Source organism: Pituophis catenifer, unplaced genomic scaffold, assembly GCF_029215685.1.
Source record: "Pituophis catenifer annectens isolate HBS135680 unplaced genomic scaffold, rPitCat1.0.hap2 SCAF_3, whole genome shotgun sequence".
Lineage (NCBI taxonomy): Eukaryota > Metazoa > Chordata > Lepidosauria > Squamata > Colubridae > Pituophis > Pituophis catenifer.
In genome coordinates this window covers 9,274,074-9,550,155 of record NW_027256883.1, presented here as the reverse complement: position 1 = coordinate 9,550,155, position 276,082 = coordinate 9,274,074, and the positions used below count along the sequence as shown (strand labels likewise).

The 276,082-nt window shown below is 42.8% G+C and overlaps 2 protein-coding genes across 3 annotated transcripts; one reads left to right on the top strand and one right to left on the bottom strand.

Moving 5' to 3' along the window:
- Positions 1 to 32,707: 32,707 nt before the first annotated feature.
- On the top strand, positions 32,708 to 168,911 carry KHDRBS3 (KH RNA binding domain containing, signal transduction associated 3). 2 transcript variants are annotated; one of them, XR_011600291.1, is made up of 11 exons: positions 32,708 to 33,020; positions 85,603 to 85,721; positions 101,619 to 101,735; positions 107,951 to 108,097; positions 116,937 to 117,076; positions 121,541 to 121,733; positions 131,325 to 131,407; positions 151,558 to 151,616; positions 155,034 to 155,183; positions 156,811 to 156,863; positions 168,757 to 168,911. XR_011600291.1 is itself a non-coding variant. In XM_070942007.1 (9 exons), the coding sequence occupies exons 1-9, from the start codon at positions 32,933 to 32,935 to the stop codon at positions 155,123 to 155,125; spliced, it is 1,038 nt and encodes a 345-aa protein (XP_070798108.1). In that variant the 5' UTR covers positions 32,708 to 32,932; the 3' UTR covers positions 155,126 to 155,339. The 2 variants fall into 2 exon arrangements, 1 of the variants encoding a protein (XP_070798108.1); XM_070942007.1 differs by lacking the exons at positions 156,811 to 156,863; positions 168,757 to 168,911 and having other exon boundaries at positions 155,034 to 155,339.
- A 13,554-nt stretch (positions 168,912 to 182,465) lies between these two features.
- Positions 182,466 to 183,626, bottom strand: LOC139315611 (4-galactosyl-N-acetylglucosaminide 3-alpha-L-fucosyltransferase 9-like). Its single transcript, XM_070942006.1, has one exon. It carries the CDS (start codon positions 183,624 to 183,626, stop codon positions 182,466 to 182,468), a length of 1,161 nt encoding a protein of 386 aa, XP_070798107.1.
- Between the last annotated feature and the right edge of the window lie 92,456 nt (positions 183,627 to 276,082).

The window sequence follows — 276,082 nt, the reverse complement described above, 5'->3', positions numbered from 1 at the left end:
ATTTAAGAGGAAGGTATCAACCGCTAACTACTGATGCTATAAAGATATCCTTAGCTCTTTCTGCTAATTTAAAAGGCTCGCTTAGATCCTATTTTTCACGAGCCGCCTACTTCCACTGGCATGGTGCGAAATGGGAACGGTTGGGAAAGTCGATCGAACGGGCCGTGGGTTTTTTTTTTTTAATTGTTTTTTTTTTCAAAGAGTCACCAATTATTTCTTCTCGGAGAGCTTCCTAGGGAACATTAGGAAAAAGGGTTGACAAAGAGTTTATCAATAAGACGAAGGGGTGAAAGTTTCTTCTTCTTCTTCTTTTTTTTTTTTTTACGATTGCTACCAGGAAAGGCCCCACTGGAATCGTGAAGATGAAAGAATAGAACTTCGACATGTTTGGGGGAGAGGGATGTTAATCGGACTTGTCGATTTGGGGGGAAAGCTTTTTATTATTCAGTCGTTCTTCCACTATCGCAGATCTTGCCATTGGGCTGGATAAAGGTGTTTCTGATTTGTGAAGTTCTCAAGTCTTCCTACTGTGTCTCTCTTCCTCTTTACCTGTGTGTGTGTTTATATCTATCTATCTATCTATCTATCTATCTATCTATCTATCTATCTATCTATCTTCCATCATCCATCCATATCTCTTTCTCTCTCTCTCTTATCTATCTATCTATCCATCATCTATCCATCATCCATCATCCGTCCATATCTCTCTCTCTCCTATCTCTATCTATCTATCTATCTATCTATCTATCTATCTATCTATCTATCTATCATCTCTCTATCTATATCAGAGGGGGGTTTCAACAGGTTCTGACCAGTTCTGGAGAACCGGTAGTGGAAATTTTGAGTAGTTCGGAGAACCGGTAGTAAAAATTCTGACTGGCTCCACCACCATCTATTCTCTGCCTCCCAAGTCTCAGCTGATCCCTGGATTGGGGACAGAATGGAGATTTTACAGTATCCTTCCCTTGCCACGCGCACCAAGCCACACCCACCAAGCCATGCCTCACCCACCATGCCACACCCACAGAACCAGTAGTAAAAAAATTGAAACCCACCACTGCTTGCGCTCTCGCTCTCTCTCTCTCTCTCTCTCTCCTATCATCTATCTATCTATCTATCTATCATCCATCATCCATCATTCATCCATCTCTCTCTCTCTCTCCTATCATCTATCTATCTATCTATCTATCTATCTATCTATCTATCTATCTATCTCTTTCGCTATATCTATATCTATATCTATATCTATATCTATATCTATATCTATATCTATATCTATATCTATATCTATATCTATATCTATATCTATATCTATATCTATAGACAATACATACGTACACAGTTCTGTGCAGAAGTCTTAAGCTACTATTAGATTTGTTCTTATAGCAATAGTATAAAAAGGTAAAGGAGTCCGTGTGGATTTTACTCCTCTAACCATTGCCAACTCTAGGGGGCGGTGCTCATCTCCATTTCAAGGCCATTCAGCCAGCACTGTCCAAAGACATTTCTGCTGTTCTGTGGCCAGCATGACATCACAGAGCGCTGTTACCTTCCCACCGAAGTGGTGCCTATTCATCTACTCCCATTTTCATGCTTTCGAACTGCTAGGTTGGCAGGAGCTGGGATGGAAGCTCACATGGTGCTCAGATCCCAAACCTGGGGTGCCGACTTTCCAGCTGACAAGCCCAGGGTCTTAATTGCTGAGCCATTATGTCACCCCATCAATGGCATAATGACCATATATAATTATACATGGGCCTCCTTATTAGAATACAACCAGAAAATGCAGGGAATTCAGTATTCAAAAACTGCTCTGCAGACTAAAGCACTGTAATTTAACACCAGCTGTCTGCAATTAAAGTAAGTTCGAATCTTGCCAGGCTCAAGGTTGACTCAGCCTTCCATCCTTTCTAAGGTAGGTAAATTGAGGACCCAGTTTGTGGGGGCAATAAGATGACTTTGTATGAAGTATGAAGACTATTGCTTAATGCACTGTAAGCCGCCCTGAGTCTCTGGAGAAGGGCGGCATATAAATCAAATCTTTAAAAAAAACAAAAAAACAGGGAAAAGCAAAAAGAAACAGTTTCCGTAGGCTAAAGTTACAAGTATTTAGTGTGACCTACCTCACACTTGAGCAACAAAACACACTGGCTCTCCTAAATCTAAATGCAATGGAACCCTAAGTCTCTCTTTGCTAACATCTGTCTATGTCCTACTACATCATGCTAAAATGACTTCTGCGCAAATAGGCCTACCACACCAGGTTTTGTTGTGGCCTGCCAGCGGCCTGCGCGGATCGTGGCTGATCCCGACGAGGAGGAGGCTGGTGTGGGGTCGTGCCAGCAGCCTGCACAGCCGGTGCTCACGTCGGACAGCGAGGAGGCTGAAGAGGATGTGGTTCCAGAGGCAGAGACTCAGCCAGGGCCTTCAGAACCTCCAGAGGCTCCTTCAAGTGGAGAGAGCGAAGTGGAGGAGCCTCTCTTCAATGCTCGAGCACGCAGAGCTGCCAAAAGGCAGGAGTGGCTACTCAGGAGGAGGAGGTCTCCTCGAGAGTAAGGTTTGAAGATAATTGACCACTCCCTTAGCCTATTTAAGTCGCATGCAGTTAGTAATTTCTTGCTGGAAACAACGTGTAATTATTACAGAGCATTTTGGAGAGTGAGTGTCTTATCGTATCTTGTTTTCTGGGCTGGTTGCCAACTTTTGCCGGACTTTGTTTATTCTTGGTATGTTATAACTTTGATAAGGACCGTTGGTGTGTGTCACAATCCTTGGGAATCCGGAGCTGGGGCTGAACAGGTTTGTGCAAGACATGCTTGAGCATTACATATCGTACAGACAACATATTGTACGAGTGTAATTCATTGGAAGCTTGCTAATAAAAACCAACTTTCAATCACATCCTTCCAGTCAGATGGTGCTCTTGAAGGTGGCAAGAACTAATTGCACTTTCTAAGGATTCCTAAAGAACTTCAAAGAACGAAGAAAGAGGTTTTCCCATGTCAGGAACTCATGAGAGTAAGGTGACCAGACGTCCCGCTTTTGGCGGGACAGTCCTGCTTTTGAGCAATTTGTCCCGCGTCCCGCGGCGTTTCAAAAGAGTCCCGATTTTTCTTGAGCCCCAGCTGATGGCTAGAAGAAAAAAAAAACTGTTTAAACTCTTGCCCGGGGCTTCAAAGGGCCGCCCTACAGGCAATCAGTGTAAAGCAGTTTTTTTTTTCCCCTAGCTAACCTTCAGAAACGAAACCGAAACCAGGGTCTTTGGTGCAGCGTGACAAAATGAGGCAGAGAGAGATTTATTTTTATTTTTATTTTTCCTCCCCAAAAAAGGTAGGTGAAAAACTGCAAACAATGGGAAATTTAGGAAGAGAGTTCAAGATTTTAAAACACAAAGGAAAAAAAGCTGTATTTAACTAGGGAATTGTAATAATTGAGATACTATTAATAATTGTATATTGTGTTGAAAGCAGAAATGGTTAAGTTGTGGTTTGGAGGAATATATGGGGGAAATTATTTGGTTTATTATTATTGGTAAATATAATTAATTGATTTGTAAGAAATTGGATTGCATGGAAATAATTGGAATATTCATGTTCATATTGATTAATATACAAAAAAGATAGTTATATAACTAATTGATTTATATTAAAATGTTGAATTTGTATTAAACAACTGTATTACATAATTACATAATTAACCAATGTGAGGATGGATATAAAAATAGATGACAATGGGAAGGGGTATAATATAGAATAGAAGGGAAAAATTGAATTTGATTAAGATTAGAGATGAGGATGAAGGGTAATATTGGTTTTTTTAAAAAATAGATGAGGAATAAATATGGCAAAAAGGAAATATAGAAATTGTAAATTTAATTGAAATGACTAAACGCTGTTTAAATTTGTGAACCAGCCAAATATTCTGTTCAAAGAAAATACATTGTATGTTTGTATGTGTGTTTCTAATTATTGCTATTTATTCATATTTGTTCTCTTTTATTCTTTAAAGTTTAACAATTCATTCTTTATCTTAATATCTTTATATTTGCTTGGGGTTGGCTTTCTTCCCTTTCATCTTTTTTATTGTACAGCAATCTTTCTCCTCAAACCTACCACCTCTCTCTTTTCTTTCCTTCTTACTTTCTCTTCCCCCCACCCTCTTTTTCTCCTCCCTACTTCCTCTTTCTTTCTCCTTCTCCTCCTCTCTTCCTCCCTCTCTTACCCTCACTCCTACTCTAATTTCCATTCCTTCATCCCTCTCTATTGCTGTATCCTTTAATGCATATGGACTACTCAGAGGGCTGAAAAAGTTATTTTTGACTGGTCCTCACACTTTTGACCAGTCCTCGAACTTATGACTGTCCTCACATTTTACATTTTTGCCCTATCTTGTCATCATGGTGAAGAGAAGCAGTTGTGAAATGAGTGACATGGTTGTTAAGAATGCTGCATGGGCATAAATGTGAGGATGGTCATAAGTGTGAGGACCAGTCAAAAGTGCGAGGACCTGTCAGAAATGACTTTTTTCAGCCCTCTGGTTAGTCCTTTTGTGCATATGGACTACTCAGAGGGCTGAAAAAGTTATTTTTGACTGGTCCTCACACTTTTGACCAGTCCTCGAACTTACGACTGTCCTCACATTTTACATTTTTGCCCTATCTTGTCACCTTGTTGAAGAGAAGCGGTTGTGAAATGAGTGACATGGTTGTTAAGAATGCTGCACGGGCATAAATGTGAGGATGGTCATAAGTGTGAGGACCAGTCAAAAGTGTGAGGACCTGTCAGAAATGACTTTTCAGCCCTCTGAGTAGTCCCTATACACATAGCCATGGCCACCCGGTCACATGACCAGGTAGCCACGCCCACCCAGTCACATGGCCTCCAAGCCACGCCCACACAATAAGCCACGCCCACAATGGTGTCCTTCTTACCAATGTTAAAATCTGTTCACCTTACCCTATAGACATAGCCATGGCCACCCGGTCACATGACCAGCTAGCCACGCCCACCCAGTCACATGACCAGCTAGCCACGCCCACAAAATAAGCCACGCCCACAATGTCCCTCTTTACCAATGTTAAAATCTGGTCACCTTACATGAGAGAGAACTCAAGGTGGCCACCTCCTATCTCCTGCCTTCTGTTTCTTGTCCCATCTTGGAACAAACTGGATTTCCTTCTCACAAGATCTTATCAATGACTGGGCTGTATCTTCAGAAACTGGAGCTTCCGCCAAGAATATTTTGAAGTAAGATGGATCCGCAGCAGATCAGATTTGAGGATAGGTCTGATGACATATTTAGCCAATAACGTGGGAACGGAAAGAAGTGACTCTTGGCTGAGAATATTTTCTTGGGTAATATTTTCTTGCTCACCGTCTCCTTCGCAATCTTAAGTTATGAAGCTTGTGTTTTCCTCTTTATCTTAATTGTTACAAGTAGGGAGAAAGGCAAAAGGCCCAAAGGAGTGATTTACAATGCAGTGATGCAATTTACAAAGCTGGCTAAGTGTTTGTGTGGAGAAATTTACAAAACATAGCTTGTTGAGGGGCAAACAGATAGGTTCAGCGAATAAATAACCCGTTCTACACAAATCCATTTTATGTGTGCAAAGATAAATAGAGGCCCAGACTACCATTTCCCTGCCATTCCTCTGCAGTGCCCATGCAGTCATGTTGGGGTCTGGTGCTTATGCTTGCAATGTACCCAGAGAGTAAGGAGGAGGTTGAGGTGGAAGAGGAGGAGGAGGAGGAGGAGGAGGAGGAGGAGGAGGAGGAGGAGGAGGAGGAGGAGGAGGAGGAGGAGGAGAAGAAGAAGAAGAAGAAGAAGAAGAAGAAGAAGAAGAAGAAGAAGAAGAAGAAGAAGAAGAAGAAGGGAAAGAGAGAGAAAGAGAAAGAAAGAAAGAAAGAAAGAAAGAAAGAAAGAAAGAAAGAAAGAAAGAAAGAAAGAAAGAAAGAAAGAAAGAATTCACTTTAATATGATTGTCCACTACAAAAGACTTTGGGCAAATGAAAATGGCAAGCAAAATGCACCAAGTAGGTTTGAAGTAGTATAGTTCACATTTTAATATCAACTGACCAGTTCTTAGCTTTTTTTTTTACTTTTCTGAATTTTAAAGATGCACAGAGTGAGAGGAGGAGGAGGAGGAGGAGGAGGAGGAGGAGGAGGAGGAGGAGGAGGAGGAGGAGGAGGAGGAGGAGGAGAAGAAGAAGAAGAAGAAGAAGAAGAAGAAGAAGAAGAAGAAGAAGAAGAAGAAGAAGAAGAAGAAGAAGAAGAAGAAGAAGAAGAAGAAGGGGGGGAGGAGGAGATACCCAGGCTGGCTGGGGGATTCGGGGAGTTGAAGTCCACAAAAATGGCCAAGGTTGGACACCTTTGTGGTAATGGAGGCCAGCTATTACTTGGAGATGAAATGTTAGCAAAAATACCGGTTTGCTCAATGGTAACACTATTAAGGTTTAATATTAATATTAATGTTTTAAGGAGTCTTAAACAGAGAGAGAGAGAGTGAGGAAGGGAGAGAGATTGAGAGAAGAAGAAGAAGAAAAAGATACGAACGTATTAAAATCAGCTTTGTCCCGCTTGTTGATTGATAGCTAGCTTTCTTTCTTTGTAGTATGTTTCTCCAGTTCCTGCAGGGACCTGCTCTCCTTCTGTGAATATTCCATGATTTAAAGGACTTTGACTCTTTCAGATCCCATGGAGAGATTTCAGAGAGAGTGATTTTATTTTTGATGATGGGGGTAGATGTGGGAAATGAATATTGCAAAGCCCAAATTCCACAACTCTCAGTTTAAAACTTAAATCAGGTCAAGGCGACACTAAAAAAAAAAAAAAAGTTACCTCATCTCTTGTGCTTTACACAGGAGGACCTGATTATACTTTCTTTGGGCTGTCTTCTGACCATGAAAGGAGGCTTAGCCTTGCTTTGACCTTCTTGGTTTTTCATCTTCACCTTCCCATGGTGAATGTGGTATCTATTTATCGCCCTTTTTTAAAGCATATGGCCTCTATGCTGCTGCCCCTGGCTACACACGGAGCCAACATGTGTTGCATTCCAACTACGGCAATCAGAGTTTGTAGGAAAGGAAAGGCTACTGCAGAATTCTCTGTGTTGGTGCAAGGGAGAGTACACTTTTATCAAGAAGTCATTTTCTTGATAAACTTGGAATACACACTTAGAATATTGCATTCAGTTTTGGTTGCCATGATATAAAACAGATGTTGAGAGTCTAGAAAGAGTGCAGAGAAGAGCAACCAAGATGATTAGGGGAACTGGAGGCTAAAACATATGAAGAACGGCTGCAGGAACTGGGTATGTCTAGTTTAATGAAAAGAAGGACTAGGGGAGACATGATAGCAGTGTTGCAATATCTCAGGAGCTGCCACAAAGAAGAGGGAGTCAAGCTATTCTCCAAAGCACCTGAAGGCAGGACAAGAAGCAATGGATGGAAATTAATCAAGGAGAGAAGCAACCTAGAACTAAGGAGAAATTTCCTGACAGTTAGAACAATTAATCAGTGGAATAAATTGCCTCCAGAAGTTGTGGATGCTCCAACATTGGAAGTTTTTAAGAAGATGTTGGATAACCATTTGTCTGAAGTGGTGTAGGGTTTCCTGCCTAAGCAGGGGGTTGGACTAGAAGACCTCCAAGGTCCCTTCCAACTCTGTTATTCTATTCTATTCTATTCATCCTTGGGTTGACTGACAGCCCTTGGGATGAAACTATAAAGTTGAAGACAGGAAACAGTGTTCTCTTTCATATCACGGGATGGTGTGTGTGTGTGTGTGTGTGTTTGTGTGTGTGTAAGGCATATTGGTGGTTCACCTGGTGGTAGGTTTCAATTTTTTTTACTACCAGTTCTGTGGGTGTGGCTTGGTGGGCATGGCTTGGTGGATGTGGCAGGGGAAGGATACTGTAAAATCTTACTGTAAAAATCCCCATTTCCTCCCAATCAACTGGGACTTGGGAGGCAGAGAATAGATGGGGGTTGGGCCAGTCAGAATTTTTACTACCGGTTCTCCAAACTACTCAAAATTTCCGCTCCTGGTTCTCCAGAACTGGTCAGAACCTGCTGAAACCCACCTCTGGGTTCACCACATCTTACCTGGGTAAACATTTTTAAAGCTGTGATTAAAGACACAAACTGAAGCTCCTTATGGATTTTGAAGGATGTGGACGTTGGGAGACACTAAAATTGCTTGCGCCCATTGAACAGGAAGTAGCCCAAGATACAGAATAACAGAGTTGGAAGGGATCTTGGAGGTCTTCCAGTCCAACATCCTGTTCAAGCAGGAAACCCTCTACTATCTCAGACAAGTGGTTGTCCAATCTCTTCTTAAAAGCCTCCAGTATGGAGCACCCACAACTTCTGAAGGTAAGCTGTTCCATTGATTAACTGTTCTCATTGTAAGGAAGTTTCTCCTTAGTTCTAGGTTGCTTCTCTCCTTGACTGGTTTCCATCCGTTGTTTCCTGTCCTGCCTTCAGGTGCTTTGGAGAATAGTTTGACTCCCTCTTCTTTGTGGCAGCCCCTGAGATATTGGAACACTGCTATCATGTCTCCCCGACTTCTTCCAACATTGGTCTAGTACTAATCTTGGTTTAAATCTCTTTTTATCTGGGTGTTGATTGCTGGCAAGCAGGTGGTTCACTCCCTCTCGGATTCAGGTTCCTACACTGTTTTCTATCCTTCCAGGTTACATTTTCTCTCTTTCTGGGCAAATGGGAAGACTTCTGAAGAAGACACTGAGCTTCAGTAACTTTCATTTTGGTTTCTTCTCCTTAAAATCCCTGGCATCTTATAACACCCCAAGCATTCTGGGAAATGGGTGTTGCACGAAGCTGGTCCTTGGCTTCACCATATGGCAGTGTCCAATTAAACTCTTTTTTTTTTAATTAAAAGAAGGCAGCCTCTCAAATATTGGAACACTATCAGTTCACCCCCAGCCCTTCTTTTCAATGAACTAGACATACCCAATTCCTGTGCCATTTTATGGTTAAAAAGAAAAGCTTATTTTTCAATGTAGCATTGGAATCCGACACATGGTATGCAATATAATCCAAACAAGATAGCATTACACTGGGAAAGGTTACGCTTTTTTTTTTAAAAAAAGGATTTTTAGAACATACACGATAAAAAATGCTAATTTATGCAAAAGGCTAACTTGAAATGTGAAGTAATTAGAGTGCACTAAATATAGGAGTTCTTCATGAATGAAAAGCAGTAGGGGTTTGTCTGAGAAAAGAGGGAATTCTGTCTTTCTAATACAGATGTTAAATAAACGAACCGGATATTGATCCATATCTCCCTACTTATGGATGAATATTTATATATTCACAATCTGGCTTGCTTTGTCCCTGGTTTCAATCCTACTGAGGTTTAAATTGTGCCTGGCTACTATCATTGCTGATATCATATGTAGGATGTCCTTTGAACCTAGAAATATACTTTCTAGTTCTTCTGAACATATTCTCTTCTGAACTTTGGCAACTTGTAGATGGGTGAACTTCAAGTCTCAGAATTTGGGGGCTGAAGTCCATGCATCTGGGGAATTCTGGGAGTTGAAGTCCAGCCATCTTCAAGTTGCCAAGATTAACAGAATAACGGAAGGGATCTTGGGGGTCTTCTAGTCCAACCCCCTGATTAGGCAGGAGGCCCTATACCAGTGATGGCTAACCTTTTTGCCGTCATGTGCCAAAAGCGGGGTAGTGGGGGGAGATTGCATGCGCACATGCCCACACCCATAATTCAATGTGCCCCGTCCCCCCACACATGTGCATGTGACACCCCCCCCCCCCGCTTTCGGCATGTGATGGCACGGTGGGCCCGGTAGGCCCATTTTTTTCCCCTCCCCAGGCTCCAGAGCCTTTCTAGGAGCCCTTGGAGGGCGAAAACAGCCTTCTCCACTCCCCCAGAGGCCCTCCGGAGGCCCGGAAACAGCCCGTTTCCTGACTTCTGGTGAGTCCGGAAGACCCGAAAATCAGTTGGCCAGTGTGCACATGCGTGCTGGACTGAGGTAGGGCAACGCTCGCGTGCCCACAGATATGGCTTCGTGTGCCACCTGTGGCACCCATGCCATAGGTTCGCCATCACGGCCCTATACCAAACAAGGCCTGTCCAAATTCTTCTTTAAAAACCTTCAGTGTTAGAGCATCCACAACTTCTGGAGGCAATCATTCCACTGATTGTTTTAACTGTCAGGAAATTTCTCCTTAGTTCTAGGTTGCTTCACTCCTTGATCGGTTTCTATCCATTGCTTCTTATCCTGTCTTCTAGTACTTTGGAGAATAGGTTGACCCCCTTTTCTTTGTGGCAGCCCTTAGATATTGGAACACTGCTATCATGTCACCTCTAGTCCTTTGAATGAATGAATGAATGAATGAATGAATGAATGAATGAATGAATGAATGAATGAATCAATCAATCAATCAATCAATCAATCAATCAATCAATCAATCAATCCATATTGTGCTATGAATTCCATAGTTTAAGGAGATACTCTTCTGAAGCACCCAAAAATTATCAAAGCATGAAACAAACATGTTTTCCAGCTCTACTTATAAATGATTCAAAGACCTCAAATTTAATCCAAGGTCTCTTAGCCGACTGACACTTCAGCCAAGCATTCCTTGTTACTAACTGAAACTTTCCCTCTGTGCAAAGCGATCAGGATAAAGAGACAAGAATTCAGAATGATTTATTTTCCTTATTGAAATATTTATAAGCAACTGTAACCTACGAGCCGCTTAACACGGTACATTGCAAACACCATTTGAAGAAGATTGGAGGGGAAATAATAATTATTGGTTTTTATTGCTTGGAATGAGGGAGATTGAATTAATTATGGTGCATGGTTAAATTGTAAGGAGATTGGAATAAGTTTCAGATATTTTTAAATTTAATTTTGTATTTTAAGATTGCAGATCTCCGAGTTCAATGTGTAAATTCCAATGTACGAAGAGTCATCTGGTAATACAGACAGGAAACTCAAGAGGTATTTAACTGACCATAAAGCTGAGATTAAAAAAAAGACTTTGAATAAATAAAGACTTCCAGTTTGCACTGTTTGGGCTAATTTAGATCATACATATTTAATTTCAGGTTTAATAAGTTTTATGATTCTGTAATTTTAAGTCTTGAGCAATTTCATTCTACGGTCAGCCACTTTAGGAAGAGCCAGGCAAGACTGATCAACCATGTCCAACGGTTGAATCCATCATCCCCATCAGTGGTGAAATCCAATTTTTTTTACTACCTGTTCTGTGGGCGTGGCTTGGTGGTATGTTGTGGCTTGGTGGACATGGCTTGGTGGGCATGGCAGGGGAAGGATACTGCAAAGTCCCCATTCCCACCCCACTCCAGGGGAAGGATACTGCAAAATCCCTTCTCCCACCCCACTCTGGGGGCGAGCCAGAGTTGGTATTCCCAGTTCTCCGAACTACTCAAAATTTCTGCTACCTGTTCTCCAAAACCTGTTAGAACCTGCTGGATTTCACCCCTGATTCCCATCGACCAAAGTGCTGCTTTTATGGTGTAGAACACCTGGTGTCCTACTTTCCTTCTCTATTCTACTACTTTTATGCATATAAAAAGGTTTAAACTGGAATAATCACATTAGTTTCCGTGCTAATTATCATCTGTATTACGGTACTTCAACAGGCTCTGGAAAATTCCATGCCTTGAGAGACAGAGAGAAGCAGAGAATGTCACTTTGTTGACCAGTGCTTGTACCTCTATTTCACCTTCCTTTTGCTTATCTTTCATACCCTTCTGTTAATGTTTGCTGTTAGGTAGTTTTTTTAATGTTTGCTGATACTTAATCAACAACCATCAAGCTATATTTCTGCTAGCTGAATTGAGTGGGCCATCTACTGGCTCTGATTTGGATTCAGCGATCAGGTGCAACTCAATTGGAAATTATCAATTGTCATCTTTTAACACAGACTAGTTGTCCTGGGAATTGGTAGCCACATCCAGTTGGCATCTTCCTGACATGTCAGGGCAAGTTCAAATGCTCAAAAACTCCACCCAAGAGATCTAATGTCAGCCCTGGTGTTAGGTTTCGATGTCATCTCAAATAAATTGCACTCCCAAACAATTAATCTTTGCTGAAATATTCCGTTTATTGAGTACGACAGATCTGGCCCCGACTTCGTCGTAGCCGATACTAACCCTCTGACCCCCAAACCCTTCCCTTTCCATTCCCCAATTCTCATCTTCTCATTGGCCATCTTCCAAGTCAGTCTCCCGAGCTTCTGACCTCACCTCACAGGAATGTCTTCCCTCCCCTCCCATCTCCTAAGGGATATTATCTACAGAGAAAATAAGTAGGTGAAAAGTCAAGCCTCATCTCCTCCTTTTTATGGCAGCATCAGAATGCTGACACCTGGAGGCCATCTTTTTCTTTGGATCTTCAGGGCTGCCACACTTAGAGCTGTGGGAAATTGAGAGGGGGGATTGCAGGGAGTTGCAGGGATATCTAGCCGTAATAATATTCTTTTTGCTGAGGGTCAAGGACATCCAGCCTGCACCTGGAGTGGCGTGACTGGGAGGTATCTCCAGTTGGGACGGTGCATTGATTGGACCATGTGATGGACATGTGGATGCAGGGAGAAGGGACTTGGACTTTCTTTTGGGTGGGGAAAATCTGGAAGCTTTCAGATTCGGGTTTTCCCAGATGTGTCAATATGACATCTCTAATAAAATGGAACTTTATGGCCTCGGAGTCTTCTTTCGTTGGGAGTGTTACTTGACATCTAACTCTTCCTGTGGTTGAATTTGCATGGAGAAAATTATTGTGGTGACTTTGACGATGCATTTAGACCAGTGTCCAGTGAAAATAATTTTTGGGACTGCAGAAGTTAAACAAATGAAGTTGAATTAATATTAGTGGATGCCAGCAGGTTATATGAGTATCTGCTATGATCTGGAGTATGTGTTACACCCTTGATCCAAGGAGATTCCGTGAGGTAATTTGAAAGACTGGATGTCTGCAGCTGTTTTTGGATGTTTACTCTCACATACGGTTATTGGCTAAGTTGTTTAAAAATATTTCCAGGAGAAATCAGTTGTTATTTTCAGAGTAAATATGCAAACAAATAAATAAGCCATAACCAGGTGCATTAGCCCAAGACTAAGTCATTATGAGGAGTTCAGCAACAACAGAAAAAGTCTTCTGAGCATACAAGAGAACAAAACTAGCACTTATTTTCAACTCTTAAAACCAAATACATTTTTCCAGTTTACAATTTTAAACAGTAGTCATGTGATCCTTGGAAAACATGTAATTGCCTTTGGGTGTTGCAGACAAATGATATATCTTTGATTGGCTGATTGATTTGTACCAACATGACTCTTTGTGACCATATAAATAGACAAGTTAGAAGATGTCTTGTCCCCAGTCTGGTCTTCCAAAAGGCACTCACTGATGCTATAATCAAATCCATTCATTTTGCTATTGGTTGGTTGTCTTCTTCTCTTTCCTTCCATCTTTCCTAGGATTCTGCACCTTTCAAGAGAGTTAGATCTTTTGAGTTAGGTGTCCAAAGTATAACAATTTGAGCTTGGTCATTTGCGCCTTGAGTGAGAACATGTGTTGATTTGTTCAATGGTCCATTGGTTTGTTTTCTTGGTTGTCCACGGTATTCTCTGGAGTCTTCTCCAACATCAAAGTCCAAAAGCATGAATACTCTTCCTTTTCTGCTTTTCAAAGTCCAACTTTTGCTTCTATAGAGTGTCACAAGGAAAACCATTCCCTGAATCAAGCTGAGATGTCTGTCTATCTGTCTACCTATCTATCTATCTATCTATCTATCTATCTATCTATCTATCTAGTATCCATCCATCCATCTATCCATCCATCCATCCATCCATCCATCCAACCATCCATCATCTATCTATCTATCTATCTATCTATCTATCTATCTATCTTGTTGCAATATTTTCAGGACCAGACTCAATAAAGATAATAGAAGTTATAGGTTTAAATATAATTCTCTTTAATCATAATAGGCATTCTATATTCGCTGAATATTCAAGATAGAAGCAAGGAAAATGGGGAGGATGGCTCCTTTTATATACAAGGGGCGGAGCCAGGAATGGGAGTGGTAAAATATGAATACATTAAATCTCAAGTAATAAGTTAACCCCTGATGTTCCATATATACATTATTTACACATTAGAGAATAAGGCATTTACATCTGACAAATCCCCCTCTAAATGCCGGTTCGTTATACAACACCAGTTACATTCAGATTCAGGACAATATAATACATATAATTTAGAAGTTAAATATTTGTGTTGTTTAGAAGGTAAGGGTTTTGTTAATATGTCAGCTAATTGTTCAGAAGTATCACAATGTATTGCTTTGATGAATCCGTCTTGAGATAGTTGTCTCACGTGCTTAAATTTTATATCAATATGCCTGGACCTTTGTCCAATTGCATCGGATCTAGAAATTTCAATGGCCGCTTTATTATCTTCATGCATAATAAATGGTAAAGTAGGTTTCTTCCAAACATCTGTGATCAAATCATTGAACCATACAAGGTTATTTGCAGCTTTAGACAAGCAAACATATTCTGCTTCTGTGGTAGAGGTGGCTACCAGTTCTTGTTTACCAGTATACCAGTAAACTGGACAATCGTTCAATAGAAAAACATAACCAGAGGTACTCTTTCTGCATGATGTATCACCAGCCCAATCTGCATCAGCATAACAAGTAATTTTTGGTTCTTTGTCATTATTGGGTTCCAATATTAAACAAAAATCTAATGTACTTTTCAGATATCTTAAAATTCTTTTGACAGCTTCCCAATGATACAAGGTTGGTTTGCTAACATATCTTGACAATAAATTGAGAGGTAATGCAATATCTGGCCTAGTCCAATTAGATATATAAAGGAGTGAACCTATAACTGATCTGTAAAATGTGTTGTCTTTAAACTCAGGGGAAGATTCATCATTGTTTCTAAGAAAATCAGTTTGCATAGGTGTGTCACATGTTTTGGCATTATTTAAGTTACATTTGTTTAGGAGTTCAATGATTTTATCTTTTTGAGTAAGTTTGAATCCCCTTTTTGTTTTGTTAATTTGTACACCAAGGTATTTATTCACTTTACCTAGTGATTTCAATGAGAAGTGTTCGTTTAACTTATTTACAAAGATTTCCCTGCTCTCTTTATGCTTTCCAATATATAAAATATCATCCACATAAATTAATACAAATTCAATATGATCATTACTCTTTTTTACAAAGAAACAGTTATCAGCAGTGGTGGCGTTGAAATCCATGGTCTTTAGTACTTTTACCAAACAATCGTACCATCTTTTGCCAGATTGCTTCAATCCGTACAGACTCTTATTTAGTAACCAAATTTCGTTCTTATTAGTGTATTGACTGTGTGGTGCTCTTACATATATTTCCTTATCTAATTTTGCATGTAAGTATGCAGTCTGTATGTCATATTGAAACACGTCTAGATTGAGTGCAGATGCTACTACAAGAGCTGTTTTGACACTCTCTGTTCTCACTGTGGGTGAATATGTGTCAGTATAGTCTTCTGGATATTTTTGTGCATAACCTTGTGCAACTAGTCTGGCCTTGTATAAGGTATTACCTCCTTCTAAATTCTTAATTTTATAAATCCACCTGGTACCTATAATTGTTTTATCCTTAGGTGCGATCGCAGGTGTGAATACATTTAATCCTTGTAAACTTTTCATTTCTTTTTCCATAGCTAGTTCCCATTTTTCTCTTTCTTCACGGGGAAGTTTCAATACTTCCTCATATGTATTAGGTGTTATTTGTTCTCCATCCATATGCATAATATAATCTTTGTATTTATTTGGTATTTGGTTTCTATTATTTCTAATATTTCTTTCAGGTTTGCTATGGTTGTCATGCAAATATCTGGCTTCCTTTTTTGTTAATGTGTCTGTCTTTATTTTATGCTGACTATTTGTCCAAGTTTTGGTTTTGTTCTTACTTTTGTTAATATTTTGATTTTCTGTTGTTCCTTCCTCGCAAGATATATTATCTTTGCTTTTATTAGGAAAAATTTCATTAAGGTGCAACTTAGACCAATTGGCCTGCTCATGAAACACAGCTGTTCTGGATACTATAAATTTGTTATTATTATCGATGAATCTGTACCCTTTGGTTCCAGTTTCGTATCCCATGAATCTTAATCTCCTGGATACGTTTTCTCCCTTTCTCCTCAATTGTTTAGGTATGTGCACGTCTGCAGTAACTCCAAATATGTGCATGTGTGCTAATTTAGGTTTTCTATTGTACATCACCTCATATGGTGTCTTATTCACAATACTGGACCATGTTCTATTTTGAGTGTAATTTGAATAATGTAAGGCTTCTGACCAAAATTGTTTGCCTAAACCAGCATCCTCTAATGTGCATCTAATCATGGTTTGTAGTGTGGAGTTCTTTCTCTCTGCAATCCCATTTTGAAAGGCAGAAAATGGATTGGACGTGAAATGTAGCATCCCTCTATCCTTTAACCATTGGGAGAATTCTTTAGACATGAATTCACATCCCCTATCTGTCATAATTTGTTTTATTCTGATATTATGTTGTGTTTCTATGCGTTTGTAGAATTCCTTAAATTTCTGAAAAGTTTCATCCTTGTGCTTTAATGTGTAAACAAAACCATAGCGACTGTAATCATCCACTATTGTTAGGAAGTAACGTTTTCTATAGGTAATTGATGGAGTTAATGGACCAACTAAGTCCATATGTACCAAATCAAAAATATTGTTAGTTGATCTGTTAGATTTTTTTGGTCTAGGACTGGTTTTTAGTTTGGTGGATTTACATACTGAGCATTCTAAATAATTTTCACAATTTTTTATTTTTACACCTTCTGCGTGTTCAGTCATTTTTTGTACTACAGGAAAGCTAGCATGTCCTAACTTCCTATGTAATATATGAGCACACTCATCATGAATTGGTTTACCTATTTTTGGTTTCTTCTCATTGTGTGTATTTTTGTTATCATGAGTTAATTTACATTCATCATTGTCACTGTTACTGACATTTTCATCATCTGCTTCAATACAATCTTCCATATTTGAATCAATGTTATGTAACCATCTTTCTTTGGTTATCAGATAGGGTAGACCCCCTTTTATCATCACAGTGCCTACATTTGTTTTGTTCTTTTCTATAGTTGCTTTCCCCTTTGAGAAAACTATATTGATGTCAGATTCTCTGCTTAGTTTTATAGCACTTAGTATGTTGTGAGGTATTTCTGGGATTAATAATACCCCCTCTATTTTCCCTAAACCAGGCAAGGTCACATTTCCTCTGCCTAATACTTGAACCTTTTCTTGATTAGCTACCTTTATCACAAACTTATCTTCTGTAAATGAAGATAATATACTTTTGTTATTAGTGGTGTGATTTGTTGCACCAGAATCAATAAGCCAATTATTGTTCTCATCTTGTTGTGTTTTGGTGCTGTCTTGTTTATTTAGCCCATTTAGTGACCCAGATTTTCTCTCTTTTGAATTTTCTCTACCCCCTCTACTTTCTCTGTAGTTTGGTGGACTTCTATATTTGTGTCTATCTGTGGAAGATTGTCTGTAATTGTATTTGCTCCTATATTCTGGCCTATGTCTCTCCCTTGGGACTTTGGGACAGTCTCTTCTACTGTGTTCCCTGGATCCATAATTGTGGCATCTAAAGGCTTCATTATATTTATCTTGAAAGACTACTTTCCTAAAAGATTTGTGTTCTGTTTGGTTACTGGAACGATTTTTTCTTGAATTGTCTTCTGCTATCAATTTGTTAGATAGACTTTCTATTGATAAATATCCCAAATTAATGGTATCTAAGTGTGACATAAAGCTATCCCATGATGGATCAAGTGAATTGATAATAACACTTTTCATAGTTTGATCTGAAATCACTTCCCCCCTCAATTGCAGCTCAGCTCTTGTTTTGTTTAGATTTATCAAATGTTCACTTATAGAAACCCCTGGTTTCACTCTAGAAGAAAAGAAATCCTTAGACATTCTTGTGGTTGTGGCTACGCTATCGCTGTGAAATAGATTAAACATGCATTGAATTATTTCTGATACAGTTAGGTTTGGTTTGATGCTATGATACATTGCAGGAGACACGCTAGAAATTATTATGAAAAATGCTCTATGATGTAAACAGTCTATTTTTAAAGTCCAAGGTCTTCTTGGAGGACTAGTTATAAAGAATAGTAAATTTTCTTTCATAAAAATAACCTGAAGCTGTTGGTACCACTCTTGTAAATTAATGCCATCAACTCTAAGTTTTGGGAAGTCACTGGGTAAGTTCCCCACATTATTTTGTCCATTACTTACAACCTGAGGCAGTCCGTGGTCTCTCAAGTGCAGGAAATTACAGAACGGCATTGGGATGCTTGTAACGAGTCTGCGCGGTTCTCTGGCCAGTTCAAGTCTTTCGGGGCCGTCTACGTAGTTTTGCACATGCGCGTTGCTCATTTCTTCTTTGGCGCCGTTGTGGAAGGTTCTCTCCATTTCAGCTCTCTCGATCCGCTCCTCTTCAGATGAGTCGGTCTCTGGCTCGGTTTTTGGGGCTTTGGTGATGGCGGCGGTTCTTCTCTTTCTCTTGTGTGTGCTGGCACTCGATTCTGTCTGCGGTGTAGGGCGGAATCGGCATGGCTCTCTGGGCTCGGGTGTCGTCGTTTTCGAAGTCAGGATGGGAGCGTGCAGGTCTTGAGTTGTCGGTTTGATTTCTTGCTTCTTCGTCGATGTCTTGGAGATTTTCAATCTTGGCCCAAAAACAGCAAAAAGCGTTTTCATTGCTGACTTTACTTGAGACTTTGTTAAATCGTCTTCACTTTCTGATTTTGGTTCATCTGAAGAGTTTGAGACTTCTTTTTCACTTTCTTCGTCTGATAGTGTTTTTCGCGCCAGAAATTTTGAACTGAGCGTTTTGATTGGCTCTGCTTCACTCTCTTTTGAAGTTCGTTGAAACCAAGATGGCTGCCGTTCAAAATTTCGCGCGGGGTCACATCTTTTCTTTTTTACAACTATTTTCTCAGTAGTCATTTCACTCACAGTTTTTTGATCTTTGGGTTTTTCTTTAATGACGTTTTTCTCTCTCGCTGCTCCGCTGTTCCTCAGCATCTCCTGGAGGTCCGCGATGAGGCTTTCATCATTCTTTTGGCTTTTTAGTATTTTTAATATTTCTGACCTGAGTTCGTTATTTTCTATCTCGATTTCTTCCTGGTCGTTATTTTCACTCATCAGTTCTTCTTCTTCAGTGGTGTATTCTTCGGATTCTCTCGAAATCGCATTAGTGGATTCGTTGATCATCTCTTGATCAGTTTCTATTTCTTTGCTGTAGGCCCTGGTGTTGGGCCTATCTTTCTTGGACATTTTTAATTACTTATTGAGTCAATTAACCATCCTCTGCTACCAGCTTGTTGCAATATTTTCAGGACCAGACTCAATAAAGATAATAGAAGTTATAGGTTTAAATATAATTCTCTTTAATCATAATAGGCATTCTATATTCGCTGAATATTCAAGATAGAAGCAAGGAAAATGGGGAGGATGGCTCCTTTTATATACAAGGGGCGGAGCCAGGAATGGGAGTGGTAAAATATGAATACATTAAATCTCAAGTAATAAGTTAACCCCTGATGTTCCATATATACATTATTTACACATTAGAGAATAAGGCATTTACATCTGACATATCTATCTATCTATCTATCCATCCTCTCTATCTATCTATCTATCTATCTATCTATCTATCTATCTATCTCTCTATCTACTCTTGAATGCTAATCTGCAACACATTTCTGACCGCTGCTTCCTTTTCTTTTGACAGTTGACTCTAAAGGGTAAAAGCTATTCACCTCTTCAGCACTTACTATCAAAAGCTAAATACCTGCATACACTAAACTAGATCTTTGCTTTTTGAACTTCAATTGCTGCATGGGCCTAATCATTACATATCCTTGTTTCTACTTGGACATAACAACAGATGAAGAAATGCTAGGGTAATGTAGTGGTTAAATGGTCAGGGGCCTGGTGGCTCAGCAGACTGATAGCATTGTGATTAACACCAGCTGTCTGCAATTACTGTAAGTTCAAATCTCACCAGGCTCAAGGTTGACTCAGCCTTCTATCCTTTCTAAGGTAGGTAAATTGAAGACCCAGTTTGTGGGGGCAATAAACTGACTTTGTATAAATATACAAAAGGATGAAGGCTATTGCTTAATGCATTGTAAGCCGTCCTGAGTTTCCGGAGAAGGGCGGCATATAAATCAAATTAAAAAAAAATAAATTGGGAACCAAAGTCCATGTACAGTGATAGGAATCAGTCTCTTGCCCACTTTCTCTTTCTCTCTCTCTCCTTCTCTCTTTCTCCCCCCGCCCTTCATCTTGAAGTCCTGGAAGAAAAGCACGACGTGAATCTAAGGAACAAAAATTGTTTTTCAAAAGTCACTTGGGCAGAAATTCAGGTACAGCCAGTTCAGTGGAATTATTCGAACTGCTGTGATTCAAAGCTGCGATGTCAGATAAAGATACTAATTCGCTTATGGTGTGTTTCTTTTTCAGTGGCACCCTTGTAAAAGGTTTATTTTACTTTAAAATTAAAGTGATTTAGATCAGGGCGTAAAGCTCATTGAAAAATCTCTAAACGTTTTGCACCAACTTGCACAACAGTTGTAAACATCTTTGGCCCAGATGGGTACATAGCTCTGTCAGATAGGTCTGGGTTTTCTGTTGCTCTCCCTGGAGGGTGAGCATTGAGGGTGATGTAAGGAACAAGGCTGGTATGTGAGGCCTTCTACTCATTATACAAGCTGGAGGAACTAACCAGGGATTGTATTCACTTACCTTCCCTACCGGTTCGATATGTGAGCATGCATGTGCTTTGCTGGCACACGCGCCTTCCGTGCATGTCCCCGGCCTCACTAACATGACTAACTGGGATGGCATAGAGCCGGGGCTCCACCTGGGCCCACCCACGATTTCCACTACCGGTTCAGGTAAACCAGTCCGAACCGGCTGAATACCAGCTCTGGAACTAGCTGATAAAGTTTTACATCACCACTTTTACTCCTATATTTAAGACACAGTCAGGTCTGCATACAGATAATCCTCGACGTACGGCCACAATTGAGCCCAAAATTCATGTTGCTTAGTGAGACATTTGTTAAGGGAGTTTTGCCCCCTTTTACAACTTTTCCTGCCATATGTGTTTTTTTTTTTTTTGATTTATATGCCACCCTTCTCCGGAGACTCAGGGCGGCTTACAATATGCTCAGCAATAGCCTTCATCCTTTTGTATATTTATACAAAGTCAGCTTATTGCCCCCACAAACTGGGTCCTCAATTTACCTACCTTAGAAAGGATGGAAGGCTGAGTCAACCTTGAGCCTGGCGAGATTCGAACCTGCAGTAATTGCAGGCAGTTGGTCTTAATAACAGGGTGCTTTAGACCACTGTACTACCAAGGCTACCTATGTGTTAAGTGAATCCCTGCAGTGGTTAAGTTAAAATCGTGGCTGTTAAGTGAATCTGGCTTCCCCATCGACTTTGCTTGTCAGAAGATTGCAAAAGGGGATCACATCAGGGGTGAAATCCAGCAGGTTCTGACAGGTTCTGGAGAACCGGTTGTGGAAATTTTGAGTAGTTCGGAGAACTGGCAAATACCATTTCTGGCTGGCCCCAGAGTGGAGTGGGAATGGAGATTTTGCAATATCCTTCCCCCAGGAGTGGGGAGGGAATGGGGATTTTGCAGTATCCTTCCCCTGCCATGCCCAGCAAGCCATGCCCACCAAGCCATGTCCACAGAACCGGTAGTAAAAAAAAAAATTGAATTTCACCACTGGATCACATGACCCCTTTTATGACTCTGCAACTGTCATAAAAATGAACCCATTGTCAAAGCATTTGAATGTAAATCACCTGACCATGGGGATGATGCAACGGTCATAAGTGTGAAAAATAGTCATAAATCACTTTTTTTCCCAGTGCCGTTGTAACTTTGAATGGGCACTAAACAAACTGTTGTAAGCCAAGGACTAGCTGTACTGAGTGTATCAAGCTGCAGATGGAGGAGAAATCTGCAGCTCGAAGACTCAGCAGGAACAAGCAGGGCCCGAGGGAGAAATTTAGAGTGAGTTAATTAAGGCAGAGCGTCTCTGAATATTTTGAGACACTTGTTCCCAAGGTTTCTCCCCACCTGGGCTGAGCTGAAGTTGATGTGATAAGCTGTCAAATGACTTGCTATCACTTCAATCCCTCCCTACAATTTCTCGCTCAGTGGGATTTCCAGCTCTTACACAATTTTGGATGATCTGCAAAGCCTCTGTTGCACGTCAGTGAGGCAGATGTCCTAATGGTGGTGGAAACTTAGGATCGTGGCCATAAAGTAAAACTCAAATATGCATTCTTATTGATGTTTTGGGGGCGGGGGGATTCCTCAAAAGCCCTTTACTATAAGAGGGAAAGAGTGGAATCTTGCAAAGGTATTTTACTACTAGGCTGGGTTAAGGACACATATCCACTGAACATATCCACTGAACTTGAATAATCTGCTTCTTTTAAATAAATACTGGCAGAAGCAGCAGATAAATCTGTAGGAAAATCTCCAAAAGAGCCTGGAAAACCATTTGGATGATCAGCCTCTGGGAAACACCATGGCATTTGGCCTTTCATCTCCGTGAAAGCGACAGGTAACCCAAATGTCCAGCTTGATCAGTTCTATTGTGCTCATGGCCAACGTCAATGGAGCTGGTGGGAGAAACGTGCTCATGAAAAACAGAAGAAATGCTTGTGTGCAGAGATTTCCAAAGGACTGTGATATGGAGATCCCCACGACCTCTTCCGTTATGAACATCCTTCCTGTGGGTGCCTCACATGAAGTGTTCGTTTGTGCAAATCAACAATTAATCACACTGTATCTGCCTTTGGGGACCAGTTTACTAAGTTTTTGACTGCAATCAACTGGGGATTAGCACTATTGCTATGGAAATGTGACTGTTGTGGTCCGCTGGCAGCCTGCGGAGCTAGCAGCAGAGTCGGACAGTGAGGAGGTTAGGGAGGAACATGAGCCAATCCTGGAGTCTGGGGAAGGCTCAGACGAGGGCTCTGCGTCGGAGGCAGAGAAAGGGCCATCTGGGAGGTACTGTATATGCTGCCTCCGGAGCCTCTAGAGTCAGAACTCAGCGAGGCAGAGGAACAGGGGGAGCCTGTTCCCAGTGCATGCATGCGCAGAGCTGCCAGAAGACAAGAACAGTTAAAACAAAAGGGATGACTCAGGAGAAGGGCTTGGAGATGATTGGCCCCTCCCATAAGACTTAAAAGAGGAGTAAAGGCACGTGGGCCTTTGCAGGAAGCAACGTTGTTAATTCTGTGCAGTTTAAAGTCTGAAGCTCTGTTTGATTCTGGACTCCGTGTGGCTTTGTCAATTAGGTCTTTGGCAGCGTGTCAAGGGAAATAAAAGTGGGTGATTATCAGCCTTATCCCGAAGGACTCTTTACAACTATTGGGACTCATCTGTGAATGAACAGAATTCACAGCTTTTGCAATAAAAGATGTTTTTGGGACTACTCATGTGTTTTACTGACTCAGGAAGCCTAGGTCAGAACAGTGACATGCAAGGACATATCTGTTTTATCCTCTTTAGACCGCAGTAAACCCTAGCTCCTTGGTGCAACTAACAGATGCTATGGGAGAAGCTTTCCAAGGGGTTTCACAACAAGCTAAAGTATAAACCTCCCCCCAAGAACTCCACTATTTAATCTTGAAATGGGTTCGTGTAGATGAAGTAAGAAGAATGTACTTTGGCTGTATAAGTGTACTCTTAAACTTATACGCTTGATATGCTTAAACTTATACACTTATACGGTAGTATCTTGACAGTCTCTTACAATTGTTTTCTTCTTCCCCACTGGAGCTAATCATCACATGGATTAAGCTACTCTATTGTACTGAAATAGCAAAGGTTCAAGCTTTCATCCATGTGTTTTTCTTCTCGACATTATGTTCTTTTTTCCCCCCTTTCTTTTATCAGGGAGGTACTAGGGGGTTTCCTCTTGCAGCTCACAGAATGTATACAAGTGAGTACTGCTCAGGTTAAAGTTGACTCTCCAAATGGAGGTTAGCACCTCCTAGCAGCTACTTCAGTTAGTTGTGATGCAGAGAGGCTGCTCCATCGCTTCTGCTGAGATCTCAGCCGGATATGACCTTCTCACAGTCATAGCCATCCCATAATTCCAACTGTCCCAGAACTGTAATAATTTCCTATCTGGGTCAATGTTTCAGAAAAATAACCCTAAGGGCAAGGATAGTCTTACTGTTGATGTTTCTAAGCTCTTTTGGAAGTCTCCTGAGTTTTCTGAAGAAAATAACTGTTTCTAGACGGTTGATAGAAGGATGAGATACTTAGCTTTTTCCTTAATCACCATTAGCAAACTCCCTAAAGGCACTTAGGGAGTTTGCAAAGTCCTCAGTATCTGTTGCTTATGGTAAACATGTTACAGGGGACATCACACAGGGATTTTATTTCTCCTCTGGAGAAGTACAAGGACAGTGGGGGAAATCCTATTCTTTCTACACCACTCCTGTGATCCCATTTGCAGACCTCATTTTCTGTTTAATTTTAACTATATTCATTTTTACATAACTAACATAGATGCTCCTTCTTCTAGACGCATTCTTATGAACTACTTTAGGACTATAGGTCTAACATGGCCAATAATTATCTTGGACCGGCAGTTCCTGAGTTACGAATGGCCAATTTAAGGAGACTGATTATTAGTAAAAATGGCAGACAACATTGTCCTTCCTTAAGCTGGCAGAGCACCAAAGCCACACAGTGCTTTCATTTTGAATGTACAGCCTTGGACTAAAGTAACAGTAACAGAGTTGGAAGGGACCTTGGAGGTCATCTAGTCCAACCCCCTGCTCACGCAGGAGACCTGTACCAGGGATTCGAACCGCCAAACTGCTGACCTTTCTGATTGATAAGCTCAGTGTCTTAGTGACTGAGCCACCTAGTCAGGCTGTTTTTAGCAGTTCCTGAAAGCATTGTGCGACTTCAGTGCTTCGTCAGCAGGGGGAAGAACAATGCCGGCTGCCATTTTACTAACAGGCATTTATAAGCATGAATTCTGACTTAAAAAGAAATTCAGGCTAAAGACAGAGCTAGCAAATGGAACTCATTCTTAACCTGTAAGGTAAAATACCACGTGCATATTGCAAACAGGGAAGGTTTTTTTTTTCTTCTTTCAAATGGGTCAGAAGGACATGAGTGTCAATGACCCTCAATGCCATTGAAGGACTAAGAAGATATATAACCTGTCAATCTGGCTTCAAGTGTAGGTCATCTACCAAAGCAAACCAGTGCAATTTCTTTTCTTTGACTAAGCTTGAATCTGGACTGAAAAAGTTCCAGATTTTCTCTAGGGAAGGTTGGCAACTAGGCAAAAGTTATGAAATACAGCCAGATCCGGTGAGCTCTTTTTCAAGAAAGGGCAAAGCTTTCAACTAAACCTTGGAAACCATGCCTTCCCAAGAAAAGTATTCAATTATTTCTTGCAGCTACTCAGATTCCAAATATCCCAAATAACATGCAAGATGCCACTTCACTCGTCACTCTAGACTCTGTTCCAACTGGCATTCAATCCGCAACATATAAGAGAGACACTATCTGCTAAGAAAACTATAGAATCCTCCGGCATACCTGTACGTGATTTGTCCCACCCAACTTTTCATTAAAGGGTTTAACATACTCAACACAGCTAGGAATCTACAGATGCAGGAAGAATGGAGGAAAATGGACTGCTCTTTTTTTTTTTTTTTTTTTTAATTTGATTTATATGCCGCCCTTCTCCGGAGACTCAGGGTGGCTTACAATGCGTTAAGCAATAGCCTTCATACTTTTGTATATTTATACAAAGTCAGCTTATTGCCCCCACAAACTGGGTCCTCATTTCACCTACCTTAGAAAGGATGGAAGGCTGAGTCAACCTTGAGCCTTGGAGAGATTCGAACCAGCAGTAAATTGCAGGCAGCTGTGTTAATAACAGGGTGCGTAGACCACTGTACTATCAAGGCTCTTGATTGACTGTACTATCAAGGCTATTGCCACTGCATTGGCATGAAAGTGGAGTTTATAACAATTATTGGGCCATCTTTGGCACTCATTGCTTTAGCTGTTTTTAGGTGTTTTGGCGACAGAGCTTACATAACTACATCAAGGTCATGTCCTTTACATCATGTGCCATCAAGTCAATGTTGGGTCTAGATTTTTTTCAGGAGGATCTGTTTCCCCAATCTGGTCCTTCAAGTCTTGCATAAGAACAGAAATAGAATTAGAACTTTCCAAACTACAGTATATGGCAGGTGGTCGCCCAAAAATCTATGCAAAACCTCTGCTTATCATTTTTTAGCTTTTAAGGGGAAGCTGTTTCAGAGGGCCAGTCCCAACTTGGGCAACAGTGTTTCTGGGAGTTTCTGTCTTTCAGGAATGGGGAACAGCCAGCTGCTTCTAGTGGCAGGAGTGAAGTGGCCAGGCCTGCTCTGGTGGGAAAGATATTGTCCTGCAGGTAATCCTTTACCAACCATACAAGCTTAATAAGTTTATAAGAGCCAGCTTGGTTTATTGGTTAAGGCACCAGGCTAGAAAGCAAAAGACCCATGAGTTCAAGTCCTGCCTTAGCCATGAAAGCCAGTTGGATGACCTTGGACCAGTCATTCACTCAGCCTAACTCACCTCGCAGGGTTGTTGTGCAGAAAATAGGAAGAGGAAGGCAGGTTGGATATGGTTGCCACCTGGAATTATTTGTGAAAAATAACAAAGGCAGGATGTAAATAAATGAATAAATAAAAATAAGTTAAGACTAACACTTCAAATTGCATCCAGAATGTAGGAGATGACCAGGCTGAGCCTGTGGAAGGGGTCAAATGCATCATCAGTCTCAAGTCCCTTTGCACCAGTGGTGAAATCCAAAACGGTTTGCTACTGGTTCACTGGCTGCACATGCGTGCTGTGCGCCAAACGCATGCTGTGTGCGCATGCGCAGTGCGCACCAAAAGGAGGCTTGGGAAGGTAAGTAGAAGTGAGGGGGGGACCAGCTGTGGCACACAATTTAGCTTTGCTAGAAAGCAGGATTTCCTGCTTTCAAGCAAAGCTAAACCCCGCTGCACAGCTGATAGTTGGAAATACGGGTTTGGCTGAACTGGTAGCTTTTTTTTTTATTACCGGTTCGCCCAAACCGGTAGTTTTTATCACTACCGGTTCGCCCAAACCAGAGCGAACTGGTAACATTTCATCCCTGCTTTGCGCCCACAAAAGATTTAAGTTCAGCTTCCATTGACTCCTATCTACCACCAATTTGCTTTGATGGTTAGTAGTTCCGATTATTGTAGAGAATTTAAGCTTGCGACAAATCTTTGTTTTCATTTGAACTTCCTGGATTTCCTGATTTCTTGTGCTTGACACAGAAGCTGATAGGAAGCTAGTGAAGGATATGTCATTGGTGGGCATATTAATCCAGTTTTGAGCTATAGGCCTTGCAATATATGCACAGACTGAAGCTTCTGGCTGGTTTTGAAGGCAGCCTCTTCTAGAGTGTGCATCACCGTAGTTTAGTCTAAATATATGAACATATAACCTTCAACTCAATTTTTATGGATGCAGAGCATCACTAGGTGCTACAAAGTGCCTATTAATGATTGCTTTGCATTTCATTTTAATTGGTGCTTATCTGGGAGTGGGCTGCCTATGAGGATTTGTTTTGGCCTTTTTATTTTCTTTTTAGTTTAGCTTAACTTAGTTTGGCTCCTTCTTTGCTAAGCTTAGCTTCAAGCTTTCCTTAGGTTAGTTCTTTCTTTCTTAAAAAACAAAAACAAAACTAAGCCAAGAAGAAAACACCAAGATCAAAACCCCTCTTTCCCGGCAGCAAGGATTAACACCAGACAAACCACCAAGCAGAAAGCAATAACTTAATGAAGGAACTTCATCATGTCTAGTGCCAAGCACAAAAGCGTACTCCACTCCGGTTCTCAGTCTGCAGCTACAGTCTTCGCATCCTTCCACTTAAGATGGATGTTTTTCAGATCTTCTTGAAATGTTTGGCGCCAGCTTTTCTTTGGTTTTCTTTGGCCTTCCTCTTTTTCTCCGGCTGCAAATCATCCATAGAGATAAAGCACAGTTGAACACCATTCAAAAGAAGACAATATCCTAACCAAGAAATTATTAAGGAGAAAAAACTCACCCCACCAATACTGGAAGGGCAAACAAAGTATATAAATAAGGATCAAACCTGCACTCACTGGCCCTGATGATGTTACCTAGTTGGGTAATGAAATGTCTGCAAGCAAACAATCAAGCTCAGAGATCACCAAGGGCTCCACAGTTCAGCCCTGAATTACAGATATTTTCTTCTACTGCCATTTCCAGCTAAAATAGTTATTTATTAAGCAAATTTAGGTACCGCCATCTTTTTGAGAATGACTATTGAGATCCCTTCAAGGACTTTATTTAGTCAACACATTAAGACAAGGAATTATACCTTAGCATTGTATGTATAAATTTGTGGCTGCATTGCCCTAAATCTCTTTGGAGTTCAGCCCAATTGCTCAAGTGAGGAAAAGGTAGTTTATCCTAACTAACTGGTTTACAGATCAGTTCAATTAAACTTATCATACCCACAGACTCAGAATGGAGGTTTTAATTTGTAGGTTAGCAACTTCAGGAACTGAACATTTGAAAAAAGTATGGCATTAAAATAACAAACGTATATAACTTGATTGATTCTTGTCCCCAATTCGGGTGTGAGCCTGGTACCGAAGCCAATGATGGACGCTAGACACGAGGTGCAGGTTTTCTGATTGCTTTTTATTGGAGTACTCCAAGGAGGCCAAAAGGATTAAGAAAGTTTTATACATTTTCACTAAAGACGGAAGACGGAACAATGTAAGATAATAAGAAATATCATCTAATAAACATTTTAGTAATAATTCTACAATTTGTTCTATTGGTCTCTAGCTGTCCCTATTCCTAAGCCTTGGCTAATGAATGCCCCAGTAGTTATTTATTTATTTTATTTATTTTTATTTATTTATTAGATTTCTATACCGCCCTACTCCCGAAGGACTCAGGGCGGTGCACAGCCAGACAATAAAAACACATACAATACAAAATTTAAAAAATAGAATAAAATCAAATTAAATAATTTTGGCCCCGACAAATTTAAAACCCCAAACTTTTAAAACCAATTTAAAATTGAATATATAAATACTAAAAGATATTTAAAATTTTAAAAATCTTTTATAAAAGAGGGGGAAAATTAGGCCAGGCCGGCCTGGTGAAATAGTAAGGTCTTTAAGGCGCGGCGGAAGGTGCGCAGATCCGGGATCCTCCGTATCTCTGGGGGGAGCTCGTTCCAGATAGTAGGTGCCCCCACAGAGAAGGCTCTCCCCCTGGGGGCCGCCAGTCGGCATTGTTTGGCTGACGGCACCCGGAGGAGCCCCTCTCTATGGGAGCGTACCGGCCGGTGGGAGGCTATTGGTGGTAGTAGGTGGTCCCGCAAGTACCCGGGTCCTAAGCCATGGAGCGCTTTAAAGGTGGTAACCAAAACCTTGAAGCGCACCTGGAAGACCACCGGGAGCCAGTGCAGCTCGCGCAGGAGAGGTGTTACATGGGAACGCCATGTCGCTCCCATTACCACCCGCGCGGCCGCACTCTGCGCCAGTTGGAGCCTCCGGGTGCTCCTCAAGGGGAGCCCCATGTAGAGAGCGTTGCAATAGTCCAGGCGGGAGGTGACAAGGGCATGAGTGACCGTGCGTAAAGTTATCTAATACACATTTTATTGGCTGCAGGCCATCTATTCCTAATTTTTAGCTGAGGCCTGCAAGTTGTCTATCTGCTGTTACTTTTACCAGTTTTCTAACTATCCAGAATTGTTACAAGATTTACACATGAATATTTCCTGTAGATAAACATTCTTTGTTTTTCCCAGACAGACTCCGCAATTACAGGCTTCCTGATTTACTTTCAAGTGTGTGTCATGACCTGGCTTTATTTTAGCATACAGCCCATCAACAAATGGAGGTTTAGCTTTTTTTTTATCAAGTCAGGACTGTCTAAACATCTCATGCAATGGAGAGGAGGCATCTGGCAGCGTCCAGTAAATCTTAGTTGATCTTGGCCCATTAATCAGAGTTGACTAGTGCTTGGATGGGAGACCACTAAGCAATCTAGGGCTACAGAATGGTTTGGGAAGTTGACAAATATCCTGAAAGAAGGCCACACAAATCAGTTTCAGGATAACTGCCAAGAAAATGGGTATCTATATTGTTCCTAAGTGACACATTCAACTAGGTTGTAACCTATAATGGCCATACAGCCTTTATCATAGAATGCTGGCCTTTAGAATTACTTGATTACTTATTTTCTTGGTTTTGCTCTCGAATTTTCCCTTATTAAAATTATAAACATAAATAATGTAACAATAATAATAAGTGATTACTATTAACTATCAATTTATTAATAGTAAATAGTATTTACTATTAATTAGTGAATAGTAATACATAAATAATAAACAGAAAGCCACCTAGTTAGATGCTGCAAGAAGATTACACAGATCGACTACTAACAATGATAGTAGCAACAATGCTGCGTTGGCATATCTGCAAGAAATACCATTTGAAAGAACTGGTAGTATCAGAAAATAGACGAAGTGTCAGAAAATGAAGAAGCTAAGATGTGCTAGGCAGGTGTGGGTTCTACTTACCTTTACTACCGGTTCTCAATGGGGCCGTGCGCTTCACTCACGCACGCACACTCTTCTGCACATTTATTTATTTATTTATTTGTCCAATTTATATGCCGCCCTTCTCCGTAGACTCAGGGCAGCTTACAATGCATGATAGCAATAGCCTGCATACTTTTGTGTATATACCTGCTTATTAGGGCTTTCGGCCCCCCTAAGCGGTGTTGTTTTATACAAAACTGGCTTATTGTCCCCACAATCTGGGTCCTCAATTTACTTACCTCGAAAGGATGGAAGGCTGAGTCAACCTTGAGCCTGGTGAGATTTGAACTCGCACTAATTGCAGGCAGCTGGCAGCTAAATGCTAGCACTTAACAGCACTTAGTCCGCTGCACCATCGAGGCTCATGCGCAGAAGCATCCAGATGACGTCGGGTTCGGTGGGTGGAGACTCCCACCGGTTTTACTACTGGTTCTATAGAACTGGTCTGAACCGGGAGCAACCCACCACTGTGACTTTAGAATTCAAACAAACAATTGCCACATAACATTCCAGACTTAACAATTGTGGATGACAAAGAGAAAGAATCTGGAAAGTGGAGGTTGCACCTGGAAGCAGCAGAAAACAAACAAACAAACAAAACACCCTGGAAAAAAATCACAAAATACAAAAATCTGCAAATAGAAGAAGACCAACTGTTACTACTCAGCTTATAAAATCCAGTGTAAATATCTGGTTGAACATTTCTTTTATACTTATGGACCTCTTTCAGATTTGCCTCTTTTTAAAGTTTTTTTCCTTTATTTTTTCCAAGAAAAAATGGACACCATAGGTATAAATTGTGAGAAAAAAAAGCTTTCAACTTCTTCTCCTTTTCAGAGAGAAAAAATGCATGCTTGCTTCCCAAAAATGTGATACAACTTGTATTTGTGTATCTTTATTTCAATTTTCTCCCTTTCTAAGTCATAAGTCATGTTTTATTTGTCAAGCATATATAACAGGTAAAAGTATAAACATAATTTGAATACATGAAAAGTGTAAGTAAAAAAGAATATTAGGACATGGTAGGTATTTAATGTCCTTCTCCACTTCCTTCTGTAATCACTAGAAGAAATTTTCAGATTTCTGATCCTCAGTAATTTCTTCCCAAAGATGGCCCTAAACCCCCATAATCCACCTTGGGAATTATAGGAATTGTTATTCAAAAGCTCTGGATTCAGCTGAAATCATTGGGGAAAGCATGTGTGGCATGCAAAACCTGAAGCATCCACCAGGGGGCAGCAGAAAGAAAAACAAAACCCAGCATTGCTGCCCCCTAGCGGCCATTTGGAGTCTTACAGCCCCACTCTGGGAGAGCTCATTCCTATACTAGGAAGCCCTTAGGGACAGAAATGGGATATCGTTCTGTAATCTTTTTTATTTTTATTATTATTCTTGTCTGACGGGTTTTGTAGGATCATCAACCAGGCGCGCTCCCGACGGGTGTTTGAACGCCCCGCAGGTGCCGCCACCCGCCTCAAGGCGTCCAATCCGTTCAGCGCGCGCCCGTCCGCCGGCCACGCGCCCCCTAACGGCTTCTTCGGGGCGCGCGCTAGCTTTTTTGGCGCGCTGCTCTCCGGCGAGCGGGGCGGGGCCGTGAGACCTACCCCCCTCCCCTTTAACATTCGCGAATAGGAAGGCGGGGAGAAAAGCTGCCAATCTCACTGGGGGTGGGGTGTGTGTTTGTGGGGGGGGGGGAAGCTATGCCTCCTGGCGTCACAACGCTCTTCCGTACCCAATGGCAAACAAAGGGAGGCGGGCGGAAGGGAACGGCTCGGCCTTTCCTCGCCGGGCGTTGGGAGGGAGGGGGGGGGGGCGCGGCGTGGCCTCGCGAGGAGGGAATGGGCGTGGTCGCGGAGCCAACTATATAAGGCGAGTTCCGCCGTTGGCACGCTCAGTCGCGGTTTGCCGCCGGAGGGGCCGATGTTGTGGTGTCGCTGGAGCCGTCGCTCCTTTGGATCCGTGGCCTCGGGGACAACGAGCGCTTGTGTTTTTTTTGTCCGGGAAAGGAACTCGGCTCTCGCCCCAAGGAGGATTTACCGTCTGTGGACGCAGCCGTCCTGCTTGGGCTTTCTTCCCTTCCCGGCGTGTCGAAGCGAGTAGTCCGGTGGTCGCCCCCAGCAGGGCAGGCGGGCGGGCCATGGAGGAAAAGTACCTGCCCGAGTTGATGGCGGAGAAGGACTCCCTGGATCCTTCCTTCACCCACGCGCTGCGACTGGTCAACCAAGGTGGGGGGGCGGCGTCCGCGTGGCTCTTAACGGCCCGGTGGGGGTGGGAGGGGGGTGTCTGGGTGGGGGGCGCAAACCGAGGTCCGGTGGGGCGGAGGTGCCTCTTTGCATTGCCTTCTACGGGAATTCCAGCCCGGGAAGCGGAAAGTGGGTGGAGAGAGGATGGAGCTGATACTAACTGGGGTTGCACGCCTCGCCCGGGTCCTCCTAACACGTGTGAACGCCGGCTGGGTGCAAACACGCGTCGACTCAGTTGCTCCGTCCCGGGCCTCTTGTCTTCAAGTCTCTTTTTTCCCCCCCTTTTAAGCCCCAATTGGCTTAAAACTCCGGGATGGCTGGCATGGCAGCTTTTTCTAAATGGGGTGACTTTGCTGGAGCGCCCCCCCAAAAAAAAATTAAAGATTAACCGACACCCCCCCCCCCAAAAAAAATCCCACCTAACTCCTTCGTATTGCCCAGCAGATGGAAATATAGGGTGAAATGCGATGTCGCTGGAAGACGGATCGGGGCGATTCAACATTGCCCCCCCCCCTTTTTTTTAAACCTTATTTTTTTTTCTCCCCAAACAAAGAGAGGGTGATGGTATATAGTGAATTTGGGGTCCTCCTCCTGTCTCCCGGCTTTGTCTTGACCGGCTTGGATTCCGCTGGGTGGAAAGGATAGAATGGGGAGGGGGGGGGGGTGTCTCTGTTAAACCGAGCCGCCTCCTTTTTTTGAGTGAGGGGCTGCTTTTGTTTTCCAATGCCGGAGTTAGGCTAAAAGAGAGGCTTTCAGGTTAGAAGTTGCCTGCAGGGTTGAAGATTGCCCCTCCCTCCCTCCCCCCCCACCCAAAGGCCACTTTGGGCTCGGAAAGATGACCTTTGGTAACCTCCAGCTGCTTGAAGGAGGATGGATTCTAAGGAAAAGTGGTTCATGGAGGGTCAGAGTTATTTTCTCAATTGAGGCTGCATTATAATGGGGGGGGGGAAGATCACATGAGGTTCCTTAGGGCTCCTTAAATCCGGTGGAGGGACTATTAAGGAAAGAGATTCTGGACTTTATTAATAAAAGAATATTTGTAACTCAGGGTTGACAGTAATGAAATGTCCACAAAAAAAACAAGCAAGTCCAGAGAGCACAGAATGTGTGTGTATATATATATATATATGGGAATGTGTGTTATTACTTATTTGGGTTTAGGGGTTTTCTTTTCTTATGAGTTTATTTTGAGTTATTGAGATGTATTCTGTGTTTGGGGGGAGCCTGCACCAAGGGAGGCTCATTCAATCTCATTGTACACATGTTGTGCATTGACAGTAAAGATTTGAATTGAGCACCAAGGATTCCTCATTCAGGACTTTGCCTTCAGCTTTTGAGAAGTTCCCTTCTGCCTATAAGTGATAGCTGCCCATGTCCTATGAAGGGGATGCCGATTGTGGGTTTACTCAGAAGATGGGCTTTTTTTTTTTGACGTAGTGGGGTTTGATGCATGGAGGGCTTTATGGAAATTGGATGTAGAGACTTTGAAGGAAAATTGAGGGGGCACGCAAAGGTTTCTTTTGGAAACCTGGAGTCTGGAATGTATATAGAAAAGGGTCGCGAGTTGTGAATCTGGAAGCAAAGGCCAAATGAAGATTGGTTGTCCTTAAAATTCAGCTGATCCCCAGAAGGAATCAAAAGCTGCTCCACAGGAATTCTTCCTTCCTAAGTGGTTGCCTTATCAGTCTGAGACAATTCTAATTTCTGTGGAGTGGAAGTTCTAACACTCTTGAGTGTGTAGAAATGCAGGTGTTGTAATTACACAACTTGAGTGAATGACTTTTTTGGTATGGATTGTTATACTAAAAGGAAGCCTGTCTTCCCTTCAGGGCAGGAAGTGGAGGGGAAAAAAGACCTCCTGTTCTCAGTTTAAGAGCAAGGACGAGTAAAGAATCTATGGTATCGACTGGCTACCGTGTTAATAGCTTTTGTTTTGTGGTTGTCTGTATTCCACGAAATAAGCGGTCTCCTCTGCTTCAAGTTAATCATTGTGGCATCTTTTGCAGTCTGGAAGGGCCGCTCTTTGAAAACGTTCCTCTTGTAAATGGCTTGTTTTATTTCCCCCCAAACAATGGGATTTTGTGTTCTCATTTCTGGCTGCCCTGCAAATTTATTTCCCTCTTGGAGAACTCGATGTTCTTTGAGCACGATCATGATGAAAACATGACAATCTTCTCTCTCCGTGGTTGCACTTGTAAGGTTAACCTGGCTTTTGCTATCTGGGAAACTGAAAACAACAGATGGTGCTTTTAATAATCAGCAGGTAGGCTTGCAGTTGCCCAGGGAGTCTGGTATAGGTGGTGTCCTGTTTCCATGGTCCCATTAAAACAAATTCATCTTATTGACTTAACAGGTGAGAAACACTAATTTTACCCTCAAGCAAGCTTAGAAACACTTGTTACTGCATCTTTAATACGAGATGGCATCAACATTATAAGCTTCCCCTCCCCAGTATTTTTACTTGGGGCAGCTCCTTATCAATCGAGTTATAGTTGGAGGAATTCTAAGAACAGTTCAGCATTAAACAAAATTCAATGTCACTATTAGTGGAATAAGGGACGCGGTGGCTCTGGCTAACACGCTGAGCTTGTCGATAGAAAGGTCGGCATTTCAGCGGTTTGAGTCCCTAGTGCCGCGTAATGGGATGAGCTCCCGTTACTTGTCCCAGCTTCTGCCAACCTAGCAGTTCGAAAGCGTGTAAAAAATGCAAGTAGAAAAATAGTGATCACTCTTGGTGGGAAGGTAACGGCATTCTGTGCGCCTTTGGCATTTAGTCATGCCAGCCACATGACCATGGAGACGTCTTTGGACAGCGCTGGCTCTTCGGCTTTAAAACGGAGATGAGCACCGCCCCCTAGAGTCGGGAACGACTAGCACATATGTGCGAGGGGAACCTTTACATTTACCTATTAGTGGAATGCTTTTGTGTATTTTTGGGTGTCTGAATAGGAGCTGTTAAATGTACGAGAGTCCTCTAAGAGATGCTTGTCTTACGCAATCTGATACCTTAAGTTTTGGTAGCAAATACTTGAGTATTGTTGAAATTGGGTCTGTGGTCTGCCACTGGAGTTAATAACTACATATTTGGAAGCGTAAAGCATTGAACATTTTTTTGGGTGGGGTGTTCAGGGTAGTTTGCATCACAACAGAACTTGGTTAGGTGGATCAACGGTGTGGTATGGAAGTATTCTTATGTCAGAATAGCTTATTTACAGAGTTAAACTTCATAAACCACCATGGGCAGCTAAAACCGAAGGCTGTTTGGCTTCGTAGTCCTATTTTGACACTGCAGAGGGAGCCTCCTGTTCGATCTGGGATACTTTAATTACAGCTTTAGATGCAAAGGAAACATTGGAGTGAATTTTCTAACAGACTGCTTCTTAAATATTCTGGACGTTGTATGGACATTATTGGTATATTTTAGAGGTAAAGGACTTGTTGAATTGTTTTCTTAAAAGGTAAACGCAGCCCTGCAACTTCACTTCTGACAATCCAGCTTGCCTAATATTGATTGCTGCAACTTTAATTCTGCTCATTCAAGAATGCAATGAAAATACAGGCTTTTTAAATATTCTCGCACAAGAGAATATTTAAAGGAGCACAAGCCAGGATCTTTTGGCTAAGTTTCTTGTTTGTGTAGAGTGTAAAAAAATACTAGAAGGAAATATTAAACACCCTGCCAGCCCAAGCGATGAATAAGTAATAAATACCAGAAATCCTCACTTTTTGTAAATCAGTACGGGGTACTAGCAATCATCATTAAGAGAATCCTTAAATGTTCAGAAACAGGATTCGTGGGTAATTTAATTTGGGGTGTAAACAATGAGAAAAGGTTATTCTCTACCTTCTGTTGGGGTGTTTGCTGGCTCAGATGGGAGCCCTTGGATTTTGAAATTTGGTGCCATGCGGTTTTGTTTTTGAAATCTGAATGATGAAATAAGTATAATGAAGTTAATGTTCCCAGGTAGAAGAGATGCACATAAGAAGTACAGTTTAAATCTTTGTATTACAAAATACTGACATTACCATAAAACCACTTTGTAATTACAGTTTTTAGCAGTACCATATCCTATTGCTGAATGAGTTGGACGACCATACAGTGTATGCTGTGGTTAATAATTTGCATTCCATGCTCAAGTTCCCAGACCACTTTGTTTTAAGTGATGCATGCCTGAACATCAATCTCGGGGCTTAACGTTCATCTTTGGTGAGATGCTTATTAATTCAAATTGAGAATGACCTCTTTGGGAATGGGCTGATAGCCAGCACTTAAACTGCTGTCAAAGGTTATGTATCTTTATACTGTAGATAATCTTAAACTGTAGAAAGCTCTGCAGTGTTAATTTGTCTTAAGTGTCTGCAGGAACAGGTTTGCTAAGATAAATTGCTGAGGTTTCGCCTAATGTAAGGAAGCCCTTGTAGTATCAAATATACTATCTCAGTTTGGGTCTTATAAGGCTTCTAAGATTGTCCAGCTCCATAGTATTGCTGAATCGTATATTAAAAGATATTAACCTGCATATTAATATTAATATACAGAATCAAAAGGAACGGGGTGCATATTATCTTTAGAACTGTGCCCCTATGAAATGGCTTTTGATAATTTTTTGAAATTTAGGTGTCTCAATGAAAAGTTCAGGTGAGGGAAGAGCAGTGAAGCTCTTGTTTAGGGAAAGTTCTGCATAGTATCTGAATTGTCTCCACATCACTATGTTGCATGTTTGTATGAATTAAGGGGTTTGTCTGAGGGGAGAATAATAAAAAAGTCTGTGAAAAGAAACAGGTTGGTTTTTTTTTTTTTTTTTTTTGGTAGCTGAATTTTTAATAATGGTAATTTCTTCTGGTGTGGAAATAGCGTTTTCTTCATTTTGAGTAATGCATTTTAAATTGAGAAATAATGTGCAGATTGGAAGGTTAGGAAATTATTCCAGAAATAGAATAAAGATGCACATGAATGCAGTACGATCATCCTGCTATGCTGTCTTTACTGAATTGTCCCATTTTTTTAAAAAAAAAATCACCGACATAATTGATTTTTAAAGTAGGTGGTTGGTTTTAAGTAATTATATTTCCTGCTTATTAAACCAACATTCAAGACAAGCAAAATTGTATTAGAAATGTGGATGCTTTCCATCAGGGCAAAAATATGCTCTGGTTTAGATGAATTTGAGACATTATAGAAAGTACCTGCTATTTGAAAAGTGTTTTTAAATGGGAAATCTGAAAAAAAATCTGACAATTTATATGGAAGATTAATGTTCTGGGAATGAAATCTATGTTTAAGGTTACAACCTAAAGAAGAATACACTTTTCCTAGAAACGTCCCATAGCAGAGCAAATAATTCTGATTTTAATCATTCCATGTGAACCCTTTGAGCAAGTGATCTGTTTGAAATGATGCAGTAACCGGTCTTAAAAACATCTGTTTTCATTGTAGTCAGTTCTACAGAAACATGGACCTATTTCAGCAATGTAGGCTAGAATCTGATCAGGGTAAGGACTGTAACAGCCACTATATAGGACAAATGGGCAGAAGACTAACAGAGCACATCTATGAACACCAGCCAGCAGTTAGAAGAGATGATGAAAACTCCTCAATCTCACAGCATATGGATAGACTTTGCCATAGTTTCAACTGGAAAATTATGAGCTCCTGGACCAAGCCAGGTACCAGGGAATTCCTGGAAGCTTGGGATTAGACAACCCGTCCATTAATAGATAGAGATGAATCTCATTTAAATGCTAAGGAAATTAAGGTTAAGGAAACAAAAATATCCGAACAGATCTCCAGCAACCAACAGTCCGATAAACTGGAATTAATACAAGGCAAACAATCTGCCAGAAAACAATATTCTAATCTAGATGCCATCAAGAAAACCAAACTCCCATCCACTGTGGCAGGGCAGGCTACTGTATATAAATGAGGAGCAAACCCCCACACTTGAAGGCACTGATGATTTACCCTAGTTGGGTAATGAAACATCTGCAGCAGGCATGCAACCAAGCTCTGAGGACATCAAGGACTCCATACAATCTGACAGCAGGACTATTGTTTCTCAACTTGGACAAGCAGCCTGGATAATTCTGGGAGTTGAAGGCCACACATTTTAAAGATGCCAAAGCCAAGAAACAAATCAAAGCCTACCATTTAGATCAGGGGTCTGCAACCTTAAAGATTCAAAGAGCCATTTGGACCCATTTCCCACAGAAAAGAAAACACCGGGAGCCACAAAACCCTTCCTGTACCTGACTACTTCTTGAGCGGCCACAAAACTAGCATATTTAGTTGAATTAAACGTTCTGTTTTCTTCTGAAACTTTTATTTTCTTGGATTTATCCATGGTTGGCCTACCCGGGGTTGAAAAACTCAATAAATCGTGTACTGGCAGGTGTTGCACATTGGCGGTTGTGACCCATATTTTGAGTGACGGAGCCGCAGCAGAGGGGTGGAAGAGCCACATGCGGCTCCAGAGCCGCAGGTTGCTGACCCTGATTTAGATTGTCAATCTTACAAACATAAAGTTGTTTAGTTTTTTTCTCCAAAGGGAGTCTGATAAAAGGTACCTGAGCCTGCAGCAGGTATATGGGTGGATGGGCAAGCGGATTGGAAGGGACCCTCCTCTCTATTGTCTTGGACTGTAAGTTACGTTTTGGAAGGGGGAATTGTACTTTTCAGACTCTGAAGAATCCGTTAATGTAACCTTCAAAGTTAAGTAGAATTAGCTTATCTGGCCACATTTCTCATCTGGTCTATCTCACAAGACTGATATGCATTGAGAAAATAATTGGTTCTTTGATATTTTAATCATAAACTACACAAGTAGTGGCCACATGCGATTTGGGAGGACCCCTGTAAATTTAAAAACTTCATCTGATATAGTTACGCATTACCATAATTGGGTGAGACATATGGGGCATTCATATTTTCTTAAGCATTGATTGATACTTGAATACAGCTTCATTTGTCTAGAACGTCATGTTCTTGGGGGGACAGTATTGAATACAACTTTGCTTTACTATCATTTTTGTTAGTAATCCCCACAAAATACTGTAATGTTTGGTTGTAGGACTGAGTATATTAAGCAGTAAATATTATTAGAGAAAGCAAGCATGAACCAATTATATGTAGGAAAATATCAAATTTTATTTTGCTAGTTACAGTGTAAACATTGCAAAAGATGCATTTGCTTAGCACAACGTCAAAATGATAAAATGTCCATGATTGAAATGTTAAACTGTTGGCTTTCTGAATGCAAAAACCACTAGGGGGTAATAGACAAAAAGGAAAAGGTAAGGTTTTTTTTTTGTATCAGTCTCTGTCTACCTTGCACAGAATCATACAAACGTACGTCAGAATTGTTCAACCTTGACAAATTCAAACTTAGAATAGAATGAGCTGGAAGGGACCTTGGAAGTCGTCTACTCCAGCCCCCTGCTGAAGCAGGAGAACCAAAGGTGGGTTACAAATATTGCTACCACTGGTTTGCCCCGCACATGCGTGTGCACATTCCGCGCATGCGCTCAGCCACGAAAACGTAGCTAAATAGGACGGCATAGCGCCAGGGTGGGTGGGCAGGCCCACCCGTGATCTTCGCTACTGGTTTGGGCGAACCGGTGTGAACCAGCTGAATACCACCTCTGAGGAGAACCTGTAGCATTTCAGATAAGTGACTGTCTATACCTGTGATAGCGAACCTATGGCATGCGAATCCATATCTGTGGGCACGCGGCCAGCTGATTTTCAGGCCTTCCGGGCCCACCAGAAGTCGGGAAACGGGTCATTTCCGGCCTCCAAAGGGCCTTTGCGGGGTGAGGAAGGCTGTTTTCGCCTTCCCCAGGTACCAAGAAAGCCTCTGGAACCTGGGGAGGGCGAAAAATGGGCCTACCAGGCCTACCAGTAACCGTTTTGCTGCTGCGTGCCAAAAGCGGGGAGAGCCCAGGGGGGTCATGCGCACATGCACAGGGTGCGTGGGGTATTGAATTATGGGTGGGGGCATGCACGCGCACGACTCCCCCTGCTCCCCCCGCTTTTGGCACCGCTAGCCATCACTGGTCTAGATTTCTTAAAAATACTTTTTAAGTGCAAACTGTAGACTTCAACTCTCAGAATTCTCCACATAGCATTTCGGGCACTACAGCTGAGGTTTGCATTAATGTACAGGTATTCCCCGACTTATTCCAACAAGTTGGAATTATGGTTGTAAGTTGTCATGTTGGCAAGTCAAGGCATTCTCTGAAAGAATCGGATTTTTTGGATTTTTTTATGGTGGTGGTTAAGCAAATCAATTTTCCCCAATAAAATTTGTTCTTTTTTGCTGGAAACAGAGCATTAGTTCTAGAAACTGACAAAAGCCATTGTAAATTGCAGATAGATTCATAAGCAAATATTCCAAACTCAAGCTTAATGGAAACCATGTATATATAGTTGCACAAAAATGGAGGAAATGGAGTTTTCTATAAATAGTAAAATACATTTCCTTTTTTTAAAAACAACAACACGCTGTCTCAGAAACACAACCCTCTGGTAGTTACTCTTAGATTTGACCCCCCAAGCATGACTTAAACGCTTTAAACTCCCCTCGTTGTCTTTCAGCCATCCTACTGTCAGAAAAAAAACGTGTTCTACATGAATTAGTCTGCTGGCAGAGCAGAATAGAAATAGCCATCGTATTTGTGCAGGGCAGAGAATTTAAGGAGGCATTCGAGACAAAGCTAATCATGGCTCTCCAGTTAGAGCAAAAGAGGCCCTGAACCTTGGATGTCCTTAGCTAATAGACCTTATTTAGATATCTGCTGAGCAGACAACAGTTGCTCAAGATAGTGTCAATTATTTTTGCTTCTCCCAAACTACATAAATAAGCCATGCAGGGCCCTAAAAGTTATCGAGAAAAGAACCGAGATCCTGGAATAGCCCAAGAGGATTGCTGGGAACAAAACCATCAATCTCCTTTCATTATGGCAGAAAAGATGCTTTCCGGATGAGGGCCTCCCACCGTGGCCTTCAAACTTGGGATTTGACCCATCCATGGCTCTTTATAAGGCTAGACTCCTACTGAAGTATGAAAACTGGCTGACGTGAAGTTTTAAGAAGAGAATGCGAATACAGTAAATGAAGCTAGCCAATAAAGATGCTGATCCGTATAGTTTTTTTAAGTTCATTAAGATTTTACACCAATCTTTCTGGGCAGCCAGCTTGACCTCAAATGGAATTCTATCGAAGTTTCCTTGACCATGTGCTGAATGACTCAAAAAATTAAGGAATTCATTTTCCAATATGATGCTTCTGTTTGGCTTCGTAAATGTTAGCGATCTGCCAGACAGGCAGAAACAACAGCAATTACGTGCTTTTTACTCTTGGTGTTCCAGAAAAATACTCGCTGTAGAACATGTGTTAGAATTACATTCTTTAATAGTTAGGCTTGCGTTGCACTTGCTGAAAAGAGATCCTTACAGGAAATGTAGTTTGTCACTTATTTCTGTTTATACAGCCCTGACTTTAGCTTACATAAATGTTTGCGCTATATCCTTGGATCATAGTATCAGAAAATTGCCATTTTTCATGCTTTTCCGGTAACTGCTTGCTGGTGGGGTGAAGGTATCAGTACAGTTTCATCTTAAATGATTTCATTCTGATTTCAGCTTGTTTTGCCCATACTTAGAAGTGGTTGTTGTGGCCCACCAGCGGATCTGGCGGCAGACTCAGACAGTGAGGAGGTTGGGGAGGAGCATGGGCCAGTCCTGGAGTCTGGGGAAGGCTCTGATGAGTGCTGTGCGTCAGAGGCAGAGAGGGGGCCAGGGCCGTCTGACAGTTGTCAGCTGCCTTTGCAGTTGAACATCAGTGGGGCAGAAGAACAGCTGGAGCCTGTTCCCAGTGTGCACATGCGCAGAGCTGCCAGGAAAAGGGAACAGCTAAGGAACAAGGGCCGACTCAGGAGTAAAGCCACAAGTGGACAGTGAATGGCCCCTCCCATAGGGAATAAAGAAGAGCGAAAGGGGAGTGGAGTTTGCAGGAGACAATTAGTTCACTTAATTGGTTCATGACTCTCAGAGACTTCTTGCCAAGTTTTGAAGATATCGGCCTGGCAGCTCTCTAAGCCAGATAAATTCTGTGACTAAATTCTCCCTTTGCTGGATGTGAATGAGAGGAATTCACATTCCTCTTTGGGGACAAGGAGTCTGCTTCATGCTCTTGGGAAGCCTAGGTCAGAACAATGGTGAGATATACTAGTAGTCTTTCATTTATGGCCGGTCGTTTAAAGCCCCATTAAAATTACGATCAACCTCTCAAGGACTATTTGAAATCCTGAACACTCCCCCATCATATGTGGTTGCATTTTGGGCACTTAGCAACTATGAGGGTCAAGGTTCGTTCTCTGAGCTTGTGAGTTGGTTTCTAAACGTTTCATTAACAGGTTAGGTAACATCTTCAGCAGATTTTAGGAGATGTCAGTGTCAGTGTTCTTCTGTTTATAAGGGCTTTGGTATGGGTGTGTCAAGTGAGGGTCTTGTGATAGGGTGGGGATCATTGGGAGGTGAACTGGTGGGTGGGCTAACATGGGTTGGTTGAGAGTCGGTGCTGTGTCTGGTTGGCTGTGTGGTTGATTTGGATTCTGAGGGGTTCATAAGCTGGTTGTAAGTCAATGTGTCTGTTGATGGTATTGCTTGTGGCGTGCCAGGCTTCGATGAACTCAAGAGCGTGGCAGGAGATAGCATGGCCCATGATTTTTGAGTTGCTGTTTGATGTCGGTGTGGGTAGAGATTAAGAATTTGGGATCGTGGTGTTCGTGGATCCTGGTTTTCAATTGGCGTGATGTTTATCCCATTTAGCAACTAGCCTGCATTTCTGAACGCTTCCATTGACCTGCAGTGACATGACCACAATTGACAAAGGTTTTCTTTGCTGGAAACAAGCATTTACTTCTGTTTTCCAATAAAAACCACCCATCGCGGACAATGGATTTGCTTTACAATCACGGCATTTGCTTTTCGATTGCTATAAGAAAGATTGTGTGGGATCTGCTCATAGCATGGTGGACCTGCTAAGCAACCAGCATGCCTTACAGTTGCAATTCCAGGTTCAAGTTATGGTCATAAGTCAGGGACTACTGTAGTAGCTAAAGATAGACACTGTAGTTATTTTTAGGCCATGTTCAACCATAGAAACTCACTGGCTGTTTTGGGCCAGTCACTAACTTGGGGCCCAAGCTGTGTCACAATGCAGGTTCTTAGGAAGAGGAGGAGGAGGAGGGGAGTGCAGGTTGGGTACTTTGAAATCCTTTAGAAAGAACAGGCATACAACGATAAATTCTGCATAAATCATTGTCCTACATTTATGTTAGCATGCTCTTCTGTTTTCTGCCAAAACCTTGGCGCTCCTGCCTTAAACTTGGGGTAGAAAATTGACCCATCTTATTATTTGTTTACGGGGATGCGGTGGCTAAGACGCTGAGCTTGTCGATCAAAAGGTCAGCAGTTCAGCGGTTCGAATCCCTAGTGCCGCGTAATGGGGTGAGCTCCTGTTACTTGTCCCAGCTTCTGCCAACCTAGCAGTTCGAACGCAGGTAAAAAAATACAAGTAGAAAAATAGGGACCACCTTTGGCGGGGAGGTAACAGCATTCTGTGCGCCTTTGGCATTTAGTCATGCCGGCCACATGACCATGGAGACGTCTTCGGACAGCGCTGGCTCTTCGGCTTTGAAACGGAGATGAGCACCGTCCCCTAGAGTCAGGAACCACTAGCACATATATGCGAGGGGAACCTTTACCTTTACAATTTGCTTGTATTTTTGAAAGGACTAGAGGCTGATTTGGAAAGGTGTGCCTGCACCAACTCAAGTCAGGTTATGTCCTAAAACCGAGCCATTGAACAGCAAGAAACGTTGACCTGTGAAATTAAAACTAAAGAGCTTTAGTTTTAAAGACCTTCAGGAAAGGGATGAGCTACTTTGGGATGTTCACGGACCCTTCACTGTTACATATGATCATGAGAAATATAATACAGGTAGTCCACAACTTAACAAGTTTCATTTAGTGACTATTTGAAGCTACAGCATCACTCAGAAAAGTGACCATTTTTTACACTTATCATGGTTACAGCACCATGTGATCAAAATTCAGATGCTTGGCAACTGCCTTATATTTATGACGGTTGCAGTGTCCGGTCATAATGCAGTGATGATTCCCTTTGGCGACCTTCCCACAAGCAAAGTCAATGGGGAAGCCAAGATTCACTTAACAACCGTGTTTACTAATTTAACAAGTGTAGCGATTCACTTCACAACTGTGGCAAAAAAGGTCGTAAAAGGGAGCAATGCTCCCTTAACCAATGTCTCGCTTAACAGCAGATACTTTGTAGTTCTGTTGCAGTTGTAAATCGAGGACTACCTGTAATGAGGATGGAGAATAAATACTGAAAATTATTATTCTTTTTTTTTTTTTGGCGTACTGCACTTCGCAAATTCAAGGTCTTCGCTGTAAATTATAGGAGGCGTTTGAAAATAAAATAAACAGTGACACAGGCGTCTCTTTCCAGAGGAGAGGAACAAAAGGCCTTTCGTTTTTCTAAGCTGTAAGCCAAGAAGGGGGAAGCAAAGAGTGCAGCTTAAATGTACAGCAGTGGGCAAATGCTTTTTTGTTTTAAAGATGGCACTTAACCGCTAATAGCTTATGCAGCAAACATTCAACATTATTGTCTTCGGGGAGTATTTATTTGTTGTAATTATAGAGTGGCTCTTCAAAGAAAAAAAGAAGAAGAAAAAAAAACCAGATCTTGGCTGCTGACCAGAACGATTTCCATCAGTTTGTAACCTTCTAAACGATTCTGGGTCGGCGTCTTCTCAAAGAAAACGCATGGTGGTATTTAAGAGTAAAAGATCTTGGTGGAAGGATATAAATATATATAAAAGTCATTTCGGTATTATTGAACAGGGCCTGATATACAAGAGGTGGAAGTTGAGCTGCGATAGTTTACAGTCCGATGGGGTGGAGAATTGGAACGCCTCCAACTGTTAATAGCAGTTTCTCTGGATTCTCTTCAGATCGTATAAATCTTTCGCCTTTTACAAACCAATCTTGGAGCTACTTGCGACTCAAAGTTACGACAGTCTGCGCCCCCCCAATGACCAAATTTCAGGCGCACAGCAATCAGGCTGCCTTTACAGCTATTGTGAGTGCAATTGTGTTTACAATAGTTTTGATGAAAAGGAACAATTTCAGTTTTCGGCAAGAGTGCATCTTTACACCTACCAAGTTGGCTTAATGACTGCCACAAAAGTCCTAAGATTGAGTTGATCACATGACCAATCCATTCTACGATGATTGCAATTTATGAGGTTCCATTACGGTCTTAAGTCGAGGACTGGGTTCTGGATTTCTGCTTCTTTCTACCGCAACAGGTCCAGGGTGAAAAAAGGTGGATGCCGAAGCTCTAAATAACCTCATTGTGCCTAACAGCTGTAACTCATCTGGAGGCCAAATGACGTATGTCGCTTTGGGCAGCTGTTGATGTTTGCCATCTTGGGCAATGTCCCAAGTTTAGGCTTGTAATGCCTATTATTATTATGAGCAGCAGATGTTAATACAGAACGTGGAATGACGTGGCATCGTGGGAATATAGATGTTTACCAGAAAAGAGATGAAAACACGCAATGGGGGAAGCTTTGTGCTGCTGGCTCTGCCCAGGTCTCCATAAATGGAAGGTTGAACTAAGCGTGAACTTGCATCTGACTCTTGAGTGGATGTATTACGCTAATTTAATCTGTATTCTGGATCAGGGATCTGCAACCTTAAACACTCAAAGAGCCATTTGGACTCATTTCCCACAGAAAAGAAAACACCGGGAGCCACAAAATCCTTCCCGTGCCTGACTATTTCTTGAGCGGCCACAAAACTAGCATATGTAGTTGAATTAAGTGTTCTGTTTTCTTCTAAAACTTTTTTCTTTTGTTGGATTTACCCACGGTTGGCCTACTGGGGGTTGAAAAGCTTAATAAATTGCATGCTGGCGGGTGTCACACATTGGCGGTTGTGACCCATATTTTGAATGACGGAGCCGCAGCAGAGAGGTGAAAGAGCCACATGAGGCTCCAGAGCTGCAGGTTGCTGACCCATGCTCTAGATTTTTCTGATGAGTATCCTGTTGCTTTATGTAATACAGATAGCCCTCGACTTATGACCACAATTGAGCCCAGAATTTATTTAGTGAGAAATTTGTGAAGTGACTTTTGTCCTATTGTACATTTTTTCTCGCCGTGTTTGTTAAGTGAATCGCTGCCTTTGTTAAATTAGTAACACGGTTGTTAGGTGAATCTGGCTTCCCCATTGACTTTGCTTGTCCATCTGCTGCAAAAGATGGTCACATGACCCCATCATAAACATGAGGTGGTTGTCAGGCATTCCCGAATGTAAATCATGTGACCTTGGGGGACGGTGCAGCAGTCATAAGTGTGAAAAATTGTAATTTTTTTAGTGCTGTTGTAACTTTGAAAGGTCATTAAATGGGCACTAAAATTTCTGCAGCAGACAGGTTATCGAATTTTTTTCACTATGGAATCATTAAAATATTTTCCTCTAAAAAAATCACTGAAAGTGACTAGTCAATCTAAATACAGGTATTCCCCAATTTACACCAATGCCCTGCTTCGAATTGTATAATGCCAATTCTGTATTTCCATCCATCCTATTGAGTCATAGAATTCAAGGGGAGAAGCTGGAAACTGCTATAGTTTTGCTATCATTTGTTGGGGTATTTTATTTCACTTGCCAACATGTTTTTCCAGTAATTGTTTTAGAGGAAAATATTTTAATGATTGCACAGTGAAAAAAGTTGATTCAATAATCCGTCTGCGGCAGAAATTTTAAACAAACCAGAACACCAAACCACTAGAGCCAACATTATTTCCCAAGCTCTTTTTTTAAAGAAGATACTGTTTCCTTTGATAAAGAGAGTGATGGAACAAGTGGGAATTGCTCCATCATAACAGCTGCCTCTTTCAAAGTCGAAACTTACAGTTCCTTGTTTTCAGTTTTTTAAAAAATTTCTCTTGCATTTTCTGTGCAGTTACATTATAATGCATAAGTTTGTGCTTACATGAAAGACTGAGAACGGGTGTTGGTAACCTGTGCACTGAAAGGCTTGACTCTTTGCTGCAAAAAAATTAAATGATAAAATCATTTATGGCTTTGAAGATAAAAAAAAAAAGAGGTGGATTAAGTGAGGAGCTGAAGGGACTTGTATAACATCTAAGAAGGAGGAGGGGATGATAAGATTGTAATTATCTGTTGAAGAAAAGGTCAAGAGTCATATTTCATAACTTTACATTTCTTTCCTTCTGATTTGCCTTTTTCTGAATGCAAAATTCTTAGTGCAAATAAATAAATACAGCAGTCCATGCATTCAAAGATCATTTTCCTGTGCGCTGCTCCCACTATCCATGCATGGGTTAATACTTCAGTATTTGGCAACAACTGAGTGAAAGAAACAGAAGGCTCTTCCCCTTTCCGGCCCCCTAGCCACGCCTCTGTTCCCATGATCCCCCAGTCCTCACTCAGTTGCTGGCAACTACTGGAGTGTTTTTTGGGAGCTCCACAGGTTTTAAAGGTATTGTGCTTCTGTGGGGATTTGCTCCTTTCCTATTTATATATATAATTTCTTCCTTCTCTTTAGTTTGGCTCTTCTCTCTAAGCGTTTAGGCGTTTGTTGTGTTTATTTTGAATAGCTTGTTTCGCGCCCCTTTTTGTTTTGCCTGGCGCTTCGGCGTGAGGCTCGTTCTACCAGCTGGTGGGGGGAGAGCGGAGCGCTGCAGCCCGATTGAGCAGCCGGCAGGCTTCCTTGTCAATCGGAAGCTTCTCCCCACGTGCGAGGCGGCCGCTACAATCAGCGACCTCCAGCTGGCCGGCGGGCTCGGCTTCCTCGCTCCACGATTGTCGGAGAGCTCCGGAGCGCGTGGAGAAGACGCAGCGAGCGGCGTCGCGCTCATCAGCTGGGCGGCGGACTCGGAATCCCCGGCCGCCCACGCATCGCCGATCGAGCCGCCCGCCGCTAAGCATCTGACGGGCGCGAAGGAGAGGAAGCGCCAGACACCGGAGCAGCCTTCCCCTGCAAGGGGAATCGCGCGGCATCTGGTCGGACCCTCGGGCCGCCAGTTTAAGACCTCGCCGGAGTCGGGCACAGCGGAGCCACGTGCCAGCGCCATATTGGTGGACCTGCGGGCCGCCATTTTGGACAGACTCTTCAGCCGGCGCCCTTAGACACCAGCGGGCCGGCTGCAGACCCCCCCCCACGCCAATTTAAGGGGGCGGAGCATCTTCCTCCTCTACCACCTGAGGAGAAGATTTTATACACGTGGGGCTCTATTGCAGAGTCCTGCCATCTGGTGGCGGAACACAACATCAGGGGGTCTGCCCAACGCTCTCAAGCCTCAACAATGCCTCACTCCCCCCCCTCCTCAGACATGGAGTTAGAGCTTAGCCCCCCTCACAAAAGCAGTAAAGGGGGCAAGAAGAAATCCAAAAGGAGGCATTCGAGCGCCACCAGCAGAGCGGCCTCGGAAGGGGCCTTGCCTTTCCAAGACAGAGATGCGTTAAGGAGGCATAACGCTCTCGAGAGGCAATGGGAGAAGGCCCAGAGGACAGTCGCTGCAACACTATCCAGGGAGCCCGCGATCTTGGACCCAGTGCGTGCTTCCCCTAAGGGCAGGGACTTGGGGATCTCTTCTGTATCCGACATCGCAGTGACCCCAAGAACTCCTGATGTGCCCAGGTCTGGCCACAGTACCCCTCGCCCGGAGGTAGGCACAGGGCTCGCAGAGGCCTCACCGACCCTCCTTACTGCACAACTTCATCGGGCCAGGAGGCATCGAGCCCGCCGCCAAGTGCTGACCAGCACCCCCAGGGGGGGCCTGGGACGGCCTCCCCATTGGACTTCCAGGCCATGTTCTCAGCCGCGCTCTCCTCCTTCTTTAGCACTATGCAGCAGTCGTCCCAAGCTCCAGGCCAAGCCGCCACGAGTCAGTCGCGGCGCCACCAACCCCAACCCCAGCCTCTCCCCAGACGAGGTCAGGACTCCTCTTCGGAAGAATCAGACCAAGCAGAGGAGGGGCCTGAGGAGATGGAGCTATCAGAGGATGAGGGTCTAGCGCCTGACACACCGGCCTTCTCAGGCCTCTTCCGTCCGGCCCTGTTCAAGTCCCTGCTCCACAAGGCCCGGCTTACAACCAACCTCGGGGTACCAGGGGACGTCACTACCGCCGCCCCACCGGCAGCGGGGCCGCACGACGCCCTTTTCAACCCATCAAAGCCACAGAGGGATTTCATCCCGTGCCCTCAGCTGTTTGCGGAGGTCATCCAGAACCCCTGGGGACAACCAGCTTCCCTGGCCACACCCAGCAATCTGGACAGGAAGCTCTACTGCGCAGCCCCAGAGCTAGAGGACCTCCTAGCACTCCTGACCGTCGACCAGCCTGTGGCAGCATTGTCCTCTGGTGCCTTGATCACCACTGACCCTCTTGACTCTCTCAAGGCAGAGGAGAAGAGGATGGAGGGGGCCTTCCGAAAGGCACATCAGGCGGCGGGCTGGGCAATCAGAGCCGCGACGGCAACGTCTTTCTTCAACCGTGCGTCGCTCATTTGGCTCCGGCACCTGCAGGACAGACTACCCCCAGAGGACACCAGGCTCCAGCAGGATATAAACAAGTTAATAGCCGCCACTGAATACTCAGCAGACAGTTCTCTAAACGCAGCCAAATTTGCCTCGAGGTCCCTCGCCTCAACCCTTTCGGCTAGAAGACTCTTCTGGCTCCGGCCCTGGAAGGCCGATGTCAAAGCAAAATGGAAATTGGTGGCTGCACCTTACAAAGCCCCAGAGCTCTTTGGCGCCGCACTGGAACCATTACTAGTGGAGGGGAAGGACAAGAGAAAGATCCTCCCATCGACCTACCGCCGCCAGGAACGCCGCTACACTCCTTACCCGCTACAACAGCCCTTTCGTGCCAGCGCAGGACCCAGGGGGTCCTCTACTCATCGCCCCCTCTATCAAGGAGGAGACAGGTTCCAGGACCGGCAGCAGTTCCGAGTCCATGCATTCAAAGATCATTCCATGTTCCATTCCTGGATTTCATTGACTGCCCAAGTGAAAAAGAGTATAAAAATCGTGCACAGAAGAGGAATCGCAATGCCCTTTTAACATATTAAGCAACCCAGTTCCGTCCGTGAATTTGCTAGAAGCCGATCTCTGACCTCAGAAGCTTTGCAGCATATGATTGACACGTCTGCAAAACAGGTTTTCGAAGAGCCTTTCCTGTAGGTAAAAATTGTATGTGCCTGAGGTCCAAAAAAAAATAATAATAATAACTATAAAAAGTGTGTAGCAGTATGAAAATTGGGAGTTTGGGGCTATGCATGTTTGTCGCTTTGAGATTCCTAATGGTTGCAGAATGCAGTTTGCCACCTGTTGCATATAAGTGTTAAAATTGCCTGCATAATTTAGAGACAGTGGTTTGGACAAGTTTATAAAAGATTGGAGGCTGTTAGTGGAGTTCTTGCGTGTTCAATTCAAGAGTTAACAGTTTTGACAATTAGTTTAACTTTTTGGATTACCAATTAACAGCTTTTTACAGCGCACAGAGATTGGGTCGGTTTGATTATTAGACAATAGAATTTTATATTTGGGGTATTTGTTAAGAGGTTGCAATTTAAAATACTAATTTAGTAAGTCTAGACGGGAAAATTTGCCACTGCAGAGATAGTCCTCGATTTACGACCACAATCGAGCCCCAAATTTCTGTTCAGCTAATAAATGCTGAAATGTTTGTTAAGTGAGTTTTGTCCCATTTTATGACTCTTGTTTGCCCCAGTTGTTCAGTGAATCATTGTATTAAGTTAGTAACACGGTTGTTAAGTGAATCTGACTTCCCCATTCCCTTTGCTTGTCAGAAGGTCAGAAAAGGGATCACCTGACCCAGAGACACTGCAACCGTCGTAAATATGAATCAGTTACCAAGCATCTGAATTTTGATCCTGTGATCATGGGGATGCCACAATGGTCATGGGAAAAACGGTCATAAGTCACTTTTTGCAGTGACATTGTAACTTTGAACGGTCACTAAACGAACTGCTGTAAGTCAAGGACTACCTGCATTTATAGACCTGTTAAGCAAGAGGGTGAATCTACGAGATTTGTTCGAATTATATTTATGAACATTCAGGCAGGTTGGACATTTAATGTTGTATATTCATTATATAAAAAGGGACGCGGTGGCTCAGTGGCTAAGACGCTGAACTTGTCGATCAGAAAGGTTGGCAGTTCAACGGTTCGAATCCCTACTGCTGTGTAACGGGGTGAGCTCCCGTTACTTGCCCCAGCTTCTACCAATCTAGCAGTTCGAAAGCACGTGAAAAATGCAAATAGAAAAACAGGAACCACCTTTGGTGGGAAGGTAACAGCGTTCCGTGAGCCTTTGACGTTGAGTCATGCCGGCCACATGACCACGGAGACGTCTTCGGACAGCGCTGGCTCTTCGGCTTTGAAACGGAGATGAACACCGCCCCCTGGAGTCGGGAACGACTAGCACATATGTGCGAGGGGAACCTTTACCTTTTTATTTGTTATATACATCTTTTTTATTTTTATTTTTTAAAACAGGGCTGTTAATTTTTTTGTTCCTGCCTCATTTGTAGTTTTTGTTATCCTTTGCTCTTGTTTTTTTTCAATTTGCACTTTGTGTTCTATCTTATCTTTTGGCATCAAGAAAACATTTCATAAAATAATTACCTGCCTATTGCAAAGTTAGCAAACAGCACATCCCGTGTCAACCGTCTTTATAATGAGTAATTGATACAAACAGATTGGTCAATCCGACAGCTGTTTCACAATTGAAAAGATCCTAGGCAAGAATAATAATAGGTGGGCTGCGTCATTCAAAATATGACAATAGTTGTTTCTCTTGGAAAGGGGAAAAACTGCTGACTAACATACACCGGTCTGGGCAGAATGCTTTGAACATTTGTGGAGAGTGTTTAGAATGCAGTATTGCAGGCCAACTCTGCCCACAGCCTAGAGTTCGATCCTCAAGGCTGACTTCCATCCTTCTGAGGTCGGTAAAATGAGGACCCAGATTGTTGGGGGGCAATAGGCTGACCTCTACAAACTGCATAGAGAGGGCTGTAAAGCATCTATGAAGCGGTATACAGGTAGTATACAACTCGACTTACAACAGTACATTTAGTGACTCTTCAAAGTTGCAACGGCACTGAAAAAAGCGGATTATGACCATTTTTCACAGTTACAACCTTTGCAGCATCCCCATGATCACATGATCAAGATTCGGATGCTTGGCAACGGTGGATTTGATTTAAATCGAGTTGATTTAAATCACTTGTAAAAAGGCTTGATTTAAATCAACTCGATTTAAATCATAATTTTTAAAGAGCATCTGTCATCTCTGCTACTCCTTTGACCCTCTGTTGATTCACCGATAGTCCCAGTGTTGCAGAATATACAGCCTCATGCTACATAACTAAGCTCCATTTCATGCTGAATAAACTAAATTATTTATGTATCTTAAATAGAAAACTATCTTACGATAGATTTTTACCCCAAAAGTTTTTTATTAAAATAATTTCGATAAAAAATTATCAAATTATCTGGCTTTTAAATTGGGTTTTAAACCTCTTTAGATAAATTTGGATGTTTTTAATCTTTGAGCCTAAATTACTTAATCTGTTTCTTAATAGTTTTTAACTTCTATATGTATTTGTATTTATTATGGCTGTTCACCGCCCTGAGTCCTTTGGGAGTAGGGCGGTATACAAATATGAAAAATAAATAAATAAATTAAATAAATAAATAAATAAATAAAAATTAAAAAAATCTGATTTAAATCCAAAAAATCTGATTTTTTTGATTTTTAAAAAAAATCTGATTTTTTATTTTTTTTAAAAAAAATCATTGATTTTTATCCACCCTGCTTGGCAACTGATTCCTATTTATGACCGTTGCTGTGTCCCATGGTCACGTGGTCACTTTTTCCGACTTTCCGATAAACAAGATATGGGGAACCCAAATTCCCTTTAACAACCATGTTACTAACTTGACAACTGCAGTGATTCACTTAACAAGTGTGGCAAGAAAGGAAATGAAACGGTGCAAAATTAACTTTCGCTTATCCACATAAATTTCGGGCTCAATTGTGATCGTAAATCGAGGACTGCCTATGTCAGAGGTCTGCAACCTTAAATACTCAAAGAGCCATTTGGACCCGTTTCCCACAGAAGAGAAAACATCGGGAGCCACAAAACCAGGGTGGGCATGGCCAACTCAATGTCACTCACATCCACCAGTCACATGACACCCTAGCCACGTCTACCCAGCCGGTCATTAGGGCAGAGAACCAGTTGTTAAAAAACACCTGGAACCACAAAACCCTTTTGACATATCTCTCTCTCCCCTCCCTCCCTCTCTTCCCACCTCTCCCTCTCTCTCTGTATTTCTCTGTGTGTGTCTCTCTCTCCCCCTCTCTCTGTATCTCTCTGTCTCTGCCCTGGCCGCTTCTCCTATTCCCCACCTTCGCCCTTACCTTCTCAGGTCAGGCGATGAGTGACTGGGAGGGGAGGGCAAGGGGCAGGGCCAGCCAGTGGTGGGATCACCTGAGGGAGCCACAGCAGAGGGCCCAAAGTGCCGCATGTGGCTCCGGAGCTGCAGGTTGCTGACCCCTGGCCTACGTAGCTTTCAGGAAGTCCTCCTTGTCTCTGCTCCTCCCAAAAGGGACTGCTGGAGGAATATTTTGCAAACTTAGTAAGGATGGCAAAGTGCAGATTTCAGTATGCATTCTTTCTGGATTTGTGGCCAATCTGCTCCTTGTCTTCTTTTGGTGGCATTTCCAGGCTGGGAAAGTTTTCATAGTCTCCTGTATGGATGATTGCCAGTAAGAGCTGATGTCACTAATAATACTTTTCCATGGTGTCACCAGAGTGTTATAAAATAACTTTATTGGCACTCTGAATGTACACGAATCAGCATACGTTAAAATGAAATTACATTGCATACAGCTCTCAAAGGGTCTCCACGTCTAATATATGCTACATAAACATTGACAAAATAAATGCAAGAATTATGCATATACCCACATATATAACACGGAGAAACAACACGGTCTAGTTTGGATGTATACATGGTGAGAGAAATGAATCTTGCGACTTTATTAGTGAACAAAGCTGTTATAGAATCTGGTAGTCCTGCTAGAAATACTTCGAAACCTTCTTCCAGAGGAGAGCCACAGAAACAGACCATGAAGTGGATGTGTGGGGTCTCTAACAGTGCGTTGAGCTCTAAGCACATAGCGCTTATAAGCAGTATCCTGAGTAACAGGAAGCGAGCTTCCTATAATCTCGGTTGTCCTTACCACTCTCTGTATGGACTTTCTATCTGAGGTACTGCAGCCACCAAACCAAACAGATGCTGTCTAAACAAATCTCCTAAAATGCAGAGCCCTGGTCTGGGTGCCTTTGGTTCATAATCCCCTTTGCGCAATCTCCGAAACATCCCTGTGCATCATGTATACAGCTTGTTCAGGTAGCAATACTGGTAGCCCTCAACTTATGACAGTTCATTTAATGACAAAGTTATATCCGCCCTGAAAAAAAAAAAGACTCATGATCACTTTTCACACTTATGGCCATCGCAGCATCCCCACGGTCGCGTGATCAAAATTCAAAATGCTTGGCAACTGACTCATATGATGGCTGCGGTGTCCCGGAGCCATGTGATCACTTCCTTCTGACAAGCAAAGCCAATGGGGAAAGCCAGCTTCGCTTAACAACTCTTGTCACTAACTGAACAGCTGGGGCGATTCACTTAACGGTGGCAAGAAAAGTAGTTCAGTGGGATAAAATTCATTTAACAAATGCCTCGCTTAACAGCAGCAATTTTAGACTCTATTGCGGTAGTAAGGCGAGGAGTACCTGTGCTTTGATTTGTGTAATGTTGTTTGAATTGAATAGATCGTGTTCACTCAGTTCGTCTTGGTTTTTCTTTTATAGGTTTTCTTTAAATAAATTAATATGCTTCCTCTTAGATCAGTGTTGGTGAACCTTTTTGGCACCAAGTGCCGAAACAGGAGGATGTGTGTGCGTGTACCGGATATCAGAAGAGCAGCTGCCCGGTCCGCATGCACACGCCGGGAAGATGATCCTCCGATTTCTGGCATGTGCATACACTTCTGGCCTTTGCGCGAGCATGCACTCCAGAAAGCAGAAAGGAAACCAGAAGATCATCTTCCCGGACACTGATGGGTTGCTGCCAGTTCTCCCCAGTTCGGGAGAGCCGGTAGCAGAAATTATGATGTGAGAGTGAACCAGTTCGTTCCTATCGTCAGCTGGGCCCGCCCACCCGCCCCTGTGCTATTCCTCCCTTTCTTCCTTCGTTTTTAGCCCAGCTGAAAGGTGCGGCAGAGCGGATTGCCCTGCCTCAACTGTTTAGGTAATTCAGTGCGCCTGCGCAAAACTCAAGTTTGGCATGTGTGCAAGCAAAGCGAGCACTTTCACGCTGATCGCACGCAGTGTACATGCGCGAAGTGAACTGGTGGTAACACCGGTTAGAACCCACCACTGTTCCCGGAGCACAAATGCCTACTGGGTGGCTGCTCTTCCAGTTTCCAGGGCTCCCAGATGCGTGAAGACCAGCTGGCCGAGCAACGGGCGACAGCTCGCGTGCCAGGAGAGATGGCTCTGTGTGCCACTTCTGGCACGTGGGCCATAGGTTCGCCATCACGGTCTTATGTCCTTGTACTGGCCTTAGTTAAACCTGAGTATATCCAACTCTACCTGGGGCCTAAATTCACCCCCCCGTAAAAGGGTGTGAGTCAAGATCAAGTTTAGGGAGTGCATTCCCAGACTTGTTTTAAGATGATAGCAGTCCCAGGATTAAAACCTTGCTTGACCAGCCCTGGGCTCTGGGTGATTCGGAGCCAATTGTGTTCTTCCAACTTCAAGAAGGACATTGTCAGAGAAAACGTGGACTAAGAATGAAGCAATGAAAGATCTGGAGAAGGCACGGTTTTCTTGCTCTTTGGGTAACAGTGCCAAGCCGAAGAAAAAGCACCTAAATTTAGAGTTGCTCATGTAGAAACACGCCTGAGACAGAGAGTATCTCACATTCTTTCTTGTAAAAGCGGAACGACGGTGAATCTTCAGGAGTCAGCTGAGCTTATGGCTGACTCTGTAGTTTTGCAGATTGTCTTTTGTCAAAGAAGAGGGGAGCTGCTGTAGGGAGAACCCCCCCCCCCTTTTAATATAAGAAAGCCGTCATATTAGCAAAGAAATCCCCCCTCCACAAAGAAAAGGTTTCCCTGAAATAAAACCACTCAAGTGTTCGGCCCCTGTGAATCAGGGGTGAAATGCTCCCGGTTCGGACCGGATCGCCTGATCCAGTAGCGATGGTGGCGGGTGGTTCGGAGAACTGGTAGCAAAAATCCCTGCACCCCCCACCACCATGCCCAGCTGAGCCGCACGATCATCAGAGGCTTCTTTTTTTTAACTTTTAAAAGCATTTTTTTCTACAACCTCTTCCGACGAAAAAATGCTTTTAAAAGTAAAAAAAAAAGCCTCTGATGATCGTGCAGCTCAGCTGGGATCGTCAGAGGCTTTTCAAAACATTTTTTTCTGCAACCTCTTGGCTGAAGAGGTGGTAAAAAAAATGCTTTGAAAAGTCTCTGACGATCCCAGCTGAGTTGCCTGATCGGCAGAGGCTTTTCAAAGTATTAGAAAAAAATGCTTTGAAAAGTTTTTTTAAAAAAAAGTTGGCCACGCCCACCCAGTCACATTACCCCCCCAACAGGCCACGCCCACAGAACCAGTAGTAACACATTTTACATTTCACCCCTGCTGTGAATAGGTAGTTTCCATTCACTAAAACAAACTATTTCAGTTACCTCCACAGAAGGCGGAGATCAGATTAAATTGAAGATCAGAAGAATTGATCAGATTAAAAAGAAGAGAGACCAAAGACACTTAAAATCTACACCCCCCCTCCCCGACCACCTCCAAGGACAGGGCACGACCTCCCAGCCACAATGGCAGTCAGAGAACAACAATTAAAAGAGCACACTCAAGCACAGGTCAAAGTACAGGTAGTCCTCGATTTACGACCACAATTTAGCCCAAAATTTCTGTTGTTCAGTGAGATATTTGTTAAGTGAGTTTTGCCCCCTTTTACGACCTTTTGTGCCACAGTTGTTAAGTGAATCATTGCAGTTCATAAGTTAGTACCCTGGTTGCTAAGTGAATCTGTCTTCCCCACTGACTTTTCTTGTCAGAAGGTTAAAAAAGGGGATCACATGATCTTGGGACACCGCAGAGGTCATAAAAATGAGCCCGTTGCCAAGCATCTGCAGTTTTGATCACTTGACCATGGGGATGCTACAACGGTCGTAAGTGTGGAAAACAGTTTTTTCAGTGCCGTTGTGACTTGAAACGGTCACTAAGTGAACTGTTGTAAGTTGAGGACTTACCTGTACATTTCACAAGGAATCTGGGCAGCTAAACCCACATAGAAACCCCATCCATTCACCAGACTGTTTTGTTAGCTGTCCCAGAACCGATTGCTGAACGTCACTTTACTTCTGAACTCAATTAAAAGGGACCTCCTTCCTAGCAGCTGCCTTCGCGTCCCCATTTGCTCCTTTTTGCGTCCATTTTCCCAACTGGAAAAGTGAGCCTGACTTTTTCCTTTCAAACAACACTGCTTTCTAAAAAGTGTGCAGTTGCTAGATTCAGTATTAAAGCCACTTGAAGTTGAAATCATACCCATGTTCCTTGCAGTAAGATAACATTGGAGGTTTTGCCTTTTATTGTAGACTCCTCCCACTTATGACGGCATGACTTTGTTGCTTGTATCCTTATGATTTATATTGATATTGATTGTTTCCTGATTGCTTATTTGTACCCTATGACTATCATTAAGTGATTCTTGACGAGTGTACCTTGTCTTTTTATGTACACTGAGAGCATATGCACCAAAGACAAATTCCTTGTGTGTACAATCACATGTGGCCAATAAAGAATTCTTTCTTTCTTTCTTTCTTTCTTTCTTTCTTTCTTTCTTTCTTTCTTTCTTTCTTTCTTTCTTTCTTTCTTTCTTTCTTTCTTTCTTCCTTCCTTCCTTCCTTCCTTCCTTCCTTCCTTCCTTCCTTCCTTCCTTCCTTCCTACCTACCTACCACCCTACCCTACCCTACCCTACCTAAACAAGATGGAGATAATAGCAGTCTTTACAACAGCCTGACCGCCATTCTTTCTGTTCAAAACAGCTTCAAGATGCCGTGTTTAAATGCGTCTCAAAGAATCCAGGTTATTAAAAAAATGTGCATTATCCCTTTCCTTTGTTTGACTTTCAGGGTTGATTTTTGTTTCTTTTGTCTTTGAAAAGTGACATTATGTTCCAGCTCCACAAATGTTGTCCGGCTAGTTAAGGCAGAATGGGGACAGCGAATTAGTCTTCCAACACAAGGTTAAATGTATATTTCCTTTAACAGTTAGGGGTAAATAGGTGTTTCTGGATGAAGGAGGCAGGAGAAAAATACAGTCAGGAAAACAGAAAGGAGGAAAGAGATGGGAGCTGGTTCACTGGGAGAGTGGGAGCTGACAGTTACAACCTAGATGGGGAATGTGTAAGAGATGGGTTGCGAAGGAAAGAAATTGTCGAGCATAGTGTGTCAGTTGGAATACAGGCAGTCCTCGACTTACGACCACAATTGAGCCCAAAAATTCTGTTGCTAAGTGAAACATCTGTTAAGTGAATTTTGCTCCATTTTACGACATTTCTTGTCACACTTGTTAAGTGAATCACTACCCTTGTTAAGTTACTAACACGGTTGTTAAATGAATCTAGTTACCCCATTGACTTTGCTTGTCAGAAGGTTACAAAAGTTGATCACATGACCCCTCCCCTCCCCCCCCCGGGACACTGCAGCCGTCATAAATACGAATCAATTGCCAAGCGTCTGAATTTTGACCAAGTGACCCTGGGGATGCTGCCGTGATGGTAAGTTTGAAAAAATGGTCATATAAGTCCCTTTTTTTCAATAATGATGTAACTTCAAACGGTCACCAAATGAGTTGTAAGTCGAGGACTACCTGTACTAGGTTTGCATCTTACTGTCTCTGTCATCTTTGTTGTGAAATGCTTGCTGTTCTTGATCCATGTAGGGGTATGAAGGTAGTTTGAGTAAATAGCGATTCAAGAGGCGATAACAGCTCTTGAGTTTGGACTTCCTGCCCCAGGCAACCTCTCCAGAAACTATTTGTTCATGTGAACTATTTGTTCAACCTCTCTCTTCAACAGAACGTTACCATTTTTCATCTGTTTGCATTGGAGTACAGGCAGTCCTCGACTTAGAACCATTCATTTTCATGCATCGTTGCGCCGACATTCCTCACTTCTGGGAACCTTCACTCATTCGATTTGTCTTACTGAGTGCTTGTCAAATATTTATCTCCCTCTGCAGTATGGTTCCGCCCTCTCCTTCTGCGCATGCTCAGTCTTTTTCACTCAGTCGACTTAACAGGCCTAGAGTGCTTTTGTTCTACAGATAATCTGTCTAAATTCATTATTATTATAATTCATGTGAACGATTTGTTCAACCTCTCTCTTCAACAGAACGTTACCATTTTTCATCTGTTTGCATTGGAGTACAGGCAGTCCTCGACTTAGAACCATTCATTTTTAGTGGCCGTTCAAAGTTACAGCCGCACTGAAATATGTGACTTACATCCCAGTCTTCGGGCTTCCATCCAGTGCAGCATCTCCAGGAGCCTGGGGCCGTGTGGTCTCCATTTAGGATGTTCCCAGCTCAGCTTTTGGCAAGCAAAGTCATTGGGGAAAACCACATTTGCTTAATTACCCAGATGATTCACTTAACTCCAGTTGATTTGCCTTAAAAAAAAAGGCAAAAAACTTTTTACAAAAAAGTTTGTAAAATTGGAGGAAACTCGCTTAATAATCATCCTTGCTTAATAACAGAAATTCTGGTCTCCATTGCGATTGTAAGTCAACTAACCTGAGTAACGGTGGCACAGGGGTTAGAGTGCAGTACTGCAGGCTATTTCTGATGCCTACCGGCTGCCTTCACTTTGGCAGTTCAAATCTCACCAGGCTCAAGGTTGACTCAGCCTTCCATCCTTCCGAGGTGGGTAAAATGAGGGACCCAGATTGCTGGGGGCGATAGGCTGACTCTGTAAACCGCTTAGAGAGGGCTGTAAAGCACTGAAGCGATATATAAGTCTAAGTGCTATTGCTATTAAGGGACTGAACTGGTGCCACTTCTGTAGGTGACTCACAGGGAGCAGTCTGGTGCCAGTTGTGTAGCGAAGTCAGTTTATTGGTCTAGGTGGCGCCGTGGTTAAGGAGCAAGTGTTGCAGGCAATACTCTTCCCACAGCCTGGAGTTTGATCCTGACCATCTCAAGATTGACTCAGCCTTCCATCCTTCCAAGGTGGGTAAAATGTGGACCCAGATTGTTGGGGGCAATAGGCTGACTCTGTAAATCGCTTAGAGAGGGCTGTAAAGCAGTATATAAGTCTTAAGTGCTATTGCTATTGCTAACCTGTAATTTCAATGAGGAAAAATTACCCTTTTTCTAATTTCATGCACGTGCCTCCATTTTAGGCAGGGCAAATTCTTCTGAAAAGGGAGGTTTTCTTTAGTTTTTGTCAACATGGTTGTGGGTCAGTGATGAGGATTGAAATTCAGCTGCGGTAAGCTGTGAAGTTCACAATATAATAAAAACAATAATGTGAATACAAGAGCAGAAACAATCTCCCGTCCTACCTGAGGCTGTGATAGCTGTATCCTCATAATGTTCTTTCAAATCGGGTGGCCTTTTGTTGCTGTTCAGATCTGGAATGGTTTAAACCTAGTACTTTCAATAATTCTAATTGTTAACTTACCCAGTATAAAAGCCACCGTAATAAACAAAAGTAAATATTGTATTTGGGGCTTGTTCGTTCTACCTTGGCAAGCAAAGGTTTCCGAAATACCAGGAGAAAAAAAAAAGATGTTTTGTCAGGATTAGAAGAAAAACGATGTCGTGTATCGCCTACCTGTGTTTCGATATTGATTCAGTGAGCTGAAGGTGATTTTAGAATTAAAATAGTATGAAAAATAATGACGCTCAGCCTGCTGTTTTATAATTTACCCGCTCATACTTTCTTCATCTTACGAGATTTCTGCTTTGGAGTTCTTCATCTTGCTTCCCCCGTGGGGCCTATAAATCTTCATGTTGCGTTGATTTGTATAACCGTGTTGCATAGCTCCGTTGATGGATGATGTCCTTCTGAAGAACAGGGGAAGGTTGACTCTTAATGGCTTACCTTGCCAGCCGCTCGTGTCAAAACACATGCAAAAGTCCCTTGTTTTCCAGAGCAGAGAGTTGACCAACTCTGAGGGCTCGTGGGTGCTCTCTCTATTTTCTTGCAGAGTTTTATTATCCAAACTAGGTAACATTATCAGTGCTTGTCATTACACTGATGATGTTACCTAGTTTGGGTAACGAAATGTCTGTGAGAAAACAACCAAGCTCAGACAGCACCAAGGATTCCTCATGTCAACCTTGAGCTACAAGTATTCTCCTTTATAGACCAGCTTTCAATACAATCCGGAACACTGGAATGGTCCAATTTGCTGTTGTGATGTTATTCTCAGATAACCTTTAGATTTCTTCTGAGTTTTTTCCAAATGTTGTCGTTTGGAAGGCATTTGGTGAGGATACTTTATTTAGAGTAAGCTGGTCCTTCGCGTTCATCAGGAACAGAAGCTTAGTAAGTATCTTCAGACAGGGTGGTCTACAATAGTAATAGGACCTAGAGTTATATACCGCTTCACATTGCTTTTACAGCCCTGTGTAAGCTGTTTACAGAATCAGCCTATTGCCCCCAACAATCTGGATCCTTGTTTTACCAACCTCAGAAGGATGGAAGGCTGAGTCAACCTTGAGCCTGCTGAGATTCGATCTGCCGAACTGCTGGCAGCCGGTGATCAGCAGAAGTAGCCTGCAGTACTGCACTCTAACCGCTGCGCCACCGTGGCTCTTCCATGTGATCAGGATCCTAATTCTTGATCAGAGCATTGATGGGTAAAGTCTGTCATGACTTACCATACTTTTCGGAGTATAAGACGCACTCCCCCCTCTCAAAAGAGGGTGGAAATGTTAGTGCATCTTATACACCGAATACAGCCGTTTTTGGCCTCCTGAAGCCCCGCCCCACGTGTCCCATTTTTGTGAAAAACGGGCCCATTTTTTTGCAAAAACGGGATGCACAGAAGTTTTGGGAGGCCTGCAGAGTGCTCCTGGGGGCCTGGGAGGGCAAAAACCTTATTTTTCCCCTTGAGTAACCTCTTTGAAAACTTGGTGCATCTTATACACCGGTGCGTCTTATAGTCTGAAAAATACGGTAATAACCTAAATGGAGTTGGTCTGTTGTTTCTAGGCTGTCTACAATATGATGGCACCAGATGGGTGTAAAACTGAACCTCAGAGAAAGAATTTTTTTTTTTGGTTTTGTTTAAACAGTTGTGGGCTAAACAGATCTGATCTCATGTTTGGATCATGACTTTATCTAAATCACAAACGCCTTTTTCATTCAAATGCTTGCAAGGCTCTTAAATCGCTGACCTCCAGAGTCAGATTATTTTTTTTAGAAGTAGCTAGTACACTTAAGTGGCTTGTGCAATTCAAAGTAAAAAGAAAAAAAAGTAATTTAACTTCTTACTAAGAAGAACAGCCTTGAACAGCCTTGTTGATCCAAGTCATCAATATATATGCTTGGCATTCCAAAAAACGGAAGTATTCATTTCAATAACCGTATCACACTTTGAACTCGAAAATGTGGAGCACTGAATTTCACAATAGACTATTGTAAAAGAACCTTTTTTTGGTGTGCATTACTCCTTTCTTAGTTGCTCCTTTGGTGAACCACCGTTAGAATATTTTCTTAACAAAACAATAAGATTGCAGACAAAAGTAAGTAAAGAGAGACTGAGCAGTGGTGGGAAATGACACATTGACACCAGGGGGAAAAAAGGTGATGATTTATTCTTTAGATGAACTAAAATATACTAGTGAGACAAAAGATTTCTTAGAATGAGCAATGAACAATAGAACAAATATTTCTCAGGCAGAATAGGCTTTAATGGGTAAGACATGCTGGCAAAGATGCAAGGCAGAAGTCGAGGTGTTCTCGACTTACGATCATTTGTTTAGTAAAACAAACAAAGAGCCTTTAGTACAATGGAGTAAAACACTGTTATTAACATCTGCTGCCTGCAATTACTGCAAGTTCAAATCCCACCAGGCTCAAGGTTGACTCAGCCTTCCATCCTTTCAAAGATAGGTGAAATGAGGACCCAGATTGTGGGGGCAATAAGATGACTTTGTATAAATATACAGAAGTATGAAGGCTATTGCTTAACGCATTGTAAGCCGCCCTGAGTATTGAAAATAGTGACAAATAGTGAACGTCACAGGATGCCCGTAAGTCCCGTGATCAAAATTGGGTCACTTGGCAACTAGCATATAACTTACGAAAGTTTCAACATCATATGATCACCATTTGTACCCTCCTAACACAAGGGGGAAACCTGATTTGTTTAACAACTGCATGATTTGCTTAACAATTACAGTGATTCGTTTAACAAGGAGGGGGTAGGGAATTACTGTTTTTATAGTACTTAGCCCTTAGACTTACATATTGCTTCATAGTCCTTTATAGGACTCTCTAAACAGTTTATAGAGTTAGTTTATATTTCCCCCAACTGGGTTCTCATTTTACCTACCTCGGAAGGATGGAAGTCTCAGTCAACCTTGAGCCTGTCAGGATCGACCTCCTGGCAATTGGCAGAGTCAGCCTGCAATACTGCATTCTAACCAGGGGTGAAATTCAAGGGACGTCATGACGTCTGCACAGGAGGGCGGGGCTTCGCACAGTTGGCCCTACCGGATCGCGCGATCCGGGTAGAACCGGCTGAATTTCACTCCTGATTCTAACCACTACGCCACCATGACTCCTGTTGCTTGTATGTTGGATTTTTACTTTTGTAAGCTTTCCAGAGTCACTAAGAGTGAGTGGACAGCCATATAAATTTTCTTAAATAAACAACCATGGAAAAAAAGGTAAAATTGGATGTAAGTCACTTAACCGCCTTACTTATCAGTAGAAATTGTGATTCATTGTGGTCATAAATTGAGGAGTAATTGCACGGGTTTAAAATAAAAAGACCAGGTGCACCAATAAGTGTTTTCTAGAAAGAGACTGCTGTTTGGTTTGAAATTGGAATTTGGGACAATTTTGTCTTCACTTGTTCAGATTTATGAAGCTCTGGGAAACCCCTCCAGTTCTGTTGGATCACCATTGACATCATCTCCAGCTATCCCAAGTTGGAGGCAACAGCGCAGGAAGCCCGTCCTAAGACCTCATTCTGTATGATGTGCACATAAAAATATAGATTGCATTTTCTTTTGTCATATTCATGGATGTAGCATCCTGGGTACATTAATTGGAGCCGAATGCATCTTTCTGCTCTCTGCTCATCAGCAGATCTGTCTTTAGATCGTAATTGTGAGATTGCATTCAAAGGATATGAAATCAGCATTATATAGAGTTGAACAACTGAACAAGATTTAGACATCCGTCGGGATTTCTCTCTGAGGTTCTTTTTATTTTGATAGGCAGCAGCTTTTTCTATATATCTCTATAGGGAACAAGATACTTCTCTCTCCCCCCCCCCCTCTCTCTCTTTCTCTGTCTGGCAACTTTATCTAGCTAAGCCTTAAGCTTCTTTCACGTCCTTTGGTTTCATTTTAACAATTTCTTGCAAGATGTGCTGACATACAGAAATAGCTTTAAGAAATGGGAAATGCAGCTTTCCAAATGCAGCCAGCAGGAGAAAACACTTTTTGTGTATTGTCATCTTTTTCGATGGACTAGATTACTTTTCTTTCAGTGAATCGCTGCACTTGTTAAGTTAGTAACACGGCTGTTAAGTGAATCTGGCTTCTCCATTGACTTTGCTTGTCCGAAGGTCGCAAAAAGGGATCACTCTGGGACACTGCAAGTGTCATAAATGCGAGTCCGTTGCTAAGCATCTGAATGTAAATCACATGAAGTGTGAAAAATGATCATAAGTCACTTTTTTCAGGTAGTCTTCGACTTACGACCACAATTGAACCCAAAATTTCTGTCGTTAAGTGAGACGTTTGTTAAGTGAGTTTTGCCCTGTTTTATGAACTTTCTTGCCACAGCTGTTAAGTGAATCACTGCAGCTGATAAGTTAGTAGCCCGCTTGTGACTCTGGCTTCCCCGTTGACTTTGCTTGTCAGAAGGTCACAAAAAGCGATCATATGATTTTGGGACACAGCGACAGTTATAAAGATGAACCAGTTGCCAAGCAACCGAATTTTGATCCCCGTGATCATGGGGATGCTATAAAGGTCGTAATTGTGAAAAATGGTCATAAGTCACATTTTTCAGTGCCGTAACTTCGAACGATCACTGAAATGAACTGTTGTGAGTCGAGGATTATCTGCACGCTCTTTATATTTTCCAGCATAGTATAAATACAGGTTCTACTTCATCCTGGCAGTAATTCAGTAATCACTGAGCCGAGGTGGCGCAGTGGTTAGAGTGCTGTACTGCAGCTACTTCAGCTGACTGCTAGTTCAGCAGATCAGCGGATCAAATCTCACCGGCTCAAGGTTGACTCAGCCTTCCATCCTTCCGAGGTGGGTAAAATGAGGACCCAGGTTGTTGGGGGCAATATGCTATTTAGTATACTGTCGATTGTTGTAAGGCGCCCAGAGTCCTCGGAGAGTGGGCGGCATAGAAATATGAATAATAAAATAAATAAAATAAATAAATTACCCTTTAAGGAATATTTGGGTCCAGCGTCAAGCTTGGAGTCCCTCCTATCAGTCCAGTGATCGAGTGGGACTCTTTGGTTGAAATCTTACCATTTAATTGACTACATCTCACTGGCTTTTAAGCAAAATGCTTGGAATTTTCAAAAATACCATCCAGTTAACTAAGGTCCCCATTAGGCATGTATGGTATGATTCTGGGCACCAGAGTGAAAAGGACCATTCGCTTCAGTGGGCTTTCGAAGTGTATCTTCATGCAATTTCTTATTTTGATTATCAAAGGGGCAAACTCTTTCCATTGCATTTCCAGAGGGAAACATTATATAACAACGGGGACTGAAAATCTTATTTGGGGTATTTAACGGCTGACAAGAAGATTTAAAGGGGAGTTTGCTAGCTCAGATACACACCAGACGTCCAGCACTTGTGACAAGGAACAAAGTAGTAGAACGACTTGCTGACTTTTTGTAGTAATTGCCCATCATTTGCTGTTAGAATGATAGAACGAAGGAATTACTTTCGTCATTCTTTTTTTTTGCACAGTTGATAAAATGATATTTTGAGTGGTAAGGAGAAAAAGATTTGATAAGACATCTAGGAAATGCGAGTTGTATATTAAATCTCATGAGGCTTTTTCGCCACTATTACAATGGTCCTCAAGTTATGACCATAATGGAGCCAGTTTATCACAGATGTAACTTGTGATGATCCTAAAGTGGATCCATCATGTGATCCGATCCAAAGTTACAACTTTTTTGGGGCGGTTAAGGAAATCCATCCATCCATCATCCCATCCCATCCCATTCCATTTCAATGTGTTTGGTTTTAACCAACCATGAAAACTTGGATAGTTTGAGATTTCTTGAAGTACCTTCTTTAAAGTTTTTTTTAAATCCTACCTTCATTATTTTGTGATAACTAACTCAAGGTGGCAAACATGACTAATACTCCTGTTTCCATAATACAACAACTCTGTGAGGAAGGCTGGGCCAAGAGAGTGACTGGAAGACATTTCCCTGAGCCACTTGTAAATGCTGTAACATAGTTCTGGACTTAAAATAACATTTTACAGGTAGTCCTGGCTTAATGACCATTTGACGTTTCAATGAATCTCTCCCACTGCGATCATGTGATCATGTTACGAGTTACTCTCCCCCTGCGATCATGTGATCGCATTTGAGGTGCTTGCAACCGGCTCACATTTACAACTGGTTGAATCATTCTGTGGTCATGTCACCATGATTTATAACTTTATTGCCAGTGTCCGGGGGTGGGGGGGTGGAATCCCCCCATTCATTTAGGAGAATAGGTTCACTTAGCAACCATATGGTTCACTTAATAGCCATGTAATTTGCTTAATGACTGTGATGAGTCATTTTGTGACGGTTGTAACATTGAGTCGGGTCACCTGACCCGCTTAACATCTACAACTTATGACCAAAATTCTGGGCTCAGTGGCGGTTGTTAAGTGAGGACTACCTGTAGCTCCTTTGCCTAGGCAACAGCTTCCACACTTTCTCTTCATAAATTACCTCACAATCAAATGGAAAGCATTGGGATTGTTCAGAACAAGGAGTACAGGTAGTCCTTGACTTACAACAACAGTTCATTTAGTGACCGAAGTTACAACGGTGTTGAAAAAAATGACTTCTGACTGTTTTTCACATTTACAACCGTTGCAGCATCCCCAGGGTCACATGATCAAAATTCAGACAATTGGTAACTGACACATTTATGACGGTTTGTAGTGTCCTGGGGTCAGGCAATCCCTTTTTGGGACCTTCTGACAAACCAATTAAATGGGGAGGCCAGATTCACTTAACAACCAGTGACTAATTTAACAACTGCAACGATTCACTTAACTGTTGTAAAATGGGACAAAGGTATATAACTTTGTGCTAAATTTAAAAATGGAGGGTGAACAAATAAAAGACACTGGTACAATGAGAAAAAAAACTTTGGCTATAACAGAATTAGAGAAATGGCAAAATTTATGGGAAAGGAACTATAGATTAACAGTGGCAACTTCTTATAAAGAAAATTTACCGTATTTTTCGGAGTATAAAACACGCCTTTCCCCCCCAAAAAAGTGGGTGAAAATCTGGGTGCGTCTTATGTATGTAGCCCAGCCTCGCAAACGGAGATTTCAGAGGCTGAAAGAAGCCTCTGAAAGAAGCTTCAGAAAAAAGCCTCAGAAAAAAAAGCCTCCAAACAGTGCTTCAGAAAAAAAGCCTCTGAAAGACTTTTATCTAAAATAATGTGGCAAGCAGCAAAAGAAGAATCAGTAAAGGTTCTAACCAAACTATGCTAACAAATCTGGAGAATGACACAATAACCAACAGATCGGAAGAGGCTAATCTACATACCAATACCAGAGAAAGGAGATATTGAACAGAGTACAGGTAGTCCTTTAGAATAAAAGCCTCTGAAAGAAGCTTCAGAAAAAAAGCATTTTTTTTTCTGAAGCTCTGTTTCGAAGGCTTTCAGAGGCAGAAAAAAATATTTTTTCTGAAACAGTGTTTCAGACATTTCAGAGGCAGAAAAAAAAGCAAGGCACAGAGCTCAGAACCAACGAACCTGTTGCTAAAATTCACCTCTGGGAACAGCTGAATGAGGTTATTCCCAGAGGCCGATCCACCCACCAATCAGCTTTTTTCTTGTTTTCCTTCCCAAAAACTAAGGTGTGTCTTATGCTCTGAAAAATATGGTATATAAAATGTTTTATAGATGGCATTTACCACCTGCTAAGTTAGCTAAAATGTTTAAAAATATGTCTAGCAAATGTTGGAAATGTAATCAAAAGACGGGCACATTTTATCATATGTGGTGGACTTGTGCTAAAGCAAAACATAACAAAACGGGTAAATATAAACAAATGGCTAGAAAAGATAATAGGGAAACATGTAGATTTTAAACCTGAACTGTTTATATTAGGGATGATACCAGAAAAATTTGATAAGAAAAATATGTATTTAGTAATACATGTCTTAACAACAGTGAGGATTATCTCTGCAGAATATTGGAAAGATGAAGAAACATTGCAAGATGAAGAGATAATTCAGAAGATACTAGACTGTGCAGAAATGGATAGACTTGAAAATCAAACAGAAAGAAGACACAGAATATTATCAAACACAGAACTCATTTTACCAGTGTTTGGAGAGTAAGAATGGAATCTGTATTAAGCAAATTAAATAGCCAGACAACCCAATGTTTAGTAAGCACTAAGAAATGTAATTAATAGAAAATTTGATAAAATTTATTTTAAAACAAATGAAGTAAATTCACTTAAATGCCCCACTTAGCAACTGAAATGTTGGGCTCCATTGTAGTCATAAGTCAAGGACTTACCAGTATTACTGGAGGATGACAATCAAGAAAATTTCAAGCTTGCACAACCCTCATGTGAAAAGTGGCTCATTTGGGTCGTCAACATTCCTAAACTCATTCCTAAACTTGATTTGCTTCCGGCCTCCTTCTGTACTTGGGTGTCCACAAGTCAGCACAACAGTCTTCTGAGCAGGAAGTTTGCAAGCACTGATCTGTACCGAGTTGCTGAAGCAGTAAAAAAAATAAAATAAAAATAGTTTCTGGAAAGGCCAAAGGCTGTTGAGTGCGAGAAAGGCAAATAAACTTTCAGAGGTGAAGGAGAGGAGATTGGGGGGTGGGGGGAGGCCAAGCAGAGCCTAGCAATGGAAGTGAAGACACAGAGAAGACAGCAGGAGGCAGGAGTATTTCAGACTGGCCCATGAAATGTTTTTTCAGAAGTCAAAGGAAGATAAAATTGAAAATGAGTTGTGTGGAGGAAGCACCACCGTACAGATAGTCCTCGACTTACGATCGTAATTGAGCCCAACATTTTTCTGTTGCTAAGTGAGACATTTGTTAAGTGAATTTTGTCCCATTTTGCCACCTTTCCGCCACAGTTATTAAAGGAATCACTGCAGTTGTTCAGTTAATAACATAATTGTTAAGTGGCTTCCCCATTGCCTTCGCTAATGGTGATCACATGACCCCCGGAACACTGCAACAGTTATACCGTGTTTCCCCAAAAATAAGACCCTGTCTTATATTTTTTTTGAACCCTGAAATAAGCACTCGGTTTTATTGCCAGCGCTCAAAAGCCCGTTTGGGCTTATTATCTGGAGATGTCTTATTTTGGGAAAAACAGTAAATATGAGCCATATGCCAAACATCTAAATTTTGATCCCATGACCATGGGGCTGCCGCAACGGTCATAAGAGTGAAAAACGGTCATAAGTCATTTTTTTCAGTGCCGTTGTAATGAACTGTTGTAAGTTGAGGACTACCTGTTCAGAGGCTGTAAAAAAGGAGCCTGGATAGCTCAACAGACAGAGCTCTGTAATTTAACATCAGCTGTCTGCAATTAAAGTAAGATCGAATCTTGCCAGGCTCAAGGTTGACTCAGCCTTCCATCCTTTCTAAGGTAGGTAAATTGAGGACCCAGATTGTGGGGGCAATAAGCTGACTTTGTATAAATATACAAAAGTATGAAGGCTATTGCTTAACGCACTGTAAGCCGCCCTGAGTCTCTGGAGAAGGGCGGCATATAAATCAAATTAAAAAAAAAAAAGAATACCTAGATGAATTTAATTGGATGATTATGTTTTCCAATGCCTCAGAGGGCATGGCAGGAATGTAACAGATGGAAGTTTATCTAGGAGAGATCCAACCTAGAATTAAAGAGAAATTTCTTGACAGAACAATCGGTGGAAAGGCTTGCCTCTGGAACTTGTGGGGGTTCCATCACTGAAGACTTTCAAGAAGAGACTGGACAGTCACTTGTCTGAAGTGGTATAGGGCAGTGATGGCTAACCTTTTTGCCATTGCGTGCCAAAAGGGGGGGGAGTGCGGGGGAGTCACGCTCGTGCGTGCCCACACTCATAATTCAATGTGCACCGCCCCCCGCATGTGTGTGCGACCCCCCTCCCTGCTTTTGGCATGCGATGGCATGGTGGGCCCGGTAGGCCCATTTTTTTGTCCTCCCCAGGCACCAGAGGCTTTCTAGGAGCCCAGGGAGGACGAAAATGGCCTCCCCCCCGGAGGCCCTCCGAAGGCCGGAAACAGCCCGTTTCCCAGTGGGCCCGGAAGGCCGGGAAATCAGTTGGCTGGCACGCGCATGCACGCTGGAGCTGACCTAGGGCAATGCTTACGTGCCCACAGATATGGCTCCGTGTGCCATCTGTGGCACGTGTGCCATAGGTTCACCACCACAGGTTTAGGGTGTCCTGCTTGAGCAGGGGGTTGGACTAGAAGACCTCCATGGTCTCTTCCAACTCTATTGTTCTGTTACTCCGGTATTCCTTTTTTGCTCAATGCATGCTATACATACACACACATATATATATACTTATATATAAAAAGGGACGTGGTGGCTCAGTGGCTAAGACGCTGAGCTTGTCAATCGAAAGGTCGGCAGTTCAGCAGTTTGAATCAGTAGTGCCACGTAACAGGGTGAGCTCCTGTTACTTGTCCCAGCTTCTGCCAACCTAGCACTTCGAAAGCACGTAAAAAATGCAAGTAGGAAAATAGGGACCATCTTTGGTGGGAAGGTAACAGTGTTCCGTGCGCCTTTGGTATTTAGTCATGCTGGCCACATGACCACAGAGACGTTTTTGGACAGCACTGGCTCTTTGGCTTTGAAACTGAGATGAGCATCGCCCCCTAGAGTTGGGAACGACTAGCACATATGTGCGAGGGGAACCTTTACCTTTACCAGTGCTATATTTGATACAGGTATAGAAATGTTTCAGTCATTTTATTACAATACAACTAGTTCCTGAGTTAATGGAACCTGCCCGTTACATTTGTAAATTATGACAGTCATAAAGTGGGTGATCACATGACCAACCTGATTTTTTTTTGTGGCAGTTCGTTAAATAAATCACAATGGCCATTACGTGAATCTGCAGATGTTAAGTGAAACAATTGTTCACTCTGGTGCTTTTGCAAGAAGTCAGAAGTACCGTAAATGCCCAGAATTGCCTCAATAGTGGGCTGTAAATTTAATAAATAAATCACAGTCATTGTGACCACAGGATTCTACAAGCAGCCACAAATATGGACCACTTGCTTAGCATCCAAAATGTGGTTGCATGTTCAGGGAGAGTTGTCCCTTAGAATTTTGGAACAGGTCGTAAGTATCTTTAGAGCAGGTCAGTCACAACTTTGAACAAGTTGACAATTACCTGTAAAAAAAGCTCAGTGTTGTGGCCCGTCAGTGGCCTGTGCGGATTGTAGATGATTCCGACGGCGAGGAGGCTGGTGTGCTGCACCAGCAGCCTCTGCAGCTGGCACTGAAGTTAGACAATGAGGAGGCTGGAGAAGATGTGCCAGAGGCGGGGATTCAGCCAGGGCCTTCAGAACCTCCAGAAGCTTCTTTAAGTGAAGAGGACGAAGAGGAGGAACCTCTTCTTGATGCACAGGCGTGCAGAGCTGCCAAAAGGCAGGAGTGGCTCCTCAGGAGGAGCTCTCCTCAAGATTAAGACTTGGGGCTAATTGGCCACTCCCTTAGCCTATTTAAGGAGGAAGGCCGACTGAAGCAAGTTGTAGGGAACAACTTTAGTTCACTCTATTTCGCGTCTGGATTCTCTGCAAAATTGCTTCTGGGCTTTCTGCCAAACTTAGTAAGGTTGTGATTACTTTATCTTTGGTTTCTTGTAGGCTGTTAAGAAAGTTTATTAACAGCCTTTGTTTTGAAAAAGACAGTTATTTTAGTAAATTAAGTTTTGTACAAATTTTGTGTGTGCTGTATTCTTTGGGGCCCGCAAATAATCAAAACCTTGATGAAGGGACTGGTGATTCTTGATTATTTCTCTGTGTAGAACTGCATGCACAGCTTCTTCTTCTTCTCCTGTTGTGTGAGCTAGTTTGCCTATATTCATATTTCTACATTTCCTCTCAATCGGAAGCTGATTACCATTGTTGAATTGACCATTGACCAGCCAAAAAAAAACGATTGCTGCATAGAATGGAACGACTTCCGTCTTAGGCTCAGCAAAGATGTCTCATCTGGCAGGTTATTATTCAAGATCACAAACGGTGCTTAACTACTGTTAACAAATTCCCAAGTGCGCAGCATAGCTTTTTACGTGAATCCGCACTGGAATATTGATAACATAATGATGATGATGACGACAGTGACAAGCAGGAGGCTGAAATTATCCCATTCCTGATCTTCTCTTCATTGTTTGTGCTCACATTTTGCACACTGTGCAAAAATAAGACGGGGGGGGGGGGGAAAAGCAGTTGATTATGTGCATGGATAGGTAGTGAAATTGGCTGCACTGTTCTTGCTGTTCTATTTTTTTGATCTTCAGTAGTCTACCCCAGGGGTACCCCAATGCAACTCAATTGCATTGTGAGCCACTTCAGGATTGTGTTTGATCTTGGGGGGGCGTAGCCGGGGGGGGGCATGGCCAGATTTGACATCTCTCGTGTTGGGGGCGCCTGTGGTGGCCCGAGCACTCTGCCAGTGAAAACGGGCTTGCAAGCTCCGTTTTCGTCTGGGACGTCCTCTTGCATCCCTCTGCAAGCGAAAACAGAGCTTGGGGGGAGGTCACACGTGGTCCTCGTGAGCTCCATTTTTGGCTGGGATGGCCTCCTGCACCCCTTTGCCAGGGATGTTTTCGCTGGCAGAAACACCGTGGGCCAGTCCTTCTTTGTTTCCAGGGTGGCTCCGCAGGCCAGATTTAAGTACCCAGCGGGCTGTATCCGCCCGCAAGCCTTGAGTTTGATTCCCCTGGTCTACCCTGTTAGGGCCAGGAAATTGCCGGTAATCTTACTTCCAGAATGGGGTGCATCACACTCTCTCCATGTTGCAATGTCTCCTCTTAAGAGTAGAAAATTAAGATGATTTTTAAAAAGTCTGTTTCTTTGGCTCAGCTTGGCTTTGAGGTCTCTGTATGTCTTGCAAGGTTGAGATAAGGTGACGTGTCGGTCACTGTCCAAGAGTGAGAAATATTTGGAATTTCAGAACTTATTTGATTATAATCCCCCCCCCACTTTTTTTAAAAAAAAACTCTGGTGGGATTTCAAGGCTGCAAATACTCAGTGGAAATGTGGAGAGTTGGGGGTGGGGGGTGGGGAGACTTTTGGGAAAATTGACATTTTCCTAGTTTTCCTGAGGAAAAAGTAAAGGGGTTCCAATGAAATATTTAGGATAACAAATATTCTATCCCCCCCCTCCAATATTTTCGAACTTGTAATAAGATGAGCCTACAAGAGAAGAGACATTTCTGCCCCTAATTCCAAGGTCAAGTGCTTGAAAGTGATAGTCCTCTACAACCGTAGAACCTGGATTTACAATTGTAAGTTGCGTTCGTCATAAAGCAGGTCACCGTGTGATTTTTTTTTTTGTGGCGGTCATTGAAGCAAATCCATTGCCCTGAATGAGGGGTGTCTTTTGCAGGAAACCAGCAGTAAATGCTGGTTTCCAGCAAAACATTGTAAATTGTGGTTTTGTGACTGCAGGACGCTGCAGGAGTCCATCAATGCAGGCCTGTTGTTTAGCACCCGAAATGCAATCATGTGACTGCGTGGGAGGGGGGCATCTATCGGAACCTTTGAATCTGGGTCATAAGTAGCCCTGTGGAGGTCCATTGTAATTATTCATGGTTGCCAAACCAACTATTTTGTGTGCCAGTGATCTTGTCCTTTTCCTTTTCCCTCCCCCTCCTTCCTGACTATGTATTTAGCTACAATTCTGCTACAGATTAAATATGCAAAATTATTATCCAAAGTTTACCTGGTTGATTAACAAGGGGCAGCATTCACTTTATCAATTATTTCCTAGTTTACATTTTTAAAGCATTTACTGCCTGGTCAAACTCAATATCATACAATTATGGAGGAATTATGAATTATGGAAAAAAATGAATTATGTATTCATTTCTAGAAGATAAAAAGGATTCAACACGAAGCCCCTTTTATACTCTTCCTAACCTGATGACAGACGTTCACGTCTCATACTTGAGAAATACTGATGAGCAGTAAAATGAAAGCTCTATCTTCTGCTCCAGATATATTCTTATTTTGGACATTTGTCAAGGTATTTTGTCATACATCAGATAGATAGATAGATAGATAGATAGATAGATAGATAGATAGATTAGAGATAGAGATAGAGATAGAGATAGAGATGTAAAATAATACTCCCCAAGTATCTGGAACAATATTCATGTTCTTTTTTATCTCTTTGCTTACCAGAGAATCAAGGAAATTGCAATTTAATTTCTCTTATTTTATTCTCTTCCCCTGTCCATTGATAAAATCACCAGATACCAGGGTCAGAATTGGAGTAAAAGTTGTGCAGTAGAACCTCTGGTCATGAATGCTTCTGACAACGACCAAATCTGGTTCCAACCAAAAAACTCACAAAATTTTTGAATCTGGTCACAAACACATACTCGGGTAGCGATCAAACATGGCCATGGCCGATTTCTCCTTCCGCGCCATTTTTTTTGCAAGCGCCAAATTTCGGGTCATGACCAAATCATTATGGAACAAATTATGGTCGTGACCAGAGGTTCTACTGTATGTTGTTTTCTGTTAAAATAGTGATCAAATACTTCCCAGAGTCATTTTAGTGTCATTGGCCAATGACTGGAAAGGAACAGAGAAGAGACATTCTCTAAAATTCCCATCTAAATTAGAAGCTTCCTTGGTCACAACATTTAACAAGCACTGAGATGATTCCTACAGAACGGAAGCCAGATAAAAGTAAAGGATAATAAGGGCGAGAACAGCAAATAATGTTAGTAGAGGTTTGGATGGTGCCATAATCTTTTTGAGAGTAATCTTTAAGTGTAATAAGTGTAAATGCAGTAAGTGTAGTTAATAATGTCTAAGTGTAGTAAGAACACTTAGAATACTGCATCCAGTTTTGGTCACCATATTATAACAAAGATGTTGAGACTGGAAGAAGAAAGCAACAAATAGGGGCTGGAGACTAAAGCATGTGAAGAATAGTTGCAGGAAACGGGTTTGTCTAGTCTAGTGAAAAAAAGGACTGGAGTGATATGATATAGCAGTGTCCCAATCTTTTAAGGAGCTACCACAAAGAAGAAGCTATTCTCCAAAGTCAAGAAACAATGGATGGAAACTAATCAAGGAGAGAAACAACCTAAAGGAGAAATTTCCTGACAGAAAAATGAATGAGTGGAATGACTTACCTTCAGAAGTTGTCAGTGATCCATCCCTGGATGCTTTTAAGAAGAGAAGGACAGCCATTTGTCTGGAATGGTATAGCGCAGTGATGGTGAACCTTTTTGGTGTTGCGTGCCAAAAGTGCGAGTGTGCGAGCGCTGTTGCGCTCCCACGTGCTGGCATCCACAATACAATGCACGCCTCCATTTGCGCATGCACGCATGACCCCCCATGCTCCACATGCGCGAGTGCCCTGCACTGTACATGCGCGCGGGCCCTGAGCATTGGACCCCCACTTTCTCCAAGAGAGCCGGCGCGCCTCTTACCGGAGGACAACTAGGTACCGGCCCATTCCCTGCTGAGACACTGTTCCCTGGCAGGTGTATGGCGCTGCCGAGATGGCGGGGCCGAGAACCCTGCCAGGGCCAGCTGAGGCGCACGGGGCAGCATTTGCTGGCTGGGTGACTGGCTGCCACACCCACTGCTCCTTCCCTGGCATTGGCTTGGCCGGCAGCACAGCAGTGGGCATGGTGGAGGTTGGGCAATGGGCCCAACCGCAGGCGTCATGGCACCCCCACCCGACCCCCACCGCAGCGCTGCCAGGCGAACCAGAGAATGACAGTTCCCAGTAGGGAGGAGCCCAGGCAAGCTGTGTGTTCGGAGCTCACTGACTGTTGGTCCGCCAAAGTCCTGACAGCCGCACCTGCTCAGCCTGCGGCTCCCAGCAGGGAGGAGCCCGGGCAAGCCACGCATTTGGAACTTCCCCGGTGGGGCCGAGAGCACTTCCACCAGCCAGAGAACGGCGGCTCTGAGAGGAGAGGAGCTCAGGCAAAAGTACCTTGAGTGTTACTTTTCATGAAAAGGTGAGATTCAGACAGCACGACACAGCCATCCTGCCACTATCACGCTCAAGTATAGCAACAGTTGCCCCCTTTATTTGACAGTGGAAACGCTAGAAGCAATTTCCCATAAAAATTATTTCAGGATTTGTTCCCGGGTTCTGCCTCCTGTTTTCTGCAAGCACAGCTCTTTAGTCAGATACCTCCCCCCCCACAAGCGTGGCCCTTTTAAACGGGGAAAGAAGATGGGTGAGAGAACGAACACGTTTAGTAGGAAGCTTTGGAGTTTCCCGATCATCAGCCGAGTGAATTCCAGCTCTAGAGCAACCCCACAGCCCACGAGTGGGGCGGAAGAAGAGGAAAAACCCCTCTCTTTTCAGTTCCCCATTGGGCTGGCTCTGGCAAAGGCCACCTCCCTGTCTCACAGCCAGTTCCCTCCTGAGGTTTCAAGGGTCGCCACATGATTTCCATGAACTTGAGCTGAGTAGATCTGCAGTGCCGGGCAGGGTGAAAACGGTGGCTTTTGGTTTTTCCAGCCGCCGAGCACTCACTTAGAGGAGAAGAGCAGCTGAGGAAGCAGGCAAGTTGTGGCGGTAGTGGCGGCAGGCAGGTGTCGGGGAAGCGCCGAGGGGATGCCCCTCTTTGGCTTTTCCGTTTAAGTGGTGTCAGAGGAGCCCAGGCAAGCCACGCGTTCGGAGTTCACCAGCTGCTGGTCCATCAAAGCCCTGCCTACTGCACCTGCTCGGCCTGCGGCTCCCACCGGGGAGGAGCCCAGGCAAGCCACACGTTCAGAGCTTCCCTGGCGGGGCCGGGATTGCTGCCATCAGCCAGGGAATGGCGGCTCCTACCGGGCAGGATCTCAGGCAAGCCGTACATTTGGAGCTTCCCTGGTGGGGCTGAGACCACTGCCACTGGCCAGGGAATGGCGGCTCCTAGCGGGACGGAGCCCAGGCAAGCCGCACATTCGGAGCCCACCGCCTGCTGGTCTACCAAAGCTCCGCCAGCTGCACCTGCTTGGCCTGCGGCTTCCAGCAGGGAGGAACCCAGGCCACAGGGTCATCTGTGCAGTCAGCCCACCACCACCGCCCCGCCCTCACCGGCTCCTGGTCCAGACTCCCTGTGGCTGCACAAGAAGCCCACACGGCCAGGGAGGGCGGGAAGCCCCAGCTTACCTTGCTCTGCTCCCTTAGGAAGTGACAGCCAAGATCCCCTCTCCGCATCTTTTGGCACGTGTGCTTGTTGCTGGTCTTTGCACGCACATGCGTGCCAGAAAGCAGACCAGCTGGCCGGTGCACATGTGCAGTCTGGAAACAGGAAGATCATCTTCCTCGAGCGTGCATACGCAATGGGCGGCTGCTCTTCCAGTTTCCAGCCCGCCCGCCCGTGAATGAAACCCAGATGGCTGGCGCACCGGATCCCGGAAGTGCAACGGGCGACGGCTCCACATACCCGAAGAAATGGCTCTGCGTGCCACTTCCGGCACACGTGCCATAGGTTCGCCATCACGGGTATAGGGTCTTCTGCTTGAGCAGAGGATTGGACTACTAGACCTCCAAGGCCCCCTCCAACTGTGTTATTCTGTTTTACAAATAACTTGATAGGATCAATTTCTTAAGCTTCCCAGAGCAATAAGGGAGCCTAAATATTAATTGGTGGTATAAATCATCTTTCTGGTGTGTGAATTTCCAGCTTCTTCAATTTGCCTTCAATGTAGTTAATGCTGAGACTTACACAATAGAAAGGTTGATTGGCTGGAGAAGACTTCGTGGAAAGAATACGGATACGGCAGCAGGGAAATCAAACTGAAAGAGGACACAGATGAACCTCCAAGTGCTTCACCGACCCTCTAAAAGGATGCAAATTACCATCTGTCTGCAAGGAATTTAAATCCTTTCTCCATTATCTTGTCAGAACTAAAGAAGCTTGGATGAGAAGTGAAACGTCTTCAAAAGAAAACAACAACAACAAGAAAGTCCAGTTGCCTCCTGAAAAAGCAAACTGGGACAAACTGAAAGAGCATGGGGAGCATCTTCATAAGATGAAGGTGGAAGACCTGATTGGATCTGATAGGGTGGGAGAAGTTAACTGAAAAGATTAAAAGAATCTCAGAAGAAGACTCTGTATTGTTGTAGAGAAAAACTATATGAACATGTTCATATGCACAACAGGGAGTCAATCTCGCTCACCTTAGTGGTGCAAAGCTTCTGGTTACTCATTGAGTAACTCATTGAGATTTTTCATATCCATCCTCAATAAACAGTATCTCATAATAAGAGTTTCATCATTGTAGCTTCTTGGACCTGAATTCAAATACTTCCAAACTTATTTTTTTTCTTGTTATAGATTGTATGGTCCAGATTTGGCATTTATATTTTAAGTTCCTTCAATATTTACTTGTATAAACTACCTAGAATCCCGAGACGATTTCCTGATATAAACCAATCTTTTTTTCCCCATGTACACATAATTGCGTTTGAATTGGATTAAAGACTCAAGAGATATTTGTTAGATAGAAAAGGGTTGGGGGCAGGTTAATGCACTGTGAAAGCTCTTTGTATGAACTTTAAGCAGATGTTTAACTTATCCGCTACAAATCTTTGCAAAGAGAGAGAGGAAAAAAGTAGCTTTACGAATCATTTGGGATGTGGAAATTAATGTCTTAAGCAAAACTTTCATTAGAGTAAAATGCTTTTCAGATTAAGGGAAACGCTGGGTTTGCATTTACTATATTAATAGAAAGGGCCCATAGAAGCTATAGAATGGAAATCTTTGTTACTATGCCTAGTTTGAATATTATGGCTCTGGTCTTCCATTCTTTGCCAAGCCCATGTGATAAAGCTAACCACTAAAGGGCTTGCGGTTTCTCTACTTAAATGTTTACTAAAATCGGTGGTTCCGCTTTTTTTATCTTGGTTATTGATGGAAACAATCTCTTGAAAGGCATCACTTTAATGCAGGCAAAGCTCTCTCGCATCGAGCATTAATAAAGATAGCAAGGCTCATGTCGATGGGCCTTTCAGAAGAAGATTAATTCTTTGAGGTTATCAAAAGAAGTCATCTTTTTTTGATCCATTATCCAAATGCGCTTGGCGATACTGCGGTCCGCAATAGGGGTTTAGTAAAGAAACAATCCTGGCTTAGCCTATTGTGCTCTGCGTAAAATTCGGTAATTCCTTTATTTGACCTGAATTTCGAGGTATCGTGCCCATGATCTGGGAACACGGGGTTTTAATCCTTTAGCATTATAAAAAGACCTTAATCACACACTCTTCTATTATTTCTGAGCTAGGAGACTACATTGGAACACAAAGCTTACTAGAAGTGCAGGATGTAATCTAGCGATTAAAGAAGGCAAATCCTACTCATTCGACTTTGGAAATCTGATTAGATTCCTCCTTGTTGGTCTAGCCCTGTTCTATCTACAACTCAATCGATGTGCTGCCCATGAAAATAGTCCACCGGGGACTTTGGGTGTTGCATTGATATCATCCGGTTTCTCTGAAAGCAGGTATGAATGTGAAAGGTACAATGCCTTCTTGTGTTGATTTTGTGATAGTAAAGAGCCAACCTGTGTGTCTGGATTCTTCAGGTAGTGAGAAGGAGGAACTGATGAGCTATACATTTCAATTATACTTTGCAACTTTTACAGACTTTGAGTACACATAGTCCTTCTACAGTTGAGCCCTAAATTTAGGTTGTTAAGTGACAAATTGGTTAAGTGAATCTTGCCCCATTTTACGACTCTTCTTGCCACATTTCTTAAGCGAATTGTTAAATGAGTTGTTAAATTAGTAATTCAGTTGTTAAGTGAATCAGGTTTTCTCCATTGACTTGGCTTGTCAAAAGGTCGCAGAAGGTGCTCCCACTCAGACACTGCAAAGTGTTGATAGCAAGAGCCTTGATAGTACAGTGGTCTACGCACCCTGTTATTAACACAGCTGCCTGCAATTTACTGTTGGTTCGAATCTCTCCAAGGCTCAAGGTTGACTCAGCCTTCCATCTTTTCTAAGGTAGGTAAATTGAGGACCCAGTTTGTGGGGGCAATAAGCTGACTTTGTATAAATATACAAAAGGATGAAAGCTATTGCTTAACGCATTGTAAGCCGCCCTGAGTCTCCGGAGAAGGGCGGCATATCAATCAAATTAAAAGAAAAAAAAAAACATTTACATAATTCACTTAAAACCTATAGTGTTTCACTCAAAGACCATGGCAAAACAAAGATAAAATCTGATGTGACTCGCATAATAGATATTATGCGAGCCACGGTGGCACAGTGGTTAGAGAGCGGGTACTGCAGGCTACTTCTGCTGACTGCCGGCTGCGTGCAGTTTGACAGTTTGAATCTCACCAGGCTCAAGATTGACTCAGCCTTCCAGCCTTCCTCGGTGGGTAAAATGAGGACCCAGACTCATGCTGACTCTGTAAACTGCTTAGAGAGGGCTGTAAATCACTATGAAGCGGTATATAAGTCTAAGTGCTATTGCTATTGCTTGCTAAGCAATTCTACTCCCAGTACTCAAGGAATACTCGAGGAATTCCTACTCAAAGAATAACTTTAGCTTGTCTGTAGCTTGATTAGGATATTGTTTCCTGCTTGTTAGTTCGTGGATTAGGGTGTTGTTTACTGTTTGATTCTTTGTCTGGTGTTAATCCTGGTGTTAATCCTTGCTTATCTGGGTGTTGATTGCTAGCAAAGAGATTTCTGGTCTCCATGTTTCTTTTTTAGTTCCATAAAAATTAACTTGATAATGAGTCGAACAGCTGGAGTTTGCATTTCTGGCTTGTCACTTTATTTTTATTTGTATACACGTCTGTTCTATTTTTAAAGTATGGCTCTTTATTAAATAAATTAGAGATGCCTGACTTAATTTTAGGAGAAAGTGACTGTTATGCCAACAAATTCAAAGCTTGAAACAAGTAGCTGATAAAACTTTACCCTGTGATTATTATTTTTTTTTTGCCTCATATTTTTAGATCACTCCAAAAGTTTTTCTGCCCGGCCGTTTTATAGAACGTTTAAAAAAATATTTGTATAAAAGCACATAACACTTCAAAACTTGTATGATCATTCCAAGCTATATATATATGGCAGTCTGTAGCATGAAAGGAAGAGATTAGCTATGTGTGGATGCCCATTGGTACAAAATGCACTTCTGAAGCTGCCTTCCTTAAATGCAATTCTGTGTTTTAGATAAACGTAAGGAAGACATTTGAGAATGAAGGTGCATATATGTGTCCCGGGATAATGTTGCAGGATCCAATCTTGGTCAGTTACCTGGGACCAGAGATTTTGTCTTCCAAGCTTTCGGACTCGTGCTGGAGCCCATCTTCAGAGAGAAGTTTCTTGAAGATGGCCATCAGCACAAGTCTGAAAGCTCAGAAGACAAAACCTCTGTGATCCCAGTAATCAACCCAGATTGGATCCTGCAAGACTTACGAGTTTCAATAAAGGACAGGGAATAAGTGGAATAAGACAGGAGTGTCAAACTCAAGGCCTGGGGCCTGGATCCAGCCCACGGGGTGCTTAGATCTGGCCCGAGGGGCTGCCCTGGAAATGGCGAAGTACTGGCCCGTGGTGCCTTTGCCAGCAAAAACTGAGCTCAGGAGGGCCGTGAGTGCTCGAGCCACCACAAGAGCCCTGACATGAGTGATGTTGAGCTGGCCACGCCCACCCTGGCCATGCCCACCTGGCCCCCTGAGGTCAAACACAATCCTGATGTGCCCCTCAATGAAATTGAGTTTGACACTCCTGGAATAAGGCATATCCAGTGCTGGGATTCAGCCGGTTCACAACGGTTCAAGCGAACCGATTGTTAAATTACCCATCCGCCACTGTCAAAGTGGATCCTGGGTGCTGTGCTACGCTGCAACGGAGAAACGGGCAACGAAGCAGATGGTGTGAGGGAAGGAGAAGGCCGCTTTCCCTCTTTCTTCTCCCTGCTCGTCGTCCTTCCCTCCCAACAGCCACTCTGTTGCCTGTTTCTCTAGCGCAGTGCAGTGCACTTTGATAGCCAGGGTGGGGGGAGTAATTTAACAACCAGTTTGCCCAGGGCCAGGTTGGCCATCACAGGAGGCTCATCCCGCATGTATGTCGGAAGTAGAAGACGGGGATGAGCCATGCCTCCCCTGACAGCCAACCTGAATCTAGGGAAACAGGTTGTTAAATTATTTGAATCCCACCACTGGGCATATCTTTAGGCAAGAGTTAATTATGCTTCATAAAAAAATGCTCGGTTTCCTAGAGTAGAAGAGGGGGGGAAAAGTAGAATCGGGCAAAGCAAAAACTTTCCGCAATCTTTCCAGCTTTGCAGACCGGGGTTGCGGAATCGATCTATGTGAGTGGCAGGCGCACAGCTCCGTTTGTGTGAGCGACGGATGCTTGCATGTGCCTGTGCCCACCCCTTGTGCAAATGGAGGTGCGCACGCTCGCCTGCCGCTTGTGCGGCTCAGTTCCAAAAAGGTCATGGCCCAGTACCCGGCCACAGCCCTGGGGGTTGGGGTCCCCTGTCCTACAGCATAAACTTTTTAGAATGCAGGACTCACTACCCAATATGTGTCAGGGTTCCGACCAATGCCCTATGTTGTGGCTCCGTTGCCTGAGCCTGGGCTATCGACAGATGCAGACTCTGAGAGTGAGGAAGAGGAGTTGGCAAGGCTTCCCTCTCCAGGACCCCCCTCTCTGGCAATGCCTCTGGAGGACACCGAAGGCCAAAAGATAGGCAGCCACAGATGGACAGCGACGAAGGAGATAAGTGCTGGCTGGACCCTCGCCAGAGGCGCAGGGAGAAGCGTGCGCAGCAGAGGGGAAGGCGTGCCAGAGATTAGCTGAGTCACTGGACCATACCCCACAGGGTATAAATGTGGGTGTGGTGGCCGGTTTAGTTTGTGACGAGCAAAAACTGGAAATAATCCATGATCTCTGCGTTACTAGACTTTGCCTGCTTTATCAGACTGCATTTGGATTAATCCTTGTATTGTTGAAAACTCTGCCTGTTTTATTGGAATGCTGGCAGTCTAATCTTTGTTTTGTGTGAGTAAAGTCTGAATTGGCAGCTAGCCACTGGGTTGCTGCCAGCTTTATTTTCAAAGAATTTTGTCGTGTGATTTATTAACTCTGGGCCGTCTGTGGGGGTGCGTGAGTGGAACGGGGACAGAACACCCTAATTAAATCAGGAGCCTCGAGCCAAGCTCTCGAGTTGCCAATACTGTGTTTCCCCGAAAATAAGACATCCCCTGATAGTAAGCCCAGTTGGGCTTTTGGATGCGTGCGTTAAAATAAGCCCCCCCCTGAAAATAAGCCCTCCCCGAAAATATTTAAACGCACGTGCAGCCGGTCCCCGCCATTTCCTCTGGTTAGGGTTAAGGAGATAGAGCTGGAAATCAGGTAAGACGGCAAGAGGAGCCCCGTCTTGCTCCACGCGCCCCAAAATAATAAGACCTCCCCGAAAATAAGGCCAAGCGCTTATTTTGCGGTTCAAAAATATATAAGACGGGGAAACACGGTATGTTTCTTGGGCTGGATCTGATGTTATGGAAGTGGAAGCCTTGGGTGGAAAATAAATTGCCCTAATGAAGTCTTGGTTGTTTTAAATGGAGATATGTTTGCTGCGGTTTAGGAAAGCTCATTCTAAAACAAGTTTTGCATTTCCTGTTACAGAAATCGATAAGTTCCAGAAAGGAGAAGGCAAAGAAGAAGAAAAATTCATCGATGTAGTGATTAATAAAAATATGAAACTGGGACAAAAAGTATTAATTCCAGTAAAGCAATTTCCTAAGGTGAGTTCAATGCATACACAAACAGATTAGTTGTTGGTTCAGGTCATTGTGTTTGATACAGTGCACTGCAACTCTACAGATTTTCAGATTCGACAGTGTAGCTTGAAAGAATCATGCAATCTTTCCACAAATATTAGGAAAGATAGATTGTTTTATTTATTTATTTTTTTAAAAAAATATTACCTGGGTATATTCACTAATTAGTTAAATCAGATAATAATTGATAATTAATACTATGTAGTAATAAAATGTTCATGTTACAAACCAATGCAAATGAACACTTATTCTGATTGCACAAAACATTGTTGAAAAAGCACTGTAGTAGTAGAAGAAGGGTGAAATTCTGAATAGTTTTTTGAATCTTTGTGTTTTGTGAATCCCTCCCCTTTTTTAGATCAGTTTTTTAGTACTTTAGGCATATATGATTTGTACAACAATGAATATATCTGAATGAGTTAACTTCTCTCCCCAAAGTCCCAACGCTTGATCAATAAAGGTCATTCTTAAAAATCATTAAAATAGTTGAACAGTAAAAAATAGAATAACAGAGTTGGAAGGGACCTTGGAGGTCTTCTAGTCCAACCTCCTGCTTAGGCAGGAAACCCTACACCACTTCAGACAAATGGTTATCCAACATCATCTTAAAAACTTCCAGTGTTGGAGCATTCACAGCTTCTGGAGGCAACTTGTTCCACTGATGAATTGTTCTAACTGTCAATTAATCTAAATTTCTCCTTAGTTCTAGGTTGCTTCTCTCCTTGATTAGTTTCCACCCATTGCTTCTTGTCCTGCGTTCAGGTGCTTTGGAGAATAGCTTGACTCCTTCTTCTTTGTGGCAACCCCTGAGATATTGAAACATTGCTATCAAGTCTCCCCTAGTCCTCCTTTTCACTAAATTAGACATACCCAGTTCCTGCAACCGTTCTTCATATGTTTTAGCCTCTCATCCCCTAATCATCTTTGTGGCTCTTCTCTGCACTCTTTCTACAGTCTCAACATCTTTTTTACATCGTGGCGACCAAAACTGAATCCAGTATTCCAAGTGTGGCCTTACCAAGGCATTATAACCGTGTCATTCCAAGAGCTGTTAAGACTCTGTTTCGTTTTTTGGTATTTTCTCTTTTGTAAGACATGCAATTTGTCTATTTAGTTTGTCTATTTGAACTATTTAGTTTTGTCATTTATTTCTTCAATTTCTTTAGCTGTCCATCTCAGTCAAGGATTCTCAATTCAAAAAAAATATATATTACAATGAAAATCCAGGTGGTCTTCAACTTATAACAGTTCATTTAGTGACCGTTCGAAGTTACAACAGCACTGAGAAAAGCAACTTTTGACCATTTTTCACACTTATGACCGTTGCAGCATTCCCATTGTCAAGTATTCAGATGCTTGACGAGTGGTTCATATCTATGACGGTTGCAGTATTCCAGGTTTATGGGATCCTCTTTGGTGATCTTCTGACAAGCAGAGTTAACGGAGAAGCCAGATTCCCTTAACAACCATGTAACTACGATGATTCACTTAACAACCATGGCTGGAAAAGTTGGGAAAATGGGCAAAACTCATTTAATTTAACAAATTTCTCACTTGGCAAGATAAATTTCTGGGCTCAATTGTGGTCGTATGTCAAGGATTACCTGTACTAGAAACATTTTAAAATGATAAAAACAATGGAAATGTCCAAAGTAAATGCTATTTTATTTTACTAATCAGTACTGCTCTTCAATGTACCTTGACTTCCATAAGATGTTACCTGAATTGGTATTTCAAAGGAGAGGGAGAGGGAGGGAAGGGGAGAGAGAGGAGAGAGGAGAGAGAGAGAGATCTACTAACTAAAGTTGTGGTATTAGTTATTATATTTTTGAACAGGTGACACAGTACCTGAAGCAGGATTAATAGGTATGTGCAAAACTTAATCTTCTGAGAATTGAATGTTACAGAGAACTGATCTAACCATTTGGGGAAATCTGAATTTCCAGGATTTCTGAGAAACAGAAAGCATTCGTGCCGTTTCAGACTGTGGGTTGCTTCTGCTTTGGAGGATTAAATCCAGAAAAACAACAGGTAGTTCTTGATTTCTGACCGGTTGCTTAGCAACCATTGGGAGTTACGAAGGACACCTCCAGAAGTTACTTACAATCAGGTTCTGAAGTTCCAACAGTTGCATACCCCACTGTTGGTCATAGGACTGTTTTTGGGGAGCTTGGCAAGTAACAACTTTACAGATGGTTGAAGCATTCCATGGTCATGCTGCTGTAATTTATTATGCTTTTTTACTGGATTCTGGCCTTTTCAGCTGATTTCTGGCCCAAAAAAGGTCCATGGGAATACATGGATTTGCTTAATGACCATGGCAAAAAAAAAAGAGTCATAACATTGGATCTGGTCATGTGGGGGCTGTAACTTACGACCTTCATAACTTAATTGACAGAAATCTGGGTCGCGTTATGGTTATGAATCAAGGGCTACCTGTACAAGAAATCCTTCAGAACATTGTCATCAGCATAGGATGGTCGATCCTGCACATCCCTCGGCTAGAAAATAAATTAAATGGTGATTTGAATTAAGAATGTAGACAGGTATTTAATCCTGATGGTTATATATGCAGTAGCACGGTTTTTGACACTTCTGACAGATGTTTCCAGCCATACCTCAGAATGCCCTTAATTACATTTCTGTTCTAGTTTAAATATAACCGAACAGCTGAAGGTGGCTGATCCATTTGTGTGAGTGTGCCTTTTTATAAAAGGAAGAGCTTTGAGATTTTTAAAAAGAATTTGTTGGCTTGTAGCAATAAGAATCCTATTCAATTCAGAATAGGGTTGGAAGGGACCTTGGGAGATCTTTTAGTCCAGTGGTCACCAACTGGTGGTCCGTGGACCACTGGTGGTCCGCAAAAATTTTTTGGTCTGCAGAAAAATTATTTGCATTTTTTATATTGCACTAAATCAGGGGTCCTCAGACTACAGCCCCTGGGCCGGATACGTGCAATGAACACTTGTGTTGCTGTAGAGAGTCTCACCCTTCAAGGTCTTTTTGTGTGGGTCAGAGGGGGGCAGAAATTCCAACTTGGGGTCTGCTTCAGCCTCCTGGTGCAGGACTTTGGGCGAAAGCTGGAAGGAAGTGCTACTGATGGCGAAGAGTCAGAGGGCCTTGTTCCAGTGGGACTGCCTCACGGCCTGGAACTGGCTGACCATCTCAGCCCCCTGAGCCTCCAGGCACCGGTATCTGGCCTTGCACTCCTGCAGGTCTTCCCTCTGCTTGGAAAGCCTATGTTTCATCTCAGCTCGCTGAGCCTCCAGGTGCTGGTACATGGCCTTGTACTCCGGTACAAGGTGCCGGTACATGGTCTTTCCCTCTGCTTGGAAAGCCTATGCTTGTAGTCCTCAGTGAGGTGCTTCTGCTGAGCCTCCTTCTCGATCAGATCCAATTCGAACTGAGCCAGCTGTTTTGCCAACTCTTTCTCATGGTGGCTGCTTAGCTCCAATAACTGCTGCCTTTTAGGGTCCTAAGGAGCCTGGGCCGGCAGGCAAGGAGTGGTTGAGAGGGGAGGGGCAAGTAGAGGCCGTTGAGGCGCCCCCCGACGTGAGTGACATTGAGTTGGCCATGCCCACTCAGTCACATGACCACCTAGCCACGCCCACCCAGCTGGTCATTAGATCATATTAGTGGTCCGCAGGATTTAAAATTATGAATTTAGTGGTCCCTGAGGTCCGAAAGGTTGGTGACCCCTGTTCTAGTCCAACTCCCTGCTCAAATTGTCAACGATCACAGCTTATTTTACCAATAGCAAAGGGAAGGCTGGTTCAATCACAACAATTAATTGTACCCTGACAGGCTAGCCACAATGCTGCTGTTCTTCGGGAGGACTCAAGGGAGCAGCGTCTGTTGCTGTGTAACTTCAAAATTTGGGGTGGAGTGGGGTGGAAACAGCTTTCTAAATTGCTTGCATCAAATAACAAAACTAGAGTTTAATATTTCCTAATTGATACTTTGGGTCGGTCTGCCATGCTCAGTCTTCAGATTTATATCTTAAAGTAGCTGCTTGACATCGCGAAATAGATTTCTTGCATGGTTTACTGTAAATGAGTAATTCCTCGTTTTACAAATGCACTGCAGATTTATTTATCCTGCTTTCCCTTAATAGCGTACCTCGCCGAGTATTTCAGGCCCTTCGGTTACTGCAAAAAGAAGCCTTGCAATCATTAAATCATGACAGGATTTGGATTGTATTGACCACTGTTCCATTAAACTGAAAACTAGATCTTTATGTATGTTAACTATGGAGCGCATTTCAAGCAATGATCGTTTCTAATAAAGTGAGGGAATTGTTGACAAGGCATTACGGATGTCTGGAGGTGTTTTTTTTTTTTTAAGTATTCTTACTAAATGAGGCTGAATCTATACAATAAAGTTTAATAGCAGTTCCCCTACTCCCTTCCCAGTAACCGTCATGGCTTTCTCAAAGATTAAAAGTTTGCAAAAGCTGCTGAATTTTTCCTGTTCTCCCTATAAATTGCCCAAGTCCCATGTTAACTTCAATTATGACTACCTAGATCCGTAATTTTCTTCACCATGAACCACCTTTAAATACCTTTTGTGGCCATCAACCACCAAAATTTAACTCAAGATTTAAATTATAACATTACTTCAAGTCTTCGTGGAGCCCCTGTGACAACATCACCGAGATCCACGGGCCACAGGTTGAAAACTACAGCCCAGATGATCAATTAAGAGGCAGCTTTGGTGAATTTGACCTCCTTCAGTTTGGTTGGGCTTTTTCTCCTATAATTCCCAGCTAGATTAGTCTTTGGGACTACAATTCCCAGCCAGCCTAGCTAGTCCCAGATTGGGGGAGGAAGTTATGTGACGAATTCAGAGTTTAAATCATTGATGAATACACTGGTCTACAAGGAGAAAGCCTCGGAAATGAAAGTAGCTTAATTTGACCAGAATTGGATCACTAATAAAGGAAAATTAAGTCCTGAGTATTAATTGGTTCCAATTTCCAAGATAAGAGCTTCAGGTCAAAATTGCGTCCAACTAATTCAAAATTATGAGGGGTGTGTGCTATTATTCTCCATAATTTTTTCTGCAAAATGTGATATGGCAATGAGAATGGTGCCACAGCAATCATTATAAATTTATCTTTTTATTGATTCCAATAACATAACTTTCCGTGCATTTACTGGTTTTTCATGTAACATTTTCCTGATTTTTGCATGAAAATTGACAAGCTCTAACCTCAGATTAAACGACAAGGTTCAATCTTTATTCGGTATCTAAACTGGGCTTTGTGGCTTTTCTCTTGTGGACTGCACCCTTGGGGAGATTCCAGCAGTAATCGGCAAGCATGGATGGACTCCATTTCCCTTGGTATCTTTTCTCCATGCCTGCCGATATCCTGGTGGAATCTCCCCATGCTCATCACTCACTGCCTTACAGTTCAAAGGGAAACAGTCCAAATGCAAGTGTAAGTGGCAAGTGAATTTTCAGTGGCATGTTTGCACCAAGTGCTTTATAGGACCTAAGCAAATTCTCCACGTGTTTTTCCTAGTCATCTGCCTTGCTGTTCCCAAAGTGAAGATAAATTTATACACTTCCATGTGGTACCATTTTCATTGTTCTACTATACTTTGTTGAGAAGTTACGAGGCATCATGGTCATTAGATACCTCTCTCTCTTGTAGCCAAATATATCCGCCTGTGTATAAATCTTTATTGTGAAATATGTTGAAAACTTTAACCAACCAGCACCTTCATCACCTGTTTTAGAATAGAATAACAGAGTTGGAAGGGACCTTGGAGGTCTTCTAGTCCAACCCCCTGCTTAGGCAGGAAACCCTGCAGCACTTCAGACAAATGGTTATCCAACATCTTCTTAAAAACTTCCAGTGTTGGAGCATTCACAACTTCTGGAGGCAAGTTGTTCCACTGATTGATTGTTCTCATTGTCAGCAAATTTCTCCTTAGTTCTAAATTGCTTCTCTCCTTGATTAGTTTCCACCCATTGCTTCTTGTCCTGCCTTCAGGGGCTTTGGAGAATAGCTTGGCTCCCTCTTCTTTGTGGCAGTCCCTGAGATATCGGAACACTTTTCTAATTCATCTAATCAAAATACGTAAAATTAACATATTTTATCTCAGAGGTTGATAATTTTCCAAAATTTGTAGACCGGTGATATAAATAGTTTTGGGGGAAGTGTCTCTAGCTTTATTTCCTCCATTGTGAGCTCTTTGTATTGTCTCCGTCCTGTTTGTTCCTTAGCTAGTTAAACGACGATAAGCATCTTCTCTTTTTGTTAAAACAAACTAAATCAAATCCAGGGTCTAAGGAGCAAATGCATTTCTCCAAATAGCAGTTTGTAACGTCTTTAAGTCATCCAACCAACGTAATAACAACGTGCCAAAGTAATAACAATGAATTTGGGGCTTCAATCATTTTAGCGAGATCTGAATGATGCCGTCAAGATGTTATTAGTCACGATAGCGGAGAAATGGCCTCAGAATAAACAAATTTACGGAAATTGATCTTTCCCAATGAAATTTTGCATACAAATCAGAGGGAAAATAGCTAGTTGATGGCTGCATGTTCCCTCTACCATGTCTGGTTCTATAAAACTTTTAAGAGGCGTGTACATTTACATATACATGCTGTATATTTATGTATATTTATATATACATGCTGTATATTTACAGCAGTAACACAGTATTTCTTATATATCAGAGATTGTCCCTCAATATGTTGTCACCCATTGGGCTTTTGTTAAATCACTAGGATTGTCTTGCCCCTCGAATTCCCTAGGGATGTTCCACTCAAGGGTTAACCAGTCCTGATTTTACTAAACTTGCCAACGAGAGAAAATTGAGAAGGGATGTTCATCCCAAAGGTGCTTTTCCAAAAGGCAACTGTACTTTCTTGTGGGGGGGGGGTTCCCCCTTTAAACTGTTTCGCTTTTCATTCAAGGAGCTTCTTCAGTTCTGACATCAGATGTAACCAAAAAACAACAACAAGAAGAAGAACAAAGTCCAATTGCCTTTTGGGAAAGCACTTTTGGGACACCCATGACCTGGATAATTGAGAATCTTCCTAGAAGACAAGGGACGCTGTATTTAGACACCTAGGTTGAGTTCCAATCTGCCTTACCTGAGTCTCAATTTAAATACTAATTAAATTATTATTTGTTAGGGTTGTGTAAAGCATTGGGGACCGATGCTTCATGGAAAAGTTGAAGCATCCTTCTGAATTTGCTCTTTATAACGCTTAGATACTGCGTCCTTTTGACAGTTTGGAATGACCGTGCCTGTCTAGATGTGGACTAGATTGCTGTCTTAGGTGGAACTGCTAAGACTCCTCAAGTAGCCCCTTGAAATAAATGGATAGGATAGGATTGGATTGGATTGGATTTTTTATTGGTCAAGTGTGATTGGACACACAAGGAATTTGTCTTGGTGCATATGCTCTCAGTGTACATAAAAGAAACATTGGTCAAGAATCATATGGTACAAGACTTAATGATAGTCATAGGGAACAAGTAAGCAATCAAATCAGTGGTGAAATGTAAAATTTGTTACTACCGGTTCTGTGGGCGTGGCTTGGTGGTGGTGGGGGTAATGTGACTGGGTGGACATGGCCACCACCTTTTTTTACTTTTAAAAGCTTTTTTTCTGCAACCTAAGAGGTTGCAGAAAAAAATGCTTTTAGAAGCCTCTGACGATCCGGCAACTCAGCTGGAATCGCCAGAGGCTTTTAAAGGCATTTGTTTTTTTCTACAATCTCTTTGGCCGAAGAGGTTGCAGAAAAAAATGCTTTTAGACGCCTCTGACGATCCCAGCTGAGCCGCGCGATCATCAGAGACCTTTTTTTTTTAACTTTTAAAAGCATTTTTTCAGCCAAAGAGGTTGTAGAAAAAATGCTTTTAAAAGTTTAAAAAAAAGCCTCTGATGATCGCTCGGCTCAGCTGGGCATGGGGGGCGGGGGAAGGGATTTTTGCTACCGGTTCTCTGAACCACCCGCTGCCATCGCTACCAGATCGGGCGATCTGGTCCAAACCAGGAGCATTTCACCCCTGAATCCAATCCTATTAGGAAATGGTCAATATAAATCTTAAGGATACCAGCAACGTTACAGTCATACAGTCATAAGTGGGAGGAGATGTGGGAGGAAATATCAGGTAGAGTTATGACCACAATTGAGCCCAACATTTCTGTTGCTAAGCAAGAGAGTGGTTAAGTGAGTTTTGCCCCATTTTAATGACCTTTCTTGCCATAGTGCTTAAGGGCCTTCCCTGCAGTTGGTAAGTTATTATCATGGTTGTGAAGCCAACCTGGCTTCCCCATTGACTTGGCCTGTTAGAGGGTGATCACAGAAATATCACACTACATTGGAAGAAATGGATTTAGAGTGGTGCAGTGGCCTAGAGGTGGAGCTCTCACCTCACAATCAAGAGGCTGTGAGTTCGATCCTAGGTAGAGGCAGATATTTCTGTCTCTGGGCACAATGAGAATATATCTGCTGAACAAAGCTCCACGTTGGCAACAGGAAGGGCATCCAGTCATTAAACGCTATGCTAGTTCCATTCAGTTGGCCAGATTCCACCCCGCAAGGGATGATGGGGTCATTAAATGATGATGATGATTGGAAGAAATGGAATTGCAACAATGGGTATCAGGTTCAGATTTGACGAAAGGGTAAAGAAAACGACTATAAGGATACGATGAATATTTTTGGAATTGTCACGTCTGTCATATAATCTTGTTTTTTTGTGTATTATTGCCATGCCTATCAAATGTGCCATTGGATCATTTCTTCAGGGCTGTTGTAAATGCACTTCCCTGACTCACTTAGCACCACTGTTTTTAAAAAAAAAAATCCCTGATTTATTCCAGAAGAAGGAATTAGTCTTCTGCAATGACAGCTAAGCTTGCTCAGAATGTCTACATTATGTGACTGTCAAAGGTTTCTTTGAAAATTTAGCTCAACGTGACTATAAACCAGTGTGAAACATTATATAATGCTTGCAAGCATTTGAGTTTCTAAGAACTCTGAATCAAACAAGGGAATGGATTGAGTTCCAGGAAAAGAAAGGCGGAAGACAGGATGAAAAAAAAAACAAACGGGTGGTTCAAACTCTGCTCAGGATGTAATACTATTCTTGGTGAAATGTAAGATAATTTCCCGATTTGCAGTTACATCTTGAATTTCCAAATACAACAATGTAATTTTAGATATTGTTGTCATATTCAATTGCACTATAGAGGAAATATAATAGTCTGCATTCTACCTTGTTTTCTGAAAATGTAAAATTCATCTGATAAAGTCTTCAACCTCTGTGAATAACGGCAGAAGGGAGAGATCAACTCGGCAGTCCATTTGGTTAGAAGACCAGGGATAATTTTAAGGTGTACTAGAAAATAATGAATCACATAAATAAGGCAAGACACTTTATATAGAGAGAGGGAGATAGAGCCTACCAGGACAGGTGGTCTTTCTTTATAAAAAGGTAAAGGTAAAGGTTCCCCTTGCACCTATGTGCTAGTCGTTCCTGACTCTAGGGGGCAGTGCTCATCTCGGTTTCAAAGCCAAAGAGCCAGCGCTGCCTGAAGGCGTCTCCATGGTCATGTGGCTGGAATGACTAAATGCCAAAGGCACACGGAACACTGTTACCTTCCCACCAAAGGTGGTCCCTGTTTTTCTACTTGCATTTGTTACACGCTTTCGAACTGCTAGGTTGGCAGAAGCTGAGACAAGTAACGGGAGTTCACCCCGTTATGCGGCACTAGGGATCCGAACCGCTGAACTGCCAACCTTTCGAACAAGCTCAGCGTCCCTATATTTATAGGTTTTTACAATAAAATCTACGGTGCCTTCAGCAATATTTCATTAGAGGTAATCCTCGATTTATGGCCACAATTCAGCCCCAGATTTCTGTTGCTAAGCGAGACAATTAAGTGAGTTTTGCCCCCTTTTACAACATTTCTTGCCACAGTTGTTAAGTGAGCCACTGCCATTCTTGAAGTTAGTAACGCGGTTGTTAAGTGAATCTAGCTTCCCCTTTGACTTTGCTTGACAGAAGGTTGCAACAGGTGATCACGTGGCCCCGGGACCCCACAACCGTCATAAATACGAGTCAGTTGCCATGCATCTGAATTTTGATCATCTGACCATGGGGAGGCTGCAGTGGTCATAAGTGTGGAAAACAGTCACAAGTCACATTTTTCAGCGCAGTTGTAAATTGGAACGGTACCTGAGCAAATTCGTTTAAGTTGAGGACGATCTGTATGGATTTCTAAAATCCAGAGGCCCCTCAACAATCTGTCTCAAAGATCGTTCAAATCCGTTGGAGCATCTCACATAATCTTTTGCATCTGTTGGAGTTCTATCTACCTACCAACCCAATTTGAAAAATAGCAATAGCACGTAGACTTATATACCGCTTCACAGTGCTTTACAGCCCTCTCTAAATGGTTTACAGAGTCAGCATATTGCTCCCAACAGTCTGGGTCCTCATTTTACCCACCGAGGAAGGATGGAAGGCTTGAGTCAACCATGAGCCTGGTGAGACTCGATCTGCCAAACTGCAGGCGGCCGGCAGTCAGCAGAAATAGCCTGCAGTACCGCACTCTACCCACTGCGCCACCGCAGCTCTTTTAGCGTAAAGGTAGCATAACGCTTTATCTCTGGGTACTATTGGCTAAATGAAAACAACATTCAGGAAAAGCAAATGGAATAACTCTTAATTTTACTTCCTCTCATTAAGTGCTTGACCCGCTGCTGATTCTTTTCTGGCTTTCCCTTCCCAACTTTGACAGCAAAGGCTCTGTTGAGTTTTTTGGCTCAGCCTTCCCTAATCTATTGCCCTCCAAATGAGTTGTTGGACTGCAATTGGCAGAATACATTGGAAACAGAAGCCAGGATTTTTTTTTAAAAAAAGAGCAACCTGACTGTAGGCTGATCTGAGGGGAAGAGAATGTATTTTTTGACCACTTTTACGCTGCTGAGAATCCCCCAATCAACAGAGAATCCCCCAATCGGTATTATTGGGGGAGAGAAAGGTGCTTTAACAATGTCTCTCTCCAGATCTTCCCTGAGCCAGAATTGTTTTAACTTCCTCTTTCTATCCTGGTAGCTCCCTAATCAGCATTCCTGAGAAAAGTTGCTGTTTCTGTGCTACGGCTAGCTACAAAAAAATATGGCTATCTTGAGACAGAGGGGAATTAATAATAATAATTAGCACAGGGAAAGAAGGAACACCATGATGCTGTGAAATATCTCTTGGCTTCCTTTCCTTTCCCCTCCCCCCTCTCTTTTTCTCTCTCTCTCCACAAACTGAGTCTGGGTAGCTTACAACATTTAATGCAATAAAACCATACAAATACAGGCAATCCTTGGCTTACAACACTTCATTTAGAGGCCATTCAAAGTTACAACAGCACTGGGAAAAAAACGACTTACAACCATTTTTCACGCTTGTGACTTGCAGCAACCCCATGGTCACGTGATCAAAATTCAGATGCTTGGGCAACTGACTCATATTTATGACAGTTGCAGTGTCCTGGAGTCACATGATCCCCCTGTCAGGCTCCAAGTAATGCATCCATTACAAATACACCCATTGCTTTTCCTCAAAGACCAAATTTATTTAGATACATCATCTTGGTGTTACTGGCGAAAAGCCAGTACTGAAGTTCCCGGGCTTTTCACCCCAATATAAGTTTCAGTTTCTCAAGTTCCCAAAACAAACTGTCACATTGTCCAACCAAGATGGGAACTGGTTGCTTGGCGACTTCTGTCCTCCGGTCAACCAGCTGTTGGAATGTGGTTGACTCATCGGCTAGGAATGATGTTTTGACTGAAGGCTCTATCCTCCTTCAGCCTCAAACTGAATTCATGTCAAAATACCCAATGATACAAACAGTTCCACACCCCAATCAAATTCAGGCTTGACACCCCTTTTGCAACCTTCTCATAAGCAAAGTCAATGGGGAAATCAGATTCACTTAACCACGGTACCAACTTAACAACTGCAGTGATTTACTTAACAACTGTGGCAAGGAAAGTCATAAAGTGAGGCAAAACTCACTTAAGAAATGTCTTAAGACAAATGTCTTAGCAATTTGGACCTCCATTGTGATCATAAGTTGAGGAGTACCTGTACATATATCTAATACCAATAGCAATAAGACTTATATACTGCTTCATTGTGCTTTTACAGCCCTAAGCAGTTTACAGAAACAGCATATTGCCCTTAACGATCTGGGTCTTCATTTTACTCACCTTGGAAGGATGGAAAGCTGAGTCAACCTTAAGCCTGATGAGACTTGAACTGCTGGCAGTCAGCAGAATTAGCCTGCAGTACTGCATTCTAACCACTGTGCCACCATGGCTCTTCCAAATACAAATGCAACCCAGCAGTTATACATGTTCATGCTAAGGTACAGTCTGACACGAGTTTCCTACATTTAAACATTTTCCCAGTTATGGGCTAAGGGACCAAGAACTACAGAAAACCGACAAAATGGTAAGGCAAACTTGGATGCAGTGATTGCTATCTAAGAATCTTAACTGGACAGGTTTCTCCAACTCCGTGACAGTCAATCCAATAGAAATTCCGCAGGCGTTCGAAAGGCAAAAAAAGAACAATAAATTCCACAGTTCTGAGTAATCTCTGGGGCTCCTTCTGAGCTAGCCCAAAAGAGCTGAAATAATCTGTCCAAAGAACATGAATGCTACATCTTACACTGCATCACTGGTACTTTTGCCATCTTCCATTCATCAAAAGGCCATTCAGTCCTCAAGGGGACTATTTTTTCTCCTCAAGAGAGCACTTATTTTTAGGTTTTATCCCTTGAGGGTCAGATCAGAGACAGATTGCCTTCCCACTGCTGGAAAACATCTCAGCTGGTTCTGTCAAGTCTTATCTTCTTTTGCCCTAGAATGTCAGTGTCATCTCTTGTCAATCTCTGCCCATTCCCAGTAGAGATGAGCTTTTTCAGTGTCTAAACTAGAGAGGTCCAATCTTGACAACTTTAAGACTTGTGGTCTTGAACTTCCAGAATTTCCCAACCACCTGTGAACAACCCTGATCTAGACCTTGCCTTTCTCTGACTTGTCATCAGATACTTTGTGAGATACAGGGAGAAAATGGATCAGTAGAAATTTCATCCATACTTTAAGCAATGCCTCAGATAGAAAGTCCATACAGAGAGTGGTACGGACAGCTGAGAAGATCATAGGAAGCTGACTTCCCGTTATTCAGGATACTACTTATAAGCGCTATGCACTTAGAGCTCAAAGCATTGTCAGAGACCCCACACACCCACTTTACGGTCTGTTTCTGTTGCTCCCCTCTGGGAGGAGGATTTCAAAGTATTTCTAGCAGGACTACCAGATTCCGGAACAGCTTTATGCTTTACGCCAGCCGTTTGGTAAACTCACAAGATTCATTTTTCTCACCATGTACACGTATACACCCGAAATAGACTGTGTCGTTTCTCCATGTCAGGGGTGTCAAACTCAATTTCATGGAGGGCAACATCAGGGTTGTGTTTGACCTCAGGGGTCCAGAATAGGTGTGGCCAGCTCGACATGTGGGGGGGGGGGGTGGGGGGGCTGTGGTGATCTGAGCACTCTGCCAGCAAAAATGGCCTCCCAAGCTCCGTTTTCAGCTGCGACTGCTTTTGGCAACCCTCTGCCAGCTAAAACGGAGCTCAGGAGGGCTGCATGTGGCCCTCCTGAGTTCCGTTTTCACTGGCAGAGGCACTGCGGGTCGGTCCTTTGCTGTTTCCAGAGTGGCCCGGCGGGTGCTTAGATCTGTTCCCGACTCTAGGCGGTGGTGCTCATCTCCATTTCAAAGCCAAAGAGCTAGACGTCTCGGTAGTCATGTGGCTGGCATGATTAAATGCCAAAGGCGCACAGAACGCTGTTACCTTCCTACCACAGGTGGTCCCTAGTTTTCTACTCCCTAGTTTTTTCTGCATTTTTTACGTCATGTTTAAGTAGTGTATGTTGGAGGTGGTGACCCTTTGAGAGCGGTACGCAACAAAATTTCATTTTAATGCATGTCGATTAGTGTACATTCAAAGTGACAATGAAGTTATTCTAAGTCATGGCTCCTTGTCTGCCCCCGGAAGCAAAGACCATTTGAATCCAGATGAGCTTTACTTGAGAAGATTTCCATCACTTGAGCATTCATAAGTTGCAGAGGCCTGATTCCATGTGGCCTCTTGGACCATTATAAATGGTCCTCGACTCAAAGCTGGTTCCTTAGCAACCATTGAAGTTACGATCTCTCTGAAAAGGGTGGACTTATGACCCAGATGCAAGGTTCCAACCATCTCTTATCGATACCTGTAACAGTGATCATACAACTGGGTGGGTCATATGATCATTTTACAAACATTACAGCTTACGGCTATAATGAGCAACGGTCCATATGCTGTCTTACCTCAAGGACTGTCCTATTCTCCGCTTTTAGAATTGGTCTTTCAAATGTGGAGGATTTTTTTTTTTTTTTTTCAAAAAATGGTTTAATATGTCTGACAACTACCACACTTTTGTTTAGAAGGATTACTGGTTGAGCATTTCTTCCAGTTGACGCAACCATTTTGGCCACGCTTCATGAACACCTTACAGATCCCCGGGTGCTCAGGAGGGTTTCCCAAGGAACTTTCTAGAGAATGGAGAAGGAAGAGATAGAAAAGTCTGCCTTTTTTAAAATCTTTGAGCTCACCATTCACGGAATCTAATCCTTTGCAGGTAGTCCTCCATCTACAACCATTCGTTCAATGAAGGTACAACAGCACTAAAAAAGTGACTTATGACAATTTTTCACACTTAACGACCGTTGCAGCATTCCCCCTTGTCATGTGATCAAAATTTGGATGCCTGGCAACTGGCATACATTTATTTATTGGTTCGATTTATATGCCGCCCTTTTCCGGAGACTCAGGGCGGCTTACAATGTGTTAAGCAATAGCCTTCATACTTTTGTAAATACCTGCTTGGTAGGGCTTTGCCCTCCCCCCCAAAAGCGGTGTTCTTTTTTATACAAAGTCAGCTTATTGCTCCCACAAACCAGGTCCTTATTTTACCTACCTCGAAAGGATGGAAGGCTGAGTCAACCTTGAGCCTGGTGAGATTTGAATTTGCAGTAATTGCAGGCAGCTGGTGCTACTTAACAGCACTTTAGACTGCTGCGCTACCAAGGCTCTTATGATGCTTGCAGTGTCCTGGGATCGTGTGATCACTTTTTTGGGACCTTCTGACAAGGAAAGTCCCACTTTTTTGGGACCTTCTGACAAGGAAAGTCAATGAGAGAGGCAGACTTACTTAATGACTGTGTTATTTCCTTCACAACTGTAGTGTTTCATGTAACGAATGTGGCAAGAAAGGTCATAAAATGGGGCAAAACTCAACAGCTGTCTTGCTTAGCGACATAAACTTTGGGCTCAGTTGTGGTCCTAAGATGAGGCCTCCCCGGATCTGATTTCCACTGTAATGGATTAACTCGATGGGTATCATTTTATTATCTTTGACTGACTTGGAGCTCCACATTTTTTCAGATCCCTATAAAATATTTTGTGCCTTTTTCACTTCTTATGTCTCTTTGTGTTACCCGAGAACTTTTTTTTAATGTAAAGAAAGCTGCCAGCAGCAAAAGTGCTAGCATTATGGTAATAATTTTTTTTCTCTCTTCCTCCTTTCACTCGTCCTCAGCAGCAACAAAATTTACAGCTTAATGTGTTTCTTTATTTCCCAGAAATAGACAAGTGCTGTTTTCAGCAGCATTTTTTTTATTTTATCCCCGGCACGAATCTTAAGTCAAGCTTACAGCTTCTCTTAGCACTGTGGGTAGATACTTTATTGGTTTTTATTGTTGCTTATTTTGTCTTTCAGTTCAACTTTGTGGGGAAACTTTTGGGCCCGCGCGGCAATTCTCTGAAGCGCTTGCAAGAGGAGACATTGACAAAAATGTCCATATTGGGAAAAGGATCCATGAGGGATAAAGCAAAGGTAAAATTGCTGGCGGAAGATCATTAGCGTGCACTGTACTGCTGTGTATGTGTGTCTTTCCTCACCAATCCTAGGGTAGCCTGGGGAGAATTAAAGCAAACACAAGTCAAGGTATACATAATGACCTATCCCGATTTGCATTCTGCGTGCATTTTGCTCTTCCCACCATGCATCCCTTGCCTCGGAGAACATTCAGGTTTTTTGCATGCCTTTTGAGGATAGTTGGAATGGACTGTTTGACTGCCCAAACTAGCCTCCAAATTCCTCCTCATGAACACCACCATGGTATAGGCACTCGATTTCACCTTTATTTCACTTAGGCAGCATGTTTGGTTTAGTGGTTAAGGTAGATTAGAAATCAGGAGATGGTGAGCTGTAGTCCACCTTAAGCATGAAAACCAGCTGGGTGACTTTGGGCCAATCACTAGGAGACTGGGAGTTCTAGTCCTGCCTTAGGCCTGGAAGCTGCTGGGTGACTTGTCCAATCACCAGGAGATGGTGAGTTCTAGTCCCACCTTAAGCCTGAAAGCCTCTGGGTGACCTTGGTCCAATCACCAGGAGATGGTGAGTTCTAGTCCTACCTTAGGCTTGAAAGCCTCTGGGTGACCTTGGTCCAATCAGCAGGAGATGGTGAGTTCTAGTCCCCCCTTAGGCCTGAAAGCCTCTGGATGACCTTGGTCCAATCAGCAGGAGATGGTGAGTTCTAGTCCCACCTTAGACCTGAAAGCCTCTGGGTGACCTTGGTCCAATCAGCAGGAGATGCTGAGTTCTAGTCCCACTTTAGGCCTGAAAGCCTCTGGGTGACCTTGGTCCAATCAGCAGGAGATGGTGAGTTCTAGTCCCCCCTTAGGCCTGAAAGCCTCTGGATGACCTTGGTCCAATCAGCAGGAGATGGTGAGTTCTAGTCCCACCTTAGACCTGAAAGCCTCTGGGTGACCTTGGTCCAATCAGCAGGAGATGCTGAGTTCTAGTCCCACTTTAGGCCTGAAAGCCTCTGGGTGACCTTGGTCCAATCAGCAGGAGATGGTGAGTTCTAGTCCCCCCTTAGGCCTGAAAGCCTCTGGGTGACCTTGATCCAATCAGCAGGAGATGGTGAGTTCTAGTCCCCCCTTAGGCCTGAAAGCCTCTGGGTGACCTTGATCCAATCAGCAGGAGATGGTGAGTTCTAGTCCCCCCTTAGGCCTGAAAGCCTCTGGATGACCTTGGTCCAATCAGCAGGAGATGGTGAGTTCTAGTCCCCCCTTAGGCCTGAAAGCCTCTGGGTGACCTTGATCCAATCAGCAGGAGATGGTGAGTTCTAGTCCCACCTTAGGCCTGAAAGCCTCTGGGTGACCTTGGATTTAGTGGAGTAGCAAAGATACTCATTTTGTGACAGTGGAAATATAGCTTGCTGATGCAGTATTTCTTAACCTTGGCAATTGGACTTCAGCTCCAAGAATTCTCCAGGCAGCTTGCTGGGAACTGAGGCCCACACATGGTAAAGTTGCCAAGTTGAAGTTGAAAAAAAACACTGGAATAGATAATATGTGTTCTGTTTTCATTCAATGAATCAATATTCTGCCTACACAATGGGAAGTCTCATCAATTACATTCAGTGAGGTCAGAACTTAATACTGTCTCTTAAAAGTGAGCTCTAATGTGTTTTTTCCCTTTCTGTTTTTGTATTTATTTCCCTTATACTTCTGTATGTAAAACAAGGAAATAAAAAAAACCCCACATTTGCCTCTCTTTGACAAGAGTTCCATTTAGATTACGATTAATCAAACTGTCTAGCACAGGTCTTGATTATCTCTGCTCTTCTACGTCTTCTTTTATTATGTAGATTATAAAGTAGGTTGAAAATTCTGAGCAAATCAGACCAGGATTGCATATTCATAGAATCATAGAATAACAGAGTTGGAAGGGACCGTGGAGGTCTTCTAGTCCAACCCCCTGCTTAGGCAGGAAACCCTACACCACTTCAGACAAATGGTTATCCAACATCTTAAAAACTTCCAGTGTTGGAGCATTCACAACTTCTGGCTGGGATGGCCTCCTGCAACCCTCTGCCAGGGAAAACGGAGCTCGGGAGGACCGCACTGGATGGCTGCGAAGACCTCCTGGAACCCTCTGCCAGCAAAAATGGAGCTCGGGAGGGCCGCCCGAGCTTTGTTTTCGCTGGCAGAGGGTTGCAGGAGGCCTTTGCAGCCAGAAACGGAGCTCGGGAGCCCGTTTTCCCTGGCAGAGCACTGCCACAGGTGCCCCTGACAGTGACATCAAGCAGTCCATGCCCACTCTGGCCACACACCCCTCCCTCCCCAAGGCCAAACACAACCCTGATGTGTCCCTCAATGAAATCGAGTTTGACGCCCCTGACTTAGAGAGTGTTGTAAAGCAAGTGTGAAGTGGTATATAAATCTTAAGTGCTATTGGTATTTCAATAACCTTTGCTCTTATTTGTTGTCTGAACCGGCAAGGAGCATCTGTAATCCTCTTGTTCACTTTGCTTGACAGGCCCCTCACCCAATTACCATACAATATCTTTATTACAGTTTTCATGTGCGCTTTTATCTTTCAATCCTGGGTGCTCTTTGGCCCATCTTAGTAGACCCTGCGATGGTTGTTTACCAGGTGGCTTGATTGTTTGTGTATCCCCCTCTGCTTTGTTCACTCTTAAATTATTCAGGATATCGGGGCTTGCATTGTTTCCCACGGGAGACTATTAGAGCCTAATAGCTCTCACTGTTAAAAAGGATTTTCTTGAAAGCTGGTTTAGCTTCTTCTTTTTTTGTTCCAGATTAAATTTATTACTCGCAGCTCCTACTCGGTTCTGTGTGTGGACTTTGCTAAATTGCTTTAAAAAGTAAATTTAATTTGATTTAATTAATTCAATTTATATGCCGCCCCTCTCCGAAGACTCAGGGCGGCTCACAATATATTTTAAAAAATCATTATAAAAAAACATTTAAAAATTAAAAACATTAAAAACTCATTCACGCCATTCATGGCCGGATCTCACCAGATCGCAAGAGCGAGATCAACGGCCCCAGGCCTGCCGGAAAAGCCAGGTCTTCACCGCTTTTCGGAAGGCCAATAGGGTGGGGATGGTCTGGACCTCAGGAAGTAACTGGTTCCAGAGAACTGGGGCAGCCACAGAGAAAGCCCTCCCCCACGGGCCCGCCAGCCGGCATTGTTTAGCTGACGGGACCCGGAGGAGACCAACTCTGTGGGATCTTACCGGTCGCTGGGAGCTATGCGGCAGAAGGCAGTCTCGAAGATAACCTGGCCCTAGCCATGTAAAGAATTCTCTTCATTCAATTCAGTTCAAATCTTTATTGTCAGTGCACAACATATGTACAGTGAGATTGGTTGAGCTCTCTCAGTGCACCCCCCCCCCAACACAATACAACTCACCGTGAAGACAGAAAATCCCTAACCCAATAAATCATATTAACAAAACACTCAGTCCTATTACACCAGTGTGAACGTGTTACACGTTGCGCCGGCCCTGCAGTCCATCATACTACATACCGTATTTTTCGGAGTATCAGACGCACCTTTTTCTCCCCAAAAAAGAGGGTGAAAATCTGGGTGCGTCTTATACTCCAGATGTAGCCTCGCCCAGCTCCTCAAAGGGAGGTTTCAGAAGCTGAAAAAAGCATCAGAAACGAAGCTTCAGAAAAGAAGCCCCCAAACAGAGCTTCAGAGGCCTTTTTTTCTGAAGCTCTCTTTCAGAGGCTTTCAGAGGCAGGAAAAAAAGCAAACAAAAAAACAAAAAAACAAAGCAAGGCACAGAGCTGACAACCAAGGAACCTGTTGCTAAAATTCACCTCTGGGGACAGCTGATTGGGGGTATTCTGGGAGGGCGATCCACCTGCCAATCAGTTTTTTCTTATTTTCCTCCCCAAAAACTAAGGTGTGTCTTATACTCCGGTGCGTCTTATACTCTGAAAAATACGGTAGTTATGGTGTTATTTCTTATTCAGGAGTCTGACAGCCCATGGATAAAAACAGTTCTTCAGCCTGTTTGTGCGAAAGCCGCCTTCATTAGGTTACAAGTAAAACAGCACTGGAATGCAGGCAGGGGACCGAATACGGTTTGTCTCGTTGCCACAAATAAAGAAACGGAGAGGCTAATAAGAACAGAGCCTTTATATATCTTTTCTTCTACCCGTTCTTTCTTACAAGCCTCAAACTACCCAGTACTTTTGACGTGTGTTAGCTTTCCCGATTTACGCGGGCCTGTCAACCGATCCCATTATTTTTGCTATAAATATCAGACTAAAAAGATGGTTACCCAGAAGTGGTATCTGAGCGACACAGGCCTAAGTAGCTCATAATTAACGACACAAACAAGATGCAAGAACTTTTAACAAGAGCAGTCAAATGTGCGTCTGAGGTCCTTGCTGGAAAAACAGTGTAGCGTAGAGTATTTTTAATACACCCTAACTAGAACAATAATATAGAAGCACTTCAGAACATACATAGACTAGCAACGCAAAAGAGGCCATCGTGAGTTTCTGACTATTCAGTATACGAGGGGCTTCTGATATACTTGAGGGTAAGGAATGCCCTTAAATGCCCCTCTTCAAATCATTAGTAATATTGCTCTGTACTTCTAATTTTGTTTTTCCCCAATCAGCACCCATTTATCTTAATTTACAAAGCAGTCTATTATCTAATTCTCTGCAAAGCATAATGCTATATGCCCAAAGCCTTTAATAAAATAAACGCAATGTCTCACCTAAGTGCAGTGGAAAATGGAAGTTTGTGTGTGTGTGTGTAGATATACTCACACAAACACACACACACACATTCCATTTTCCACTACACCTGGGGTGGGCCACAGCCTTAATTTTAATAAATGCTCTAGGTAGGTAGGTAGGTAGAAAGAATCCAGATTATGAGGTGGCTTACTTAATTTATCAACTAGGTTGTAAGTTAGATGGGGTCGAAATACCAAAAGGCATATTTGTTCCAGACCTTCCTTTACCTCCCCTCTTTTATCCCATCTCTGTGGTTCATCCGTGATTACCTATATGTGTTGAAAGGGTCAATGGCATCTGCTAAGCATCGCAATATTTCAGTTGCCAGGCAACAGAGATAAGATGGAATGGCAAAACAGAGGAAGTAGAGCAGAAATAGAACATTTGGTGAGGGAAAAGTATTGTGACAAAGACGAAAACTTAAAGCAGACTTCACGTTATGTGCCAGAAGTTGGTGGCATTTCGTAGTTGGGGAGGAGGAAAAAAAGATCAAGTCACGCCATTTACTCGTTGGGTGCGTCCTTTGGTGTGATAAAGTAGGGTGAATGAGGATGAAGGTTGCCTATATTAAAGCCAGCATTAAAATACTTAGCTGATTGACAGCTCTAAAGGGCAACGGATCTGTTCCGCTTTCATTTCCAGAAAGTCTGGGAGATGGTGTTTTGTTTTGTTTTTTCCTTCAGTTTCCAAGATCTTTCCTGGTATGTAGGCCTTGGTGGTGGGTGGATCCATGAGCAAATAAGCACTTTTAAATGGAGTATCCAAAATATACCTTTTTCGTAAGAGCATAGCAGGATTTTGAGAATTCCCATAAGGCTGGAAGTTCTTTAGAAGATGTGTAACTCCATCTTGTTTCACCCCGGTTACAAAGGCGGTGGTATAAAATCCAGCATATTTTTGATTAAGAGGCAGACCATTGTAGATTTGTTGAACAAGCTATGGGATGCAACCATGAATAGCATTGTTGGCAAAGTTAAATCTAATTCAGAATTCTCTCTCTGGTACCACATAATATTGTTTCTCAATCTTGGTCACCTCTAGACTTCAACTCCCAGAGTTCCTCAGCCAGCAAAGCTGAGGTCCACAAGTCTTAAAGTTGCCAAGCTTGGAGACCCCTGGTATAGATACTTACTATCTATAAAACATGAGACCTAGTTTTTCTATTCATAAAATTGGCTTGGTTGCCGGTTATGTAGGGCTCAATTGTTGTCATACTTCAAGGACTACCTGTATACCATAAAAGATTAGCAGAGTGGGCCCCATGGTATCTTGGAATTATTTAGTTAAGTGATGACACGGGGAATCCATATGGTATACTTATTTACAGATTCATTTTGGTTAATTATTCCTTTCCCCCACCCTCCACCCCTCGAACCCTAGCAGTGTAAAACTATCCATGATCGTTCTCTGACTTCTTGCCATGCGTTTCTTCAAGCAATGATTTCATGTGACATTTTTCTGTCTTCCCAGGAAGAAGAATTGAGGAAAAGTGGAGAAGCAAAGTATTTCCATCTAAACGATGATCTGCATGTTCTCATCGAAGTGTTTGCCCCACCAGCTGAAGCCTATGCCAGGATGGGACACGCACTGGAAGAAATTAAGAAATTTCTCATTCCTGTAAGTACCGATCACTGCCATTGTTCTTGTTTGTTTGTTCATTCATTCATTCATTCATTCATTCATTCATTCTTCAGTTTCTATGGCCACCCACCTCAACAAGTGACTCTGGGCAGCAGACAGAATTAAAATGAAATGAAAAGAATTACAAAATGTTACAAAAGTTAAAATGCAAAGCAACTAAGAAAAAATAAAATCATTCCTAACACAGGGATGTCAGACTCGATTTTATTGATGGCCACATCAATAGCAATAGCACTTGGACTTATATACCACTTCACAGTGCTTTACAGCCCACTCTAAGTGGTTTACAGAATCATCATATTGCCCCCAACAGTCTGGGTCCTCATTTTACCCACCTCAGAAGGATGGAAGGCTGAGTCACCTTGAGCCTGGTGAGATTCGAACTGCCAAACTGCTGGCAGCCGGTGATCAGCAGAAGTAACCTGCAGTACTTCATCAGGGTTGTGTTTGACTTTGGGGGACCGGGATGGACATGCCCAGGGGGCATGGCCAGCTCGATATCACCTGTGGTTACATTCTTGATTAACTTATCTTTCCATTGATATATAATTTTATGGTACTAAAAAAAAGTGTTATTAGCTAGTTTTAGAAAATACACTTTTCCCAAAAGGTTTCCACAATTTTGGCCGTTAGGGTATACAGGTAGCCCTCTACTTACAACCATTCCTTTAATGACCGTCTTGAGGCCAAAACAGCACTGAAAAAAGTAGCTTATGACCATTTTTCACACTATTGCAGCATCCCCATGGTCACATGATCAAAATTTGGATGCTTGGCAACTGGCATGTACTTATAACTGTTGCAGGAGTCTGGGGTCATGTGATCATCTTTTGCCACCTCCTGACAAAATCAATGGGGAAGCCACATAATAACTAAATTATACTTAGCAACTGCAAGGGATTATGGGGGTTGTTAAAAGAAGAACTGCAGTCGTTCACTTAACAACTGTGACAAGGTTATAAAATGGGACAAAGATCACTTAACAACTGTCTTGCTTAGCAATGGAAATTTCGGGACTTAACGGTCGTAAATCAAGCACTATCTGTAATGCATGCAGAATTGTTTCTGCCCTGAACCAATTTCCTCATTTTAAGAGATACACAGGCACTGTATATACAGATATTTATGACTATGAATAACTGCCATTATCTTCAACTATCAGTGAATCCTGCAGTCGTGGATTAAAATGTACAGTTATGGTCCTTTGTACTTAAGTTGAGTGTTACCATTCATATCTCACACTGTTACGGCATTATTAATTCGGTGATCTAAACAGGGGTGGGCTTCAAAAATTTTAGCAAGGGGTTCTCTGCCTGGTTGCTGGGTGGGCGTGGCCTAGTCAGCCTCCTGCACCACGGCAGGGGGGGTTGTCCTCCCCGGGCTCCGGAGGCTTTGCCCGAGCCTCTGGGAGGGCGAAAACATCCTCCTCAGGCTCCAGAGGCCCTCTGGAGGCCGGAAATAGGCCAAAGGTCTGGTAGGCCCGTTTTTCACCCTCTGCGCGTGCCCTGCACTTAACCTGCATCCAAAACGGGCCGCATGGGGACTCCTGGAAGGGGGAGGGGTGAGATGGGAGGGGCCAGCCTGGAGTGGGATTTGGAGGTTCTCTGAACTGCACAGAATTTTAGCTAGAGGTTCTCCCGAACACCTGCGAACCCCCAGCAGCCCACCCCTGGATCTAAGTTAATGCAGGCATATGAAGTCCATGATTTTAACCCATGTGTTTACTTTCTAATGTATGATTATTCAAAAGTGGTACTCTGTTGTTTTGATACCATTGCAGATGATTTGGACAATTTTCCCAACCTGCTACCTACAAGTAGATTTGATTATTAGACACTGACCTGACCATCACTTTAATCAGGCAGTTTTCTCCAAATACCTGCATGGTAATTTTTTTTTTTTTTGCAATAAATGAGTCTGTAGCAACAGGCAATCCAGTTGAGTGTGGTACGTTCATGTTGTAGATTATTAGGACAAATACTTCTTGATTACTTTCCCATTGCTGATAAATTTTTTAAAAAAGCCAATTTCAAAACACCATAAAAGTGGAAAACATTAAGATGATCGAAAGCAGCCTACAGAATAGAAGCATTAAAATACTTAAAAATTAAAATATTTTAATGGCCTAGCATAAATGTTTTTGCCGAACCATGCAAAAAGAGGAGAATACCAGATGAAATAGCACTTTATAGTTATCTCAAGGATTGAAATATTTGCATGTACAGGAAACCCTTGATTAGACTCCAATTTATTTTAGCTTCAGTAGACAATAAACATATTTGGACATTTTCTCTAAAATAATGGGTTTCACTCATTGTATTCGTACTAGTTTAAATGGTTCACTGAACTTTACATTAATTCTGCCAATTTATGTCATTGACATAAATTATGCAGATGGTTTACATTTGTATTGAATCTAATGGTCATTTAAGTTTTAACTGTTAACCTTCTACCCAGGAATATGTTAGATTGAGTTTTACTGTATGTTGCAAACGATTTGACATGCAGTGTACCACATATATACACGCAAATAAGGTGAGAATTTTCTGTGTCAAAATACACCTCCAAAATTGAGTTCAGCCTATGCACAGATGGGCTTTCTTATGCGTACACATAATACTTTAAAAAGTACCCATATATTCTGTATATACTCACATATAAGCCCATCCGGAGATAAACTGACCCTCAAATTTTTAACTACAATGCCATGAAAAATGGATAATCCACGGATTATCCACGGATAAGCCAATTATTAAAAATTAAAACATATGAAAATTTTGAGGGTTGAGTTATCTGGGGGTGGCACTTTTTCACGGTTTTTAGGTTAAAAGGGGGTCAGCTTATCCATGGATGGGCTTATACATAAGTCATTTCAAGATTTTATACATTTTGTAATTCCCTAAAAAACACTAATAGAATTTACCATTATGAGGACATGATAAATTATGTATTTTAGTCAGAAATGAATGCATCCCTAAATCTTCTGAACGTTAGATAACTCTTGTACTTTTGCAATAAAATGACAATGTTGTGAAGAAGCTTGAAACCCAAGTTTGCTGTTTGGGGGCTGAAAATATGTAAGCTACTTGTTATATAACACTTGTAGCACATTGGCAAGGCTGTGTGTTACTATGTTAAAATTATGGAGGAAGATAAAATAGTGCCAGGACTATAGCTGTCTTGAAGATCCTGTCTACCAACCAACATTCTCCAGGATGATAATAATACAAGTAGCCTGCGACTTATGATCACAATTGAGCCCCAAATTTCTGTTGCTAAGTGAGACATTTGTTAAGTGAGTTATGTCACCATTTTACGACTTTCCGTGCCATAGTTGTTAAATGAATCACTGCAGTTGTTTAGTATCACAGTTGTTAAGTGAATCTGGCTTCCCCATTGACTTTGCAAAAGATGATCACATGACCCTGGGACACTGCCACCGTCATAAATATGAGTCAGTTCCCGAGCATCTGACTTTTGATGATGTGACCGTGGGGATGCAATGGTTGTAAGTGAGAAAAAAGGTCATCGGTCACTTATTTCCCCAGTGCTGTTGTAACTTTGAAAGGTCACTGAATGAAGTGTTGTAAGTTGAGGACTATCTATATGGACTAATCTCTAGTATCTCTAGACTAATATCATTTCACTGGTGTTTCAGTGCTTGCTCAATGTTTTGTAGTAAAACCTTCCTTCTAAACAATCTTCAATATTTGTTTGGAAAACAAGCTGTGTGTTTTTAAATCTCAATAAGCACAAAAAATCACCTCCCCGCTTCCTATGAAATAAATATCTGAACTAGAGACCAAGGCGCTCAGCACAGAAATTTCGGATAGGGATAGGGATAGGGATGGGATGGGATGGGATGGGATGGGATGGAATGGAATGGAATGGAATGGAATGGAATGGAATGGAATGGAATGGAATAGAATAGAATAGAATAGAATAGAATAGAATAGAATAGAATAGAATAGAATAGAATAGAATAGAATAGAATAGAATAGAATAGAATAGAATAGAATGAGTTGGAAGGGACCTTGGAGGTCTTCTAGTCCAACCCCCTGCTTAGGCAGGAAACTCTACACCACTTAAGTCAAATGGTTATTCAACATCTTCTTAAAAACTTCCAGTGTTGAATCATTCACAACTTCTGGAGGCAAGTTGTTCCACCACTTAATTGTTCTCACTGTCAGGAAATTTCTCCTTAGTTCTAGGTTGCTTCTCTCCTTGATTAGTTCCCACCCATTGCTTCTTGTCCTGCCCTCAGATGCTTTGGAGAATAGCTTTGCTCCCTCTTCTTTGTGGCAGCCCCTGAGATATTAGAACATTGCTATCATGTCTCCCCTAGTCCTTCTTTTCATCAAACTAGACATACCCAATTCCAGCAACCGTTCTTCATATGTTTTAGCCTCCAGTCCCCTAATCATTTTAGTTGCTCTTCTTTGTTGCTGTTGTTTCATTCATTCTTCTGTGACTTAAAAGCTTTGCTTCTTCTTAAAACACAGACCTAATTATGTGTAACTAGAGTTTAACATTAATCTATGGATGCATGTATTCTTTATTACCTTAAAATCCGGGCTTCAAGATCTTCCCTTAGAGCCATGATGGCGAACCTATGGCACACGTGCCACAGGTGGCATGCAGAGCCCTCTCTGTGGGCATGTGAGTCCTCGCCAGCTGCCCCTTGGGTTCTGGCATGAGCATACATGCCAGCCAACTGGTCTTCGTGTGTGCCGGAGCACCGGAAACCAGAAGGCCATTTGGCCAGTGCACATGCGTGTGCCAGCCATCTGGTCTTTCTGTTTCCGGCATGCGCGTGTGCGCTAGCTAGCTGATCTTTGGGTTTCTGGTGCTCCGGTGCACATGCGCGCGCCAGCCATCTGGTCTTTGGGTTTCCAGCACGCACTGTTCTGCCCCAGCTACGGACCCCAAAGAACGTAGCACATATAAAGTCCGTTCAAACCTTAGTTTACTAAATAAACCAGTTTTTTACAACAACAATGCATGTTAACTGCATTAACAGCCGCCAAGAATTCAAAGAATAATACTGAAAGCTTACTGTGGTTGGCAGAATGTCCAGAAGCAAGTTGCAGGAAGCTGATAAGATAAAACCCGAAGGTACGTGAACGAAGTTGTTCCCTGCAAATTGCTTCAGTCGGTGTTCCTCCTTAAATAGGCTAAGGGAGTGGCCAATTAGCCCCAAGCCTTACTCTCAAGGAGACCTCCTCCTGAGGAGCCACTCCTGCCTTTTGGCAGCTCTGCGCGCCCGTGCATTGAGAAGAGGCTCCTCCTCTTCACTTAAAGGAGCTTCTGGAGGTTCTGAAGGCCCTGGCTGAATCCCCGCCTCTGGCACCACATCTTCTCCAGCCTCCTCACTGTCCGACTTGAGTGTCAGCTGCACAGGCTGCTGGTGCAGCACCACACCAGCCTCCTCGCTGCTGGAATCAACTACTAGCTGCACAGGCCGCGTACGGGCCACAACAGGAACAAAACCCAAAGACCAGCTGATTTTTCGGGTTTGTGGCGCTCCAGCACATGCGCGCACATGCCTGTGCATGCGCATTCCGGTTTGGGCACTCAGTGCCAAAAAGGTTCACCATCACTGCTTTAGAGATTTGTGATTCATGCCCCTACAGCTAAAATTTGTGATGTTTTCAGCCGACAAATGTATATAAAAAACAGAATAGAAATGCAATTTGTTCTATTTTTTGGGGGGGGGCATTTTCAGACCCACAACAAAGACATGAACTTTTATATGAAAGCTGACATGCCTTCTCTCTCCCCACCCCCCCACCCCCACCCCCAATAGTCTTTTGGATTTTTTAGACTAATGTTTTCAATCTGTTCTTCCAGTTGTTCAGTTAATGAAGTGTTTAGCAATCCTGACAGGATTTATGAATTTAGCATCCGGAGTAACATTTCTTCAGTGGGAAAGGAAACCTATCTAGAGTCCCTGTGGGAGTAAGATGAAAGAAACCATATTGGCTTCCTTCATCCTCCTTTACGCAACGTTCTCTAACTCAATTATAGAATATTCTGCAAGAGAAATGGAGCTCTGAAGAGCTAACTTCAGCTCATTTATCGATTTTGCTTTTTTTTTTTCCCCTCTCCATCCTGCACGAGGAAGAACGCATCTTCTTTTAATATGCAAGATTATTAAACTATCTTTTTCTAGAACGGGCAGGCCTTCTGGGAACTGAAAGAATTCCTGCAGTTCTCTTGAAAAGGCGGTCAACGGAGAATAGAAAAGTGTATTGCTTGCCTCTTTTTTGTGGCCTGGTGCCTTCTGCTTGGAGGTTTTTCAAGGTTCTTAAAATCAACCTGTCAGCAAAACTATAGACCTCCGTCTGAATACAAATGAAGAATTCAGTCTGTGCTTTTATTAATTATATTAAGTACAGGTAGTCCTCAACTTACGATCACAGTTGAACCCAAAATGGATGTTGCTAAGTGAGAAATTCGTGAAGTGAATTTTACCCTATTTTACGATTTTTCTTGTCACGTTGGTTAAGTGAATCACTGCAGTTGTTAAATTAGCAACACTTTTAAAAGGCTCTGACAATCCAAGCTTAGTTGCCTAATCAGCAGAGGCTTTTTTTTCTTTCAAATGCCTCTGACTATCCAAGCTGAGTTGCCTGATCGGCAGAGGCTTTTAAAAGAAAAAAAAAGCCTCTGCCGATCAGGCAACTCAGCTGGGATCGTCAGAGCCTTTTAAAAACATTTTTTTACAACCTCTTTGCCAAAGAGGTTGTAGAAAAAATGGTTTTAAAAGAAAAAAAATTGGCCACGCCTACCCAGTTACATTACACACACCCCCACCGAGCCACGCCCACAGAACCGGTAGTAACAAATTTTAGATTTCACCACTGGTTTGTGGCCTTCGTATTATCTAACAGGCGGTTCCCACCAGGCCATTCCCAAAGCTCTTGACCCATCTTCAGATCTTTCTTCACTCTACATAAGTGTTTCTCAACCAGAGCAACTTTAAGATGGCTGCACTTCAACTCCCAGAATTCCTCAGCCAACAGGTGAGGTCCACCTGTCTTAAGGTTGCGACACACTGTTCTACATCAAAAAACCCTAGGCTGAAATAAGGTATGGACAGTAGAACCTTACGTGATATGGATTATCTTGGGTTGTGATGCATTTGTCTTCCACAATCAATGCTCAGTAAATCTTAGACCTCTGATAGAATATTTTGTAGCTCGGGAATGAACTGTAAGGTCCTTATTGCTCTCTGATCTTGAACTGTTTTCTTGTTGACGTTTCATTACCCAACTAAGTAACATTATCAATGCACCGATGATGCTACCTAATTGGATAACGAAACGTCTGCAAGAAAAGAACCAAGCTCAGAAAGCACCAAGGACCTCACAGTATTGTGCATCCATTAACCGCTCTTTACGGATGCTACTGTTTACACTGGATCTTCTCTATCTGTACTACGTAGAGGGTTCAGTAAGGAAGCTGTATGTGGGATGTGTAAGGTAGAACACACTTATTTGCTGGGTTGTGGGAAGTGCGTCTCCTTGACTATACTGTTGTGGTCCGCCAGCAGCCTGCGGAGCTGGCAACGGAGTCAGACAGCGATGAGGCTGAGGAAGAACATGGGCCAGTCCTGGAGGCTGGGGAAGGCCCAGATGAGGGCTCTGCATCAGAGGCAGAGATGGGGTCAGGGCCATCGGGGAGTGATGCGCAGACTTCGAAGCCTCCAGAGGCTGACAGTAGAGAGACAGAGGAACAGGAGGAGCCTGTTCCTAGTGCACATATGAGAAGAGCTGCCATAAGGCAAGAGCAGCTAAAGCAGAGAGGACGACTCAGGAGTAAGGCCAAAAGATGATTGGCCGATCCCATAAGGCTTAAAAGACCAGCAACGGCTCTTGGCCTCTTTGCCAGAAAACAACCGTTGAGAGATCTACTTCGTGTTTGGATGTATTTCTTTCTTGTCAGCGTCTTCTGTTCCTGAACTGTTGCCAAGAAAAGCCTTTGGCAGTTTGCCTAATTATTTCAAGGTCAGAGATAAACGGAAGGTGTTTTGAGAACTTTTGCTTTCATTTAATTTGGAATAAGCTGAGAATGAGTTAATTCTCAGCTGTTTTAATAAAATCTGTTTGTTTTTGGAACTGTTTTGCATTTAATATTAACTACGTGGGCCTGGCTCCCAGCATATACAGAGCAAATGCAGGACCTGGATGATTACAGTCTGTCTTATCAGGGTAAGCTTAAATACTTCTGGACGATACTTTGGCAACTGCAATTCTTAAGACTTCATTCGATTGAGGACTGCATTTCTGGGATTTCTGCAGTGTGGTAGTTACAGACAAGTTGACAGCAGGCAGTTTAAAGAAAGCTGGTCTGAGTGTAAAGGGCTGTTGACCACGGCAAATAATAAAGTCTGTAGATACAGAAACATTAAATCTCTTCCCACAAGATTCGGAGGACAAACAGGAGGAAGAAAAAAAAATTCAAAGCCTGCTTGATCCAGCAAGACACTTCCTGCCTTTTTTCCCCACCTTCTCACCAGCTTAAAGTAAGCTTAAAGGAAAAAAAAAAGAGAGACTTTCAGGCTTGAGTTTCTTAAATCCCACGGATTTTCTTTCAGATGTTTGTTTTGTACCATTTTTGTTTTATCAAAGTGTTGAATCGGCCCTGTACCGAAAAAATAATAAAAATAAAAATAAGCCTCCACCAGTTCTTATAACCATAGAACCATGAAATAATAAAAAAAAATTGCTTTTAAGGCTTTGACATGAGTGCATCTTCAACAGCGTGATGTCTTTTTCCTCCCCCCCCTTTTTTTTCTTTTTTTTCTGTTCAGGACTACAATGATGAAATCCGACAAGCACAGTTGCAGGAATTAACTTACTTGAATGGCGGCTCAGAAAATACTGAAGTTCCGGTAGTCCGTGGAAAGCCTCCCTTAAGGGCACGGGGAGGCCTATCTCCTGCTTTGGCAAGGTATGCAGTGCGGGGGCAGGGGGTGGCAGAGATCAAATTTTGGGCTGTTGGCAATAAGCTCACTTTACAAGGTTTTTTTTGCAGCATGCTGTGGTCATGTGACTGCAATTTTCAGCTTTCTTTTCTGGTTTACAGTCTACTTCCTGCAAAAAAAATAAAAAAAAACCCTTCCCAAGTTGGCTTAATGATAGGAATATTTGTTTAACAACCATGGCAAAAAAAAAAGGGATGGTCATAAAATGAGTGAGCACTTAATGTCACCATGGTTTACACCAGTAATTCCAGGCTACAGTCGTAACTTGAAGACTACCTATTAACCACTATCTTTTGCCTTCATACCTCGCAGCCTAACAAGCCTTCAAAATTTAGCAGTAATAGCAATAGCACTTAGACTTATATACCGCTTTATGGTGCTTTACAGCCCTCTCTAAGCGGTTTACAGAGTCAGCCTATTGCCCCCAACAATCTGGGTCCTCATTTTACCCACCTTAGAAGGATGGAAGACTGAGTCAACCTTGAGCCTGGTGAGAATTGAACTGCCAAATTGCAGGCAGCCGGCAGTCAGCAGAAGTACCCTGCAGTACTGCACTCTAACCACTGCGCCACTGAGGCTCATAATAAAAGTGTTCCTCTCGGACGCATCTCATGGTGTTGAGATAAACATTTATTAAATTCACAAATGCTCCAGCACTACAGATGGGGACTTTAAATGGGGAATGGGGAAAATTTTAGGTGACACTAGATATTTCAAGAAGTTGAAAACAAAAAGGGGTTTTGCTCTGGTCTCAGAAAGGATATTTAGCCAGAAGAAAGAGATGGCAAAAAGAATCAAAGCAATCATAGAATGAGGCCAACGAGGAGAAAATAAATAAATAAATAAATAGAAATCCTAGTATTACTTAACATACTTCTGCTGTCTAAAGTAAGAAGAATTAATTAGGGAAGAGATTTTAAGAAGTTGCCTGAGGGGGAGCTCCAGCACAATCCAAAGCTCAGAACACTAATCCTCTGGTCCCGGTGACTGACCCAGATGTGGTACCCAGAGTACCACAGGTGCAGGAAAAATTAGAAAATCTTCCAAGATTGCTAGGCAGATATATACAGTGATACCTTGGTACTCATCGTTAATTAGTTCTGAGAGGCACAATGAGTCCCAAACTAATTTTTCCCATAAGGAATAATATTGTTGAGTCCCAAGGCAGTCGACAATGACAAGTTCTAGTTTTTGCGTTGAGTACAAAACAAACAATGAGTACCGGGACAACATTTGCACTGAGTCCCATATTTGATGAGTTGCAAAGCCGTTGAGTACCAAGATACCACTGTATTATCTTTATGTGTATAATTTATTAACCCAGAAGACAAAATAGTTAAAATGTAAAATAGAGAGGAAACGGAGTATCAACAACGAAGAGTATAGAAACATTAGTCCAGGGGTCCCTAACCTGTGGTCCACGGCCCACTACTGAGCCGTGGGCTAATCACCACTGGCCTGTGTGGGCGGTCGGTCAGTCCGCACACACAGCCCCTCTCACGCCAGTGTTGTCGCAGGTGCTCTTGGCCGATTGCAGTCCCACTGGTGTGAGCGTCATGGGTGCCTGTGGCCCCACTCGCGCAATCATTGTGGGCGCTCATGGCCTCACTTGTGCAAGCATTATCGCAGAAGCTCATGGTCCCTGTCACGCGAGTGTTGCCGTGAGTATGGACGCTCGTGCACGGATGTGCACATGCGCTTGCCCCCTTTCCCAAATCATCCCTCCTTTCCCCCCTCCTTCCCGCTCCGGGCCACCCACCCAGAAACTCTGCCTCAGTCCTATACTCATCATTTTTAAAGAATTTTCTCTCAGCTGTCACCTGTGAGCCTGGTGGCCTCTTATTGATCCTTATCGATGGCTTGTTTTTTATCTTGGGCTTTTGTTTTCCTACAAGCTGCCTTCAGTCCCGTTGTTCAATTTGGGCCACCGCATAAATCCTTTGGATGAAATAAATTAATGCATCAGGCAAACAAACAGGCTGCTGACGAATCTTCCTGCAAATATTCTCAAAAAGGTTTTTGCACTTAGCCATGTAGCGACTGGCAAAATAATGGCTGGAAAAGAAGATTGGGAGCTTTTTGGAGGGAAAAATGTGATTGTTTTCTATCCTCTTTGGTTTGTTGGGAGAGATAGCATTTAGGGGTGATGGGGCACATGCATGTTGTAGATGATGAACTATTATCCTTGTCTAGCCATCTGCGCAACACTGAAAGCTGAGTGCGGTTACATGAAAAAAGGTCTGAAGCATTGATCGCTGAAGTCATCTTCAAACTGTTCACCGTCTTGTCTTCTTTATCGGTTGCTACTTCTTCAAAAAGAAAAGAAAACAAATGAGAGAAAACCCCTGCAGATTCTTCTATGTCTTCTGTTTGCCCTTTAATGTATTTTTTTTTCTTCTTCTTCTTCTTTTAAAACTGTTCCTTGTATTAGACAGGCTGTGGGCCCTTGATCTGCTACTCAAGAACAGAGCTGCTGCTAGTCTCCTATTTTTCTTTTTTTCCAAAACCAGATTTTTTTTTCTCCCCCTTTGCTTTGGTTAAAATCCTTTAAGTTTTGTTTCTGAAGCATTAAAATAATCTTATGGAGTTTTTTTTTTTTAAAATCCCTCTATTCCCAGAAGCAGGCAAGAAAAGCGGTACTTCTTAGTGACGTAATCTCTATATCCACGTTTGTGTAACTGCACGTCTGTACGTTGAGACTTCTTTTGAAGAGACGAATGAAATATTTTCGCAGGGATTCTTTTTTTTTTCTTTCATCCGAAGGGTAGTTGCAGACGGCTCTCTGACCCATTAGATTGCATCTTTCTCCAATGCCTTTCATCATGCGTGTCTATTAAGCGCACGAGGCCAGCTTTTACCTTTATTAAAGCATTTCATACGGCAGTTTGCATCATCTCTCATCTCAGCCGGGTTTGGGTAGAAGCCCACCACGGATGAGATTTATGTGACGAAATACAGCTGGAAGGACTTGTAATCAATCATCTAAAACTGGAAGCATATATCACCATCCGCTGGGGGGTGGGGGTGGGGAATTCATGATTCTCTTAATGAGCATTTGAGAAGATCATTATCAGTCGCCAAGTTACTGATCTATTTTTTCCCTTCCTAAACTATTACATCAGATTTGCTTTTGACCATGGCTTGGAAGTTTTAAGAAGTGGTTTCTCCATCACTGGAGGCTTTAAAAAAGAGACTGGACAACCATTGGTCTGAAATGGTATAGGGTCTCCTGCTTGAGCAGGAGGCTGGACTAGAAGACCTCCAAGGTCCCGTCCAGCTCTATTCTGATTGAAGTATCCAGGAGATTCATACATTAATCTCATTTGTTGCTCAGGGTGCTCTACCAAAAGGGATACAGGTTACAACCATTTGTTTAGTGAACATTGAGAGTTATAACAGTACTTATAACCATTTTCAAACTTAAAGACCGTCCCCATGGTTACGTGATCAGAATTCAGACACTTGGCAACTGGCATGTATTTATGACACTTGCAGTGTCCCTTTTTGTGACCGTCTGACAAGCAAAGTTCAATGGGAAGGTCAGATTCAGTTAACCACCATGTTCCTAACTTACAACAACTGCAGTGATTCATTTAACAACTGTGGTGGAAGAATGCTCATAAAATGGGGCAAAACTCACTTAATAACTTTCTTGCTTAGCAACAGAAACTTTGGGCCCAATTATGGTCATAACTTGAGGACTACCTGCATTTTGCTACTTTTCATCTCTGTTAATCTTCACTTCCACTTAAGCAGTCAATGTACATGGGAAGAGATGTGGCTCCTTTAATAGTCACAGACTGATTGTGCTCCCACATATTTTAGAACAGTGAGCCTAAAGCACTGCATAGCCATACAGAAGGATTGAAAGCTGAGTCAACCTTGAGCCAGTCGGGATTGAACTCCCAGCAGTGAGCAAAGCCAGTGAGCTCTGCTCACTGCCAGGAGTTCAATCCCGACTGGCTCAAAGTTGACTCAGCCTTCCATCCTTCCGAGGTCGGTACAATGAGGACCCAGATTGTTGGGGGCAAGAGGCTGACTCTGTAAACCGCTTAGCAAGAGGTTTAAAAGCACTGTGAAGCGGTATAGAAGTCTAAGTGCTATTGCTATTTGCTATTCCATTGCTCTTATTAATTCGATCAGAACAGAGATGGAAGGGACCTTGGACGTCTTCTAATCCAGGAGACCCTTCAGCAAGTGGCTGTCCAGTCTCTTCTTAAAAGCCTTCAGTGATGAAGCACCCACACCCTCTTAAAGCAAGCCACTGTTTAATTGTTCTCACATTAACAGACTTAAAAATGGGGCTAGGTGGGATGATTCCTAGGTAATTCCGCACTGAATCTCTGTGTCCAGCTTGGAAGAGTTTGTGGGAGGTTCTAAAACTCCGAAGGTGCACTTTTCATGGTGATTCCCTCTTTCCTTCCCTGTAGGGCCCGTGGGGGTGTGCTGCCACCACCCTCCAGCATTCCAAGAGGGGCACCAGCGCCCCGGGGAGTCCCCTCTGGCAGAGGTCCCGTCAGCCGCGGTCGTAGCCTTATTGCTCCCAGAGCAAGAGGAGTTCTGCCATCGGCAGGTTACCGACCTCTCCCGCCACTCCCGGTACAAGATACCTACGGAGAATACGTGAGTACTGACCTCCCAAAATAATGGATATACGATCGAGTTCCTATGCCAACTGGCTCACTTTTACATGCCTGCCTTGATATAGGTCAGAGGTCTTCAAATGTGGCAGCTTTAAGACTTGTTGACTTCAACTCCCAGAATTCTCCAGCCAGTGCTGACTGGAGAATTCTGGGAGTTGAAGTCCACAAGTCTTAAAGCTGCCACATTTGAAGACCTCTGATATAGGTGGACATCAAGTTAACAACCATGTGTTTAATGACGGTTCAAAGTTACAACAGCATTGAGAAAAAGTGACCTATGACCATTTTTCACACTTAACCATTCCAGCATTCCCACAATCGCGTGACCAAAATTCAGATGTTTGGCAACTGGCATGTATTTGGAGTGCCCTGAGGTCAGGTGATGATAACATTTTGTGACCTTCTGATAAGCAAAGTCAATGGGGAAGCCAGAGTCACTTGACAACTGTGTTACTAACTTTACAACTGCAGCCATTCACTTAACAACTGTGGCCAGAAAGGTCGTAAAATGGGGCAAAACCCACTTAGCAAACATCTTATTTAGCTATGGAAATTGTGGTAATAATTCGAAGAGCCTTGGTGGCGCAGCAAACTAAAGTGCTGTTAAATAGCACCAGCTGCCTGCAATTATTGCAAGTTCAAATCTCACCAGGCTCAAGGTTGACTCAGGCTTCCATCCTTTCGAGGTAGGTAAAATGAGGACCTGGTTTGTGGGGGCAATAAGCTGACTTTGTATAAAAAAGAACACCGCTCTGGGGGGGGGGGCAAAAGCCCTACTAAGCAGGTATATACAAAAGTATGAAGGCTATTGCTTAACGCATTGTAAGCTGCCCTGAGTCTCCGGAGAAGGGCAGCATATAAATCGAGCCAATAAATAAATAAATAATCTGATGGTCAGGCAGAGTTCCGAGCCCCATAATGCTGTATAATTTCTTTGCAACCTTTCAAGATTTTTTTTTTTTTTAATTTGATTTATATGCCGCCCTTCTCCGAAGACTCAGGGCGGCTTACAATGTGCTCAGCAATAGCCTTCATCCTTTTGTATATTTGTACAAAGTCAGTTTATTGCCCCCACAAACTGGGTCCTCATTTCACCTACCTTAGAAAGGATGGAAGGCTGAGTCAACCTTGAGCCTTGGCGAGATTCGAACCCTGCAGTAATTGCAGGCAGCTGGTCTTAATAACCAGCTTAATAACAGGGTGCCTTAAACCCCTGTACTACCAAGGCTCTTGGGGCATGTTTCCCCGTTAATTGGGAAACAGGTAATATTTGGTCCTTACCTCTTTCTGCTTGGAGAAAGATATATGGTGGAGGAGGAAATTAGCCAATTCTCTTGGACAATTTCCATGTGAACCAGAAGCTCATAGGAAGCGAGGGAGCCCCATTTGGGCTGGATACAACCAGTTGCATCTCTCTGTGTTCTGGGAGTCCTTTTGCATGGCTGCTGCAGAACGTGTTAATCATTGTCTGAGGTGCTTTTTCGGTTAATGGAGTTGGGTGATACTGTTACACAGGTATTCTGGGTTTAGGTCCACAATGGGGACCAGAATTTTCATTGCTCAACAAGCTGATCGTCTAGCCCAGTTTTCCCACGGCGTAAGGACCTGCCCCAGTTAGTCCCTCAGGAAAGCAAAACTTCTTGAATCCATTAAGTTGAATCGAAAGAACTTTTAGTGAGAGAAAGTGGTTGCAGTAGAACAAGGCGGAATCTGAAAAGTCCCGTTAAGCACAAAGCAATTCTTCTGTTCCCCCAAACCCAATCCCCCTGACCAATCCATCGGTAGCCAAAGTGATGCCGCAAGGTTGTTTCGAGAACGCTGAGGTGCTAGGCAGATAACAGTTCATCTCAGGGCACATCGGCCTTGAAACCAGGCTGGAACCAGCTGGGAGGGATTCTGCTCCATCTTCAAAGACAATCCCCCTCCCTAATTCCCAAGCAGTTACAGCAAAAGCAAAAGCATGTGAGAAGTGCTAGCAAGCCTTCCTCCCCCCTCCTCCCAACAGAACAGCAGGACATGCCGGTGGACCTGACACAAAGTTATTAAGCAAATCCAACATCTCCCATTGACTTGTGTTTGTCAGGAGCCAACTGGAAAAGTTGCAAATGGGTGTCACATGACCCTGGTCCTTGTAAACATAGTAAATGCATGGCATTTGCCAAGAGCCCAAATTTTGATCATGTGACTGCGGAGATGCTGTGACAACCGTAAGTCATTTCTTCTGTCAGTGCTGTTGTAACTTCAAACAATTGCTAAACAAATTGTTGTAAGTCAAGGACTTATCGTATCCTGACGATGGTGGTATAGAAATTCAGTGCAGAGTGTAACCTACTCTCAGAATACAACCCCTTTTGATGCTACAGTATCCATTTACGCAGGAACTTCCAAGAGTTGGCTCTTACTACCCTTGTCTTCCTTTTGCAGGGACTGCCAACCTTTCTGATCACAAAACCTTTGGCTTAATTCCCCAAAAAAAAAACTTTTTGAAATACAGCTAGCAGCAGGGATTTTTCAAGAAACGCCACCAGATCATAACTCTGATCTGAATAATTACTACATCAAACCGATCAATGACTGAAATGCAGGCAGTTGTTAGTTAATAACCTTCAAACCAACTGTTTCTCATTAGATCCGTTTTTGCAAAGTGGTCTCGTGGCACATTTTGACTTGTTGACAGCAGCATCTGTTGGAAAACAGATTGCAAGAATTAAAACGTTAGAGCTACACCCCATTGTACTGCTAGCCAGATGAAGAATGTCTTAGATAACCAAGGAAATGGCCCTAACGTTAGATTTATAAAAGAGAAAGACAACCTCAGGAAGGTCTTTTAAAAATGATTAGAAGTTGGTAAGTGAAATTTTCCAAGTCTGGAGATAATTGAGCATCATACATTGAGCTGTCTGGCTGAATCTGCAAAGGGTAATGTTTGTATCATGTTTTCCTAAATATTACTGGTAGTTCCATGTTTCCCCTCATGTCTGAAATGAGCAAAATTAACTCAATGAGATACTTTTATATTTAAAGGATGGCTTGTGTCAAAAACCATGAAGTTGTTAAACTTAGAAGTTGGGCTTCTAAGGGAGATATTTGGGCACAGTCCCTATCTGAATTCTTAGCAGAAAAAAATAAGTCCGCAGTAAATAAATATTAAGAGTTCCTCCTGAGTTTTAATAGCTTTGTTGGCTGTGGGTTTCGATGTGCAGGAGAAAACTTAACGTAGAGGCAGGTATATGAATTTACAGGTCTAACACTATTTTTCAGCGGACGGTAAAATGTTTAATAAAAAAAGGTAAAAAATTTATCTTCCATTGTTTCCTTGGACGATTGCACCAGAAATTTATCAAATTAGCAAATACAAATTAGCTTTAAAAAAAACGCAAAAAGGGGCCTGCAAATTCTGTGAAAGGAGTTCTTCTAGCATAGCAGAATGAAAGATCTTTTTTTCTAAATGGACGCATAGTTTTCAGAGAATTTTAACCCCTCATAAGTATCAGAAAGGGGTACCTATAGATTTATCCCACAGGCTTTGTGCTTGGATAATGTTTGAAGCTCACTGCAACAGACTTTGAGGGAGATTTTCTAATAAATTAAAATGTTAAAATGCCTGTTTTTGTACAGGTAGTTCTCAACTAGAATCCACGGTTGAGCCTGGAATATTGGATGCTAAGGGATGCATTGGTTAAGCGAGTCATTCCATGACTGGACCCATTTATATGACAATTTTTGCCACGGTCATTAAGCATATCTAGCTTCCCCAATTGACGTTGATTGTCAGAAACTGGCTGGGAAGGTTGTGAATTGTGACCGCAAGTCGCTGCAACCAGTTGTAAATGCGAGCCTGTTGCCAAGTGCCCAAATTTTAATCACATGACTTTGGGGATGATATCAAGCAGAATAAAGCTGGAGCTGGAAGGGACCTTGGAGGTGAGGTCTTCTAGTCCAACAGCCTGCTTAAGCAGGAGACCCTATACCATTTCAGACAAATGGCTGTCCAGTCCCTTCTTAAAAGCTTCCAGTGATGAAGCACCCACAACTTCTGCAGGCAAGCTGTTCCACTGGTTAATTGTCCTCACTGTTAGGAAGTTTCTCCTTAATTCCAGATTGCTTCTCTGCTTGATTAGTTTCCATCCATTGTTTCTTGTCCTGCCTTCTGGGGCTTTGGAGAATAATTTGACCCCTTCTTCTTTGTGGCAGCCCCTCAAATACTGAAATACTGCGATCATGTCACCCCTAATTCTTCTTTTCTTTAGACTAGCCAGATCCAAAACCTGCAGCTGTCGTTCTTCATATGGTTTAGTCTCCAGATTTTTTGGTTCTTTGACCGCAGAAATTGCTTCCTGAGCAATAGGATCCAAACTTCAGTCTGATATGGGAGAGTCCAGGCCCTGTCTAGGCATCCCCACTCACGAAGGCCTTTCTTTGCTTCTCCTCACTGCTGTCATCAATTGATTAGTTTCCATCCATTGTTTCTTCTCTTGCCTTCTGGTGATTTGGAAAGTAAGTTGACCCCCTCTTCTTTGTGGCAGCTCCTCAAATACTGGAATACTGCTGTCATGTCACCCTTAGTTCCTTTTTTCCTCTAGACTGGCCATACCCAATTCCTGCAACCGTTCTTCATATATTTTAGTCTCCAGGCCTTTTAATTTAGTTGTTGTTCTTTGCACTTTTTCCAAAGTCTCAACATCTTTTTTTTAATGTGGTGACCAAAACTGGATGCAGGATTCCAGGTCTGGCCTTACTAAGGCTTTATAAAGCGGTACTAATACTTTACATGATTTTGATTCTATGCCTCTGTTTATACAACCAAGGATTGTATTAGCTTTTTTGACTGAGGCCCAGGGTCAACTTTTCACAAGATGGGTGACTGTATAAATTTGTTTAATAAATACATCCAGAAATTGTTTTAAGAATACTCTATTGGGTAAATAATTTAATTCTCAGGGAACACCTAAGAAGCTCTTATTAGCAGAATTTTTTTTTTCAATATATTGTAATTTGAGGTATTACCCAGAGTTTCAGGGGCATTTTAAAGGATTTTGTGATGCAGACATTTTATTTGCTGGATGGTTATAAGCTCCCTTCCCTCCAGGAGTTCAGATCAGCCTTCATGCATCTCTCATCCCTTTTCCCCCTACAGCAACAATTTTGTGAGCTCCATTGTGCTGCAACAAAAAAAAGAGAGAGATTGGGCCAAATAGCCTGCTGAGTTTCTTCAAAGGAGGCTAAAGTTAAACCTGGGTCTCTGTAATTCTTTCCACAATCTTAAACACTCTCCCACTGGCTGTCACTAAAATTGAGAGCTCGCCTAGCTTTTCACAGGCGCTTTAACTCAGGCATCAAAGGTTCAAGGACAGAAAACTCAAATAAAGCCCAATCTAACACATGAACAGATTGAGCTCCTATGGCAGATTATTTTGCCTTTCCAAAAACACTGCTGAGTCTCATTTTTCTTCAAATGCACTCTCCTGAAAGTTATTTAAAATTCAAAGAATATCCACTTGTATACATGTTGAGAGTTCCTTCTAGAACATGTTGTCCTCAACAGAACTACATCTACATGGAGGGAAGTAAGCAGCGGGATACCCCAAGGTTTCATTTTGGGTCCAATACTCTTCAAATATCTTCATAAATGACTTAGATGAAGGAGTAGAATAATAATAATAATAATAATAATAATAATAATAATAATAATAATAATAATAATAATAATAATAATAATAATAATAATAATATTTCTATACCGCCCTTCTCCCGAAGGACTCAGGGCGGTGTACAGCCTATTTAAAAACACAGACAAAACAATGATATAAAATTTAAAATAATTAAATAAGTGGCTCAAATTTAAAACCCCAATAAATTTAAATACCCCAATTTAAAACTATTGTGTTGATAGTCCGAAGGGGAACTCATCAAATTTGCAGATGACGCTAAGCTGGCAGGAATCACCAACACCCCAGAAGACGAGCTCAAGAGCCAAAAAGATCTTGAAGGACTTGAACAATAGGCCCTATCTAACAAAATGAAATTCAACATAGATTAAAAGTAAGGTTTTACATTTAGGCAAGAAAAACCAACACTAAAGGTACAGGCTAAGGGAAACTTGGTTTAATGCCAGTAATTGTGAGAGGGATCTTGGTGTCCTAGTGGACAATCACTTAAATATGAGGTATCAGTGTGCGGCGGCAGCCAAAAAAGCCAATATAATCCTAGGCTGCATTAATAGAGGCATAAAATCAAGATCATATGAAGTTCTAGTACCACTTTACAAAGCCTTAGTAAAATTTCTGTTCAACATTTATGTGAAGCCGCTGGGCGAGATCATCCATGGCTTTGGGGTGGAGTTCCATCAGTACGCTGACGACACTCAGCTGTACATCTCCACCCCAGGCCACCCCAACGATGCCCTTGAAGTGATGTCCCAGTGCCTGGAGACCGTGCGGGCCTGGATGGGGAGAAACAGAATCCGACTCAACCCTTCCAAGACCGAGTGGCTGTGGCTTCCGGCGTCCCGATATAGCCAGCTAGTGCCATTGCTGGCTATTGGGGGTGAATCGTTGGCCCCCACGGAGAGGGCTCGCAACTTAGGCGTCCTCCTGGATGCACGGCTGTCTTTAGAAGAGCATATGACGGCCGTGGCCAGGGGGGCTTTCTATCAGGTTCGCCTGATACGCCAGTTGCGTCCCTTTCTGGATCGGGACTCCCTATGCACGGTCACTCAAGCACTTGTCACTTCCCGCCTCGACTACTGCAATGCTCTCTACATGGGGCTCCCCTTGGGGTGCACCCGGAGGCTGCAGTTGGTCCAGAATGCAGCCGCGCGGGGGATTATGGGAGCGACGGGGCGCTCCCACGTGACACCTCTCCTGAGCGAGCTGCACTGGCTTCCTGTAGTCTTCCGGGTGCGCTTCAAGGTGTTGGTGATCACCTTTAAAGCGCTCCATGGCTTAGGGCCGGGGTATTTGCGAGACCGCCTTCTGCCGCCAATAGCCTCCCACTGGCCGGTTCGCTCGCACAGAGAGGGCCTCCTCAGGGTGCCGTCGGCCAGACAGTGTTGGCTGACGACCACCAGGGGGAGAGCCTTCTCTGTGGCAGCACCAGCCCTCTGGAACGACCTACCCCCAGAGATACGCACGATATCAGACCTCCGGACTTTTCGTCAGGCCCTAAAAACACACTTATTCCATCTAGCTGGGCTGGCTTGATTCCGTCCTCTCAGTTTTAATTGATTCGGTTTTAATTTGGGTTGTTTTAAATTATTTGGGCCAAAATTATTTAATTGTTTTTAAATTGTTTTTTAAATTTTGTATACGATGTTTTATTTTGGCTGTGCACCGCCCTGAGTCCTGCGGGAGAAGGGCGGTATAGAAATAAAAATAAATAAATAAATAAATAAAAATAAATAAATAAATAAAAGCACATTTGGAATATTGCATTCACTTCTGGTCACCACAATATAAAAAAGATGTTTACATTTTGGAAAGAGTGCAGAGAAGAGCAACAGAAATTAATAGGGGACTTTTAGGGAGTGTTGATCCCTGGCCAACTGTGGCCAAGGCTAATATAGGTTACTGGGCTTAAGGAGTTCGGTTTACACTGGTAATTCCAGATCGATTTCCAAGCGCTGCATGTGATCAATTCGAATGCCAGTTTATTACAAAGGGAAATGGAGAAATCCAGCAATCCTCTTCCCAATTAACCCTTTAAATCCAATTAGTGAAGTGTAAACCAGGCAGCTGTTTGGGAGATTAGTCAACTGGTTGTCTTGGGAGGCTGTTTGGCAGAGTCACAAGCTGGATTCAGGAGGTATCAGCCAACACTTGACAAGCACTTACAACACCTGGTAGAAAAGTATTCCAACTACCTTTAAAGAATGCTGTCTCTTAGCACTAGTCATAGAAGCTTTGGGCAAAACTGGGAGCTTCTTGCGTAAATTGCCATCTTCTCCTTTTGCTGTGGGTCTGGCTGAAGATGTGTACCTCTTTGAGGACACAGAGGGAAAAGCTAAAATGGTAGAAACATTTTCTACATACTTAGAAAAATAATATAATTGTAAAGCACCTAAAGGCAGAACAAGAAATTTCCTAATGGTGGAAGCAATTAACCAGTGGAACGAGTTTCCTCCAGAAGTTGTGGGTGCTCCAATACTGGAGGTTTTCAAGAAGAGATTGGACAGTCATTTGTCTGAAACAATCTAGATCACCTGGATGTGTAGAAGATTGAACTAGAAGACCTCAAGGACACTCCCAACTCTAATATTCTGTTAATTCTGTTACATAAAATATTCAAGGCAGATTCAATGCAATTTGTTGATGTTGCCTTCCCCATTCTTCTCCCATGCAAAAATGCATCCCCTTCTTTTCGTTTCAGTATTCTTTCCATCATTTCAGCAAAACTCGAATTTCCCAGAGTCGGCCCAACAGCTGGGTCTCAATCTTCTTTATGCAGTCCTTTTGAGCAGACAAATGGATTTAAGGCAGAGGCTCCAAGGCCTTGCCTTGGATTGCAGAGAGGGAAGGCTGGCCATCAACTATGATAAAACAAGCACAATCCTGGTTACCAAGAGACTGGCCAGCTGCAGGCATTGCTGAAACTTTAAAGGCTTCTGTAGAGTACAAATTGAACATCCAGGATTTTATTCCTTACCTGTATGGAGAAGAGGTCATTGTGTTGGCCAATAGAGTTGCTAACACTCGTAGCTGGGCTTGTGATTACATCACCACCACTGTAAATGAGTCAGAACAAAAGCTATTTCTCCCTTACACAACTCGCAGATTCGTCCTTCTAGAAGAAGTCCAGTCCAATTTTTTTATAGGACGTTTAGAGGGTCTTGGTGAATTTCCAAGCCTTAATTTTGTTTGGTATCTGGATTAATTTATTTAGTGGCTTGGATGCTATTTTGCCATTCAAAATGCTGGCTAAAATTGATCTTGATTGGTGCCTCGGTTGTTTCTTTGCTCATTCAGGATCATTTTCTATCATCCTGAAGAAAAGGAATTGATTTGGATTTAAAATCTTGCAGTGTTGCAACTGGACTTTCTGGTTTTTCCTTGGAGACGTTTCGCTTCTCATCAAAGAAACTTCTTCAGTTCAGAACTGAAGAAGCTTCTTGGATGAGAAGCAAAACGTCTCCAAGGAAAAACCAAAAAGTCCAGTTGCCTCTTGAAAAAGCACCTTTGGGGCAGCCATGACCTGGATGACTGAGAATCTCCATAGACATCTCTTTAGCTTAATTTTCCCCCCTCTTCTAGTTTATTTTCCCTTGTCCAGAGCAGTTAATTTGACCATAAGTAAAGATGGAAGAATTCTTTGACTCCTAGCTTCCCATGTCCTCCCATCAGATGTTCCTAAGATTTTGCTTGCCATGGGATCAGCCATTCCATTTTCTTTCTTTTGAGACCACTGAATTAAACACCGGCTCACTTTTACTGAGTACTTAAATCAGTCTCGCCAGCATCTCTCTGTGAATTTAGGTTTCCAGGAAAGAGTGATCTTTTTTCCCAGACAGACAAAGTGATGATCTGGTATAACTCTTGAATTGTAATGCTGCCTTTATGTGGGCATTTCTTTATAGGAATATGATGATGGATACGGCACTTCGTATGATGAACAGAGCTACGATTCCTATGATAACAGCTATAGCACTCCGGCACAAAGGTAAGGAAAATAATCATCTCACGCACTTAGCTGGAATCACCCTCTTTTTAACAGGGTTAGAAGTTTCAGCTGTAGGTGGCTGGGGTGAAGGATCGTTTCTTCTGTTGATGTCAGAGAGCTAATGGAGTTTTCGGGGTAGGGAAAAACAGTGACCCCTCCAAAGTAGTGGTGTCAAACTCAAGCCCCGGAGGCCAGATCCGGCTCGTGTGGTACTTAGATTTGGCCCGCGGGACCACCCTGTAAAGAGCAAAGGACCGGCCCATAGTGCCTCTACCAGCAAAAACAGAGCTCGGGAGGGCCACGGGCGGCCCTCCCGAGCTCCGTTTTCACTGGCAGAGGGTTACAGGAGGCTGTCACAGCCGAAAACCGAGCTTGGGAGCCCATTTTCACTGGCAAAATGCTCAGGCCACCACAGGCGACCCCGACATGAGTGACATCGAGCTGGTCACGCCCACCTTGCTCCCTCTCCCCCTTGTGAAACACAACCCTGATGCGGCCCTCAATGAAATCGAGTTTGAAACCCCTGCTCCAAAGCATTTGGGGAGAGTTCAGGACACCCTGCCTATCCAGAGGGCATCCTTTCCCTTTTCATCATGTCAACTTTTCAATTGTAGAAATGAAGGTTCATGTTCATGTTGGAGTAAAATAGTGGGTATGATGACTTTGTGCCCTCAGAAAGTCCAATTAAGTTGGCCTACAGTGCCTGTGGTCTTGGAAGAGGTTCTGCTCTCTTTTCCTGTAACCTGCTGGCGATAGGAGTTTTCTTGCAATAATGTCAAAATTCATGGTTGACCTCACCTCTCCGTGGTGCTAACTCACGCCATGGATGTCTTTAATTATAACTCCGCCTAACATTTCTCCTCTAATGATTAATTAATAATGATAATAATGAATTCTATATTTTAAATGTTGTCCTTGTGCCTTGTTTTTATTTTAATGTTTACCTTATTTCCCTTCTCCTTCCCTTGGTTTTATTTTGGAGTCATTTTACGGCTATTGAAAACGTCTTCGGGGGTTTTCTCCGATGAGAAATGGCATAGAAGCACTTTTACTAATAACAAAATAGTGTTATCCTTTTTCAAAATGCCCTCGACAATTAAATATTTTTTTTATTTATTGCTATCTTTGCAAACATTTTGTGCCAGGGAGTATATAGGTCTTACATGCATGCGCATTGAAGCAGTAGAACAGTATTTCAGGTGTGGTAAGCTTTTAAATGCCATTGAAGGAATTTCTTTAAAATGCTGAGCTAAAATGTAATCGTGAGGACTTAAAATGATTTAAAGGGATTATCTTACAAACTGGAAGCAAATTTCAGCAGCTACTGCCTAACCATTCTTCTCGTTCTTCCTGAAGTGAATTCAATGCATTGTCATTCACAGATATTGTAGCAGGATAGAGAGATGGCTGGCTAGATGGATTTAGTTATTTATAGGAATTACTTTTGACAACTGACTGCAGGGATATAAGATCCACTGGTGTTTGTGCTGGCAAAATTCACTCAATTCCACTGACTAGAGAGAAATACGACATGGGCAATAGTGTTCAGAGGAAACTAACATCAATTTGCACAACTTTAACTGAGACAAGTCAGTGCACAAAAAGAAAGCCACAATTAACTAGATTCCAAAAAAAATAGCGGTGTAGATGTTGAAGACTGTACAACTCTGAACTTAGTTGTTTTGGGAGAACCTGTTTAATACTCAAAACTATATATGTTGATCCCCCAAATTGAAGACATAAAACGGCTGGATATTTGTAAATGAGGGTAGCTAGGTTGCTTTAAACCAGGGCTGTCAAACTCATGGCCCGTGAGCCAGATGTGTCATGCACTGGCCACGCCCACACCCGGTTTAGCGAAAGGGGGGGAGGTTGTGATACGTCATGTGACGACGCGAGTTTGACACCCCTGCTTTAAACCATCATTTCTTGAAAGCTGCCCTTTGTAACTTGCTGAATTTTTATTCTTTAAAGTAACTGGCTGGTTGATCTTTGCACTTCCTCCACGTAATTCTTTATGTTAATCTTTGGGCTACACATGATGTTAGATAGCATTGTGGGGACTCCATTATTTATTTATTTTATTTATTTATTAAATTTATATCGCTGCCAATTCGCCCATAGCGACTCAAGGTGGCTTACAGAATATAAAAACCACATTTAAAAACAGTAAAACAAATTTAAAAAATCAAATAAATTAATGTAATAAAATCACCTCCATCTCCCACCCCAGCGACAGTCGATCACATGAGCCATTTAATGGGATCCATCCCACTCTGGGTTCCTCAGGCCCGCTAGCAGAACCAGGTCTTCCGGAAGAAAATTAGAATGGGGGCCATTCTAATCTCGGGGGTGGGGGGTGATGTTCCAGAGAGAGGGAGCCACCACGGAGAAGGCCCTTCTTCTGGGTCCCACCAGGTGTATCTCCCTCAGGGATGGGAGCCTCAGCATCCCCTGCCTCCCCGCTCTAACGTGTCGGGTAGATGTGACCGACAAGAGACAGTCCCTCAGATAACCTTAATTATAAGTCTTCTTGAACTACTATCTCACTAATCTTAGTGTCAGAGCCTTAAGAATTTGTTAATTGGACTGATCCAGAACAATTCCATTATCAAGTCCTTCTGTGAACAGAGAAACAAATGGAAAATCAGAACCGTAACAGGCGTAGCTCACAAATTCTGCTTTAAATGCATTTTGTAAACAGTCCTGGTATGTGTGGCCTGGTTTGTTTGTTGTTGTTTTTTAAACACTTGCTGTGCACAAAATTAGGCCACTGGGTTGCGAGCCTTGCGGGTTTTTTGCCGTCTCCCACACTAGTCTTTGCAGAGGCAAGAATATAGGGGCAAATGCAAACCCATTGCTGATCATTCTGTTGCTGATGTCAGCCCAGTATTTAATGTTCTCCAGCATACATAAGATTTATCACAGAGGAATTATGGAATAATGGCGGAGTATAGAAACAGAGTCCACCAGGGAAATGTACTACATCATTTGGATTTAGCGCTACCATCTGCTTAATAGCGCTCAGATCACTACCAAGATACTTATGATCAGCCATTCATGGCAGTGACAGATGCTGCAGAGAGAGTTAACATGGCAGAGAATGAAGTTTGTTACTAAAACTCAAGAAGATGTGACCAGAAAGAGAAGGGATTTTGTTTCCCAGGAAAGATGGCTTTTATCCCCATTTCTTATCCGTCTCTTATAAGATAATAAGCAAACATTATAGTTTTGGAATTATCAAGAGAGAGCCACTTCGGCATAAGGTTGAGGGAGAGAAAGATGGGAAGAAAAACAGAGAAAAAAGCAACAGGATCTCTGAGCTTTGGAGATGTTTCATTAGCTTGATTGTTTTCTTGCAGATGTTTCATTGCCCAACTAGGTAACATCATCAGGGTTAGAAGGGAATGGGGTTGCTTTCTATTTATATACAAGCAGCTTGCCCTGTCAGTGCTGGTGGGAGTGTTTGTGATTCAACAACACTTGGTTCACCAACACCATCGGGGCAAGTCGCTCGTATATAAACAGAGAGCAAACCCCACTCCCTTCTAGCACTGATGACAGTAACTGGCTAGGTAGTGAAATGTCTGCAAAAAAACAAGATGAAAGAGAACAAAGGACGCCCAGAGTTCAACTCTGAGCTACAATATTCTCTTCTTATCAATACCTCAAGGAAATTTTATGTTCCCACAGTAGCGCACTTACTAATTATGAATAGGTTTGCCACCACATCTTTGAATGAAGCTGCCGGCTAATTTAGTTTAGCTTACTTTATTGTCATTGCACTTCGTACAAATTAATTAAATGCCATCTTCAGTGTACATTATAATTCTAAAAATAAAACACAAACACACATCCTTCACATTCTATACAATTGAATTGAAAACCGATATTGCATTAATATTGCACTATACAGTAGAATTCAATGCAGTTACTGCCCTGGGATAGAAGCTGTTTTTCAGCCTATTTGTCCTTGTTTTTATTATCCTGTACCGTCTGCCAAATGGTAATAGTTCAAAGAAAGGGTGCTCAAGGATGAGATGGATCTTGAAGAATGTTTTGAACTTTCTTAAGGCAGCGGGAGCTATAAAGCTCTTCCAAAGAGGGGAGAGGGCAACCAATGATCCTCTGGGCAATGTCGTTAACCCTCTGGAGCGCTGTCCTATCTGCCACTGTGCAATTGGCAAACCATACACAGGTGCAGTAAGTTAAAATACTCTCTATGGTGCAACAGTAGAAGGTCACCAGCAGTTTTTCATTCAGTTGTTGTTTCCTGAGAAGTCTCAGGTAGTATAATCTCTATTGAGCCCTTTTGAGCAGTGCTGAAATGTAACCGCCCCAGGTCAGGTCCTCTTTTATGATAACCCCCAAAAACTTAAAACTGGCCCCTTGCTCCACTCGGTCTCCACTGATAAGCAAGGGCTGGATGTCTGATCTATTCCTTCTATAGTCCACTATAAGCTCCTTGGTCTTACTTGTGTTAAGGACCAAGTTATTGTCTCCACACCTCGAAAGCAACTGTTCCACCTCATCTTGATAGGCAGACCCATCCCTCATCCCTTCCCCCCCCCCAAGAGATAATTCGTGGAGGTTAGGGGGTCAGATCCAATGTGGTTGTGAATCAAAATTAAAAGCAAAAAGGCACCTAAAATAAGACTTTTGAACTTTACATGCAAAGAATGCCCCTTGCTTTTGGAATGTGTGACGTCATTGTTCAAATCTCCAGGGTTCCTACACATTATTTTCATCATTTGTCCTTGTTTTTCAGAGGCTTTTCTTTTTCTTTTCTTTTCTTTCTTTCTTTCTTTCTTTCTTTCTTTCTTTCTTTCTTTCTTTCTTTCTTTCTTTCTTTCTTTCTTTCTTTCTTTCTTTCTTTCTTTCTTTTTTTGCCATTTCTCTTTTACTGTTATTACAGCCTACCTCCCCCTCTTCCTCCCAAAATCGAGTGGCTTGTTATGACTTTTGTGGCCAGGAATGCCTTGACTGAAACGCTCGAATTCTGACGATATTCTCAAGCCGCAGCGGAGGACTGAATTGAACTCCTGAGTCCAATAAGAAAGGAAACAGCAACAACTAAAAAAGTGTATTGCCGAGAAATTCTTTTTGCTTAGGGAAAGCGGGAGGTTGAAAGCACCCAGGCTGTGCTTGTGTTGCTCTGCAGTTATCAATCACAGGACAAATGATGCTGCATTGTTGCGAAGGCACGCGGCAACATTCTTCTTGGATCTTTAGAGTCGATGTAATTGGATCATTGAAGTCTGAAGGCCCCGCATTGCATCTTGAAACGGTAGCATTGAGATTTCAAAAACCGTACTCAAAACAGACTTGCTAACCGTCGGGCTGCCGTTTCTCTGAATTTTATATGAATCAGCAGTACGTTGCCAGTCACACCCAAATAAATATGTTTTAAACACTCTCACGGATGCCAAGCTATTGTTGCTGGTAAAGGCAGCCTTTTCTCTCCATGAATGTATCCTGAATTTACAAGTTAGGAGTAGCCTTCCAACTCGGCAGGAAATGAAATAAAAATTTCACATCTAATTATTTGCTGCCATTTTTCAATGCAGCCTTCAGTGCTATATCAATTAAATAGTACTCAGTTTTCTCTTGTTTTTGCTAAGCGGAAGATTAAGTGCTTAAAGGTGAGGCATAGTACGTTACATTTTTCTCAGATTTGTGAGTCAAAGAGATATTTCTGATGGTCAACAGAAGGCAAAGTTGGATTGGGACATGTTAAGATGGTCCTAAACTCAAATGTCCAGATCTGTGTGTGTGTGTGTGTGTGTGTGTGTGTGTGTGTGTGTGTGTGCATATACTTGTTTTATATACATACATACGTACGAACGAACGAACAATCCTAAAAATACGAGTTCCAGGTGTAGCTATAAAAGAAGAGACAGACATTGCAATCTCCGGAACTTTAAAATAGCTTTTGTTAGCCTCTGCTAACATCATCAGCTCTGCTAACGTATGTATGTATACACAAATTTTATATGTGTGTGTGTATATATATATACATTTATATACAGCTTCACAATGCTTTATAGCCCCCTCTAAGCAATTTACAGAGTCAGCATATCAGCCCCAACAATCTGGGTCCTCATTTTACCCACAGATGGAAGGCTGAGTCAACTTTGAGCCGGTCAGGATCGAACACCTGGCAGTGAGCAGAGTTTGCGTGCAATACTGCATTCCAACCACAGTGTGCGCTGTCTCTCCCTTCCTCCCCCTCCCCCCCCCCCACAACTTGCCATACATACACACACACACATAAAGATCTGGACTTGGACGCGGCACATTTGAGTTTAGGACCATCCCAACATGTCCTAATCCAATTTTGCTTTTTGTTGACCATCAGAAATATCTCTTCAACTCACAAATCTGAGAAAGACGTTACATACTATATATGGTATTTGTTATATAATATACAGTATTTATATATAAGGCTTTATAAAACCTTAGTAAGACCACACCTAGAATACCTCATCCAGTTTTGGGCACCATATTGTAAAAAGATGTTGAGATCCAGAAAGAATGCAGAGAAGAGCAACAAAGATAATTAGAGGACTGGAGGATGAAACATATGAAGAACGGTTGCAGGAATTGGGTGTATCTAGTGAAAGGAAGGACTAGGGTAGACATGATAGCAGTTTTCCGATATTTGAGGGGCTCCTACAAAGATGAGGGAGAGAGTCAACCTATTCTCCAAAGCACCTGAGGGCAGACAAGAAACAATGGATGGAAACTAACCAAGGAGACAAGCAACCTGGAACTATGGAGAAATCTCCTGACAGTGAGAACAATTAACCAGTGGGATGACTTGCCTTCAGAAGTTGGGGGTGTTGTTGGTGTCAACTTGCAAAGCATTTTTAGTCTGCTCTCAAGTTGCCATAGGTAGAAGGGGGGGGAGAGAACTGACGGAGCAATTCAGCAGCCACATTCCATGCATACCTTCCTCAAAGGTTAGATCTCAGATTACCAGAGCCAGTTCGTGAGGCGTGGTTTCTACAGCCCGTGAAAGTGCCTCCTTGGAGAATGTGATTCATGACACAGCCTGAGAGGAGGGGGGGGTGACAGGGTCAAAGTTGAGCAGTAAATTACGTGCGGCAGAGTTGACTACACTTGGAAAGCTGCCGACATGTTTCTCCTTAGAAATAACTGGATTCCTTTTGAAACTTGGCTTGAGGCTCATGAGTTAATTAGGGCATTCGTCGGAGCCCTGACAGTTGGTTTTTAAGAAGGGATTGGACAGCCACTTACCTGGAATGGTAAGAGAATCTCCTTCTAGTTTATTTGGCCAAGTGTGGTTAGACACACAAGGAACAGGAGGAAGAGATAGTCTGTACCAGTGTTTCTCAACCTTGATACCTTTAAGGTGGGTGGATCCTGGCTGGGGAATTCTGGGAGTTGGTATGAAACGCTGGAGTGGGGAATGAATTACTACATTGAAGAACTGAAAACCAACTGCAGCTCTACACTCATTATTCTTGAAAAGAACAAAAAAAGAAAGCCTTCCATTTGAAACATTGCACTATGTAAGTGAAGCTGCTTCCAGCTGTAATATATCTGTCTCAAGGATATCCATCACGTTGAGGTCATAAAAATGTATTCCTGTCTGCCTGTGAACAGACGTGAAGACGTCTCTTAAAATCTACTGCTCGGAAATACAGGATTGCTTGACTTTCACAAGGAAAAGTAACTATAATGGAGGTAAGAGTGAGTTTTAATGAGGCATCTGCTTTCTCTCCTTTGAAAGCAGGTCTGTTCCCAATAAAAAAGTGTTGTGTTAAAAGTGAGAGGCACATTTTTTTTTTTCACTTTTCTCAGCTCCACATGGCAGATGATGTCCTGCGAACGGCGTCAAATCTGGAAGGCTTCTTCAGCATCAATTACAAATACTTTTGAATTTTTAAACAGGCAACTTTGTTTTCCTGATCACAGAAGGCTCAGGGGAAGAGTTCCAAGTTTTTGCGCGCTCTAGTTGAGAAAGCAAAAGCGGAGGGGATGTGCCTGAGATCTAATCCCCTTCTGGCACTGCAAGGTTTCTGTGTGCAAAGCAGCCAAGCCTTGTTCCCAGAAAGTTGTTCAGTTCAGACGTGGAAATTGTGTGCGCGCGCTCCGTCGAAATGGCTCCCCGGGAAAGGCATTTTAATTAGCTTTGCCTTTTGTGCGTCTTCTGCGTTAAAGCCTTTGCAGAGTGTGAACTGAGAAAGGAAATTTGCTGTTTAAAAAGTTCCAAGCAAGAAACATCTGGAAATTTCAGATACTGGTAGTACATTTTGTCTTTAAAACCATAAAAAAAATCCCATGTCTATCCAAACCACGTGTTGTCTGGGCATAATTCATTTTGAGTAAAAGTACAACAATAACCATATTTATTTATTTATTTATAAATTTGTATACCACCCTTCTCCCTGAGGACTCAGGGCGGTGAACAGCCAAGTAAAAGCATAAACTACAAACATTAAAATACAATTAAAAAGATATATATAAATTTGGCCCCATGATTAAAAACAATAACAAACAATTCGCTCCCACAGAGAGGGTCTCCTCAGGGTGCCATCAGCCAAGTTATGTCGGCTGGCGACACCCAGGGGGAGGGCCTTCTCTGTGGGAGCCCCAGCCCGGTGGAATGAACTGCCCCCGGAAATACGTAAGATCCCTGACCTCCGTGTATTTCGCTGTGCACTGAAGACCCTGTTGTTCCGGCCAGGCCGGGCTATCGACGTGATAATTTTAAATTGGGGTATTTTAAATTTCTGGGGTTTTAAATGGAGCCAAATTTATTTAATAATTTTAAATTGATGTTTGTCTTGTGTTTTTAAATAGGCTGTACACCGCCCTGAGTCCTTCGGGAGAAGGGCGGTATAGAAATAAAATTATTATTATTATTATTATTATTATTATTATTATTATTATTATTATTATTATTATTATTATTATTATTATTATTATTATTTAAAAACATCATACTAGTAATCTTAATAAATATATCAGTATTAATCATAAAAATAAAACAATTAGTTTGTCCATCTTTCAATATTTTCAATACAAATTTTTATTATCTCTTTGAATTCTTTTTAAATACTAAGTTCTGTTTTTGTTAGTTAAGCATTGGTAAGATATCTCCCATGTTAAGAAGTGTTCTGTTTCTTCCTTTTCTTTTATTTTAAGTGTCAATCTACCTCGTATCCCCCAAAATAAGACATCCCCTGATAATAAGGCCAATCGGGTTTTTGAATGCATGGCAATAAGGCCATGCGCTTATTTTGGGGTTCAAAAAAATATAAGACAGGGTCTTATTTTCGGGAAAATACGGTATCCATCTCAGCACATTCTAATATTTTTTTATTGCACTTTCATCTGTTGGGACCTCATCATTATTCCATTGTTGTTCAAACACTATTCTTGCTGCCGTTACTACATGCAGAATTAAATATGTATTCTCTTTATTATACTGTTCTGGTAGAATCCTCAGCAGAAATATTTCTGGTTTCAAATCTATGTGTTGTTTTATTTTTTTTCCTAACCAAGTATATATTTTAGTCCAATATTTTATTTTATTTTTTTTTTGCCTTTGGGCATGTCCACCACATATGATAATATGAACCTGGTGTTTGATTACACTTTCAACATTTAGCTGATAAGTTTTCAAACATCTTTGCTAACCTCGCTGGTGGTAAATGCCATCTGTAAAACATTTTGTATAGGTTTTCCTTATAGGCCGTTGACATTATTAATTTACAGCTTCTAGCTCACAATTTCTGCCAAACTGTGGCCCTTTTACAACCTGTGGACTTCAACCCCCAGAATTCCTGAGACAGCCAAGCTGGCTCAAGAATTCTGGGAGTTGAAGTCCACAGGTTATAAAAGGGCCACAGTTGCCTACCCCTGGTCTAGTACTATTGAATAACCAGAATTTTTAGCTTTGGTTATGATAAGATGTTTTAGAAACTGTGGGAAAGAAACTGATTGTTTCTTTCACTTGTTCTTCTTCCGTTTTAATACTCAATAAATGGCTGTAATTTTTTTAAATTAATTTTTCATCTGTCCGTAGTAATATCTGGTCTAGTTCCGTTGGTTCTTTATAGAAACCGTGCATTCTTGCATTTTTCACACTTAACAACTGTTGCAGCATCCCCATGCTCACGTGAGCAGAATTTGGACGCTTGGCCACTGGCATGTATTTATGATGGTCGCAGTGGCCCGGGGTCACGTGATCACCTCTTGCGACCTTCTGACAAGCAAAGTCCAATGGGGGAAGCCGGATTCGCTTAACAACCGTGTTCCTAACTTAACAACTGTAGTGGGTCACTGAAGAAGGAAAGGGGAAAAAGGTTGTAAAATGGGGTAAAAATCACTTCACAGCTGTTTTAGTTACTGTATTTTTTGGACTATAAGACACACCTGGCCATAAGACATACCTAAATTTAGAAGAGGAAATCAACAAAAAAAAGTTTTTGGGCTCCGCGGGCCCCATTTTCGAGCTTTTTCCAGCCTTTTCAGCCCATTCTCAAGGCTTTTCTCTGCCCGTTTTCTAGGCTTTTTTCAGCTCCTTTATGAGACTTTTTTCGGCCCATTTTTTCGGCCCATTTTCAAGGCTTTTTTCAGCCTGTTTTTGAGGCTTTTTTTCAGGCCGTTTTTTCCTGAAAACAATGGCCAAAAAAAGCCTTGAAAATGGGCTGAAAAAAATCTGAAAAAACGGGCCAAAAAAAGCTGGAAAAATGGGCTGTAAAAAACCTCAAAAATGGGCTGAAAAAATCTGAAAAAACGGGCCGAAAAAAGCCCTGAAAATGGGCCGAAAAAAAGGGGGGAGGTGAAGGCAAAAAAATGGCCAGTGGATGGGCGGGGCTTTGGCAATATTCGGTCTATAAGATGCACAGACATTTTCACCCCCTTTTTTTGGAGACAAAAAAGTGTGTCTTATAGTCCGAGAAATACGATAGCAACAGAAATTTGGGGCTCAATTGTGGTCTTAAATTGAGTATGCTTCCTTTTTTAAAAAGGAAGGGGGGGAAATCATCACTTTCCCATCCTAGCTGAAGGGATAGAAGGCAGTGGCGCTATTTATTAGCTAATTTATTTTTGTGGTTTTGGGGGACAGGAAAGGAATTTGTGGAGACAGGCCCGATTTAACTCTTGGTGTCCCCTGTGTACATGCAGTGTTTCAGAAGCAACATTGAGGATGACGTAAAGTCAACTTCACTCTGCTTTGTAAGGATTAACAGATTAACAAAATAATAAAGTTGGAAGGAACCTTGGAGGTCTTCTAATCCAACCTCCTGCTAGGGCAGGAAACCCTATACATTTCAGACAAATAGCTGTCCAAACTCTTCTTAAAAAGTGTCTAGAGCATTCACAACTTCTGGAGGCAAGTTGTTCCATTGATTAATTGTTCTAACTGTCAGGAAATTTCTCCTTAGTTCTAGGTTGCTTCTCTCCTTGATCAGTTTCCATCTATGGCTTCTTGTCCTGCCTTCAGGTGCTTTGGAGAATAGGTTGGCTCCCCTCTTCTTTGTGGCAGCCCCTCAAATATTGGAACACTGCTATCATGTCTCCCCTAGTCCTTCTTTTCATCAAACTAGACATACCCAATACCTGCAACCAATTTAATTCTTCGGCAGGGAACGAAAATGTTCAGGAATGGCACAACGAAAGAAGAGTGTGTAAAACAGAGTTTTTCAAGCTGGACTTCAACTCCCAGAATTCCCCATCCGGCAAATCTGCAGCAAATTGTAGAAGGTAGAAACAGTTTAGGCATGGAAGTGCCTGTCAATTAAAAATATTGAATATAGGGTATTGCATTTACTTTCTCTAGCCAAATCTGGTCACCCAGACAATGCATAATCATTTTTTGTGGTTTTAATTGCTGTGGTATTACTCTGCGATCAATTGGATTGAGATGGGCGGCTAGAGAAATTGGATAAATAAATACATTCAAGATGTGTAGAATATCTTCCAGCGTTCCAGCCAGCTCATTAACTCCACTCCCAACCTGGCCTTTTGTACAACACCCGGGGATTAAGATGATGAGTGGCCTAAAAAAATAACCATCGGTCAATAAAAATAAATATGTTTAGAGGCGCCCAGCTTGGGGTGAAAAAAAGCCAAGGGAAAATTAGTACTTTAAAAGGGATCATCGGAAGGCTTATTCTTTGTGAGCCCGAGAGTGTTTTGTAGGGTGAGGGCTGTGACATGCTATTCTCAAGAGATAAAAGACATTTTAAGATTATGCTACAGCTGGAGATTATCCTGCTTATATTTGTTTTAATTGCTTGGGAGACAACCAAGCAACCATTAGCTGTAGGGGATGAAAGCTGGCTACAAGTGCCAGCCTGGAATAAAGGATGAAAATCAGGGATTGATGTTCTTGCTGATGTTAAGCTACCTCACCACAAAAAAGGCACAAAGGAGCAAAGCATAAAAAGCCACGGCCGAAGAAACGGGGTTGCTATTGATTAGATACTGTCGTGCTAATCTCAAACAAGAGGAAAGACGTGGAAAAATCTTTTTGTTAGAAAAACCCAAGCTGCCTCATCTGACATCCTTGGAAATGGTCCTGAGACCATTAGAAAATACAGGTGCTCCTCAACTTACAACCTCAATTGAGTCTTTTGCTAAGTGAGATGGCTGTTAAGTGAGTTTTGCCCCATTTTATGACCTTTGTTGCCACAGTTGTTAAACGAATCAGTGCAGTTGTTGAGTTAGTAACACGGTTGTTAAGTGAGTCTGGCTTCCCCATTGACTTGGCTTGTCAGAAAGTCGCGAAAGGGAATCACATGACTCCAGGAACACTGCAACCGTCATAAATATGAGTCGTTTGCTCATATTTATGGAAGGAATTTTGCTCATGTGACCGTGGTGATGCCTGTGAAGATTATCAGTCATCCAGGTCATGGTTGTTCCAAAGGTGCTTTTTTCAAGAGGCAACTGGACTTTCTGGTTTTTCTTTGAAGACGTTTCACTTCTCATCTAAGAAGCTTCTTCAGCTCTGACTGGACGGTGGGGAATAGAAGGATTTTTCTCCTTGCAGACAGCTGGTCATTTGCGTTCTTTAAGAGAGTCATTGAGGCCGCCTGGAAGTTTTATCTGTATCGTCAGGGTCACCTGAGTGGTGCAAATGGGTGTGGAGCCTTCTTGGAACTGTTGAAGAGGCCATTATGTCAAAATTGAACAGCCCTCTCTCAACAGAGGGGGAGGGATACAACATTATCTATCGCCAGTCTACAACACAGTCCTTTCAATAGTCCCAAGAAGGCTCCACACCAATTTGCACCACTCAGATGACCCTGAGGGTCACAGATAAACCTCTAGGTGGCCTCAACGACTCTCTAAAACACAGGTGTCAAACTCGTTTTCATTGAGCGCCGCATCAGGGTTGTGTTTGACCTTACGGAGGCCGGGGGGATGTGGCCAGCTCAATGTCACTCATGTCAGGGGTGCCTGTGGTGGCCTGAGCGCTTTGCCAGTGAAAACGGGATCCTGAGCTCTGTTTTCGGCTGCGCGGCCTCCTGCAATCCTCTGCCAGCGAAAACAGAGCTCGGGAGGGCTGCGTGCAGTCCTCCCGAGCTCTGTTTTTGTTGACAGAGGCACTGCCGGTCCTTCGCCGTTTCCAGGCTGGCCCCATGGGCCAGATCTAAGCACCCCGCCGGCTGGATCCGGCCCCCGGGCCTTGAGTTTGACACCCCTGCTCTAAAATAATGCAAATGACCAGCTGTCTGCAAGGACTATAAATCCTTCTATTCCAGTCAGAGGTGAAGAAGCTTCTTGAATGAGAACCCAAACATCTTCAAAGAAAAATCAGAAAGTCCAGTTGCGTCTTGGGAAGAAAAAAAAAAACACCTTTGGAACGAGGATGGGGATGCTGCGACTCTCAAGTCACTTTGAATGGATTGAGGACTGCCAGTACTTTTCGGATAGCACAAAGGTTGCACGAGGAATCTTTAGCATCTTCACTAAAAAAAAAAAAAAAATTAAAAAAAGCTTTCGTCTGCTAAGAAGCTGCTGCATATATGTAGGAGAAGACCTTTTACTCAGCCACGGGAAGGTAGGAGGATTTCATAAATCATAGCGCTACACCGAGCAGCCAGACTTGCCCAAGGTTTAACCTGATATGGATCTCCATGACTGTTGATCTAACACGATTAGGCAGGTCTCTTTCCAGCTGACCGGAGGCTTTGAACCTGAAGTGCTATTCATGCAGAAGATGAAAGGTTTCACTTTGGGCATCCGAGTTACTCCATGTAAGTGAACCATGCCGGAAACTCTTGCGTTGAAGCCTTTGCAAAGGTCAAGCAAGTAGCAGACTTGTAGACGCTAAGAGATGGAAGAGCTGATCTGGGAAACTTTGCTTCCTGGGAGTCTGTGGTGTTTTAGCATATCTCCTCTCGCTTAGTGCCGCGTGTCAATTAATTTGATTTACGATCCTCTGGTCTATTGGAAAGATAGGATAAACCTGAAGATGGAAGCGAGCTGTTGCTTTAGGTCACCATTTCTCAGCCGTGGCAGCTGGAAGATGTGGGGAGCTCAACTCCCACAATTCCTGTCGTGCACAACCACGCAGAGGAGGATGGAGACAGGGACCAAGGAGTCTCTGTTCCATTGAGAGCCCCCTGGTTTGTTTCAGTTGAAATCTGGAAAGTCCAACGTATTGCTGAGTTTCAGATCAACTTTATTACGAACCTGTTTGGAGAAATCTTATCCAATCCTTTGAGCCACCCTGTCGTTTTTTTCCATTTTTGTGCAGGTCCAAACCAGGTTTTTGTTTCGTCTACTGGCTTGTTTTAGGACAATAAAATGAATTCATCACTTGCTGGTCAGTTTCTGCCTGTGATATTTCTGGCACTTAGCGGTGACTTTGATTTAGTCGTTCTGTTTTGAGCCAGGTTGGAATTCATTTCATTAGCTCATACATAAAGAACACAGTTAAAATATATTTATTTCTTTATCACATTTAGACTCGGGCATGAATGACAGTTTAAAAGGGCCTCCTGTTTAGGAATAGGCACAATTGCTTCCCAAGCTAAAACTATAAACACCTTATAGGTTTGTGATACTTTTGATTGCAAATCTGCTAGGTAAATAAATACAGATAATTTTTGACTTGCAACAGTTCATTTACTGTCCGTTCAAAGTTACAGCGGCACTGAAAAAAGTTATTATGACCATTTTTCACAACTTACGACCATATACCATCCTGATGGTCAAACAATCAACATTCACATCCTTGGCAATATTTATGACGATTGTAATGTCTTGGGGTCATGTGACCAACTTCTGCAAACTTCTGACAAGCGAAGTCAATGGGGAAATCCAGAGTCACTTAACAACCATGTTACTGACTTAACAAATGCAGTGGTTTACTAAACAACCATGGCAAGCAAAGTCGTAAAATGGAGCAAACTCACTTAAGAAATGTTCCACTTAGCAACTTAAATTTTGGGCTCTATCGTCGTAAGTCAAGATCTTCCTGTATGTTCTCTGTCCTAGTTTTGTTTTCCACTGAGAATGGCAGCAACTTTTAGCTTCTTTTTTTTTTCTGAAATGAAACTAAAACAACAAGAGAAACGTCCAATGCCCCATATTAAAAAAAAAAAATGATTTCAGCACTTAGTCACGTCTTCTAACCACGCTGCTTTCCGGATTTGCAGATTCTGTCAATTTCCAACAGCCTTTCTGCTTACACCTTTTGGCCCCTCGTTGTCTGTCTTTCGGCCTTGTGCAACGAAAACTGCAGAACTACCTGCCGAGTATTTTTTTTCCCTCTGGCCAAAATTATTTTATCGAGAAAAATGATAACAGCCCTTGCAGTCACAGGCGGGCACGTCGCAGTTTCGCTGAGCAGGGCGCAAAGAGCTTTATTCTGCAACAGGCCCTTCCTTAAAAATATAATTTCAGGAGGCTCTGAAGTGATAGCAAAAATACAAGAGACACAAATACATTTTGTGAGCCTGCTGTTAGGCAAGAAGAGAATTCTCACCTGGTCATTGAACCCAGGAATCAGTCACCTAGCTATAGTTTCCTATGTGGGTTGCAGCTTCCTTAAATTTATTTATTTATTTATTATATTTCTATACCGCCTTTCTCCCGTAGGACTCAAGGCGGTGTACAGTTAAGAAAAATATAGATACACAAACTTCATAAAATTGCTAATTAAAATTATTATTATAACATAGTTTGGCCCAATTAAATAGAACTTAAAATTAGATAACATTTTAAAAACATTCACATGTTCATATGTTTAGCCCTGCCTGTTGGAACATCAGGGTCTTGAGGGCACGGCGGAAGGCACGGAGATCAGGGATATTCCGTATCTCCGGGGGCAGTTCATTCCAAAGGGTTGGAGCCCCCACAGAGAAGGCCCTCCCCCTGGGAGTCGCCAGTCGGCATAATTTGACTGACGGTACCCTGAGTAGTCCCTCCCTGTGAGAACGAACTGGTCGGTGGGAGGCTATTGGTGGCAAATGACGGTCTCATAGGTAAATAACCTAATATTTAGCAAAAGAGTGCTAAAGGTGCTTTTTCAGGAGGCAACTGGACTTTCTTGTTTTTTCTTTTGAAGACGTATCGCTTCTCATCCAAGAAGCTTCTTCAGCTCTGACAGGATAGTGGGGAATGGAAGGTTTTGTATTCCTTGCATTTATATTCCTACTCAGGTGCTTCAACGACCCTCTAAAAGGATACAAATGACCAGCTATCTGCAAGGAATATAAATCCTTCCATTCCCCCACCATCCAGTCAGACCTGAAGAAGCTTCTTGGATGAGAAGTGAAATGTCTTCAAAGAAAAAAACATAAAGTCCAGTTGGTTCTTGAAAAAGCACCTTGGGGACAACCTGGATGACTGAGAATCTCTACAGACTATTTAGCAAAAGAGATTTTATAATTTAATAAGCCAGGTCGTCTTCAGTCTGCCGAGGGTTACCCAAGCAGGATGCTGCTCCCCTCCAGGCTGAGGTGAACCCACCAAAATGTAGTCTCAGCGATCGCTTTGAGTTACTACTACTTTTTATATATATATATACACGATTACCGTGGGTGAAGGGTCTGTCAGCTAATAACATTTGTGGGCTTTTTTTCATACACCTTCAATGTAAATAAGTGATTTTTCTTCCTTTCCAAGGATTATTGGTTTTGCTGTTTACATGCCCACGAGAGGCGAGTCATGTTTACTTTAACAGGCTTTTGGGTTTGTGAAACGAAGCCCGGCCAAAATAATTCTGACAGGATTGACAGGGAGTGGAAGAGGGGCTCAGCTGCTTGACGCTTCCAGCCTTGATGGCTCCTACAATAAGTAATCAAGATATTGTAGGGAAGGAATAGCAACTGTCACTGCAAAGGTCTCCGTCAAGATATGAGCATCTTGGTGTGATGGGAAGGGGTGGGGGTGGGGGGGGACATAAAGTTTTGTGAGTCAAAAACAGTGTTGCGTTTTCTTCTCCTGCAAATCTGTTCAGACTGTGTTCCATAATTCTGGTTGGGAGTTCTTTATGGAGTAGATTAGCAGCGGTGTCTCTTGGGCTCCCACATCCTTGTAGTACTGATAGTTATCTCATGTGCTTTCCATAGGGGAGGGCGGCTACCATGCAAAGCGAGAATGGTTGCATTTAATGAGCTAACGAAGCGTCCAATTCATGGCCCCGGGCCATAAATGTTGCTTTTCTGCTCAAAAAACACAACTCCTGCAGCAGAGAGGAAAATGGTAGACTGTGCTGATTACAAATTCAAAATTGCAAATATGCAGTGCTGATTCATCTGGCAGGAGCCTGCTGGAGAATATCTGGAACATTCCTGAGGAGCAAACTGACATTTGGGAATATTACCTTTAATTTAGAGCTCATGGGCCAAGGCAGGATTTAGCAACCTGCAAGCATCCAGCCACCTGCAGTCTACCGTCCCTTCCTTCCTTCCTTCCTTCCTTCCTTCCTTCCTTCCTTCCTTCCTTCCGTTTTCCCTTTCTCCCTTTCTTTCTCTCCTTCCTGTTATAAATAATGCAAACACACAAAATATTCCTTCCTTTTCCTATTTTCCCCACAGCAACAACACTGTGAGGTGAGTTAGGTTGAGAGTAAGTGACTGGCTCAAAGTCGCCCAGCTGACATTCATGCCTAAAGTGGGACTAGAACTCACCTCCTCCTGGTGATTGTCTCAAAGTGACCCAATTCACTGGCTTTGGTGCCTAAGGGAGGACTAGAACTCACTTTCTCCTAGCGATTGGCCCAAAATCACCCAGCCCGGCTCTCAAACCTAAGGCGGGATTACAACTCACCACCTCCTGCTTTCAAAGCCAGTACCTTCACTACTACCCCAAACTAATTGCTGAACACAGTGGCTTGATTTCCTCCCGTTTTCTGATGAGGAACCACCTGAAAGCTACATCATAAAACCCTTAAAATTAGCTGAATCTAGTAAAACAAAGAAACTCTTATTCAGATCCTTCCCCTTCCCGAAAAGCCCACCCCCATCCTTTTGCATGTGATATGGGCCTCACTCTTCTTGGGGTCCAAGACCTTTTCAACCCAGGAGCTTATGTCAAAGGCACATCTTAGTTTCAAAAGTTTCTATCTGCAAGGCTTTAACATCTGCCTTGGTTAACAAGGCAGAAGTGTAGAGCAGGGAGGGCCCAGCCTGTTCAAGTCAGAGGACACATTTGACCTGACAGCATAGGATGGGGACTCCAGCAAAGTTGGAGTGATGGATGGGACCAGTCACAGCAGATTAGTCTTGATCGCTTCCTATTCAGTTTTTTTTTAATTGCTGAAAAGAATCTAAAGATTCAGTAGAGCAAGGCGTTATCTGGCATCAAGGACCAGGTTGGCCTAAAGTAGACGTGCAGTTAGTTGAAGAGCCATTAGTGCCTCCTCTGAGATGATGACCAGCAACTGACACACCTCTTTATGAGCTACTAACCCCCATCACATTAACCGCAACACCAGCAGGAGAAAACTCTTCATCCTTCATCTCTACTTGGAGAAGAAGCAGGCAACAAGCCGCTCATTTCTCTTGCTTGCTTGCTTGCTCACTTTGGCAGTCGACTTTCCACTAAGGAATCTTTCTGCGGACTAGAACTGCCTTTATTTATTTATTTATTTATTTATTTATTTATTTATTTATTTATTTATTTATTTATTTATTTTTAAAGACAATTCCATCTTTATTTGCGCACCGTGGCCATTTTAAAGCATTATCAAGTCAGCACATTTTTTGTACGTGATTTTTTTTTTTTTTAAATCATAACTTGATTTCTCTTATGGCGTTGTGCTTCTCCTTGGAATCAAAACCAAAGAACTGTTATACGTATTTAAAATGAATACATTTAGCCACCTGAATTTGGAGCTCTTTAATACTTACCTGGGTAAACCTCCCAAGTCTTCCTACCCTTTGGCCTGTGTAGTGAGGCTTTGGGAACAACTGTGAAGAAACATCTGGCGGACAGCAAGTTCAAACAACAGGTCTGCCTATACATCATGGTCTACTTCAAAGGGTGTGTTTATATATATGTGTGTGTGTGTGTTTTTCTATCGAAGCACCTGGTCTACCCCAACATGTGGGAGGGAGCATACTGCTTCCCTTTCACCTTTCAGCTCCAATCCAGGAGCCCTCAAGCAGTCACATTCATGACAAACCATTTTATACCAAATTTATATTTGCTGATAAAGTCTCCCTTTATTTCTTTATCAACAAATATAAATTTGGTATATTTATTTAGGGTCACCTGAGACAGGTATGCTCAGAGTTCATTGTGTCAATATGCAATGCTCACCAATGTCTTCTTGCTGCTTTTTTTTTTTTTTTTTTTTTTTTGGCTTTAATTTATATGCCGCCCTTCTCCGGAGACTCAGGGCGGCTTACAGTGTGTTAAGCAATAGCCTTCATACTTTTGTATATTTATACAAAGTCAGCTTATTGCCCCCACAATCTGGGTCCTCATTTCACCTACCTTTGAAAGGATGGAAGGCTGAGTCAACCTTGAGCCCGGTGAGATTTGAACTTGCAGTAATTGCAAGCAGCAGATGTTAATAACAGTGTTTTACTCCACTGTACTACAGGCTCTTTTGAAAGACCTTCAAAAAATGTAACTGCTAAGTAGAGTCAGCTTCATTCTGTCTTGTAACCAGATGAATGAATATATTTTCTTTTTCTTTCAAACAGTGGTGGCGATTACTATGACTATGCCCATGGCTTGAACGACGAGACGTATGATTCTTACAGTGAGTACCTTTAATATTCTGGAATTCTACTTTGATGTAGAAAAAGGGGTGATGGCTACCATATGTTTCCCAGAGTAATAATGCTCCATGTTGTCATTATTATTGAAAATGGGAATTAATTATGCATGGAGATGAAATTATTGAAGGCATGATTTCTCTCTCTGTCTCTCTTTTTTCCGGCATGCGGTATACGCAAAAGGAGAGTTTGAAATTACAGGAAGGCAGATTCTGGGTTCTAACAAAGTTAGCTATCTTAGTTTCCAACACAGATATGGAAGTGAGTGGGATTTATTTTTATCTTACATGGTTATTGTAAAGGTTAGATTGCTCCAATTCAGGATTTCTGGATTTAAATTCCTCCACTGAGCTGTGGATGGACTAGCTTATATGATGCTGCTTTGTGATCCTTTCAATTTGCCATTTTATACAGCAGAGGATTGTGGGGTCAGTCCCAGAATGGAGTAATTAGGAAGTTAAATTTACCATGTCGCCAGCCAAACTGGAGAGTGGGGGGCAGTGGTGAAATCCAAATTTTCCTCCTCGATGCTCCGACACTCCACTCATTGGGACTTCTTTCACTTTCATTAAACCGACTGGGTGCCATTCAAAATCTCCTCCACAGCTTGGTCCCGCCCACTTTAACTGCGCATGTCCAGTCTTTTCACTCAGTCAATGGTGACCAGACTGGAGTGCTTCATTCTCTAGACTTCATTGTGTTAAATTAGGCAAATAATTGGAAAGTTTTAAATTTTCAGCTATTGACAGAGAGCTGCGATCTCACTTAATTATAAGCGCTAATAGCGGTCAGGCGTTTTTCCGGCTGGAGCGCCTGCCGCTGGTTTTAACTTAAATAATCATTCAGCGCTCTTGCCGAACTACTCAAAATTTCCACTACCGGTTCTCCAGAACCTGTCAGAACCTGCTGGATTTCATCCCTGAGTGAGAGGTGGATACCAAAATGGCTGACCGTGTAAGGAACTTTGGCCAAGGCATTTGCCCATTCCACTAAATTGGATGGCGTAGGTACGACGGAATACGGAACAACTCCTCTTCATCTCTAGCAATGTTTCTCAACCTCCGCCATTTTAAGCTGTGTGGACTTCAAGTCTCAGAATTCCCTAGCCAGCCATGAAATAGAATGAAACAAAAAGCAAAGATTTGGGGAGCTCAAAGCTAAATTTTTAAGGATTGTAATAGACTAGAGGTATCGGATGAAGGATGTTCCAAGATGTTATGGGAAAACAGATGAAAAGTTTAAAATTGTGGCTAGATATCGGGGACTCGTAATTTCAACCAGGACTGAGAGTGACACCTTCACACCCATGAAGACAATTACACACACACACACACACACACCATATTTTGCTTGTTGTCAGAGGGAGTTACTGCAGATTTCCCTGCTAATTGCTAGACATTGGGGGAAACAAGACTGAATTCCTGTTTCCCTGGGGCTCTTTGTAGGTAAAAGGGGATTAAACAGCATTTCTCAACTGAAGCACCCATCCTTTTTAACTTGGGGAGTTTGTCGTGATACAGTAAATTATTCTACCGTGCAAGCTGTCTCCATGTCACAGGTTTAAATGACTCTTAAGTCACCTTGAGGGGGAAGCAGCTGATTACACGATTCTCTGAAAAGTTATCGAAGCTTCCTCTTTTTTCCCCCTTGCAACATGCTAAATTGGTCTCCATAGACTTCAGAACTTTGATTGTTCCATGCTCCGACATCAGTATGAGTTGTCCCCTGTTTGCCTTCTTGCAGGCGAACATTTTAGCCCTGAGCTCACGGTGTGCTTGGTGCAAACAGGGAGTGAGTCATTGCTGTCTTCCCCCTACTTCTGCTGACACCATCTCAAGTCTCAGTTCTCCTGTTCTTCTCCCACTTCATGCACAGGGACTGAGCTAGGAATAGTAAAGAAAAGAGTCAAGAATCATTTATTGCAATAGCATTCGGACTTAACATAATGCTTTACAGCCCTCTCTGAGCGGTTTACAGAGTCGACATATTACCCCCAACGTTCTGGGTCCTCATTTTACTAATCTCAGAAGAATGGAAAGCTATGTCAACCTCGAGCTCTGTCAGGATTCGAACTCCAGGCTGTGGGCAGAGTTAGCCTGCAATACTGCAGCTTAACCACTGCACTATCAAGACTCCTATTATGCACTTACATTACAGATCTTTGCACTCTCATATGTGTAGTTACAGGAAGAATCATTTGAGGCTGGGATACCCCAGTCAGGAATGATTTCTCCAAGCGGGGATACACCTACATCCATCTTTGCTTCCTTTTGGACGATGAGCAAAAAAATGGGCCATCCCATTAAGGATTTTATTGTTGATGTCTTACATTATTTGAAGTGATTTAGATGAGTAGAATAGTACCATTATGTGTTTTTTTTTTCTATTTTTTTCTTGGGAGGGAGGGAGGGAGGGACAGGAAGAAAGATGGGAGAGGAAGGGGAAGAAAGGAAGGTGAGAGAAACAGGAAGGAAGATGGGAGGGGAAGGGGGAAGGAAGAAAGGAGAAGAAAAGGAAAATGAGAGGAAGGGGAAGAAAGGAAGGTGAGAGAAACAGGAAGGAAGAGGGGAGGGGAAGGGGGAAGGAAGAGAGGAGAAGAAAAGGAAGATGAGAGGAAGGGGAAGAAAGGAAGGTGAGAGGGACAGGAAGGAAGATGGGAGGAGAACGGGGAAGGAAGGAGAGAGAGAGAAAGGGGAAGGGGAAGAAAGGAAGGTGAGAGGAACAGGAAGGAAGATGGGAGGGGAAAGGAGAAGGAAGAGGAGATGAAAAGGAGGATGAGAGGAAGGGGAAGAAAGGAAGGTGAGAGGAACAGGAAGGAAAATGGGAGGGGAAGGGGGAAGGAAGACAGGAGAAGAAAAGGAAGATGAGAGGAAGCGGAAGAAAGGAAGGTGAGAGGGACAGGAAGGAAAATGGGAGGAGAAGGGGGAAGGAAGGAAGATGAGAAGGACAGGAAGGAAGGCGGGAAGGGAGGACTCTGGGGCATGCTGTCTCATGGGATTAAACAGATATTTCGCAACTCTATACCAGGAAAAAGGGCAGCTTTTAACTGTTGCTAAGGAGGGGAGAGGAGTACCAGTGTAATTCTGTGGCCTACAGCTTGGCTGCCACTGAAGAATTAAACTTGGGCCTAGCTTTTACAGAGACTTCAGGTTGAGGTCCGCATCCTCATTCTGAGCCAGGTTTGAATTTTTGTTCAGAAATCCCATGCAATTTGTGTTTCGGGGGCTGCTGAGGACAAAGGAAAAGATACCGTGGAAGGGTGAAAAATCTTTCCTTTTGGATGTTGAATGTTTTTTCCCCCTCACCCATTCCTCCTCCATCTTGGGAAAAATAAAATAAATGTTCACCTTGAAGCTTGGTAGAAAACGCCTTACCCCCTTTTCCAAACTTTGTGATTTCAGGACAGGAAGACTGGACCAACGCAAGACACAAGGCTCCTTCGGCCAGGTCAACAAAAGGAAGCTACAGAGAGCAGCCATATGCAAGATACTGATTATTCTGTCCGATGTTGTGAATTGCCCAATCTCCACCAGTCCTGTAAACTGTTCAAAGTAATTTTTTTCTATGAACAATCCCTTTTTATTAAAAATCAAAGTGCTTAATCTGAATGGACGGACTGAGCTTAATCTATTTTTTGCTGACTGAAAAACCTGTACAGGAAGGAAGACACGTGAAATGAGCTTTCTTATTTCTGGATTGTATTTGGGAGAGGGTGGGCGGGAAGGAAAAAAAAAAAGGAAAATAGGTGATCAAAAAAAAAAAAAAGAAAGAAATACAAAAAGGAAAAAAAAAAAACCTTTAACTAGTGTTAAAAACAGCTAGGTTTACTAAACATGTTAATCTATTATTTTAACCTAAGCGTAACCTTTTATTTTAAAGGTTTTCAACAATTAAGTTCTTCTCTAGTTTTACCTTTCAACTATTTTGCTAGTTTTTTCTCTTGCAAAACATGCGTAAAAAAAAAAAAAGGGAAAGATCACAAATGCAAATAATGTGGTATTTTGTAATTTGAGTCTTGAAATGTTCTGTAGTGTTAAGCAAAGTTTATTCTTGCTTGATACTAAATAAACTTTTGAAAGAAAAATCAGTGTGTGTGAGAGTATGCATTATTTATTTAAAAACCTTAATAAATAGTTGTAAACAGGGAAGGAGTGATTTTTTTTTAACCACGATCAGCATAAAATGGTTCCTCTTAAAATATCTGTTTCAGCTATTTTTGGTTTTTTTAAAAAAAAAAATGGTAAAAACCTAAAGGTGCCTTACGTTTACTGTAGCTATCTCTCTGTTGTTTTCCATTTATGCACACAATATAGATTTAAAGAGTTGTTAAAGGAAGTATCCAAACGGTATTGAGCGGCTGGATTCCAACTTTAAATATATATATATATATATTCTTGTTTTAAAATAGCTAATGCATTTTCTGAATCAGATAAATTAAAAAAACAACGCAGAGAATCAATCAAAAAATAACCTGTGACTTAGTTTTTCATCTTGTTGAGCAATTTCTTCATTAGTGCAACTTTGGAATATTTTTTTTTTGTTGTTGTTGTTGTTTTCTGAGAGTTTTGATACCTTAATGACAACCTCACTTCGTGCCGGAAGCAATAAACTCAAAGCTTTTAAAGATTTTCTGACATGACTAATTGCGGTCGCTTTTCGTCAGAGGCTGAGGATGTAACCCTTAAAACGGTCTTCATTTGCAAAAGGTAAATAAATCAAATAAGATTTTAATCTCACTTAATTTATCTTAATATAACCCATAAAAGCAGGGAAGCGTTACCAATTACCACCGTTTTATTTTAGATTACAGAGAGAGGCTTTTAAGATCAACCATCTAAAATTTCATCTTAAAAAGTTTAATTTGTACTAGTACCTAAAAAAAAAAAAGAAAAAGCCTTAGTCAGTTTAATTGGAGCCAAGTCTTCATGATTAAACCAATGTAAAACATCATAACTAGTAACTTGTAAATCCTAGAATTTATGGACAAAATAATGTAACTAAGAACTCAAAACATGAAGAGATGTTTTTTTGCCCCTTAAACCTTACTCCTTTTTTGTTGGCTTGGTGTCTTTTAATTCTGGTGTTCATGGTTTACGATTTGTTCTTCTGATTTTAGATTTTTAGAAAAGTGGAGTTTCTTGAATTAGTAAAAAAACCCCATTTTCTTCTTTTTATTAGGAGTCACATGGAACGCACGGAGGCCAAAGAAACCTTTTTCTCTTGATACTTTGGTAGGTATCTATATATATATCCTATATCTATATCTATATTTATTTTAAGCTTCAGTTAATAATGTACCAGAGAATTGCTTTCAAATAACTTCAGACTGTTGGACGCTTTCCTACCCATCAGGAAGGAAATCGGAGATTTCTAACCAAATTTTTCTCCGCTTCCAGAGTGTCCCATTGCACCATTAACGGTGACTTGGAAGCTATGGTTGATGCTTCTTACTGCATCTGAATTCAGAAACAGTTCACATCAATGCAGTTATGGCATTGGTCCAACCTCAAGGTGTGGTTCCGTTTTTGTGGTGGAAGGTATTTTTATGGGGTAGATGAAAAAAAATCAAGAATGCAAGAAATTATGTTTGCGGTAGGTCTGGAAGCTCAGAGCCCAGTATGAATCCTGTATTGACATCCAAATTTCAGTGACTTTGCACCAGAGGTGGGTTTCAGCAGGTTCTGACCAGTTCTGGAGAACCGTTAGCGAAAATTTTGAGTGGTTCGGAGAACCGGTAGTAAAAATGCTGACTGGCCCCGCCCCCATCTATTCTCTGCCTCCCAAATCCCAGCTGATCAGGAGGAAATGGGGATTTTGCAATAACCTTCCCCTGGAGTGGGGAGGGAATGGAGATTTTATAGTATCCTTCCCCTGGAGTGGGGTGGGAATGGGGATTTTGCAATATCCTTCCCCTGGAGTGGGGAGGGAATGGAGATTTTACAGTATCCTTCCCCTGGAGTGGGGTGAGAATGAAGATTTTACAGTATCCTTCCCGTGCCATGCCCACCAAGCAATGCCACGCCCACCAAGCCACGCCCACAGAACTGGTAGTAAAAAATTTTGAGACCCACCGCTGCTTTGCACCCTTTTAACCTGGACACGTAGCTTTGAGGTGCAGTTTGAACAAAGAGCTTGCTAGGCTATAACTCTCCTGATCAGATAACATACTCAGTCTTTTTGTGACCTGTTATAAATATTCTTATGAATTGCTACCATTTTAGTGATTGCTTAAACTTACAAATGACACTGGAAAAAAATGTGACTTGAAAACCTGTCCTCAGACTTAACAACTGTCATAGCCTTGGGTGGCGCAGCGGACTAAACTGCTGCTGTTAAAGTAGCACTTAGCTTCCAGCTGCCTGCAATTACTGCGAGTTCAATTCTCACCAGGCTCAAGGTTGACTCAGCCTTCCATCCTTCCGAGGTAGGTAAAATGAGGACCCGGTTTGTGGGAGCAATAAGATGACTTTGTACCTCCGGAGAAGGGTGGCATAGATAAATCGAACTAATAAATAAATAATGGCATCCCATGGTCACATTTATTATTTATTTTATTTTATTAATTAAATTTCTATACCGCCCTTCTCCAAATAGGACTCAGGGCGGTGCACAGCCAAGATAAAAACAAAGCATACAAAATTTAAGAACAGTATTAAAATAATTAAATATTTTGGCCGAAATTAAGATAACCCAATTTAAAATCAATTTAAAATTTAACTCAGGCCAGCCCAGCTTGTTGAAATAAATAGGTTTTCAGGGCCCGACGAAAAATCCGGAGGTCTGTTATTATACGTAACTCTGGGGGAAGGTTGTTCCAGAGGGTGGGCGCCGTCACAGAGAAGGCTCTCCCCCTGGGGGTCGCCAGCCGACATTGTCTGGCGGACGGCACCCTGAGGAGGCCCACTCTGTGCGAGCGTACTGGCCGGTGGTAGGCTATTGGTGGCAGAAGGTGGTCTCGTAAATACCCCGGCCCTAAGCCATGGAGCGCTTTAAAGGTGGTCACCAACACCTTGAAGCGCACCCGGAAGACCACTGGGAGCCAGTGCAGCTCGCGCAGGAGAGGTGTCACATGGGAGCGCCTCGTCGCCCCCATAATCCCCCGCGCGGCCGCGTTCTGGACCAGCTGGAGCCTCCGGGTGCACCCCAGGGGGAGCCCCATGTAGAGAGCGTTGCAGTAGTCCAGGCGGGAAATGACTAGTGCCTGAGTGACTGTGCGTAGAGAGTCCCGATCTAGAAAGGGGCGCAGCTGGCGTATCAGGCGAACCTGATAAAAAGCCCCCCTGGCCACGGCCGTCAAATGATCTTCTAGAGACAGCCGTGCGTCCAGGAGGACGCCCAAGTTGCGAGCCCTCTCCGTGGGGGCGAGTGAGTCGCCCCCAATAGCCAGCGATGGCGTCAGCTGGCTATATCGGGACGCTGGAAGCCACAGCCACTCGGTCTTGGAGGGGTTGAGTCGGAGCCTGTTTCTCCCCATCCAGGCCCGCACGGCCTCCAGGCACTGGGACATCACTTCAAGGGCATCGTTGGGGTGGCCTGGGGTGGAGATGTACAGCTGGGTGTCATCAGCGTACTGATGGAACTCCACCCCAAAGCCACGGATGATCTCACCCAGCGGCTTTACATAAATGTTGAACAGAAGGGGCGAGAGGACCGACCCTTGTGGCACCCCACAAGCAAGGTGCCTCGGGGTCGACCGCTGCCCCCCCGTCAACACAGATTGCGACCGGTCAGAGAGATAGGAGGAGAACCACCGCAGAACGGTGCCCCCCACCCCCAACCCCGCCAACCGGTGCAACATGATACCATGGTCGATGGTATCAAAAGCTGCTGAGAGGTCTAACAGGACCAGGATAGAGGAGCAACCCCTTTCCCGAGCCCTCCAGAGATCATCCACCAACGCGACCAATGCCGTTTCCGTGCTGTACCCAGGCCGGAAGCCGGACTGGAGCGGGTCTAGATAGACAGCTTCATCCAGGTACCGGGGGAGCTGTTGCGCCACCACACTCTCAACAACCTTCGCAACAAAGCGAAGGTTGGAGACTGGACGATAGTTAGCCAAAACAGCCGGATCCAGAGAGGGCTTCTTGAGGAGGGGCCTCACAACCGCTTCTTTCAAAGCGGCCGGCAGGACCCCCTCACTCAAAGAATAATAATAATAATAATTAATAATAATTTTATTTCTATACCGCCCTTCTCCCGGAGGACTCAGGGCGGTGTACAGCCTATTTAAAAACACAAACAAAACAATGATATAAAATTTAAAATAATTAAATAAATGACTCAAATTTAAAACCCCAATAAATTTAAATACCCCAATTTAAAACTATTGTATTGATAGTCCGGCCTGGCGGAACAACAGGGTCTTCAATGCGCAGCGAAACACCCGGAGGTCAGATATCTTACGAATTTCCGGGGGCAGTTCATTCCACAGGGCTGGGGCTCCCACAGAGAAGGCCCTCCCCCTGGGCGTCGCCAGCCGACATAACTTGGCTGACGGCACCCTGAGGAGACCCTCTCTGTGGGAACGAACTGGTCGGTGGGAGGCTATTGGTGGCAGAAGACGGTCTCGGAGGTACCCGGGTCCTATGCCATGGAGCGCTTTAAAGGTGGTAACCAACACCTTGAATCGCACCCGGAAGACCACCGGGAGCCAGTGCAGCTCGCGCAGGAGGGGTGTCACATGGGCATAACGGGTTGCGCCCATAACCACCCGCGCGGCCGCATTCTGGACCAGCTGGAGCTTCCGAGTGCTCTTCAAGGGGAGCCCCATGTAGAGAGCATTACAATAGTCCAACCGGGAAGTAACAAGGGCATGAGTGACCGTGCGCAGGGCGTCCCGATCCAGAAAGGGCTGCAACTGGCGAATCAGGCGAACCTGATAAAAGGCCCCCCTGGCCACGGCCGTCATATGCTCTTCTAAAGACAGCCGTGCATCCAGGAGGACACCCAGATTGCGAGCCCTCTCCGTGGGGGGCAAAGATTCACCCCCAATAGTCAGCGATGGCACCTGCTGACTATATCGGGGCGCCGGGAGCCACAGCCACTCGGTCTTGGAGGGGTTGAGTCTGAGCCTGTTCCTCCCCATCCAGGCCCGCACGGCCTCCAGGCAGCGGGACATCACATCAAGGGCATCGTTTGGGTGGTCTGGGGTGGAGATGTACAGCTGGGTATCGTCAGCGTACAGATGACACTTCACTCCAAAACCACGGATGATCTCACCCAGCGGCTTCACATAAATGTTGAACAGGAGGGGCGAGAGGACCGACCCTCAACAGCCTCGTGTCACCTCCCGGGAAGCCAGTACCAACCAGGAGGGACATGGGTCCAATAAACATGTGGTCGCGTTCAGCCGTCCCAGGACCCTGTCCATGTCCTCGGGAGCCACAGGATCGAACTCCCCCCAGATAACACTCTCAAGACCTGCCTCAGTCATCCCGTCCGGACATACCCAGTCAGAGGCCAGTCCTTCCCGAATCTGAGCGATTTTGTCATACAGATACTGCACAAAGTCCTCGGCTCGGCCCTGCAAGGGGTCATCCCGCGCTTCCAGATGGAGGAGGGAGCGGGTCACCCTAAACAGGGCGGCCGGGCGATTATCTGATGACGCGATAAGAGCGGCAAAATAACTAGATTTCGCCGCTTTTATCGACACTAGGTAGGTCTTAATATGAGACCTCACCAGTGTTCGGTCGGATTCGGAGCGACTGGTCCTCCAACTACTCTCCAGGCGTCTTTTCCGGCGCTTCATCTCCCTGAGCTCCTCGGAGAACCAAGGAGCTAGGTGAGTTCGGTGCCGGGTCAGAGGCCGCAAAGGCACGACACGGTCCAAGGCCCCGGCAGCCGCACTATCCCAGGCGGCCACCAGGTCCTCAGTCGAGTCATGAGCCAGAGTCTCAGGAAATGGCCCAAGCTCCATCTGGAACCTATCAGGGTCCATCAGGCGCCTGGGGCGGAACCACCTGGTCGGTCCCGCCTCCCTGCGGCGGGGTGCAGCGGTTAGAAAGTCCAGTCGAAGGAGCGAGTGGTCAGACCATGACAAGGGTTCGATGACTATATCCCCTGTATCAAGGCCACTCAACCACTGACCAGAGACAAAAACTAAGTCCAGAGTGTGTCCACCCGTGTGAGTGGGGTCATGAATTAACTGAGTAAGGTCCATGGCCGTCATGGAAGCCATGAACTCTCGAGCCACCTCAGACGTTTCGCCGACAGATGGCAGGTTGAAATCCCCCATGACTAGAAGTCTGGGGGTACCAACCGCCACCTCAGCTATGACGTTGAGCAGCTCGAGCAGGGCCGTTGCCACGCGGCAGGGAGCCAGGTACGTGATCAACAAGCCCATCTGTACTCCACGACCCCACCTCACAAAAAGGGACTCACATCCGGCTATCTGTGGAACAGTGGTCTCCCTCGGATCAAGACTTTCCTTTATAATAACCGCCACCCCCCCCGCCCCTGCCCTGAGCTCTCGGCTGATGGAATGCTCGGAAACCTGGTGGGCACATATCCACGAGGGGAACCCCCCCCTCATGGCCCAACCAGGTCTCCGTAATACCTGCCAGGTCCGCTCCCCCCTCCTGAATAAGATCGCAAATGAGGGGGGCTTTATTTACCACGGACCTGGCATTGCACGACAGCAGCCGAAGGCTCGGGCCCTGAGAGTCTGAACAGCCTGGGATACGAGAAGGGCTATGGGGACCGGGGCGTGCCACCGCTCGAAGATAGCGAGTGCGCGCCCCCACTACATGATGCGGCCCCCTGCTCCCACCATATCTGCCCCTCCCACTCAACACATTGATAGAAAAGCCCTCGACAGAATGGACTCTGATGTCCCCCTTACCCCCGGAATCTGCACCCTCCGTGGCCCCACTAACAGCTGGGCCGGACCCCTCCCCCCGTGGGTTAACCCCCAAACCCACACAACCCTCCCGCCCCTTAAAATCCCTTAAAAATCTATCAAAAAGTTTCCCTAAAAAACCCCTTAATCCCCTTTTTGCAGCATGCCACCTCTCGGGGTGCCAAAGCCCGTCATAAAGGTAGGCCCTTGATAAAGTGGAGGGCCACACCTGCGAGAGGGGGGAGTCTCGCAGAATAAGAAGTTCTGTTGGCGAATACATCTAATCAATCAATTAATCAATCAATCGATCAATCGGGGAAAATCAACGGCCTGGGGGTAATCAAGATAGTCCAAAGTCTGGAAAGGGATATTCAATCAATTCCAAGTCAGTAAACTCCACTGCTCTCTCACAGCAGTGGATGGAGTCTTAGGCCGCTTCGAGGCCAGATGTTAACACCAGCTGCCCTCTCACGAAAGCTGGGAAGGGCCAGAAACCGCAGTCATCGACCGGCACCATGAAAGACTTGAAATCCGAATATTTCCCTCTTACAATTGGGGGCATTGATGACAAACCACCAATCTACAGGTTCACGGGCCCAGAGAAGACTCCGATAACTCTAGCGGCTGCACCTTAGGCGAGTAGGGAGGCGAATCGGGAGGCTATAGATGTCCATGTCCATGGGAGGCAGGTATCATAACAAGTATCGTATCATATTATTCAGAGGCATCTCCAGATGATAAGTGGCCTCCTGGAGGCTGATAGACCACGTAAGGCATAAAAGCCTGGCCCAAGGTCTTTTGTGACCATCAAACAGAAATGTTTCTAGCTCACCCCCATCCAAATGAGGGAGGGGGGGAGCCTCTGGAAGGACCAGGAGTGGGCCCCCTCCAAGTGGGCCTCCCATCCATAGCTGTAACCGGCAGTTCCAAGAAACAAACATTGATGGTCTGATTCAAATCATGGTCAGGATGCCCCTCGCTCTCCCTATTCAGGCTCCTGTCCCTTTCCGGCCTCTCTGATGTTATCTCTCCCAGCCGCTCGTCCCAGTGTTAAAGCGAGTGCCAATCCCGACGATGCCAGCTCTTAAAACATCCCCGTCCACCGTTGGGTCTAACAGGAAGCCCCTGTCATCCCCTCGGAGTCCCTGAAGCTCCAGGGAGGGGCTGCATCGCCGACGCCGCCACCGCCCGTTCCACTAGCTCGGCAGCTGCGGGGAGATGCCGAGGACGCTGAGGGCGCTCTCCCCACTCATAGAGCCGCAGCGCAGCCGTCTCCGTCTCGTTCCTGGCCATCGTGTCCTGGAGGGCTGCCAGCTCTCAAGAAGATGACACAGACTGGTGAGAAGCTCCCCTCACCAGACATGGGGGTCAATTAGCTGGTCGAGCCCCCCGGAACCCCCAAAACCCGGGGGATATCCCCCGAGTATCGCCGCCGCTCAGCTGGGAGCGGCCATCTTGGACATGCGCAGAGAATAATCAAAGATTATGACCAAAATTGGGTCATTTGGCAATCAGCAGGCACAGGTAGTCCTTGACTTACAACAGTTTGCTTAGTGTTGTGGCCCGTATGAGGCCTGTGCGGCTGGTGGCTGATTCGGACAGCGAGGAGGCTGGTGTGGTGCTGCGCCAGCAGCCTGTGTAGCTGTCATTCAAGTCGGACAATAAGGAGGCTGGAGAAGATGTGGCGCCAGAGGCAGGGAAATTTTTGGTAAAAATAAATTCAGTCAGGGCCTTCAGAACCTCCAGAAGCTCCTTTAAGTGAAGAGGACGAAGAGGAGGAGCCTCTTCTCGATGCACGGGCACGCAGAGCTGCCAAAAGGCAGGAGGAGGAGGAAGTCTCCTTGAGAGTAAGGCTTGGGGCTAATTGGCCACTCCCTTAGCCTATTTAAGGAAGAACGCCAACTGAAGCAATTTGCAGGGAACAACTTGGTTCACTCTCCGTCGTGCCTTGATCTTAGTTCTTTGCAAATTGCTTCTGGGTTTCTGCCAACCATAGTAAGATTAAAATTATTTATTTTTTGGATTCTTGCAGGCTGTTAAGGAAGTTAATTAACAGCCTTTGTTTGGGGAAAAGAAAACTAATTTAATTTAGTAAACTAAGGTTTGTACAGACTTTGTGTGTGCTGCGTTCTTTGAGGTCCGTAGCTGGGGCAGAACACTTAGTGACCGTTTGAAGTTACAACGGCCCTGAAAAAAAAGTGACTTATCATTTTTCACACTTACGACCGTTGCAGCATCTGTTGCAGCATGGTCACATGATTTATATTCTGTTGCTTAACAACTGACCCCAAAACACAGCCTTGCCGCTATCCTTTCAGCTGACTCTTTTTGCTAAGTAAGAGTTGGTTTGGCGCAACCGCAGGTAGAAACAGTTTTAAGGTATGTCCCAAAGGTGCTTTTTCAAAAGGCAACTGGACTTTGTTATTTCCTTGAGGACATGTCGCTTCTCATTCCAAGAAGCTTCCTCAGTTCTGACTGAATGGTTGGGAGAATGGAAGGATTTATATTCCTTGCGGTCATCTGGTCATTAGCCCTCTTTCTGAGAGTCGTTGAGGCCACCTGGAGGTTTATCTGTGCCCTCAGAGTCACCTGAATCAGAGTGCAAATGGGTGTGGAACCTTCTTGGGCCTGCTGGAACAACTGTGTTGTAAACAGGAGATAAATTGGTGTTGTATTCCTCCCCCTCTGTTGAGAGAGGGTGTTCAATGTTAACGTAAGTGGCCTCTTTGTGTACAACACAATTCCAAGAAGGTTCCACACCCGTTTGCACTATTCAGGTGATCCCGAGGGCAAGATAAATCTCCAAGTGGCCTCAATGTCTCTCAGAGTACTAACAAACAGATGAATCCTTCCATTCTCCACCATTCAGTCAGAACCGAGGAAGCTTCTTGGAATGAGAAGCAATATAAATGTACTATCTCTTTAACCATTCTTATCACACATACTATCTTTTGGTTTCCATATTGGTTCGTTCTTCATCCTAAAACTTTAAAATATATTCTGAGTTGCTCTTCTACCATTCCATATCTCCCTTCTTCCACAACAGTCATTCCTCTCCTTCTCCCCTCTTACCCTTCCCTCCCTTCTTCTATTCTTTTCAACTTTCTTCTTCCCTCCTCTCCTTCCCCTTCCTTTTCCCCACTCCTCCCCTCTTCCTCTCTTTCTAACCCTCTCTCCTACTCTTATTTCCCCTCCCTTTCTTCCTCTCCTTTTCCGTTTCTTCTGTCTCTCTCTCTCTTCCTCCCCTTTCCTCTCTCCTTCCTACCTGTCCCTCTACTCCTCTCTCCCTTCCCTCTCTGTTGTTGTGTCCCTTTTCAATTCAACATTTTGTCAAGATGGTATTCAAGCAGCTCCAATCTTATATTTACCCACTTTTCCTTTCAATTTCTTTTCTATTTTGCTGGTTAGACATATATCATCCTTAACATACATTTATATAGTACCTCTTTTTTCATTTTCCCCCTCCTTCCCCCTTTTTCATTTACTCAGGTGTCATCTGGATTTCTATTTTTTTTTCTCTCATTTATTTTTATTCATATTCCTTTGCTAGCCAATCATAAAAATGTCCCCATGTCTTGAAGTACAGAAGATACAAAAGATCCCTCTTTATCTTTTATTCTTAATGTTAACCTGTTCATTTCTGCACATTCTAATCACGCCACTTCCAAAGTTACATCAAAGAATCCATTTATGAGATTTCAATAATAGCCAATTATAGAGAATTTTGAGCATCAGTTCCTTACGTCTTTTCAATCTTGATCTGCTAAAGCTTGTTTACTCGGCATTTGGTGATATCATTCTTACACCATTTGGGAAAATGGCATGTGGGAAATAGTATGTGTTTAACCATGGCATAGTAGTGTGATAGCTCCTTCTTCAATAGCTTCCTCTCTCACATAATGCCTAGTCACATAATGGCAGGTGTTTTCAAAGTATGAAATGCTGCACATTTTATGCGAACTGATGTACTGCTGCTCCTTAAGAGCACTATAGAATATTTTATTGTTTTTTATCGAAGCCTGTTGCAGAATTTCCAGAAATAAAAAAAGTCATTTCGAAAAGTACAAACTCTCAGAAAGTAAAACTGCCAGCCTAGTAGTTAAAGTGCTAACACAACAACAGTTTCGGCTTCAGTTCTAGTCTTCACTTGAATGCTATATGAGCCTCCAAGAGCCAATTGTTTGTCAGTTGGGCTCCTGTATAAATGTACTTAATAAAATTTCATAAGCACTCTTTAATAAATCTGCATGGAACGAAATACCGTATTTTTCGGAGTATAAGACCCACCGGAGTATAAGACGCACCTTAAGTTTTTGGGGAGGAAAATAAGAAAAAAGCTGATTGGCAGATGGATAGGCCTCCTGGAATACCCCCAATCAGCTGTTTCCAGAGGTGAATTTTAGCAACAGGGTGGTTGGTTGTGAGCTCTGTGCCTTCCTTTTTTTCAGCCTCTGAAACTTCTGAAAAAACTTTTTTTTATTTCGCAAAGATAAAAGTTAAGGGGGAAGTATGAGATTTCAGGAGGTTGTGTTGAGTAGTTTTTTGGGTCTTTCTCTTTCCAAAAGTTAATATTTTCTGTTTTGGTCTGTCAGTTAATTAAACACTCATAATTACTGTGCAGTCTACAATGGTCTTTTACCCTTGAGATGGAAATAAAATGGCTATCTAATGCGCAGAATATAGGTACCGGTGTTTCAAGAAATGAACCAATTGATTCTTCATTTTAATTTAATGCATTTAAGTAGAGATATTGATTCAGTTTATCAATTATCTGTACATCTAATATACTCAGATCCAAACTATTCAATATTGGTCTAGGTTTACGAGAAAAAGCATTCCGTTTTTATGATTCTTGAAAATAATGCATTTTTTATACATACTGTTTCATAATGACAATAGCTTTATTTTTTTCATGTGTTCATTAAAAGTTAAATCTCTGCCTAGGCAATATTTCTTTCCAAATGCATCATCTTCCGAAGAAAATATTATCTCTCTCTCTCTCTCTCTCTTTTTTTTTTTTAAAGGAAGTATAATTTAGAAGTCTTTGAGCAGGGATGGCTGGCTGGGGAATTCTGGGAATTGAAGTCTATCTGTCTTAAAGTTGCCAAAGTTGGATACTCCTGATATACAAGGGGGTGGGGGAGGATCTGAAAATGTTCATCTGTTTTCAGTCCAGAATGCAAGCAATAGATTGCTTAGCTTGAATTTAGAGTTTAGGTTTCTGCATGTCTGAATGTTACAACTATAAGAGGAAAAGTCCATTCACTATTCTGATTAATGATGTAGTTCATTTACTATTTTGCTTAATAGATGGTAGCAACAGAATATAGAACTTAAAAGCCGAAATAATTTCAAATTAGGGATTGCCTGACCTATTGGCGGGGTTCTCTTGCATATATTTTTTAAAATATTAACCAATTGAACCAAATACTCTGGACGAAACAATGTGATAAAACGTATTCAACCCATTTCAATGTGAAAATTTTGTCCCGGTACTCATTGTTTGTTTGGTAATCAATGCACAAGTTAGAACTTGTCAGTCTCAGCTGCCTTGTGACTCACTACATTATTCCCTATGGGAAAAATTAGTTTGGTACTCATTGCGCCTCCAGGAACCAATTAACGATGAGTACCGAGGTACCACTGTAAATTGATTTTTTGCACATATAGGTAGCTCATGCTTTACATACAGCTTTGTAAGTTCCAGTCAAAATCAAGTTACTGATTTTGTTATGTCAGGGGTCCCCCAGTCCATGGCCCGATACTGGAGCGCGGTCTGTTGAGAACTGAGCCACGCGAGTGGTGGGCAAGTACACGCACGTGCAAAGCTCCATTTGTGTAAATGGCAGACACGCCCACGAAACCATCCCTCTCTCCCCCCTCCCTTCCGCTGCTGCCATTGCTGCCACTCCACGGATCCAGGAAGGTTGGGGACCGCTGTGTTACGCTACAATTCAAGTCGCAGGCAGTCAAAATAATGACAGCCCTGTTCCTGACATATCCCCGTTTGTTTACATTTGAAGCATGAAATATTTAAAGGTCTCTCTTAATGCGTAGCCTGCTGTTTTAAGCTTTGAGTCGTAGATTATTTCTGCCAAACGGTAAAGCCAAGCCCGTGTTAATTTGCTATTCGTTCTCAATTTCCTCAAACAAATTATTACTCTTTCTAATTGCTATTTTCCATCCTTGCAACATGAACGTCTCAAGAGAAGCATCAATCATTATTAATTTATATATATATATATAATCTAAAACAACGATGTGTCTTTTGTTCTGCTGTTTTCCAGGGATTTCGGTCATGGATACGGACAGCTTCAAAATCCTTCCTTCACCAACGTGCCTCCAAAACTATAGCGAGTTCGTAGATGAAACACCAGTACGATATTTATGTTACCGCTCCTTTCCCCACCCCCTCACAAACTTTGTAACACAAAATAGCTTTTCTGGATTTTTGTTTTAACTCCAAAGTGTTTCATCACTTATTATTGTACCTTTGTAGAGATGTAAATAAACGGGTTTTTTTAGAAAAAAAATTGTCCTGCGCGAAAGGATCTTCTTCAATGATGAAACTTTTTCGTAGATGGATGACTTCAGTTTTCACATCACTCAACTCAACGACTCTTTAAGAATAACTCGGGATATTGTTTCTTTCAAGCTTGCCTATTGTAGAAAGGTGGTTATCTACTATGGGTGCAGTCAGAGGAAGTAAACAAGAGGCAGAAAAGACTTTGGTTTAATGTCAACAGACTTTCTAGATACAAAATCCCATGGAGAGAAAGGATGGGGAACCCAATATTTAATGCCATGCTGTTGGTAGAAATTCAGTTAACCAAAAATCCTACTTGTGTTGAGCTGTCGCCAGCACAAAGTGTCTAATAACAATTTCAAAACTACATCCACCTTCTTTCAACCTAGCTTGCCATAAACTATACCCAGCATAAATAAGGGGAAAATAAACACCCTTCTCACACTCCTTTGCCAATCTGGAGCTCAGTCTGTCTTGGCCATGTCCATCTGGACTTTAACTTTTTATTATTATTGTTGTTGTTGTTGTTGTTATTATTATTCATATTTCTATGCTGCCCACTCTCCGAGGACTCTGGGCGGCTTACACCAAAGACAGTATACTAAATACCATATTGCCCCCAACAATCTGGGTCCTCATTTTACCCACCTCGGAAGGATGGAAGGCTGAGTCAACCTTGAGCCGGTGAGATTTGATCCGCTGATCTGATGAACTAGCAGTCAGCTGAAGTTGCTGCAGTACTGCACCCTAACCACTGCGCCACCTCGGCTCTTAGTCCACAGGACTTTCTGTCCTATGCAAAGGTTTCTCCTCAGAGGACAATAAGGTGCTCTGGAATTCCAGGTTTCCTAAGAACCTTCTACAACCTGTCATGAATAAAGATCTTTTTTCTCTATATGAATACAGATTCCTCTTTGGTACTCTTCAGTTTTTCTCAGACATCCAGCAGGGATCATCAATGTTGTGTCTTGTTCCTTGACTTTTTCTAAAGCTGGCATGAACACGTGGCATCTCTCTTTCCATGTAGGACTCTTAAGCTGCCATCAGACAATCCCAAGCATTCTTTTGCTAGCAAGTGAAGTTAAGAATTGTACAATACATTCTGTTAAGTCTTCTTTCTTCAGTTTTGATAGGTAGATTGACCTCTTCTGTCGGCCATTGTGTCGTTCTCCATATTTGCTGGCCTAGTTTGCTTGGACCCTTTATTGGATCTTCTGTTGCTTTCCGTATTGTTGTGGCTTGTCAGCCGCCGGCCCCTCCAGCAGCCGAATGTGGGGGTCAGCATCGAGGCAATCTCAGAGCTCCGAGAGGGAATAGAGCTGTCCGAGATAGAGACAGAGGTGGAGCCTGGGCCGTCCATCAGCTCCCAGATGGAGAGTCAACAGCCCCCAGGTCCAGAGGTGGCTGATGTGGAAGAGGAGGAACAGCTGGGTCCCGTGCCTGACGCATGGATGCACAGAAGGCAGAGGAGAGGAGAGCAGCGAGACTTTATGGGCCGGTTCTCGGGATGGAAGAGCCACCACTACTAGCTAAGCCCCACCCTAGCTCTGGGGATAAAAAGCAGGGGGCAGAGATGAATAGGTGTAGCTGACAACTATTTTGTTTCCATGTCGGTCAGCCACTGATAGTCCAAACTTCTGAATCCTGTCTGGAACTATCAGACTTATTGTTGAAATCTTCCAGTGATGAAGCTCCCACAACTTCTGAAGGCAACTTCTCTTCCATTGGTTGATTATTCACTGTCAGAAAGTTTCTCCTTATTTCCAGGTTGAATCTCTCCTTGTTCAGTTTCAATCCATTATTCTTCGTCTGGCCTTCAGGTGCTTTGGAAAATAGCTACTTTTCTCTGTGGCAGCCCCTCAAATATTGAACACTGCTATCATGTCTCCCCTGGTCCTTCTCTTCACTAGACTAGCCATGCCCAGTTCCTGCAACCTTTCATCATATGTTTTAGCCTCCAGTCCCCTCATCATTTTGTTGTTCTTCTCTGCACTCTTTCTAGAGTCTCAACATCTTTTTTATAGCGTGGTGACCAAAAATGGATGCAATATTCTAGGTGTAGTCTTACTACGGCTTTCTCTTTGCTGTTACCATTGAGTTCTTTCAGCTCCTTGTATCAATAATACACTCGATTTGATTTGATAGCATCTATTATATAGGGATCATTTTGTTTGGAAACAAGTGTTAGCAACGAAAAAACACTTTAGATCGATAGGAGTTGTTAAGTCATTGTCTTGCTTCATTTTTTTTTTCTCTTCCTAATCCATACTGTCAAACTGTTTCCTTCTGACTATTTCTAATTTTGGCACTCCAGTCTCCACCACAAGCAGTATATCTTACATGTTTTGTCAATTTCAGATTGAATTTAACATAACGCTCTCCAAACTTCTCCTGCCTTTTAATGGTTGGAGCATAAACTTGGATAGCTGTACTATTTAAAGTGTTGCCTGCAAAGTCTAATTGATACTTGGCCATTGACTGCGCAGTATCCAAATAGTGTGTTGGCCATATTCGTCCTGATTGCAAAAGAAAAAATGTCCTCCTTTGTTTTTGATGCCTTCAGTAGCAAATTGTGTGATCTTCTGACTTACAGTGTGTTTTGCCGACTGTTAAAAGCAGTGTGTCAGGGTTCCAAGCAATAGTCCCAAAGCAAACAAAATTCCGAGGGTTGTAGATTCCTCAAAAAATAGTTTTATTGGATCTATCATATTGGCACAGATCTAGTGAAAACCAACTCTGACGGTTCCCATGGTTTTCACCAAATTAAAAGTAAACGTTTTTCTCCTTCCCCAAACATTAAATCACATGGTCCAATCAGGGTGCCGTCCAGTTGCTTGGTAACTTCACTCCTCCTCTCTCTCTGACCAGGTGTGAGAATGTCCTTGGTTCCCAAGAAAAAGTATTTTGTTTTGACTACAAACCCCAGCTCTCTATATTCCCCCTTCCCTATCCCTCAGCTCCAGTGTGGCAACAACACAGAAACTCCAAAATGGCTCTGGTCAGGTCAGCTTCAGAGTTGACACAGTGATCGGGTGTCTTGAGAATTGGTTCTTTTGGATCCAGAGACAATGAACACTCCAGTAAATAAAGGGATTTGATGCTTTATGATTAGCTCAAGCAAACTGATTGAAAAGCATAGCGTAAAAAACCTACGTAGCAAGCAAAATAATACTCAAAATATCTTACAAACTGCCAGGAACTCCTTAATAACCACAGCAAAGATACCCCATAGCCAGCCAGTTTCTACAAATACCTAATATCTAGGTCAGGGGTCAGCAACCTGTGGCTCTGGAGCCGCATGTGGCTCTTTCATCCCTCTGCTGCAGCTCCCTGTCGCCAGTCGGCTCCACAATTGATAGGGCTTTCAGTTAGGACAGGTAGAGGAAAAAGGATGCCATGCTAGGAGGAGACTCTATGGTGGGAGAACGAGATTTCTGGTCAGCAGAGGAAAAAACACCACGCTAGGAGCAGATTCTATGGTGGGGTAACTAGACTTCCAGTTGGCTCCAGAATTGAACGGGGGGCTTCTGCTTAGGGCCTTCGTAGCTCTTTGAGTGTTTAAGGTTGCCGATCCCTGATCTAGGTTCCATGCAGAAACTCAACGAATAATTCCACCATTTTTATCAAAATCTGGCACCAGGATTTCATGGCCCTACTATGGTCAGGAGATCAAGACCTGACCTTGAATGGGTGGCACATGATTCTGGGATGGGAATCGGACGTCTGAGACATTCACAGCGAGAAAAGCTTTGAAGCTATGTGAGATTCTCCGCCTCCCTTTCCTTAATTCAGAAAACTAAGGTTAAAAACAAGCCGGCTAATTCAGAATGACCTCTGAACTTCTAGTCTTCCTAATATGAAGGAGAAGTCAGAACAATGTCAATAAACTCCTTGAAATAACAATGGTCTTACTCATTTCTGTTACAGTGAATTGTTACGGGAAGTGTTAATACCATTTTATAATGCCTTGGTAAGACCACATTAGGAATATTGCATCCAATTTTGGTCACCCCAATATAAAAAAAAGATGTTGAGACTCTGGAAAGAGTGCAGAGAAGAGCAACAAAGATAATTAAGGGATTGGAAGCTAAAACATACAATGAACGGTTGCAGGAATTGGGCATATCTATTTTAATGAGGGACGTGGTAGGGACACGGTGGCTCAGTGTCTTAAGACACTGAGCTTGTCAATCAGAAGGTCGGCAGTTCAGCAGTTTGAATCCCTAGCGCCACATAACAGAGTGAGCTCCCGTTACTTGTCCCAGCTTCTGCCAGCAGTTCGAAAGCACATAAAAAATGCAAGTAGAAAAATAGGGACCACCTTTGGTGGGAAGGTAACAGCGTTCTGTGCGCCTTTGGCATTTAGTCATGCCAGCCACATGACCACGGAGACTTCTTCAAGACAGCACTGGCTCTTCGGCTTAGAAACGGAGATGGTCAGCACCCCTAGAACCGGAAACGACTAGCATGCGTGTGTAGGGAAACCTTTACCTTTTACCTTACTTTAATGAAAAGAAGGATTCAGGGTGACATGAAAGCAATGTTCCACTATCTAAGGGACTGCTATAAAGACAAAGGGGTCAACCTCTTCTCCAAAGCACCTGAAGGCAGAACAAGAAGCAACGGATGGAAACTAATTGAGAGAAGCAAACATTTTCCGATAGAACAATTAATCATTGGAACGACTTTGCTTCAGAGGTTGTAGGTGCTCCAGCACTGCAAGTTTTTAAGAAGAAATTGGACAACTGTTTGTCTGAAATGGTATAGGGTCTCCTGTCTTGAGGAGTGGGTTGGACTAGAAGACCTCTAAGGTCCCATCCAACTCTGTGATTCTATAATACAGAGTGTCTAATCCTAGTCAATTCTTTTAGGCCTAGCCTGTCTGTGTGGACTCGTATCACATTGCACTGTGCTGAACATTTCTGCATTCACGGTTCTCGGACTGCATTCTCCCAATGTAATGGTCAGCTCCTTGAGATAGGCAAGGTCAAAATAGAGACACTGCAGAGATTCCAGGAGTGTCCTTGATTGTAAGAATAACAAAATCTCGAGAGCCTCTCCCAAGTGTGACCCATTTTACCAGCTGAAACTGAATAAAGTGTAGGTAGAGTTATCTTGAGTTTCTTTCTCATGCTTCCCTTTCTCAGGACCATGTAATCTTTCTTCAAGTCTGTTGTGGCCTGTCGGCCGCCAGCCCCTCCAGCAGCCGAATCAGATGAGGAGGAGGCGTGGGAATCAGGATCTCAAGGCATCAAGGCAACCTGAGAGCTCAGAAGGGGAAGAGGGAATGGATCTGGCAGAGATAGAGACAGAGGCGGAGCCTGGGCCATCCATCAGCCCTCAGATGGAGAGTCAACAGCCCCCAGGTCTAAAGATGGCTGATGAGGAAGAGGAGGAACATCTGGGTCCAGTGCCTGATGCGTGGATGCACAGAAGGCAGAGGAGAGGAGAGCAGTGGAAATCTATGGGCCGGTCCTTGGGACGGAAGAGCCACCACTGCTAATGAAGCCCCACCTGAGCTCTGGGAATAAAAGGCAGGGGGTGGAGATGAATAGGTGTGGTCGACAACTATTCATCTCCCTGCCGGACAGACTTGTTAGCCTGCTGTGAGAGAGAAAGAGATTTTTTGACGGGGCTGCTGGCACTCCTAATAACAGAAACATTTAGTTAAATGTTTAGGACAGAGTCCCTCCATTAAACAACCAGTGCTATTTCTATTGCTACTACTAACTGAACTCACTGCCAGAAGTTTGATCCTCATTCGACAAGTCTTAAAAACTGCCAAGTTTGAAGACCTCTGTTAAAGACTGATCCTACGAAGGAGAAATTATTGAGCCTCGGTGGTGCAGTGGTTAGAGTGCAGTACTGCAGGCTACTTCTCCTGACTGCCGGCTGCCTGCAGTTTGGCAGTTCAAATCTCATCAGGCTCAAGATTAACTCAGTCTTCCATCCTTCCGAGGTCGGTAAAATAAGGACCCAAATTGTTGGGGGCAAAAGCTGGCTTTGTAAACCACTTAGGGCTGCAAAGCACTGTAAAGCAGTATATAAGTTTGAGTGCTACTGCTATTTCTACATTTTGAGTCTAATCATTTTTCTATTTTGTCTGGGTTTTTTGGATTTTTGTCAGATTTAAACTGTGCACCGTTATTCACAGTGACACCCCATAAAATGCATCAAGCAGTATTCCTAAAGGGGATCTTAAGTCTTTTAAGTTTAAGTTCGTATAGCAGGTTAAATTTCGGCTATATTTAAAGGAGACAGCTTGATTCTAGAAATTCTTTTTTTTAAAAAAAAAAAAAAAAACCTTTAAGCGCACTGTCATGTCCTCAGTTGACTGCAGTAAAACCAGATGGAAGAAAAGATTGCATAAAACCCTCTTCTATACTGCAGCTCGCTTTGCTCTAAAGAAGTTCCTTCCCTCCACCACCACTCTATATTTATGTAATATTAAATAAATACTTTTAGAAGATTAAGCCATAAAAATGTGGAGCCAAAGAATGGCCTTTTGAAGCCGAAGGATGGATTCTGCTTCCCGGATACATATTTTTAAATATTCATCTTCCTCCTTAAAACCATTGCTCTAAAATGCTGAATACAATGGTTGTCCTGTAATTTAAAAGCTGCACCGTCGACTAGGCATTGAGTAGGGTTGTGCTGCGCTAATAAATGTCATTAGGACAGAATTAAAATGGTCTATAGCCCGGAGAGAGCTAACATAATTGGAAAGGGGAAATTGTCCCATTCACCCCTGGGTCTCCGGGTCTGTAGCTAGATTCATCTTCTCCTCTTCTGTCCCCAGGAGAAAAACAGTTTGGTCAGTAGTTGTAGGAACCAGCTGTTCGTTTGATGTAAGGGATGCAACTTTGTGCTTTGGTTAAAAAAAACAAAACACCCACATTTGAATCCATCCTCAAAACACAAGAGAAGGGAAAGCGATTTGTGTTTTTTAATTTAGAAAGAATTGTGATTTTTTAAAAAAAAAAAAAATTAAGGCTGACTTTTATTTATTTAGCTTTCGGTACTTCTGTTCCTTGCCACTATCTGCAATTGCACTATAGTAGCAGCATTGCTTTAGAGCAGGGGTGTCAAACTCAAGGGCCGCGGGCCGGATCCTCCCCGTGGGGTGCTTAGATCTGGCCAGCGGGGTTGCCATGGAAACAGCAAAAGCCTGGCCCACGATGCCTCTGCCAGCAAAAACAGAACTCGGGAGGGCCACGCGCAGCCCTCCCGAGCTCCCTTTTTGCTGGCAGAGGGCTGTAGGAGGCCATCGTGGCGAAAACAATTCTCGGGGTGACCCGCGGTGCCTCTGCCAGCAAAAATTTTGAGTAAGAAATTTTGAGTAAGAAATGAGTAAGACTATTGTTATTTCAAGGAGTTTATTGACATCAGTTTTTGCGGGCAAAGGGCTAGCAAAACAAACTAAAGACAAAACAAAAGGAGAAATGTTTCCCGTTTTGCATTTGAGCATGCAAGAAGGGGCAGGAAAGGAGAAAGGGAAAGAGGAAAAAGAAAGAAAAAGAAGGGAAGATGGGAAGAGAGCAAGGAAGGAAAAATAAGGAAAGAGGGGAAGGAAGAAGAAAGAAGGAGGAGGGAGGGAAAAGGAAGGAAGGAAGGAAGGAAGGAAGGAAGGAAGGAAGGAAGGAAGGAAGGAAGGAAGGAAGGAAGGAAGGAAGGAAGGAAGGAAGATTATAATGAGAGTGAAGGAGGGTTTGAGGGAAGTCCTGCCTTAGCACTTGGCCACCACAGGTGCTCCCGACACGAGTGACATTGAGCTGGCCACGCCCATCCTAGCTACGCCCACCGCCCCCCATCCCCGAAGTCAAACACAACCCTGATGTGGCCCTCAATGAAATTGAGTTTGACACCCCTGCCTTAGAACAAGGGTATCCAAACTTGGCCACTTCAATTCAAATCAGGGAGTGAAATTCCACGAGCCATAAGAGTTGCCAAGTTTGAACACTCCTGACTTAAAGAACAAAATCAGAACAGTAGTGTGACTATGGCAGGTGAGGAGGGCATCCTCTGAAGACCTAAAGGCAGAGGTCACCAACCCCCGGGCTGCGGCCTACTACTGGGCTGTGGTCTATTCTCAACTGGGCCGCAGGTTGGCGCATGTGCGTGCGCTTGCACAACTCTACTCATGCGAACGACAGGCCCACGTGTGTGCATACATGTACGTGCAACTCAACTTGCAGTCAAGCTGCATGTGCGTGCGTGAGTCAAGCTGTGTGTGTGTGATGGACCGCCACTTGCGTGGCCCAGTGACTTTCTCCCCTCACTTCAGCCGGGCCGCCAAGCCACAAAGTTGGGGACCGACCAGGGGTGAAATGCTCCCGGTTCGGACTGGATCACCTGATCTGGTAGCAATGGCGATGGGCGGTTCGGAGAACTGGAAGCAAAAATCCCTGCGCCCCCCCCCCCACCATGCCCAGCTGAGCCGCACGATCATCAGAGGCTTTTTCCCCCCCTATTTTTAAAGGCATTTTTTCTACAACCTCTTCTGACAAAAAAAATGCTTTTAAAAGTAAAAAAGAAAAAACCTCTGATGTTCGCGCGGCTCAGCTGGGATCGTCAGAGGCTTTTCAAAGCATATTTTTCTGCAACCTCTTGGCTGAAGAGGTGGTAAAACAAATACTTTGAAAAGTCTCTGATGATCCCAGCTGAGTTGCCTGATTGAGAGAGAGGCATTTTTTAAAGAGCCTCTCTGACGATCCCAGCTGAGTTGCCTGATCAGCAGAGGCTTTTCAAAGCATTAGAAAAAATGCTTTGAAAAGTTTTTTTTTTTTAAAGTTGGCCACGCCCACCCAGTCACATTACCCCCCCCCACCAAGCCGCACCCACAGAACCGGTAGTAACAAATTTTACATTTCACCCCTGGGACCGACGACCTAAGGTGTGCGTGTGTGTGTGTGTGTGTATGTGTGTGTGTGTGTGTGTGTATCTTGTGTTGGTGTTGATTCCTGGCTGGACAAGTCCCTGCAGTTTCCTTGGCAAGGTTTTTGGCTTGCCATTGCCTCCTTCCTAGGGCTGAAAGAGTGTGATTGGCCTAACGTGATCCATCTGGGCTTGAGCCTAAAGCAGGATTAGAACTCACAGTCTCCCAGTTTCTAGCCTGAGGCCTTCCCCACAACACCAAACTGGTGTAGGTGACCCCTGAAAATCCTGGAAAAAAACTCGACAGCGCTTCCAAAAGCGTCATCCAAGTACAGGTAGTCCTCAATTTACGACCCCAGTTGAGCCCAGAATTTATGTTGTTAAGTGAGAAAGTTGTTAAGCGAGTTTCATCCCATTTTATGACTTGCCTTGGCGCATTTGTGAAGTGAATCACAAGCAGTCGTTAAATTTGTAATGACGTCGTAAAGTGAATCTCTCTTCCCCGCTGATTTTGCTTGTCAGGAGGTCGCAAAAGATGACCCAGGACACTGCAACCGTCATAAATAAGAACCAATTGTCAAACATCTGACCGTAAACCTCGTGACCATGGGGATTGCTGCGACGGTCATAAGTGTGAAACATTTCATCATAAGTCACTTTTTTTCCAGTGCGGTTGTAACTTTGAACATAAGGGAAAATGGTTAATGCATGCAGAGAAATTCTAATAGCTAGTTAATTGGATTAATTTTTTTAAAAAAAACAATGAAATATAGCTTTTATCATGGATTGACCCTTTTTTCTTTTTTTTTTTTACAAAATCAGCACATCAAAGGCCAAAACAACTCTCCCTCTTGAAAGCAGAAACTCTGCATTTATAGGTTAAGCACACAAATAGTTGGACTATTTCCTCCATCCAAAACCGATAAAGACTTTGATCCTTACAAATTCCGTAGTGCAGGCTTAATAGCATCCTATTTCCCCCCCCCCTAAAATTGTGTTGTTTTACTATGTCCTACTTTGCCACTCACAAAATCATTTCGCCAGCCATTCAAACGAGGGGAAAGATAACCATTTAAAAACGGTTTACATCCAAGCAATTAAAACCAAGGATTAATCTAAAATGGGAAATAAACTATCATTTTCCTATTGGGGCACCCACAGTGACAGTCACAAGTTTCTTGACAATCTTGGCAATCAAAGCCCACTCCCATCCTTTGTGCATTGTATGCCTTTAGTTGATTTTTATCCTGCACTTACTGCTTTCTAAGTAACTCAAGGTGGTGAACATGGTTAATATTCCTTCCTACTATTTTCCCAGCAACAACAATCCTCTGAGATGGGTTGGGCTGAGAGTCCAAAGTCACTCAACCAGCTTTTATGCCTAAGGACGGGATTAGAACTCACAGTCCACCGGAGATTCACCTAGTACGGATGTCAGCAACCTGCGGCTCTGGAGCCGCATGCGGCTCTTTGGGCCCTCTGCTGTGGCTCCTTGTCGGGTGATACCACCACTGGCTGGCCCCGCCCCTCGCCCTCCCCTCCCAGTCACTCCTCGCCTGGCCTGAAAAGGTAAGGGCGACCGGGGGGGGGGGATGGAGAAGCGGCTGGGGCAGAGGCAGAGAGATACAGAGAGAGAGAGAAGGGAGGGGGGGAGGGAGAGATGTCAAAAGGGTTTTGTGGTTCCCAGTGTTTTTTAACAACCGGTTCTCTGCCCTAATGATCGGCTGGGTAGGCGTGGCTAGGGGGGTCATGTGACTGGTGGCAGTGAGTGACGTCAACTTGGCCATGCCCACCCAAGTTTTATGGCTCCCGGTGTTTTCTTTTCTGTGGGAAACGAGTCCAAATGGTTCTTCGAGTGTTTAAGGTTGCAGACCCCTGACCTAGTATCACCCACCCAGCTGTCATGCCTAAAGTGGGACTAGAACTCACAGTCTCCTGGTGATTGGCCCAAAGTCACCCAGCAGTCTTCATTCCTGAGGCAGGACCAGAACTCACGGCCTCCTTTTGATTGGCCCAAAGTCACCCAGCTCACTTTCATGTCTAAAGTGGAACTAGAACTCACGGTCTCCTGGTTTCTAAGCCAGCACCTTTACCGTTGCGCCAAACTGGCTGTGCATTGCCTGCGCATAAAAAGGGATGGAGTGTTGATCACGCATACATGCTCACCATTCTGAAGCCAGTAACTATGGCATAGATCGATGTTGTTCTTCCCACGTAGCCTTCAGCAGCCTCCTGTAATGGAAGACAATCTAGAAAGCAGTTTATATGACGGCATGGAAGTTCCCTTGAATACATCCTATTGTGTAAATGGTCATAAATAGCGTTGAGCTCATTGCATGATCTCTGCTGCCTATGTTTTCCTCTCGTTTTTCTTTCTGTGGCCCTGCCAGGACAAAACCCCCCAATCAATATAAACACAGTTGTACTGTGTAATTGGCTCGCGATGCATTGCAAAAATGATGGAACCAGATTGAAAAGGAAATCAGGTGTTGCAAGATGGCGAATATTGACAGAGAAGAGCAGCATAAAACCATGCCATGCCAGAGATGCAGGATGAAATAATGCTGCGTCTAGGTTGTGACTTTTAAATGCACCCAGGTGTTCTGCCCCAGCTATGGACCCCAAAGAACGCAGCACACACAAAGTCCGTTCAAGCCTTAGTTTACTAAATTAAATCAGTCTTTTACAACAATGGCTGTTAATTAACTGCATTAACAGCCGCCAAGAATTCAAAGAATAATAACTGAAAGCTTACTGTGGTTGGCAGAATGCCCAGAAGCAATTTGCAGGAACCTGATAAGATAAGCAAGACCGAGACACGAAGGTATGTGAACGAAGTTGTTCCCTGCAAATTGCCTCAGTCGGTGTTCTTCCTTAAATAGGCTAAGGGAGTGGCCAATTAGCCCCAAGCCTTACTCTCGAGGAGACCTCCTCCTGAAGAACCACTCCTGCCTTTTGGCAGCTCTGCGCACCCGTGCATCGAGAAGAGGCTCGTCCTCTTCACTTAAGGGAGCTTCTGGAGGTTCTGAAGGCCCTGGCTGAATCCCCGCCTCTGGCACCACATCTTCTCCAGCCTCCTCATTGTCTGACTCGAGTGCCAGCTGCACAGGCTGCTGGCGCAACACACCAGCCTCCTCGCTGTCTGAATCAGCTACTAGCTGCACAGGCAGCATAAGGGCCATAACACCAGGTGAGTGAGTTACCGCTCATATTCCATCTAAGTAAAGGTAGTTCCCAACTTACAACAGTTCATTTAGTGACCATGCAAAATTACATCAAAAAATTGCAAAGTGACTTATAACCATTTTTACAACTGTTACAGCATCCCCCATGGCCACATGATTAGAATTTGGATACTTGGCAACTGGATTGTATTTATGACGGTTGCAGAATCACAGAGTCATGTGGTCACTTTTTGCCACCTTCTGACCAGCAATGTCAGTGGGAGAGCCAGATTTGCTTAACAACTGTGTTACTAACCTAACAACTGCGGAGAACAACTGTGGCAAGAAAGGTCGTCCAATGGAGAGAAATTCACTTAACAAATGTCTCGCTTAGCAACATAAATTTTGGGCCCAGTTGTGGTCGTAAATTAAGGATCACCTGAAATGCTCCCGGTTCAGACTGGATCACCCAATCCAGTAGCGATGGAGGCGGGTGGTTCAGAGAACTGGTAGCAAAAATCCCTGCCCCCCCCATGCCCAGCTGAGCCGCACAATCATCAGAGGTTTTTTTAAAAAAAATTTAAAAGCATTTTTTCTACAACCTCTTTGGCTGAAAAAACGCTTTTAAAAGTTAAAAAAAAATCCTCTGATGATCGCGCAGCTCAGCTGGGATCGTCAAAGACTTTTTAAAGCATTTTTTTCTACAATCTCTTCAGAGGTTGTAGAAAAAATGCTTTTAAAAGCCTCTGATGATCCCAGCTGAGTTGCCTGATCGGGAGAGGCTTTTTTTCTTTTAAAAGCCTCTGACGATCCAAGCTGAGTTGCCTGATCGGCAGAGGCTTTTAAAAGAAAAAAAAGCTTCTGCCAATCAGGCAACTCAGCTGGGATCGTCAGAGCCTTTTGAAAGCATTTTTTTACAACCTCTTCACCAAAGAGGTTGTAGAAAAAATGGTTTTAAAAGTTAAAAAAAAATGGCCACGCCCACCCAGTCACAGTACCCCACCACCACCAAGCCACGCCCACAGAACCGGTAGTAACAAATTTTAGATTTCACCACTGACCTGAACACATTGCAAAATTTGCAACCCTGAAGAGGAAATGTATGATTAAAATGCTACCATATCACATGATGGGGTGTGGAATGTTTAAATGAGGGAAAACAACATAGAGCCATCTTAGCAGCTTTTAATTCCTGTTTAAAATTACAACAAAATGGGTTTGAAAGCCAAAGTCGAGAGCTGGGGATCATCTCTTCAAGGAAAAAACGCAGAAATTATCTAATAACATTTTTTTAACACAAGATAACATACTAAGATAATGTTATCCATGTACTATCTGGATTAACATGTCCAAGTCTTAAGGAAAATAATTTTCCATATTCAGAAGAAAAAAAAAAGATTGCAAATACTCCATACTCAGAATTTGTATTTCTTTATATACCTGCTCTATTTCGGGTTGGTAATCCTGGCAGATTTTTCTTTTCGTAACGTGCAGGAAAAAAATCATCACAACTATTATTCCAAAACCATTTTTGTAGATTTCCGACAGACTTGTATTCCGGATGTTTCTTGACATAGTCACAAGCCGAACATAAGTGTGATTTCCAGAAATTAGGACGGTAGACCGAAAAATCCTTCTTCCACTCAAAGTAACTTAGGTACAGCGTATCATTTCGGTCGAGCATCAGAAGGTACTCTGAGAGATTCTTAGGTGACTCAAAATCGTCCACGTGGATGAAAGACTCAGGAAGGACGTAATCTTCATAATTTTCTCTGGGAGGACCCAGCACCACAGGTACAGTTCCAGCCAAAAACGTGGTGTAAATCTTCTCAGTAATATAATCTTTAAAGATAGAATTTTCAAAAGCCAGATAAAACTTGCAAGAGGACATGATGGGCCTGTATTCTTCCCAGCTCAGACGGCGCCCAAACATTTTCCCATAAGTATGAATTTTAATATATTTCTTTAATTCCTTGTAATATCGAATTCTCTCCTGGGGATACCGGTTGCTGACTACCCAACATACGAGTTTGTCTTTCGGGGGCACTTCTGCCCGAGAGGCGTTTGGGCTAAAGGTGAGCATGCCGTAAGGTATGTGGATATCTGCATCCCGGCGGTAATTGAGGGTTAGGTTGAACATGCGGTTCAATCCAAGCTTGGGGGGTGAGTGGCTGGGTGACTCCATGTTCATCCAGATCCACTTCTGAAACAAAGGCCTGGGTTGCTGAGGGAGGTTTCTGAGATTCCACCAAATGTCTCGGTGGTGAAAGATGACCGCGTGGGACTGATTGTACATGCTCCGATTCATGGTGATGTGGCAGTCAGAGATGTTTAGGTCCAGACAATTTAATGGGCTCGATCTGCGCCCAAAAGGACTCAGCCAGAGCAGAACGAGAGTGACGTTGCTTTCGTTATTTTGAAATTCATCCTGATTGAAGGACACATTTTGCTTTGATGTAGAATTATCCTGGTTTAGTTTGAGGTAAAACCAAAGCTGAGTAGGTTTGATGTAGACCAGCAGACAGGCCCCAAAGCAGACCAGCACCAGGAAGAAAGCCAGGCCGGACCAGAAAACTTTGGATGGTATGCTCATGGCGCAACCTGAACCCCAAAATCACTTCGAAGTACTTCAATAATCCCAAAAAGATGACCCAAGGCTGGATGGAGAAGGATGACCAACCGCCTTGGCCAGCTAGCAGATGTCCAGCTATTTCTGCTCCTCCAGGAACAGCAGGAGGAAAAAAGGGGCAGAGCCACTGAGGCGGAGGGCCTTCCCTCTCCTATTGAACTCTTCCTGCAAAGGGAGGCCACGCCCCTTCCTGACTGGAATTATTCAGGCCATTGAGAAGGCCTCTTGGCAACATGGAGGCCTGCAGTTTAAAAATCCAGAAAAATATACATTCCTACAAATATTCATACATACATATGACTTATTTGCCTTCATTCCACCTGTGGCTCCATAGGTATATATGGAATCACAAGAGGATTCGAGGCAAACAGGTAAACCTTTAAAAAATAAAATAATAATGAATAAATAGACAAATTTATCGATGGGCCCAGTCCTCTCTCTTCCCAAAAGCCTGGATCTGGAGCACCACTGATTTTTCAGATGGCCTATAGCAGAGTTTTTCAACCTTAGTAGCTTGAAGATGCGTGGACTTCAACTCCCAGAATTCATAGCTGACTGGGGAATTCTGGGACTTGAAGTCCATGCATCTTCAAGCTGCCAAGGGCTGAGAAATACTGGCCTAAGGGTAGCTGTGTACAAATAGGGGTGTTAGATGGAAGTTATTGGATGGACTGCAAGGAAGGCTTGGATGGGATAAAGTGATGAGGGTGTGGTCCTTCTAGGGGAGGCAAATAGCTGGGGAAGGGGCTGGGGGCAAGGTGAGGAGAAGGAAGGCAGAGGGAAGATATCCAGGAAGAAGGACCCTCAAAGCAGGGCAGATTTCTGAAAATGCATGGGGATAGGTGTGTGTGTGTGTGTGTGTGTGTGTGTGTGTGTGTGTGTGTGTGTGTGTGTGTGTCAGCATAAAATGTGAGTAACAGCATACAAAGCACAACCACCTAGCTGGCCTGGTGTTCTTCAGCTGTGAAGAAGCTTCTTGGATAAGAAGTGCAAAGAAAAAAAACAAACAAACCAGATAGTCCAGTTGCCTCTTGAAAAAGCATCTTTGGGACTACCTGTATAACTGATTTGGCTGGATGAGACTGGTTGTCCTGGTATTCGTTCAGAGGCTATTCTGGCCAGCTGATCCCCAAAATACAAAACGGATGAAGACGGCTCTTGGAGCAAATGTCGGACACATTTCTTAATTCCCACAATACTGTCAAACTATTTACTAAGACTGTATTATTCTTCTCGTCCTTCCTATTACCTATCTCCTCCTACTTATACTATAACCTGACAGGTTGCTTGTAACTCTACGATTTATATTGCTTTAATTACTTTCCTAATATGATTTGACTGCTTATTTACTACCTATAACGATCACTAAGTGTTGTATCTTACTATTCGTGATGAATGTATGCACCGAAGACAAATTCCTTGTATGTCCAATCACACTTGGCCAATAAAGAATTCTCTTCTCTTCTCTTCTCTTCTCTTCTCTTCTCTTCTCTTCTCTTCTCTTCTCTTCTCTTCTCTTCTATTCTATTCTATTCTATTCTATTCTATTCTATTCTATTCTATTCTATTCTATTCTATTCTTCTGTTTTAAAATTGTTTTTATTCAACATTTACATCTTAAAATCTTAGTTATACTTTTACAGCTTTCCAATACTGGCATTTTTAGTAATATCCAATTTATCTTTCAGCCAATATACATACACATTTTGTTTGTTACATATTTATTCATATAATCAATACATTTTATATACAATACATACCTACTACACATTAAATATAACATTCTATTATAATATCTTCTCTTTTTCTATACATTAATTTTAGATTCCTTTTCCAGCCAATCATACCATCTGTTCCATGTTTCATAATAAATCGATTCTATTCTATTCTATTCTATTCTATTCTATTCTATTCTATTCTATTCTATTTTCTATTCTATTTTTTCTTTTCTATTCTATTTTCTATTTTATTCTACTCCATTTTCTTTTCTATTCTATTTTCTATTCTATTCTATTTTCTATTTTATTCTATTCTATTCTATTTTCTTTTCTATTCTATTCTATTTTCTATTCTATTTTCTATTCTATTCTATTCTATTCTATTCTATTCTATTCTATTCTATTCTATTCAACAGAGTAATAATAATTATAATATTAATACTACCAATAAGAGGGGGTAGTAAAGGAGAAAATAAGAAGGCTAATAATAATAATACCACAGCCACACCACATGGCTAAATATTCTTAAATATAAAACAATACTGTGCGGATTAGATGTTCAGCAGAGTGATGACGTGAGGGGAAAAAACTGTCTCTGTATCTAGTTGTTTTGGCATACAATGGTTGTCCAGAATTGAATCAGTTTATGTCCAGGATGTGAGGGGTCTGCAGATATTTTCTCAGCCCTCCTTCTGACCCGCACAATTTTAAATAAATAAAATGAAATAAATAGGACCACGGTAGGGTTTATGTTCCTTTCAGGCCTGAAAGAAATAAGCCCAACAAATTAATACAATACAAAAAATGGCTGTTTTTCTTTCCTTCCTCCAAGCTCCAGTAGGGCAAAAGGATTCTCCTTTTGATAAAAGGAAGATTTAAAGCCTTTTTTTTTTGTTTCTTTCCTGCCTACATTTGTAAGCGGTATCAACAGAAGACAATTATGACAGAAGGTTAGACGTGTTTTTTTCTTCCTTTAGGATGGGCAAAGAGCTTTTAATTCCTTATAAAAGCAAAGAGATTGAAAGCAGGAAGGTGGAGAAACTGCTAATGGTAGGAAGGTAACTAAGATGCAGTCTGTCCCTTCTCGCCCCCCCCCCCCCACATCTCCGGGGGTGGGGAGGATAATAATAAACCATTATTTAATGGATGCTTGAGAACTGAATTCAGGGCAAATCAGCTGATGTTTTGATGGCCGGAAGAGTCAAATTACTTTCAATCGGCTGCTTCTCCTTCTTTTTTCCCCCACGGTAACTTCAAAGCATCCTCCCCCAAAGTACTTTTTCTTTCTGAGCAATTAAAAAAAAGTGGGGGCTGACTTAATCTACTCTCGAAAAGAATATATTCCTTTGCTGAAGGTTCTTGTGAGGCCTGGATCACAAGATCTTGCCTTTTTCAGACAAATGAAAGAATTTTCTCCTTTGAGTTCCCCTCCCCGCTTTTTCAGCTGCTTTTAAGTCCCTCCAGGAAAGGGTTTTAAAAGCTACCAGAATAACAGGAAGGGATCTTAGAGGTCTTCTAGTCCAACCCCCTGTTCAGACAGGAGACCCTATACCAGTGATGGCTAACCTTTTCCGGACCGAGTGCCCAAAGCACGCATATGTGCACATGCGCACGTGCGTGCCCGAACCCCCAAAATGCAATGCATGAATGCACCCATGCATGCACCCCACCCCTGTGCATATGTGCGTGACCCCCTGCACGGACCCTGCCCTCCTGTGCATGCATGCATGGCCCCCTGCATGCATCCCACCCACCCCCATGCATGCATGGTCACCCCCCCCTCACGTGCCCAACCACTCACGCATGCATGGCAGACACCCGAAGACCAGCTGGCTGGCAGGAGGTCCACTCACATGCACGGCAGAATTGAACTGGGGCGACAGCTTGCGTGCCCACAGAGAGGGCACTGAGTACCACTTCTGGCACACGTGCTATAGATTCGCCCTCACAGCCGTATGCTATTTCGGACAAATGGTTGTCCAATCTCTTCTTTAAAACCCTACAAGTGTTGGAGCACCCACAACTTCTGGAGGCAAGTTGTTCCACTGGTTGATTGTTCTCGCTGTCCTGAAATTTCTCCTTAATTTTAGTGTCAGCATTCTGATGCTGCCATAAAAAGGAGGAGACGAGGCTTGACTTTTCACCTACTTATTCTCTCTGTAGATAATATCATCTAGGAGATGGGATGGGAGGGAGACATTCCTGTGGGATGAGGTCAGAAGCTGGGGAGACTGACTTGGAAGATGGCCAATGAGGAGATGAGAATTGGGGAACGGAAAGGGAAGGGTTTGGGGGTCAGAGGGTTAGTATCGGCTACGACGAAGTCAGGGCCAGATCTGTCATACTCAATAAATTGAATATTTCAGCAAAGATTAATTGTTTGGGAGTGCAATTTATTTGAGATGACATCAAAACCTGACATTTAGATTGGTTCTCTCCTTGATTAGTTTCCATCCGCTGCTTCTTATCTTACCTTCTGGTGCTTTGGAGAATAGGTTGACCCCTTTTCTTTGTGGCGACCCCTTAGATCCATGATGGCGAATCTATGGCATGCGTGCCCAAAGTGGCAAGTGAAGCCATGTCGCCCAGCATGCACAGCCTGGTCTGTTTGTCTTCCAGGTTTCTGGTGTGCATGCATGCGCGAGAATCAGCTGTCCTTGATGCACTGCAGTGCCGAAAACTGGTGTGCGCATGCGTGCCGGCCAGCTGATGCTAGAACCCAGAAGTTCGGTTTTTCCAGAGCGCAATCCCGGCAAGCATGAGCACGCATGCACATGATATTTCCACGCAACCTTTTTGGCACCTGGTGCCGAAAAGGTTCGCCATCACTAGTCATTCTTTTTCTATTAAACTAGACACACACAATTCCTGCAACCGTTCTTCATTTGGTTTAGCCTCCAGCCCCCTAATCATCTTTGTTGCTCTTCTCTGCACTCTTTCTAGAGTCTCCACATCTTTTTTTACATCGTGGCGACCTAAAGTGGATGCAGTATTCCAACTGTGGTCTTACCAAGGCATTATAAAGTGGTATTAACACTTGATGTGATCTTGATTCTATCCCTCTGTTAATGTAACCTAGGACTGTGTTGGCTTTTTTGGCAGCTGCAGCACATTGCAGACTCATATTTAACTGAGTATCCACTAGGATTCCAAAATCCCTTTCACAGTTACTACTGTTGAACCAAACACCACCTATTCTGCATCTGTGCATTTGGTTTTTCTTGCCTAAATGTAGAACCTTACTTTTTAAACCATTGACCCGCAGAGATCTTTGAAGAGTATTCTGGCCTGTTTTATGTTAAAGTGCAAATCTAATCCAGAAACAATTTGGTCATAAATGCATAAGAAGGCTTCTGCAATTAGAAAACTAGCTGCCCACGATTGGCAAGGATCTTTTCCTGCCTGGTATGCTCCAGTTTGTAGCAAGCAGAAGAGCCGAGGTGGCGCAGTGGTTAGAGTGCAGTACTGCAGCTACTTCAGCTGACCGCTAGTTCAGCAGATCAGCGGATCAAATCTCACCGGCTCAAGGTTGACTCAGCCTTCCATCCTTCCGAGGTGGGTAAAATGAGGACCCAGATTGTTAGGGGGCAATATGCTATTTAGTATACTGTCTTTGTTGTAAGCCGCCCAGAGTCCTCGGAGAGTGGGCGGCATAGAAATATGATAAATAAATAAATAAATAAATAAATAAATAAATAAATAAATAAATAAATAAATAAATAAATAAAATAAAAGCACCATTTGCTTAGCCCTGGTAGAAAATGGTTCCATCGAATGAGATTCAGAGGGCTGGGAGTGCACAAGAGGAATCTTGAAAAAGAAACCCAGGAAATCTGCTATTTAGTATACTGTCTTTGTTGTAAGCTGCCCAGAGTCCTCGGAGAGTGGGCGGCATAGAAATATGATAAATAATAAATAAATAAATAAATAAATAAATAAATAAATAAATAAATAAATGCACCATTTGCTTAGCCCTGGTAGAAAATGGTTCCATCGAATGAGATTCAGAGGGCTGGGAGTGCACAAGAGGAATCTTGAAAAAGAAACCCAGGAAATCTGATGTTAATGGCTTCGAACAGCAAGAACGGATTCATTCTGGCATGAAATTCTACAGTCAAGAAATCTTTGCTAGGTCAGCTTCCAAAGTCACATTTCAAAATAGTGATTTTGTTTTTTAAGAAAAAAATAACCTACTGTACTAGATGTATAGAAATACCTACACATGCAGGTAGAAGTACATTTAAGGTTACAGAGAAGTGATATAATCTTAAAAAGACTCCTGCAAGTAGAAAACTAGCAGCAAAGGACTAGATAAGAACCTTTGTCCAGGGATGGGATTGAAAAATTTTAGCAACCAGTTCTCTGCCCAGTTACTGGGTGGGCGTGGCCATGGGAGTGTGGCCTAGTCAGCTTCTTGAACCACGGCGGGGGAGGGGGCAATTTCGCCCTCCCCAGGCTCCAGAGGCTTTCCTTGAGCCTCCAGGAGGGCGAAAACAGCCTCCCCCGGGCTCCGAAGGCCCTCCAGACGGGGGAACTGGTCCAAACTGGCTGAATCCCACCCCTGCCTTTGTCCCATAATATGCTGCTTTTCTAACTGGAGGGACATATTTAATTTACAGAAAGAAGCAAAATGTCTTAGCTGAGATATAATTAGTATTAACAAGAGGTAATGATTTCTACAATTTGCTTTAATATATATTCTAATCTCAAAGAAGTCAGAGGAGGCCAGGAGTGTGTAGGTGTGTTATTCAAGAATGCTAAGGGTGCAGAAAGCACAGAAAGTTGTTAAACTAGGGACACAACCTCAGATGTTAGACAAAGAGGCGGGATCAAGTTACACACAAACCAATAAATGTGAAAAATAAATTAAACTAAATTAAAATAGTAAAATCAATAAAATCAATGCCAGGATATAAAAACTAATCTACTGAGCTGTTATCAAAACGGATGCAAGGATAACCAATTCCAGTTTGATTATATTTTTTTAATCCAAAAAACAAAGAGTTGGACAAACTGTGCTTGAAATCTGGGGATTAGGAGATTATTAATGAAATCTGGAGGTGTTTAGGGGTGGTCCCTAATCCTCATTTTGAATCCCTCCAGCACTTTCATTTCTTTTTCATTTGCTTGATTTTTGAAACAGGCCTTGGGAATAACAGAGCTATAAACTGTTCCCTCCTGTAATCTGGAGACTAATAAATGCAAAGATTCATTTCTTTACTTTTTTTTAATTAAGCTTCCTTATCAAATAAAAAGCAGAGAAAAAAACAAGAGTTAGGCAACTAAGAAAAAGAAAGAGAAAAGTGCAAAAGGAAAATAAAGAGTGGTGACTTCCGATTTTCTTTAGTGCAATTATTCTAAAAATACGAGTTCCAGGTATATTAGTAAAGAAAGAAGCAGACATCTTGTGAGCTCTGGAACTTAAATTTTAAAATTTTAAGTTCCGGAGCTCGCAGGATGTCTGCTTCTTTCTTTACACACACATATATAAATACAGCTAGTCCTCAATTTATGACTACAATTGAGCCCCAATGTTTCTGTTGCTAAGTAAGACATTTCTTAAGTGAGTTTTCACCACATTCTACAACCTTTCTTGCCATGGTTCTTAAGTAAATCCCCAAAATTGTTAACACGATTGTTAAGTGATTCTGGTTTCCTAATGGACTTTGCTTGTCAGAAGGTCACAAAATCCCCAGGACGCTGCAACTGTCATAAGTACGAGTCGGTTGCCAAGGGTCCAAATTTTGATCATGTGACCATGGGGATGCTGCAATTGTAAGTGTGAAAAGCGGTCGTAAGTCACTTTTTTTCAGTGTTCCTTGTAACTTTGGTCACTAGATGACCTTTTGAGGTCTACCTAGCGGTGAAATCCAGCAGGTTCTGAAAGGTTCTGGAGAACCGGTAGCAGAAATTTTGAGCAGTTCAGAGAACCGGCAAATACCACCTCTGGCTGATCCCACAGTGGGCTGGGAATGGAAATTTTGCAATATCCTTCCCCCAGGAGTAGAGAGGAAATGGGGATTTTGCAGTATCCTTCCCCTGTAGTGGGGAGGGAAATGGAGATTTTGTAGTATCCTTCCCCACCAAGCCACACCATGCCCACCAAGTGACACCCACAGATCTGGTAGTAAAAAAAATTGGATTTCTTCCTTTATCTTAAATCTTCAAAAAGGAAGATTTAGAAAAATGGGGGAAACTAAAATTGTCTTTATTGGGGAAAATAGCAGCAATAAAATCAAACATACTGCCAAGACTCCTTTATTTATTCCAAACAATTCCAATAAAATTAGATAAGAAATTCTTTGATAATTTGGACAAAATAACTAAAAAATTTGTGTGGGAAGGGAAGAAATCAAGAATAAAATTGAATATACTACAAGATGATAAAAGTAGAGGTGGATTTGGACTCCCGGCATGGGATAAATATTACAAGGCTGCCAGTTTATTATGGATTAAAGATTGGATAACCTTAGATAATCAAAGATTGCTAAATTTAGAAGGGCATGATTTAATGAAGGGATGGCATGCCTTTATATGGAGTTCAGGAAATAAAATATATAAACATTTTAATAACCATACAATTAGGAGATCCTTAATTAACACATGGCTACAAATTAAACAAAAACACTACATGAAAATTCCTGGCTGGCTATCGTCTATAGAAGCAATAACTCACCCCAACATATTATCAAAACAAAAGATTCTAAGATATAGGGAAATAGTAGATGTTCAGGGGAAATTGAAAACTAGGGAAGAACTCAAAGAACAAGGAATAGAAATAGACTGGTGGCCCTACTCGCAAATAAAAGTAAGATACAGAAAAGACCAAGAGAAAGAAGGAATAGATTTAAAACAAAATCGATTAGACAAACTATTAGAATCAAAAGAAGGGAAGTTAATCTCAAAAATTTACAAATATTTACTCGAATTCGATCTGGCAGAAGAGTTGGTCAAAGGGCAGATGATAGCTTGGGCGAGGAACATAGGGCATAATATACAATTAGAAGATTGGGAAAGAGTTTGGGAAGATAATTATAGAATGACAAAATCGGTACCATACAAAGAAAATCATTATAAAATGTGGTACCGATGGTATCTGCCACCCACAAGGTTAGCAAAAATGTATCCAAATGTGAACCCGGCTTGCTGGAAATGTAAAAAAAGCGCAGGGAACTTTTTACCATGCTTGGTGGCTTTGCCCAAAAATCAAAAAATATTGGAACAAAATAAAAACATGGATATTAGAAATAACAAATCACGAAATTGAATTAACACCTGAAGTCTTTTTACTCGGCATGATCAATAAGAATATTAGGAAGGACATAAAATACCTAATACTCCATATTATAACAGCGGCAAGATTAGCATTGGCACAACTCTGGAAAATAGACCGTTTGCCAACTGATCAGGAAGTAATACAGAAAATCTATGTATGCGCAGAGATGGATAAATTAACCCTAAAGCTACAGGATAAGGAAGATTCAAAATATTTTAAAATATGGAATAGCTGGTACCAGTGGATAAGTCAGAGAGAGGGAATGCTTAGAGATGAAAGTTAGGAGAAATTAATGTAAATAAACAACTGCACTGTCAGAGAGATATAGAAGGAAATATAGTCACTGTGCGTATATATATACATGTATATATAACATTAGAAAGTAGTTGATAGATGAAATTGAGCATTATATATGTATAGTATATGTACTTGTAATTTGTGTGTTTGATTAAGAAAAACTTGTTCAGTTTTTCTTATAATTGTTTTAAATGTCTTTTTTTTTTAAATACGAATAAAGTTTGTTTTAAAAAAAAAATTTTTTTTTAAAAAAATTTGGATTTCACCACTGGATCTACCTGTATAGGTGCAGAAAACAATCCTTTCCATCCTGCCATTATCATTAAAAAAAACTCCAAAATATTTAGAAAAATCCCCAAGCATTTTGCAGGACAATATAGAAAAACAGAAGTTTCTCTTTCTTTAGTTTAAAAACTAAAGGAAGTCTAAAGGATCCCACTTTCTCCATCTTTCTTTCTCTCTCTTTTGGTACAATTTTATTTTCATTCATTAAGTTAAAAAAAAGAACAATCAGAAAAAGTGAACGCAGAGAAGGGAAGAAATAGAATACGGATAATATAATTGCATACGTAGCAATATAATCCCCGATTTATTGATGTTGTCGTTGGCCTTTTACATTTTTTTAATTAACGTTATTGCTATTGGATTCGAAAGATGAGATTGGTGATTAAAAACAATTAAAAGAAAAAGAGAATAAAATGTTTGCGTCTATAAGGAAAAAAAAACATCAAGCATCCCCTATTTTTTCCCCAAAAGCTAACAGCTAAATAAATATTTTTATAGGTAGCCCTCACTTACTGGCCACTCATTCAATGACTGCGAGATATATGAAACTGAGACCATCACAGCATCCAAGTGGTACCAAGATTGTAATGTGTGACCTTCCTAGCCAACTCCCAACAAGCAAAAGTCAATGGGGAAGCCAGCAGGAAAACGCAAATTGCAATCACGTGACATCACAGTTAACAGTAGAACTGGAGCTGGCGTTACTAAGCGATACTAAGTCATGTGCTGCTGCCCCACTTTAAAAATGCATCACTTAGTGATGGAATTCCAAGGACCGTCCATAAAATTAATAAATAAAATTAATAGTAGGCCTGGATTTGTCCTCAGTGCAAACCTGATTTTGCAATTAAATATGGAAATGTTCGCACTCCCACGAACCATCACTGGAGATTTTTAAGAAGAAATTGGAGAATCAATTGTCTGGAATGGTATAGGGCTGGGATGGCGAACCTATGGCGTGTGTGCTGGAAGTGGCATGTAGAGCCATCTCTCCGGGCATGCCAGCCATCACCCATTGCTCTTCTGGGTTCCGGCACACACATGCATGCCAGTCAGCTGGTGTTTGCACGCACAGGAGTGCCAGAAACTGGACGAGCAGCTCCCTGGAGTGCATGCACACACCGGAAAGCTGAGTTTCCAGTTTCTGGCATGTGCATGCGTGCTGGCCAGCTGGTCTTCACACATGCATGTGTACCAGAAACCGGAAGACCAGGTGACTGGTGTGCATGCGCATGCCGGAAACAGGAAGCTGAGTGTTGTGGCTCTGTTACCTGAGCCTGTGTCATTGGCAGGAGAGGACTCCGAGAGTGAAGGAGAGGAGTTGGCAAGGCCTCCCTCTCCAGGACCCTCCTCTCTGGCAATGCCTTCGGTGTCTGCCGAAGGGCAAGAGATAGGGCCGGGGCCAAGCACGTCCATGCAGCCATAGGTGGACAGTGATGAGGGTAATGAGTCTTGGCTGGATCCACACCAGCGTCGCAGAGATAAGCGCATGCAACAGAAGAAAAGGCATGCCCGAGCTTAGGCTGAGTCACTGGACCACACCCCACAGGATATAAAAGGGAGCGTAGTGGCCAGTCAAACCTTGTGATGAACAAAGCTGAAAGCTTCCACACCATTCTGCATTGCCGGACTTTTGTTATAGACTTTGCTGGATTATCTCTGGACTTGATTGACTCTGTAATTATTGATCTGTTTCTTTTGATGTACCAGAAATGGGGAGAAGTTATCTCACCTCTTCGTAAGTAATAAACTCTTGGCAGGCAGCCACTAGGTTGTTGCCAAGTTCTGTTATCATAAGGAAAAGGATTTTGTCGGCTGGTTTAGTCTTTAACTCTTGAACGTCTGTTGGTGTGTGTGTGTGTGTGGGACGGGGACAGAACACTGAGCTTCCCAACGCATACATGCGCGCCGGGGAACTGCTCTTCCAGTTTCCGCCTTCCCCCTTGTGCGCGTATGCGCTCCCATTTTGGCACTCGGTGCCGAAAAGGTTTGCCAACACTGGTATAGGGTCTCCTGCTTGAGCCAGGGGTTGAACTAGAAGTCCTCCAAGGTCCCTTCTAACTCTGTTATTCAATTGTCCCTTTCTGAATGACTGTCCCCTTCTGAAGCTTTGCAACCTATCTGGGGCTTCAGTTGGTGACAGCCAGCCTTCTCAAGGAAATGGACATAAAGAGGCTTGTCACATTATTGTCACAGACACCTGCCTGCTTACTCATAGCTTTCTATTTTTACTCTGTTTCTGACCTGGTTTTGCCAAAACAGATCGTCCCCTTGAAAAGATGGATGAGAATTGGAGAGTCTTAAGTCCTCCTCCATCTCATACTAGAAAGCCTTGAGGAGATGAGACAGGATTTATGGGGCCCAACCTGAATCCTTTCCTTTCTCTCTCCAAGCCGAAGCTGCCATTTTCCCATGGAAACAAAATTCCTACATTTAACTCTTTTTAGGAAGTCAAGCAAAGATTTAAAATAGTGAAAATGGATTTCTCTTATCTAAATGAACTGTTCTCCTTTGGGGTTCTTTTTTATTTATTTTTTTTAATTTTTAATAACATTTATAGCAAAGAAAATAGATCTTAGGGTCTTATTCTGCCTAAAATTCTAAAATGCGGGAATACATTTCTAGGGGAAGCTGCTGGGTGATTGATTGATTGAGTGGGTGACTAGTTGAAATTCGTAATTTTTTTGATTTGCTCTGCAGTTAAGTTCCATTGAGGACCTGTATACTGCCCGAGTCAAAAAGAGGGCTGTGAAAATATTTACAGACCCCCTCGCATCCTGGACATAAACAGTTTCAACTCGTACCATCAAAATGACGCTATAGAGCACTGCACACCAGAACAACTAGACACAAGAACAGTTTTTTCCCGAACGCCATCACTCTGCTAAACAAATAATTCCCTCAACACTGTCAAACTATTTACTAAGTCTGCACTACTATTAATCTTCTCATCTTCTCATCGTTCCCAATCACCGATCTCCTCTCACCTATGACTGTATGACTGTAACTTTGTTGCTTGTATCCTTATGATTTATATTGTTTCCTAGTATGATTTGATTTCTTATTTGTACCCTATGACTATCATTAAGTGTTGTACCTTCTGATTCTTGATGAATGTATCTTGTCTTTTTATGTACACAGAGCATATGCACCAAGACAAATTCCTTGTTTGTCCAATCACAGTTGGCCAATAAAAAATTCTATTCTATTCTATTAACATAGATTGTTGGCTGACTGACACCATATCCATGCCCAAGATTTGTCTACTTTTTCTTCTTTATTATTTCTTGTCTTACCAATTTGGATGTTGAGACAGAACTTTGTATCTTCTTCAACACCTGAAGCAGTAAAAGAGAAGGAGAAGGAAAAGGAGAAGGCGGAGGAGAAGGAGAGGAGGGGAGGGGGAAGAGGGAGAGGAAGAAGGAGAGGCAGAGGTAGGGTGGGGATGAAGGAGGAGGGAGGAGGGGAGTTGGAGGAGAAGGAGGAGGAGAAAAGAAGAAGAAGAAGAAGAAGAAGAAGAAGAAGAAGAAGAAGAAGAAGAAGAAGAAGAAGAAGAAGAAGAGGAAGAGGAAGAGGAAGAGGAGGAGGAGGAGGAGGAGGAAGAAGAAGAAGAAGAAGAAGAAGAAGAGAAGAAGAAGAAGAAGAAGAAGAAGAAGAAGAAGAGGAAGAGGAAGAGGAAGAGGGGGAGGAAGAGGAGGAGGAGGAGGAGGAAGAAGAAGAAGCAGAAGAAGAAGAAGAAGAAGAAGAAGAAGAAGAAGAAGAAGAAGAAGAAGAAGAAGAAGAAGAAGAAGAAGAAGAGGAAGAAGAGGAGGAGGAGGACTAACCTTGGGCATACATATGGTGGCAACCAGCCACAAACCCATCTTACTTCAACCATGATTTAACCAACTAACCCAAGGCAACAGCAAACCTCTTCCATAATATTGGTAAAAAAACAACACGACACACCTGGTCAGCATTCAATAACATTCAACATAACTCAAGAGAGCTAATTTGGTGTAGTAGTTAAGATTGGAATTAGAAGACCAGGCAGTGTACCTAAGGGTCCTCCCTTAGACACCAAAGGTGGCTGGATGGTTTTGGACCAACCCCTCCATCCCTCCCTTCCCCACCCCTCTCTCTCCCCTCCCTCCCCCTTCTCCCTCTCCCCCCCCCTCTCTCTCTCAGCCCTACGCACCTCACAGGGTGGTTGTTGTGGGAAAAATAGGAAGTAGGAACATTAGCTAGACTGTCTTGAATCAGTCAAAATAAAAGTGGGATTAAAAAACTAATAAGAAGAAAGCCTTTATTTTTAAGATGCATTAAATGAACTTGATTATGAACTCCCAATAGAGATCTGATGGTGGACAATTAAGTAGTAAAAGGCAGATTAATTAATTGTCACTGTTGGTTGTTTGCTTTTTGCTGATTTGCCTGAAAAGTTCAAATTTATCTTTCAATTAGGCTGTTTTTCTTTTTTATTGTTTAGTATTAAAAGAGGGGGGGGGGCAGATAATTCCTTGCCAAATGAAGCTTTTATTTACTTCCTGTACATTCTAGAGTGCATTTCATCTTGATGTAGCCTTTAAACGAATAAGCTTCCTCACACATATATACACACAAAACAATCACATCACACTACGCTATACCACAATCAATAGGTTAGTCGTAAAACACGGGCGGCAAGAAAATGCCAGTTTATTTATTTTTCCTTCTTGGTTTCTGATGCCGTGTTCCACTACTTCTCCAATAGTTAACAACACAAATGCACATAAAATATATTCAGGGTAAACCAAATTGAGCAATTAATTAAAAAAGAAAGAAAGAAAGAAATCAAATTAAATTTAACATTAACAACTGTGGCATGTAAAATGGGGCAAAGTTCACTTAACAACTGTCCGCTTAGCAACCAAAAATTTGAGCTCAATTGTGGTCGTAAGTCAGGGATTACAGACAGACAGACAGATAGATAGATAGATAGATAGATAGATAGATAGATAGATAGAGTGGATGGATGGGTGGGTGGGTGGACTGAGATAGAGAAGTAGAGAAATGGATGGATGAACAGACCCAGATAGACAAAGATAGAGGTATGGATGGATTGAGATAGAGACAGAGACAGAGACGGAGATAGAGATAGAGATAGAGGGATGGATGGATGGAGAGAGAGAAGGAAAAAAGAGAGAGATAAACAGAGATAGAGATGGATGGATTGAGATAGAGCTAGAGAGATGGAAAGATAGATAGATAGATAGATAGATAGATAGATAGATAGATAGATAGATAGATAGATACTGTAGGTAGACAGACAGACAGACAGACAGACAGACAGACAGACAGACAGACAGACTAGTACTTCCTCAATGGATTTTCTCTCGATTCCTTTGATGCTGGTTGCGCAACAGCCAGAAAATACAGCAGGGGAGGGGGAAGCTATATCACAAACACAAGACACAGTGACAAACACACACACACACACACCACTGCTTGCAATTCAGTTTGAAATACTACCCATTTGGCAGCCTCTATCAGAAGTGGGTAAAAAAACCTCCCACGCTTCTTGTATTTTTTAATACCCACAGGCCAATAACAGGGAAGCTGAGCTCCACTAGTTTACATTTCCCCATCAAGGAGGCCTCTCTTCCCTGCAAGGGTGCAGGTGAGGACGGATGCCTTCTCCGCCACCGTGTGGTTCTGAGCAGTGGTGGGTTGCTACTGGTTTGCCCCGGATCAGATAAACGAACTGGTAGCGACGGCGGGAGGCTCCGCCCACCTGCCTGGATGTCTCTGTACATGCGAGCAAACCAGTAGCAACGGGATTTTAATCCCACTACTGGTTGTGAGCGACTACAACCCTCCCCTCTTGATTTCCCTCCACTTCCCTCCGCACCAAGTTGCTCAAATAAGAAAAAATGCCATTTCAAACCGAATCTGATCCTCTAACATACGTTGGTTGCTCTCTGAAAGGTGTCCTGGATTATGATTAATACAGTGAATGTCTGGCGCCTAATCGAGGCGATGCTTCTCGATACAGCAGGCCAAGCAGTCCAGCGCTTCAGGCAGTAAAAATGAAGGAAGGCAGAGAAAGAGTCATTTCGTCAATGAAACACTCGGCGCTCTTTTGCTTTACGCGACGCTGCTGCTGTTTTAATGGCTCTCTGGTGGCGTTGTTAATCTGCAGGGAACCGAATTTTATTTTCTAAACAACTAGCCTTAGAAATTATTCTAATTAAACACAACCCTTTCATGTGCATAACATTATTTTGCATAAGGTTTTTTTTTTTTTTTAAGACCTCGGCATAATTTACTAATCACAGAAAAAAACCGCAATGATACTGGGGAATCTAAATATATTCCCTGCAATTCTGACTAAGATTTCTTCTTCTTGTTGTTCTCCTCCTCCTCCTCCTCCTCCTCCTCCTCCTCCTCCTCCTCCTTCTCCTTCTCCTTCTCCTCCTCCTCCTTCTTCCTCCTCCTCCTCCTCTTCTTTCTCCTCCTTCTCCTCCTCCTTTTCTTCTTCTCCTCCTCCTCCTCCTCCTCCTCCTCCTTCCTCCTCCTCCTCCTCCTCCTTTTCTTCTTCTTCTTCTTCTTCTTCTTCTTCTTCTTCTTCTTCTTCTTCTTCTTCTTCTTCTTCTTCTTCTTCTTCTTCTTCTTCTCTCCTCCTCCTCCACCTCCTCCTCTTCCTCCTCCTCTTCCTCTTCCTCCTCCTCCACCTCTTCCTCCCTCCTTCTCCTCCTCCTCTTCCTCCTCCTCCTGTTCTTCCTCCTGTTCCTCCTGTTCCTCCTGTTCCTCCTCCTCCTCCTTCTCCTCCTCCTCTTTCTCCTCCTCCTCCTTTCTTCTTCTTCATCTTCATCTTCCCCTTCTTTCTTCTTCCCCTTTCTTCTTCTTCATTTTCATCTTCCCCTTCCTTCTTCTTCCCTTTTCTTCTCCTTTCTTCTTCTTTCTTCTTCTTTCTACTTCTGAAACAAAGCTGGTAGGGGTGGCTAATGCAAGTAGTCCTTGACTTACAACCATTCATTTAGTGACCATTTGATGTTATAACAGCACTGGAAAGGGTCTTACTACTGGTCCTCACCATGGTCACATGACTAAAATTCAAGTGCTTGGCATGTATTTATGATGGTTGCAATGGATCATGTGATCAGCATCTGCATTCTTCCCAGCCAGTTTCCTTTCCAAGGAAAGCCATATTTACTCAACGGCCATGGAATTCATTTAACAATTGCAATGATTCACTTAATAACTTAATTCACTTAATGGCAAAAAAAACCCCCCATGCATTCTTACATTGCCTTAATACTCGTCCCCCCTTTTACCTATAAAACAGTCTGAATTTCTATTTATTGGGGTACCACTATCATCATTTCAATCTTTAAAAAATGTGAATGAGCACAGAAAAAGAATAATTATTCAAGCACGCTAAAACCATTTCAGCAAATCTTGTATGCCTGGAATCTGGACTAGACACCTTAGGGCTGGTCGGAAGAAGAGAACTGTCTGATTGAGGAACAAGCCGATTTAGAGCAGAACATTCAACTACAGTTCAAGCTTCCTATAGAACCTGAAGAGAAGGACCAGGGGAGACATGATGGCAGTCTTCCAATATCTGAGGGGCTGCCACAGAGAGGAGGGGGTCAAGCTATTTTCCAAAGCACCTGGAGGCCAGACAAGGAATAATGGATGGAAATTGAACAAGGAGAGATTCAACCTGGAAATAAGGAGAAATTTTCTGACAGGGAGAACTATCAACCAATGGAACAGAAGTTGCCTTCAGAAGTTGTGGGAGCTTCATCACTTGAGACTTTCAAGAAGAGATTGGATTGCCATCTGTCAGAAATCATGTAGGGTCTCCTGCTTGGGTGGTGGGTTGGACTAGATGACCTACAAGGTCCCTTCCAACTCTGTTAATCTGTAAAAGCCTCTACTGTATCTGTTAAAGAACCTATCATAGGAATGCAAAAATTAGTAAACCCAGATGTAGGATATATTAGACCACATCCTAGTACATCAAGGTGGTTCTGCATTTACATACCTTTCTTTAAATGAACTTTAAAGTCCACCTTTAGATAAATCTTACAGGGAAAAAAAATGAGCTTTCTCCCATAAGGAAACATTTGCTCATCTCCAAGCTCCCTGTGAAGACATAGAAGATGCAGCCCTCAGGGGCAAATCTCTAATTCTATTCCAAACTCAGGAAGCAGTTAAGGAGACCTGTTTACTGTTTGTCCCCTCTCCCAAATTTCATTTTTTGTCAGGTACCTGCCCAACGTGCTTTGCTTAGATATAGCTTGTCATTAATTACTTTATGCTGGTGATGCAGAGATTGTATCACAGGTCTCAATTGGACTCAGGAGAGCCTTGAGAATCTTCACTTAAAGCTGCCCCGATAACCATTTTCTGGTTAATTACTGGAAGGTAAAGATAATTGCATTTGCCCCAACGAGTAAAGGGACATATCTAAGGTAATATAATTGAGCATATCTGGCGGGGAGGGGTTAATTACTTCGGGTAGAAAAAGGGCCTTGAGGTTCAGGGTTGGCAGCATAGGAAAATACAGCAAATCTAACATTTTTTGTTTGAAAGGATGGTGATGGACTATTTGAGATTACGATAACAGAATAACAGAGTTGAAAGGGACCTTGGAGCAGGGATGAAATCCAGCAGGTTCTGGAGAACCGGAAGCAGAAATTTTGAGCAGTTCGGACAACCGGTAGCGGAAATTTTGAGTAGTTTGGAGAACCGGCAAATACCGCCTCTTGCTGGCCCCTGGGGGAAGGATATTTTGCAATATCCTTCCCCCAGGAGTGGGGAGGGAATGGGGATTTTGCAGTATCCTTCCCCTGGAGTGGGGAGGGAATTGAGATTTTGCAATATCCTTCCCCTGCCACTTCCACCAAGCCATACCCACCAAGCCACACCATGCCCACCAAGCCACATCCACAGAACCGGTAGTAAAAAAAATTTGGATTTCACCACTGCCATGGAGGTCTTCTAGTCCAACCTCCTGCTCAGGCAGGTAACCCTGTACCATTTTTTAAAATATTTATTTATTTTAAATACAAGTAATTTATTTAATATATACGTACACATCTAAATACAAAAAAAGAAAAAAAAATACAAATAATACAGTGCGCCCACATCCCTGGAGACCATTTCCCCCCTTATATTTCTTTTTCTATAACAGCTAAAAGCTATACCATATATTCTAATTGTGCCCTTATCCCCTCCAAAACAACATATATTCTTGAGTAGGTTTATTCCCTTTGCCTTCCACCAACACTGATTTTATAAAATCCCCCCATACTTCATTAGAATTGTTTGCTTTAATCATCCCTTTTTTAAATTTAATTTCTGTTGTTAATTTATCATTTGTTGCCATACTCCAAATTTCATTATACCATTCATTTCTTTGAATATCCCAATTTCGCCCCCAATATTTAGCCATCACTAATCTAGCTGCCATTATCAAATTTACAATCATTTCCTTTTTTTGTTCCATTTATATCCCATTGTTCCACCAGCAACAATAATGCAATTATCAGTGACATATCTAAATTTATATTCAAAAGTGCTCTAATTTCTCTAAACACCAAGTCCCATATCACAATCCCACCACATGTGTTTATATGTTCTGACCTCTTTCTTACACCTCCAACAAATATTTGTATATTTACCACCTATTTGATTTAGTTTACGTGGTGTTAAGTACCACCTCCATATCACTTTATATCCATTTTCCTTAACTCTAACTGACAAATTCTTATAAACTCTTCTATTCCAAATATTTTTCCAATCATTATCATTTATTTCTCCTAAATCTGATTCCCTAACCCTAAACCTAACCCTAACCCTAACCCTAACCCTACACCACTTCAGACAAATGGTTATCCAATCTCTTCTTAAAAACTTCCAGTGTTGGAGCATTCACAACTTCTGGAGGCAAGTTGTTCCACTGATGAATTGTTCTCACTGTCAGGAAATTTCTCCTTAATTGTAGGTTGCTTCTTTCCTTGATCAGTTTCCATTCATTGCTTCTTGTCCTGCCTTCAGGTGCTTTGGAGCAGGGGTCACCAACCTTTTGGACCTCAGGGACCACTAAATTCATAATTTTAAATCCCACGGACCACTAATACTGTGTTTCCCAAAAAATAAGACCCTGTCTTATATTTTTTTGAACCCCGGAATAAGCACCTGGACTTATTTTCAGGGAGGTCTTATTATTTTGGGGCGTGTGGAGCAAGATGGGGCTCCTCTTGCCATCTTACCTGATTTCCAGCTCTGTCTCCCTAACCAGAGGACATGGCAGGGACTGGCTGCACACACGTTTAAATATTTTTTTGGGGGGAGGGCTCAAAAGCCCAACTGGGTTTATTATCAGGGGATGTCTTATTTTCGGGGAAACAGAGTATGAATTTTTTTAAAAGATAAGTAGTATTTAGTGCAATATAAAAAATGCAAATAATTTTTCTGTGGACCACCAAAATTTTCTCACCAACCACCAGTGGTCCATAGACCACCAGCTGGTGACCGCTACTTTGGAGAATAGCTTGACTCCCTCTTCTTTGTGGCAACCCCTGAGATATTGGAAGACTGCTATCATGTCATCCCCTAGTCCTTCTTTTCATTAAACTAGACATACCCAATTCCTGCAACCGTTCTTCATATGTTTTAGCCTCCAGTCCCCTAATCATCTTTGTTGCTTTTCTTGCACTCTTTCTAGAATCTCAGCATCCTTTTTTTTTACATCGTGGAGACCAAAACTGGATGCAGTATTCCAAGTGTGTGGGCTGAGATCCCATATGGTGCTGAGTTTATTGGTTCAATTTATTATTGGTTCAATTTATATGCCGCCCTTCTCCGGAGACTCAGGGTGGCTTATAATGCGTTAAGCAATAGCCTTCATACTTTTGTATATACCTGCTTAGTAGGGCTTTTGCCCCCCCCAAGTGGTGTTCTTTTTTATACAAAGTCAGCTTATTGCCCCCACAATCCAGGTTCTCATTTTACCTACCTCGAAAGGATGGAAGGCTGAATCAACCTTGAGCCTGATGAGATTCGAACTTACAGTAATTGCAGGCAGTTGGTGCTACTTTAACAGCACCTAGTCTGCTGTGCCACCAAAGCTCTTGGATGGTTGAGAGTTGAGACCTGACTCCAGGCATTCCTGTTTAGAAACATTGCAATGCAATTTTGAGAGGACTTTATTTCAGATTCTCAAGCCTGGCCGTTTTTCATGCTGGCTTGGGAATTCTGGGAGCTGAAGTCCATAAAATAGAACAGAATAACAGAGTTGGAAGAGACCTAGTCCAAACTATATCATTTCTGACAAGTGGCTGTCCAATCTCTTCTTGAAAACCTCCAGTGATGAAGCAGCTATAACTTCTGAAAGCAAGCGGTTCCATTGATCGTTCTCACTGTCAGAAAATTTTCCTTATTTTTAGGTTAAACAGTGTTGGACACCCCTGGTCTACAGCTTGATTTTTTGCCAAAACTACAAGGCTTAAATGTGGCTCCTAATGATATAATAAGGTCTCTTTTTAGTGTCCCTATTTACATCCAATTTTTCTGGCAGTGAATTGCAACTGTGGAAGAAATCTGTATGGCCCTGGCAAAGAAATTAAATAGCTATTGACAGATACTCCTAGCGCACTCTTGAATACCCCAAATTGTTGCACATACTTTGGTGTATCTCTATGTACATGTGAAGCAAGGTAGAGAAAGTGTTGTGGCCCGCCAAAACCCTCACGGATCGTGGCTAATCCTGACGACGAGGAGGCTGGTGTGGTGTCGCGCCAGCAGCCGACGCAGCTGCCGCTCGCGTCGGACAGCGAGGAGGCTGAAGAGGATGTGGTGCCAGAGGCAGAGACTCAGCCAGGGCCTTCAGAACCTCCAGAGGCTCCTTCAAGTGGAGAGAGCGAAGTGGAAGAGCCTCTTCTCAATGCTCGAGCACGCAGGGCTGCCAAAAGGCAGGAGTGGCTACTCAGGAGGAGGAGGTCTCCTCGAGAGTAAGGCTTGAGGATAATTGGCCACTCCCTTAGCCTATTTAAGTCACACGCCTTTAGTAAGTTTCTTGCTGGAAACAACTTGTAATTATCATCAGAGCATTTTTGGAAAAGTCTTATTTTACTTTCTGGGCTGGTTGCCAACCTTTGCCGGACTTTGGTTTATTCTTGCTACTTAATAAATTTGATAAGGACCGTTGGTGTGTGTCTATATCCTCGGAAATCTGGAGCTGGGGCAGAACAGTAAGGGAGAGTTGTGCAATTTATATCTCCAAATAGTATTGCTACGTCGTAGAGTATGTTGTGCAAAAATCATTAGAAAACAACACCTGAGGATTGCTGGTTTCTGGTGCGTACGAGCATTTTATGGTGGAAATTTTCTTTGTCTCTTCTTTTATTCCTTTTATCAACAGAAAAGTCTGGAGAACACATTTACTCTACGTATATTCATACATACAAATGGGATTTGCAGCACTGTAATTTTAAGAATGGCTATCAATTGCAGCTTATTTTACCTTCCAATAAACCCTAATCAACCCTCCTTAGAGCATGTAATGATGGACGCTAAGGATGTTTGTTTATCCTAAAATCAGGCTTCGATTGAACAGCCCATTCAATATTTCATGTTCTAGAGTTATTTTTAGGCCAGTTCAGAGTGGCGAAGGGAGTAATCACATTCCAATTGCTTTGATCTCCTTTTCTTTAAGCCATTTGAAAGGAAACCTAGAGCAAAACTGCTGAATTTGCTACCAACTTTCTAAAATGATGCCACATCTCCTTCTTCTCCACTGTCTTAACTGGTTTTGATAGACTAGGTTTATCTCATTGAAAACTTTCCAACCTTTTGGCTGGAATCTACCATATTTTTCAGAGTATAAGACGCATCTTTTTCCCCCCAAAAAAGAAGGTGAAAATCTGGGTGCGTCTTATACTCCGAATGTAGCCCCGCCCAGCTTCACAAACGGAGATTTCAGAGGCTGAAAGAAGCCTTTTATCTAAAAGAATATGGCAAGCAACAAAAGAAGAATCAATAAAGGTTCTAACCAAACTATGCTAACAAATCTGGAGAATGACACAATAACCAACAGATTGGAAGAGGCTAATCTACATACCAATACCAGAGAAAGAAGATTGAACAGAGTACAGGTAGTCCTTCAGAATAAAAGCCTCTGAAAGAAGCTTCAGAAAAAAAGCCTTTTTTTTCTGAAGCTCTGTTTCGGAGGCTTTCAGAGGCAGAAAAAAGTTTTTTTCTGAAACAGAGTTTCAGAAGTTTCAAGGCAGAAAAAAACGCAAGGCACAGAGCTCACAACCAAAGGAACTGTTGCTAAAATTCACCTCTGGAAACAGCTGTTTGGGGGTATTCTGGGAGGCCGATCCACCCGCCAATCAGCTTTTTTCTTATTTTCTTCCCCAAAAACTAAGGTGCATCTTATACTCCGGTGCGTCTTATACTCTGAAAAATATGTTAGTTTTGGATCCCCAAATCCAAAACTTTTTCGCTGACATCCAGTTATTTATTTATTTGTTTGTTTTTGTTTCTTTGTTTGTTTGTCAAAAATGTACAAGATAGCAAGTATAGGTATGAACATAAATATACACAAAAGAAGTAAGTACAGATAAATGGGGACAGTAAGACAGGGACGGTAGGCACACTGGTGCGCTTATGCATGCCCCCTTTACGGACCTCTTAAGAATGGGGTGAGGTCCAGGGTAGACAGTTTGAGGTTGAAGCTGTGAGGGTTTGAGGCTGTGTTGTGGCCCTGCCCTCTGAGCCTATCTCATCGGAGGAAGAAAGCTCCGAACATGAGGGAGAGGAGTCAGCCGGGCCTCCCTCTCCAGGCCCCTCCCCTCTGGCACTGTCTCAGGTGCCGGCCGAGGGAGAGGAGATTAGCCAGGAGCCAGGTGTCTCGGATGAGAGCGAGGAAGGAGAGCCGTCGTTCCTGGATGCACGCCAACGAAGGCGTGATAAACGGTTGCAGCAGTTAAGGAGGCGTGCTAGGGATTAGAACTGAGTCACTGGACCACACCCCAGAGACTATATAAGAGAGGGTGGTGGCTGGTAAAACTCCATGACGAACAAAAACTAACTTTGGCTAGTCACTTGAACAACGTCTGAAGCTGCCGAAGGGATATTGTTTTGCTGGACTATTTGCAATGCGTATGTAATTTTATGTTATCTGTTGCAGTAAAGCTCTTGGCAGACGGTGCTTATATTGTTGCCAAGTTTGAGATAATGACCTGTGTGCGTGCCAAGTACTTTCTTAACCCTCGGCTGGCTGTGTTTGTGTGTGTGTGTCAATGGGGACAGATCAGGCTGTAACAACAGAGTCGGGTAGAACACTCCAGGCGCTGACCACTCTGTTGATGAAGTTGTATTTTCTGCAATCGAGTTTGGAGCGGTTTACCTTGCATTTGTATCGATTGTTTGCCTGTGTATGATTGCAGTTGAAGCTGAATAAGTCATTGACAGGTAAGACGTTGTAGCAGACAATTTTGTGTACTATGCTTAGATCAGACCGCAGGCGGCGCAGTTCCAGATTGTCCAAGCCCAGAATTTCAAGTCTGGTGGCATAAGTAGAGTAGAGGAGTGGAGTAGAGGAGTAGAGGACTGAAGTACTCTTCTCATTTTGATCACCATATTATAAAAAAAAGATGTCAAGTCTTTGGAAAGAGTGCAGAAAAGAGCAAGGAGCTGGAGATTAAAACATATAAAGAACAGGTGCAGGAATTGGATATGCAGTGGCTGAGTGGCTAAGACGCTGAGCTTGTCGATCGAAAGGTCAGCAGTTCAGCGGTTCGAATCCCTAGTGCCGCGTAATGGGGTGAGCTCCCGTTACTTGTCTCAGCTTCTGCTAACCTAGCAGTTCGAAAGCACGTAAAAAATACAAGTAGAAAAATAGGGACCACCTTTGGTGGGAAGGTAACAGCGTTCTGTGCACCTTTGGCATTTAAACATGCCGGCCACATGATCACGGAGACGTCTTCGGACAGTGCTGGCTCTTCGGCTTTGAAACGGAGATGAGCACTGTCCCCTAGAATCGGAAATGAATAGCACATATGCGAGGGGAACCTTTAGCTTTACCTAGTTTAATGAAGAGAAGGACTAGGGGTGAGATGATAACAGTATTCCAATATTTGAGGAGCTGTCACGAAGAAGAAGGGATCAACCTGTTTTTCCAAAGCACCAGAAGGCAAGACAAGAAATAATGAATGGAAACGAATCAAAGAGAGAAGCAACCTAGAACTAAGGGGAAATTTCCTAACAGTGAGGACAATTAACCTTTTGAAATGAGTGAGTGCTCCATCATTGGAGTCTTTTAAGAAGAGATTGGACAGCCACTTGTCTGGAATGCTATAGGGTCTCCTGCTTATGCAGGGGGTTGGACTAGATGACCTCCAAGGTCTCTTCCCATTCTGTTATTTTGTCTGTTCCGTTTTTTTCCCCATTTGTCAGTAAACTTGAGTTATATACGGTGTGTGTGTGTGTGTGTGTTTATTGGCTTGAATTCCATAAAAATATCAAGGAGTATCTCTCATTTATTTATTGATCCTGCCACTGGGCTCCTTCTGTGGAAGGCTGATTATAACCTGCTGAATAACAGAAACAATGTTGTAAAAATAATGATGCAGCTTTGAGTATCTCCTTCCTTGTTAGTCGCAGCAGCCTCCTTTCCTCAAACCTTCATTTTTGTGTCTTCGGTTCTTTCATCACGGAGATGTCAGTTTCTCTCACACCCTTCTTGCTTTCAGGTCTTATACTGCAAGAGGCTCTGGTGGTTAGTTCAATATTCTGTCTGTAAGTAGAAGTCGAGTTGTTTGAAGAGTTAGAGTCTCTGGGAAAGAGTGGAAGGCTAGAAAAGGTGGAAGGAAAAAGAAGAAGAGGATGGCAGGAATAAAGGAGAGGGACAAAGTGGCAGAGTTGATGGGTGAGTCTTTGGGAGACTGAAAGAGCAGGTTAGGGATACAGTATCAAGGGGGGAAATTATGTAGTTACTAGAAGTGAAAATGATATTGTTAAGTGGGGTGAATGAGGACGCAGCAAGTCAGAGTAGTTAGTGACAACAGCTCTTTATTATATGGTGAGACTCCAGCAACTGACCAGGGGAGCCAGCTCCCTTTATATACCTTGCAGCTGTGGTGGTCAGCCAATCAGCTGAGGGTCAGTTAATTCGAACTTCCCGCCAAACAAACCTATTTACATAACACTCCTCCCCTCCCAGAAGTCACTTGGGGTGTTATTTGCATACATAGTCTCTCAGGTGACTAGGGCGTGTACGAGTCCTAGTTGACCTGCGCAGTTCAGTCGGAGGGGCGGCGTCGAGCAGGTCGGAGGGACTTTCTGTTTCTCCCTGCTCCGCCAATGAGGCCTCCGGGACCTCCTCGTGGGCGGCGACTTCTTCGGTTGTTGGGACTACCTCGACGGGGCGGCGCTGGATACCAGAATCCTCAGCTAAGTTCTCCGCTCTACTCAGGCTAGTGGTTTGTGCCTCTGGTTGGTAGTCGTGGTCGGAGATGGGGTCGTCTAATGTATCGTCGGTGTTTGTGGTTACTCGTTTTCTTAATTGGTCAATGTGTCTGCGCCAAACTCTCCCGTCCCCCATGTCTACCCGGTATGACTTGGGGCCTATGATTTCTGTGATTGTTCCGGCCTCCCAGAGTGGGCCCTGTCCATAGTTTCTAGCGTGTACCGGTGTTCCTATGGATGAACTCTCTAAGTTTCCTCTCCCCCCCCTTGAATATCTCTGGGGAGTAATTGGGGTTGAGTCTATCTAGTATTCCCCGGAGTTTCCGCCCCATTAATAGTTCAGCCGGACTTCGGCCCGTGGCTGTACAGGGTGTGGAGTGCTGGGCTATTAGGAACTTGTCTACCCTTTCCTGCCAGTCCCCGGGGCTTAAGCGTGAGAGGGCCTCCTTTGCTGATCTAACAAATCTCTCAGCCTGTCCGTTACTAGCCGGATGAAACGGGGCAGAAAGGACATGTCTGATCCCAAGTCCCGCTAAGTAACCCTCGAACTGTGTTGCGGTGAACTGTGGCCCGTTATCTGACACTAGGATGTCCGGTAACCCATGTGTGGCAAATAATTGTCTTAGTTCTCTGATGGTTGCGTCGGTGGTAGTGGCCTTCATTAGCTTGATCTCCAACCATTTGGAGAATGCGTCTACGACGACCATGAAGGTCTGTCCATGGAATGGGCCTGCAAAGTCAATATGTATCCTGGACCAGGGTCCCTGGGGCCTTTCCCACTCTCTCACGGGTGCCGTTGGCGGGTCTGATCTGGACTCTTGGCAGGGCTGGCATTTCCCCACCCACTCGGTAATGTCTGCATCCATGCTGGGCCACCAGACGTAGCTCCTGGCTAGCCCCTTCATTCTTACAATCCCAGGGTGCCCCTCATGCAACAACGTTAAAACTTTTTCCCTTAAACGTGAGGGAATAACAACCCGATCGCCCCATAGTAAACAACCCCCTTGCATTGTCAACTCATCCCGTTTTCCCACGAATGGTTTAAATTCCCCGCTCCCAATCCTTTCCGGCCACCCCCTCATAACCCAACTTGCGACTGTCCGGATCACGTGGTCTTTGGTTGAGGCTCTCGCAACCTCGGCTGATGTGATGGGCCCAGAGTCCAAAACATCTATCAGCAGGATGGGGATGCCGGGTGTGGGGTCTTCTAAACTGTCGGGTAGTGGGCATCGGCTGAGTGCGTCCGCATTGCCCATGTCCGCCCCTGGTCGGTGTACCAGGCGATAGGAGTATGCTGCGAGGAAGATGGCCCAGCGTGTCATCCTGGGCAAAAGTGCTGCCGGGGTTGGTCGATCTCCCGTGAGGAGACCCAGGAGCGGGCGATGGTCTGTGATTAACTCAAAGTCCCTCCCGAACAAGTACTCGTGGAATTTCTTCACTCCCGAAACGGCGGCTAGGGCCTCTTTGTCGAGCTGGCTATAATTTTGCTCGGCACTTGATAGAGTTCGGGAGTAATATGCGATGGGCGCCTCTAGGCCATTCGGGAGTCTGTGGCTCAGGATGGCTCCCACCCCGAACGGGGACGCATCACATGCTAGAACAAGGGGAAGCGTTGCGTTGTACTGGATTAGAAAACTCTCGGCTGATAGCAGTTTTTTTATGCCGGCGAATGCCCTGTCTTCAGCCTTCCCCCATTTCCAAGTGGCTTTTTTGGTTAACAGTCTATGTAGGGGTTCTGCCACTGTTGCCTTGTCTTTAAGGAAAATGGCGTAAAAGTTTAATAGTCCCAGGAAGGCCTGTAATTCTGCCTTGTCTTTGGGGGTGGGTGCTTCTCGGATTGCCCTGATCTTGCTTTCTGTGGGGTGAATGCCAGTGCCATCTACCCTGTACCCTAGGAATTCGACTGAGGGGACTGCAATCATGCATTTGTTGCGTTTCACTCTGAGTCCTGCGTCCCTGAATTTCCTTAATACCTCCCTCAGTCTTTCTCTTAGCTGGTGCTCATTGTCGGCGGTAATGAGCACGTCATCGAAATAGGGCACCACCCCGGGGATCCCCTGTAGTAGCCGCTCCATGGTACTTTGGAACAGTCCGGGGGCCACGCTTACTCCGAATTGCAGGCGGGTGCACTTGAAGGCCCCTCTGTGGGTTACGATAGTCTGTGCTTCTGCGGTAGCGCCATCTACCAGCAGCTGCTGGTACGCCTGCGCAAGATCGAGTTTTGCGAAAATCTTGCCGGGGCCCAGGGAATGCAATAGGTGGTGGACGACGGGCACTGGATAGGCGCTCTGCTGCAGGGCCTTATTAATTGTGCATTTATAATCAGCGCATATGCGCACTGACCCGTCCGGCTTGACCGGTGTAACAATTGGGGTCTCCCATTTGGCGTGGTCGACTGGAACGAGCACCCCTTGTTTGATTAATTTGTCCAGTTCAATGTCTATTTTGGGCTTCAGGGCAAATGGTACCCGCCTAGGCTTTAACCGGATTGGTGCAATATTAGGGTCTAGATTAAATGAAATCGGGGTCCCCACATACTTGCCAAGCCTTTCGTCGAACACGTCCTGGAACTCCTGCATCAGGTCTTCCTTCAGGGTGCTTCGAACGTTCCTTACTCCGGTGAATCCCATGCCTAGGGCCCTGAACCAGTCCATGCCCAGGAGGCTGGGGAGGTTGTCGCTGACGATGGTGAGGGGCAGTTTCTCGGTAAACTCCCCGTACTGGACTTGGAACTCGCCTCTGCCTTCGACGGGTATGCGGTTCCCTTGGTAATCCTTCAGTCTGCGTTGCTGCGGCTGGAGCTGTTGTTTGTGTACGCTGGGGATGATTTTCTTCAGATTCTCCCAAGACATGATGGATATTGGTGATCCCGTGTCTATCTCCATCTGGCACTCCCGTCCCTCGATCTCGACCGTGGTGTAGGTCTTTTCTCCGGGCGAGGTGCAGGTCTGTGCGATGCGTATGGTGTAGGCCCCAGCGTCTTCAAATTTCGCGCCCTTCCGGTTTCCGCCATCCCTGTTGGGCCTTCGGTGTGGCGCCATCTCGGATTGGGCAGTTTGGCCACGTGGTCTGTAGCTCTGGTGTGCCTTCGATCTGCAGACCCTAGCGATGTGGCCCCTCTTCTCACAGGAACGGCAAACGGCGTCCCTGAACTTACAGTTTTGTCGTGAGTGGGACCCTCCGCAGCTGGCGCATCCGTCTCTGGGCTCCCTCCGGGCTGTGTGGGACTGCTCGGTGCGGTAGACCTCCTCTTCAGACTCCCCCTCGCTCGCGGTGCTTACAGCCTCTCGATGCACTGGCGCCATCTTCTGCGTTGTTTTGGTTAGGTGGGAGCTCTTTAATCTCTCGGCGGCCTTTACTGACGACTCTTGCGCCCTGGCTTCGTCTAGCGCGATGAGTAGGGTCAGGTTTGACCTCGCAAGCAGCCTTCTCTGGAGCCGGCTATCTCTCACTCCGCAAATTAGTTGCTCTAGGAGCATCTCATCCAGGTCTCGGTACTCACATTGGGTTGCGGCCTTATGCAGGGCGGCGACGTACTCGCTGATCGATTCGCCCTCCTGCTGTAGCCGTTGCCGGAAATCATAGCGTTGAACGTACTTCGATGGCGTTGGTGCATAGTGGTCTTTCAGCAGGGTCTGTAGCGTCGACCAGGAAATGTTGTGGACCGAATTCGGCTCCGACAATGCTTCGGCTGTGTCGAAGACCCTTGGCCCGCAGTGGCTCAGGAACAGGGCTTTCTTCCGAACGTCCGGTAGCCCTTGCATGTCGTTTGCCACCATGAAGCACTCGAACCGAGACATGTAGGATCCCCACTTCTCTTCCTTGGGATCGAAAGGCGCTGGCGGGGTGTAGGCAGACATCGTTTTGGGGATTCTCCTGTGCTCCGCTCGCTCGCCTGGCTGGATTCGGTTGCGGTCTCTGGTCCCTTCTCTGAAAGTGGCTTCAGCTCTTTCTCTCGAGTGTGGCTTCAGCTCTCCTCTGCTTCTGGCCTCAAAATCCCACCTTCATTGCCAATGTTAAGTGGGGTGAATGAGGACGCAGCAAGTCAGAGTAGTTAGTGACAACAGCTCTTTATTATATGGTGAGACTCCAGCAACTGACCAGGGGAGCCAGCTCCCTTTATATACCTTGCAGCTGTGGTGGTCAGCCAACCAGCTGAGGGTCAGTTAATTCGAACTTCCCGCCAAACAAACCTATTTACATAACAGATATCACATGATCAGTCAGTCAGTCAATCAAGCAAGCAAGCAATGTGGGTGAAAACCATTTACTAAATGTTGAATTTATATCTGTTTTTTGCAGAACTGCATAGCTCAACATCTGATCAGTTACAATCCTCCTTCTCCGTGGTGCAATGGTTAGAGTGCAGTACTGCAGGCTACTTCTGTTGACTGCCGGCTGCCTGAAATTTGGCAGTTCAAATCTCACCAGGCTCAAGGTTGACTCAGCCTTCCATCCTTCCGAGGTTGGTACAATGAGACCCCAGATTGCTGGGGGCGATATGCTGACTCTGTAAACCGCTTAAGAGAGGGCTAAGCCTTAAGTAAAGCACTGTGAAGCGGTATAAGTCTAAGTGCTATTGCTATTCTGTTCCAAAATAAAATAATTTCTCCCAATATTAATAATTTCCTCCTCCTCCTCCTCCTCCTCCTCCTCCTCCTCCTCCTCCTCCTCCTCCTCCTCCTCCTCCTCCTCCCCCCCCCTTTTCCCATCTCCCTCTCCCTCCTCCTCCTCCTTTTAAAACTATGGTTAAAACCATCAAAATGTATCAAGGTGAAGTGTGATATTCAAATATACTACTGGTAGTAGGACCTGTTTTAGGACCTCGTTCCAGAGCACGATACCATAGTCTCTTGAGACTGAAGGATGCCAATGAGGACTGGTAGTAGGAGAGTTTGAATTGGTGCATTGTTGGGAAGTTTAATGGTTTCCAGAGATCAGTTCTGAATGTATGAACTGTTTAGTAACTGGAAGATGTTGTGCATCAATTGGGGAGCATTAAAAGTGACGGCATTGCTGTCTAATCTGTGTCTACCGCTGATGCACAGAAGCCCAGCTAAAGTACTATATTCCAGAAGAAGCCAGAAGTAATTACTTTTTCAGTCCGCTAATATTATTATGTAAGCAATGCAATTCCTTAACGAGTGCTGTGAAAGTCTTTCCTGTGAAATTCAGCAAACCCAGATTAAAGATTGCGTGTAACTCTATTCTTTCTAACGTCCCCCTATGTTCCTCAGATCTCTCATTCGCTTCTTCTGTGCACTAAAAATGCAGTACCAGATCTTTTCAGAATTAATAGTATTAGATCGGATTTAGATAAGGTCACCCTTGAAGTAGAGTCATTAAAATGAGCAGAATTCAATTTTAATCATAACCCCAGCATTTATTTGGATAGTGAATTTGAACAAATAGTTATGGAAAGAGCATATCAAGAAGAAGGCCTAAATGCAGGACAATGGAAAGCAGATCTAAAAGACTATACCATATATATGCATTATATTGCAATTCATTGTAAGCCGCCCTGAGTCTTCGGAGAAAGGCGGCATATAAATTGAAATAATAATAATAATAATAATAATAATAATAATAATAATAATAATAATAATAATAATAATAATAATTGGAGCAATACCCAAAGGGCTACCCCGCTATTTAGAAATTCTAAATTTGCCGGACTTGAACATTTTGACTCTACAAAAAACCACCTTACTCGGAACAGCTTACATCCTCCGACGATACCTTAACAGCTCCTAGGTCCTTGGTTAGGACTCGAGCTGCTGAGCTATTAACCAGCCTCAAAGGCTGTGAGTCTCACTAAAGATTAAATAATAATAATAATAATAATAATAATAATAATAATAATAATAATAATAATAATAATAATAAAAAATGTGGCTTGATGGGCATGGCAGGGGAAAGATACTGTAAAATCTTCAATCCCTCCCCACTCCAGGGGAAGGATACTGCAAAATCCCCATTTCCTCCCAATCAATTGGGACTTGGGAGGCAGAGAATAGATGGGGGCGGGGCCAATCAGAATTTTTACTACAGGTTCTCCGAACTACTCAAAATTTCCGCTACCGGTTCTCTAGAACTGGTCAGTACCTGCTGAAACTCACCTCTGGTCTGCAACTTAAACACTCAAAGAGCCATTTGGACTCGTTTCCCACAGAAAAGAAAACACTGGGAAACATCTCTACAGACATTTCCAAGGTCACATCAGGGGTGAAATCCAGCAGGTTCTGACAGGTTCCGGAGAACCGGTAGTGGAAATTTTGAGCAGTTCGGAGAACCAGTAGTGGAAATTTTGAGTAGTTCGGAGAACCAGCGAATACCACCTCTGGCTGGCCCCAGAGTGGGGTGGGAATGGAGATTTTTCAATATCCTTCCCCCAGGAGTGGGGAGGGAATGGGGATTTTGCAGTATCCTTCCTCTGCCATGCCCACCAAACCCACCAAGCCACACTCATAGAACCAGTAGTAAAAAAAATTGGATTTCACCACTGGGTCACATGATCAAATTTCAGGCCCTGACATATACTTCTGACAGTTTCAGTGTCCCTCAGTTATGTGACTACCAGTTGCCATCTTCCCAGCCAACCTTTGACAAGCGAAGTCAGTGGGGGAAGCTGGGTTCACTTAACCTCACGATTCATTTGACAAATGTAGTCATTCGCTTAACAATTGTACTAAAAGGTAGTAAGCTCAGACATGATTCACTTAACAACCACCTCACTTAGCAATGGAAATTCTGGTCCCAATTGTGGTCAGAAGCCAAAGCTACCCCTAATAAGTAAATGCGAGCCATCAGTTTTACTAAAAACTTACGCATATCTTCCTCAGAGTAAATCTCGTTCAGCGATATATGTAGCTTTTTCTAATGCAGATTTCTACAGATTGTCTATCTTTTAACAGTTGGCGTCGAAAACCTATAATATACAGTAGTGGCCAAAATTGGTAGTGGAAACATTTTGGGAACAGTGGATTTTGTACAACCAACTAATAACACCATTTTTGGGGGGAGTAGTACCATAAAATTATATATCAATGGAAAGATAATTTAATCAAGAATGTAATGCGATAACTTTTATGAAGGATTTGCAATGAGAATAGCAGTTACAGTATAAAGAAGAAAAGTGAAACACGTAGAAAAAATGAGATATACAAAAATGATCACCATAGAAAAAAAGAGATATACAAAAATGATCACCATGTCAGTTAATACTTAGTCGGGTAACCTTTAGCATGAATTATGGCCTTACAATGTCTTCCCATGGAGTGAACCAAGTCTTTTCGTTCTGCAACTGTTCTAATGTGAAACCAAGATTGAATGATTGCTTCTATTAACTGGGTTTTATTGCTGGGTCGCTTCTGACTAACAAGTTTCTTTAGTCGGCTCCTTAGATTTTCAATCGGGTTTAAGGTCTGGGCTATTCCCAGGCTATTCTAGCAGTGGAATAAGATTAACTTGAAACTCCAAAACAAAAGTGGTGTTATTAACCATCAAACCTCAAAAATACACTTTCCCCAAAAGGTTTCCACAATTTTGGCCACTGCTGTAAACCTAGCAATTTTATTTCTGATAAGAGTAAACCAACGCCATTTGGTTTGATAGAAAGCTTGATGGAGCTGAATAAATAATTGACAGTTTAGCTGACAGCAGTGGGGACGAATTGCGCTTCCAACCTTCAATGTAGGAAAATATGTATATATAGTATATATAAAAAGGCAGGTCAAGAAGGAATATATATCCATTAAGGATTGATTGCTATAAATTGCTTCAACATGTCACATTTTGCATTGGTCAGCACTGCTGAGTGGATGGAGAAGGAGACTGTTTGTGCATACACGTTCATTATTTTTTAAAATCAAATTATGAATGAAACACGGCTATATATGCACAGTTCAATTTAAATGTGCAAATCTTTATTTAAAGTCTTTAAGATCCCCCTATTCCACCAGGTTAATTCAGTCGGCTGTCAGCAGTTCCTCTAGAGATATGGGAAACCTTGAAAAATGTTGTCTTAGCTACTCTACTTAATTTGAAGAATATCTTCAATCCATAATAAAAGAAAGGTGGATCTCTTCCCGATAGTGAGAAGGATCCAGGAAACGGATCACTCAAATTGTCCGCCAAAGAAATCTGTAGCAAATATTTTCCATATCTTTATATCTTCATACTTTGCCCGACTTCTCATGAATCTTATTGAACGTCTTATTGTAAGACACTCAGAGCTGCTTCGAACTGTGAGATGGGTGGTGTCAAGCCTGTCCCAGTTTGGGCATTTAGGAAAGAAAGACCCTCGACTCCATTTGTAATGAAAGCAGGGGTGAAATCCAGCAGGTTTTGATAGGTTCTGGAGAACCAGTAGTGGAAATTTTGAGCAGTTCGGAGAACCGGTAGCGGAAATTTTGAGTAGTTCAGAGAACCGGCAAATACCACCTCTGGCTGGCCCCGGAGTGGGGTGGGAATGGAGATTTTGCAATATTCTTACCCCAGGAGTGGAGAGGGAATGGGGATTTTGCAGTATCCTTCCCCTGGAGTGGAGAGGGAATGGGAATTTTGTAGTATCCTTCCCCTGGAGTGGCGTCGGAATGGAGATTTTGCAGTATCCTTACCCTGCCACGCCCACCAAACCACGCCCATAGAACCGGTAGTAAAAAAAATTTGGATTTCACCACTGAGTGAAAGATATACTTTTACTAAAAGCCAAGTGGTTACAGCATAAGCAAAGCCAGATCTGGGGGATTCCCACATAAACCTGCTAATTTTCCCTTCTCTCAGGCCCTTCCCCTGGGTCATCTTGTTAGTGTCCAATCAAGTTCAAATTGGTTGTTTTGGTAACAGTTCCCAAAGTTTGGCACCTCTTCGATGAGCATTCCTATTCCATTCCTGTGCCTGTTTCCTTGGATCATTCAACTGTGGTCTCTCTGGTTCCTGTCATCCCACCCCCCTCTCTATATCCTTCCATTCCACCCTCCCCATCCTTTATGGCAGACTGCCATCAAAATAAATCAGGGCTGAAGTGGTGTGATGGCAGATCTGACAGGTGACAAATAAAGTTAATAATAAACACATAAATAAAAATCAAGTCTCTTGCTTGGATTCAACATTTGTTGGAAATGCTGTTCTTCGAAGAACTTCTACAGCCCTCTAAGCGTGCTAAGCTTTTAAAGTGTTTAACAACATTGGAAGAAATCCTTTGTATTAATCCTTGCATTATTTTTTTTCGAAAGCCTTACCCATATGTGTGTGTGTGTGTGTGTGTGTGTGTGTGTGTGTGTGTAATCCATACCCCAGATTACAAATCTGGGGAAGATTTGTGGAAAAGTGGAAGCTATCTACCATATCTACTTATGCCATAGCTGCTCACCTGTTCTGCCCCAGCTATGGACCCCAAAGAACGCAGCACACACACAGTCTGTACAAACTCCAATTGTGTAATTTTAATTTTAATTTTTAAATGGGGGATTTTAACTGTCGGGCCAAATTGTTTAATATATTTTTAAATTGTTTTAAATTTTGTATTTGATGTTTTTTACTTCTGGCTGTTCACTGCCCTGAGTCCTTTGGGAGATTAAATTTAAATATTAAATTAAATTAAATTAAATTAAATTAAATTAAATTAAATTAAATTAAACCTTAGTTTACTAAAATAAAATCAGTTTTTTCTTCAAACAAAGGCTGTTAATTAACTTCCTTAACAGCCTGCAAGAATCCAAAAAATAAATAATCTTAATCTTACTATGGTTGGCAGAAAGCCCAGAAGCAATTTGCAAAGAACTAAGATCAAGGCACGAAGGAGAGTGAACGAAGTTGTTCCCTGCAAATTGCTTCAGTCGGTGTTCTTCCTTAAATAGGCTAAGGGAGTGGCCAATTAGCCCCAAGCCTTACTCTTGAGAAGACCTCCTCCTGAGGAGCCATTCCTGCCTTTTGGCAGCTCTGCGCACCCGTGCCTCGAGAAGAGGCTCCTCCTCTTCGTCCTCTTCACTTAAGGAAGCTTCTGGAGTTTCTGAAGGCCCTGGCTGAATCCCTGCCTCTGGCACCACATCTTCTCCAGCCTCCTCATTGTCTGACTCGAGTGCCAGCTGCACAGGCTGGTGGCGCAGCACCACACCAGCCTCCTCGCTGTCCGAATCAGCTACTAGCTGCACAGGCCGCGTACAGGCCACAACATTACCTCTTACAACACAGGTGTCAAATTCACCGTGTCACGTTGCTGTCACATGATGTTTCACAACGTTTTTCCCAACCATGGAGCTGGGGTAGGCGTGGCCTCTGCGCGACGCATCCAGCCCATGGGCCGCCAGTTTGATGCCCCTGTTTTACAACAAGCTATAGGTAGCCCTCGACCTACAACAGATCATTTAATGGCTGATCGAAGTTACAACAGCACCAAAAAAAGTGACTCAGGACCGTTTTTCACACTTACGACCATTGCAACATCCCCATGGTCACGTGATGAAAATTCAGATGCTTGTCGACTGACTCATATGTATGACGGGTGGTAGTGTCCCGGGGTCATGCAATCACCTTTTGCGGACCTTCTGACAAGCAACGTCAATGGGGAAGACAGATTCACTTAACAACCGTGCTACTAAGTTAAGAACTGCAGTGATTCACTTAAGGGCTGTGGCAAGAAAAATCATAAAATGGGGCAAAGCTGATGTTTCATTTAGCTGCAGGAATTTGGGGCCTAATTGTGGTTGTAAGCCAAGGACTACCTGTACCTATATCTCTTCAGTATACATAGACAAAATATACCTATCGGTAGTCTTCACTTAATGATTGGTCACTTAGCAACCATTCGAAATTATGATTTATTTATTTATTTATTTATTTATTTATTTATTTATTTATTTATTTATTTATTTATTATATTTCTATACCGCCTTTCTCCCGTAGGACTCAAGGCGGTGTACAGTCAAGAAAAATATAGACACACAAACATCATATAATTGCTAATTAAAATTGTTACTTAGTTTGGTCAATTAAATAAAACCCAGAATTAGATAACATTTAAAAAATCATTCGCATGTTTGTATGTTTAGCCCTGCCTGTTGGAACATCAGGGTCTTGAGGGCACGGCGGAAGGCACGGAGATCAGGGATATTCCGTATCTCCGGGGGCAGTTCATTCCAAAGGGTTGGAGCCCCCACAGAGAAGGCCCTCCCCCTGGGAGTCGCCAGTCGACATAATTTGACTGACGGTACCCTGAGTAGTCCCTCCCTGTGAGAACGAACTGGTCGGTGGGAGGCTATTGGTGGCAAAAGACGGTCTCGTAGGTAGATAGAGTCCCCAAACCTACTTACAACTCTGTTTTGAAGTTATAGCCACTGTAGTGCCCCCATGGTCATTCACCCTTATGGCTGACTACAGGCATGCTACAGTGAGCCCCCATCTCTCTCTCTTATTACATGCCACTAGGGTCTCCCCCACCCCTGTGGCACCCTGTGCAGCATGACCCACACGTTCATTTAGCAGCTGCATCAGAGGGAGCAGGGGATGGGGTTCAAGTTCAGAGAACCGGTAAATACCACCTCTGACTGGCCCCGCCCCCATCTATTCTCTGCCTCCCGATTCCCAGCTGATCGGGAGGAAATGGGGATTTTGCAGTAATCTTCCCCTGGATTGGGGACAGAATGGAGATTTTACAATATTCTTCCCCTGCCATGCCCACCAAGCCATGCCCACCAAGCCAAGCCACACCCATCAAGCCACACCCACAGAACCAGTAGTAAAAAAGTTTGAAACCCACCATTGCTCTATAGGGTCAGAAATGGCTGATAACAAGTGGACTTGGCACTACTAATTATCCGTAGATCTCATGATCTACGGTACTCAAAAGAGCTATTTCCTTTCATCCAAGTGTCTGACCAATTTACTGTTCATCTTTGGATATATTCCAGAAAATGGTCAACGGTCAAATCCATTCATCTTCAATTGTGAATGAAAAACGTTTTTGCTTTATCCGTTCGGTAAATAGGTAAAAGCCAGAATCTAAATATCTCATTGGAGTGAGCAGTAATGGGAACATGGTTATTTATGACCTATTAAAGTGTGCTTAAAATAAAAAAGAGGTTTAAATTAATACAGTTTTTCCTATCTTTGGAAGTCAGCTTCATCTTCCTAAAAATTACTAAAAATAGTCTGTTACACTGGAAAAAATATTTACAGTGAACACTTCTCTTTCTAAGAAAGGTCGTACCATGGGGCCAAACCCGCTAACAAATGTCTCATTTAACAGCAGAAATTTGGGGCTCAATTGTGGCCATAATTCAAGGACTACCTGTATACAGATTGTTAGTAATAGTTAACACAGTAATAAAACTTTATTTATTTATTTATTTATTTATTTATTTATTTATTTATTTATTTATTTATTTATTTATCATATTTGCATACCGCCCTACTCCCGAAGGACTCAGGGTGGTGAACAGCCAAGATAAAATACAAAAGTTAAAAAACTATTAAAAACAGATTAAATAATTTAGGCTCAGAAAACAAATTAAAACATCCAATTTATCTAAAAAACATTTTAAAACCCAATTTAAAAGCCAATTTAAAATGAAATGCCTTTTCATTTTATGTATACCATTTCCTGTTGACCTTTGTTGATTTATACACCAACGAGATTTCAGTTACAAACAGTCACCAGAGCAAAACACAACACTAAACAGGTAATAGTAAAATCAGATCAGAAGTAAGAATAGCAAGAGACTAACACAGGTAGTCCTTGATTTACAACCACAATGGAGCCCCAAATTTATGTTGCTAAGTGAGACATTTGTTAAGTGAGTTTCACCCCATTTTACGATCTTGCTTGCCACAGTTGTTAAGTGAATCACTGCAGAGGTTAAGTTAGTCACAGGGTTGTTAAGTGAATTTGGCTTCCCCATTGATTTTGCTAATCAGACGGTTGCAAAAGCTGATCGCTATGACCCCGGAGCACTGTAAATGTCATAAATACGAGTCAGTTGCCAAGCATCTAGAATTCTGATCACGTGACTCTGGGATTGCTGCAAAGGTCGTAAGGGTGAAAATTGGTCATAAGTCACTTATTTGAGTGCCATTGGAATAGTCACTAAATGAACTATCGTACGTGGAAGGGCTGCCTGTATTTTTCCAACGGGTTTGCAAACAGCCATAAAAGGCCCACACATAAACGGACACAACACAACACAGAATTATTTCCCTGTTCGTGAAATGTGGCATTTCCTAGGCTGATAAATCTGAAGGTGAAGGAAATATTCATCTGGGAACAATATATTTTTTTTCCAGCTGCCACCACCAATGACTCCCGCTTCCCTCAAGAGGTTTGTAGACAAAGGAAGTTTTCAAGATAAAGTTTCTCATTTGCTGCTATAGTCACCACAAGATACCTCACTGAAAAAAGGGTCCCCCCCCCTCTATTCTCCAAAACAGAAGCCTGGAAGGATTAGAAAGAAAGGGGGGTAAAAAGGGTGAGGGAGGAAGGCCTCAAAAGAAATGTGATTATATCAGAATCGATTAAGCCCGCTGTAATTCTCATTCACTGATGACAGACTTTTATCTCAGAATGAGTTTTACCTGAAACATTTGAAGAAAGAGGGGGGGGGGGAAATACACCGTTATTAAAAGCACCTTTAATAAGTCAGACCTGTACATTTTTGCCTTTATTCTTTGACTTTCAGAAGTAGAGAGAGAAAGAAGGCTAAATTAATAAATAGAGGTGGAATGGCCTACAACCGTGATGACAAACCTATGACACGCGTGCCACATGTGCCACGCAGAGCCATATCTGAGGGCCCGCAAGCATCGCCCTAGATCAGCTTCAATGTGCATGTGCGTGCTGGCCACCTGATTTTCCGGCCTTCCGGGCCCACCAGATGTTGGGAAATGGGCTGTTTCTGGCCTCCAAAGGGCCTCCAAGGCGGTGGGGAAGGCCGTTTTCGCCCTCCCCAAGCTTCTGGAGCCTGGGGAGGGCAAAAAATGGGCCTACCAGGCCCTCCATGCCAAAAGTGGGGAGATCGTGGGGGGTTGCACACGCATGCGCAGGGGGGTGGGGCACATTGAATTATGGGTAAGGGCACGCGCACGCGTGACCCCCTTCCCCCCACGCTCCCACTTTTGGCATGCGACAGCAAAAAAGTTAGCCATCACTGGCCTACAGAAAAGATTGGTTATTGGTGTGAATATTTTGATTAGGTCACAGTAAAGACGGAACATGAGGAATAAACTGTTCGAGGGGTTGGCAAAAAAGTCAGTCTATTGTGTACGACTACAATAGAGCCCGAAATTTCTGTGGCTAAGTGGGACAGTTGTCCAGGGAACTTTGTCCTATTTTATGACCTTTCTTGCCATAGTTGTTAAGTGAATCACGGCAGTTGTTAAATTCGTAAGACAGTTGTAAAGTGAATCTGGCTTCCCCGGTGACTTTGCTTGGCGGAAGTTTGCAAAAGAAGATTGCATGACCCCAGGACACTGCAACTGTCATAAAAGTGAGTCAGTCGTCAAAGCATCTGAATTTGGCTCATGTGACCATCAGGACGCCGTATTGCTCATAAGTGTGAAAAGTGGTTGTAAATCAAGGGTGAAATGCTACTGCTTTGCTCCTGTTCGGGAGAACCGGTAGTGATAAAAGCTACCTGTTCGCTTGAACCAGTAGTTAAAAAAAGCTACCAGTTCGTCCAAACCGGTATTTCCGGTGATCAGCTATGCCGCGTAGTTTAGCTTCGCTAGAAAGCAGGAAATCCTGCTTTCTAGTGAAGCTAAATCGCGCAGCACAGCTGTTCCCTCCCTCGCTGTTCTACTTACCTAGAGAAGTCTTTTTTTTGTGTGTGAAGCACGCAATTGGTGCACAATGTGCATGCACACCCAGCGTGCTTTTGGTGTGCACCGTGCATGCGCACATGCAGCATGCATTTGGCGTGCACCGCACATGCATGGGCAGAAAACCAGTGAAATCCAAGGAGGATTTCACCACTGTTGTAAGTCACTTTTTTCAGTGCCGTCGTAACTTTGAATGGTCGCTAAATGAACTTTGTAAGTCCAGGACTACTTGCATACAGTTCTCTTATTTGTTCAATCTATACAGATGGTCCTTGAATTACAACCATTCATTTAGGGACTTTTCAAAATCACAACTACAGATTTGTAATTACAAATTTGTAATATTTTGAATAAATGATACTCGATCATTTATTTATTTGAGTAAATAAATGAATAGATTTGTATAAAGTAAAAATCTGTAATAATTTGAAATCCCCCCCGGAGATTCGTAGGATTCCCGACCTGCATACCTTTCGTCGTGCCCTAAAAACATTATTATTCCAACAAGCAGGGCTGGCCTAAATAATAATAATATTTTACTATTTTAATGGGTTGTTTTATTAGAGTTTTCGGCCAATTTATTTAATTGTTTTAAATTGCTTTTAATTTTTATATTGTCATGGTTTTATTTCTGGCTGTACACCGCCCTGAGTCCTTCGGGAGAAGGGCAGTATAGAAATTTAATAAAAATAAAAATAAATAAAATAAACGACCAATTGCTTCTTGGATGAGAAGCTAAACATTTTCTTCTTCTTCCACGGGGGGGGGGGGGGGGGGGGGGACACACAGTCCAGTTACCTTTTGAAAAAGTCCATTGGAGAAAAACTACAACCTGGATGACTGAGAATCTCCACAAACATTCAAAATTAAACCCTCATTGGAAAAAATGACTTACAACTGGTAATGTGTAGGACTTTGCAACAGTTGGTAGAGAGGAATACTTCAGTAGTTCTTATGATCCCACAATTAGCTTCCAATAAATCTGACATTCAGTGTCGTCTTGAAATGAAGATTTTGGACGAGTAGAGCTTTCCCTGCATTGTGTACATAATTGCATTGTAAAGGATGTGCAAAAATCAGTAGTTCCCAGGGTAACAAAAATGTCAGTTGACAGTCAAAGACAGTCTAGGGCAGTGATGGCTAACCGTTTTGCCATCACGTGCCAAAAGCGTGGGGAGCATGGCGGTGCCCACATCCATAATTCTATGTACCCCGCCCCCCCTGCTCCTCCCACTTTTGACACGTGATGGCCCGGTGGGCCCGGTAGACCTGTTTATCACTCTCCCCAGGCTCCAGAGCCTTTCTAGGAGCCTGGGGAGGGCGAAAACGGTCTTCCTCACCCCTCCAGAGGCCCTCTGGAGGCCAGAAACAGTGTATTTCCTGACTTTTGGTGGGCCCAGAAGGCCCAAAAATCAACTGACCGGCAGATGCATGCATGCTGGAGCTGAGCTCGCGTGCCCACTGATATGGCTCCACGTGCCACCTGTGGCACCCATGCCATAGGTTCACCGTCACAGGTCTAGGGAATGGCCAAATATAGGTCCCCTTTGACTTACAACCACAATTGAGCCCTGCATTTCTGTTGCTAAGTGAAACATTTGTTAAGTGGATCCCGCCTTGTTTTACGTCCTTTCTTGGCACAGTTGTTAAGCGAACCACTACAGTTATTAAATTAGTAACATGGTTGTTAAGTGAATCTGACTTCCGCATTACCTTAGCTTGTAAGAAGGTTACAAAAGGGGAATCACATGATATTGTAACTGTCATAAATATGAGTCAGATGCCAAACATCCAAATTTTGATAATGTGACCACGGGGATGCTGCAATGGTCATAAGTGTGAACAATTGTCATAAGTCACTTTTTTCAGTGTTGTTGTAACTTCGAAAGGTCAGTAACTGAATTGTTGTAAGTCAAGGACTACCAGTAGACCTACATACTGTATGGGTGTTGACTTCTGTGTCCTTCAGTGGGCAGTAGACAAATGTTCTATGCATATATACCTTCATCCTTGTCTGCAATAGAGACGGAGCTTGTCATGTCACTCCTGCGGATTTTCTGCTGAGTATACCAAGTGCAGAAGTTAAGACTCAGTGTCTGGAAAACCAAGATTTACGCCCATGTCTGTCACTGCTACTTAAACTATCAACTTCTGTAATAATAATAATAAAAAAGACACTCTAAATCTCCTTACATAAATCAATATGAATCTTCAACACTTCTGGAGTTCTTATGATCCCACAATTAGCTTCCAATAAATCTTTGATTGCCGGCTTAAGATATAGATTGGAATCCGGAGTGAGCAACTGTCTCTCCCGGCTTTTGACACTGCCATTTGCAACACAAAAGGTTTAAAAATACTGATGAAAATGAAGGCAGTGTCTATTGGATTGGTATACATATATAAGGTAAAAGGTAAAGGTTACCCTCGCACATATGTGCTAGTCGTTCCTGACTCTAGGGGGCGGTGCTCATCTCCGTTTCAAAGCCAAAGAGCCAGCGCTATCCGAAGACGTCACCATGATCATGTGACTAAACACCAAAGGTGCACGGAACGCTGTTACTGTTGAGGGTAAAACTGCCCTCTGCAAAGTAGTGCAACGGACCAGACAGCGGAGGTCACATCTGGTGGATTCTGCACTACATCCCATAGCCCTTCTTTGCGCAACAGGAGACTGCACTTGGTGGACCAGGATTTGTAGTTGGTGCCATCCAGCCGGGTAACCAGCGATAAGTTGGGAGCGTGACCTTGTGCCATCCTCACCAGGACATTAAATACATATCAGAATGTCTGGAGCAATAATGTGTGTTGCAACTCTCTTATTGCTGTAACTGGTACACACACTCTGGCACTGGGCCCATATCCAGTGTTGAGGGTAAAACTGCTCTCTGCAAAGTGGTGCAACGGACCAGACAGCGAATAGATACGATGCTTAGCAAAACACACAGATAGTCACAGACTCTGAACGTTTAAAGAAAAATAAACAGTCTTTACTTGTAGTAAAAAACAAACTTGGCTTCTCAAAACAACTTCTTCAAACAATCACGGTTTAACACAAAACATAGTTTGCTTACAATTCCAGTTCTTCAAACACAGACACAGTTCCTTCAAGCAGTTCAACCTTCAATAGCAGGAGCAGGAGCAGGAGCAGAAGTGAACGAACTTCCTGCCTTCCTTTATATGTCTGTTTAGCACAGCCAATTAATCATCTTTGTAGCAGTTAAAGTTACAGAACATAGTTTTCTATATATTATCTAACCAACTGTAGGATAAGCATCCAACAGTTACCTTCCCACCAAAGGTGGTCCCTATTTTTCTACTTGCATTTTTTATGAGCTTTCGAACTGCTAGGTTGGCAGAAGCTGGGACAAGTTAACAGGAGCTCACCCCGTTACGCGGCACTAGGGATTCGAACCGCTGAACTGCCGACCTTTCTTTTTTTTTTTTATTAAAAAGTTTTACAAAAAGGAGAGCAAAAAGGAGCAAAATACAAGGTATTTCATTTAGTCAAACATAAACTAGATTAATCTACTTATCCTCAAAGTACTACCTCCCCCACTGAAACCTTAACTCCACTATCGATAACCAAATACTTCTAATACTAACAGTCATTCATAAGCTATTTGATATTTTCTTGTCTGATACTTATTTTGAATATAATCAATCCATCTTCTCCATTCCGATACGTATCTTTCTTGCGTGTGGTCCTTCAAGTACACTGAGATTTTCGCCATTTCTGCTAGGTTTGTTACTTTCAATGTCCACTCTTCAATAGTAGGCAAAGAGTCTTTCTTCCAATATTGAGCTACCAGCAACTTAGCTGCTGATATTAAATTCAAAATCAATTTAGTCTCTAAAACTGTACAGTCTGTAGTTATACCCAATAGAAACAATTGAGGAGTAAATTTTAACCTTCTTTTCAAAATGTTCTGCATCACCCACCAAATTTTTATCCAAAATGCCTTGATTTTCTTGCAAGTCCACCATATATGGTAATAGGTTGCATCATTACATTCACATCTCCAACATTTAGCTTGCAAATTCGAGTACATACATGATAATTTCTTAGGATCTAAGTGTCATCTATAAAACATTTTATAAAAATTCTCTCTCAAATTTTTTGCTTGCGTAAATTTAACATTTCTGACCCAAATCTTTTCCCACGTTTCTGAACTGCCGACCTTTCGATTGACAATCTCAGTGTCTTAGCCACTGAGCCACTGCGTGTATGTATGTATACACTATATCTGACTCTCACTTCTCTTGCAAAATACTCAGTGTATTTTACATTTCACCTTCACAAAAATCAGAATAACAGAGTTGGAAGGGACTCCGGAAGTCTTCTAGTCCAACCTCTTGCTCAGGCAGGAAACTCTAAACCATTTCAGACAAATGGTTATCCAATCTCTTCTTAAAAACCTCCAATGTTGGCACACTCATAACTTCTGGAGGCAAGTCGTTCCACTGATGGATTGTTCTAACCAGAGGTGGGTTTCATATAATTTTGCCACCAGTTCACCGTGCACCGAAAATATGAGCGTGCACAGCTTGCATGCATGCATGTTGCTTAGAAAGTGTGATTAAATAGGATGGCTGTTCCACCTGTAGGTCGCCACTACCAATTCGCCCGAACTGCTCCGAACCGGCTGAATACCACCACTGCTTCTAACTGTCAGGAAATTTCTCCTTAGATCTAGGCTGGTTCTCTCCTTGATTAGTTTTCATCCATTGCTTTTTGTTCTGCCTTCAGGTGCTTTGGAGAATAGGTTGACCCTCCCTCTTTTTTGTGACAGGCCCTAAGATATTGGAATGCTGCTATCATATCACTTCTCATCGTTCTTTTCACTAGATCAGGGGTCAGCAACCTGCGGCTCTGGAGCCGCATGTGGCTCTTTCATCCCTCTGCTGCGGCTCCCTGTCACTCAAAATATGCATCACAACCACCAATGTATGACACCCGCTGGCCAGTGGTGGGTTCCTCCCGGTTCGGTCCAGTTCGGCCAAGCCGGTAGCGGTGACGATATGACGTCACCGAACCGATTCTCCCCCCCCACCGCCCTCCCACCCCCCCCACCCACCCATGTTATTCTTACCTTTTATTTGGTCCCATCCTCAATCTATTGCTGCCTCCTGAGTCCCAGCTGATGACTAGAGGGAAAAAAACTGTTTAAACTCTTGCCGCGGGGCTTCAAAGGGCCGTCCTACAGCTGATCAGTGTTAAAAGCAAACAAATGAGTCGGGTCATAAGTGCGAGGACTGGTCGTAAGTGCGAGGAACTTCCAGAAATGACTCTGACCAGCTAGCCATGCCCACCTAGTCACATGACCTCCAAGCCACACCCACAAAATAAGCCACGCCCACAGAACCGATAGTAAAAAAATTTAGAACCCACCCCTGCCGCTGGCACGCAATTTAGGCCAACCATGGATAAATCCAAGAAAAGAAAAGTTTCAGAAGAAAACAGAACGTTTACTTCAACTACATATGCTAGTTTTGTGGCCGCTCAAGAAATAGTCAGGCACAAGAAGGGTTTTGTGGCTCCCGATGTTTTCTTTTCTGTGGGAAACAGCTCCAAATGGCTCTTTGAGTGTTTAAGATTGCAGACCCCTGCACTAGATAGACATACCCAATTCTTGTAACTGCTTTTATATATTTTAGCCTCCAATCCAAAGGTGGGATTCACTCACCTTCCCTACTGGTTCGCAAATGCGAGCGCGCAACTGGATCAGAAGAAAAACGTATTGTAGATGCTCAACTTTATTGTAAGGATCCCTTGGAGGACAGTCGAACAACGGGAGTTGATGTGATCTATTCTCCCTTTAGAATTTACCTTCCCAGTTATGATGTAAACGGCTGTAATCCATTGAACTGAACAAACCAGTGCTCATTTTGCATCTAATTTGGGCCATGTTGGGGCATCGCTGCCTCTTTAGACTTGATGAGGGAGTCTCAAGGCAAACAATTACAAGAAATCAGGGAATCTCTGCCCTCTAATTGAACTCCATTAATTCAAGGAAGGCCCAGGAGTCACCCTATGGAGCATACAAAACATGCAATTACTGCACAGTTACTGGCAATTATTAGCATCTTTATTACGAGTGGCTGGAGTCTGTAGCCCTCACCTGATTGTGAGTTTTTAGGGAAGGATTCTTGATGGTGATGATGGGGGTTTAGGGTAATAGGTTCAGGGGTGAAATCCAGCAGGTTCTGACAGGTTCTGGAGAACCGGTAGCAGAAATGTTGAGCAGTTTGGAGAATCAGTAGCGGAAATTTTGAGTAGTTTGGAGAACCGGCAAATGCCATCTCTGGCTGGCCCCAGAGTGGGGTGGGAATGGAGATTTTGCAGTAACTTTCCCCTGGAGTGGGGTGGGAATGAAGGTTTTGCAGTATCCTTCCCCTGCCATGCCCACCAAGCCACGCCCACCAAGCCACACCCACAGAACCGGTAGTAAAAAAAATTGGATTTCACCACTGAATAGGTTCCATAGCGATGTCCCTAAAATGGGCAGGAGAGTGAAAGGAGATTGCAGAGAAATAATTAAGGAAAAATCTGAAGCTAGAAGAGCAATATTGCAATGGGAGGGGGGACTCTTCTCTGTTTTGCAGCCTTATTTGTGATGGGAGATATAGCCATTGGTCATTTCAGTAATGAAACATCTGCAAAAAAGTCACCAAGCTTTCAGAGAGCACGGATATATATTTTAGTGATATTTTAGTGATGCACTTATTTGCTTTACTTAGGCAAGATTTTTGACTACAGGGGAGGAACAATAAAGGAAACTGTTTAGAAGAAACTCGGTGTCTTTTTTAGGTTTTTGAGCTGGATTAACCACATTTTTTAATTACTTACTTACTTAATTAATTAATTCAGATGTCACCCAACTCCCCGATAGAGCAAATCTGGGTGGCTTACAGAGCTTAAAAAGATAAATAGAGAAGCAGTTAAAAATTTAAAAGTATGGTTAACAGAGGGATTTGAAGATTTTAATGCACATTAAAAATTTAAAACCACATCAAAAGCCAGAACCAAGGAGACAGACAACATGGGGATAAAGTCTTCTTATCCCATCAACCACCTCCAGTAGTGAGCATCCCAATTGTGAGCTTACTAGTGGCCTTCTTCTTATCCCTTGGGAACACCCATTAGCTGCAGTAACAAAAACAGCCACAACAATTTACACTCCCACCGTCACAAACAAAAAGGAAATTTCATTAAAAAAAAATCTCTGTTTCTCTCAGCATAACAGAGTTATCAGCAGTGGTGGGATTCGAGTAATTTAACAACCGGTTCTCTGCCCTAATGATTTCTTCCAACAACCAGTTCACCAAACTGCTCAGAAAGTTAACAACCGGTTCTCCCGAAGTGGTGCGAACTGGCTGAATCCCACCACTGGTTATCAGGGACCTTGGAGATCTTCTAGTCCAACCCCCTGCTCAAGCAAGAGACCCTACATCATTTCAGACAACTGGCTGCCCAATCTCTTCTTAAAAGCCTCCAGTGATGGTGCCCCCAAAACGTCTGAAGGCAAGCCATTCCACTGATTAATTGTTCTCGCTGTCAGGAAACTCCTCCTTAGTTCTAGTTTGCTTCTCTCCGTTGATTTCTCTCCGTTGCTTCTTCTTCTGCCTCCGGGTGCTTTGGAGAATAGGTTGACCCCCTCTTCTTTGTGGCAGCCCCTGAGATATTGGAACACTGCTATTATTTATTTTATTTTATTTATTTATTTATTTAATTTGTATACCGCCCTTCTCCCAGAAGGGACTCAGGGCGGTGAACAGCCAAAATTAAAAAAAACATACAAATACAAAAGTTAAGATAATTAAAAAAGAATTAAATCATTAGCTTCCCAATTTAAAACCCCCAAATCCTTAAAATTTAAAATCCCAATTAAAAACCATTAGGCTAGGCCGGCTTGGTGGAATAAAAACGTCTTCAGGGCTTTACGGAAGGTACATTCATTATGTGTCCTTCTTTTCACTAGACTAGACATACCCAATTCCTGCAACCGTTCTTTGTATGTTTTAGCCTCCAGGCCCCTAATCATCTTTGTTGCTCTTCTCTACACCCGTTCCAAAGTCTTGACATCATTTTTATAGTGTGGTGACCAAAACTGGATGCAGTATTCTAGGTGTGGTCTTACTAAGGCTTTATAGAGTGGTATTAGTACCTCACTTGATCTTGATTGTATCCCTCTGTTAATGCAATTTAGGATTGCATTGACTTTTTGGGCTGCTGCTACACACTGTTGGCTCATATTTGATTGATTGAATCAAGATGAAGAGCCTTGGTAGTACAGTGGTCTAAGGCACCCTGTTATTAAGCTGGTTATTAAGACCAGCTGCCTGCAATTACTGCAGGTTTGAATCTCGCCAAGGCTCAAGGTTGACTCAGCCTTCCATCCTTTCTAAGGTAGGTAAAATGAGGACCCAGTTTGTGGGGGCAATAAGCTGACTTTGTATAAATATACAAAAGGATGAAGGCTATTGCTGAGCACATTGTAAGCCGCCCTGAGTCTCCGGAGAAGGGCGGCATATAAATCAAATTAAAAAAAAATAAAATTGTCCACTAGGATTCCATGATCCCTCACAGTTACACAAAATAGCATGTGGCTTTTTCACAAAATAGCAGTCACAGGAGTTATGATGAGCGTCTAAGCACCAAGATCAGATGGTCAACTGTAAGGCTGGTCTCTGTCCTCCATTACCTCATCCTGGTCTCCAAAAATGAGAATCTCCATAGAAACCAAACTCAGGGAGCACTAAGCACCCCACAGGAAGATTCACTTCTAAAGTTCTATTTGGCTCTTTAATAGATCAATGTGACCATTTTTGTCCACTTGTGAATATTTCTATGGATACCATAACTGCTTGTCGACAGTTATGAATTTATGGGAAGAAGGCACAAGCAGGAGATCTAGCCCAGATATGGGGCAGGTTGTCCACCCTTTAAGATAAAAAAAGTCAACACAATGCTCACAATAATGCAATCTAAACTCTGCAATAGACATAAAAATAGACAGGGCTCTGGTTGAACATCATGGGTACTATCTGGACCATTTTTTTTTATTATTAAAGAGTTTTACAGAAAGAAAAAAAAAATTTTTTACAAGTATTTCCCCATCCCTCCCTCCCTCCCTTCCTTCCCCCCCCCCCAAACTTCCCATAACAAAATACAGGGTATACAATTGACAATAATATGCTAAACTAAGCTAATAAACTAAGGATTCCTATCCCCCCCTTCACACTTTAACTCCCCTTTTACTAACTAAGCATCAATACTCTTAATTTTTCTATTTATTCATAAGCTATTTGATACTTTTTAATCTGATATTTGTTTTGAATATAATCAATCCATCTTCTCCATTCCGATATATATCTTTCTTGTGAGTGATCTTTCAAATATGCCGAAATCTTCGCCATTTCTGCCAAATTCGCTACTTTTAATGTCCATTCTTCACTAGTAGGCAAATCTTCCTTCTTCCAATATTGCGCCACCAAAGGTCTAGCTGCAGTTATTATATTTAAAATCAATTTAGTCTCTATAACGGTACAATCTGTGTTATCTGGACCATTTTTTTCAAAGCATACCTGGTGGATACACCTGTTGATGGAAGGAAATAGCTATTACGTGTCCTTCTTTTCACTAGACTAGACGTACCCAATTCCTGCAACTGTTCTTTGTATGTTTTGGCCTCCAGGCCCCTAATCATCTTTGCTTATGTCTCTACACGCTTCCCAAAGTCTCAACATGTTTTGTATAATGTGATGACCGAAACTGGACAGAGTATTCCAGATATGGCCTCTTGATTTCCCTCTGCTGTTTTATTAAAGTTTTGGAGTGCTGCGCTGAGATTTTTTATCGACGCACACAGAGTCTGCCTTTCCAAGGAGTCTCTCCAGCAAATTGGTTTCCTCTTTGCTATTGTTTCTGTGCTGCACATGGCTTTCCCCTTTCAACAGTGTCCTCTTGCAGGCTTCTCCCCGCCTGCTTTCCTGTTGATTATTTCCCCTGCCTTGTTCACTTGGAGAGGTGATTGTTGTGAAACGGCAGGGAAGGGCGAGCACTTAAAACAAAATGAAAGAAAATTAGTTTTTAAGGGGCGCAAATTGGATGGAATAGGGCCCTTAAGGATAACAAGTTGGCAAGAATTCAGTTGTATTCTTGCCGGCTCTGGTTGTGTTTATTAAATATTCTTATTGACTGCTGTTTCTCTCAGCCTTTCTCGTTCTGCAGCAGATAAAATTATAGCCGAGCAATATTATGTTTGGAGCTGCTGAGTGTCATTTAAGAAATGAGTGTTCTTAGGAGAGAAGGCAGTTCTGTGCTATTGATGTGTATGTATCTGTATGAAAAGAATGGATCCCTTATTAAATGAACAGACTGCAGTTACGTTGGCTTCTATAATCTGAACTCAAAAGGAGTAAGGGGGGGTCAGGAATCAAACCTTCAACTTCTCCCAGTTTCAATGGGAGGAATCTAATCTGACTCACACACTTCTCAGACAAGCAAAATTTGAAAACAAAAAATTTGGAGAATCAGAATGGGCATTATAATCACCCTTATCATTGTAGGAGCCTGGTGGCCCCAATGGTTAGAATGCAGTATTGCAGGCTGACTCTGCCCGCTGCCAGGAGTTCGATCCTGACCGGCTCAAGGTTGACTCAGCCTTCCATCCTTCTGAGGTCAGTAAAATGAGGATCCCGATTGTTGGGGACAAGATGCTGACTCTGTAAATCTGCTTAGAGAGGGCTGTAAAGCACTATGAAGTGGAATATAAATCTAAGTGCTATTGCTATTACCCTCCCTCCTATTACCCTCCCTCCCTCCCTCCCTCCCTCCCTCCCTCCCTTCCTTCCTTCCTTCCTTCCTTCCTTCCTTCCTTCCTTCCTAGCTTCCTAGCTTCCTTCCTAGCTTCTTTCCTTCCTCCTGCACAGTGTTAGAATGCAGTATTGCAGCCTAATTCTGCCAATTGCCAGCAGTTTGATTCTGACTGGCTCTAGGTTGAGTCAACCTTTCATCCTTCTGAGGTTGGTAAAATGAGGACCCAAATTGTTGGGGGCAAGAATAGATTCTGACTAAACCACTTAGAGAGGGCTGTAATGCACTATGAAGCGGAATATAAGTCTAAGTGCAATTGCTATTGCTGTCAAACGGGTAGGCTATAAAAATGTGCATTTTCTTTCTTTTAAGCAGGCAAGAAAATATGAAAAGTTGAGAGAAAAAAGCAGGCTAACCAATTCACATGAAGTTTTATCAGAGTTTCTTGCAAAAATCAAATCCAGAAGCACACACAGATAACTGATTCAGCTGGATTCATTAACTTTTTTATATACATAATAACAGATGAAGTAAAGTTTACAATACCAATAGTTGATTCTTCAATGTGGTAGATGTTACAGGCAGAACACAAGGCAGGAGAGAACAGTTAGTTTCATTTCAGCAGAGCAGACAAGGCCAGTTTAATTTAGATCTCAGAGCAGGCAAGCAAGCCCAGACTTGTTTAGTTTCTGTTTCAGAGCTTCTGCACAGACTCAGTTGCCTAAGCCACGCCTTAACTTCTTCCTTAAATTTATATTTCCAAAACAAGCCTCATTGGTTGACCTTGTTACCATGTCTCCATTCAGTCCTCATTGGCTAATCTATTCCAGTCCATGAATATTCATACTCTGACAAGTTTCGACAAATCTCGTGTCATAGTTTGTTGTTAAGATATTGTAGGAATGTCTGCATTAGCAAAGCATATTGCGTGAACCAGGTAATTATGTTATCATACATTTCAGTCATTTGGGCACAGAGGTTATTTGAAGATGGTAACTGTGTTTTTGTAAACTTGGGCTTACAGGTAATCCTTGATTTATGGCCGCAATGAAGCCTGCCCATTACGGTCGTAAGTCCATGGCAATCATAAAGGTGGTTTTATGATCTTTATTTTTTTTTTGCGGTGGTCATTAAATGAATCACCATGGTTATTAAGTCAACCGACAGACATTAAATGAATGCCGCAGTCATTTAGTAAACCCATTGCTGTGGGATGTTTTGCCTGAAAACTGGAAACAAATGTCATTTTTTTGCAAAAAAAAAGTCATGAATTGTGATCATGTGACCATAGGACACTGCAGACAGCCAGGATTCCCGGCTGATTGCTGATTTCCCACAATGCGGTCATGTGACCTTGAAGGCGCAGCCATCCGAACTTCAGAACCAGATCCTAAGTCCCTTTTGAGGGATCCGTCGTAACTTGGAACTGTTGCTAAGCGACCGGTCGTAAATCGAGGTCTACTTGTAGGGCACTTGCTAATCTGTTAGATTCAAATGTGGGTAGCCCCAGCATAAAACAACCCTCGATTTAACCTCAGAGGCCAAGTGAGTAAAAATTAAATGAAATGAATAGTATACAAACGTACCAATCTATAGCAGTCAAATTTTTTTTTTTTTTAATTTTACCTCCCCTGTTGAAAGTTTATAATTTTTGGAAGCTTTTGAATGCATTAAACCTCATCTTCCCACCATATGGTTGACAGCCAAGAGAAATGGAGCGGGGAAATTGTGGTTAATATTACAAGCTGCTCTTGAGTGATGTGAGAAAAGATCTCAAGATATGCAATTTAGACGTTATCTGGTACGGCGCAGTACTAAGTGGTGTTGAACTGTTGAAAATACTTTTTCTGGGAGAAAGGGAAGGAGAGGAGAAGGAAGGAGGGAAGGAGAGAGAAGGAGAGGGGAGTAGAGAAGAGAGGGAGGAGAAAGAAGAGGAAAGGAGATGGATGTTGTCAAAATGGGTGAAATATGGTGTACGGGAGAAAACAAAACAGACGGACAATTTTGTATTTTTTTTTTCTTGAGGGCTATCCTATTGAAACTATAACGGAAGATAATATGGATGCTAAAGCACATCGGTTTAGATGCTGTTGGAAGAAATATCCTTCTGGGTTCTGCTCCAAGTGGGGAAACAGACACTAGAAACATGGAGACTGCTTGGAAAGATGGTTTAATGGTGGACAGGATCACATGGCTTGAGTTCCTGAACAGAAAAGGGGCAGATACAGTAAATCCTCGGGTTTTTATGCTCTCTCTGGCTCTGCATTTCTTGGGGCCCCGAAAGAGTATTCTGATTGGTTGTCAGACTCCCAGGGGGTGGGGGCCTTGCTGGCTGATGGTCACATGTGCTTCCCAGGTCACATGTGATGAGTTTCTGCTGCTATTGTGTAGAGGGCTAATCCTATCTTTGTTGGATCTTTGGCAATTCCTACTATGGCTCTGCCTGAAGGAGGCAGATCTTTGTTATGTAGAATAGACTGGCCCAGGCCTTAATGGCCCATTGACAAAGGGTGGGGAGCAGGAAGATGGGAGCTGCTTTGTCTGTAAAATATGCTTCTCCATTTCTCATCCAGGGAAATACAATATTCTGCCTTTCTCATATTTCCTAAAATATTTCACTCTTCCAGGAAAGGGGTGGGTGCCAACTTCCTACAATGCTATTGCATACTAGTTAATATTTATATGAAAATTAAAATTTTGTGTAAAAGGTAGGGGTAAATAATATGAAATAAGGAAAACGGAATGTAATCATTAGGGATATGTTTATATGTATTGAAATGTATGATACTCAAACATCACGCCATTCACACAATGATATGTATAATTTTTAAAAAAATAATAATAAAAACTTGATTTAAACAAAGAAAAGGAAATACCTTCTCTCAGGATATGAAGTTATTTCATTATTTTACTGTTTCAGGAATCCCCTCCCCACAGCCCCCATTCGTGGACACAAAACAAAATGCAGCCAATACGAGCATTTTCTACGTTGTTGAAGAGTCTTAATCGTCCAGCCAATGGTGTCTAAAGGTTTGAATCATGGCAAATGGATTATTTTATTTTATTTTTGTTCATTTGAGACGTTTTGCTGCTCATCCAAGCACCTTCATCAGTCAGAGCAAGCAAGTTGGCAGCGAGTTGTTGGAAAGTCCCAACAAAATGATGATTATGATCATGATTTATCACTTATATCTTTTATGTACACTGAGAGCTTACCGTATTTTTCAGAGTATAAGATGCACTGGACTATAAAATGCACCTACCTTTTTTTGGTGAGGAAAACAAGAAAAAGAAATCTGCCTCTGCCTCCCAGCAATTTTGCCTCGTTGCAGCAAACAGCAAATAGCCTGCTTTACTTTCATTTTCGTATTCAGCATAGCTTGATTAGCACAAGGAAAAAAAAATCTGCTCCAGCAATTTACCTCCTTGCAGCAAGCAGCAGAGGCCCGTGCAAAACAGCTGAGAGCAAAACAGCTGAAAGTCGGGAGGCCGATCCAAGGAACAATAAACTTGTGCTAATTAGGCTATGATGAAGCTGAAACGAGCTGTTTCTTCTTGCTGCTTGCTGCAAGGTGGTAACTGCTGGGAGACAGAGGCCAAAGGGTGGGGGCTTGTAGGTGGGTGGGGCTACATTCAGTGTTTAAGATGCACCTAAATTTTCACCCCCTTTTAGGGGGGGAAAAGGTGTGTCTTATACTCTGAAAAATACAGTATGCACTAAAGACAAATTCCTTGTGTGTTCAATCACACTTGGCCAATGAAGAATTCTCTTCTCTTCTCTTCTCTTCTCTTCTCTTCTCTTCTCTTCTCTTCTCTTCTCTTCTCTTCTCTTCTCTTCTCTTCTCTTCTCTTCTCTTCTCTTCTCTTCTCTTCTCTTTCCCTCCCCTCCCCTCCCCTTCCCTTCTCATTATTCTCACACCAACTTTGGAGTTTTCCTCCCCAAAATACATTGCCATATGCCAATGAAGACTTTTAATCATGCAGGCCTAAAACATTTAAAAAGGTTAAATCATGGGAACCGGACTAATTTTTGGTTCATTTGAGATGTTTTGCTGCTCATCCAAGCAGCTTCATCAAACTTGTTGAAAAGGAAAAAAAAGGCATTTTCTGTAGATTCATTTTACCTTCCAGTAACATTAAACAATGTTTATCATCTTCTGGGGGTTGACTAAGGGGGCTCCATCCAAGATTTCAATGTCCTTGGAAGGTCAAACGATAAATTTTGGTGCTTTGGGCATCTGATCCGCTTTTCTTTGCTTGGCTCAAGATGCTCTGGCAATTCTCGTAGAGAAGACATCAGAAAACCTTTTCAACATTCAACCCAAGGCTTAGCTGGTCTAGCTTTCAATTCCATGCTGGGTCATCTACATATCTGTCAGAACCCAACAAGCAGGATATGATAATATTAACAGCCTCTGGCTTCTGTTATTAATCACAGCGGGCCTTATCTTTCATTATCTTTCATCTTTCATTAATTTCTCCAATCCCCCCCAAATAAATAGCACATACTGCACTTTGAGAGCATGTATTTATCCAACAAATTGATATGGCTGCCCAACTCACACCAAAGTGCCTTTGGGTAGTTTACAATGTGGAAAAAAAACCACAATATGGAAACCCATAAAACCCCACCTCGCCGACCCACAACAGCAGCACAACACAATGAAATCAATCATTTGATCATCTCCATTTCCATTCGTGGTCCCTGCTGACCACAAATTATGTCTCCAGGGCCTTTCGGAACAACAACAGGGTGAGGGCCAATTGTATCTCATGGGGAATGGTGATCCATAGAAAAGGGGCCATCACTGAAAAGACCCTTTTTCATGACCCCAACAGATGTACATCCCTAATCGATGGGTCCTACAACATACCGTGCCTCCCCATTTTGGTGGGGCTGGATGGATATAATATGAACATGACCTTCATTCTGCTTTTTTCTTTTTTTTTTTTCCTGGGGACACTTTAGCATCATTGAATAACTCCAGGTTTTAATAGAATAGAACAAAATAGCATAGTTGGAAGGGACCTTGGAGGTCTTCTAATCCAAAACCCTGCTTAGGAAGGAAACCCTACACAAATGGTTATCCAACATCTTCTTAAAAACTTCCACTGTTGGAGCATTCACAACTTCTGGAGGCAAGTTGTTCCAGTGATTAATTGTTCTCACTGTCAGGAAATTTCTCCTTAGTTCTAGGTTGCTTCTCTCCTTGATTCGTTTCCACCCATTGCTTCTTGTCCTGCCCTCAGGTGCTTTGGAGAATAGCTTGACTCCTTCTTCTTTGTGGCAGCTCCTGAGATATTGGAACACTGCTATCATGTCCCTGGTGGCTCAGCAGACTGATAGCATTGTGATTAACACCAGCTGTCTGCAATTACTGTAAGATCGAATCTCTCCAAGGCTCAAGGTTGACTCAGCCTTTCATCCTTTCTAAGATAGGTAAATTGAGGACCCAGTTTGTGGGGGCAATAAGCTGACTTTGTATAAATATACAAAAGGATGAAGGCTATTGCTTAACGCATTGTAAGCCACCCTGAGTCTCCGGAGAAGGGCAGCATATAAATCAAATTTAAAAAAAATATATGTCTCCCCTAGTCCTTCTTTTCATAAGACTAGACATTCCCAGTTCCTGCAACTGTTCTTCCTATGTTTTAGCCTCCAGTCTCCTAATCATCTTTGATGCTCTTCTCTGCACTCTTTCTTTTTTACATCGTGGCAACCAAAACTGAATGCAGTATTCCAAGTGTGGGCTTACTAAGGCATTATAAAGTGGTATTAACACTTCACGTGATCTTGATTCTAGCCCTCTGTTTACGCAGCCTTGAATGTTATGAAAAGGCTTTTTTCTCTTATCTCGAAAACATCAAATTTTATGTTAAAATGTTTCCTGTCAAGAGTTGTCCCAGTTCCCCAAATAATCCCCTCCCCACATTCTTAGGTCAAATTAGATCATCAGTGATGCTTTTTTTTACAAGAGAAAACTTGATCCGTTTCACCATTTACATCTCATACCTATTTTCAATCATGACACGGATTGAATGATAAAACGTGCTCCTTTTAATCGACCAGGGGAAAGTTTTTACATTCCATCTTTTTTTTTTTTATTTCCTAGCTTTTAAAAGCAGGGAGTAAATTATTTAGAGGACCAGCTGTGTTGTGGTATCATTGGTCCATTCAGAGTAAGTCTTTTTTTTTCTGGTGAAGCCAGTCTATCAGAGCAACCTGCTTCTACTTTCACCTTTCGGCTCCAATCCAGGAGCCTTCGCACGCAGGAGCTTTCATCACAAACTATTTTTGTGTTGAATTTATATTTTCCGACAAAGAAATAAAGGGAGAGTAGTACAGATCTCAAGCTATTTAGCTTTCATCAGTTAGCCATTACCCTTCTGCAGTGGGGAAATCCAATTTTTTTTACTACCAGTTCTGTGGGCATAGCTGGGTGGGTGGGGTGTGGCTTGGTGGGTGTGGCTTGGTGGGCATGGCAGGGGAAAGATACTGCAAAATCTCCATTCCCACCCCATTCCAGGGGGAAGGATATTGCAAAATCTCCATTCCCAACGCACTCTGGGGCCAGCCAGAGGTGGTACTGCTGGTTCTCCAAACTACTCAAAATTTCCGCTACCGGTTCTCCAAACTGCTCAAAATTTCCACTACCGGTTCTCCAGAACCTGTCAGAACCTGCTGGATTTCACTCCTGCCCTTCTGGGATTCGAACCCGGGCTACTTGCATATTAGGTAGATGTATTAACCTCTAAGCCACGGGTTCGCCTCGTTTTGTCAGCTATACCAGGGGAGAGATTAAGTGTTTTTTCTGGTTAGACTGATCTATCAGGGCAACCTGGTTTTCCCAAATATGGGACAAAGCATACTGCTTCCGCTTCCGCTTTCACCTTTCAGCCCCAATCCAGGAGCCTTCGCAGGTAGTCGCTTTTGCAACAAACTATTTTTTGGGTTGAATTTATATTTACCGACAAAGAAATAAAGGGAGACCAGTGTAGATCTACTTCAAGCTATTTCAAGTCCACTCAGATGGATACCAAGATTTGTGCTCTACACTAGGGGTCCCTAATCCCCGGGGTTGAGACCCATTACAGAACCTTGAGCTGTTCGGAACCGGGCTGTAGAACTAGTGGGTGAGCGAATGTGCGCAGTGCATTTGTGCAAGCAGAAAGTTGACCTTGCAGTTGAGCTCCATGCGCATGCGTGCTGGCCTGCTAATAGGACGAGTGTGTGTGGGCATATCGGCCCTCCATTCGCACAGCCCAGTTCCCCTCCCCCTCCAGCCAAGCCGCCAAGGTTAGGGATCGCTGGTCTAGATGATTCTTTTTCCTAATCCAGCAAACATGTTTTTAATGATGCCTGCAAACCAGAGAACGTGTTCCACTAACGCAGCAGAAAAGAGTTTAGGGAAAGACAGCAGCAAGTTTCTGCTGCATGGATGATGTGATGACAGACAGATTTCCCACAACAAGGTCTTGGTTTATTTAACACCGAAACTGGACCAGTTTCTCATCAAGTATTCTGTAGTTTGGGAAGACGGAGCCTGGAAGACATTTGGTTCTGCCTGGCTCCAGGGACTTAGATGTGTTTCATGGATGCGATCAGTTTCTACAGTGCTTAATATTTAATAACGGCATCTGCTACAGGGAACTAATATTGACTCAAACAACTTTAACCGCTCCGAATGGAATTTTGAAGGAGGGAAAGACAAGCGGGGCTCCTGTCTTACTTCAGAAGGGACCAACTTCTTCTCAATTGAGCTGCCCACAAGCTCTCTAGAACTTTTAACAATGAAATGTGAGCAATGTTTTGACACGGTCAGTGCAATGTCCTAGTCCCTAGCATGGCTAATCACTCGTCATGCCCTAGGCAAGTGGTCAGATGAAGAAGTGAGGAGTACATCCTTTCAGAAAGCAGCTTCAACGCTAGTCAGGGATAAACATATAATCCTGAAAACCGTAAAAATAAATTCTCAGCCAGACTTATAGCAAGCCAATTAAGATACAGTTTTATTGAACTGTTTCCTTCCATCAATAGGTATGCTTTAAAAAAAAAAAGAGAGATCAAGATAGTACCCATGATATTCAATCAAAGCTCTGTCCATTTTTATGTCTATTGCAGAGTTTTGATTGCATTATTGTGAGCATTGTGTTGACTTTTTCTATCTTAATGTGTGGACAACCTGCCCCATGTCTGGGCTAGATCTCCTGCTTGTGCCTACTTCCCATAAATTCATAACTGTTGGCCAGCAGTTATGGCGTCCATAGAAATTTTCGCAAGTGAGTAAACATGGCCGCATTGATCTATTAAAGAGCCAACTAGAACTTTGGTAGTAAATCTTCCTGTGGGGTGCTTAGTGCTCTCTGAGCTTGGTTTCTATGGAGATTCTCATTTTTGGAGACCAGGATGAGATAATGGAGGACAGAGAGCAGCCTTACAGTTGACCACCTGATCTTGATGCTTAGACTCTCATCATAACTCCTGTGACTTCTATTTTGTGAAAAAGCCACATGCTGTTTTGTGTAATTGTGAGGGATCATGGAATCCTAGTGGACAATCAATTACATATGAGCCAGTGGTGTGCGGCAGCAGCCAAAAACAAAAAAAAGCCAATGCAACCCTAAATTGCATTAACAAAGGGATACAATCAAGATCAAGTGAGGTACTTATACCACTCTATAAAGCCTTAGTAAGACCACACCTAGAATACTGCATCCAGTTTTGGTCACCACACTGTAAAAAAGATGTTGAGATTCTAGAAAGAGTGCAGAGAAGAGTAACAAATACGATTAGGCTAAAACATATAAAGAATTTATTTATTTATTTATTTATTGGTTCGATTTATATGCCGCCCTTCTCTGGAGACTCAGGGCGGCTTACAATGCGTTAAGCAATAGCCTTCATACTTTTGTATATACCTGCTTAGTAGGGGTTTCGGCCCTCCGTAAGCGGTGTTCTTTTTTTTATACAAAGTCAGCTTATTGCCCCCACAATCCGGGTCCTCATTTTACCTACCCCGAAAGGATGGAAGGCTGAGTCAACCTTGAGCCTGGTGAGATTTGAACTTGCAGTAATTGCAGGCAGCTGGTGCTACTTAACAGCACTTTAGTCTGCTGCGCCACCAACGGTTGCTGGAATTGGGTATATCTAGTTTAATGAAAAGAAGGACTAGGGGTGAAATGACAACAGTGTTCCAATATCTGAGGGGTTGCCACAAAGAAGAGAGGGTCAACATATTCTCCAAAGCCCCTGAAGGTAGGACAAGGAGCAATGGATGGAAACCAATCAAGGAGAGAAGCAACCTAGAACTAAGGAGAAGCTTTCTAACAGTGAGGACAATTAACCAGTGGAACAGCTTGCTTTCAGTAGTTGTGGGTCTCCAATTGTGGGGAGGCTTTTAAGAAGAGACTGGACAGCCATTTGTGAGAAATGGGACAGGGTCTCCTGCTTGAGCAGGGGGTTGGACTAGATGACCTACAAGATCCCTTCCAACTCTGTTATTCCGTATCTGTCTATGTACAATTGCAGATATTTCTGCTGGATACAAAGGATTATGTAGTCCTATTGTGATGAGGCAAACCTTCAGTTATTGCTTTCATTGTGTAATCTTGGTTGCCTTCTAGTCTAGCCCTCAGTGACAATCTTGAAAACAATAAACATATTTATGACAACAGTTTTCTCTGCTTTCTAAGGACTACCAGCACATTTTCCTTTTAGACTAATTTTCTTTTCACCTCCTTTACATTATATATACATTTTTTCCCCATCGGTGAATGCTTTTCATAATAATTGAATATTGGAGTGTAAGTTCTTCAGTGAGTGGTGAAGATGTACTAAAAATCCATAGATGAAATGATTGATGGTTATGCTCCTTTGGGGGAAAAGGGACTAGACGTAACAGGGAAATAAAATCTCCATTAGCACAAGGATTACAGTATTTAAAGCTTGGGAAGAAAAAAAAAAGTTTGACTTCTTTGTGAAAAATACCTCAAAAATACTTCTTTCTTTTTAGGCAATCGATTTTGCTTGTTTTAGACACCTGAATCTTCAAAAGTGTTTTTTTTTTTAAAAAACGGGACTTTGAAGGATCTTCAAGAGTTTGTGAGAAAAGTGACAATTTCTGTTTTTTCTGAAAACAGAAAATGCACACAACTGCTGTGCTTTATTATAGATACTACTGTTTGGAGAAATTTCCATCTGGTTCAGTTCCAAGCCAGGAGAAAGACACTGAAAACATGGGGGGTGATTGGAAAGATGGTTTAATGATGAAGGAGAACCATGTGGGTTTGTAGTTCTGGGCAGCTGACAAAATGGAGTTGAGAGTGGGGGGTTTTTTGATACCTTCTCTTGGGCTTTGAACGTGAACTTCCTGTTCCTGTGAAAGAACACGTATTCTATTGGCTGTTGTCAGATTCCTATGGGGTCATGTTTGTCTGAGCTCCCAGGTTTGGTTGAAGTTTGCTGAGTGATGCAATGTCCTTAGGAGATTGTGAGCTCTGTGTCTTCTGCATGTCCTGAAGGGCCATGTCTTAATCCCATCACCCTCAAGATGAAGGTCTTTTGTTTTGTAGATAGGCTGGCCCAGTCCTTCTGGGGCTATTAAGAAAGGTGGGGGCTGCTTTCCAAGAGCATGTTTCTCCTTTAGGGAAATATAATATTCTGCCTTTTTAAATATTTCTCAAAATATTTCATTCTTCTAGAAGAGGGATGGGTGCTAATTTTCTACATTACCAATATTATTGCTCTTGAGCAGGGTTGAAATGCTCACAGTTCAGACCGGATTGCCCAATCCAGTAGCAATGGTGGTGGGTGGTTCGGAGAACCGGTAGCAAAAATCCTTGTGCCCCCCCCCCCCCACCACCATGCCCAGCTGAGCCACCGATCATCAGAGGCTTTTTTTTTACTTTTAAAAGCATTTTTTCTACAATCTCTTCCGATGAAAAAATGCTTTTAAAAGTAAAAAAAAAAAAGCCTCTGATGATCGCGTGGCTCAGCTGGGATCGTCAGAGGCTTTTCAAAGCATTTTTTTCTGCAACCTCTTGGCGGAAGAGGTGGTAAAAAAAATGCTTTGAAAAGTCTCTGACGATCCCAGCCGAGTTCCCTGATCGGCAGAGAGGCATTTTTTAAAAAGCCTCTCTGACGATCCCAGCTGAGTTCCTGATCGGCAGAGAGGCTTTTCAAAGCATTAGAAAAAATGCTTTGAAAAGTTAAAAAAAAAAAAAAAGTTGGCCACGCCCACCCAGTCACGTTACCCCCCCTCCCCACCAAGCCACGCCCACAGAACCGGTAGTAACAGATTTTACATTTCACCCCTGGTCTTGAGACTGCAGAGTTGGTTCTGCGTCCTAACAGAAAAAGAGCTGAAACCTTCCAGCCCCAATAAATATACAAAATATACACACAACAAAATCTGATATTTTGTGGGATGATCCGGGTAGATTCTTTCCCATTTCCTTTAAAACTAGAGTCACCTGTTAAACATGTGACCCCCCAGGTGCTGATTTATAAGCTGGTAGTGGCTGGAAGACTAATTGGGAGTTTACTGTAATGTGTGTTTGCTTTGGGCTATAATACAACAGAATCCAGAAAAAGAGGCAGCTGGAACAAAACACAGCAGCTGTTAGAATCGAAGGCATGGGCTGTCGACCATATTGTGCTAAGCTTATCTCAGTTCCATTGTTTCTGACCCCAATTTGCCAAGTCAGTTCTTTGCACAGAGTTTTTTTAAGCTGAATAAAAACAAGTTCCAGGAAATAAAACAACTGGGTCCTCCTCAATGGAGGAGAAGCAATTTTACTGGAGAAAGCAATTATGTTTGGAAGAGTTAGAGGTAAAAGAAAACAAGGCCCCAAAGAACATGATGGATGGACACCATCAAAGTTGGCACCAGCCAGAGCACAGAACAACTCAAAGAAGCAGTGCAAGATCGGAAGATGTGGAGAAACCTGGTCCGTAGAATTGCCAAGAGTCAGACACAACTGAATGGCTATCATCATCATCCATCATCTGTAGTTTAAGATACTTTGTGATCCAGCTAGGTATCCAAGCAATGAATGATTATGCTAGTGAAAACGAGGTATGGTTGATGGGGTGCTGGCTGAGTTGGAGAATTCTTGCCCTATTCACTTACAATTCTGGTGGGTTGAAAAAGTATTTTGTTTTTCATTTGAAAAGTGATAAGGTTGATACCTGGAATTGGTATGACCGTATGGTTTGACAGTATTCTGCATTTAGGTTGACCAATGGAGAAGTGACTAGGCCAGAATGTGATCAAGCATGAGAAACTTCTAGAACTGATCTGCTTGAGCACAAATTGTGCCACGGTGGCTCTTCTACTGTTGCAAGGCAACCAAAGTTAACTTTATATTTTTCAAAATACATAATATCAACAAAATAGCTAACACTAAACCCTCCCCCCACATGATTAAATGAAGTAATCTTAGAAGGAAGGAAGGAAGGAAGGAAGGAAGGAAGGAAGGAAGGAAGGAAGGAAGGAAGGAAGGAAAGAAAGGAGAAGGGGAAGGAGGAGGAGGAGGAGGAGGAGGAGGCGGAGGCGGAGGCGGAAGCAGCGGAAGGGGAAGGGAAGGGGAAGAAGAAGAGGAGAAGGGAGGGAGGGAGAGAGAGAGGGAGGGAGGGAAGGAAGGAAGGAAGAAAGGAAGGAAGGAAAGAAAGGAGAAGGGGAAGGAGGAGGAGGAGGAAGAGGAGGAGGAGGAGGAGGAGGAGGAGGAGAGGAGGAGGAGGCGGAGGCGGAGGCGGAGGCGGCAGCAGCGGAAGGAGAAGGGGAAGGGGAAGAAGAAGAGGAGGAAAAGGGAGGGAGGGAGGGAGAGAGTGAGGGAAGGAAGGAAGGAAGGAAGGAAGGAAGGAAGGAAGGAAGGAAAGAAGGAAGATAGAGCTAAAATCCCTATACTAAAAAAATGACCTTAGCTTGATTTATATCCAAATTTAGAACGATCAGATTCCTTATTCCATATTATGTGAAGAATTAATTCTGTTTAAAGATGTGATTTAACTTTGGTTGCCTTGCAACCATAGAAGGACTAATAATAACACTAATATTACTAACAACCATTACTATTACTTGTGGGCTGGAATAAGAATCAAATGGCAAAAATCTGCCATGCTGGTCAATATTTATGTATTTTTTTTTTACCTTTTACATGCTACCCTTCAACACGTAAATGCACTAACCAATGGCTAAATGGGATTATTCATCCTTATAATGACTGCATAATAACCACCAACCTCAATGAAAATTTCAAGAGCAGCCTCTTCAGGTCCTCTGAATTTCATAGATAATAATTTGACCATTGATTTATGGCAGGGAAGGGACTTCTCCTCACAGATCACATTGAAGCGGCATTAACAGTAATAATGTTAACATCATTTAAAATGGTCATAAAATAATGCGTTACCTGTTCATTTTATTACCGAGCTAGTCTCCAGCTGCCCTGATGGACACATTAAATAAAACCAGGGTAATAAATCATTGTAGTCAGTCCCTGGTGATTCCTTACCTCAATCTCCTACTTTAGGATCAGTTTCTCATACCTAATTTATGGAAACTTCTGGGTTAATTTTTTTAAAAATTAATTTTTAACAAAGCATAAAATTCCAAAATATGAAGAAAAATGAAGGTAAAATAGGGGAGGAAAAGGGGAAGAGGGAAAAGTGTAGGGAAGAGGGAAAAAAGAAAAAAAGGCATTGACTTCTGACATCTTTGTCAGAATAAGATAATAATAACACGAAACCTCATTTTTTTTGACTTTTATATAATAGTGTACACTAACCATTTCTATAACACTAAACCTATCTAATCAGCAAACCCCAAAATCAAAGTTTGATTCTGTAGTTTCTTCCCAAACCCTGAAAACTTTAACCTTAATCTGTCTACTGTTGACCCCACCACATTCCTAAGAGGTCTGTAAGGGGCGTGCATAAGTGCACCAGCGTGCCTACAATCCCTGTCTTAATATTCCTTTTTTTATTTACTCTTTTCATGTATTCAAATTATGTTTATACTTTTACCTGTTATCTTATATATGCTTGACAAATAAACTTATGATATGATGATATAATATGATGCCAGACAGGCAGAAGGAAAAGAGCTGTTTAAGTGAGTTCAGTCAAGCATCAACAATGAAAAAAAAATCCATGCTATCAACATCCATCCTAGATATTTACTCTTTACTCTAGAGGTGCTATTCAGCAGGTTCTGACCAGTTCTGGAGAATCGGTAGCGGAAATTTTGAGTAGTTCGGAGAACCAGTAAATACCATCTCTGACTGGCTCTGCCCCCATCTATTCTCTGCCTCCTGAGTCCCAGCTGATCAGGAGGAAGTGGAGATTTTGCAGTAACCTTCCCCTGGAGTGGGGTGGGAATGGAGATTTTACAGTATCCTTCCCCTGCCACACCCACCAAGCCACGCCCACCAAGCCATGCCCCTCAGAACCGGTAGTAAATTTTTCTGAATCCCACCACTGCTTTACTCTCTGAATATTTTGTGTTTTGATTGTGCTTAATAAAGATACAGTATGTGCAATATGAATATATTTTTTTTTCCAGATTTGGATCATTGACCCACTGGGTAAATTGCAAACTGTACCTAAAGAGATGAAAATAGATAAGGCAGAATAAATTCCACCATTGCTGATGTTTCTGCTTCTTTTCTTTTCTTTTCTTTTCTTTTTTTTTACTATATAGCTCAAATTTAGGGAATTGAGAATTAAATTCAACTGATTTGCTGCCCAAATAGCATTTTCTCATGTAGAACTGATGGATTTCCAAATAGAGCTTTTTAAGAGCTGAAATTGCTAGTCAAGTATTGAAATATCTTACGGTATTTGCAGCTAGCAAAGCTCCTGAGAGACTCTCCCCTTTATCTTTAACAACAAAACAAGTGTAGAAATAATCCAAATATAGGAGATCTTCTCTACTTATAAGTAACTTCAATTGCTTTAACTATTAAACTTTTATCCCAAGCAAAAGCAACTTCAATTCCTGAACTTTTAATTAACCTACCCTATAATTGCAAACTCTAGCTTTCATTTTTGGTACACTGAAAATGTTAATTTTCCATTTACAAGAAACAGAATGCTTTTCATTTTATTGCCAGTTTTCTCTTACTTGGGCTTGCCTCTTGATCAGAGGATGGGTTATTTTATTACTTTTTAAAATAAAAAAAATAAAAACAACAGATTGCAGCCTGTACAAAGTTTGAAATTTTTTGTTGTAGATAGCTGGCTAGCCTTGATTACAGGGAAACATTAAATACTAAATCAGAAGGGCCAACAAATAATAATAATAATCTCATAGAAAAGCAAAATATTTCTTCAGGCTACAGAAATATGCTTAGGTTTCTGAATTTTAGCAGTGGTGCTGGTTAGATGGCAAATTTCAAAGGAAATATTGGTTTTTCTGTCTTTAGGGCAGCATTTCTCAACTGTAGGAGCTTTAAGATGTGTGGACTTCAGCTGTGGTGAAATTTGAAAAGTCAGTCCTAAAGTATCGCTAGGATATGCTCTTGAAAATAAAGATTCGTTGGAAAATTTTGCGATTGAAAAACAAGTCCTTCTGAGGCAAAAGGAAAAAGCATCATATTCACCGTACGTGCAGTCCAGTGGTGGGTTGCCCCCAGTTCAGACCGGTTCACAAGAACTGGTAGTAAAACCAGTGGGAGGCCCCGCCCACCACCCCAGATGTCGTCATCAGCGATCTGCGCATGCACAGAAGCAAGGAGAATCCTTTTCAATGGATTTCATGGAGAATTCATGGAGATTCATGCTATCAGGAGCTCTTCGTTTAAATGGGAGTTTATTTCCTTGCAATCATAGCAGCTTCTAGGAAGAGAGTGGTGTCAGGCATGAAGAATAAAGACTTCACATTAAGTCCTGGTTAAACTGATTCATTGCTCATGCCTGTATAGACAAAAATGCAATCAACTAATGGCCAGCATTAAATTAGTGTTAGATAAGAATTAACAGAATTCAAGAGGGGTTGGGCTTGGATCACTAGTGGGAACGTAATGACTCCAGGCTGATTCCTCTCTTGACTCCATCCCCAGGCTCTGTCTCTCCTTCTCCTACATCTGATGGATGACAGCTTTCATGGAGAGTGTCAGCACTTCAAGCTGCATTCACTCCAGAGCTGACATAAGAAGGAGAAGGTGGGGGGCATCTGGCAAGAGGACGCTTGACTTTTCACCTACTTATTTTCCCTGGAGATACTATCCCCTAGGAGATAGGTTGGGAGGGGAGAAATTCCTTTGAGCTGAAGTAGTAGATAACAGCAGAGTGACTTGGAAAATGGTCAATGAGAAGCAGAGCAGTGGGGAAAGGAAAGGGAGGGTTTGGACCAGGAAGTCAGTGTTGGCTGCAACTGAGTCGGAGTTTCGATTGTTGTGCCAAATAAATAATAATAATAATAATAATAATAATAATAATAATAATAATAATAATAATAATAATAATAATAATAATTTTATTTCTATACCGCCCTTCTCCCGAAGGACTCAGGGCGGTGTACAGCCTATTTAAAAACACAGAAACAAAACAACAATTAAAATTTAAAATCAATAAATGAAAGATTTTGATCAAGGACTATTTGTTTGAAATGCAGTTTATTTGAGACGACACCAAATCCTGACAAAGAGCTTGTTGGGTCTCTGAAACCAGAGTATTACATAGTCTGATCCAGCCTCAGGATATGTGATCATGTGAACGGTCATAAGTATGAAACACTCACCAAGCATCTGAATTTTGAACCCATGATCATGGGGATGCTGCAAAGGTCGTAACGGTGAAAAACAGTCATAAGTCCCTTTTTTCAGTGCCGTTGTAACTTCAAACGGTCACTAAATGAACTGTTCTAAGTCGAGGACTATCTGTATGAGCAAACAAACTGAGAATTTTCTGAAATTCTTCCTCAAGTACTAATTTATACCAGTAAAATGGCAATTGAAAATACAATGCCATTCCCTTTGGTTATGCCCAGAATAGCGATACAGGTAATCCTTGATTTACAACCATTCATTTAGTGACCATTCAAAGTTACAATAGCACTGAAAAAAGGGATTTTCACACCTGTGACCGTTTGCAGCATCCCCATGGTCACGTGACCAAGAGTTGGGTGCTTGGCAACTGGCATGTACTTATGACAGTTGCACTTCCTGGGGTCATGTGATCACCATTTGCAACCTTCCCAGCTGGCTTCTGACAAGCAAAATCAATGAAGGAAGACAGATTCATTTAACAACCAATGATTCACTTAACAACCAATGATTCATTTAACAACTGCAGGGATTCGTTTAACAGCTATTGCAAAAAAATGTCATAAAATGGGACAAAACTCACTTAACAACTGCTTTCCTCAACAGCAGAAATCTGGGGGTGCAACTGTGTTATTAAATCAAGAAGTTGACTTGCTTGCTAGAATATATTTATTAGTTAGATAGATAGCTGCTTGCTAGAATATACCGTATTTTTCGGAGTATAAAACACTCTGGAATATAAGACACACCTTAGTTTTTGGGGAGGAAAATAAGAAAAAAAAATCTGTCTATGCCTACCAGCATCCATCAGTATTCATCTGGATAGCGTCCTGTCAGTATGTGAGAGAGTTGGGGGCTGTTTGGAAACTGAAACAGTATTTGCTATGTGAGCAACAAGGAAGGAGACAGCAAGGAGCCTGAGCGTGGCTTAGGTCTGCAGCTCTGAGTCTGTGCTAAAGCTGCAAACTAATCTGCTGCTCAAAACTGAAACTGAAACTCTCTCCTTATGTTTGCTTGTATTTACTATCATGTTGGAAAACCTGCTTTTGGTATTGTATATTTACTTCATGTGTTATATTATATATAAAGAGAAGTTATTGAATCCTGCTGAATCAGTGTGCTTTCTGGATGTGATTGCTGCTGCAATCTCTGATTCCTTGTAGCAAATAGCAAATAGCCAGGTCAGCTTCTGCACATTATTGTAGCCTGATTCAGCACAAGCAGCTGATTGGCGGGTGGATTGGCCTCCTGGAATACCCCCAATCAGCTGTTCCAGGCCGCAGGGATTGCCACAGATCATTGCTGCCTCCGTGCCTCATGTTTTCGGTTATATTTGGTGTATAAGATGTACCTGAATTTTAGGGGGTGGGGAGAAGTGTGGTTTATACTCTGAAAAATATGGTATCTATTTTCTTCTGATATATTAATCTCTTTTCTTCCTTCCTTCCCTTTCTTTTCCCACCCTTTTCTTTTCCTCTAAAGAAAATAATTCTATAAGGAACATGAAACATTGTCTGAAAGACTGCCCTCCCCCTGATTAATATTAAATAGAGATTGGCCCACCTGTCTTTTCCTCTTTTCTCCTGACGAGAAAGGTATGGTGTGTTTAAGATCAAAGCACCTAAGAGTGAATTATGCAACAGATTAGATATGAATTATAGTTTGTGTATCCTGGACTCCGGAGTCTCTGGCTGTTCTTCATCAGGCCTCGCTCAGAGATTGAAAACTGGCAGGAAATCAAATCCATGGCCCCAAATTGCTTGCCCCAAATCTTTTTCCTGTTTGCTGCTCTCAGAGATTAAATTTTTAATTTGATGCTTCTTATCTATTTAGCCAAATTTATTGTACAACAATCACATGTTAATAAATGATGAACGGAGATATTGCACTTTCCTTTCAGAACTGCTCTCATCTGTTAAGAGGGAGGGAAGGAAAAATCTAGAAAAGAGAAAAGGAAGCTTTTATGCGAAGGGAAAACTTTTCACAAAAAGGGGGTCAGAAAGCAAGCCTGATTATCCCTGCTTCAAAGAAGACAGTTTTGTGCTATGGAGGTGTGGATAAAAAAATAAAAATCCTACTATCAGACCTGGAAGCTATCTTTTACATTTGGTCCTTCAGGCCTGCCACATTTTCTTCTGTGGGAAAATAGGAGGGGAGATTGCATAGAGTATGAGTGATATGTAATCAAAATAACATTCTTTTCTTGGAGAGTCAAGGACGCCTTGCCCTGGCACCTGGAGTCAGATGACTGGGAGGTGTTTCCAGTATGGACGGTGGATGATTGGACCATGTGATGGACATGTGGGTGCTGGGCAGGGATTTGACCTTTCACTTGGGTGGGGAAAACCTGGAAACTTTCAGATTTGGGTTTTCCCAGATGTGCCAATATGACATCTTCAATAAAAAGGAACTTTGAGGAAACTCAACCCTCAGAGTTTTCTTTCATTGGGGGTATTACTTGGAACCCTGACACCCAAACCCCCTTTTTAACTAAAGCAGCTCCCCCAAACTTTGGGGCGCTGTCTGGGATCTGATTCCTGAACTGGGCAGCACAAAGACTCAGGGAAGATTGACACCTACTTTTGTATAATAGATTGTGGTAAATTTATTTTCCAGATAAATAAGGGGATCAACTTATTCTCCAAAGCACCAGAGGGCAGGAAAAAAGAAACAATGAATGGAAACTAATCAAGGAGAGAAGCAACCTAGAACTAAGGAGAAATTTCCTGACAGGGAGAACAATCAACCGGTGAAACGGTTTGCCTTCAGAAGTTGTGGGTGCTTCATCACTGGAAGATTTAAGAGTATCACTTTACAAAGCCTTTACAAACCTGGAATACTGCATCCAGTTTTGGTCACCATATGTAGAGACTCTGGAAAAGGTGCAGAGAAGAGCAACAACGATTATTAGAGGGGTGGAGACTAAATGAAGAATGGTTGCAGGAATTGAGTAAGTCTAGTTTAGTGAAAAGAAGGACTATGGGTGCCATGATAGCAGTTCTTCAATATCTCAGGGGTTGCCACAGACAAGAGGGAGTCAAGCTATTCTCCAAAGCACCTGAGGGCAGCACAAGAAGCAATGGGTGAAAATTAATCAAGGAGAGAAGCAACTTAGAACTAAGGAGAAATTTCCTGACAGAACAATTAAGTGGTGGAACAACTTCCCTCCAGAAGTTGTGAATGCTCCAACACTGGAAGTTTTTAAGAAGATATTGGATAACCACTTGTCTGAAGTGGTGTAGGGTTTCCTGCCTGGGCAGGGGGTTGGATTAGAAGACCTCCAAGGTCCCTTCCAACTCTGTTAATCTGTTAATCTGTTAAAGATGGCGATGTTTGGGTGTCTTCCTAGGGGATGTCACTGCTCTCCTTTCTTGAATTGTGAGGCTGGAAGGGGATGTTTTGGCACTGGTCCAGTTGCTTTTTGAAAAAGCACCTTTGGGACAATCAACTGTATTTTACCACATTGTAGCTTAGCTTAGCGTAGCATTTCCTTATTTTTTCTTTTATATGGATTTTTATATCCTCTTCAGTTTGTTTCTTGATTTGTTTGATTATCACCATGTTAGCCAAGGATCACCCATGCATCGAAGAGCCGTGTTGGCGCAGTGGTTAGAATGCAGTATTGCAGGCTAACTCGCTGCTCCCTGCCACGAGTTCTATTCTCACCAGATCAAGGTTGACTCAGCCTTCCATCCTTCCGAGGTGGGGTAAAATGAGGGCCCAGTTTGTTGGGGGCGATAGGCTGACTCTGTAAACCACTTAGAGAAGGCTGTAAAGCACGGTGAAGTGGCACATAAGTGCTATTACTACCTGCTGGCACGTAGCACGTATAACATTCCCTGCCAGAGGCTTAGGAGGGGTCCGTATTTAATAATTTTTTTTTTAAAAAAAATAAAAATGTGGCTGAAATCGCACAAATATTTCATCCTTCAAGTTTTAATCTTGGGAAACCTTGCCAAATTTGTGATAATGTCAAGACTACCCCATTTCTCTACCACTGTCTTTATCAATATCTCAGTCTCACATCTCCATCTCAAAACTGACTCTGCGTTGCAGATAAAAATAATATGCAATATAATACATTCTGGAACTTATTCACCCACTCTACAGATATAATGATGTCTAAAGCTCTTTGCTTAATTTCTACTGGCCTATAATTCCTGATTTATCTTCTGTTCATAAAGAGAACATTATACGAGCAGTCCATTTACAAGTAAGAGAAAAGGAAGTCTGTTAATTTCAAGCCAGACATTGAGAAAAGAATATTCAGAGATTTTTTAATGCTAAAATCATAACGGCCGTTTTTAAGGCACCCCTTAAACAACTGGAGACATTAAAAATGTTTTTTTTTTAAAAAAAAATATATATTGATAATGTATACACGTGACCCTATTAGACCTTGGATAAATGCACATTTTTCAGGCTTCATACATTATGTGTCACTTTTAATAAACAGTGTTTACAGATTTCATCTCTTGCACGCTTCATTTTTGTTCAAATGAGTGAAAATTGTTTATTTCATTTACTAAATGTTGTATCCTGCCATTATTACTTCTTAAGTAACTCACAGCGGTGAACATCCCTAATATTCCTTCCTCTTCCTATTTTCCCCACAACAACAACACTGTGAGGTAGGTTGTGCTGAGAGAGAGAGTGATTGGTCCAGGGTCACTCAGCTGCTTCCATGCCTAAAGCGGGACTAGAACTCACAGTCTCCTGGTGATTGGCCCAAAGTCACTCAGTCAGTTTTCGTGCCTAAGGCGGGACTAAAACTCACAGTCTCCTGGTGATTGGCCCAAAGTCACCGAGCCAGTTTTCATGTCCTAAGGCAGGACTAGAACTCGTGGTCTCCTGGTTTCTAGGCCAGCACCTTCACCACTGCACCAAACTGGCTCTCTTATTCTTTTTTTCTCCCTCTCAACCCTTTTTGATTTGTCCATGGACATCAACATCATAGTGACGAGTTCAGATACTACTGAATATCATGACATTATCCTGGCCTGTGTTTGATCTCTGATTAACTGTAACCGTCCCAGGGGTGGGTTCTAATTTATTTTACTACCGGTTCTGTGGGCGTGGCTTATTTTGTGGGTATGGCTTGGAGGTCATGTGACTAGGTGGGCGTGGCTAGCTGGTCAGAGTCATTTCTGGAAGGTCCTCACACTTATGATCAGTCCTCGCACTTACGACCGGACTCATTTGTTTGCTTTTAACACTGATCAGCTGTAGGACGGCCCTTTGAAGCCCCGCGGCAAGAGTTTAAACAGGTTTTTTCCCTCTAGTCATCAGCTGGGACTCAGGAGGCAGCAATAGACTGGGGGTGGGACCAAATAAAAGGTAAGAATAATGTGGGTGGGGGGAGGGCGGGGGGGGGAGAACCAGTTCGGTGACGTCATATCGTCACCGCTACCGGCTCGGCCGAACCGGACCAAACCGGGAGGAACCCACCACTGAACCGTCCATATGGTGAAACTGCTCCTAAAACAAGGGTCAGCAACCTGTGGCTCCGGAGCCACATGCGGCTCTTTGGGCTCTCTGCTGTGGCTCCCTGTCGGGTAATCTCACCACTGGCTGACCCCACCCCTCACCCTCCCCTCCCAGTCACTCCTCGCCTGGCCTGAGAAGGTAAGGGTGATGGCGGGGGATGGAGAAGCGGCCAGGGCAGAGACAGAGAGATACAGAGAGAAGGGGAGAGAGAGACATAGAGAGAGGGAGGGGGAGGGAGGGGAGAGAGAGATATGTCAAAAGGGTTTTGTGGTTCCAGGTGTTTTTTAACAACTGGTTCTCTGCCCTAATGACCTGCTGGGTAGGCGTGGCTGGGGGGGTCATGTGACTGGTGGAAGTGAGCAACATCGAGTTGGCCACGCCCACCCAGGTTTTATGGCTCCCGGTGTTTTCTTTTCTGTGGGAAATGGGTCCAAATGGCTCTTTGAGTGCTTAAGGTTGCAGACCCCTGTCCGAGAAGGAGGAAGAGGAAGAAACAGCCAAGCGTTGAAATGGTGCCAAAGCACAGCTTTGTGGAAACATGGCTCTAAGAAAAACAGGGGAAATAAATAAATAAAGCAAATATAAGAATGCCAGTATTTATAGAGGTAAAGCTCAATAGGAAGCATTCTGCTAGTGCTAAAATGGATATTTTTATCCTAGGAATAAATGCTGGGAAATTAGCGAAACTTTAATGCTTGTGATTTTTACCCACCTCCGAACATTTTAAACATTTTCAATAAATGGCACCTAATGTGCCAACTTTTCCTCCGAACCCTGAGGTGACACCATCAGATGTCTAATTATTTTGGCCTGCCTTATTAAGAACATTTGAAAATTGGCAGAATGGCTTGATTTGATTTCGTGTGTGCGTGTGTGAAAAAAATTACATGCTACATTTAATCAGCCCCGGCTTTAAGAAACAAATGTCATTAAACACCATTTAATTAGCAGTTCTTACATCCCTACTGTGTGAAAAATTGTATCCTTGATAACGACAAAACAGTTTTAAGGTCAAATGTGGAAGGATAAAAATACTGTCGAATGGCCTGTGGTAATAGGCTACCGAAAAGAAAAGCTTATTTTCCATTAATTGAAAAGATCGCTTGTGTATCAGGATTAATCAGAGTTTGATGACTGGATTCTGGACAGATGTTATATTTGAGGTTATCTCTTCACCTTTCTCTATCAGCCGATTCTCATTCATCCTTATCAACCCAACAATGGCCTCCTACCAGTGGTGTAATTCAGCCGGTTCTATCTGGTTCAGACAAACTGGTAGCGGCAGCTGCGGGAGGCTCCGCCCATCTGCCCGGACGTCATCATGTCCCTTTTTTGATGCTCTGTGCATGCATGGAAGGCCTTGGGCATGCGCGGAGGTGCGCGCACGCTCGCATTCGCGAACCGGTAGTGAAGATAAGTGAATACCACTCCTGCCTCCTTCATAATAAAAGATTTCCAATCTACTTACTTATCAACACCCCCCCCCAAAGATTATGTAAGAGATGGAAGATATTATGGAAACAAAATCTGGAACATTTTCCATAACATTCCTACTGGTCTTCCTTCTTTTTTTAAAATTAATGATTTCACCTTTCCAAAACAACAACATTTTAAAGATACTAGTGACAATTTAAACAGCATAGATTGGCAATTTTTTCCCACCTCTGAGGTTATCATGCAATTTCACTCAGGGATAGGATTAGATCCCCCAACAAATAAATGAACAGATAGTCCTTCATTTACGACACAATTTCTGTTGCTAAGCAAAACAGTTGTTGGGTGAAGTTTGCCCCATTTTACGACCTTTCTTGCCACAGTTGCTAAGTGAATTGCTGCAGCTGTTAAGTCAGTAACACTGACACTGTAACACTGTTAGGTAAATTTATTTATTTATTTATTATTTATTTATTTATTATTCATATTTCTATGCCGCCCACTCTCCGAGGACTCTGGGCGGCTTACACCAAAGACAGTATACTAAATAGCATATTGCCCCCTAACAATCTGGGTCCTCATTTTACCCACCTCGGAAGGATGGAAGGCTGAGTCAACCTTGAGCCGGTGAGATTTGATCTGCTGATCTGCTGAACTAGCAGTCAGCTGAAGTAGCTGCAGTACTGCACTCTAACCACTGCGCCACCTCGGCTCTTTACTTAGCTTCTCCGTTGACTTTGCTTGTCCGAAGGTCGCAAGAGGGGATCACATGACCCCACGACACTGCAACCATCATAAATATGAGCCAGATGCCAAGTGTCTGAATTTTGATCATGGAGATGCTACAACCGTGATTGTGAAAAACGGTCATAAATCCCCTTTTTTCAGTGCCATTGTCACTTTGAACGGTCACTAAATGAAGTGTTGTAAGTCTAGGACTACCTGTATATAGGTATGTAGGTGTATTAGGGTTTGGGGCCAATTGGGTGCTACATCACTAACAAACTAACTGATGGAATAATGCCCACTTCATGTGTTCTCTGAGATCTCAGAACATAAGGATGCAAAGACTGTTGACATGGTCTAGAGCAGGGGTCTCAAACTCGATTTCATTGAGGGCCGCATCACAGTTGTGTATGACCTCGGGGGGAGGCGGGTGGTGTGGCGTGGCCAGGATGGGCATGACCAGATTGGGTGTGGCCAGTTCAGTGTCACTCATGTTGGGGGCATCTGTGATGGCCAAGTTCTAAGGCAGGACTTCCCTCAGACCCTCCCTCACTCTCATTATAATCTCCTTCCTTCCTTCCTTCCTTCCTTCCTTCCTTCCTTCCTTCCTTCCTTCCTTCCTCCCCTCCCTCCTTCCCTCCCTCCCTCCTTCCTTCCCTTCCTCCCTCCCTCCTTCCTTCCTTCCTTCCCTCTCTCCCTCCCTCCCTCCCTCCCTCCTTCCTTCCTTCCTTCCTTCCTTCCTTCCTTCCTTCCTCCCTCCCTCCCTCCTTCCTTCCTTCCTTCCTTCCTTTTCTTCCTTTTCTTCTTTTTCCTTCCCTTTTCCTTCTCCTTTCTTCTTCCTTCCCCTTTCCTTATTTTTCCTCCCTTGCTTTCTTCCCATTTTCCCATATTTTTCTTTCTTTTTCCTCTTTCCCTTTCTCCTTTACTGTCCCTTCTTGCATACTCAAATGCAAAAGGGGAAACATTTCTCCTTTCGTTTCGTTTTTAGTTTGTTTTGATAGCCCTCTGCTAGTGAAAATGGAGCTCAGGGGGATGCCCCCCGCAACCCCGTTTTCAGTTGTGATGGCCTCCTGCAGCCCTCTGCCCACGAAAACGGAGCTTGGGGGAGTGCGCACGGCTCTCATGAACTCCATTTTGGCTGGCAGAGGCCACCGTGGGCCTGTCCTTTGCTGTTTCTAGGGTGGCCCCACGGGCCAGATCTAAGCACCCCAAATCGATCCGGCCTGCAGGCTTTAAGTTTGCTCCTCCTGGTCTAGAGTCAGTTGAAGACCTCACCTCTGCTTCTGTCCTTTTGAGCTTCTACCTTCCTAAGAAGGTTTTCTGAAGTTTCCAAGTCCTTCTAAATAGGCTTTGGAATTCACCTTGGTGTAATTTTCCCATGGATTTGAGTAATGCTAATCCTGCACATTTTTGGAAACTCATTAGATGGATGAAACCTCAACCCTCCCAGGCCAAAATAACCCGATCATATTAGAAAGGATTAAAAGTCTCCTTTTCATTAACCTAGTAATTGCTTAAAGCTATCGCTAGGCAGTATACTTTGGAACTTTGAAGATAAAAGTGAAATATCCCTAGATAAATGGATACTTAATCAAATGTTGCCTTATTCCCCACGTACCTTCTTAATCCGAACACAGTTCTACTTGGAAAGCTCTAGTACGTAAACAAATTTATTTTATTTTATTTTATTTTCATCAAGCATGCATTTTATGACAGATACAAGTGTAAACATAATTATAAATACATGAAAAGGATAGGAATAAAAGAAAACATTAGAACAGGGATGGTAGGCACGCTGGTGCGCTTATGCACGCCCCTTACAGACCTCTTAGGAATGGGGTGAGGTCTACAGTAGACAGTCTAAAGCAGTGATGGCTAACCTTTTTGCCGTCACGTACCGAAAGCAGGGGGAACGTGAGAGGGGTCGCACACATGCGTGCCCCACAGCCATAATTCAATGTTCCCCACCCCCCACGCATGTGCACATGACCCCCACACACTCCCCCCATTTTTGGCACACGATGGCACAGTGGGCCCGGTAGGCCCGTTTTTTCGCCCTCCTCAGGTTCCAGAGGCTTTCTTGGAGCCTGGGGAGGGCAAAAACAGCCTTCCCCAACCCCCCAGAGGCCCTCCAGAGGCCGGAAACGGCCCATTTGCTGACTTCTGGTGGGACCGGAAGGCCCGAAAACCAGCTAGTCAGCGCACACATGCGCACTGGAGCTGAGCTAGGGCAACGCTTGTGGCACACGAGCCATAGGTTCGCCATCACAGGTCTAAGGAATAAGGAACAACAATGAATACGCTCTTATTTTTAATAGGAATGGGTTTTCTTTTTAAAAAATAGTATGTCTTTCTGTTAGTTCCTATTCACAGTAAAAGAGTGAGCTAAAGCGATGCAAACACATCATTCAGAAAAGATGCCTGCCAGTGTAACATGTGTATGTGTGTCAGAACTGGCCCAGCCTGGTTTTTTTTAAAAGAAAGAAACGCTCTCAGCTGGGCTAGGTGGGGCTAAAATGCTGAGCTTGTCGATCAGAAAAGTCGGCAGTTCACCGGTTCGAATCCCTAGTACAGGTCTCCTGCGTGAACAGTTGGTTGGACTAGATGACCTCCGAGGTCTCTTCCAACTCTGTTACTGTTAATGCCATTCACAGCAAAAAGGTTATTTTTTGCAGCAACAAAATTATAACCCACCGTCTCACAAGAAATCGGACCACGTCTCGGTAACAACAGCCAGCCACTCAAACTACCAAACAAGCCGAAACCAGACCATGACTCAGAAGCAAATGTCTATGGAGGTTCTAAGTCATCCAGGTCATGGTTGTCCCAAAGGTGCTTTTTTATCAAGAGGCAACTGGACTTTCTGGGTTTTCTTTGAAGACCTTTTGCTTCTCATCCAAGAAGCTTCTTCAGCTCTGACTGGATGGTGGGGAATGGAAGGATTTATACTCCTTGCAGACAGCTGGTCATTTGCATTGTTTTAGAGAGTCGTTGAGGATACCTGGAGGTTTATCTGTGTCCTCAGGGTCACCTGAGTGGTGCAAATTGGTGTGGAGCCTTCTTGGAACTGTTGAAAGGACTGCGTTGTAGAATGGAGATAGATGATGTTGTATCCCTCCCCTTCTGTTGAGAGGTGCATGTGAGCACTCAAAGTGCATGCGCTCACTGAACCAGTTTAACTGGCAGCATCCCACCACTGTATCTGGTCATTAGTACCCTGAGAGTCATTGAGGCCACTTGAGGGTTTATCTGTATCCTCAGAGTCACCCAAATCAGAGTGCAAAACCTTCTTTGGACAGCTGAAAGGATTGTGTTGTAGGTGATGTTTAGAGAGGGCTGTTCAATTTTAACATAGATGGCCTCTTTGACCCCTCTTTCAGACCAATGGTCCTCTCTTTCCAGAATGTGAACTTTGCTGTCTTCAGAAGAGTGATTTTTGTCCTTCAGATGCAGATGGACTGCTGAATCCTGTCCCGATGGATTTGTGCCATGCAATTGTCAAGTGGCTGTTTTGTTTCTCCAAAACAGAAGTGTGAAGTTTTGTTTCCCCAAAACAAGAGGGAAACTAATACCACCCAATTCTCAGTACTGGATTCCAGTACTTCATCATTGCCATATGCCATAGAGTCAATTAATGTCAAGCTTGAAGGAGACTTTGGAGATTTACAAAATAACAGAATTGGAAGGGACCTTGGAAGTCTTCTAGTCCAGCTCTCTCCTAAAGCAGGAAACCTATACCCGTGATGGCGAACCTATGGCACGCGTGCCACAGGTGGCACGCTGAGCCATATTAGTGGGCACACCAGCTCAGCTCTGGGGCGCATGCGCGCATCGGCCAGCTGATTTTCGGGCCTTCTGGGCCCACCAGAAGTAGGGAAACAGGCTTTTTCCTGCCTCTGGAGGGCCTGGGGGCGGGGTGGGGAAGGCCCATTTTTCTTTCTTACCTGGCTCCAGATCCTCTCTGTGTATCTGGGAAGGGTGAAAACAGCCTTTCCCACTCCCTTGGAGGCCCTACGGAGGCTGAAAGGGCCCATTTCCCCACTCCCGGGGGGACAGGAAGTGATGTTTTTTCCTGTTCCCCAGCCTCCAGAGACTCCTAGAGAGGCTCCTACAGACTCCTAGAGAGGCTCCTAGAGACTCCTAGAGAGGTTCTGGAGGCTGGGGACAGGAAAAAAAATCACTTCCTGTCCCACCGGGAGTGGGGAAATGGGCCCTTTCAGCCTCCGTAGGGCCTCCAAGGGAGTGGGAAAGGCTGTTTTCGCCCTTCCCACATACACAGAGAGGATCTGGAACCAGGTAAGAAAGAAAAACGGGCCTACCAGGCCATCATGTGCCAGGAGCGGGGGGGGAAGGGGAGGGGGTTGCGCATGCATGCGAGTGGGCACGTGCGTGTGCGACCCTCCCCCGCCCCCCTCTCCTGGCACGCGATGGCAAAAAGGTTAGCCATCACTGCCCTGTACCATTTCAGACAAATGGTTGTTCAATCTCTTAAAAACTTCCAGTGTTAAGAGCATCCGCAACTTCTGGAGGCAAGTTGTTCCGTTGATGAATTATTTTCAAAGTCAAGAATTTTGTCCTTAGTTCTAGGCAGTTTCTTTCCTTTGTTTAGTTACCATCCGTTGTTTCTTGTCTTGCCTTCAGGTACTTTGGTATCTTCTGCTGGAGAAAATGTTTTTCATTTTCATTTCATCACCCCCTCCCCTCTCCCAGCCTACTCTGTGCCCTAGTCATGACACCTTGGAAGACTTAGCTGCGGATACAGTAAATTATTGGCGGGATGAGCGTGCATTATTCTATTCAATTAAATCTCCTTTTGTAAGAGGTGAGCATGTGACAGTCTCCCCTTAATTGAAATCTTCAAGAATCTATTATTACTTTTACCAATCTGCTTTCAACAGCATTTCTCATTAGCGCATAGCGTTTCATTGCCACAAAAGATTATATATGCCCAAAGCAAACAGAATTGCTATTGGAGACTCCGTCTTTGCCTGCTCTTTAATCTCTGCGGCTTTGTGCTAGCTTTCAGGAGGCATCAGGAAGATCTTTCAACAAAATGAAGTTCAGCTTAAAGAAAAGTCATCCCCCTCCCACTTTTTTTTTTTAACCTACATAAAATAAAGCATTGAAGAGATAAAAAAAGGGACACCTATCCAGATGTGCTCGATCTTTTTCTTCTTCTTAGTGTATTGCCACAAGTGCAGGGTCAGCTTTTTGGATTATTGAATGCCACTTTGCACGGTCAGCTGCATCTCCAGGGTGCAGGCCCACAGCTTGCATATCTTTGTTGATGTTGTTTTGCCATCTCTGTTTTGGATGTGTTCTGCCCCAGCTACGGACCCCAAAGAACGCAGCACACACAAAGTCCGTTCAAACCTTAATTTACTGAATAAAACAGCCTTTTACAACAACGGCTGTTAATTAATTGCATTAACAGCCGCCAAGAATTCAAAGAATAATAACTGAACTTACTATGGTTGGCAGAATGCCCAGAAGCAGTTTGCAGGAAGCTGATAAGATAAGCAAGACACGAAGGTATGTGAATGAAGTTGTTCCCTGCAAATTGCTTCTGTCAGTGTTCCTCCTTAAATAGGCAAAGGAAGTGGCCAATTAGCCCCAAGCCTTACTCTCGAGGAGACCTCCTCCTGAGGAGCCACTCCTGCCTTTTGGCAGCTCTGCATGCCCGTGCATCGAGAAGAGGCTCCTCCTCTTCGTCCTCTTCACTTAAGGGAGCTTCTGGAGGTTCTGAAGGCCCTGGCTGAATCCCGGCCTCTGGCACCACATCTTCTCCAGCCTCCTCATTGTCTGACTCAAGTGCCAGCTGCACAGGCTGCTGGCACAGCATCACACCAGCCTCCTCACTGTCGGAATCAGCTAAAAGCTGCACAGGCCTCTGACAGGCCACAACAGGATGCCCACGAGGTCGCCGGCCATTGACTTTTAGTTGGTAGACAGTCTTGGCCATGATGGAAGGTGCTGCTCTCTGGACATGTCCATACCAGAGGAGTCGGCCTTCTCTCATCTTCTCTACAATTGGTGCCACACCAAAATGCTTTGAATGATGTCATTTGTGATGTGGGCAAGAAGGGAGATGCCCGATATCCAACAGAGTATTCGCATTTCCATGGCATGGAGAGTGTTTTCAGTCCCTGTTGTTGTGGATGTGCTCAATGACAATTTTATTTTCCATCTGAATTATGGAAGTATGAATGGAGAACCTCAAAAACCTAAAATTTGCATTTTTTTTTTAAAAAAAGTCAATTAAATAAGGATGGAGTACATACTAACTGAGTGAAATTTATCTAGTAATGTTGTGTTAGGCTGCATAGTACACGTTTTCTGGCAGTGTTTTGCTAGTTACAATTTTGTCGCTTCTATCGTAGTGGTGCCTCTCCAACTGGCTGTATCAAGAGCTGCCTTGCTTTGCTCCTCTACAACAGGGGTCTCCAAACTTGGCCACTTGAAGACTTGTGGACTTCAACGCCCAGAATTCCTGGGCTGGCTGAGGAATTCTGGGAGTTAAAGTCCACAAGTCTTCAAGTTGCTAAGTTTAGAGACTCCTTGCTCTATAAAAAGCAGTGTTGGTTTTTCTATCTTATTCTAAGAGTGTTTGGATAGTGATTTTAGTACGGTTCCTAAGTTTCCTTCATTGTGGAACTGCTATTGTTGGTGTTAGCCATAGTGGCATGGTGGTTAAGACGCAGTACTGCAGGCTACTTCTGCTGACTGCCAGCTGCCTGCAATTCGGCAGTTCGAATCTCACCAGGCTCAAGGTTGACTCAGCCTTCCATCCTTCCGAGGTGGGTAAAATGAGGACCCAGATTGTTGGGGGCAATAGGCTGACTCTGTAAACCGCTTAGAGAGGGCTGTAAAGCACTGTGAAGCAGTATATAAGTCTAAGTGTTATTGCTATTCACCTTGAAGTCAACTCAGTTGCCCATACTTCTGAGTGTGCAAAAATAATAATAATAATAATAATAAAAAAAGGAGATTTTGTGGGAATTTGAGAAATCCAAATGTAAACTGCTGGAAAAACTATATGTTTGTTTCCATTTCCATCTGTATCTCCAAGACTCCACCTGTCTTACGGGGTGGGTTCTACTTACCTTGATTACTGGTTTGCAACGGTATTGCAAGCACGCGCTTCTGCGCATGATGACGACATCTGGGTGGCTGGGCGCGCGCTTCTGGGTAGTCAATGATGACATCTGGGTGGGTGGGCGGAGCCTCCCGCTGGTTTTACTACCAGTTCATAAGAACTGGACCGAATCAGGGGCAACCCACCACTGCTGTCTAACCATTTCCATCTTTCTACCATGAAAGACAGACATTCTTGTATACAGGTAATCCTTAACTTTAAAGGACTGCCATCTTAACTTTGGAAGGACCAATCTTAGTTTTAGAAGATGTTTAACATGCAGCTAGTCCTTGACTTACAACAGTTTATTTAGTGACCACTTGAAGTTACAACGGCAGTGAAAAAAAGTGACGTGATCGTTTTTCACACTTACGCTTGTTGCAGGATCCCCGTCATCACGTCCTCAAAATTCAAAACTTTGGCAACTGAGTCATATTTATGCCAGTTGCAGTGTCCTGGGGTCATACGATCACCTTTTGCAAACTTTGACAAGTAAACTCAGTGGGGAAGCCAGATTCACTTAACAACCATGCTTCTAATTGCAATGATTCACTTAATAACTGTGGCAAGAAAGGTTATAAAATGAGGCATTTAACAACTATCATGCCGAGCAACAGAACATTTGGGTTCAATTGTGGTCATAAATCGAGGACTACCTTGGGTGGTTTATCATCAACATAAGGCTAAGAAGTCCATACTCAGTTCCTTGAGATTATTTCTGAAATTTCTTTTTCCTTTGGAGAAAATTCTGTTCCTTCAAAAGAACAAACTCAGGAAACGGCAAAGGGTTTATGTAGCCTGAAGAGAAAGAATTCTGTTTGTATAGAAATAAAATGAAAATGAATCATATTATTCCAGATGCAGTGAGTAAAAGGCTTCCTTAAAGCACAGGTTCTTGTGAAGTCCAAATTTATGTTCTTCAAAGAATTAATTGCACAAATTAATTTGACTGAGTCAATCTTCTTTAAAGCTACATACCTATTAAGTGGAAATTGATGGCTGGACAATAGGAAATTGGATTTGTATGGCCTGCTTATTGCTAAGAGACTGGTCCCACATTGGAAAGATAAATTTATGGCCCCAATTACTTAGTGGATTGAAAACACTGACATTATTTGCAATTTATGAACAAGCTGCGTACAGATGTAGATTATGTATGGAAGATTACAATGAAATATGTCCATCTTTTATTGAAACTTATACAAAACGTAATATATACCCAAATGAGAAACCTTGAAATATTTATAGTTTTATTCTCTTTTTTTTTCTTTTTGTAAATAATGACAACGGAGTTGTTGTTGTTGCTGTTGATGATGATGTTGATAAGAGACCAACATGGATGATTGAGGATTATAAACTAAGTTATAAGAGGGGATTGGACAGCTAGTTTGATCTAGTGGTTAAGACACCAGGCTAGAAACCAGGAGACTGTGAATTCTAGTGCAAGCAAGGGTGAACCACTTCTAAAATCCTGCTAGGAAAACTACCTTTTCCAGGTAGTTGCAGGAATCAAGTATTGACTTAAAGCTACAGTACATTAAAAAGAGGAGGGTGGGTGGAAAAATTGAAGGAATTTGATATGCCTCAGCTATAAGAAAAAATAGGATGATCCTAAAGAAGGTGCTAGAATGCGCAGAAGCAGATAAATTAACAATGGAACTAAAAGACCAAGAGGAAACAGTTTATTACAAAACATAGAATAGATCAGTGATGGCTAACCTTTTTGCCATCGCGTGCCAGGACGGGGGGGGGCGGGGGAGGGTCACGCATGCATGTGCCCACGCGCATGCATGCGCAACCCCCTCCCATGTGCTCCTGGCACATGATGGCCTGGTAGACCCGTTTTTCTTTCTTACCTGGTTCCAGATCCTCTCTGTGTATCTAGGAAGGGCGAAAACAGCCTTTCCCATTCCCTTGGAGGCCCTACGAGGCTGAAAGGGCCCATTTCCCAACTCTTGCTGGGACAGGAAGTGACATTTTTTGCTGTCCCCAGCCTCCAGAACCTCTCTAGGAGTCTGTAGGAGCCTCTCTAGGAGTCTGTAGGAGCCTCTCTAGGAGTCTCTGGAGGCTGGGGACAGGAAAAATCGTCACTTCCTGTCCCACCGGGAATCGGGAAATGGGCCCTTTCAGCCTTCGTAGGGCCTCCAAGGGGGTGGGAAAGGCTGTTTTCGCCCTTCCCAGATAAATAGAGAGGATCTGGAGCCAGGTAAGAAAGAAAAACGGGCCTTTCCCCCCCCCCAGGCCCTCCAGAGGCAGGAAACAGCCTGTTTCCCTACTTCTGGTGGGCCCAGAAGGCCCGAAAATCAGCTGGCCAGTGCGCACATGCGCCCCAGAGCTGAGCTGGCGTGCCCACTAATATGGCTCCGCGTGCCACCTGTGGCAAGCGTGCCATAGGTTCACCATCACGGGAATAGATGGTATAGCTGGTTGGAGAAAGAATCTAAAATTAATGTATAAATGTATAAACGTAAGAGAAGATATTATAGAGGAACAAAATAGTTAATGTGTAATAGATAAGTAGTGTTGTGGTCCGCCAGCAGCCTGCGGAGCTGGCAGTGGAGTCAGACAGTGATGAGGCTGAGGAAGAACATGGGCCAGTCCTGGAGGCTGGGGAAGGCCCGGATGAGGGCTCTGTGTCAGAGGCAGAGATGGGGCCAGGACCATCTGGGAGTGATGTGCAGACTCCGGAGCCTCCAGAGGCTGACAGTAGAGAGGCAGAGGAACAGGAGGAGCCTGTTCCTAGTGCACATATGAGAAGAGCTGCCAGAAGGCAGGAGCAGTTAAAGCAGAGAGGACGACTCAGGAGTAGGGCCAAGAGATGATTGGCCCCTCCCATAAGGCTTAAAAGGCCAGCAACGGCTCTTGGCCTCTTTGCCGGAAAACAACGTTGAGAGAATTGGTTCTTGTTTCACTGTATTTCTTGTCGGTGTCTTCTGCTTCTGAACTTTTGCCAAGAAAAGCCTTTGGCAGTTTGCCTAATTATCCCAAGGTCAGGTGATAAACTGTGGATGGTGTTTTGAAGAATTTGCTTTAATTTAGTTTGGACTACGCTGAGAATGAGTTAATTCTCGCTGTTCTAATAAAGTCTGTTTGTTTTCGAACTGTTTGTATTTAATACTAACTACTTGGGCCTGGGTCACAACAGGTATATATCGTAGTGAATATAGGAATTAGTAAGTAATATATAAAATGTATGTGTATATAGTTGGTTAAAAGATAAAATAGATATTACCAAGGATGCCGGTATCGGAAAGCTGTAAAAATGTAACAAAGATGTTAAAGATCTAAATGCTGAATAAAAATTATTTTCCAAAAAAAAAAAAAAAGAAGGAAAAGAAAAGAAAAGAAAAGAAAAGAAAAGAAAGAAAGAAAGAAAGAAAGAAAGAAAGAAAGAAAGAAAGAAAGAAAGAAAGAAAGAAAAGATAGGAGTGGATAATCAGAGGTGGCATTCAGCCGGTTAGAACCGGTTCGGGCGAATCAGTAGTGGCAACCTGTCCTATATCGCTGTGTTTTTGGCCTGGGCGGATGGTGCATGCGAGTGAACTGCCGTATTGTTTGATGTCACACGCATGTGTGGATGGCGCATGTGTGAGGGAGGTGCACATTCACATTTCCGGTGCTGGGCAAATTGGTTGCTACAGTATGTGAAACCTACTTCTGGATATAAACAATACTTTTCAGTTGCCTGTGAGGGTGTCATATTAGAAGAAAGACCACATCTATTCTTCATTATTTCAAATGCAACACTTAAAATAATGGCTTGAAAGTACAGGAAGGCAGAGTTTGAAATTAGGAAAACGTAGGCTGAACTGCTGTCCATCTAAAATACTTCAATCTGGATTTTTGAATGAGGATAGAGCTGATAGAACAAGAACCTGATAACCCCTCCCAAGTCTATGGTTAGATGAATGAAAATGACAGGAAAACAAAATTAATGCCACCACAACATTTTAAAACCCAACCCAACCCAATCCAGTATCTATTGACCTCCTCCTCCTCCTCCTCCTCCTCCTCCTCCTCCTCCTCCTCCTCCTCCTCCTCCTCCTCCTCCTCCTCCTCCTTCCCTTCCCCCTTCCCCTTCATCCTCGTCCTGCTCCTCCTCCTCGTCCTCCTCCTCCTCGTCCTCGTCCTTGCCCTCTTCCTCTCCTCCTCCTCTTCCTCTCCACCTCTTCCTCCTCCTCCTCTTTTTCCTTCTCCTTTTCCTCCTCCTCCTTCTTTCCTTTCCTTTCCTTTCCTTTCCTTTCCTTTCCTTTCCTTTCCTTTCCTTTCCTTTCCTTTCCTTTCCTTTCCTTTCCTTTCCTTTCCTTCCCCTTCCCCTTCCCCTTCCCCTTCCCTCCTCCTCCTCTTCCTTCATTCTTTTTTCTTTTTTCTTATTTCTTATTTCTTCCTTCTTCTTTTTTCTTATTCCTTCTCAGTAACAGCAACTTTTCAGCATTGCACTCACCCCCAGTCTTTGCTTTGTATTATATATGGACCCATGAATCCATGGCCAAGATGAAATCCTAATTTGTCTTAGTGGCTCTTTGTCTTAACCACTATTGCCTATTCATTCAGCTTTGGTTTAAACATGTTGACCCACTCTAATGAAAGAGATTTCAAATATGGAGAAAGAGTAATTTAGAGGGAATTAATATACTTTTATTAATTGGTTGGCAGCACGGATCAACACGGCTGCATCTGTCAATTCTGGTCACCCTTGGTTCTTCATTTAGTGATTTCACATCTCACTCCATTTCTGCATTAGTTGCAAGTTCAGCCAAATTGATTGGTGGATGAGTTTTACAGATGGCTAAATCCGCAGGTTAATTTTACATTGTTGATTTTGCAATGCAGTAACTTTGCCAACCATTTCCACTATTGGCTTTTTGAAAGCAAATACATTAAAAGAGGCACATGATTGTGCATAAATACTGCTGTTGATCTTTTTTTCTCCTTTTGAAAGTGGAGCTGCTGGATTTTGAGAGGGTGGGAATCAAGAGGAGGGGACTCACCAACACCAGCTCTACAGATCATCAGACTAGCTAAGTGACAATTGGCAAGGTGTCAGATTTGGACACCTTAAGGGGGCAAACAATGCTTTAAAAATGGACAGGTGAAACTGCTTTAAGCCTGGCTCACTCGTGGGCTGAGGCTGAGGTTAAGGCAACATTAATGGGGACACAGAATGTAGAGCTTGTATGTTCATATTACCAGATGCAAAGAGCAAAAGGCTACAAATCTTATTTTATTTATGGTTTATCATTTACATTAACAAAAGGGCTTCTGGAAGATGATAGATGATAAATAGAAGAATAGAATAGAATAGAATAGAATAGAATAGAATAGAATAGAATAGAATAGAATAGAATAGAATAGAATAGAATTTGTCTTGGTGCATACGCTTTCGGTGTACATAAAAGAAAATATACATTCATCAAGAATCATAAGGTATAACACTTAATGATGGTCATAGGGAACAAATAAGCAATCAAATCATATCAGGAGATAGATAGATAGATAGATAGATAGATAGATAGATAGATAGATAGATAGATAGATAGATGATAGATCGATCGATCGATCGATCGATCGATCGATCGATAGATAGATAGATAGATAGATAGATAGATAGATGATAGATAGGTCGGTAGATATGGATGGATGGATGATAGATGATGGAGAAGGGAGGCAGGGAGGCAGGAAAGAAGGAAGGAAGGAAGGAAGGAAGGAAGGAAGGAAGGAAGGAAGATATTTTTTAAAAATCTTTCACTGATACTATATAGAGAGATAGAAAGATAGATGATAGATAGATAGATAGATAGATAGATAGATAGATAGATAGATGTGATAGAGGTAGATGATAGATAAAAATAGATATGAAAGAAAGAAGGAAGGAAGGAAGATATTTTTAAAAAATCTTTCACTGATACTATATAGGGAGATAGAAAGATAGATGATAGATAGATAGATAGATAGATAGATAGATAGATAGATAGATAGATAGATAGACAGACAGATGGATGTGATAGAGATAGATGATAGATAAAAATAGATATGAAAGAAAGAAGGAAGGAAGGAAGATATTTTTAAAAAATCTTTCACTGATACTATATAGGGAGATAGAAAGATAGATGATAGATAGATAGATAGATGATAGATAGATAGATAGATAGATAGATAGATAGATAGATAGATATGATAGAGATAGATGATAGATAAAAATAGATAAGAAAGAATGAATGAATGAATGAATGAAGGAAGGAAGGAAGGAAGGAAAGAAAGAAAGAAAGAAAGAAAGAAAGAAAGAAAGAAAGAAAGAAAGAAAGAATCTTCCCTTCTTAGCGTTCTTCCCATCCAAATATACTGTAAACTGTATTGGTCTCTGCTCCAGCAATTTCTAGCTTAACATGGTTGCTGGAGAATCCTGAAAGCTGATATCCCAAACCTGCGGCTAGGTAAGGATATCCTCAAACATTATTCAGCAATATTTGCATTTTTCTACTATTATAATAATAGATCAGAATATGTTCATGAACGTTTCTTCCCAAAACAATAGCCAAATTATTTTAGATCCCAATGTCTATGCATGTAGGGGGTGGAAGGAAAAAGATTAACTAATAACTATGCCCAGTATGAGCTCAGGCTGAAAAGGTCTCTGAGATCATCACAGGCATTGCTGATTTATCTTAATGTTTTTTTTTCCCCCATTTGTAGGTGGGGGAAAATTTCTTCCAGATAGTTTGGAGAAGAATTTATTTTGCCTGTAATAACATGAGCAATATCATTCATTCCGATGCTTAAGTATTTATGGCTGTCTATAAATTACTCTTTCTTTGCTCTAGATAATAACAGATTATTATTCAGCCACATGAATTATGGAAGATAACCAGTTTCTTTAATCTCACAAGAAGTGTGTTTTGTTATAAAATGGGTTGTGAATTTCATTCGCCTTAGCTGAGGAAGGAAAATGGTCTCTTCTGGCAAATTAGGATAAATAGATAGCTGCCGTCAGATATTTCTGATTTGATTTTTGTTCCTTTCTTTCTAAAAAAAAAAAAAGGCCAAAGAAAACATGCTTGAAAGAAGCAATGGGAAGAATTTATGGTTCTCTAACTCTAGAAATGTGCCTCTGTTCTTTATGAGATGCCTCTTCATCCTTTAAGCATAAAAAACATAAGTTCTGTTTAAGACCAAGCTAAGAATTCCATCAAGTCTACCGCAATGTTCCTATTTTTGATTCTAGACCATCCAGTTCATTTTAGGCAGCTTAGATGCAGAACATAAAAATGAATCACCCCCTCTCCAGTCACTCATAACTATGATTTACCTTTCAAGTTATCATGATCTGATCTTCCATGAATTTCTCCTGTCTCCTTTTGAAGTCATCTAAACTGAGGTCTATCATCACATCTGATCACTATGAATTCCATAACTTATAATGAAGCCCCATACAAAAATATTTTGTTTTCCTCAAGTTTGAATCGGCCAAATAATGTTGACTGGCAGCCCCTAGGGGAAGAGTCTTCTCTGTGGGGGCATCTACTATCTGGAATGAGCTCCCCCCAGAGATACGGAGGATCCCGGATCTGTGCACCTTCTGCCGCGCTCTTAAGACCTTTTTATTCCACCAGGCGGGCCTGGCCTAATCTTTTCCCTCTTTTTAATTATGCAAATTTTAATCGGTTTTTAAATGATTGGGGTGTTTTAATCTGTCTGGGCCAAATTGTTTAATTCGATTTTACTTTGTTTTTAAATTTTGTATCTATGCATTTTTACTGTTTGGCTGTTCACCGCCCTGAGTCCTTCAGGAGTAGGGCGGTATATAAATCAAATAAAGTAGGTAAAGTAAGTAAGTAAGTATATATGTCAGTGTAGATATATTCATGAACTGGAATAGGCATAGCAACAGGTCAGTCAATGAGGGTTGTTTGGTGACTGAAACAGTTTGGAGCCTGGCCGTGGCTTAGCGTAACTGTTTCTGTATATAGGAGAGTTCCTTTGTCTCTGCTGTCCCTGGCCTGTGTTTGTACCTACTTACAATCTCTTCTCTCTACCATGTTGGAAAACCCAACATGGGCATTGTATATTTGCCTTATGGGTTATTATATATATAAAGAAGTTTTGAATTCTGCTGAATTGTCTGATTGTGTGCGCTGTAACAAACTCTGATAATATATTCTTCAATTGCCAAAACATTTATTCATTCATTCATTCATCATATGGCATATCATTTTATATGGACTAGCAATATATTGTATATTAGCATAAACACAATAAAACAAAAATATTAAAAAGACCACACCTAGAATACTGCATCCAGTTTTGGGCACCACACTATAAAAAAGATGTTGAGACTAGAAAAAGTGCAGAGAATGATTAGGGGACTGGAGGCTAAAACATATGAAGAACGGTTGCAGGAACCGGGCATGGATGGTCTAGTTTAGAGAAGAGAAGGATCAGGGGAGATATGATAGCAGTGTTCCAATATTTGAGGGGCTGTCACAGAGAGGAGGGGGTCAGGCTATTTTCCAAGGCACCCAAAGGTCAGACAAGGAATAATGGATGGAAACTGACCAAGGAGAGATTCAACCTAGAAATCAGAAAATTTCTCCTAGAAATAAGGAGAAATTTTCTGACAGTGAGAACAAGCAACCAATGGAACAGCTTGCCATCGGAAGTTATGGGAGCTTCATCATTGGAAGTTTTCAAAAAGAGACTGGATTGCCATCTGTCAGAAATGGTGTAGGGTCTCCTGCTTGGGTGGGGAGTTTGAGTAGATGTCCTATAGAGTCCCTTCCAACTCTGTTAATTTTTTAAAAATATCAATATCAATGCCATCTAATCACTGAAGCGCAGCGTCATTTATATGGAACACCCCCTCCCCCAAAGTTAATGGACCGGTATATTCCCTCAGCTCACAGCTGGTCACGATGTGATTTACAGTTTGATGTGGGATCCCACAATCATACTGAGGGGAGGATACTATGCCCCATTTATACAGAGAGTCCCGGCAGACACCGTGTGAGGTGTGAATACTATCCAGGATTGTCCATTGCTGACATGGTAGCGCAGAATCTGGCACCTTTCTTGTGAGGTCATTTATATATTTCCCTATGACTGGGCATTCAGTGACCCATTTGGCTTTCCACTGGGAATCGATGTTAAAATTGTTGGGCAAATGTTATGGAAGTGCCAGTGAGTGTTTCCTGGATTTGAGTCTTCCAGTTGATGAATGAGGAA

Bases quoted from the DNA above. Each gene is read 5' to 3' on its own strand.
- KHDRBS3 (XM_070942007.1), top strand. From the start codon at position 32,933: ATGGAGGAAAAGTACCTGCCCGAGTTGATGGCGGAGAAGGACTCCCTG. The intron at 117,077-121,540 runs GTATGCAGTGCG...CCTTCCCTGTAG, and splicing joins CTATCTCCTGCTTTGGCAAG to GGCCCGTGGGGGTGTGCTGC. The intron at 131,408-151,557 runs GTAAGGAAAATA...TCTTTCAAACAG, and splicing joins TATAGCACTCCGGCACAAAG to TGGTGGCGATTACTATGACT.
- LOC139315611 (XM_070942006.1), bottom strand. From the start codon at position 183,626: ATGAGCATACCATCCAAAGTTTTCTGGTCCGGCCTGGCTTTCTTCCTG.